At 38.6% G+C, this 288,358-nt stretch overlaps 1 protein-coding gene and 5 long non-coding RNA genes across 7 annotated transcripts; 2 read left to right on the forward strand and 4 right to left on the reverse strand.

Annotated features, from left to right (window-relative positions):
• Window positions 1-9,351: 9,351 nt before the first annotated feature.
• NR5A2 (nuclear receptor subfamily 5 group A member 2) lies at window positions 9,352-106,077 on the reverse strand. Its single transcript, XM_061346011.1, has 8 exons — window positions 105,765-106,077; window positions 95,721-95,858; window positions 93,218-93,336; window positions 91,751-91,892; window positions 88,372-89,018; window positions 51,949-52,068; window positions 39,022-39,169; window positions 9,352-12,662 (listed from the first exon to the last, which is right to left on the reverse strand). The coding sequence occupies exons 1-8, from the start codon at window positions 105,826-105,828 to the stop codon at window positions 12,415-12,417; spliced, it is 1,626 nt and encodes a 541-aa protein (XP_061201995.1). The 5' UTR covers window positions 105,829-106,077; the 3' UTR covers window positions 9,352-12,414.
• Window positions 106,078-112,739: 6,662 nt separating this feature from the next.
• On the forward strand, window positions 112,740-183,490 carry LOC133208264 (uncharacterized). The gene is made up of 2 exons (XR_009724304.1): window positions 112,740-112,786; window positions 182,668-183,490. It is a non-coding gene; the product is annotated as an uncharacterized LOC133208264 (long non-coding RNA).
• Window positions 183,491-188,885: 5,395 nt separating this feature from the next.
• On the reverse strand, window positions 188,886-215,630 carry LOC133208266 (uncharacterized). Its single transcript, XR_009724306.1, has 3 exons — window positions 215,522-215,630; window positions 212,379-212,558; window positions 188,886-189,362 (listed from the first exon to the last, which is right to left on the reverse strand). It is a non-coding gene; the product is annotated as an uncharacterized LOC133208266 (long non-coding RNA).
• On the forward strand, window positions 195,727-198,519 carry LOC133208265 (uncharacterized). The gene is made up of 3 exons (XR_009724305.1): window positions 195,727-196,025; window positions 196,205-196,317; window positions 197,618-198,519. It is a non-coding gene; the product is annotated as an uncharacterized LOC133208265 (long non-coding RNA).
• Window positions 215,631-215,641: 11 nt separating the features above from the next.
• Window positions 215,642-219,123, reverse strand: LOC133208267 (uncharacterized). 2 transcript variants are annotated; one of them, XR_009724308.1, is made up of 4 exons: window positions 218,828-219,123; window positions 217,808-218,000; window positions 215,970-216,215; window positions 215,642-215,717 (listed from the first exon to the last, which is right to left on the reverse strand). It is a non-coding gene; the product is annotated as an uncharacterized LOC133208267 (long non-coding RNA). The 2 variants fall into 2 exon arrangements; XR_009724307.1 differs by lacking the exon at window positions 218,828-219,123 and having other exon boundaries at window positions 217,808-218,236.
• Window positions 219,124-226,030: 6,907 nt separating this feature from the next.
• On the reverse strand, window positions 226,031-229,178 carry LOC133208244 (uncharacterized). Its single transcript, XR_009724302.1, has 3 exons — window positions 227,807-229,178; window positions 226,380-226,561; window positions 226,031-226,250 (listed from the first exon to the last, which is right to left on the reverse strand). It is a non-coding gene; the product is annotated as an uncharacterized LOC133208244 (long non-coding RNA).
• Window positions 229,179-288,358: the final 59,180 nt, after the last annotated feature.

Consider the following 288,358-nt stretch of genomic DNA (forward strand, 5'->3'; position numbering starts at 1 on the left):
TGATGGAGAGCTTAAGGAAAATTTCGGGAAGCTGGTTGTGAGAAATAATTTCTCTAGGAAAAAGAAATATGATGAGCAAAGTTACATTTAAAAAAATGGTTCTAATTCTTTTTCATCTGTCACTTTTTTGATATTTTTGAAATTTATATTCCAGTGGTGTGCTCCAGCTGCAGGACTAGGAAGCTAGCTGGTACTTTGGACATCACATCCTCCTCCCTTAAGCAGAAAGGGAATTTATACCACAGCCTTCTTTGCATGTAGTTTGGAAAACAGTGAGAGTCTTCTACTGACCTGTGTAATACTTGAGCATCTCACTGGGTGAAGGTCCTAGGAAAGGTTTTTGCTGCTGGATTTGTCTGTTACTGATACAGAAGTGCTTAATTTTTAATCAGCTTTTGCTGATTAAAATTAAGGCAGGAGGTTGCATAAGAATGAAAGTAACAGAGCCTGAAAAACTGAGGGGCAATGAAGCAACTGAACTCTTTCCTATGGGTAGTAGTGGAGAAGTATGAGAGCAGTGATGTGTCCTGCTTGCTGTTCCCTTATCAAGCATAAAACCTTTCAAGCACATGTTTTGGTAGTAACTAAGTACTCAGTCAGGTCAGGGCTTTGTCATGCTAGTAATAAACATACAGCTTCCTGTCCAATGAATGAAATTTGGTATAAACCAAAACACCACTATCATATAGATAACATCAGTGATATTATTAGAGAGCAGAATCTCACCATTGTAGGCATGCTGTATTTCAGCCACTCTGAACACAAAAACATTCACTGCTAAGGCAAGGTGATAGAAAAACTCACAGAAATGATTTGACATTGCATGTTGCTTCTTCACTCTTAATGTACTGTATCAGCGCTGGAGTGTGAGCGCACTGTTCTCAGCACTTGAAATTCATTACTTTGAGGGGAAAAAAAAGTCATAATTGAGCTGTAGGAGCTATGCCCTGTTGCTTTACCCTTTACTAAAAGATACACCACCAGTCAGGTTGATCCATTCCATATGGGTGTATTTGAAATGTCAAGTGTCCCTCTGAAATGGAGATTCCTGTCTGAAGAAGTAATAGACGTAAGGCATGTGGGGACCCTCCTCACTGCTTAATTCATCAGGAAATTCTTGGTAGTGTCAGAGAAGAAAGGAGACTCATTCTTACCTGTGGCTGAGGTCCAGGGGTATACGTCCAGATTAGTATGCTTTCTCAAAGGAAAGCTGGAAGCTGTGTTCCAGGACCCTGTCTCTTCTCCTGCAGCTGGATTTAGTTAGTACATTGTCAACACCTGTTTTTTAAATGTTGTTAAGCAACCCATCACCATTCATTCTGGTTTCACAGGCTTCATGTTTCTAAAACATTTGCTGTGTGGTAACTTCCTTGCCACCCATGGCTCTCGGCTGCAGCTGGGCACAGTCATTTCCTGCTCACTGTCCTGACCAGTGCTGGCAAGGGCAGCTGGTCTTTTGAGGGGAAGTTTCAGAGCAGAGGAGGTGAGATAGGGGGAAGAGGCTGATGGCCTCTGTGACTACTTATTTGGAGATGTAGCTGTAGTAATGAAATAGCTAGTCAGCAGCTGCACTGGGGTTTGCACATTGACCAGCTATTACCCAGTTTTCCAGTGCTTGCTATGCTCCATGCAAAGCTTGAAAATCAAAGCAGAGTGATCTTGCTGGCTGCTGAATTAGGCCTGAGCTAGGCTTGAGGGTCTGGGGTGCAGATAAGTGGGGAATGAATAGGACAAAGTTTAGAGGAAGAGTGAGAAGCACAAACTTCTAGTAACTTTATAGGGGATATTATCTCACTTCTGGAAAGAGATTGTATTACTGGTATGTTTCAATGGATTTGTCTGACTCCAAGGTGGCAGTGGATTTGGGGAGTGAATTCTTCAAAATCAGTGAAAGTCTCAGCACTGCCATCATAAAGGTACACTGCGGGTCCCTGCAAGTTTTGTAACATAAATTTAGTGATGTCTGTGCTGGTTGTACATGCCAATGTCCTAAGTATTATTGCATCTCTGACAGTGGCAGCATGTGGTCTTACTGAAAATGCTTTAAGTTGTTATGTGTATTACTAGAAACTGCCATGTATCCCTCTTTAAAAAGAGAGGCTGATTTTGGAAGTCAAAAGAGCTCATTTTTTTATCTATTAGCTTCACAAGGAGTTCCCTGTAGCTATAAGCACTGACCCAATGAGCCAAGTACCTCCATCAAACGTTTCACTTAATGATGTCTTTTATTACAGTTCGGCAACCCGATAGACTGAGTATATGCATGATGAGCTAAATGCCTTCGAAACCACAGCAGTAAAACTTTCTGCACCACAAGTGCTGTTGAAAATGTGAAAATGTCCTCCCATGACTTGAGTAGGCTGTTTTTTTTTTTTTTTTTTTTTTTTTTTAACCTATATAGATAGTGTAGCTTAGAAGCAATTACATGGTAGCAAAACACGTCACAAGAATCAGTGGCTACAAACCTACAGGTATTAATCAAAGATCAGTGTGCTCAAGAGAGATGTTTTGAAGTGTCCATATTGCCAAGCACATGTCTGTGCTCAGAACTTCAACAAATACAGAACGAGACCAATTCCTAAACTAGCTGTTAAGTTTTATGTTTGGAGGTGATTGTTCTCTTAAATGCAGTTATACTTGGGTTGCTTTTCTTCTTCCCCCCACCCCTTCTTTTTCCTTTTCTTTTTAATCATTCCATGCAATCCTTCTCCCTCCTAGCTTTTGCAGAAAAACACATTCTTGGATTGATTACCTTCTGAAGTTTACATTTTGCAGTCTGTTAGAGTGACCAGAAACCAGAAACACTATGTTATGTGAATGCGATGGGGAAAAAAGTCTTTTGTGCAATAGAGTGAACTGAAAGTACTCAGTCATTTTCAGCTTCTTTCTTTGCTCTAATTGGAATGAATTTCTTTGCATTTCTTGTTGCAGCTTTGTATGGCTTCTCCTAAAGGTTTGCCTTTTAACTTTTCTGTTCTATCTTATCTGTGCAACAGGTTTTCTAGCTACCTTTTAACAGCTCAGCCTATGAAACGAGGATTATTTCCATCAGCAATGTATTGTTGGCTGTTTCCAGTCACACATGTGCCGTGTATGCGCTGTTCATAAAGGAAGCTGGGCTAGGACACAGTGATCCTTTTGTAGTTTCTGAGGTATATGTTGCCTACAGGGATGAGGCATGGCAAAGGTCTGACACTCAAGAATTTTATTTCTGGAGAAGTTCAGATCCTTCAAATCAGTTTTGTTGCAAGATCAGTTTCTTGGAAAAGGCCCCACTTAGTTTTATGTTGATAAAAGATGTGTATTTGTCTTCATGTCAGAAATACGAATTGAGAGAGTTTGAAAAACCTTTGAGGACTGTTACAGCTGTAATTGGTGTGTTTTGTCTTGGGTGGAGAATCTGAAAAGTTTATTTCGAGAATATACACTCTTAAGGGCAGGAACTGTTACTCATCTGTGTTTGGAAAGCAGCACCAACACAATCCAGATAACAATAATACTACAGAAGGCTGAAAGAACAATTAAAAAGTGGAAATAATGACTTAAGGGAGGAGGGAGGAACACTTCACTTAGCACGCTGATGACTGCATATCATGTGTTTGGAGAAATCAGAGGGGAGAGACCGAGAGTTGTTAGAGAGGCTAATACTCTCAGAAGAAACATGTGGAAATCTCTGCTTGCATTTGAAATGATATCAAATAACTTGCAGAAAAATCCTTTGAAACGGAAAGAGGGAATTTGTCCTCTTTTGTGTTTCTTCTCAGGGGAGCTTGCCTTGTTCTTCGGTTCTTTCTCTTTCCTTCCTTAGTACCTTGGGACAGGGGGAGTCTGTCAATAAAGCACTGTCCCCAAAGCCAGGCTTTGTGAATGCAGGAGATCTGCACAAATGCTGCCTTCTGCCTCTTAAATCCAGCATCGCAGGGCTGCCCCTCTGTAGCAGCCTGAGTGCTTTTGAGGAAGTCTCCCACCAGTAACACCTCGTGTCCTGATGGCACTTATCAACTATTTCTCATGTTTGTTATCGGTTTTAAGTGTTATTGTGACAAATAATCATGTTTCTGGAACAGTGCAGGATGTAGGTCAGCCTTGGCTGTGTGTTATAGGTGGGAAGATCAAGGCAGCACATCCTGGGGATTTTCCAGGATTACAGAGGAGTTTGTGACTGAAAAGAATTAGGGATTCCTGGGTTGCCTGCTCTGGATCTCCAGGAAGCATCTTTAATATAAGCCGTATTACTGATCTGAGCCTCAAATGCCTCATGACAAACAGACCTATTGAAATAGAACAGATTTTTTTTTTTTTTTTAATGGGGCTAAAATTCGTTGCTCTTTTATATATCTTCTGGAACATGTGTGTATGTCTATACATCATTTTTTTTTCTCTCAAATAATTATTTAAACTCCAAACAAATTATCATTTTCTTCCTGGCTACACCAGTATGTATTGTATTACGGCTTTCATGAAAAGGCATTAAAACAAAGCAGAACAACTACAAAGTGATTGCCAGGAAGAAAACAGGGCTTTTCTAGTGTCCTTGGCCTCGGTTTTATCACCTTAAAGTGATCACTTCCTTTCTATTGTTTTTTTCTTGTTTTGTGTATATTATTTCTCTGTGAAGTTATTCACATGAAATCAGCCTCAGAACAGTGCCAAACTGTAAATTTAACAAATTAGTTGAGAGGTGAGTGTGGGTGAAGCTCATAGCATCAGTGCACGGATCCTTTAATAAATCATCTGTAGTCTAAATATTTGAAAATATCTGTTATTAAAGTTCTGCTGTTTTTTCACAACTCCCATGCTTAATAAATGGATGGTGATTCTGCATCATTAATTACTTCCAAGTATATTAATTGGGGAAAATAGTCCTAGAACAGCAGTCTCACTGAACCTACCTCTATCTGCTCACAGGCAGGCAACCCCTATACTATCACACAGTCAGGCTGTGCAGCAAGCACCCCTGTTGCCTCCTTGGAGTTGTTGCTCCATCCTGAACAAAACATTACTGAGACACTGCTGATGGCGTTCCACCAGACTTCCTTGGGATCCTGCACAACAGGTGAGGTACCAACCAGTCTTGCTGACAGCAAGGAAAGGTGTCTTGAATCTGTCACCTGAGAAAGTGCAGTGTGTTTTCTTTCTAGTTTTCTTTTCCCCTACAGGACTCCCAAGGGGTAAAGTTGGGTCCAAGTTTTATACATTAGAAAAACCCTATAAACAAACAAAAATATTAAAAAGAGAGATTTTGTTCCCTTTTCTCTTCTTGGCAAAGGCTGTTTTCTTGGTTGAGTACTGCAAAGTGTGTTGGAGCGAAATTGTCTTAAAAAACTTTAATCCTAGCCCTGATGCTGGTCCTCTATTTAGGTTCCACTGTTAGTATTTATGTGCTCTTCCTGAACTGAAATTCTTGGATGTTTCCTATTTTCCCTCTGAAAACAATGTTCGATAAAAATTGTTGATTATTTAGGTCTTTAGAGCTGGCCATCGTAAGCTAAAGCATAGTGGACTAGCTGGTGACCTTGTCTTACTTTTGGCTAGGGTTTCTTCAGCTTGGTCTGACCAGGTCCAGGAGTGCTTTCCTGTTTTGACAGTTGTGATCACTTTGCAGCTTCAAAACATGCAGGCAATACTGTGTCCTTGACTGTTCTCGCTCCCCAGCATGTTGGTAACTCTTCCAAAAATCTTGATGCCTTGGGTAAACTTGACCTGTGAGTTTTGTTTGTGATAGAAAGGAAAATTAAAGCAGAAATGTGTAACATGAATTGGGGTGGAGGGAATCCAAGTGGTATGAAAGGACTGGAAAGGCAGCAAGAGGCTCACATGAAGAATGAGGGCTGTCACTGGGGAGATTCAACTGGGTTTTCAGTAATGTGAGTGAGCAGAGGAGGAAGACTAAAAGGAAGAAACAAAATCGTGAGGTGTGGCCCAGCCCCACCTTCTCAGGGCCAGCACCTCAACTTCAGTGTCTGAGGTTCTGTATGCAAAGACATGCAGAGTGTTGCAATTGCAAACCCAGGTATTGTGGGACTCATGGAATGTCTTCTCAGGAAGAGTAGGGCATTGCTGTAGGATATTTCCTCTGAATTTGCTAAAGTGCAAAACAATTTGACACGGTTTGTGAGGCAGCGACAGTGTTTGATTTTGAATAAAACCATACTCCAATAATAAGCATCCTTTTTCACAGCATGAGTTGAACGTATTGATTAAACATATTCAATCAATTATTCCATGCCATGTATCTTATCTGAAATTTATACACGTGGTAAACTGAAACTATGTTTATTGAGTGAAAATTAAAACCAATATCACTTACTGTGGCAGGTCTCTAAAATACAGAAATAATAATTTATTCAGGCCTTGTTAATACTTTAAAGCAATGATAATAATCCAGCATATTTGATTGATTTTTTTCCTTTAGATTAAAAGTTAATCAAGATTAAATATTTATGAAACACAAATATCCTCCTGTCTCCTCTATGTCCATGTACTAACTTTTTATTTTATTTTGGAGCTATTCCTCCCCTGTTATCTCTTTGACTTTCTACTGTGGTTTATGGGCTGATGATAATAAAGATTTGCAATACTCCGTATTTCTTACTGTGGAATTCCAATGCAGACAGTCCTCTTAACATGCAGTTGTAATGTGCTGCTTTGCTATAGGAAGAACTTTTCTTCTTTAATACGTGTAGGTTGAGATCAAGTTGTAAAGAGCAGGGCACCTATAGTGATGTAGTGCAAGGTATAAACATCACAGCCTTGATTAGAAAGGCTTGCCTCGCTTCTCTGCTTGCGTGAGCGGAAGGATGTCACTGCTAACCAGGAATTGAGCCATGCGGATGACTGCAGTCCCTGGGGAGCAGTGCCTCATGAAATATTTTATATAGGAACAGAAGTACTGGGTGTTTGAATGTGCTTTAAGAATTCCCATCAGTGGCATGTGGTGTGTGTGCATGTGTCTGTAGGCTTGCCAGCAGCTACTAAATGGCCATCAGCATTTTCTGTTGTACAAACAGTGTCTTGTTTGGGGTCTTTCCCACAAATACACTTTATTCCCTCTGGCACAAAGTCCCTGTTTTACTATATAATTACAACTGACAGCCTGGATTGGTAGTATCCAGCAAACATTCAGCAGCATCAGTCACGGCATGATTGATGTGAATGCCGCACACGGAGGCTCTTGCTCTGTGAAGGTTTTGGTTTGTGGCAGCTTGACAAACAGTTGGTGTTACTGGAAGGGCCCTAACATCCTGCATCTCAAACTGAGAGTGACTTCACCTGTTTACAGGGAATTCATTGATTCTGAAACACAGAAAGTGCAAGATATGAATGGGCAAAACTGTGACTCCAGAACTAGGTTTTTCTGTTGTTTGTTTCAGCCTGTGTTTTATTACTAACTAAAGTTAAAACCTGTAGTCCTTACTGAGGCAGGGAACCAGTAAGGTCTGAGCAAGGCAGTACAGCTGAGACACCATGAATACAGACAGCATCAGTAGTCTGTATTCCACCATCTTGCTTTACCTTGTGCATGAATTATCCGTTTGGGTGTGCAGAGGATGTTCATAGCAGAAGCTGCCATAGGTTTGATAGTCAATCTAGGACTAAAGGAATGTACAGCATAGGGAATAGGGGTCAGAATCTTCCTGGGGCAATGGTGAAAACTCACCTAGTATTGCAAGTCCATAAACTGGAGAGGGTATTTTCTACAGAGGAGAAAAGAGGTTTGGAAAGCATGTTTGATTAAGGGAAGCTTTGTCTTATCCCAGTGACGTATGCTGGACCAGACTGTATCTCTCAAGTAGCTTCTAGCATTGCTCTCTTCAGCTTGGGCCCACTAGCATCAGGGTAGGCATGTCTGTGCTTCATCTGAGGGCCAGGCCCTCGTCTGCCTTTGTCATTTAGCAAAGGTTTTTTATACTGCTGGCAAACTGGCCCCGGAAAATGAACCTTTTCTGTATGGGCTTGCAGGCACAGAAATATTTGGGCTTATGCCAGCAGCACGGGTTTATATAGCTCTAGGATCTGATGCTCCTAAAAGTTTATCTGTAATTTTCATGTCTTCCTGTTGGTTTCATGCTCTCTATCTGTCATTCCAAATTCCAGCAGATGCACCTATAGAGAATTTCCCTGGAAAACAGCAGCAACTATATGGGTGATGGTAGAAATATTATTGGAACTTTTGTGATGTACCTAGACTATGGGCTTCAAATTTAGGGGTTAATAAAAAGTGTTTTTTAGTATTCCAGGAAATTGTCAAGATCACTAAGTATTGTACTGACTTGACCTGTGTTACATTGAACTCACTCTTTCCATGTTTCCAATAAAAACATACAGCAGATTGTTCCAGAACCAGTGTCACACTCAGTTAAAAATAAATCCCCTCATTATTTAAACATGTAGTGTATATGCTAAATATATCACCCCAAAATATATCTCATAAGGAAGCTTACCTAGAATACATCAACCCTGAAATCTCCCCTGGATCTTAGGCAAAACCATAGGTTTCAGTTATGATTCTTGAAAGTTAAGTAATCTTTCCTCACTTGTCAGCCTCTTAACCCTATTTGTTTTATTCTGTTTTTATTGCAACACTGAACCAGCTTTGCTTCATTCAAGTGCAGGATTTGTAAATAACTAATTATAGCCCTGTTTTTTCCCCTGGAAGCATTAACATTTGGCACTTCGGAGAACAGCGCCTTTTCAACTACCAGACAGTTGAGGGGAAGCAGTGGACTGTCTCTAAACAGTAGGGTACCACTGACAAGCTCTCTTGGACCACTTCAGCTCCATCTCTGGAAATGGCAATCAGATGAGCCAGAGGGCAACTTTAGGAAACTGTTTTTCTCTAGTAGCAGTAACATCTGCCTCCTTGGCAGCCTCCACTGGCACTTGTGTTGGAAGCTGTGGGTTTGCCCTTGGCCCTGCCATGTATTTACATTGCTGAGAGGTTATCCTGAGCTTTGCTGGATCCTGTTACCTGATTTTCTTTTGTTCTGTCATTTTCCCTCTCTGATGCTTTGGTTGCTTAACTCTTTATGGGTAACATGTAAAGCAAAAGTTAAGTGCGCAGTGGGGGATGAAAGGTACTAATTTGAAAGTATTAGCTGGTAAATTCATTTTTGATTGGAGATTAAGCTTTTCTAACCTGTTTAGCTGTAATTATTTGGCTTTATCCTAGGCAATTTCACCATCTCTATTTGAGCTTTTGAGGGTGCTGTTCTCTACATTTGTGTCTTCTGCTCTGTGTCAAATTCTCCTTGGTGCTCTTTATTTCTCCTGCTTTTTACTCTCCTCTTCCGAATCACAGATTTTTGACTGGTGCTTCATTTCAGTGGAATGATGTTGTTATAAAGACAATTATAAAGTAAACAGCACGGGCATATCAATATTTATTGAAATACTGAAAAAAAAATAATTCCATTGGCGATGGGAAACTCCTGGCAAGAACTGACATGACAATATGTATTTCACCAATACAGTAAGAGAACTTCAACTTCAACAAGTAATTCACTGCACATTCTAAGAGTTGCATGGATTTAAATCCAAGGCATCTGCAGAACATCTGTAACACAAATAGTCAGACTTTACGATTGTCTGTTTACAAACACGGAACAACTATAATAAACCAGCCAAAGCCAAACCCTTTGAATTTTAGTCTGCTTTTACTAATATGTCCTGTAATCAGTAAGGCAGTCAGAAGTAAATATCTGGTTACAAAGTAGTTAACAATTAACATGGGGGGGAAGTTTGGTGATTTATTTATTTTTCTTTAATATATTTTTTTTGTTCGTGTACTTTGGGCAATCTGCTGGGATTCTTGGAACCGCGGATGCGGGCAAATATGTATTCATTCATTTGAGATTGTTTCCATTAAACTGTACGGGAAATTGTTCCTTTCATCTGCATCCTTATTTTAATTCTTTTGTCCTGTACATAGGTAACGGTGCCATGAATGCAGTTAGCAACACTTTTTTAAAGCTTTATCCTAATATTGAGAGAGATTCACTGTAGCATCTCAACAGGAAAGAAAGAGAAAGTACGGAATGCAAACGTTTGAGATGTGCTCTGTTTTTCTTTCAAAAAGGAAAGGATGACCACTCTTATCTTGTACACATGGGGTTCACAGCTGCTGGCAATTGCCACCCGCACCTTGCTTTCTGTTAACTTAGGTTTTTTTGATGTAGAATGCTGTTATTTAAATAACTCTTGTATGTCTGCCACGTGGTATGACTAAGGGAATGGTGCTTGGTTTGCTTTTGGTCCGTAGGAGAGTATGTGTGTTCTGTGATACAAGACAGGCATCTAGAAGTTGCAGACACTAGGCTTTGTTGTGTTTGTACCCTATGCATGGACAGAATATTAGAGCTGATTAATACAGGTGATTAAAACAGTGTTCTTTGTACTAGTGAGTATGTAATAACAGATGTCTTTGGTATATAATGTGTGAATGTTTGGAAAAAAGAGAAATGGACCTTTTCAAGTTCACATGAAACAGAAAAAGCTAGAACTCACATAATTTTCAGTAGATTTAAATAAACTACATTTAAGATTATGAAGATTTACAGACATTTAATCAACTGAATGATTTTAATTTGTAAAGACCCTTGTGTGTCCCTGAACTATGTTCCACTAGCTTGAAGACATGCTACAGTAAACACAGATATTTGGCTTCTTCATTCTGGCTATATCTTATACAAAGATGAAACCAAAGAAAAATAAATTAGCATCATAATTGTCTACAGTGAAAACTATCATATACAATATAAATAAACTATTTAAAAGCCAGCAATTTCATGAAAAAAAATTAAAGGAGTAGGATTTTATACAGTTTCTACAAGTGATTGTGCAGCCAATATTCTCAAAAATTAAAGTCAAAATGAAATACCCCTATTGATTTTAGTGTCTCACGACATACAGTAATTAAGTACTGGTAAAATAATTACCAATTTAAAAGAAATAATAAGGAAATCACTGCTCTGCAATTTTATCACAGTTTTTTCCCCACAGGACCTAAAGAATGTAAACACTATGTTTCTGTTAATGTTAGAGATTAATACTTTATTTTAAATGTACGTTGATCCACACCTGCACAGTTACCTTTAAGGATAATGATATAAGGCAAGACTTTTAACTGTGGCACTACATGTTAATACTGATATCTTCATTTGGACAGAGAGAGAATTGTTTGTTCTTTTCCAATATTTGTTCTGCAGCAGACTTTGGCCTACATAGACATAGCAGTATCACTCTTCTTTCTTTGCATAAAAGATGTGTATTGCCTAACTTTAAAAGGGAAAAGTTTCATTAGATATTGTACGTTTGAGGTGAAATTTAGTGTCTTAATTTCCGTCAATTTTAAAGATAATTTCTTAATAAGCTCCGTGTATTATCAGGTTGTAGAATTCATTTGTGTATTCTTCCATCACTAAATGCATACTTTTTAAAATTCTATTGTTATTTTTTTAAATATCATTATTTGCTGTCTTAATATTTTATTTTTTATTTTTTTGTCAAAGAAAGTATTGCTTGTGATGGCTAAAATATCTCCATTTCCTTTTTTGAAATGGCCATAAATGCATAACAAAACCATGTTTCAGCCACTGCCCTAGTTAACTATATAGTTGAATTGGCTAAATTTTTTTTGAGTCTTTATCTTAGCTATTTAATAGCTATCTGATAGTGGTAGTAGAAGAGGGATACTGCCTGATAGAACAACATGAACACGTGACAAAACAAACTTCAGAACATAGTTAAGAATGTCAAGCTCACTGGATAACAGACTCTTCATATTAGCGATTTGCAGGCCTGAGAGACTGACAGTCAAAAACAGCCTCTTAGGATTTGGTGGCGATACTACATAGCACATAGCCTCTCTCTTACAGATTGTTGAATGGATGCCACATCATTTATCACAGAAGTAGTAAGTGTTGGGTCCTTGGAAGGATGACAGAAGATGCTGTAGATGCAACTTTGCATCTTTTTTTAACTGTTTTAGAAGTCCTGCTATACAGTGAAGGAATTTAGTGTGCTCAAATTCCCCACTATCTTAGCTTGATAATACACATCAGGTTTTTTTCTCTTAAGTTTCTTCATATTGGCAATCAGCAGAGTTAAATATACAAGAATCATTCTGTCCTTTTCCATGGTGACGTTGGTGAGAGTATCCACTTGGTAAGTTCACTTCATTCCAGTATAAAGTCCTATATAGATGCCTTTGGGGATGTGTGTGTATAGCATATGATTCACAGTTTGCAATACAAATACCCTGATACATCACTTATTTACTATTAGTATTTGATTATTATACCATTTTGCGAAGTCTTAAAACCACATTTTAATTAGTGTTGCTTGGAGCAGTTCAGAATAGATATATATGTATTTATCTTTTTCCTTGAAAGCAGAAGCTCTAATGGGTATAATTTATGCTCTCTTTGCATGCAGCATTTCAATGAGAAGGTTATTACATGGCACATCCCCGTTCAGGTGTTTGTAATAGAGGTATTCTTCAGCCTGCATACTGATGGCCCGGATTTCTGGTAGTCGCAGGAGAAGCTGCCCAAATTTTTCTGTTTGCTGTGGGTAATTACACATTGTGTAGTCCAGCAGAGCAGCATTCACTTGTTCCTGAACACCTTCCACAAGCTGGAAGTTCTCAAGATTTTTGACATCTGAATGATAAAAAACAAAAGAAAGGTAACAGTTCAGTTGCATTTTAATTCCTGTTTATGGAGGCAGTGTTTCACTAAACGGATGTGTTTTTTTTCCTCCTGACAAAAGCATACTTTGCAAGCTGCTGAATATTCAGTGAATCCTTTTGCCAACTTTCCTGGGAAAATGATCACAAAAGAGCTTTAGCAGAGTGTCTTGTTGAAATTCTGCATATACCTCAAATCAATTAGACACCAATGGAGTCTGAGCAAGGTCAGCTCTTTTCATAGCTTACAAAAAGAAAGGTTGAGGATTCCTAAAGTAGAAGACCATAATATATTGCTAGCAAATGAGTCCCAAGAGGAAGCCCTATCTTTAACCTAGTATGTTACACAATTCATATAATTCTGTATTAATTTTTCTGACCCAAGGTGAAATCTGTGTCCAGGGTATGATGTAGTTAATTCTAATAAAAAGTGACAGGGTTCTTGTTTCTGTTTGACATTTTCTAAATGATTCTGAAAGCCTTTGACTTGTCTAGCCTATGTTAATGAACCATCTGGTACACTCCAGTGACTGCCAAAATAATCTTCCCTACTAGAAACTCTCTAAAATATATATTTCACTGACTAATGATCTTTATAAAATGAAATCATTGTCCTTTGGGTGGAATACCAGATAGGAATGGTGCCCTTTAACCTGAATATGGTTTCTGAAATCCAACACAGACTGGGTTGTTTTTTTTTTTTTTTTGGTGTTGGATAACAGGGGCATTTACATCAGTAAGGCAGGTACAGTTTGTTCACTCTGCCTCTGTTTGATTATCTTCTGTTCCTATACAGCAAGTTCAAGCTCTGGAAATGTTGGTCACAGATAAATGCCAGTATATTAACTCCTCATTATTTGCTTTCCTGTGTAAAAATTACTCTGATGGCATCATCTTTTGACATGTCTGGAGACTGCAGAAGCTATTCTGAAGCTTGCTTTGCTTTATAAGAGTGCTGCTGTAATGCAGAAAGAGTAAAGCCATCAAAGTGCTCTTGCTGTGAGAACTTGATTTGATTGGTGTTTGATCATTTATACCACCAGTAGTGTACTGCCACTTGCAGTTTCTTGTAATGCTAAAGCATAGTGATACTGGGCATAGCTATGGTGATGATCCACTTTGACTAGAGACAAATCTGCACTTCTATGGATGTTCTTGGAGCACAGGAGATGGGAAATTTGGCAGAATTTGGTTCATTGTAAATGCCACCCTTTGACTGGAGGGGAAAAGAGTGTTTTCCTTTGCAAAACAGGAACACATGATGGTCCTCCCATCCATCATCAACCTGGGAGGGTGTGTAGCTTGGGTCTCACAGCACCTTTTCCTACAGGGTGCTTTAAACAGAGCAAATATTGGCTCCTGCACATAACTCTGTGCTGTAAAATGAGGGAAATGGTTGCAGGAGGCAAATACTTTTTTCAGGACAAGAGTGTAGGAAGGATCCCAATGGCAGCCCAGGGCAGCATGCACAACCTCCAGGGATTGTTACATGCTTTGAGCAGGAGCCACTCTGAAGCATGCTTGGCTGCTGGGTGCACTTCATGTTTACCCTTGCAGGATCTGGGGTGACTGTTTCCCCCTGTGCTCACTGCTGCCTTCTTCTTTCCTTTCCCCATTTCAGTGTGGAAATTAAACAAGTAGCTCTTGGTTTTGTTCTGCTTGTCTGGGAGCTGGGGACACAACCTCCATCTGAATTTTGCTAGCTGTCTTAAGGAGCTAATTATCAATACTTAAATTCTGATGTCTGTCCACAAGAATCGTGTGAACTTGGTATTACCCAGTGAGGAGAACTGGAAACTTCAAAGCTGCTATGCCTGGTCCCTTAGCTATTCAAACTCATTTATCCAAAGTCTCTTTGCTAGTGTCTCTGGAGATCTGTTGGATAATCATGTTTTCATGTATTACGCTGGACATTTTCTCACACAAAATATAGCTGTTTATTATTTTTCCATACCTGCATAAAACTCCCAAGGTATTTTGTAGCGAGAGTAACCTGGTTTATAAATTGGGCATTCTAAGCATATTTTTATAAAGTTAAGAAAGGCACATTATCAACTATCACAGTTATTTTAAATAGGTTGCTTTCAGATGCAAAATGCAATCATGAATGAATTGTCAGAACATAAGAAATTCCCACAGAAAACAGGGACTATGCTAGAGATTAAACAGTGTTAAACAACAAGATAAAATGTACAATGAATTCTGAATCAGTATTTTGAACTTTTCTCCTCTGTTAAAAATAACTTTAATCATCAGGAAATTTTAGAAACTGTTGTTTGATTCAACCCCCTTTAAATTCAAAGGGCATCTTTGTGTTGCTGTCTCTGTTTTGAATTGTGCTGTGAGATTAAATTGTGCTGACTTCTTGGAAAACCAGGTTCATTCTCATTTTTGCTCTTTGTCTAAATGTTACTGCATGGAATACCTGTTTACTGGCAACAGCACAAATATCAAGAAGAAGCAATATCTGAGAATTGCAGAGTTTCAGTATTTTTCTGCAAAAGTGGTGAATTCAGCATACATTTTAGATATGCTTTCCTTCTTCACTTGTATTGATATCATACTCCATATGGAGTCATAATACTATATCTATATTACTCCCATATACAAGATCCATGGCTTCTTGCAGTAGGTGTACCTATGTGCTCCTATATGCTTGTCAGCTGCATGGCTTGGCTGAATTGCATGGATGTTGCAGAATTACGGGGGAAGAAGGTCTGTGTTGATTGTGGGTTTTTTTCTCCTCACAGAGGACAGTTCTTTAAATACTCATATGTGGCAACATAAGCACTGAAGTCAGATGTTAAAACAAGTCCAATTAACAGCAAACAAAAGTAGTTCTGGGGCTTCTATTCCACATCTACAGCCTGAGGAAATACTTGTAGTGTATTTCCACTACACAAAATCTTGATATCTGTGGTGAAGTTCAGTGCTTGTAAATAAGGTATGATTAGATAACTAGTGAAAATACGTAGAATTTTCATGACTTTTTCTATATTGAATCAGATACTCAGTCCAAATTATCGCAGTTTAGGACATCACTACACTATTCATCTGTGTGTAGATCTCACCAGTACTGCAGTCATAATAGTGGGGATGTAGAGGCAGCCTGATGGCTGGTTATGTATTTTGGAGTGAGTCGTCTTGAAGTAACCAAGATTTTTGGATATGACTTTTGATATGTGCTCTCATGTCTTGTACATTAACAATAAATGCTACAGTAAAACAAATAAGACAAATTGAACAGAGAGATGGAACTCAAAGGATATGTGCTGTGAAGCTCCATTGCATGTCTCAATCTATGATGTTTTGTATATCGTTGAAAAGAGGTTTGCCAAACACATCATTGCAATATAATTTACAATTACAATTATTTCTGAGAGAGATTCAAAACCTCTAGCTCTTATATGGATGAATAACAACGAAAGAAAAAATGTGGATATTAAGTTATTTCCAGTAGCTCCAATTTCTGCAGGTAGAACAAGAAATGCTATACAGTTGTCACTTATGCTAGTTAGCATTTAGCTGATAGAGATACAAATGTTATTAAATAATAACTCTGGTTTGTAAATTGATGGTTTTCCTGTGGTTTGGGATTGGTTTTGTTCTCTGTATTTATTATATAACTGGCTAAAGGTACATGCTTTAGTTTTCCAAATATTTCCTTTTTGATAAAGATCCTTTGAATGCTAAGGAGTTAACTTGGTAAAACATCAAGCAATGCTTGTGTAAGTCTGCTGAAGGCAGTGGTGTACAATGAGCGTGAAAGCTGCTACCGATGTGTACAGCACAAGTCTTTCACGCTTTCACAGAATTCTCCATTCCTGTCAGCTGTTTAGAATGGAAATGTCTCTTATCAATCTTTACATCGGTTAGTAACAATTTAAAGTACACATGTTTAAGCTTAATGCAAGAAATCATTTTCCGAGGTTTAGATGCTTGTAAATTAAATGAGGAGGAATGGGTTCCCCCCCTCCCACCCACACACCCTTTAGAACCTAGCAGCTAGAAAAAGTGTTTTGTGTTCCTACAGTAAGTATCAGTCTCTTAGCTCTTCTACTTTATTCACTCAGGGACTAATTACCAACTTTTTACATGAAACAGCCTTACTCTGGGCTCACAGTGGGGCGCACATCTTTTTCTATCCTTATTGGAAAGTAAACCCTTAGGTCTTCTGGAATATATTATGTGTTTTACAAGAAGTAGCAATTGCTTTTCTGTCAAACAAAGAATTTTTGTTTTCTATAGCTTACTTTTGGAGATTAAGACAAAACCAGAATTACAGTGTGTCAGGATCTGCTCTGCAGTCGCAGAAAAGATCTGCCAGTATTCCCAGAAATCCCCCCATTTTGATTATTTTCTGCATCTGTTATAAAACTGTGCATTAAGATAAAACTGCAAACACCATTCAGCCTGAAGAGAACACTTTTGCATATTTTCCCCCAAAATGGGTCTGGTCTTTAGAGGGGGAAAATATTTAGGTTTCAGAGAGATTTTCTCCCTCTCATATTCCAAACATGAAATACTGAAAATCTGGTGGTGTACTAATCTGTAGAGAGCTTCCCTTGGTCTGGGGATTTTGAAAAGAAAAATGAAAGAGAATGAGAGATTTAAATTTGAAAACCAGTAACTCCTTAGAAGCAACGTAAATATTTCCCAAAGAAAGCTGGTTCAATTTTACTGCTTACATCCCTTATCAGATACTCTTTCTACATGAAGCAATGAGGAGGCACATAGACAGACAGCTGTGCTGCCTCCCTGCATTTTCCACCACTGCAAATCCTGTGTATTGCAAGGATGAAATAAGGTTGTGTTTAGGCTTCTCTGTGGGGAGAAATTTCTTCCTTTCACAAGGCTGGAAACAGTGTTGTGACAGATACTCCTTGAAATAGTACATGATACCAGCCCAGGGTTGAGCTTTCTCACCCTGCATGGCCTGATGAACCCCATCATTTAAGGACTTCATCAAAATCCAATGGGCCCAACGCTTAGAAGCTTTTTGAAATAACTGTTAAATTTGTAGATAAAATATGATGTCTTCCAAACCCTAGTGATGTTATCTTTGGCCAGGATGACCGTCAGGCTCACCTGCCCAGAGATTTGTCTCTTCTTTCCACATGGCCTAACAGGCAGCATTTCCTCTGCTTAGAAACATGCTGTTTTACCAGGGAAAGATACAACTTGCCTCCTCAGACCAAAGCTGGGATTCCTGTCAGGGGCTTTGGTGTGAGATCATTCCCATTTGACCTTCAAGGTGGAGTATGCTAATTCTGAGGAAGACTTTTCCCAGCATAGTTCAAAGAAGGGGGATACTCAGGACTAGGTGACATTACCAAACCTTCCTCTATTCAAGCTTTTTCCTGTTTCACCCCAGTGCCACCTCCACTTTCTGCCAGCCCTGCAAGCCCTGTGGGTTATAGGACTTAAAACACAGGTAGATTTTTGACATGTGATAAAAAAATTTTTGACGGCAAGAGTAGTAATGGTTGATAAAGTGCCAATCTCTGAAAATTACCCACAATGCTCCTTCATTGAAACTAATAGCAACAACAGTGGTTCCATATAGCACATCTGTCACGAAAGGCAGATATATGCCATTCCATAGCTAAGGTTTGACAGACAAAATGCTATAATGAAGGAAGATTTATGGTAAAGATAAGCTCCTTACCGCAAAATTCCCCTCAATTTTATTACTGCAGGGTTGTGCTGAATAATATTCACTTAGAAGTCATGGGAAACAATTCTCGATAGATGTGTTTTGTTAAGCAGTGGTAAGGCACTATATTTAGCACTTTCCAAACCCTGAAAAACCTTTGTGTTATAACAACAGAAATCACTTAAGACTTCCAAGTCCAAACTGAATGCATAGAAAACTTTTCCTGTCTTTAGAAGGATTATATTTTGGCAGTGATTAAGCTGTGTGTAACACTGCAATGATCAATCTCTGGCTGTTTTTTAGGGTCATCATGTAATTTTCATTTTCAGTTGAGCATAGCATCAGATAATGGACACATTGTTTTAAAGATCTTGATTAAATTATTCTACAGAAATGTATTTCATTCATACTGTCCTGGGTTCAGGTGTAGCTGGGCTTAAACCATGGCACATACCTAAGTATTAGGCAAAATTATATATATTTTTTAAACTAAGAATAAGATACTTATGAAAGAAGAAGCTGTAAATATTAGTTTGAATCTTATTTCGTTCCCTCAGTGTTCAATTCTGATGGACCTTTGGTTTGTTTCAGAACAACTCAGACTCAACTAAAACGTATTTTGTTGTTGTTTTATAGTAGCAGGCTTCCTTCTATTGCTATTTTAAATATTGAAATCTATTTTTCTATTCCAAAATGATTCTTACTGAGAAAATCAGGTCCTGATGTATATTAAGAATCACTGACTTCTGTGAAGAATCTTATAGCTGCTTCTGCTACTGTTAGCTCTGCAGTGGAAAGGGAGACATTGGGGAAATAAGCTGAATTCCTCTCCTTGTGCGAGTCTTTTCTTGCAGTGCCAGTATAGACAAACAGCAAAGACTAATTTATTTCTTGAATCTTTATGACTGGCGTAATTACTGAGTCATCACTTAGGAAAATAAACCAGCCTGACTTTCAACAGCTCAGCCTGAATTTAGTGACTCGAAAGTTAAACAAACAAACAAAATCTCCACCCTGGCAAACCAGAGTGAGTCAATATGTGATATGGTGGTAATTGAAACACAATAAAATAAGATGCAGCCAGGCCTCTTTGGAGGAAGAGCTGCTCACGAGCCCTGGCCCAAAGTCCACAGCCAGCTACGCCCTTAAATACAAAGTCCAGTGTTTCTCATTGAGACTCATGAGGGAATAGCATGGGCAGGTACAGACACAGAGCCAGGGGTGTGGGGAGCCGGTTCAGATAGCTGGCTGATGAAACCATGGCCCAGCGCAGAAGATGTTGGACAGAACCACAGGCACCACATCCCAAGCAGTGGTTCCATGGCTGGCACTTCATCCTAGCTGTGCCTAAACTCTAGTACCACCTAACTTTTATCAATTTCTAAAGCTTCATCCGTGCCTGGAGTTATGTCCCTGCTGATGTCCCATGGACTTGCTCCTGCTTTGAGTGAGCAATACAACATGCTGCTTGTCTCTTGCTCATCTGGGACTATTGTCTCATGGCTTATTCTGTAGGTACCTTAATCCATGTTTAAGCATTCAGTGATAGGATTAGGTTTCACATTAGAGCATAGCAGCTGCTTTCTTTGAAGATGTGACAGAGGAACTGGAATTTGAGCAGCACTTGCTCTGCTGTGTCAAGGAAATTCCCCAAACAACTAGAGTTTCTCACCATGCCAGTGTGTGGTCTTAACTATTGCTAGCTACAGGCTGCTCTCAGTGAAAGTGAGCTCCAGTGTCTGCATTGAAGCTCTGCTGGTGCACTCTAAAAAATAACCTAAGATGATTTAGGCCCAGATTTATAGCTTGCCTTTGTAGTCTGGTGGTAAGGGAGTGGTAAGGTGGGCTGACGTGGGTTTCTGGTTCCTGCTTCCATGTTTGTTTATATATTTGACCTAGAGACCACTTAAGGTAAGTGACAGATCGATCCTAGAAAAATGTCTCAATCGAAGTCTGTCTTTTTCAGGAGAAAATTGTGTAACCACTCTCCTTTGGAGCCATGGTGAGACAAGGGGGGGGGGGCACAAAATCACAAAATGGAATATAGAAATCTTTAGAAGTAGTTTTAAACTTGAAAACTTTGTTGGCGAGTTTGCTCCTGGAGTTTTCTCTGAATCAATGGTCATATTTGTATGCCAGCACACACTGATAAATGGGGGCACAAGTGATTTAGTGAAGGTTTTGCAGATAAGCTGGGAAAGAACTTGAGTCAAAACAAAATTTTTCCTAACTCCTAACCTAATCCCAGGTTCATATTATATGTCTGGGCTGGAAATGTTTGTCTTCCAAATATTCAGTTGAAATAAGCATAGATAAGAAAACTAATATGTTAATTACTATGCTATCAGCAGGCTTGAATATATGTATGTGCTTAGATGCAGGCAAATCTACAGCCGTAGCCCTAGTTCATATCACACTTACAGTTACCAGAAAAAAAGTATTACAATCAAATAAAGCAGAATTTAGGCTTCTGATAAGAGTTAAACAAAATTAATAGAATAAATGGTAAATTTATTGAATCTAATGTTTTCCCTAGTTAATTTCTGAAGCATCATTTTAATCTTCAATAGCACATGAACAGTACAGGACTGTTGGTGTTTTAAGGGAATTGGCTGTCACCGTCTACAATTTGTAGGGTGTGAATAGTTTAAGATATCATAAATATTTATGAAGTTCCTGGGAATGGTGATAGGGACATAATACAAAATCCTTGAAGTTATGAACTGAGGCAGAAGGGGTGTTATATGCAACTTGTAATAATAGTTTGGTATAATGTGGAGAGGAGCAAGAAACGATCTATTATTTAGCTGAAATGAAGATGAATGTTTAGGAAAAAAAAAGGGGAAATCTTGAAATATTTGCTTTTATCTGGAAAATATTTGCTCTGCTTTCACTTAGACATTTGCAGCTTTTCTGAGTGATTAGATTTGTTGCACTCAGGAGAAGCTTGCACATTTTGTTTTCCTTTCTATTCCTCTCCTACTACTCAAGTACTGTTTAAAATGGGAATAATGGACAGATTAATCTCAGAGGTATTTTTACTGTTGCCACTAGAACTACACCAAGGGTGGATATAGTCCTGAAAGAAGAAATATAAACATTTTCTGGAAAAATATTGAATATAAATTTCTACTGTGGTTAAAACACAGAAGTGCAGCTGCCACTGAAACCCTTTTGAGCATCAGGCTGTATCCTTTTATAAAGCCCATCTGTCTCTGCAGAGTATAAAAAATGCATGATCATAAAAGGCAGTGCTCCTTAGGGGAAAATCTCTCTGTACTAATCTTGTAGTCACTTTACAAAACAGTTTTTAATCCCAAATTTGCATTTGATTTTCAGTCAGGAACTTTTGTGGTTTTTGCAAAGTTTTCTTATTCCATTAGAATGAGATATGAGGTGCAGTTTGTTCAGGTGGCAAGTCCAGACTATGAATAAACCAATGTTATCATATGAAAGAGAATTAAACAGGCAGATCCAAGTGGGGATATATTAAGCCAAATTTAAGCTCCAGTAGTTGAATTTAGCCTGTACTAGATGTCTGGTTTGCCTCAGGATATATTCAGCTTTCCAGCTAATCGACTGAGGAAAACTGCCTCAGGTATGATAAAATTTACAAGAGAGCTCAGTCGAATAGCTCTTGTTATAAATACTAGCTTAAAGGCATTCTTCTGGTCTTTGGGATCAGGACTGTATTTGCATTTAATTATTGTATTTCAGACTTTTTTGAACTTGGTTAAAAATATTAGATCAGCCAGTTACAGCTTTATAGTGGTTTCCAGACAAGGGTAGAACTTCATACAACTTTTTTATTACTTGGTGAATTTTGTTTGGTTTTATCCTTTTGTTTAGATCCAAAGTCCTACAGGTACAAAACTTGTTACAATATATTCTCTTTAAAAGAAGGAAATAGTTAAGCAAAAGTGTTTTAGTGATCTGCTGATCTGAAAGGAACAATACTCCACAGTGACTTGATGTCAGTGTAATTGACAAGTAATTAAGAGTTTTAAGTCTTTTGTGCTATTTTGAGACAAGTGCGAAACAATCAACCAATCCTCTTTCATTTTGCTTTCAAAAACCTGTTTTTCCTCTTTTTTTTTTTTGAGACTTCTTAATACGTGATTTTATTAGTTTTATGTGTCAATATTTACACTAACAGGGCTTTTACTTTTCACTGCTGTACCAGTGGAAGCTGATTCTAATTTAGAAATATCATGAAAAAGATAATCACCTCTGCCTGTTTAAGGAATGGGAAATAAAAATCAGTAAAAAACCTGTTTCCTTATATAAATTTGTTGGAATAATATAAAGCAAAATGCATCCATTTAATTGTTCAGTGCTGAAAGCACTTCAGTAGGACTACAGTAGAAACAAATATGACTCCTATTAGCCAAACCTCTGAATTTTACTATTGTTATTTAGAAGTTAGACTCTACTTTGGGTAGTTACAATTATTGGCTATATAAAAGTAGCTCGGACAGCTCACGAGACCATTGATGGTACACTGAAGCCGTTGTCTCTCAGCTCTTTCAATTCTGTACCAAATTAACACTGACCAAAAATTTGCTGGGCTAGATGAGAAGTGCCAATGAGTTTGGTCCCATCATATACATGCATGTATTAGTCATCAGATCACTACCACACCTCACTGCAACAGCCCATGAATTAGCTTAAATGCAATGCACCATAAACTGGAGCTCCTCACTGAGTGGCAGCAGAACTGGTGGTCCTCAGACAGGGCTCCTGCCTTGTCCCCCTGTCCCTCTGGCTGCTGCTGGGCTTCTTGCAGGTGGTGATAAAAAAGAAACACTTTGTCCTCCTGTACTTTCAGTCACGTTTTCATGGACAGTAAACACAATGAAGTAATTTTCTACTGCAGTATTTCAAAACATATTGTTTCTGACATTGCCTATTGATGCGAGTGGAAGTTGAAAATTTCATTTTTTGTTATGACATGTCAGTGCTTAGTTGTGAAAGTGGTTTGGCAAACAAGAGTGACAGAAGCCCAGATGGGGACATCTGCAAATAGCACTTTACAAGTGTCAGTGCTGGCATGCAGGAAACGCTGGAGGGGCACCCAGATGTGTGTCAGACTTTGGACTCTTCTGAAACACATTTATGTGTATACCAGTGATCTTTGTCCTCGGTGCTTACACTTTAAAACACACAAATATGAACACTAAAGAAAAGCCCACCTGAAAGTCTCTTTGTCAACATGGTTACTCATCAGTTAAACAGATAGGGTAGAGAAACGTGGAATAAAGAAAATATTCTTACACCTGCATTTCAAAAATGAGGCTCTTGGAAGAGTTTTATTTCTTAGTGTCCTGGGTTCAGCTTGAGCTACGACACTCAGCTGCCTCTGGTTTCTTGACAAGAAACCCTCATCAGAAAGGGCTGGATGCTCTCAGATAAGGTAGTGCCTCAGCATGTTGGTAGCATTTCACTTACTAAGAAAGAGCAGAAATAAGTCAGGTAAACTCCAGATTTGTGCTCATTGCTCAGCTCAGACTTAAAAGTTTGGTCAGGTATGGATGTTTCCATAGACACCGTGGTAGTAGATTTAACATGAGATGCATGAATTAAGGGTCTTCAAGTTCCTATTAGCCTCTGCCTGGAGCTGTCTGTCCCTAATGTGATAACAAAAAACTCATGTTCCCTGCACAGGGACAGAGGTAGTTTGATCCCCTGATGCCACATGCCAGGTGATGGAAATGAGCACACCTCTGGTACTGCACAGTGTCTCCTGTAATGGTCCACAAAGGGGTTCAGGAACACAAGGGAGCTTCATGCAAACTGAGCTTTCCACTTTTCCTGCCCTGATCAGCCTTGTTGTATCAATGACATATATAATCTCAGGGTTCCAGCAATGCTCTGATGAGCTCCTTAATGCTTTCTTTATTGAATTTTGTGAATTTTACCTTTATTGATGAAAGTATGGAATGATTTTTAATTCTGGATCTGCTTCCTCCTAAATCAACACTCATTGGATTAAGGCTGCCTTTGGCTAGATCTCACTGTACTCTTCAAAGCAGGGGTGTTTCCCCACCTATACATATTCTTTTTTACGGACAGGACTGTGAAATACCATTTGGAATGGAATTTCTGTTCTATTTTTCATTTTATGGTAAAAGTTATATGTGTTGGTTGGTACTCTGAAAATTGTAAAAGTGATTTGAATTTCTTACCTTAAAGGTTAATTTTGCTGCAAGTTATGCCCAGGCCAAGAGACAGTACTTTCTTGTAGCCTTGCTGCCACAGCAGACAGTGGGATATGTATTGGCAGGATACAATTCATGTAAGTACACATGAGCATCCTTGTGCTTTATTTTCATGGAAATTCACAGGCTTTCAAATCTAAGACATTAAGCAATAAACAGTTCATTTATAGCTCTAAATGAGCTGTTGCTCTTGCCCTTCTTCGTTTACATTCACTAATTGTAAGTTAATGTGTTCCCAGAAGCAAATACGTATATTTAGACAAAAAAAAATACACTATTTTTTTCCAAATGCTGTTGAAAAACAGCTCAGTACTTCTAGTGCACTGTCCTAGGAGCGCCTCTGTGTCAGCAGTGCAACTGTAGTACCTCTTTAACTTCTATTTTATTAACACAGAGATTACAGGTCTCTTCACTTTAATCAGTTTACTTTGACTAGTAAATATAGACTAGCTTAACAGAGATTATCACTGTTCTTACCACTTCTGTCCAACCAAACCTAATGAGCTTATAGTTAAGCACTATATAAATAATAATTAATTAATAATAATATATATAAAACTATATAAAGGCCAGCAATACTTTATTTATTTTGATATTAATTTCCTGTGTCAGCTTCAAGTTTAAAAAATACAAATCAAGCCTGACACCTGCAAAAAAAATTGCATAGTGGAAAAACTTGACATAGAATCCAGTGGTGTCAAAAATCCTACATATTTGTTGTTTCCAATTCAGACATTCTTCATTTAGACCAAAATAACAGACATTTATAGTGCACCTTACTGCTGGTGACTATTTAACAGCTAGGTGCTCTCACAGCATGGTACTCTTTATGTGCACAGTAATGAAAGTTCGCTATTGATTTTTCTGTGGCTGCTTGTAACCATTATAGTTGATACATCAATAGAAAAGGAAAGCACAATGTTTCACAGGAGGCAGAAAATCAGAGAATACATGATGCTGTTACAGTAAATCATGGCATAATCTCAAGAATTGATAGATGGCTGCTGCTAACTTGAAACCCATGGCTTTCTCTGAAAAGACTAGCCTATAATCGCCCAATATGTTCTAACAGACTGACTGCCTGTAATAGTGGTAAAGGACACAACACAATGTTTCATCTTCAAAATAATGGTTTCCACGAGCCAGGTTGTTTTGTTGTGGTGGAATTCATTTTGTGTGTTACTCCAGAAGGAGGGAGAAAAAGTGGTTTGAACGCTGTTTAAACTCTTGCTGAAAGTTGTAGGAAAAAGAATATTTTATTTTTTCCAAAAAAGAGCACAGGAGGATTTGTTAAAAAAAAAAAAAAAAGAAAAAAAAAGAGGAAGAGAAGTTGTCATTAATTTTTAACTTGCAAAAATCTGCAGTTAGTTGAAAAGGAAATGCAAAAGAGCTGATTATTCTTGAGATCAAAATATTGGAGCTGTTTTGTCAAGAAAGGCAAAGGCAGAGAAAATACATTTACCATGGCTGTTTCCAGTTCCACAGCATCCTGAAAGGGAGCCAAAGGCACGTAAGTAATTGAAAGCTCTTTTAAGTGTCTGCTTCTCTCTGATGCATTTTTGAGGGGCACAATGATCTCTGAATTTTAGAGTATGTCTAGTGAATTTTTAGCAGGAATGTTCTAATTGCTTTGTTCCCTCTTTACTCCCTGACTCATCTCTAGTAGTTTTATCTGTGGCTTTAATTAATTGTAAGGGTCTTGTTTCCCTGTGTCAAAAGGAAAGGGAAGAAGAAATGCAGGTAGGAGCTGGCTAGCTGGAGAACAGTGTGCAGTCTAGATGACACCACTCCCACAGTAACCTCTTCACAATGTTCCTCTCTGAAAGAATATTTTCACTGTGCATATTGTTTTCCAGTACTTCTTCAGGCGATGTGAGTCTGATACCTGTCCTTTACAACCCTGCTGGTGACTCCATTCTCTAAAGAGAACAGTATGCATCATTTGTTCTGTTTTCCCCTGGTGAAAGACTGGATAGCATCGTCTATCTTGTCTTGAGCAGTTCACTGACTCTATTACAATTTTTGTTGTTGGGAGAGAGGAAAGATGCTGTTGTAGTATCATTCCCCATTCTGATGTTGAAATCTTTCTCTTTCTTGAGATGAGATTTTCCTTCTCCTGGCAAGCAGAGGTGTGGTGCAACATGTTTAGAATGAACATCAATCCCTCTCAGTGCTGGAGATGATTCTAAATGTAGGGGCTTCCTTATTAATCTTTGAATAATCTTGTACAAAAGAGCTCTTAAAACATCCTTAGGATGATGGCCATGTACAATATAAAACTTTTGCCAGCCCATACTATTTTGGTGTTTACTCTTTCAGTTTGTCCTATGATCGATGGACATGCACAGGATCAGAGCAACACAGAGCTTAAGGAGTTGCAGTTTTCACTTCCCTCCCCTTTCCTGCCAGCAGAAGTCATAGGGACACAATCCAAGCCATGAACTTGGGAAAGAGTGTTTCTGCACAGTCCCCTTCTGCCTCCCAATTCACGATCGCAGCTGCGTTCAAGGCTGGGCCATAAAGTTTGTTTCTGAATTTTCCTTCATTGTTTCTTTCCTGTTTGCTTCTATTTCCTCCCTCTCCACCTCTGGCTTGGCTTTGATCACAGTTCCATGGTTTCTCTTTCCTTCCTGGCCTTTTCCCCCTGTTTTCTTAACTCCTTTCCTATCTCAAGCCATCCAGTCTCTCTCTGTTGCTCTGACCCACAACACTGCTACCCCTTGTTTTCATTTACAACTCCTGGCTCCTGCTCTGCCCACATATCCTCTTCTCTGCCACTCATTTTCCCATCACTCTTGCAGATGCTTTCCCCCTGGTCTCCTGTTTAATTCTCCTGCTACTTCTTGTCATTGTTTCTTTACAGTGTTTCATCTCTCTATTTTAACTCCCTCAGAGACAGACATTGCTTTTGTTTCTCTTCCAGTGTCCAATCTTCCATAAGCAGCAAAGTGAGAAGAGAAAGAGGGGAATTTGGCCTACTCTACAGTGTGTCTCCAATTAATGGCCAGCATTCACCCATACAAAAACTTTCACGTAAGAGTCTCTGCAATGTGTTTTTTTTGAAGAAGAAATATATGAGGTGCAGTTTTTAGTCTATACATTCTGTTTAAAAAGTATTCAGTAAGTTGTCTGTTACAACTACAAAGTAGATTTAGCTATCATATTCCTTTAGCGTGTTCTTCATTCAGTGAAGCTTTTAAACACATGTTCAAGTTGAGACCATAGGGTGGCCTTACTGGCTCCAAGATTAAGGATATTAATTCATTTATGTATATCTTAGTATATAGCCATTTATTCCCATGTTATGCTTGGAAACTTGGCTAACAGTAGTAACCACCAATGTTAAACATTTCTGCCAATAGCAACTAAAAAATTCTGTGTAATCTCATGCTTCCTGTTACGTATATAATACATTCAAACTTGCACCTCAAATGTCTAAAATGTATATTAAAAATGAGACAGAAGTTGTAAAAATATTCCAAAAGTAGAGACACATATAAATGTGGGTTATTTTCAGGTAACTTTTCCCTGTTACAGGAGCTGTTAAAAAGCCACACTTGCTAGTACTGTATAAACATATCAGAGAGGGGAAAAGTGCGGAGCACACTGATTGGGTTATTCTGAAATCCCCACTGTCTCCACACAAAGGCAGCAGTACAGAATACAAATATTGTTTGATACCCATGTTTCTAATTACTTGCGAGATTTGTATCTAACAAATATATGACCTAATTTTCTCTCAAGCATCTAATCCTATTGTTATTTTGAAACCTTGTAAAATATGCATTTTAGAAAAAAACAACATGAAAAGAAGTACTTGCTGAAGGCAGGGAAGCTTTATTTTTTCCATGGCTACCAGCTGTCAGACAAGCAGAAAACATAACCAGTAATGATCAGATTGGATCAAATTCAGGCCTCGAATAATGCCATTGTACTCAACAGTTAAATTAGAGATGAATTTGCAATATTCATTGCATTTCATGAAATAAAATCAGGGCAAATCAACAGTGATTAGTAAGTTTCCTCTATAATTTAGTGTAGTTTATGCAAAAAACTCCAATCAGCCATGAAACAGACAGCTACCTCTGGAATTCCTGCAAGAACTTTATCATTCATAACTCCTACATCCAGGGCTGAGATGAATGATTAAAGATTTATTTATTAAAAATGATGGTTAAATTCTTAACTGTGGCTCATAACCCCAACATTTGTATGTTTTATATTATGTGGATTTTGGGTTTTTTTTGTAGCTGTTTTTTTTTTTCCACTGGAGTGATTGATTGGAGTTTTCATGAAGATAGACACCTGTGACACAAACACTGTCCTACTTTCTTTCATACTGCCTGCAGGATGTGTGGAACCTGGATGGGATCCTGGGCAAAAACTTGTCAGCTCACTGAAAAAATGTTTGCAGGAGAACACTGTTGTTTATCAAGGTTGTCACTCCATACATCATCATTTAGCATCTATAAGGAATTTAAGGACTGATTTTTAATCCTTTGGTTTTGCTGTGGGTTTTGACATAAGGAAAGGGAAGATGCGTGCTTTAATTTCTCTAGAAATAAATCAGAAAAAGCAAAGAAATTGAATAATAGAGTGAAAGAAGATCTACTTTGTCCTGCATGTGCTAAAATGCTAAAATTCACTTCTAGAAATAGTGCCTCAAAAAATGAATTTTAAAATCCTTTGCAAATTATTGGACCCTAATATGAAAATAGACCAAGGAACTACTCTGCAGTTGAGTAATTTGTAAAGGAAAGGATCATTTTTTTTTTTCAAAATCTATTCAAGATATTTTAAATCAGATTCTATTTAACAATGGTCTTTATGTTATCAGTAGATATTTTAAACAACAATGAAACAACAATTGTTTCAATGTGGATATAGTATCTTTAATACTCTGGATTTCACCACTGTTTACAAAGATAGATAACTATTGTTTCCGTTTATCAGATAGGGTTGTTGAGATATCATTTAAGAGACTTCAAAGCTCCTTAGTAACAGAGTCAGAAGCAGAATTATAGACAAGTGGGTTGATTTCTCTATTGGGTAATGCTGGTTCCATGAAAGAAGAGCATCCCTCATGAGATGATTCTGAAATGAGGTTTTGTCCATATTCATTTGCTTTGCTTTCCCAGAGGATTACAGTAGAAAAGTGGATTAGCTCTTCTAGTGGCAGAGTGGAGTAGCCTGGCTGCTGTGCTTGCGATCCAGAGAGGAGTTAAATGTTCCAGGAGCAGACTGGCTATTTAACTATTCTCCTGGCCCTCATCTTTAATAAGAGCTTTATCCCTAGTTTCCAAGGCGATGTGGGACATGCAGCAGCAAGGGACTATATAAATTGCTGACAACTTCCCACATTAGAAGTTATCAAATTCAAACTTGGCAAATGGAGAAATATCTATGAAAACTGTGAAATTAGGAGAGTCATGCTAAACCTTCCTATGAAATTTACTTTCACTGATTTGGGTACAAGAAACAACCGATATAATCATCATCATTACCTCCTTCAGTCTCTCAATGCAAACTATAGATATCCATCCAGCAGTTGTACATCAAGTTTATAACTTTTGACTGAGCTGCATCATATTGATTTAAAGAAGTGGTCATCTTGATTTCAGATTTCAAGAAGCAGAGCCTCAATCATATCCAGAGGTGAGGTCTTCCAAACTGGAACAGTGCCTGTCACCTTTGTATTGTCTGCTAGTCAATACCAGTCAACATCATCCCATATGTAGATTGTATGCTTTAAAGGAGCATTTAAAAATATCACCTTCCATTAGGGAATCTGGGAATGTTACTATTAATAAGTTTGTCACAGTGAAAGGATCATCCCAGCTAGGGGTCTCATTCAAACATCTCTGATTTCGTTCCCAGCCTATCTGCAAATTAGATGCTCATTTTAAAAAGTCTATTTGAAATATTGTTAGTACAGCAAAAACTAATCAAGAATCAAAGGGGGCAAATATTTTGTGGAAAAACATACTTAAATAAATCTTGGCTTTATCTATTAGTCAGCTGTCAGCTAATAATAAATTGTATTCAGTCCGTCCCTTGTTGTAAATATGTATTGATTAGTTTTAAACTCCGAACTTCAGAATGAGTTATATCTGGTCATTGCTAAACTGCTCTCTTCACTAAGAAATAAAATCCCTAACACCTATTATACTGCATTTAATTAAGACAAGCATCAGCTTTATGTACTATTATTTGCTTCTGCCAAGTCTCTATGGTATAAATATTGAGCATTCACATCTCCTGAATACTAATCAATCCTTCCTGAATTTCAAATAATTACATAAAGTTTAGGAAATGTTTCTTTGCCAATATTATACTCGTATTCTTGCTGTAGTGTTGAGATATGAGACTGGATTTGATAAGTGTGAAGTAAGTATTTTTCTAAACTCAAATGTAATGTGGGGAAGCCTGAAAGCCCTGGTTAAATAGAACCCCTTGACTGCTCAGTGGTGTTTACCCTGTACAACATCTTACAAGTACATTTGGGTAACAGAATGGATGAATATAAGAAAACTGATTTAATAAAACCACCTTATAATAACAGCCTATACATATATATATATGAATTATAAATAACATACATCTAAAAGAAGATGTAAAAGGAGTTGTATATTTAAAAACTGCAAAAAATAAAACCCTACAGAGTGACCACATTTGAAGAACACTGCATTGAGCCCTAAGTACTGTTTGGCAGTGTGAGTAAGCAGTCAACACATTTGTGATGGCAAGTCCATCACTGGATAAGTGCTCCGTGACTGGCTTGCATTGGCTTGCCAAGCAAGACTGCCATGTGATAATTTTTGCTTCAAATTCTCAGCACCTACTTAAGATCCTGTGAGAAAGTGCTTTGTGAAGACAAAGTAGTATTATCTGTGAGCTTCTTGGTGTCTTGCCAGATAACCACCAGGCCCGCTTTACAGGGAGGAGAGCAGCATCTCTGAAAATTACACATGGCTTGCACCTCCCTATGAGAACATGGGAAATGCTTTGCTGGCACTCTGGATCTTCTAGACCACTGTTCTACCTTTGACAGTGACCAAGAGCAGATGCTTTAGGGAACAGTTTAAGAAGAAAAAAAGCATGGAGTGGTACCTCCCAGGAGCAGTTGCTCAGGCTCCAGCAGCTGGAAGTTAACAACAGCCAGGAGCAGCATTTTTTATATTTCATAGCTTTCAATGGATTTTTCCTCTGTTAAGTTCTCCAGGTGACTTTTGTAACCACAAAATCTTTCAGCATCCTCTACATCTTGGGTGTGCCAGAGCTGGATAATATGCTGTGTTGAAGAATGAATTTTTGCATTTTGAGCCAGTCACCTACTAGCTAAATTACGTTTGTTCTGATACTGAAATATCAGAATGGTGTCAGGATGCAGAAGATTTTTGGCGAATTCTTGTTCTTAGTAAGTTTCCATGTTTCGTGGACTGTGCTTTGAAAAGCTAGTGTATTCTTGGCCTTATTAAACAGAGTGTGAAAGGCAGATCTGTATTTGTTGAAAGTATAACATCATTATTAGGAAAGCTGCGATAGAGATCAATATCCCAAAATTTGCTAGGTTATGCCTTTGCGTCTGTACTGCACTTAAGCATCTATAATACTGCATGCATTGTCTCTTTTCTAATTTTCCAGTCTTGTTCTGTTTTCTTTTTGGTCTGATAAAACTTCCTACCTCACTAATTTCTTCATTTCATTCTCCTTTTTGTTGTGTGCCATTCAGCATCATGACTACTACAAAAACTTAATCAATAGTCTTTGTTATATTACTTCCAGTTGATGCTTATATACTTATTTTCCTATCTGAATATACAATGCCTCAAATTGAACCCTCAGCAAAAGCTGAAGATGTGTACAGCCCCATGTTTCATCATCATTTACTGCTGCTTTTCTTATCTTTTCTATTTAGATTGCAAGCTCACTGAGGCAGAGAGTCTGGCTAGTCTGTAAATGTAATAGACCAATTATGTTATATGAAGTATATTAAAAAGTACAATAGCTAATTTAATTTATTTTCCCTTTTAGCTCCAGAATGTTGCATAACTGCATTGATTTCAGGGAGTTACTGAAAGCAGGTGAAACAGCACAGGCTGGTTTTGTGCTGCTGCTCCTTCAGCACGTGTTTGATAGAAGAAAACTCCTTCAAGTCCTGTGAGCGGTGAGCTCTGACATTTTAGGAAGTCTAAAAGCAAGGAAATATTAATTTGCTAATATTCCTCTTATTTAAGAGAAATTGGAATGGAGTGTTGCAGATCCAGGTGGATTTCTACTGAACACTTAAGTGTGGCTGTGGTTTCAAAACTGAGCTGCTTTTCTTTTCTTCTTGTGGCTTAAGCAAGAGCCCGGTTTTTGTCATCCAGAGAGATTAAATGTTTACCATTTCTACAGGACCTTGTCGTCTCATGTTAAGTGAGATGTGGGATCAATAGTGGCTCTCCAATTATTTGTACATTGATAAAGCCTTCATTTTTTAAATGAAGTACATTTATCTATGTCCTGACAATGATAAGGAAGTGGTACTAGTCAGCTGCTGCCTAGTCTAGCATTTAGCTTCACAGGCAGACGAGTGCCTGAACATGGGTCAAATGATGTCTAACTTTCTTCCTATTGGCATTTCACTTTACAAAGTGCTCTGATGGGAGGTTTGACAAATCATCCTTGCTGACTTCAGATAATAAAAACTAGCAGGACAAATGGGAAGTTTTGATAAAGGGGAAACAATGGCTGATTTCAGGTTAAGTGACCAGTCTGTAAAGCTAGGGGATGGTAAAATGAAGAGATCTGTTGAGTCAGAAGATGATAGAAAGCATCCTGTGTAAGGTACTCATTTGGTTCTTCAAGCATCATTTAAATGTAGTCATTTAGCACATTTAATTGCTGAAAAAATGATCTGAACTTTATTCTGTGATAGGAAGCAAACAAAAGAAGCAGTGAGACAAATTTTGGCTCCAATAGAAACAGTGTGGAATTCTCTTTGTCTTTAGTGAAGCCAAGATTTCAGCCCAGTGGAGCATGCCAATCCATTTCAGTCCCAGAATTAGAGAATTTAACAGCACATTTGGGGGGGAGTTTGATTTTGTTGATAGTTTTTGTTTTGTTTTTAATTTCTAATTCTGCTTTATGACAAAGAGTTTCCAAGCTAATGTCAAATTTGGTACTGAAAATTCAAAAAGGGTGATAAACTGACACATTTGCTTTTTCTATCTGTAGTGTTTCTCAATTCAAACCAGCAATCATTAAGACAAAGAAGCATTTTGTATTTATTTTTAAAACTACTTTGTGATAATGTGTACTGTGGACTATATAGTTATATGCTATAGAAAAAATAGGTGTATTATTACGCTGGGATTACGGTAAAGAAATTGCATTATTCTCAATTTGGCTAGCTTTGGGAAAGCCAAATAAGTTTATTTTCATTAAGTGGTAAATTTGATGAACAGTTACACAGCTGTGTGACCAGCATCTTTCTCAGATGTGCTCTTTCCGTATTTTCAACATGAGTTCATAAACCAGCATTAAAAATAGGCTTAACACTCCAATCTGTTAAAGTTTTTTTTATTTCACAGTTTTGCAACATATGCCTGGCCGGTATCTTTCTATCAACTGTGTTATTACAGTTGTTGAATTGTCATGGCTTTGTCTTGTTTCTTTTTGCTTGAAAGAAACCTGCCAAATGCAACTCAGTGGTTAAGAAAATCCAGGTTTACATATCTCTTGAGCTACTGATACTTTTATTCATATATCTTCAGATTGTGGGGGAAAAAATGGCTGATATACCTGAGCTAAATTGTGTTTTGGCATGCTGATTACCTTCATTCAGTCCAGGCTGCATAGAGCTTTGAGCAACCTGGTCTAATGGAAGGTGTCCGAGTCCATGGCAGGGGGCTTGGATGTGGATGATCTTTAAGGTCGCTTAAAACACACACCATTCTATAATGATTCTGTGATTCATTCTTTTTGTTAGAATTAAGGGGGGAACACTTCTACAAGTGAAAAAACAGGAATAATGCCCCAGAAGAAACATGTTTTGGGGTTTGCAAATATGATGTAAACCTGGGTCAAAGAAAGGTAAGCAAGGATAATTGCTGTCAGAACTGGTGTCCTGATTCACTTCAAAGCAAGATAATAGCTCAAGATAATTGAAATTGAGATTGGTAACAGAAATTGCTATTTCTAGGCCATCTAAACAGAAGACTTCTTTCAAATAAATCATGCTGGTAGATGGATTGCTCCTTTCCAATAAAATGCCTCAGCTTTGGCAGTCCAGGTCATCTTCAAATAAAACATTCTATCAGCATCTAGTGTACCATTTGCAGCAAAGACAGACATAGGTACAGAATTCAGACATGTCCATCAGAGATCAAATAGGGAAAAAGTTGCTAAAAACTGCCTTAGCGGTTATACTAGGCTACACAACCAAAAACTGTGAAGGGCAATTTCTATCATAGTATTTGTTTCTATTTGATTTACTGTGTTCTCAATATCAGACTGGTTCAGTTGTGTAATGTTGTTGTGTGCGGTAAGAGAGGAAAGCAACATATGTTTGTTTATATGTAGTGAGGAGGTAGACACTGAGGAAATTGCCACAGGGAACTGATTTATGCAAAGTTTGTGATTCTTTAAGAGAACCCTGATGAACTAATGCAGTAGATTATGTAACCAGATCAAAGTAACCTGATGGACTTTAAATTACACCAAACTTTCAATGTCTTGACAGAGTAACTGACTGACCAGTGATGGTACAGTAAAACTGTGAAGGAAGGGGTCTCTGCTAGTCCTTTAATGTCTTTATGAGTCAAGGTTCTTGTTAATCTAAAATACAGCTGAGTCCAAACCACGCACAAGATGATAAACTCCAGTGTGATCGTGATGACTGTGCTGGGTGTAAGGACTGATTTGTTCTCTGGCTTTTTAACCTGCTGGAGCACAACTGCTGAAGGACTGATTCAGCTGAAATAGTTATCTGCTGAGAGGAATAGGTGTGATGGACTTGCTCCTGTCCGAAGTTTGGCAGTGATTGGACTGAAGGATGGCATGAGGAGCCACTAGTTATAGACAGTCACTGAAGTATGAAGATCTGTGGACAGTAAAGAATGCTTATATACAGAGAGGTAAGAACTACCTAGCTGTAAAGGTATTTGTTTTTTATAACTGATGGAGGGAATTTAAAAGTTACATAAAGCTACATATAGTAATACTATATAGAACTAAACTAAAGTTGTCACAGGTAAGAAACTAGTTACCAAACTTTTCTGGCTTATTGAATAATTGCTGAGTCACCTGTACCATTATATACTTGGCAGTATTAATCAGACTAAACACATGAGATTGCCCACTGGAGAAAGGAGCTGAGCTCCTGTGCCTGGGTGTATCACTCACTGGTGTGGGTGGGTATATGCAGTTTGACTGCAGGAAGAGCTGTTCACTGCTAGCTCCAAAGACTACAATAAATATGCATCTTTCTAAGCTTCAACAGCGTGTTCTTTAATGCTGCCATCAATCAAAAGCGTTTTCATGTTTAAACCCTTTGGAACCTCTAATGAGTAGATAACAAACAATTACCTCTCTCATTTAAAATCTAGAAAGCAAAACTTATTATTTAATTCTGTTTTGAAAAATTATTGTAAGTGGTTTGGGTTTTGAACACTATTTTACTATTAGTTTACTGTGATAATCACTTCTTAAATGTCAGGAAAAAAGAAAGAGGCAAAGTTCTTTGCCCTGAAGGAGATTGCCATCTTGTGAAGAAACAGACAATATGGTACAGCCATGAATAACAAACAACTTTACAAGGCAGACTTGTATCTGTACAGTTATAAGCAACAAACAGCTTCTTCTCAAGAAATTAATTCTGCAGATTATTGACATTGTGTTGCCTGTGAAAGGCTTTGTATTAGACATTTATTTTTCAACCAAGTGCTATATTAAAGAACAATAGCTTTTTATTGGTTTGGTTAACACTGGCGTGAACATCCTTAGATATGTCAAAAGGCTGTTATGTATTGAAGTGGTTTTTATTCCATTAGACATTACGGGACCAGAATTCCAGCAAGAGCCAGATGAAGGTTTTGAAATATTTTGATTAAGTAATTTGTTTTTGGCATAAAGACCAGTTTTCTTTTTAGATGCTTAAGAAATGTAGATATGTGTCAAATACACCTAGATACCTAGGTACAATAACTGCAGCGAGTTATTGATGTAGAATTTGATGCTTAGCTAGTTTTGACAGCCCTACCAAATGCCTGACAGTGTTTTGTGCTTTACTGTCTTCAAAAACCTGACTCATTTTTAGGATGTCAGGCATCATACTAACTTCAGCCCAATGAGTCGTTTGTACTTATGTGTGCAAACTTAAGTAATTGTCTGGAAAGGGTATCTGTGTTTTTCATTTCAGTTTTGTCATCATTTTTATTAAATATTTTCCTCAGTCCTGTGGATTAAGTGGCGTCATCTTTACATTTTAGTTTTTGCAGAATAACATGTAGCTCTAAATAATGATCTAATTGGTTTCAAACGTGTTGAAGCTTTCTTAGTTACATCAACTTTTATATGCAAGTGATGTGACTACGAGGGTCCTACTAGCAGCAGAATTAGCCATTTTTATAGTAACATAAATGAGATTAAAATTGGATAACCTGGCTGGGTGCATGATTGCAAGGTATTCCTGCCCAACTGCATCAGAAGCTGAACACACTGCTTGACAGAATTGGAAGAGCTAAAGGTGCAAAACCAATTCCTAAATCCGTGCAAAGTACTAGAAGACCTGATGAAAGGTCATCAAACAGAAAGGTCACCTAAAATTGAGAATTTTCCAAATGCACTTCACATATTCAGCTAATTTAAAATGTCATGGAATGGGGATGAATTCTCTAAATATTTTGTCAGAAGAAAGCTGCAGGCTCTTTAGATATTTCTGTGCTGATGTTTAATGACTGAAAAACCTACTTATTAGGAATTAGGAAATTGGAATTCTTGCTATTCATCAGATTAATTCATAAAACATATTTTCTGCAACAGATGGCTTGCTTTTCCTTCTCTGAATCTAAGAGAAAGAAAGCAATGAAGCCCTGAATACAAAATGTTAATAGCAGAGAAATCCACCATCTCTTTCTAGGTTTCAGAATGTACATACTTTATAACAGTCAATTCTGTTGGCATTGTTGTGTCTTTAAAAATAATTCTTTTTTTCCCCTACAAGTTCTGTGTTCTACACCTCTGAAGTGTTGATCCTTTATGCTTCATGTATTTAAAGAGATCAAAACCAAAACCAAAGGTTCAAATTCTAGAACCACCACATGGAGAGGCATATTTAAGAAAGAAACTGATGTGTTACAGTGTAACCAAAACTGTTCCCTTGAGTCTAATTGCAATTGTATTATAGTAATTAATTTATAGAATTTTATTCCTTTACTGAAGATTTTTTTAGAAACTGAAAAATAAAAGAAAAACATTACTAAATGTCAGCACTGCTGATATTTTCTTTCATTCTTGTGCTTGGCTCAGCTGATCACTCTCTTTGTAGACAAAATGCCTTTTGAGTAAAATGGGAGTTTTGGCTATGGAGATCAGACTGGATCTGACCTCATTTATGTTTTTTTAAGTCTCTTCTTTGAATTACCTGCCAGTAAATAAAAATTCACTTGGCCAAAGTTTATTTATACCAGTTTTAAGTCAACAAAGTGCAAACGTGAAACAGAGGACAAGCAGAAAAATCTATTCCTGTGAAGTCAATAGGAATCCATCTCCCTAAGCCCCTTTTTGTTCCTGACACTGGTGATTTTTCTTGACTGATTCATTGGAGGGCACTGGTTTAACTAATTTGTCTTGCATAGGTATCTCCCATTCTGTCCTCTCCACTAGTACAAAACAATCTCCCCTTTAAAGGTTATTTCCTAGCTAGATCTGTCATGAAGCTATTATCATTAATTTTCACTTTTAGAGTTCCTTTCACTTTTAAAAACCTATGAGATACATTCCTGATTTATGGGTTATGATGTGACAGCCATCATATGCAAAGAAGATTGTTTATACTTACCAAAGATGCTGCTGAAAAAGAGGGGTATTTCAACCATAACCCCACTCCATCTGCTTTACATAACTATATTCAATATCATAGGGAAACATGGCAATCTGTATTTTCCCCTGTTCTCTGGAATTTCTAATAGAATTTCTTCTTGTTCTGAAATATTCAGAAATCACATACAGAAATACAGAAAGCTTGTAATACTCTATGAAACTCTCTAGGTTCTAGGAGTAATTTCCATAGAAACCCACTTTTAATCGTTATACATAGTTTTCCTGCAAATGATAATTAAAAAAGACTCCTCAGATTACTATGAACCTCATGAAATAGATTCCAAAATTGTGTTTTTCAGAAAAAAAATAAGAAAAGAAAAATATTTTTTAGAAAAAAATAACACTTTCAAGTATGAAGAGTAGACTGTACCTACCTAAACTAAACAGCACCAGGAATTTGAGACATACAAATTCTCGTAGATCAAACTGCAGGGAGCGAAGCTTTGCTACTAGTTCTTGTGCATGGCTCATAAGATTGTTGAGGGTGGCTCCAGCTTGGGATGCTATTATGGAATAATCCACCTGTAAAAGAGAATTGTATTTCTGTCTGGTTGTCATGCCCACAGCACCACTTTCGGATGTTTCAAGCTGTCACATGCAACCAGGAGACTCCTGGATAAAAGGATCATTCTCAATATAACGATGTTATTAAGTCAAGATGATTTTATACATAAACTGATTCTAGCACAGTGGTGTGTACTAAAAATATTATTAAACCACACATCTTAATGGTATGTCACATCACTGTCAATGCTGGTTTGTCTGTATTAGCTTTTTTTAGAAGCTTTGTATATGAGAACTGCTTATGACACAGTAGGTGTCCCCATATCTGTTTGGTTTATTCATTTGGTGTCTCTTGTTCTCATTGTAATTGTATGATCTTACGAAGAAATACTGATGAAGTGAGCTTTGTGCCTACACTGGGTATATTAGTCCAGAGGGACATAACTGTATTCATGAGAAAAGGTCCAGTGTCCATAACTTGGCCAGAAACATCTATTCAAGCCTAGAAATGTCGGTGTATTCCCACAGGAAAGAGGCATTGTGTAGGTAGTTTCTGTTCTCCTTAGCTACACAAAATCCTGGTATTCACTGGATCTGGTTCCAATGTAGTTGTTCTGGCATGTCCTTCCCTGCTAGCAGAGAAGGAGCAGGCAGGTGCCTGACACACAGGCCAGCTGCACTTGCCTTGGGCCGAGCAGAAACTGCAGCACATGGAACTGCTTTCTCTGGGGGTCTGCTTCCCAAGTCATGCGCTCATTTGTTCTCTGGGGGAGGCTGACCTGTCTATGAGCTTTGTGAAGTGATACTTGTACATAGATATCCAAAAGAAAGCTAGAATTAATGCACTGCATTGAAAACTTAATATGCACAAGCAAAGCATGCTTAAAGCCTGCTAAAGCTGACACACCCCCAGCTAGACTTGAATCTTGGGCATCCTACCCATTGCTTGTATGCTGAAAATTTTCTGGGTAATGCCATTTGCATTAAGGGATGTTTCTATGTAGATGGCTGTACCAGCCTCTGCCACTCTAAAGATGTGTGTGCTTTGTCATGGGAGGGTGGCCAGTGAAGTGCTTGGGTATGGCAGCCTACAGGGATGCTGTGATGTGAAGGTGAAGGGCAGGGGCTGCAGTGAGCTGGCTCAGAGACATGGCTGGTGAGACTGGGCAGCTCCAGCATAGTGACAGCAGCGTGGAGCAAGGGTGATCAGAGCAGCTACTTCAGCTGAAATACCTTCGGTTACCCCTCTTTTCACCAGAGTGCTAGCTATCCCCTGCAAGTGCCACCGTCCCAAGGAAGGGGCCAGACGTGTTGCCCGCTTCTGTGATGAACCACCTCAGCCAACTGGCTGAAACCTAATTTGGTTATTGACGCATTTTCAAAGTGACTTTTCTTGCCTGGCTTCTCTAATATTAGCAACACCTTTCTCTTTTAGGAGCCTCCATAACAACAGGGAAATTGCTAACCAGACTCTTTGCAAGCACACATAAGTGAAGTCTGGCTTTAAATGAAGACTAAGCACAATGGTAAGTACACACTCGGGGTTAATGACTTGTTTAAAAGTATCAGTGCTATAATCCCATCTTTAAGGTCTCCTATAATAAAATAGTTAATAAAGAATGATTGGAGGAAACAGACCAGTACTGTGAAATTTTGCTTTTCTATGCACTGATCCTCTAAAATCTATTTTTTTAAAGAACTGTTAAGGAACATGTATTTAGAAATACGCTTTTTGATTTTAAAACTATTGATTTTGTTGAAGTATAAACAGCAGTAAGGCAAGCAAAAAAACAACAAACCTGAAAGACTTTAAGCCTGACAAAATTTCAGCCAGGAAAGACAGAGAGATAACTGAAGGAACTAAATATAACTTCTCCTAGTGATGACCTTAATATAATCAATAGGTTACTGACTTTTAACAAGATATTTTATTTATATGTAATCTCAGTGCTCCTGGGACAACTGCATAAGAAAACTGAAGTTACACTTTTTGTATGGATGTTAAGAACAATACTACACGAGCTCTGCAAAGGAATTAAAATTGTGCTTATGTTGCAATTAAGTCAACGGATGATGCTTAAGTATCCTGTGAGGTAGGTTTTATTGCTCTCTCTTACACCTGGGGAAACTGAAGTAGTAACATTAAATCACTTACTCAGGGCCAAAGGAATCGTGACAAAAGTAGGATCTGGTCTTTGGAAATCCCTGCCAAACCATCTTTCATAAACTACTTTCTAGTTCATATGCTAATTCCCTCTCTTTCTGTCTATATACATATTTCTTTATATATGTGTGTGTATATAGATACTTTAACAATAAAAAATAAAAGTAACATACCCCAAATACTTTTTATTCAACAGTGTAATATAGTGACTGATTCAGTGAATTCATGTTAAGAAACTGGTCACATAAAAATAGCAGCTTTCACAACTTAATTTCCCTTTTGTAATTGCTAAGGGTGGGAAATCTCAAAATCCCTCACTGAGATTCCATTTTGTGGGGGAAATATGCTACTCACTTCATAATAAGAAGTTAAGATGTCTGGATGTCAGGAATATCAGTGGCTTTAGTGCAGTGATTATGCCATAATGGTAAAACCCAGTAGATTCCTGGATCTCCCACCATCCCTCTACTGGAGAGCTCTCAGGCAACCTGCTACTCTTTCAGGTGCATTTAATATTTGCAGCACCAGCAAATTTGTCTGGGAGGCAAGTCCTCATCTGCCACTCACCAAGAGCAGCCTGTATTAAAGTTTTATATTTATTGACATTTCATTACCATAATTGACTGCAGTTGGTTCTCTAGGAGAAGACACGGGGCTGCCTCCTAAGCAGGAGAATTGGTCCCTTGGGTAGGATTTGCAATTAAAACCGACTCAGAATGGATTTTTTTTTTATTGTGTAAATATGATGAGTTGAATTTTCAGCTTTAACTAGAGAATACTGGGTGTGCAGGAGGCTTTTTTCAAGAGTGAGCAAATTTGTAAGTCAGTGGAAAGATGACCCCCAAAGGTGTCAATCAGTTTATACTAAATCAACTGTGCATGAAAAAGCGTCAGTTAATGTATATTCTGAAAAATGGTCACATTAAAGACTATGTTCTCCTGCTTGCTTGGTTCTCTATGCAGAAATTGATACTAAAAGGTGTATTAATTTTTTTACCCTCTAATTCGTGACTAAAAATACTTCTCAAGGACAAAGATTAAAACAGTCTGAATCTTGAGCAAAATGCTTAATTGCACACTGAAGTCTTAGCATTTACTTTATATTGTAGCAGTAATTTGATTTGATTAAACCAAATCCACAACTGAAATAAATTAGTCTTGCTTTTCATAAAAAGTATTACATTTCACAGTTGTTTCTGATGTTGAAGATGGCATGTTGACTGGCATTTTGAAATCAGAAGCTTTGGTGAAGCTTCCACATAACCTAATTTGGAAGTAAAATGACAGGCATAAAGTTACGGATGCACAGACAAATGGAAGTGTGAATTCCTCATGTACCAGTACACAATGATATCTCACATGATGAACATAGTAATGATGAAGTAATGATAGACTCTTAATTGGATTAGCTTGGTACCAAAGCAATGCAGACAGAACAGCACTGAATAATTTACACTGCTGCCTATTCTCACCATTATTGTGCTTAAACTGGCATGTTTGAGGTTAGTACAGCTATTGCTATATAAGCTATAGTGCAGGCTGTGCTGTAGCATACTATTCGCTATCTGAAGTGCCTAAATCTAAAATTAGATTCTCAAAACCTCTGCTCTGCTGCCACCTAATTTGGTGCTTAAAGTCCTCACAGCTCCACCTTCTAACAGCCTTTAGATGCCAAACTAAATGCCTCTAGACATGGCTGGGACTACCCAAGTCATGAAAGAGGTAAATAACTGTGTCCCCAGCTCATGATACAGCAATTCTTAGATTTATAGGCTATGTGGCTTTCATCTACCTAAGGCAGCAAAAATGCCTAAGGCAGGATTTCTTCAGCAGGCCCGTGGCTGGGACCACTCAGGTATGGGAAATCTAGGGTCAAATAAATAAGGCTATGGCATGGCAATTTGATATCTTTCTGAAAGTGAGAAACACGAAGTTTCTTCACATAAATCATTTGCATCTTATAGCTACCTTTTGATCATGAGTATTGGGCAGAAATAGGGGGACCTTTAGCTAGGTTTGGAGAGGAAGGATTTGATTGGTGTTTAGGAGGGAACTTCCAGCTGGGAACCCCAAATAGAAAGCTACACAAAAGTCCACTGAACAGGCAGCATTCATGTCATGCCTATCTCCTCTGCAGTTCTCAAGGCTACCTCTTATAGTTGCCACCTAGTTTGCTGCTGGCCTTCCCTGCTCACTGTGTCGCAGAGGAACAGGCTGGGCGGATGAGGCTGCAGGCACTGTGAGGGCAGGGCAGTACAGAGGCACTAGCAGCAAGGAAAAGAAATAAAGAAGATAGTAGTATTAGTAAGAGGGTCATAACTTAAACAGTGACTGCAGAAAGACATTACAAAACTGCGTATTTTTTCTAAAGCCTTTTCTTGATACAGTTGAGAGTGACTTAAAAGCCTAAATCCTTTTAATGTCAGTGAAAGGAAGTTAGGGCAGTGCTGAATGTTTATGAAAATACTATGTTAAAACAATGTATCATAGTAAAGTACTTGGAGTTCAGAAGCATTTAGGTATTCAGACACCAAAGAATTTCTCAATTGATAAACAGAGAGGTAGGAGAATTGGAAGTGACTAATTCTGCAGGTTTTTTCTCCCATGAAGGTTATGTTTAACACAGTGAGATACTGTTCAAGGCAGAACAAAAGACAAACCTTTTTAACAATATGAAACTATACCCTGGGCTAAATAAATGCTGAAACTGAAGGCCAGAAATGCAGCGAGCACTTGTGTTTTTTTGCTTTGCAAATGATTTGTCATGGTAATGAATGATTCTTGAAGCCAAATCCCTGGTTTCACTGGGCTCAAATGGAAACTTTCTGGTGGAGTCAGGTGGCTGCCTCTGGTATTGGCTCCTTTTTCTGCCCACAAAACATACCCTAACTTTTAATGGTGGAATCAAGTTCCTTTCTTCTTCTAAATTAAATTGTGTTTGAATTCTAAGATATGGCAGTGGGTCATACGGCATGTAGAAATATATGGAACTGTCCCATCCCTTTTCAATACTTCAGCAAGCCTGAAACAATCTCCAGAATATAGGATTAGAGTGATTTTACTTGTTGATGTCTGTTAGGAGGTACTGGCTATCACTGAATGTCATTCCTTTCAGCTGGTACAGGAATTGTGCAAGTAAGCAATAAAGTCTCTGCTGTGGCTGTACACAGTACCTGTATAATGAACAAATGTTCTAGCAGACTAAGGTAGTTCAAGTTAGTGAAAGATTGATTTCATATTTAATTTAGTAAATTAGATCACTGTATTTTTAGGGCACAAACATGAAGAAGGCAGTGGGTGCCTAGGTGCAGCAAAGGGACCTTCCTGCTCCTTCCTGCTCTGCCCCATGCAACTGTGGCAAGCTGCACCCTCACTGCTCCCTCCTCAGTTACTAATTGCACTGAAAGCCTGTAGAGTGGTCCACAATGGCCTGCCTTGGGTTTTGAAGTCCTGACGCTGCCGAGAGCCTGTGACTTGCCTCTAGTATATGGTTATGTGGGTGAATGAGCCTTTCTCTCAGAAGGATACATTCAGCACACTATATATTTACTATCACAAGCATATTTACTTTTTCAGTGTTTCCTGAAATATATATTTCAGTGGCAACTATGGTGGTTATTAAACTTATTCTGAGCTTTTAATATAATTAATACTTCAGTTAAAAACATTTAAAGCAGTATTTGTGTTATCTCTCTAAGTAAAAGAAATGGAGAAACACCTTGAAGAGATGCCTAGGTACAAAAGTTGAGGGGGATTTAGACTGGACAAAACCATCAGGTATGCTTGTAGAAGGCTTGTATACATTAATTAAAATTGTGATGACTTATACAGCTTAAGATGCTTGTCATTTTAACAGGTACACAATAATAGAAGATAATGAATTAAGTTGCCAATGGACCTCTCCCCTAGGATGATGTTATTGTGCTTGCTAATTAGCTATAATATGCAAATAGTAACACTCCAAAGCACTACATTTACTTTGTCTAACTTAGTTTTAGAGAAATTAGTACACCAAGACTGGAAATATTCTATGCCCTGTAGTTGATCATATATAGATTCATTTGTAGTAGATATATTTATGTTATAAAACCGTAGTAATAAAGGTATAGTTAAGTTTTACGCAGATGGTTGTTTTAATCAGTACCCTCAAGTTTTCCACTCTAGTAATGGTGCCTATTGGGATCTTAAAATTATTATTATGAAGACATTAAAGTAATTTGCAGAATATAACTAACCTAGAGTACATGGTAACCTTAAATACATTTCTATAGCAAAGTGCAATGCACTTTTTTTAATGTAGAAATGAGATGATATGGAATCACTGCTGAGTTTGAATATCCATAAACTGCCTTGGAAGATAGACCATTACTGGAGACTTTTGTGAATGTTTAGGTAACATCACAAGGGCTGTGCTGACTTAAGACTATTACGGAGCTTTTGACCATATAGGTTCATGTTCCCTTGCTAGCCTCTTATACAAATTTCTACTTTACTATTGTAAATTCTTTCCTATTGGTGGAAGACCGGTTGTGTTCATCTTGAATCCCATCAGTATCACTACTCCAAGAGGTGGTTGGGTCAGACTGATGTAGTGCTTTCTGCTTTGAGTTTGGTCTCTGAACAACTTGTCTTTTATGTGAGCAAGCTTAAAATCAAATATGGGACTTGACATGAATTTATATGGAGAAATTAGTTCATTTGTGTGGAGAACTACCAGCCTTGAAGAAATGCTTCCAGACCCTAGGCAAATAGCTTTTGTTCTCTTTATGGGAGCAACGTGTACAGAACACGAAATGTGTTTTCTATGAACACAACACAGTTATCATGTGGGAAACAGAGCAGTTCTGGTGTGCAAGGATTCATGTTGGGTGCCCTCTCCATCTCCATGACTTTTTACTGGAATGGGAATTTTCGACTTGAAGCCATAGTGCTACAATGTTTTTGTGGCAACAAAGCAAAGTAAATGTAAATTGGGATATGTTTGTTCACAGGTATGTCCACAGCTAAAAATGTTTAACATTTGGACAAACCTGAATATGACACTTCAAGATTAATAACTGGATTTTGATGTGTTTTGCCTAGTTTAATTGCAAACATCTAGTTCAGCTCCCAAAAGCAGCTAGCATAACGTCTTCATAAGGCATGAGGCATTTTTAACAACTTAGCATGTCTTTGTTTTCTAGTCCTTCAGACAGAAACCACTGGAGTGAGGAACTGTGCAAACCTGGATAAAAGAGAACTGCTCAACAGCAAAATGATGATTGCTTGACCTCATTTGTATCCACCTTGAATCAAATCCTCTCTTTCCCTATGTAAGGACTTCTAGATCTGGCCCCCAAATGCCAGAATGTCATTCTATTAGCTATCCACTTTCTTTCCCTACCTATGAATACTGTATTTTTAATCATTCCTTAGGATGACCAAAACAGCTTCCTTATCTGTTGTTTTCCAGCTCCTTTCTCTTGTCATTCAGAGACACTCCTTTGACTAATACTCATAACTTTCTGCAGTGACGCTTCTGCAAGGATGATCATTCTTTGTGATACAGTCATCTGCAACCCACAGTTTGGAAGTTCTGCTGCCTCTTGAGAACCTTTTCAGTGGCAAGGTGATCTTTCCTTAAACTTGTAAGTCTGTTCCCTGGACAAACAGGTTCTCCAAAGGCAAATACACCTACATCAGGATACTAGAAGCCTTCTTTACAAATGGTTAAGCCTAACGTAGATTACATTGAAATTACATAAAAATTCCCAGGCAACACATCACCACCTTTCAATAAGGAACAGCTGAAAGATCTACAAAGTATCCCACCTATGGGAGAGGTTCAAGCCACAAAGTTCTGACCAAAATTGAAGTTAAATTTTGATATGCTTCAAAACACAATATTGTCAAGATCTTAGTTATCTCTCATGCTCTTCTTTGATGCTATGCTTTAGAATACAAATCCGGGTGGAAAGGTGTATGTGTGATGACTTTAACTAAATTGGTAGTTCTGACAATCTCAAACAAATCTGAGACTTAGGCACGTTTTTGAATAGCCTTTTTAATCTGAAAGGCTTTGACTAAACTTATCAGAGGGAAGATTGGCAACAATGAGAAAGGTGTCGGCATGAACAAAATGGGCAGCTTGTGTCTGGGCAGCCAAGGCTACAATTCATGTGTTGTGTGTTGACTGCTGCATGAGCAATGATATTCTGTACAGTGCTTTAGTATCTATGCTGTGTGTGCTGGATCTTGGAAGCTGGCTTGGAAGCTTGGAAGCTTGTATTGCTGCTGTAGAAGATACAAAAGGAAAGTGCTCAGGTTGGAGGAATTAAAGTTCTATAATTAGAAATGGGATGTTAAAATTACATGCCACATGGCAAGCCTACAAAACTTGGCATGTGGAGAGTATATTGGCAATGATTTACAATTAACCATCACATTGCAAATCACTTCTTAGCTGTTTTCTATTATGAAATTTGGAGTGTTGTAAAATGCATTTGTGCTACTTTATTTCCTTTTGAAATGGTAATTGCTACTGCTGAAGGGCAGTACTTCGTGCAGAAAACAAAGTGTGCAGTGTAGGGAAGAACTTGTTTCTGAGGAATTGCTGAGGAATTGTAATGATCTGAAAAACAGTGCTTTCTTGAAACACATACACACAGAAGGGCTTCAATTATGAAACTCCAACCAAATAAATAACAAAAAAAATAAAACAGTCCTTTTTTTTGTGCAAGGGCCAATGCTTACTACCTTGTTGCTGACTGCACTTTTTCTCCATCAAAGTGAGAACACTGGATTGACACTAGATAAATCGCATAAGCCAATGGCTCGAGGGAAATGCAGATGTATGGAAATGTGATAGGAATGCCCACAGATAACAGGTTTTGAGACAATGTGCTTGAAAATTATCAAGTGTAATTCTAACTACTGCCCATTTTAGATACCTAGTATGGAACTGACAGTGGTATGGCCCTGGGGAGCTGGATGAAGTTTGACTTGTCTCTGAGGCACAGAGGCTGTGCAGCCAAAGTGGAGAAAGCAGGTATGTTCTAATTAAGTGGTGGTAAGATTACCACATATAGCTTCCCCCTTGATTGTGGCTGCAAAAAGGACTGTGTTATGAGTAGTTTTTATGGAGGGATATACTAAGGGAAGCACAGAGTGAGGCTTCTGAGGTCTTAAATTTGCTAACTTGTGACAATCATCACGATCTCTCAGGTAATAAAGTAGGCTATCTAGCTCAGGTGCTCAGTTCAGAGTTAATATCTTTGAAAGCCAGATGATTGACTGTAATTTTGCTCATACTGCTTTACTGGTAAGAGTAAATAAAGCCATCTACAGCACTTTTCATCAGAGGTGTCACAGTGCTTTCCACACCTTAATCAATTAATTTTTATGACACTTGGCATGGTTATTTCCCTTCTCTGCTGGAGGAACTGAGAGGATCAGGGCAGCAACCAGAAAATATGCAGCGTTTAGTGCAACAGCAAAGGCTCTTTGTAGGGTCTGGATCTAGAAGTGTGGCTTTCCAGAATTATTTTACAGTTAATGCAGAGAGGACAATCATAATTTTCCTTTCATAAATACACCTGAACTGGTGTTGTGTCTTAGAATGACAACAGGCCAAGCTGGTGCTGCCAAGGTGATCCATCTTGATACTTAGAAAAAGAAGCAGTTGTATGGGATCAGCTTGGCTAAACAAGTAATTCACAACTGAGCTACAGTACAAAAATGCAGTATACATCAGCTGAAGCCAGGAATGACTGAGAACAGGTAACTATAGAGACACTGTCCAGGCCTGTAGGAATGGTGTTAAAAAAAAAAGTCTTCAGCTAGAGTTGAGACTTGCAAGAGTTGTTAAATTGTCATTTTGGGGGCGAACAAGAGAAACATGGGACTGCTGCTGGATTCAGCTGGTTTAGTGGCAGCAAACACAGACCAGTGTGAGGTATTTAGTGCCGCTTTTGCCTCAGTCTTCACTAGCAAGATATCTGAGGCTCTGTGCTTTGCAGCAGGGCTCAAGGAGGAGAACAGTGACCAGCACTGGATATAAGTTGAGAAAAAAACTCCAGCCTTTGTTAAGCGGGAAATGGGAAGGAGTCCATCCATAAGGAAAGGGACTAACTATAGTGTTCTTGTTTGCTCTTCTTATAATATGGCTCCTTGGCCTCCAAGCAGCCAAAGTGTACAGGTGTACAGATGGTGGGAGATTCTTGGGGGTGCTTGCATTGACTTCAAAATTACAGACTTTGGCACAGGAAAGTGAAACTGGATTGAAAGGAGGATATGACAAATCTGGGGCAAAAATAGTTGCAATCAGTCCAATTTAGCCAGGCTTTAATGTAGTCAGAGACTCTAATTCTGCCTGGAAAGACATAGCTTCCAAAACCAGCTGATGATTTGCAAGCAGTACATTTAATAAGCATCCTGCTACCTGTTGTCCAACAGTGATGGAATGCTCTGCTTTGCCTTGAGAACATGTACAGCTGCATTTTTTTTCAAGAAAAGATAAAAGTGGCTAATGAGGTAAGAATTATTATTGTGGAAAAATGGGGACAATGGCTAGAATTTAAGGGTATTTAGATGTCTCTAATGATTTCAGTGGGCCTTAGGTGCTCAGTACCTTTAAAAACTAGCTAATCACATAACAAATGAGATACTAATTTAGCAGTTCTCTCAGGAGCACAAAACTGTTAATGTACTTACAGCTTTATAAACAAAGGAATAAGCAAGCACCCTGTGTGGCAAATAAAATAATTGCCAGAATTGTCCATGTTTTGGAAATGATGAAACAAAAAGGGGATCAGTCTTTTTCTAAATAGCAGAAATATAAATGAAGAGTAATGCAATTAGTTTTTCCTCATATAATTAGGCAGCGAACTTTATCTTAGATAGGTTTGTGACTTTCCACAAAGGTGAGGGAGTAAGTTCTATAGGTAGAATTTCTATTTTCCCACTCCCTTTCTTAGACAAGTCAATCATTTGTCCCTTCTACTGTACACCTTTTAAACATAAATGCAAACAGTTATTTCTGCTTCTGATTCTTATAAACACTTGTTCTTAGTGTGAAGAAATAGCTTCAGTTTTAAAATTATAACTAAAGCTGTAAGTAGATTCCTCAACAGGGGGACACAAATTATGCATCTGTCCTGGATTCAGCAGTAGCAGTCCTTTTTCTCCTTCTTAGTAGCTGGTGCAGTGCTGTGTTTTTGACTTTCAGCCTGGGAACAGCGCTGATAACACCGATGTTTTTAGTTGTTGCTCATTAATGTTTAGTCTGACCAAGGACTTTCTGAGTCTCATGCTCTGCCAGGGACGAGGGGAAGCTGGGAGGAAGCAGAGCCAGGACACCTGACCCAAACTAGCCAAAGAGGTATTCCATACCACAGCACGTCATGCCCAGGATGTAGAACGGGGGGCAATTACCTGGAAGGGCTAGATTCCTGCTCGGTCGGGCTGGGTATCAGTCGGCACGTGGTGAGCGGTTGTATTCTCTTCCCTTGTTATTTCCCTTATCATCATTATTATTGGTGGTAGCAGCAGTGGTTTGTGTTATACTTTAATTACTGAACTGTTCTTAACCCGTGGGAGTTAGATTCTTTCGATTCTCCTCCCCATCCCTCCAGGAGCGGTGGGAAGGAAGGGGAGGGGGCAGTGAGTGAACTGCTACGTGGTACTGAATTACCAACTGGGCTTAAACCATAACAGTATCTTATTAAAAGGAGTTCCTTCCCATGTCTGTATAAATGGAGGCAGGTTCAGTTTGCAGCTACTGAAGTACCCAGGGGCCATTGTGTGTTTTCACTTTGAATTGGGAGCATAATGTATAGGCACACTTTACTTCTCTTTGATACTGTGGGATATTTTTCTGTTAGAATAAGAATCTTAGGAATAAGGTCCTTATTTTACTGACCTGTTCTTTGTGCTTTGTAAAGTATGAGGGAGACAAAACTCTCTGTTTCCTTTGGGGTTTCTCACAGTTTTCCTAGGATTTGCCACATTATTGCTCTCGCGTTCTGGGAGATCTATGCATCTGACACCTGAAGAAAATTAAGCCTTGGAAAGCTGTGCAGAAACTGCAGGCTGCATACCTAGGACCACTCCTGAGACAATACCTGCCTCTGTATCCTATGGACTGGATAGATTTCCGGGGATTAGATGTCTCAGCTGCCCAGTTTCTCATACATGTGCATATTTCTCTAAAAGCAGGATAATTCTGAGGTAGTAGTTGCAGGTTCTCTAAGTTTCAGACCTAGCTACTGTTTCTTTTGAGTAAACCACAATTCTGATTGGAAAATCAGATATAATTGCTTAGATCTAAAACATAAGGTTTGGGAGTGTTGTTGCTGTCACAAACCATTTTAGCCCCAAGGAAGTACAACTTCTTGAGAAACACTTCTCATCTGCTATTTTTCAGTCACTGAGGTATACAAGTATATTTGAGAAGCAAAGTGCTTATGATTATATCTGCTTTTATAAGTTTAACTGTAATCAGCAGACTAGGAACAGAGTGCACAAGCCATTTTATCTACATTATTTGTGGAGAACCTCTGAGAACACAGGAGTGCTTCTGACCTAGTTAAACTCCTTCTATTTTGAAAATGATTACTGAAAAGCCATCAATACTTCTCGGAGACCACATACTCACTTGTTGCCCGGTAACAAGAAGGATGGAGCCTTCTTTCCCATGTACCACTTGCCGGTAAATGTGATCTAGAATTAAGAGTTCACTCCAGCAGTTCTGAAGCAACTTCATTTGGTCATCAACCTGTAAAGCAAACATGGTGACATCACTCAGATAGTAAGTCTTACATCACACTGTGGAGTCAGTCCTTCCTCTAGTTAAAGTCATGAGAACAGAAATGCTATCAAAAACTATTCGTTCACAAAACTGCTATTCTCAGCTGAATAAATAGGGCATTACTTGAAGCCCTTATCTGTGATTTACTGCTGTTTACATTCTAGGAAAGCAGAACTACAGTTTTGTTATGCAAAGCAGTAGTGATAACAGTATATTTATGCTATGCTCATGAAAATGTGATATTATTTTACCCAAAACAAGAATAGAAATAATGCTAATGTGGAATTTCCCATAATCCCCATCCTTGTACATCAGCTTCTGGAAATAGTAAGGTATCTGTGGGTTTAAGAGCATTATTGCTGCAACAAGTCCATGTCAGAGATAGGTCTCTTTCAAAGGAAAAAGTGAAGTGAGATGGTGGTGGTACTATGGAAAAAGAAGAGAACTTCTTCATAAACAGAAGCTGAGCAGCTTCAGGTGTCACCAGTGGGGTAAAGCAGTAGTGAGCAGTAATACATATAATGCATTAGGCCATAGAAGAAACATACTGGGCAGTCAGCACAAGCAACCTACGTTAAGTTTTTGTGCACTGTTATTTGGGATGTACATACGATAGGTGTATTTTCCTCATAGGAGAAGGAAAACTCCTATCTTCAAACCCAGACAGATGGAGCTCGTCTAGCCTTGCATGGTCTTCCATCGAAGAGAAGGACACTCTTACAAAACCTACGACCTGTGGACTTTGCTGTCACCATCCTAGCTAGCTAGGCCGTGGCGGTTAAACCTCAGGTGTAAAGGGTGGGGCCAGTTCTGCACAAGCTGCGCCTCACCAAAAAAATCCACTGCGCAGGCTGGAAGGGCTTACTGTCACTTGTCTGTATGGACAGGAGAGGGTCGAAACAGTAGGTGACAAGGTGCATGGGTAGCTGCAGATCCAACCTTGCATGCGGGTGGACCAGTGCATGGGTAGCTCAAGATCACTCAGGAGATGACAGTCCTGGTCGGACACTTCTTGATTGCCTTAGCACCCTTTTTTCCAACCAGATTTGCGTATCCCACATGCCCTTGGTCATCGTGCTTGTAGTAAGCATGGCTAAAGCCCTTCCCAAGTCTTCGCTCACGAAGCCAAGTCATCAAACATATGAGAGGACAACAAAGTATATAACTAAACTGTGCCTATTACAATTGAGTTGTCTCCAGTTTTATTCCCTTTAAAGACTGAAAAATAATTAAGGTTTCCACTAATTTGTGATATTTTTTCTACCATTTCCATGGAAGGCAGAACTGTGAATTTTAGTCATGGTAAGCACCAATACCCTCTGGGCCTGTTCTTACTGAACTTACTGACTTCTTCCTAAAATCAAACAATGTCTTTGACTTCAGACATGTGTCCTGAAAGAGTCAAGAGATGTGTACATTAGCCTCACTACAATTAAGTGTCTGGTGCAGATGTGTTAATAACACTTATATAGTTAAAAGGCCTCTAAGAACCTACATAGATGGCAACTCCTGAACAGATTAAAAATGCTATAAATTAAAATTTATAAAATTAAGTAATAAATTAGCAAAGAGAGCATTTAAAGTGAAGAAATTAAATTTCTGGGACATGAAAATATTAAAATTGATTTTCAGGAGTTCTAATATCACTTGCTTTAGAACTAAATTTTGTAATGTAGAGGAAACCACATCATAATGCAAACTTGCATGAGCTGAATTAGATAATGCAACAGATGGTGTCAAATTTTAACAGCTATGACCTAATGGATTTTTGAACTTTATTCTTTCAAGCTCGTTTCCTGATTGTGTAGTAGAGAAGGAAGTAACATTTGTTACTAATGGATTTTTGTAGTGTCACCTCTGAAAGTTACCTAGTATTGTCTGCATCTTGCCAGTCACTTGCCGTATAGTTCAGACATCAACATCTTAAACACCAAAGTCTGTTTCTCTCCATTCAGTCTTCTCCCTGCTGTTCTTGTCCCAGTTTCTCTCCTTTAGGTATCTGTCTCAAACTGTTCCCTCTTGCTGGACTATGCAAGTAAGTGAGATCAGGAAAGAAAGGGAGAAAGCCAGTGGGGAGAAAAGGGCAGAAGAACCTGTGTGCAGCAGATCACACCCTCCTGCATTGCCTGCACTAGGACCCTCAGTTCTTTCTTTTGCCTACTCCATGACTGCAACAGGTATCTCTGCTGGAAGACTGTGCAACTCATTCCTTCCACTACTGCTTTACCTACAGGATATCATTTTCATATGGTTTGCTTTAGTTTTAATTTTATTTTAAAATCCCCACCCTTGCTCTTAAAAAAAAAATCTGCATTTTTTAATAACAGCTTTTAATGCAAAGACACAAAAAGGCTGAATTAGTATTGTGCAAACACTCTCAATTCTGGTACTCCAAATGCTTTGCATGCTTTGGCTTTCCCGTATAAAGAACAACGCTCTATCACAGCTGCCTACAATCACCTTTAATACATATATGCTCAGGTAACTCCTATAAGCTACATATCCATTGGCAATAGCGATGGAGGAAAGAAAGAGGTGTGGACTCTGTAGATGGATATATTACTAAGTCAAAGTAAAGCTAGTGCTGTCACAGACTCAGCCTTGCTCCATCCCTATGCTGTCTGTGGCCATGATAATTCATTTCTGTTCAGATCACAGAGCAAGGCTGATTCTGTATTAAAGATCTCTTTCTCTCCCCACAGCATGTATTTAACTACAAAACCATTTCAACCAAGTGACTCGTTAGCTCAAGAGAGGACAGTAAATTTCCACATTGATAGTGTGTCAACCAAACTCTGGACAGGTTTAAAATAAGGCATTATTTGAAGAAAAACTTACAGATTCTAATACTCCTGCTTTTTACATGAAGCTGTTCTGTGATAATTTTCTCCTCTGTACAACAAGGTGTTACAAAAATCAAATAAATCATGCTAGTATGATAATTTCATCCGAAATTAGCATTTCACACAAAGCTATCACAGCTTCCATCTGAATGAAACAAACTGTGAGACAGTTTAAACATTCAGCATCCATGTCATAACAACTAATACCTGAATAAGAGGTCAAGCATTTGATTATATTATAAATGACATATTTCCTGCTAACCCATCTGTCTTAGCCACAGGCTTTTGAAAACAAACTGTGCTTTACAGGTCTGGCTTTCTGAAGGTCCCGACAGCAGCTAGTCTGCTGCAATCAAAGCTTACCTCCCAAGCTTTATCATATCATTACTGTGCCAGTGCTGTGAGAACAGTGAGAGATGGCAAAATCATAAGAAAAATGTTTTGCACATAGTCTGTTCCTGCTGTTTGACAAGACTCATAAAACTAGCAACAGCAAACATCTGCTAGTGGTTCACAAAACCTGCTCCTCTGCATTCACTGTAACTTAACCTGTGAAAGCCTGTAAAACAGACAGCATAAAAAGCACAATACACATCCGAAACACAGTATTGCCTTCAAAAGACTATTAGTTCCAGCTGCTTTTGCCATTTTACAAAAGCTGGTGGGGCAGCAGAATTTTCCCCAGTTTTCACTAGGAAGAAACAGAGATGCCTTTAAGGAGGGTCATTGATTACTAAATTGTAAGCCAAAGTGATCAATTCCAGCTTACTTCTGAAACGCATGTAGATGAGAAAAAACACATACTTTATCTCTGCTAATATATATGAAATGAAAAATAGCAAACAATTTAGATCACAAGGAATGAAAATGGTAACACATCACTTCCTATGTTAGAATGAGCTGGTAAATCTTACAACGTGTGTAACTTCAGCCAGAACAGGTACACCTTTGTGTTTCTGTGGCATATGAATAAAAGTTGCAGAAGCATATTATCTGGCAAAACTAAAAAATCAGCCTTTCACTGAAACAAGTTTGTGACTTAAAGTGACCCTGTAGGCAGAGGCTTAAGTTTTGGTGGCTAAAGCGGAGAATGAGTTCTGAAGAGGAAGGTCCTCTGCAGAAAAAGCTCCTTGTGGACTTCAGTTTCCTAGCTCCAAAGTCAAAGCATTCCAGTTCACCATTAACAAGGTAAGCAGGAGAACAGGTAAGATTTTGTCACAAAGATAACTTAGCTCTAGCCTGGGTCTTAGCTATAATCAATATAATTTTCAACTGTGGTATATGTTCAATTAGAACAAGCTCATAAACTTGAGCTATTGGCTAAACTTAGAGGTTTTTCAATTTGTGGAGGTCTTTACCAGTATTATCAATGTTTTAACAACAACAAAAAAGTGCCCTTTGTCTCAACTATGGGGAATGCTTGTAACTAAAAGTTAGCCATCATACAGTCAACAACCAGTTGCTTCAAGAACATTACCCGAAGTTGCAGCTGCTCCCTGCCGTAACAGAAAGTTGACATAAGGATAGTGTAACCCAGTTCTTACCTAAGCAAACTGTCAAATGAGATACCCATTTGACAGCTACCTAGCCTCAAGGAAAAATATGACTGAATACTGTGCCTAGATGGTTAAATTTAGGTCCTCTCTGGGCACTGGCATTCAGATGAAGACACACCACTGGGGATAGTGTAACTGGAAACTGTTGCTGAAGAAATGTCTTTTAAAGAAAGATGTGGAGGGAGGGTGTGTGACTCAAAAGAAATAAGAGATCATTTCCAGCATGCAGGGTGGTAGGGAGGAGTAATAATATTATGAGTATGAAGCGTAAAACACCACACTTGTAAAACTGCTGCTGACAAGGGAAACAAAGAGAGTGCTTAGGAGGAGGCTTTGAAGGAAGGGGACAGGGAGGCAGTGCGGTGAGAGAAGACATAAGGGAAGTTGAATGTCAGGTAAAAATCTTGAATGTGAGGATGATGAGATTGGATGAGATGCAGACTTAGATGGTTTGTGTGACAGTAAGTGATGCTGCTGGCACAAAGAAGGAGCAAGCACTTTGTGTTTAGAGAAGCAGAGAATAGCAATTGTCACTAGCACAGGCAGGAGAAATCCCAGAGGTGAAAGTGCACATGTGCATTGTCTACTTTCTCAAACAGTATGGGTACAAAGATGGAGCAAGGGATAGCTTTCTGATAGCATTAATACATGGCAGTAGGTAAATCTATTTCCTGTACCATCATCCTATTTACCTATGCTTACAGTAAGGACAAAGGAAGCATGTCAGAATTTGGTGTTGTCCATAACCTTGTATCTCATGCTTGTTGGGACTACTTGTGGCATATTCCCCAAGTCATAAGCTGGAAGAAAATGGTCATTGACACAATCACGCAGCACCACCCCACTGTGCTGCCTACTACCAGTCTAGCCAGAATAGCTCATTATGCAGAAAGGGTCTTCCAGCATCAGGAGTGCTGATAGCTAAACAGATCAAGATGGTGAATGACACTATGCAGTCACTTTTCCCATGCAATATTCACAGACAGGTATTTTATGTACAGGCAGATGGCAGGATGTAATGCACTATATTCTGATAAGTTTTTAAGATTTTGCTCTTCCTGTGTTGATGTGAAAACATCTTCAGTAACCTTATGGTAGAAATGTGCACAGTGTCAGTATTATTTGATGTTATTTCAGTACTTTGACCACTGTGAAAGAAACCTTTAGTATGCTTTCTCTCTCTTTCTTCCCCACTCAGGAGGGAATCACTACTTGCACAGCCTATTTGCTGCAACACTTGTTGTCCCAGCCACAGGCCACCCCAGCTCTTCTTAGTAAAGCACCAGAGCAGAACTGCTGTATGGCTGGGTCAGGAGGAGTTCATGTGTCTTGGAACAGGAATGGATGAAGGTGGGTCACAGTGCAGTACGAGAGTCTATGCACCAAGGCTGGAAGGGTCACTGTGCTCCCTGTATTAGCTTACTCTTCAATTTCACTACAAAATAGTGCTCCCCATTTAAAACTTTAAATAAATCAGATTTGTGAAAAGAGAGGGACAAAGATGTGCCCCCTCCACTGAGTCCATTGACCTTTTTTTCCCAGGGGTTTAATAGAACCCTGGAGCCTGGTAGAACTGTGACACTTCTTTGTGTTCATTGTGAAAGATTCACGTGGTATTGCTTATCTGCACAGGGAACTTCATACTGTTAAATATCTGAACACAGGTTTGAACACAGAATTCCCTGGCTGCATGCCCAAATTCCTCCACTGTCAGCTGGAATTATATGAGTTTAAATCACTTTTCTGATTTCTCTGCTAACAAGGATTAGAAAACAGGCATGCATAAGAATACATTTAGATGCAATTCTTAGTTTGCATCATTTATCTTATCAGTACAATGCAAGCCACATACGATATTTCCAGGAGGGGAGGAAGCTCTCAATTTGAAGTGTAAAGTTATAATCCTGAGTACTGTGGTGACAGACTATATCTTGGGAGGACAAAACCATGGTCTGGGACTGAGGATGGAAATATCACATTTACCTGCTAAACCCTAGAGTCCCACTCAGCTGGGCCCTGAGCTTTTGGTATAGGACTCAGTGGAAGTTTGTCAGGCTCACTGAGGCCTCTGTCAACACTGAAATACACAGTCACGCATTATCAACTGTAGTTAAAGGAAGGACTTATCTCAGAAATGCTGATTACTCATCTGAAAAACTATTTGTGCTTATATTATAGACGAGAAAGGCTAGTGCGACACAAGAGTAGTATTGTTGTAGAGTGTATGCTTCCCACAGCACAGAATGTTAATCATTATAAACTTTTGTTTTCTCTGAAGAAGAACATTGAAATTGCTAAACAGTAAAATGAAGAATAATGTGTATGCTTTGCTGAAATGCACCTTAATCTTATCAAAACTCTGTCTTTCTTTTAGGAAAGCGTTTCACAGTATTTAGCATACTGTAACCAACAACCAGTTTTATTACAGTTTTTCTTCTGAAGAGGTATTTTCAGCCTGACACTTGATGAATTACCTGTGAAAAGTTTCAGGGTCACAGGGTTTTTGTGTTGCTCTACGTTAAATATTTTCCTTATAATTATTGCTGCAGATTCAGTTAAACAATGCACTCACCTTTAGCCCAGTCTACACCTCCCTTTCTGAGAAACTGGTGAATCCTTTTTCATCTCTTTTCATTTGAATCTACTCAGACTATAGCTTTGGGCTTTTCTGCTACTAAAAATGTAAAAGGGTATCTAATGATTAAAAAAACCCACAACAAAATGATAGCAGAAACTTATGTGGTAAAACTGTGTTGGATTTGGCTGACTTATTTTTACTTATGCTTCTAAAAGGGAATGCCAATATAGAAATAACACCAAGCATTCATCTCATAGTGCCACTTTTAAATTCTACGGCCATTTGAATAGCCATTTCCTAGTGAATATGAAGTGATTAAACATCTGTCTGAATTGTTCAGCCTGAAGCATACAGGTTCAAGGGATGGTTGAACTTTCTTTCAAATGTAGTTAGGAGATCACTCACAAGTCATTGCAGACATATAGCTTGAGTTGTTACTCCATTTTTTTTATGCTATAGTGAAGCAAATAGCCCCAAATCAAAGTTTTATAAAAAGTAGTGTGCTCCAGAGGCTAATTTTTACTCCTGAATGCATATGCAGTTTCTAAATCATTACATAAGTAGAGAAGGATTTGGACTCTCCAGATGGGTTGGTGCTAATAGTGGGAAACCTCCTGTGCAAGGTTGCTATCAAAAAGCTGCTCCTAACAGCCAGTGCAGTTTTAAAAGTAAAGGCACATAGCTTTCAGAATCAGTGAATGCCCTAATAAAATGTGATTGCTACCTATAACCTCACTAATAAAATGATACAAAGTTCAAGAAAAAATGATTTAATATTAACTATGATTGTTCCAGCTCTAGTAAACTAGAAACCTGTGTGTTATATAAAATTTCTAGGTAAAGGAAGGGAGTGATCTTTAAAAGCTCATGTTGGGTTCAATAACTGCCCTGTTGCCATATAGCTCTAGTGTAAAGTGAGTATAAAATCTTCCTAAGGTGGGTAGCATTTTCCTTTCTTTCATGATTTAAATATGAAAGGCAATATAGAAATACTTCAGTGTTTGCCTTTTCCTCCTCCTTTTCAGCATGTAAAGAAGTTGTTACAATGGTGCAATTATATTTGGTGTGTGCCTGTATATCTGTGTGTATCCCTCTTCTTTCAATGACTTCTGAATCCACTAGTCACTGTCAGCTTATTTCAGAAGGGAGTTCACCTGTCCAAGATACTAACTTCCTATATGCCTTGTGTGAATCAGTATCCAGATAAAGGAAAGTAACTGCTGAGTACCACGCTGGAAGAAAGACTAACACCCTCAACCTGCATTCAACAGCGGAGAATCTACAGAGAGGAAAAGAGGACTAAAATGCTTCATTAAGTTCCTCCTCATGCATCCATTAGAAATTGGAATATCAGGCCACTTTTCAGATTTTTTATAGGGCACAGATAACAAATTTATAGTATCAAGCAATTTCATACCTTTAAAAATCCTCACTGCTCCAAAATGTGAATATGTGTTGCCCATGCTCTGAATGGTGTGTGTTTCCTGCTTAGCAAACACACATGGGGAGAAATATGGCTTTGTAACAGCTTTTCCCCTTGCATGCCCCTGGGCGGCTGTGCGTAAGATCACTGCAGAAGAGGGGATCAAAGGAGCAGTGACCAACCTTTTCCCAGTTTCGGTGCTAGTCTTCCATTATGTCAAAATACTTTAAATAAAAGCAGTCTTGAGCATCAGGTCACACTCATCCTGTTTTCTTGCATGAATATAACACAAGGTGCATGAGTCTAGAGGCCTCAGATTGCTGAAGGGAGTATGGGCAAGCAGCAGACGGTGATCCTGCTACAGAATAAGACCTCTCTTTTATGGATCTTTGGACTCTAGAGAGTATTCCCCCTCCATTAAGGATAAGGTAAATGACAAATCTCAGTTCTTCAAAGATTAGATGAAAGGGTTGTTGCAAAACTCTGTGTGTGTATATATATGGATATTATATAGTGTGTCAAATCAAACATGTAACACTCCTATTTTTTCTCCTTTTCTTCCCATTTATATCTGTGCAAACTGCATGAAAATGACTTAGTATTTCTCAGTCAGCATTATTTCTGATGAATTATAAATGTGTTTTCCTTAGGTTCTTTTTTGGGTGGGTTATTTTAACTGAAAATAAGGAAAAGATTTCTTTTTAGTCCCAACTGAAAATTTTGCTTACAATGCATTGCTTCTTCACTGTCAAGGTGAATGCAAAGAGAAGATAAAATTTATTCTCCTCAGCACCTGTTTTGCAGGGTGAAGAAGAAGGTGCCTTCTTCAAGACTGAACCCATAGAATTGACCTTCAGAATCCTACTCCTGTGAGTATCTCTACTGATGTTAGTACAGTATAAGTTTATGCATAAAGGGTCTATAATTTAAAAATAAAAAATCAGATAATGCTATGTAGTTTGTGTAGCAATTTTAATACTAAAACTGGTTGGTTCCCTTTAATTACTCTGGAAATACACCTGTTTTTAGTGATGCCAACAAATGAACTACAAAAATGTGCTGGGTCATACTCTTAACTTGTGTGAACACGAGTCCTTTGACTTCCACATGAGCAAAATCAAAATTAGGCCCACTCCAATACCTTGTTAGCCTTCTTGGTCTGATTTGGTTTTTAGGATGCACAATGATGGCCTCCGGGGAATCAGAAGACAAGACTGAGTCTCATAAGTTTTATGGTACTGCTGTTGAATTTATCCTAAATATACCAAATAAATGGTTTCACTTTGTTGTACAGCAGCCATCAACCAAAGTCTTGGTTGTCTTCTCCAAGTAACACATATTTTAGTATTATATGAAATGATTTCTAATATGCAATGTTCCTTTCCTGTTTTGTGATTTATTGGATAAATTATGATTTCATTTTTCTTACAGCTATACCATTTTTGCAGCTGACACTTATTCTAAGAGTATAGGTAAACTTGGCTCCTCCATTAGATCTAATTTGTAAAATTACTTAAGAAACAGCAATGTCATATTTTGACACGGATCAATACAACACAGAGGGGTGGATTGTTCATATTAAAAACAAAGCCATGGTAAGAATTACATTTATTTTCCACAAAATAAATATTCTATTAAAACTCAGTCACCTAAGTATAATATGGAAAATATTTTTAACTTGTGACACAAGAGACGTGCTAATTTTGGAAAGGTTCTTTAATATGGTAACAGGCAGGCAGACTAATCTTTCAACACACGTAGGGTCCTGTTCTTCCAAGTACTGCATGCCCCAGAACACTGGTTTTTGCATGCATGAACACTAGAGTTACTTACATTGGCTCTTGTTTAAATTACTCTATATGGTTACTCTTCTTTTTAATAGGATTTGTGTTCATTTCCAGTACAGCTATTCAAGGGAGTGTGGAGTTTGGGAAAAGGGCAAGCCATAAGAGAAATATAACCTTACTCTTTCAACAGATTACACCTACAACGGTTGGTTTGTGCATACAGCGTTGGACTATATTTGCAGTTATACCAATGGGAAAATATAAGTAATCTGATGCCATGACTAAAAAGGAGTTACTCCTTTACAGTTGTGTCAATGACAGAAGACTAATTTTCCAGGTAAGTGTTAGTGATAGCCAGGGTTGGACACTGACAAACCACATGAAAATCTCATACACTGGATATTCCATATAATTTCTAGATATCATCAAATCAGCAGTTTTGTATCTTAAATGTTTTTTTTATCTTTTGATTGCACAGCATTGCAGTCTTTTTGGGGAATTAAAATATGTTGGTTTACATTTTACTTTTCATAATACTCTTAATAGTTTTGACAAACATCCAGCTATGTAAGGGCAGATATTTCGTCTGATCATACTTGAATCACTGAAATGTATGGATCTGAAGTCTCAAGACTGGGAGCTATAGCGTGCAAAACAGGACAGAAAATCACCTGTAATACAGTTTTGGCAACAGAGGCTGGCATTATTGTAAAATACTGCACTCACCATACAAATGTATTCCACTGGGTTTTCCTCTTTTTTTTGTAATAGAACAGCAAAGAAAAAAAAGCCACAGCAAAAGCGGTAAGAAATCATGAGAAACAGTATCTTCAGTCAAGTTGTGAAGGGAGAAGATAAACTGATGAAGAAAAAAATGGAGGAAAGTTGTCTTGCATCCCAGGGGCTGCAGCAGTAGCAGTGAGTCACTGGGACAGGGACTAAATGAGAAAGAAGACCCAATGGTATGGGAGAAAGTGAAAGAAAATTCAGCATTATGAATAGGGGTTGTCATGTATTAAACCAGTATCCATCCGACTTGATAGAAAAAATTGCTTAAAAACACCACCAAAGGAAGCCTAAGTCACACAAGAAGATTGTGGAGAGGTAGTGAGAACCAGTGATGCATGATCCAATGAGTTAGTGTATATCTTAAAAGCATTGCAGGAGGCTCTCAGCATGCAGCAACTACCATCTAGCTAAATTCTTTCAACTATGAACATAATCTTCAAAAAAATCAGCTCCTTTCCTAACAAAGTCAAGTGTAAAAGAGCAGAGACATGCTATTTAAAAAATCACAGGAAGTGTTGATTGAATGAGTTTTAAGGAATAGGCAAGTGTGTATTAAAATGTTTTTTCCATTTATCCTTTCATTTGGCTTTGTTTCATTTATTCCCACTTCCTGTTTCCTGTATTCTAATTTGGAAATCTCTGAAGTATCATTAAATTAAGGTTGTAAGAACTCTGCCCAGATCCCATATAAAACGGTAGTTAAGATTAATATTAATGTTTTAAAATATTCTCGAAGAAATTTTTCATTTGGGCTGCTTTTTATGTTGGTGACAGGAACTTTCGCAGTGCAAAACACAGAATGAGCAGGAGCCTTACACGTAAAAATTACTGTGGACTGTGACAGCTCAGCTCTCTGCTGTCACAGCTGAGCACAGGTATCAAAATTGCAGTCTTTAAATTGGGTTCCTACATATCTGTATACAATAGAAGAGTAGCGGTGAACTTAGGAAAAAGGGAGACATTCTGTATATCTAATTATTTTTTTCTTAGCTCATTTCTGCATACAGCTGAGGAGATGAGCAACAAAATCAGGTTGCTCTGATTCCTTAGTGTTCACCCACATGCAGAAACTTGGTCATTGGGCACAAGCTTTTAATAAAATGACAATATTTTCTTCAAGCAATGATTTTTAGTACACCTCACATTCAAGTGTCTGGCAATCTGCTATTAATCTGCATTTGAGTATTAGTTATTTTTGCTCGTAAATAAGTTTAATATGAGTTTTATTTTTTAACATTTACCGTTACTAAAATATAACTTTGATACCCAAATGTAAGAAGACTTATTTATGAATCCCAGATTTATCCCAGACTTCTCAAAGTGCACCACAATTCTGCCTCTGGTAAGTTTTTCTTAGGTGTATTGAAACTTTGATAATATGGTTACTGAATTCTATACCAGGGCAGTTTTCCTGGTACATAAAATAGCTTGAATGTTTTATACCTATAAATGAATGTAAGATTATAGAAATATTCAGCAGCATTTCACTAACAGGTAATGGATTGAATTCTCTCCTTGGCTCTCTTTTTTTTCTTTTTTTAACTTATCTGCCTGAGGGTCTGTTTCTTTTAGAATATAAGGCCTTTAGGAAAGGGATTACATATTACTTTGTTTTTAATGCAGTACCTGTTTATTCTACCATAAATCTAATAGTTAAAAAGGGTTGCTTGACTGCATAGACACTTCTCTGTAAATAAAATTATCTGGTTTTCAGTTTAAACTGCCAGCCCCTAAATAAAATCAGAATGTCCAGTTAAATAATACAACAAGATATTAGTAAAGCAGACTGTCTCCTTACAGAAATATAAGCATCAGCTTAACAACTCTGTAAGAATATTTTGCTTAATATTTTTCATACCGTGGTATGACTTACTATGTAACACATACCTAGGTATTATACAGTATCCTGAGCATGGACAATATGTAAGAAATTATTTCATTGTAAGTATCTTTGAGACTGATTTCACGATTCATATGCAGACAGGAATACGAAAAACTTCAACAGAAGACTTTAAGGAGCTGGCCCTTATTTTTATTGCTTTATATCTGAGAAGGCTCTGATAATGCACACATTTTTTAAGTGCAACCTAATATAAGCCAATTTCTAAATTCCGTTTCTGGCGACAGCTTCTTTTACATTTCCTTTTGCATGAACAGACACAGCACCAAAATCCAATCTACTGTGTCAAATATATGCATTGTGCAAATATATGTCTGTTTGATAAATGGAGTTGAATCTGGTTTTCTTTTTTGGGTACTTCTAACAACTGGGAAATGTGCATAGTTTATTTTTTATCTCACATGTTGCATGCAAATTTCTTCTTTCTACAGTGCAATGTGCACTGTGAAGTTCCGTGAGATGTCTGAACTAGATTCACCATAAGTACTTATCCAGAATGTGCAATTAAAATGTAATTCATTTCTAGATACCATCAATATTCTGTCACTGCATAAGGGGAATGGACTAGATGACCCATGAAGTCTATTCCTACCCTCATATCTATTATGATTACCTTATATTAGTAAAATCGCTTTTTAAGGTCACTTATAGGTGGTGGTTTCCTTTACACAAATATTTGGTACATTTGGCCATTCATGTGTATTTTTTCATGCTCTGTTTAGAATGGATTCAGTAAAGGTAGAACATCAAATGAAGCAAAATCCTGCTATTTTGTTGTAAATAATTCATAAAACAATGTTATGACCCTTATTCCCCATGAGGCGTCCACATAATGAGCCACCCAAATGAAGCAGTGAAAACATCCACTTCTCCTGCCATGGGTGTGCCCCTGACAGACTCCTCAGGGTCAGAAACCCATCAATCTCTTTTCACACATGAGCTAATCAATTCAAAGAGGGAAGTGCCAATGAGCTATTAGATCAATATGGTGAAGTATGGAGATTGATCTTATCCCAGAGTGACTACATTAACAGACTCGTCAGTGTGACCTCTGCCCTGCAGCACACATTATACAGGATTGCAAGTCTGATATCTGAATGAAGACCTCAGGTCATTGCTTTTAATAATCTGCTTTGCCGAAAAAATTAAAAGTAAATCTGTAACGGGATGACTGATGAAAATATGAAGTGCATTTTTCTTCTCTAGTCTAGGAATCTACAGATTTGGTGCAGAAATCACACCAGCTTTTCACAGCAACCAGTAACATCAACTGTCTCACACAGAAAGCTGTTCAGCTGTACCTGGGGACTGGTATTTGAGGTAACATGTATAATGCAGCCAATGGTATTTTGCTCTCCTGCCACAAAAATGAATAAAAATAGCTGCATGCCAAATGATAACAAGTACTAGCTTTGTCAAAATCGATTAAAGTCCTGGGTGAATTACTCCAATCAGTTCATGTGAACCGCCAGAGCTATACTGGTGTCCTGGTGATCTGAATTATTTAGCTGGTGTAAGTGGGATTGCAGCAGCTGCCACTGCTGTGAAAGTTGCTCACAATGCTGCCGTGTACTGAGCACACCACCCGCCAAGCAAAATGTTCCCAAGACTTGCATCAGCTCAGGGTCCAACCCTAAGAGTCTTAGTCTGTTTTCATTTAGGCCAAAGGCCAGCAACTTGGGGAAATTGATCTCATTAGAGGAGCCTGGCTTCACAATATTTAGGAGTAATATGTGCATACATCCATAAGCAGTTTCCTGTCCCTTAATCAACCTACACTAGTGAGTGTCACAGACTTTACAGGAAATCTGTCCATGAAGTGACCACAAGTAATACTATGCACAACTACTTCAGATGTCTCATTTTAAAGACTGTTTTTATGTATAGTCACAGAGATGCTGAAGAAACATAGTGTGTTGTCTAAGAGCATAACATTAATATTGTTAATATTTTTAAAACAATAATCTCATTGCCATGAAATATTTATGTATACAACACATTTTAATACTGTGTGTTTTTATTATACCAAACACTTTTATTGTTCATTATATGATTGAATCAATGAATTAGAAGAAGGTTACTAAAAAAGGATTAATGCTTTTTTAATGAAAGTAAATGATATAACTTCTGTTAGTCACTAAGGATAATGGCAGATCTAACACGTTTATACAGATAAGAGCTTTGTGAGTTTATCTGAAAGCCCATATAATGGCTCTCATTTAGCTGTAACCTAGAAAAACAGACTTAACAGTCCTATTCAGGGTTTTTAATTCATTGTTTATGTATATGAACTCTCTTCCGCTTTGTGATCAAATCACCTGTCTAATCATGAAAATATGAATCTCTTTGGCAGATACATCTATTTGCAGTTGTAAAACACATTTGAAAACAATGCTCTTTCAAAATCTAAATGGAGGAACTGAGCTAGCCATACAATACCACTGGGAAATGTTTCTGAGCTCTTAGGTGAATAGATAGGGGCACTGGTGAGAACTTTGTATGTTAATAGTGAGAATGTGAACATTTTAATGCTCACACAGTTTTAATCCTTAATTAACACACCAGCCTAAATTATAAATACTTCCCAGGTAGAGCCTCCTATGCTTAAAAATATCCCAATATAAAATCATTATATTAGTATAACACTGATTGAACTTTTAATAGTGCAGAAAATATTATATAGAAAATTAGAAGAGCAGCTTCAAATTTGGCTCTGAATCCTTCACAGGTATTGTGTTCTTTGCAATGTAACATCTAATTATTTTATTATTTTGCAATAGATATAAAAACAGATAAAGGTATTTTATATTAACACATGATACATGTATTGTGGAGGAGGGACTTTATAATGACACCCTTAGAAATGTATTTGCATTTTTCAATGGGAGGCATGATGTTAAGCTTCTTATAAAGAGAAGGATTCTAACATTTCTTATATCTTTAAGCAGAAGCTGAGTAAGTATGTATAATATAGACATGTGTATGGTACACTGGATGCTGTAGTGTTGCTCAAGGACCTGTGTGAATTTTGTGAGACCACAAAATTCATAGTGGTGAACCACAATTAAATAAATCACACCACCAAAATGGGCATAATTTTTTTCTACCTCTATGATGTGGTTTTTACATCATGTACTTTCCAAAAAAACTAAACCAGCTATTCTATAATAGAAGTGTTTTAGGTTTAAAAGGGTTTTAGAATTCTGATATTATATTTGTATCTTTCCACTTATAAAGCAAGGATCTTAATACACATCCTATAGTACAGGCCTCAGAAGGACTTTGATTCGGGAAAGCACTTTACGTATTCCTTGAGGCATTTCTCCTGATCTCCCTGATGGGAAGCAGACGCTTATATATTTTTATTAAAATGAAGGTGAGTCTTCTGAACAGGGGCAAGGGAAAGTAAACTTATAGCATATATAGAACTACAATACCTTTTCCATAAGTAACAACATCTTTTTTAAATTTGGTGCTTCATACTCAACAAGTGCTAGAAGTAAATGCTGCCTCCCAATGGAAATGTGAAGCTTCTTTCCTGATAAAATAAACCATAAAATTTCTAGTCCCATCATTGTATCAGATGTTTAGTTTTTAACTTACTTCTAGTAATAATTGAACAATTTTAATTCTGGATTTCACTATCAAATATCTTGTTTTATGAACTTCATATCATGGGCTCAAAATGCAGTTCCTGGAGTAAGTGGGATATTTTTTCCTTTAACAACAATCACTTGAAAACTGGTTAGGAGCATGAGAAAGCAAAAATAGATTAGTGACAGAGTTCAGATGAGGTCATGAAATTAATGATAAATACAATTTATCTTATAAATCTGCAATTTACCACATAGCTCCACAACTCATATCTGCACTATCACTGTCACACATGCTATCACTGCACTTGCTAGTTGCATCTGTCTGGTCACAGAATCTATGGCTGCATTAGGGGTATCTGCTAAGGGCATCTAGTTAGATGGTTTTTAGGTATCCGAGTACAAATAAGTGGTACACAGTACTGTAATCAATGAATCATGTCAGTAGGTTCTGTGTAACACAGGAATGGCTGTGGGGAAAGAAGCAAACTTCTTTCCAATTTCCACTGTAAGCAAGTGCTTACAGGCAGAGAGTGTTCATGAAAACTTTCAGAACAAAAAGGTAATCTGGGAAAGTTACAATAGATTGAAAATACATGTCTAGAATTGAAAAAACTTCCTCAGCCTTGACAGGATAAATAATAAATGCTTTCTAGGTAACTACTGCAGCTCTTTTGATAAGATATGTATTAATAAATTAAATAGGTCTGTAGATTGACAAGTGTTTTGTGGGCTTATACTGGAAGGCCGATAGCTAATTATGAAAGCCTGACTTGACTAATCAATTATTCAGATGAACATTAGGTGCCTATTATATGTATAAACATGGGAATTATATTTCCCCTAAGTAACTTTTTAAAATAAACCCAAAACATGCAAATTTGAAATAGAAAGAAATGGTACTATTATGCACTTATTGCACATGCATAACTCCCACTGAATTATTCAGGAAACACTGTACTGGGAGGCTCGGTCTTCTGACTCTGAGCAACACAGCAATAGCAGCACATGCCATGTGGTATTTGTTATGCATGTAATATTGATTTAGCTCACTCTTGCCGGTCATGTTTCAAATTCATTTCATGTTTAGGAGTAAGGGAAAGGAGAAGTATCCCTAGATTGATATTTGCAATATATTTTTACGCCTGTTGAACACAAGATTATCTGATAAATTAATAAGAACATGGCTTTTGAGTGTAGGAAAAAGAAGCCTTTGAAAAGGAGCACAAGTGGGGTAATGAAGAGGTAATTAACTATGGTTTGAAAAGGTTTATCTTTGCTTCATTCCCCAACTCCTGTATGTCAGGATTGGAAGAGTGCTAGTATTACAGAACAGATTCACTGGTATTTCGTTTAATTTGCGAGGTACAAAACATAGTAAGGTAATGCATAATTGTCCTTCCCATTTAGGAGAGACCAGACTCTTAAACAGAATATAGCAACAGTGAAACCAGAAATAGATGTGACCAGACACCTGCTGACAAACAATGACAAATCCCACTGACACTGCAGTGACCCCCAGTTAGTCAAGATTTAATTAAGGAGTATAATTAAGTCAGTGGAACAGAACACTAATGAGTGGTGTTTTTTTATATGGGTAATTGCACATAAGAATACAAAGTAAGCCAGGCCCCTAAATATATCATTAAAATGAACTGTATAGCATGACAATCAGATCTTTAAGTTCTTTTTTTTCTTTCTCTGCAATAATGCAGGTTGAAGCAACACAGCTTGTCAAGCATCTGTGCCCATGCTAACAGATGCTGTTGACCCAATCCTGCATGTGTCTAAGCGTGTGGTAGCATGACCTTGGAGGCACAATGCACACCAGCAAAGCTAGGCATGCATGGGTGTACTGGGCTCTGTCTTTCATTCTGTTTGCACTTGTTTGTACCATACAGGGGTCACTGCGGCTCGTTTTCTAACAAATGACATTCTGTTGCTATTCTCTTACAAGTAATACATCCTCTAGGTTTCATTTATCAAGTGTGTTGATTACAAGGAAGACATATTTTACAAATTGTTTCTATGATTATCTGCACATTGAGCACAATATAACTTTACTATCAGCCAAGACAGATTTCATACAGTATGGGGATTTTATGCCTAAGCCAGTTTTCTGGAATTTATTTTGGGAATCTTTAAGCAGTTGGATGAAATAGCTGAAATGTTTTTGTCAATATGTTATTTGCTTGTTTCAAACAGAAAAGTATTTTTAAGTAGATTTACTAGACTGACATGTTAAACTGGGGTCAAAAACATGATCATGAATAATGATGACAATGGTAGGAAAAAACCCACTTTCCTGCGGTCTGGAAGATTTAGAAGAATGCCTGTGTAGTTTTGGACCAGCCCTCTGCCAGAATTACTCTATCTGCTCCCAGCTGGTAGCCTGCAGTTCATGACAGCCTTTTATCTGTTATCAAAGCAACAAGTGGAAAAGCAGATCCTCCTGCCTGCTAACACTCTGTTCAGTTCTCTCTGTAGAATTTCTGCTTCTAAATCTTTCCTTTTAGCAAGTCCTCAGATTTCCTTCCTTCTGCTGCAGGAGACACTAAATATGTCTCTCAGGTCTTTAGCTCACTTGTCTAACAAACTCTGCAGGACACTAAAGGGAGAGTGAATAATTGCATTACAACAGGACATTTTCTACAGGAACTGACTGAAATGCAGGATAAGCCTGATCCTTCTCACACTAGAGTGCTGAGAGTTTAGCAATTGAATTCAGTGACAGTAATGCCAGGTTCTAATTACTCAAATAACAAAGTATTGATATAACTGTTCAATTAAAAAATCAGATTGACACATGAGTTAGGTTTAAATTGAATCCATTAAGCTACTAATCTATTTATATAACTACAAACTTTGCTGCAACAAAAAGCAAACCAAACAAAATACATTGAAGTTTATGATATACATATTGTGCTTACTTTGCTTTTTTAGTTGCATAAGAAAAAAAACAACAGGTAAAATTTGGAGTTACTTAAGTATAATTAATGTGAATTCTTTCAGGAAAAATCTATCCCCTGAAACTGAAGTTATTTGTTATTAAAACGAATATTTGTTATTAAAACGAATCTAAATGGATATGCTTTATATAGTAAAAATATACATTCCACTTTCTTTAAATCATGTTGTCATAGAGTAATAGATCTTAGAAAAGCAATGCTGTAACAGTTACTACAAGTATATTTTTAATATCAAGATAACAATTTAACAAGCTGTTAAGTAGGCTACATTAAGCCACAATATATGTTAAGGGGTTTAATTGTTTTTTAAACAGACCTTCCCATGATTTACGACAGTTATGCAATGGCAGAAGATGCTGTGGGAATGCCAGTGTGGCAGTGAATCCAGGACTTGCTCCCTCTCTGGAACAAGGCCTTTGCCACTGGGCTCCTCTGTGGATGCCTTGTTGCCTCCTCCAGCTGGGCACAGCAAATGGAGCAGGAGCCAGATCCTGCCAATGTTCTGCCCTGCCCGCAGTGCAATCCTGTTGCACTTGACAGAATCTAACCCTATACATTTGGGCCAGTTAGAGATTTTCTGATACATGCAAAAGCATGGTTTGGCTCTAAATCCTCTGGCACTTTGCTAAGATGTAGGCAGTAGTGTCTCATTTTTACCGGGTGCTTGAGGTAAACTGTTCTAAGTAGGGCCCCAATAAACGTAATCTTTCAATTTTTTTCCCACAAGCTGGGAAGCCTATCAGAACCAAAATACACTAACACAAGAGAGGTCCTAAAAATTATGCAAATTATTTCCCCTTTTTTATCCCTCTGTGGGCATGTGCCAGTATAAAATATGGGCTTAAACGGAGTGACTTCCTCCTGGGCTGCAGACCCATGTACGCGTGATGGATCCCTGACATCTTCTTCTCCCCAGTTTTCATCCCTGTGAAGCTGCCCCTGCCCAGCAGCGTATGAATGAACAGAAGTGCCTTTCATCCCCCACTTGCCTGGCGCTTCAAAAGGAACTACAAAAATAGCAGCAACAGAAATCTAGCCGCCTGCCAAAAGGCCCGCACACGTCCCATTCTCACAGGCATGCAAAAGGTTGGAGAGCTCAGCAAAATTTTTATGTACGGGAGCAGGCCCAAGGAAAACTCACACGCCATAACCAATTGTGGACAGAGGATCATCTATCAGCAGACAAATGCAGGAACTCCAGAATGTCTCTCCTCAAATGAAATAATATATCTTTGAAAGCCAATGCCCGTTTTAGGCCTGAGGCCCATATATCAAGCCTGAGAGGCTTGTGGATACGCTCCAGGGCCATTAACCTTCCACCTGTTTCCCCTTGTCCTTCAGGATGAGACCCTGCCCTTGATTTTACTCCCTTCCCCTGTTCATCTTCCGACAGAGTGTAAATGTAAAGCAGAGGGCCTGCGAAATAATTCAAAGGCAATGGACCAGGGACATGGTTACAAATCTCTGCCACTGGCACTGTGACTTATGCAGGCAGTTTGTCACACATGAGCCAGGTGACCTCTGTGACATAACAGAGAAAAATATCGCCCGAGATCAAAAGATGAGATTCAGAGCACTCTAACTAACTCTGGTGTACACAGCCATGCTACGCAGCGGCCAAGTGTTTCCTCCTTTTCAAATACTGCTTGCTCCGCTTGCTAACGGGTGGGCCATGCTCCTGATAATTTCAGTAATCTCTTTTTCTGTTGTCTCTTTGGAAATCTTTCCTGTAACTTGAATGTCAAAATCTGACTTCTCCTGAAGCCTAGTTTTTTTGAAAAAGGCATTTAAATTGACAAGGAGAGACAGCAAAATGTCATTCAGCAGATAAAAATATAGAAAAAGCAGTATCATTGAAAATGGAAGAATAGTCACTTTTGCAAATGTGTCTGTTTAAATCCACTAATTTTCAAAATACTAAGTAATACTAAAACTTTGTATGAGCACATGCTGCCTCTGGTATTGCAATGAGAAGTCTAAAACATTTAGTTGGATTCAACTGCTATGACGGTTAAAATGAGAGTGTTAAAAGTGATGCAATGCAGCCAGATAACGCACATCTGTACTGATTCATATTTTACAAAGAAATATACTACAGGACCAGAATAACAGTTGTTTGAAACAAAGTCTAATCAGATAGATTTTTTTTTTTTCTTTGAATCTTAAATGCATTTTTCAAGCTGTGTGCGACATAGGAAGTTTCCCAGCTGTTTTGTACATTCAGGACGTCTCTGCTGGGTGCAGACAAAAGAACAAGGCCTAATGCAGTGCTTCTCGTTCACTCCCCATAACCTAACGGTATGTCTGGTATGGACATTTAATTTTGTCTATTTCATAAATTAAAAAAAAACCCACAACTGTCACAGTATCCCTGGCACGATGATGAAATGAGAAATACAACTGTAGCTAGATCAGCCTAAATCCCACTCTAATCCTAAATCACTTTGGCACTTGCTAACACCTAGTTGATGAAAAAATCAGTTTAACCCATGAGTGTATATAAAAATACACAAATACAGACACACATACAGAAATTCAGCATATTCCTTACAAGCATGCTAAACATTATCCCATTACCTATTTCATTCTGTCTTATCATATGCTGGCTTTGAAAATTTTGTTGAGTTCAAGTTCTTATTCAAAATCATCTGAACAGGTAGTGTTTCACTATGGAAATATATCTAAATTCATGAAATCTAAAAGCATAAAAGAAGTTGAACTTAATGCTAAATTATGCAGTGGTTATAAAGAAATGAGCAACTGAAAACTAGTTTGTGTTTTCCACTGACTAAAACCTGACGTAGAGCAGGTTTTAGCCAGTGGGATTAAATGACTGTTGCAGATGACTGCAACAGTAAACACAGTAAATGCAAAATTACAATTGCAGAAAGATTACTGTGAAGTGTTACTACATGCATTTGTAAATATAAGACAGTTGTTTGATTTTACAGTGCTAAAATCTTTTGCTCTTGTTCAGGCCATTTAATTACAATCACATTTTCCTCCTTATAATATCTCTAAAGAAAGCCTACCAGAGTTAGAGCAGTCATCAACTACATGTGAGTTTTGCCACTGGTTTCAGTGAACTCCAATTCAAATCCCAGATGTTATAATTTGTGAAAATACCTAGAGTGTTGCTTTTTCATGCAAAATATAGGTGATATATCCAAGTGTTTTCACAGTCAGATCTTTAGCTCTCTTTGACACTCTTATCTGTAACACTAATTTGTATTTAGGTCTGATTTCATTTAGATTTTCTCTCTCTTTTTTTTTTTTTTAATATATTCAATGTATCCCTGAAAAAAAAAAAATTTAATTTAAAGAGTACCTAGCCCAATCCATTGGCTTTTATAGTAAGTATGATCTAGTGCATTTGCTTTTGTAATATTTATGAAATTTGGAAATCAAGGCTAGGCATCATACGTTACTCTAATAGAGGATTTTGCTAATTTGAGTGTTTGATCAGTTCTGAATACCTAATTGGCCTATTAGAATACCTAATGCATAAAGAAACTACTTAAAATGTTATTATATGTACAATAATACTATTCTAGGAATATAATAAATCATAATCTTTATAAATGCACACCCAAATACACATGAAATTATTTGCCCGTTTACTTCCAACGATGCAATTTTTGTATTAATATTTACTGAGCGTCAAATATTTTTTAAGATTAAAGGTTACAGTACCCTGATTCTAAACAACAGAATTTGACTCTTGTTGGTTTTCACATAGTGTCTTGTCTTGAGGAAAAAGCCTTAAATTAGTTGGTTGATATACTATACAGACACTACAAGCCCAGTTAATTGTCTTTTTTAGAGCTTATGCCTCCCTGATTCAGTCATTTAAAACAAAAGAAGACAAGGAGGATTTAACATTTAAAAATAAGAATAACAATTTGGGGCATAAATAATTCCTTACATTCTTTTCCAGCTACAGACAATTTCTGTTGGGAAAAGTGCCATGTAGTATTGACAGTGACAACAAATTGTATTGTCCAGTGAACATCTGTTTCCGACTCCCACACTGATATTGCAGGTTGGGTACTTCAGATTTAGTCTTCACAGGCTGCCCGACCACAGAGGAACTGGAAATTACTGGTACGTTCTACTTTTATTATTGGAACACAGGAAAACTTTATCATCATTCTGGGAAGGTCTGTGTCTTTTGAAATTTTGGAAAGAGGGTTATGTTAGCCATGTGCACATGCCTTAGTTCTTATGAAGGAGAAAAACAGCTCCTGTTCATTTTGTCTGTCAGTACATGCAGGTATGCAAGTCTAAATGGAATAGTATTGCTGTTATTTCTGTTTCAACATGGAAGGTTTGATGGCAAGTGGGGGGGGGGGGAAAGTTTTTTTTAATAAAACCAGCAGCACTGCTAAAAAGGACCAGATTCTCCCAGTCTTGCTGCTCAGTAATGTAGTATTGTGTCCCTATACAAAGTCTGAAAACAGTTTCTGTAGGGCAGAGCAGGCTGAGGTTTAGTATATGTTGCAGGATATAGCCCTAGAATCAATCTCAAAGAAAGAAATCATCTTTTCTAACTCATATTTATTGCACCAAGTTACTATGATAGAAAATCATTGAGAAAGGCTGTTAACTAGCTAAAATTATTACAGTTAAAAATCCCAAAGACAATACTAAGCAATCTTTTAAAAACTGAGGGGAGTTTGTTAGAATGATCAATGTCAGTTTTCTCACCATTTGTTATTCAGCCAAGAGGAAAAGGTAAAGTAATGCTTTGGCAGGGAAAGAGAAGAAATTAAGATACATACTTGGTAGGCACCATGTGCCAGTTTGATAAAGCTCCAACTCCTGAAGTGTAAAAACACCAGTCATTGCTGGGATAACGACTGAAAGCTATCCTCTCTTGCAGAGAAAGAGAGAAAAAAGCTTCACTGAAACTCCTATTAACGCTAATTAGAGTTGCCAGCATGCAGCAAAATCAAAGGCAAAACATGTGGAGCTCCCACTGAAGTCAAACAGAGAAGGGTATGCCTTAAAGGAGAGGCATGCAAATTAAAAATAAATGCTGTTCAATGTTACCAAATAAGCTAGTCATGTAAACACTGACATTGAGGTCTAATCCTTCCTACTGGGAACACTCCCCCTGAAAGTTCATTCAGAGTAAGGAGAGAACACTGTCCTTCACGACACTTGCAGACTGAGAACCTATCTTGTGACAGGTCCAAAGCAAAGTAATTGCCATGTGTTTGTTTCTGCTTAAAGTTGTTATCATTATTATTGCTGTTGTTAATATGTTTGTGGCTTACTCACTGTATTTGTAAACAAGAACCATTGTTTTCCCAGTTCTGCATCAGAAAGACAGTTTTTTGATGTTACCCCTTATAGCAATTTCAGATTTTTCAAACTAAAAACTCTGGGTAAAATCCTAGCAATATGGCCAATATTCAAAATACTTTTAGGAGATTCTAGGTCTCATTCTCAAATGCAGAAAATTGTCTGATGTTGCTTTTCATGTGTGTAATACGTGCTACCCCAAACAATACTCCAATAGTATTTGTGAGTGGCTTGCTTTCTATCTCACTCTCTTCTCTCCATGTGTAGATAGAAGGAAGACCAGTGGCTGTGGTTACAAAAGAAGCTGAAACTATTTTATACTGTGGTGACCTGGGTATGAGCTACACATTAGTCTTGACTTCCACTTGCACACCAGGTGATTTGTACCACCACCTAATTTAGTTTCATGCCTCCAGCAGAATGTCTACTACATTCCCACCATCTCCCCCAGTTCCGTCTAATCTCAGAATCCTTATGACCTACTACTGCACAGACAAATGGAAGTAGAACCACATACTTTGGGCAATTGCCACCTTTTATTGTCCCTACATGGTTTTGCTGTTTTCTGAAGGAAAAATAATAGTTTAGATTAACTATCTTTGTGGGTTTATTGTGATTTTTACTGAGTTCCAGGAGTAGCAAGATGTTGACCTGTCCAACTCACTCACTCCAAACCTGTTTCTCAAAGATTTCCACCTTTGCCTAAAAGGGTGCACAAGGAGTTTAAGGGGCTGTCACTGAAACACACTGACTGCTGTTGAACATTTTTGTGGGATAGGTCAGTGGAGTCACAAGTAACAGTAGTTACTACCTCCTATGTAGTGGGTGTGGTACTAACACAATTCCAAAGAAAGAGAAAGGAAAAGAAGAGAAAATAAATAACAGAAAAAAAGCATTTCGAAATAACACATAGCTGATTAAACTCAAACACTTGACACAGGCAGCTTTACAGAAGAGAACAGGAAACTGGCAGATGCTGTGAGTGAAACTGGAAATACAGTAATTCAAGATCTTGCACTTCTTATTTGGACAAAATTCTCGTTGGCTTTAGTAAAGTTCTCTTCTGGTAAGCAGTACAAGACTGGGCCTATAAACACAACCTGACTTACACTGAAATGTACTATATGCAAGACTGACTTGTTCAGCTATTTAGGAGAATAAGTAGTTGTAGGTACACATTTATTTCATTGTACAGGAAATTCTGGCCATAGCATAGAGATGAGGATGGGTCGCAGACTTCTCTAAGTCTTTTCTGCCTCTACCTTAAAGAAAGAGGAAGTAGATTAGAGGTGACTAGATAGCCCTGTCCCTACCTTCCCTGAAGTGCTGGATCACCCTCAGACTAATCATCTGGTGCACAAGGGCTGCAGCAAGCTGCTCGTGGAGTGGTGAGCGATTATGAGTCAGCACCACCAAATGTGTTTGCTCATTACTCAGGACAAATTGCAAGATTGCAGTAAGTATTCCCCAATAAATACCAAAAGGTATCCAGATGAAACAGACGGTGCTGACTGTAACACCAGAATAAAGACACAATTCTTCATCACATCCAGTGTCACACTTTAGCCAGGGTGATGTTTCCTGTATTCAGCAAACATGCCAGTAAAAGAATTTCCTTGGCATACAGACAACATGGAAATGTCCTTTTAAAAATCAGTTAATACCAACAGAACTCATGAGCTAGCTGCAACCATTTCCTATGCTATGGAAAGAACACTCAAATAAGGTTAACCAAGACATTTCACCCTCACAGCCTCCCCCCTCCCCATCTATTTCTGGATGTCTTCTTTTGTTCACCCTTTGCTAATTATAGTGGCCTTGCTTAGGTGATATTTATAGTCTTAAAAGAGTTGCCTGGCTTTTAGAACACTTTATTCATGTATATTTCCTGTGTTCATTGTTGCCTTAACTAATTTTTTTAATTAAATTTACTTGATCCAAGATTTTATTTAGCAACAAATATCAAAGTAACTTTTCTTTCAACAAATGCAAGAGCTGTATTTAGATGGAAAAAGGATTTTTCTATTTCTGAATTTCTGAAAACAGATTTATTTATTTTCCCTCTGCAAGTGATAGCTATGACAGATGATGCCAGAATTAGACAAAATGAAATTTCTTTTTTTTTTCACCACAATTTCTTAATATCTTATTTTGCTAATCTATCGTATCTTTTTTTTTTTTTTTTTTTGTCTTTAATAATTGCTTTTAATGACTGGGGTGTTTTCAAGACACAGTGTTAAGTACTTGTTTGTCCATTCTGCCCTGATGTTTACCTAACCACCTATAACTGAACTTCTACAGTTACTGAACTGGAAAAAAAGACATTAAGGATGTCCACCTGAAATTATAGCTCCACTTTCCTACTGGCAACATATTTTATCTCTCTCTTAGTTTTTCTTAAATCCTTCTTATCTGACCTTTTATTTCTTCTGGAGTTGGACTACAACTGTGCCTGTAGTGATGCCAATAGCAGCAACTTTCAGTCCCCATTTCAAAACAGCAAACAAAGACCATTTTGGGGGGAAATTTTGTGGATGTATTTAGACTCTACTGAAAGCTGTTGGATGTGGAGAAATGCTGAAGCAAAGCATGACACTGACTGGCGGTTCACCTGTTGTCAGGAATGTTTTCTTCTTCCCTGATAGCTGCCATCCACTCAGACATGCACAGGCTGAAGTAAGGGTGCTGCACCCCTGCAGAGGACAAACCCAGGCAACTCCAGCCCATTCGGTATGCTGGTGCCCCGATGCCTGTGTGTCTCTGTTTTACATGCAGCAGTGTTGCCTCATGGGACCAGTGAAGGGCAGAGCAGCCCATGGCAGCCTACTCCTAATGATGGCATAAGCCCAATGCACACCTCACCCTGCCCTACAGAGGGTTTGAGTGCCATGTGGGTGCAGAAACACGGGTCACAGAGTGGCTGCTAAGGGGACAGAATCCAGCATTGTGCAGCACCTCAGTCTGCTTCCCCTACCCATTTTACACAGGGGTAAAAAAGAGTCAGTTTCAGGTCAGAGAGATGGAACATGTGAGAGAGGCAGAGCTGTGGCTCTTGAGTTAGCTGCTGTTTTAGGGTTTGCTTGCAGTTATTTGCTGCAGACAGAGCCCAGCTCCTTTTCCTGACCCAGCAGGACCCTGAGGGCACCTGCAGGCCCTAATGGCCACACCTGGCCCTCACCCACGGCACCATTGAAGCTCCAGCCAAGGTCCCAGCTCTCTGTTCTGCATCAGAGACAAGGCTCCCTCACTGCCTGTGCATGCCTTTGCCTTGTCCTCTCAAATGTCCCTGGAGCTCATGAGGGTGGTGGGGTGGAACAGTGCTGCCAATGTCCGTGAGGCCTGCCCCATGGGGGTGCCAGGCCCATGCCCCTCTGTGGGGCTGAAGCCATGGGGGCTTCAGTGCCGGTCAGTTTCTGTGGCATGTGGAGATTCAAATCATGATGTTTCAAACCGGTTTTATAATGTGGTAAGACAACCTGATGTGATTTAGCCAAATTAACTCTGAATAAAACATGTTTATTCAGAGTAGAAATGGTTGCAAAATGTATAATTAAGAGGTTTCTTATTTATAAATAAGTAAAAATCAAAAAACATGTAAAGGCCATCATAAAGATATAGTGGTTACATAGCAGCTTGTTTTTAACTGCTCTTTCCAGACAGGTGTGGAAAAGTAGGAAGGATTAAATACCTGCTGTATATGTCACTTTACTAAAAGATCTGTACTGCACTCATTTAGTAGAGTACCAGATACTGTACTTTTCCACTGTCTTCGCATTTGCTGTAATGGAGTTCAAGCCAAATGTTTATCATTCGTTTGGATATTTCTTGAATTGCACTCAAATTTAAAGTAATTTTTTAAATAATTTTTCATCTTGTACTAAAATACACTTCCTTGAAGTTGCATTTTTTACATCTTGGCATAAAGGGAGTGGGGGAAATAAGCAACTGAGTTTTGTTTCCATCACATGAAAGTTTGCTTTGCTTCCTTTTATAAGTAGCCTTGTAACTTGAGACTATGAAGTAAAAGCATGCTAGATTTGATGCACGAAAAAACAAACAAACAAAAACCCAAACCAAATCAAAGAAAAGCCAAAACAGAACAAAAATGAAAACACAAAACAATACCCAGTTTTTTTTGCTAGCATAAGATGAAATGCTTCCCTGGCAATAGATGGCTGTGCTATCTTCGAAGTCTGAAAATCTGCCTGTTTGTGCATTCTGGCCGGTGTCTGGTAGCAGAGTACCAGATCAATGTTTAAATGGAGTCCTCCTTTTGAATTTACTGCCTCTTTTTGAAACTCCATTTTATAATAATTTTAAATTTTGAAATGGAAAAGACTTGAGTCATCTAGTATGTTCCTGTGCCTATATAGCTATATAGCACGTCCAATGTGTTCTGAGTGATCTTATGAATTACAGCAGAGCTTGAAATCTCTCAGCTTTATGCTTTTTCTCCAATAATGGGTCTGATGACTCAATGTTGTGGAAACCATATTATTGGTGCCACTACAGGTGGAACACAATTCCTCACTCTCCAAGATCTTTGTTTTGTTCAGATGTTGTGCGTCCGCATGGCTGCCCTATGGTTGGTTGTATTTGTTGCTTCATTGAGCTCTGAATATTCAGATTTCTTAATCTTTCTTCATAGATCACACTTTCCTGCTTTTCTTGTAATTTGTCAGCTTTTTTTTAGCCCTACTGCTGAGTGGATTATGTGAGCTATTGATTCCACAGTCCTTTATGTAGAAAGATCATCCCTTAATCTCAAGCAGTTTACCTCTACATATAAAAGCATGGAGGAACATCCATTTATATTATAGGACTTCAGCAGTGTCTGATAGGAAGTCTCTGACTTCAGTATGACTAGGATTTCATCCTTACTGTAGGTGATCCTAAAGGCTACAGGTTAACAGAGGAACATCCATAAATCTGAACAGCCTTGATAGATTTGTAGTGGCAAAATTTCACTGTAATAGTGAACCATACTGTACAACAGAAATATCATACAGATACTGTACACAACTGCTATATCTGCTGGAATGATACAGGTATCATAGAAAAGACTCTGGATCTGAAGGAAACACATTCTGTTCCTATAGTAAGATTTACTGCTTGGTTGTAAGAAATGTCAAATTTGCGGGGGGGGGGGGGGAAATGGCACTTTTGTGACAGAAACTTCCAAAAAAAATTCGGTTAATGTTCAATGCTCTCTCCATCACTTAGAAAAAAGAGCAAATCCTTACAGCAGAAAACAGCAGTTAAAAAATAGTCTGGAAATACAACAGGTAATGTTAACATGGATGAGCATTCACTGTTCAGTTTCTTGGCCAGTGCAGCAGTAATTATTGGTGTTCACTTTGATATCACTTTGGACTAGGCACACCATGCAAGATCTAGAGAGTACATCTTGCCCTACAGCAATGTGATACATTCTTGGTAATGCAACCAAGTAATCTTTCTACTGTTACTGATGACAATTGTCAAGGTTAAACTGGAAACTTCCACTTTGAAGGAAAAAAATCAAACTGCAATGATAAACTTCTGTTTTGTGTAACAAATATCTCCGAATCACAGATGAACATGCAAGTGTGGCTTTTCCCCCCACCAAAGCTGCAGTGTCTGCTTCAGGCCATGTGGCAGAAGTGGCTATAGCTACGTAATTCCTCATGTCAGTACTATAGCTGATTATATCTCTGCTTGTCACTAGCATTAGGGTGGGCTGGACAGCTTTTGGAATTGTTACTCAAATTTTGTCTAATAACAACTAATAAAACATTGCTATTGCACCATGGCTACTCATGGGAACCTAGGTAAGCTTGCTACAGTGAACTGGTGAATGTGGATCCATTGAAGTGTAGAAGTGGAAGTCTCCGCTACTAACTGTAGCATAATTCTTTGCCTGAGCATGATGCTCAACACTGGGTATGAGATGGAAAAATGACTAAATTCTTATTGACGGAAGTCAGTCTCCTGCTATCAGAGGAGATAGTGTCATCTGGCATAGTGAAACTAAAGGATCCAGCTCTGACATGAATAGAAATAGAAGAATGTCATCTTGCCTAGAAATACTGCCAGAGGCTTAGCACCGAACAAACTGTTTAGAAAAGCTGCAAAATTACATGCCCACATGCTAAAATACAGCATTTAGTCACATCCTTTGCTCACAGGAGAACCAGAAGATTGGGAAATTAACTTCTAATAGAGTGCTCCCTATGAGGTTCAGCTAGGTGACAGATACAATCTTCATTAAGCCCTGGTTTCTCTGCCGAGGCTTCTTTCTATAGTAATGATTCTTCTGCTTGAAAATTAAACTAATGATTCTACAGCAAAGAATTATTTGGCTGTGTAAGAGAAATACTTTTCCTTTTCCCAAAAATTTTTAAAATGCTTGAAAAATATTTTTTTCAGATCCAGATAAACTTAAACCAGACTAAAAACCAACAGGTACATGGGACAACATATTAAATAATCTGATTACCGATATTAAGGAAAGTCCTGGACTTTGGTTTCTTGCAGCTTTCCTGACTGAAAGAGCACTGCAGAAGTTTTATTTCATTAGCTATGTTAGTTACATTTCTTGTCCTGATAAACCCATACTACAAAGTCCAAAAGCACTTCAAGTTATCAAATTGTCTTTGATGACTTAAGTCTAAATAATATCAACATTTCGTCACCCTGAAGAACTTTTGAGGTGTTCCACCGCTGTTTCTTTTTTCCTCAAAGAACCGCCAAGTTTTCCTAGTCTGTGTTAAGTCAGTTTAATAATTGGATTTCTGTACTGTAATTTGTTATATGCATTTCTTGATACTTAATTACATACAGACTGTAATTTGAAATTAAAGCTGTATTGAGTAGTGTCTTACTGTATCTATCTAAATACATTTTACAGAAAAAAATTAAGATATTCCAGGAATTCTGTTAATCCTACTCACACTAAGCTTGCATTGCTTTGATAAATAATTTGAAACTCTGCTATTATAGTTGTGGTTATGGGGAATATGTACTACAAAACTAAGCCTCTATTAGCTTATTAGCTGCCAAAATATCTGTATTACCAAGTACAGTAGACATTCTATAGATAGGGTCCTTTTGAGATGCCTGGTAGACCCATTGTTTCTTTGAAGACTGCATTTGCAGCTAATGAAAGCATGGACAAATTTATGCTTATAATAAAAACTCTGCCTCAGAACTGGTACTGTCTGACATCAATGAATGGCCTAAATTTGCAAACACAGTGAATAGTTCTAGGATGAGCTTCTTTAACATGAAATACACAGGCTTTTCCTGCAATAATTCACTGAATGAGTTTGTGCTCACATAGTACTTTGACCTATGACATCCTCACTAAAATAGACAAGTAAGTCAAGGTAGTACTTTCTGTGAGTCACAAGTCCGTTGGTGCCTTTTCTGTAACTATCAGAATTTAGTTAATTTTCTGATCCTCAGCCAGAAAAGAGTATTCTGAGAACTGTTCTACAGTGCAGGTTCTGTTTTCTTCCTGCTCCGAGCAGACTGCTTTCTTTTTTGGGTTCAGGAACACTTAGCTTTGGAAGTAGTTATTGAATTTTCCCTGATCGGGCTCATAAGGAAACACCAGTCCAGTGAAACTGTCTGCATCCTTGCTTGAGGCCAGGTAACCTTTGAACTCTAGAAACTCCTGCAATATTTTCTTTTTAGCTTTGTACAAAGACCTTTCACCTGACTAAGACAGCTCACTACAAATCTAGCATCCCCAGGGCATTCCTGAGTTTTCTTAGCCGAGGATAAGATGGATATATCTTACTTTTATATTTACTAAGCTTTCAGCAACTCCAGAATAGCAAAGAAAGGCCTTCTTTACTATTACTATTAGTGTCATCATGAGTCTATTCAGAGGTTATCTCTGTATTCATACTTTATCTGTGTATAAAGAATTATACAGAAACATTTCTCATTATGAATAAGCAAGTAATACGTGAATTTATGACAATTACAAAGTATTCTGACTTCACAAGACAAATAGGTATGTTTGAGATTTTTAGCAGTTGTCAAATTCAAAGTTATTCAAATTCAGTGGGCTGCAGCTGACTGCTTTGGATCTTACTCTGATGTTATATTAATCCTGATTGGCTTGCTACATTCATATTTTCATTAATTTCTGATATCCAATGGGAAGATGAGAGGATCTGCTCCTTAGCAAGGATGAGCATTAGACTTAAATTACATGCTTAAATTCATACACAGGTCAAATTCTGTAAAATGCAGTTCATGCTGTTGGCAGTTATGCCCAGACAATATTTTCACCTTTTACATACTTACTCATATAGCACATTCCAAAAGAGGCACTGACAATATGTAGAGCAACAAGTGAAAAGACTGTGATAAGCATAAGCTGATAAAAGCTTCATAAAATAAAATTTCTAACCATGTTTGCTATTACTTGACACCTCTTTGAAAAAAAATTAGGTTTTCAGCTAAATGAAAAGGAGAAAATGTAAAAACTGTTAGGGTATTTTTATTCGCTGTAAGGTACATATGTCCTAAACCACTCATGGACTGGCTGTCATGCCCTCCTCCTTTTCAGTCCCTCCTGAACTCTGCTAATTAGAAATCTCTAGGTATAGCAGAAAGGAAAATGTTTGCTCTTTTATATGAATTAAAGAGATGTGTAAGACTGGATTTAAAATGAAGTAAAAAGATACAGCAAAGCATTGCAAAGATGATGTTTAGTAAATCACAGGCGAATTTGCAAGGCATCACTTTTCATGACAAAATCAATATGAATTTCATACAAAACACATTTGTAATTCTTTAGTGTTTAATTATTTGAGTAATTTAAAATTTTAGTCCCAGAGATCTGCTAATGCACCTGTCTTATCTGAAAGATGTGTCAAGAATCAGTTAAGTTTAGACAAGTAGGAATAATAGGAAAAATATCTTCTCAAGCAAATACAGGCTTCTCAGCCGTGTATCAGCAGGGAACAAATTTAGCCGTTCTGAAAATCTAGTTGCATCTTTATCATAATTACTTCTTCCCTTTCTTCTGCATTTAAAATCTGTCATATCCTTAGGTGTTTGGGGTTTTTTCCCTCTGCCACAGGTATTCACGTTCTGTGGAGCAATCTGAAGTAGCTGCTTTTGCTACCTTGATTGGAAGGAGCTGAAACCATGGATGAATAGAAGAGAGCTGTGTTCAGGAAAGGCTTGGAAACCCATTATTTAGTTATGATCCTCTCAGCTGCAAAGAGATGGTGTTACCTAGTGCTGTTAAAAGTGTAGAGTCTGAGCTAAACATGTTTTGAGCACCTCGCATTTTTCCATGTTTTGAGCACCTCACTTTTTTTGAATTTGAGAAGCTTAAAGTTCTTAACTCTGTAATCTGGTCCCTAAATATTAAATGTGGATGGATTTCCAAGTGTCTTATTACTGTTCTGGAATACAGTGCAGTTTAGCTGATCTTGTCCAATTAAGCAGAAATAATAATCTGGATACACCAGAATGTATAAAACTGTCTGAACTCTTAAGTTTCTAAGATGTAAAGGGTACAGATACTTTAATAAAAACAATGCCTTCCAAAAATACATGAAAGTGAGTTTGCTAGCCGAAGGCTATATGTAGTGAATTTCTAGAATATATGTATTACCAGAAGTCCCTATATACATAGTAGTGTGTGTATATATATCCAGAACCAGGAGAAATTGGTCAGCATTTTCCTTAAATAAATTTCTGCAGTTTTTTTGTGTCCATACTAGTAAACATATGTTGGTTGAAGAATATAATCCAGGCTGAGGTTGGAGGTGAAGACCATCTCTGAAACTATTCTCAGTATAGGAAGCTGAATGCTTATAAAATCTGCCATGGAACCATAAATAGTAAATGTTGCTTGAATATCTGTTAATATATTCACTTTAATCAGAGACAGCATCTGAAGGCAGATAATTTCAAAATTCTTACACTTAAGAGTATCTTGGTTTGCAAGTCTCAGTGATTTTTAACATGGTTACTCTTGACTAAAGTACTCACCAGTGTATGGGTAGAAAAATCTGTTCCCTGATATTTAGAACATAGCCTATTGGAAATTTTAATTTTTAAGTTATTTAAAATGAGTAGCGTGACTTATAGCTTGCTATAAAATTGTAAACAACTTAGATAGCAAAGATATGACATTCTTTGCCTCTGCCTCTCTCCAATCCATTTCCCCCACCCCCAAGTAAGCTTCTCCCTTCTTTGTATTTGTATAGACCGTTTGATGATTCCTATGGTCATTCTCATGAAAAACTGGAGAGAAATTTGAGTTGTGTGTGCAACACATACTCTTGTAATCAGGGGTTATTTCATGTGTCTGTATCATTATGGTTATGACGGAAATACTGTTGTGGCAAGCATCCTGACTGCAGCTTTTTAATGGGATCTCCCTTCTGTGCTCGCGATTCATGTAGCTTCAATTCTCAGTGAACTTCTACAGTAATTGTTGTATCTGGATACTGTATTATTTTCCCTTAGCTTGACAATAGTCAGCAAGAAATTATGGGTTGTCACAAAACTTTACAGATTTCAGCAACAAAGACTCATGGCAAGAACATCTGTGTAGGACACAGATTTGGTACCTAGCAATATAATAGGGAAATTCAGATGTGATATGAGCTCATCTTGAGGGGGTTTTGAGACAAAAGATATTTTATAAATTCCCAAGCTAATTTCAGCATCAAGAGAGTGGTTAAAAGTAGCTTATCTCTTACTGTCCAATCCCAAATTTCTAGCTTAAAATTTCAGACCTGACCACAACACACAACAAAATTGCCTCAAGAAAAAAATCTGATAAATGTAAATGGGAGGATTTCTGGCCACCAGAGCCTTGTGCATAGATGTTTGCTGAGTGCTTCAACAAGATTAAGAACCTAAAGGTCATTGTAGCCAGCCTAGACTAAAGGAATCCCCCATATATCAATGGTGATGAAAACCAAAAGGAGTCTTTAAGGTTTCTTCTTCCTCCTTGCTTTCTATTCTGTGTATACCCTGCTTAGTATTCAGCATTCACAGTTAACTAGACACACAAGAATGCACAAAATAGTATCTCATTGAGAAAGTAAATATTTCAAATATGGGTTTGTCTAATGAGTATATGGAGATGGACAGAAATGGCTTCCCCCCTATGGTAAAAGAAGTAATGAAATAATTACATAAATGAATGTAGAACGATGGAAGAGGCATGCTTACAACTCTGAATGCAAACCAGACAGTGAGCAGTACTGACAGGGGAGGCTTAAAATTTATGCAAGGCTCTATGGAGGTTAATAACAGTTGTGATAAATAGTAAAGCACAGAAGAGCTGAACTGAAACTTGAATCTCTCTGCTACAGCTAATTACAGGCTCAGGTGGAAGACAGCTACAGGTTGCTTTTCATAATAGTCTGCCTACTTCAAGTGAAGTAGATTTGGGGCAGATGGAAGAAAAACCATGCTGTTTTTGCTTGAAGTACAACATTTTAATAAATGGTAATCTTTTTCTTGATTGAATTACAATAGAATGTAAGATTGTTACCTACCTTAAGTTCTCTAAAAAAGATGCTACTCCTAGCCCACTCAACAATGGAGAAGAGGGTTTGGTCAGCCATTTTGCACATAAGCCCAAATGTGTTGAGCTTCTCGTGTTTGCTTCTGTTCGCTTGCTCTTGCTGAAGATATGCCATGATCTTAGCTTGGACTTGCGGCTCATCTGGCTCACATTTCAGGAGTTCCAATATCAGATGTGGAATACTTGCTGGTGAGCTTGTTTGATAACTATCCATGTATGAGTAGCCCATTATTGACTCTGGTGAACTAGTGTAAGGGTCAGGGTACTCGGACTTGATAGCACGGCTTGGAAAATGGCCATAGGTTTGGTAACCTTGCAAACTACCATGGGGTGGCATTGTCATACTAATTGGAGAGGTTACAAAGGGACTTCTGTCATAGTCTGTAGGAGGCAAGGCAGTATGGTTCAGAGGTAGGCCCTTGGAGGCAGAATGGATGTTCTGGATTGCAGAGGATATTGTCAGGTCAGTCGGCATTGCTTGAATCACCTGAGTCATGGCTTCCAGTTTAAGTCCATTTGCTCGGATAAGAGCTTTCTTCTGCTGCTTCAGTGCCCTGTCTCTCTTGTACATTGGTCCAAACTTGTTTCGACCACCACGCATTCGATCAGCTCGTACAGCTGTCAGGGGAGAGGAGGAAGTAATTCACAATTAAAACTTAGAATCAACATTCTTTAATGAAACATACATTAGGACAGAGCAGAAATGTAAAAAATGTGACTCTTCTTTCATTTTTTTATTTATTTTTTCCCCCATATTCAAAGTTCCACTTTTATTCCTAAAGAAAAAGGTTTATTTTTACTTAACAAAGCCACTCTTTTTCTGGTAATTTAAATATCACATGCATAAATTACTAACATAAAAGGACTTCTCTTTACATTGATTAGGACACAGGGACAAACACAATGTTTGGCTACAGGAATTTCACACCTGCTATGGGATCATGTGGAGATCTCAATGTATATTTGGTTTTATGTCAAGCTACTATGTCATTAAGAAACAAGGGCTGATGTCCAGAATTTGTCTGAGACGTATCCAGTGGACCACATTGTCTCATAATAATCATTCCATTACTGCCTTCCACCGCAGCAAAACATCTGAAACGTAAATTGTGATATGTTCAGTAGTCACAAAGGGGAACACATTTTTCTTTGCAAAAAGGAAATACTTCCTTTTGATGTTTCTGTTCAGGTTGGTATAAAACTTAGAGATTTCTAGTTAGGTGAACAGCTCTATAGAAATGTTTAGCTGCAGTTGGAATGTGCAGAGAAAGCTGTCAGCTTGCTGCCTTCCACACAGAAGATGGAAGTGAAACACAAACTGTTGACACTGTTCTGGCTTGTAATATCTCTGGAATTAGAAATAATTAAAACAAATCCACCTCAACAGCTGCCTTGGGAGTCATACTGGTGGTCTCTGTCACAGCAGTGTCTGTCACCATGGTGTATATGTAATGGACTAGCAAGGAGCTCTCGCCAAGCCCACCTTGCCCAATGGCAATTAGATTGAAAGAGGAACCTTTGACAGCCTGGTGACATGTTGAGACTGCTGAGATTGCTGGAGGTTAAGTTCTTGAGCTTTTTATCTTAGGGATTAGTAGAACATTAAAAATTTATTATGAATGCTAGATACGCATAATACTGTACATTATCATAAGGACTTTAACGTTTAATGATTTTTCTGGTCCATGGTAATTTATGAACTAGACTTTCAGGCTATATATATCACTATCAGGGAAATACACATATAAATGTCACAAGTATTTAAAATTATGGAAGCACATGTTCTTCCAATTTTCTAAACAAAGGAAAAGAACTTGTATGGATGTGTCAATAAGGAAGCTAAAGTACATTTTCTAGAGTATCTTTAAAACTACCAGCACTTTGCTTAAATTTATAGTAAAAATGCTGCTGCTAATATTCCTGTTGAATGTTGTTTTTGAGCAAAATGCAGGAAATTCATTAAAACACCATCCTAGTAAATGCACTTAACTTTAAAAAATATTGCTCCAGGTATTCTGCAGTTAAAATCTGTGAGCCAAATTGGATTAGTAAATGCTTTAGCATAACTCTTATAGAAATTAAGGTGAATTGTGCATAATAACAGAAGGGAAAATTTGGTCCTACATCATTGTCAGCAGTTGAGAGGAGTTAAGTAGGACTAGGTAAATGTATTTTATCCTTATTCTGAATGGCAACAATAAGAAAAGGATTTCAAATGTCTTGTTACACTATCTGAATGTGGAAGACCATAGAGTGATTCAGGATGTGTAGTGCAGTGTGTCAGTGCTAGCTCAGTTCTGCGGGCAAATAGAATAGTATTGAATCCATCAAACTGCAGAAGGCTGATTTTTCTGTTCCTCTTCAGTTTTATCAACATCTTTCCTTTGCCAGACTCAGGTGATTGGGTCTTATCCTTTATGGTTGCCTTAGTGTTTTATGGTTTTCCTCCTTGGCCTGATTTTTCCTGGTTAAACGTCTAGGGTGAATGCCATTTCAGTACAATTGTAAGGCTAAGGAATTTAGGAGCTTGTCCTTGGTCAAGCAGAAATGTTATTTGCTGAGACATCTGAGTTTTAATATTTTATATACCAAAGTTAGAATGAACTCTGTGTGATTCTCAAATTTGAGTTGATAATTTTGTTTCAGTTATCTCAAAGGGTATTGTACACTTTTCATTGTTCTCTGTACATGAGAAAGTGAAATGAAGTAAAAAAGCAGACTTCAAAATGCTTTATTCTCTTTCATTTGTAATGCATCTCAGGTGTAGCATCACAAGAATATAGGACACAACTTTAGAGATTATTTGGTTCCTTATTTTCAAAGGCAAATTGGTGTGAGGAAAAAACTCATTTTCTGTTTCCTTTTTTTTTTTTTTGCCTTATTGTCAGAAGAATACACACATATATGTACACATATATATATATACACATAAACCTAGATAAAACATAAATAAAATCAGATCGCTGTCCATAGCAGTGACTTTTTTCCCCTAATCTGGACACTTCTTGCATACTTTATGCATCTAAATTAAATCTTTTTAAAAGGATGCAAAACTATTGTATCTAGATCCATTCATTCACAAACTCTAAAACCATAAAATATAAAATTACATAAATTTATGGAAAAATAAGTTATGGTTTTGACTACTTGTTGGTGTTTTACTCTTTAGTTAGAGTTTTTAATAAAGGAACACCTTCACTGAGCAATTTCACCTTTGACTATCTTTTTAAACCCATGATAAATACATACCATTTATTACACAAAATAGCATGTAATAACATACGTAATCCTATAATTTTCAAAATTAATCTATAGTATAGTTGAAAATACAGCAAGACTGCAGCTCTTACCTTCCAATTTCATTCCGACACTCAGACATTTTTGAAATCGACAGTAAGGGCATCGTTTTCTCTGTGTTTTGTCAATCTGGCAATTCTGGTTTTCTATACACGTGTACCTTTTGTTATTCTGGACTGTTCGCTTAAAGAATCCCTGTGTGACAGACAGAAAAGTTAGCCTGTTTGACTTGAATAGTGTGTTTCATAATTTAATTTTATGGAAATCATTGTAACTTATTTTTCATGCACCACTCAAGCACTTACAAAGTTACATAGTTTATTTTAAATTACAGTGAGATATACCCAGGATAAAACCACCAGACAATATAGGAGATTATCTTGTGTCTGTGCTGTGTTCTATAGACTGATGACAAAGCTTTATTAGACTGGCTATAGTCTCCTGTGCCCCTAACAGTCGTAGCAGAAACAGGGACATTGACCTGTTCCTTTTTTATCCATTAATCATTACAAAATGATTAAAGTCTTTTCTGTAAAGGAGTTTTACATTAAATAAGTAGGGACACTGTTGCAAAGATCACAGAAATACAGAGTATGACTGGCTACTGTACACCCCAATTGGTGCACACTACATGTTTGTTGTTCATTTCTCATTGATTATTTTTTAAATGCAAATAAAATGTACAAAGTTAAGTTTTTCATGCAGCTAGATACTTTTAAATGCGTTATTTGGTGAAGGAGTTTCCTTTACAGTGCATTACTTCAATACCCATAAAGAACTTTGAAAAAATTTTACATTACATATTTGATCTGCCATAAATTGTAAGTACTTAAACGCTTTAGAATAGTAGAACCATGCAGATATTTATCTTCCAATATGATAAGTTGCATTTACAAATATTTAATTCTCAAAATTAATGAACAATCTAAACAAAATCATAGGTTACTTGACTTTGTGAGTCAAGTGAGCTCTGACAGTTACAGATTGTATGAAAAAAAGCGCATGGTCATTATAGCCACAGAACTGCACTTTGTAACATTGAAAGATGAAAAAATGTTAAGAAATCTGCATTAGATTTGGCAAGCTATAGGAAAAGGATACTTTTCGTACTTTACCCTCCAGGAACAGAAATACTCTGAATGTATATAAATCACCTAAAATCCATATTTGGGACAGGCAGGAATGAAAGTTGTCGTAGAACTACACTTCACAACAGCAAAATGCTGAAAAGCGATGACAAAACTACAATGCGTAACAACAATCCAAGATGTTTCTATCTGTGCAGACGAGGTTTCTTCAAGACCTTTCTAAGTCCTAAAGCCTTCCCATGGTTAATTTTTTGTATGAATGTAACAAAAAAAGTATCAAAGAACCCAAATTATTCACATCTGGCTTATTTAACCATCATTTTTTCTGCTTAGATTTGAAAGTTAGGGATTTTTCTTTTTTTTTTTTGGGGGGGGGAGGGGGCGCCGGTGGGGGCCTGTACTTGTGTTTATATGAAGTAATCAGTACAGAACCTTGCAGCTTTCACAGGTGAGAAGTCCATAATGGTACCCAGACACTTTATCTCCACAAACCGGACACAGTTCCTCAAGGTCTTCATCGTAAGAGTAATTCACCATTTTAAACTGAGACACTGGGGAAAGGAGAAATAGCACATTGAATTAGAATCTACATTAATAGCTCAAATTTTCTGCAACTGTTCTCACGTAGAGAGAAAGCACTTCAGATTGGAGGGAAAAAGGGGTTTTTATTTTTAAAAAGCATAGCTTGCATTGAGACATGCAACTTTTCATCAACGGCAAATCTGCATCATACTTAGCAAGTGGAACAAAACCCCTCAGCTCTTCAATTTGATGTTCTAAATATTTATATTTACTGAGTGCTCTTAACCTAGTCTTTACTTTATGGAATCGCCAAGTAAATGAATTCATTTAAATCCGAAAATGATCAGGGGGAAGCTTTAAAAAAGCAGAACGAAAAGATTGTCACTTGTGCATTTAAAATAACTCAATTTGTTTCCTTTAAACTTTTCTTTCAACATCAGCCTGCAAATATTTACTTAGCCTAAACTTGTATCTTACAGATCCAGCACTTTTGCGCGGCGTTAAATGCAAGTTACTTACTTGCAAAACCCGGTTAAAGCAGCGCCCTCCGGGCCCCCAAACTCGTTGTCTGCGGGTGACAACCTCCCCTCGGGGCAGTTCGCTCTCCCGCTGCCGGGCAGATGGTCAGGGCTCCGTGGCCGGAGTCCCCTGGATTCGCAGCCACCGCTCCCGCGGCGGCGGGGGAGACGCTTTTCGGCTCTCCGCGGGTCAGCAGAGACGTGGCTGGCCGGGGTCACCGGCCGCGGGGGATGCGGTCGGGGCTGCCCAGCCGGCGTCCCCCGGTACCAGGGGAGGGCGGAACCTGAGCGCCAGAGCGCCTGAAGTTTCTGCCGCTCGGGGAGGAGGCGGGGAGGAGCCGGCCTTCAGGGGGAGCGGGGAGGTAGAATAAGCTGAATGAAGGTACAGAGCGCGGTCACTTGAGCCGGGTTCCCCCACAAAGAGCCCAGTTAGGCGCTCTGGTTACTCCCAAAAAGAAACCACGCCGCTCACCGCGGGACCGGTTTTCTACCCCTTCCCTGCTGTTAAACCTCCTATCTGCTCGGCAAGCCTAGAGGCACGGGGGGCTCCTGGCCAAGGCCAGAGGCGCCGGGCATCTCAGCGGCACCGCTTAGGATGTCGTCTCTTTGCCGGTAACCTCGCGGCTGCCGCCGCTCGGGAGCACCGGGGCGGTCAGAGTCCACCCAAAGCCCCCGGACCGGCCGCCACTCCGTAAGGGTAAGGAAGCTGCCCCCGGCGCTCGGGACAGCTGCCGGAAAAAGCGGGGAACATTGATCCACCAGCACGCAGCCGGGAAGACGTTTCCAGAGCGACCTCGGTGAGGACAGGGATCGGGGATCGCCGCTTGCCAGCGGCGTAGGGTGGATTCGGGGCTACCGCAGGCGGAGGAGGAGGGCCCAGCCCTCCCCTCTGCTCGCATCCGTGACTCCAGGGCCCAGCCCTGGGACAAAGTTCCCCCCTCCTTGCAGGAAAAGCCAAGTGGAAAAGCAGGGGGTTTCCGAGCGCCGTGCCCTGGTACGGAGCCTCCTCCATGGCGAGCAAAGGGGTGGGCGGGCCGCCCCCAGCATCTCCGAAGCTACCCAGCAGACTCCCGGGAAGGACAATTTCGAAAGAGCAGTGGGGACGGGAGTTTCTGCACCGGGAGAGGCCCGGGGCGGGGCAGACACTGCCCGCGTACCGGGCGGCCGGCTCCGAGGCAGGGAGCTGACACCCCGCGGCGGCCCTGGGAGAGGGTGCAGCGCTCCGACCCGAAGCAGAGCACCGGGAACAGCCCCGTCCCGCCCCGCAGAGGCATTTCCAGCCCCATCCCCGCTCGGGCATCCCGCTCCCTTACCGGCGACCCCGCAGGGGCGCAAACCCAAAGCCGTCTACTGCCAAGTTTGTCTCCGCTGCCCCTGCCACATGTGCTGTTGCCTGCGGGCGTCGCACACGCGGGACAGGGCCCTCGGGACCCGTTTCGGGAGGTGTGCGGCACATGAAGGTGCTCGGCAGGACTTTCCCACTTAACTCCCCCTGCCATAAACTTCGAGTCAGTTTTGCCATGACCGGTGACTAGACCGCGTCCCCTGGACCTACATCAGGGCCGGTGTCTACGGGCAGTGACCGGCGGGGCGTCTCTAACCCGTCTGTTCCCGCCAGCCAGATGCTTGACGGCTCCCCGGCCGCGATTGCACCTCCTAGCCGGGACCTTGCAGCAGCTTCGGCGCTGGTGCCCCGGTCCCCGATGCCCGGCCGACCCACTCTGGAAGTTGGCGCACAAAAACAAGGTCTCGACTGGGCGCGGGGCAGGGCGGAGGTGGCGGCGGGGAAGCTCGCAGGCAGCAGCCGTAAACTTTTTTGGCAGGACGAAGGGGCGGTTTGCTGAAGGGATCCCGAGCGTGCGCGGAGGGGGAGCGCCGTGCCTTTCCCCCCTTACCTTGCATGTTTTCCGGCATCTGCCCCTGTTCCCCATTCGACCGTGCGAGTCCCAAGGCCTCCGTCTCCACTTTGGGCAGCATGACAAGGCGGCTGCGGGCCGGGCTGGGGGCTCCGTGTCCGTCCGCGACACCAGCACCTGGACACGGCAGCACAGATTTAACTGGAGCAAGGGGCGCTGTGCGGCGGCTGCCTCTTCCTCCTCCTCCTCTTCCCTCCCTCTGCTCCACGCCAGCCCTTGCCCTGCTACAACGGGAGCACGGAGCGGCCCCGGCCGCCGGGAAGAGCTGCCGGGAAGAGCCGCCGGGTGCCCGCGCCTGAGGGAGCCGCGGAGCGTTAGTCGGGCTGCAGGCGGCGCGGGCGGAGAAGACAGGAGGAGGAGGAAGACCGGGGGGTGCCGGGGAGGAAGGAGGAACCCCGGGAGCCCGCAGCAGCTCCGCCCGGGGCTCAGCGCGGCGGCAGCCCGGCGCCCCGATCCATGCGGAGCGGCACAGTGCACAGGAGCGCTCTGCCACCGCTGGTGCTGCTGGACAGGGTTCCCACCCCCGGCCCCCTCCTCCCTTTCTTCCTTCTCCTCCTCCTCCCCCTCTTCCCCCCACTACAAGTGCGGAGGTGCCGAGTCGGGACCTTTAGCCCCGCACCCACGGGGAGGCGCTCCAGGAGGCAGGGGGCTGCAGGGTGCGGGGGGCTGTGGTGAAGGGGGGAGCCCCACACCGCCCTTGCAGCCAATAAGACAGAGGAGGGATGAGCAACACCCTCCGCGCACACACACGCCCCACACATGCACAGGATCACGCAGACTTGCCCAGCGCATACACCCCTGCCCGGTTGCCACACCGGGGGGCGGGGTGGGGGCCTGGGGTCCAGCCACCCCTCCTCTCCCCGGCGGAGCCCGACGGGCCACCAGCCCGTGGTGTTCCTCCCTGCATGAGGGCAGATGAGCTCCAGCTTCCTTGGGGTCGGAGGAACAATTCTCCCCGTCCGAGCAGCGACGGCTGTGGGGACACCGGCCCCCTCCTTCCCTCCGAGCGGGCGGGGGTAGACAGCGGAAACCCTAGCACTTGGAGAACTCCAGCCCTTGCCGCCACGTTGCCGTCGCGCAGCCCTGGAGCCTGAGAAAAGCGGGCTGGAGCTCCCTGTACCTATTCTGGTGGTTTGGGTCTCCCTCCCCTAGACTTGCGAAATCTCTCTGTGTCAGTTGCATCGTTTGCACAAAAGCCAATGCCATGGCAGAGCCTCCGCTTGGGTAAGAGCCGTCCTTTCCCGGCTCACGGCGCAGCTAGCAGCACTTGTTTCCAAGTTGTCCCAAATAAGTCGTTTCTAGCAAGAGGGTGCCTCAGCGGTGAAAGCCGGGCGGCCCCGCGGCCCCGTGTGGCGTGGGCCGGGGGGGGGGGGGGAGCTGCTCTGCGAGCCAGGCCAGGGCCGGGGGTCTGTCCGGCCCCGCTGCCCTTCCTGCGCCGAGGGCGGCCGGGGGCTCCGCTGCGCTCCCGTTACGAAGAGCAGGTTCGGTGGTGTGGGATGAGTGGTATTTGCACCTTTGAAAGCATCCGAGCTCCACGCCCGGGCTGCCCGTACCCCTCTGACACTTCAGTCTCCGTTGTGTATATTAAGAGCTGAAAATATTTGGAGTTGAAAATTGCTTCCGACTGAAAGTGAGGCGCGGAACTGTCTCCGTCGCACGGTTTAGCATTTCCCATCTACAGGGAGAGAGTTTGTGAAAACGGACATTTGTCACCTATTAAACACCTCTGGCCACCGTGAGGTGACCAGCAGTGGGACAAGCCCTCCACGTGCAAAGAGCCGGCTCCACCGTGCTCTTTCATAGGACTTAAAACTTTTCACATCCAGTAAATGGAAGAAGGGACCTTTGCTTAGTTCAGTGCAGATCCCGAGCCAACTCACCACCAGTACCGCTGGAGCAGAAAGTGTATCTCCTTCTCTGTAGGGGCTTTGCTATTCTGGGTATGGACCCAACGTTGTAGAAAGGCTTGGACCTCTCGGGCTCCTTCCATTCCCACCTTTTCCCCATTCCCCTTCGAGCGGGAGGCCGAGCAGGTGAACTCTTCTTAATCTGTATCAACACGTTATTTCTCAAGTTATGATTTCACAGTTTAGCAGTTCGCCTGCGAATAAGTTTTAGAACAGCACCATGGCGAGCTGCAGAAGCAGCCAGCTCGATGGCCACGGCGGGTGGCTGAGAACCATCCCAAGGGAATGGCCTCGTTTCTAGGTAGAAGTATCTCTCAGCCCTTGGGAAGTTGGTTCCAGATACACCAGTTAAACGCAACCCCTTTCCCAGACGTAGCCGGGTAGCATCGCCCTGAGCCGAGTCCGGATGGCTCAGCACCGGCGGCGCTTGTAGCACAGCGGCGGCTCCGCTCCTCCGAGCTCCGCCAGGAGCCGGTCAGGGCCGCGAGGCCTGTGGGCCGGCAGCTTCTGCATACCGCTGGCCCGATGGGTGGCCAGAGGACGCGGAGGGCAACTCACAGAGGAGCTTCGCCTTCTCGCAGCCCTGTCCCGCAGGAGAAACGTCATTTGCTGCAGACCGTCGGAGTTTAATACACATCTGCAGGACACCGCCAAACCTGGGTACTGCAGCCCCCTGGGCTGCTTCGGGGCAGGAGCCGATCCCTTCCCTCCCGCTCGCCACCCTGTAGGTCACGCCGTTTGACGACGCCCCACCGGGGCGCTCCGTGCCCCCGCGCTCTTTACTGCTGCTCCGGGAAAGGCACTTGCGTTACAGGGGAAAGCCGGGGAAGGAAAGCCCGCGTTCGGACAGGGCAGGCGAAAACCGTCCAAGCACAGTCGGGGCCGGGTGGGCCCGGGCCGGGGTGGCTTTCCCGGCCAGCACTCCCCCTCGGGCACGGCCCTCGCGTTGCTCCTGGAGCTCTTCGCTCCTATTCGTGGGCTTAATGGCATTCCGCCGGGAAAGGGTTTGGAGAGAATTCAAACTGTGCATCGCAAAGCCACTCCGCGAGCTATCGCTATGGATGAATATACTTTGGAGTGGCTATTACACATCCACATTTCTCCGAAGTAACAGTTTAGGGCAGTACATATTATAAATGATACCTGGTCCCTTGTGGCTACATTTAATTTAACATGGAGTTCTAGCTCTCACGATTGCCTTGAGCAACCTTAATTACCCTTTCTTCTAATCTCTTCTCCGTTCCTTACTAAGTTCTCCAAACTTTTTTTCCAATGTGATTTCTCTACTGAGTTTGCCTGCCTTGTTCTGACTTTGCCTGAAGGTCTTGATTGACGTGTGTAATTATAATTATAAAACATGATGGCTCGCGGAGCCTCCGGCAGCCTTGATTAGTACAAGGAGCAAGACCTGGAATATTTTATACTTCCCTGTTTAGATGTATGTGCATTTACATTAAAAACCCCACTGCCTAATTTTAAATAATCTGAAGCTTCTTCCACCTCTTTGTTTTCAAGGTAGGGATCTGAATGATGGTATTTCAAGCAAGCTCCAATTTCTTACACTTTCAGTGAGACCAAAGAACCTGGGCAAAATTCAAAGACTTTTTCTCTAAGCAGAGACATTTCCGACTTGGAGGGTCTGCTCCATGAACAACAAATAGCACGCTCCCTTATAACTTTGTGTCGGGAAGTGGCTTGGGGAAAGTTTGATTTATCTTTCCTGTGAACTAGCGAAAGAGAAATTTTCTGGAGGAATGTTCAAGACAGACTTCACAGAAGCAAACTGGAGAAATAAATAAATGGAGGGCTGTAACTTTTCTGCTGGGAAGTCTAAATCCAGAGCCGCTCAAAAAGACGTGGAGGGAAGTATTTAAGGAGGAGAGAATGCCGCATCCTGCCCCCGCTTCCTCTCCCGCTGGGCATTCCCATTTGCCGCCAGAACTGCCCTGATCAATCGCTCACTGAAAACGGTGCCTGCAGCCGAGCGCGGAGCGAGAGTCCCCGCCACGCAGCCTGCCCCAGCGCAGCGGCATGGCCCCGAGCAGACCCCCGGGCACACGCGGGCACGGCGCGGGGCTGCTCCGGGCAATGCCGCGGGGCAGCTCAGCCGGGACGGGACCCCTTGGTAGAGTTTGCTGCTTCACCTCGAGCGCCTCACACTCAACTTTACGAAACTGCGTATACCAGGAAAAGTGTATCCAACACAAGCTCTGTTCTATTCTATTCTGCCCTCCGTCCCCTTTATTTTATCTTCTTTCCTCCTCTTCTCTCCTCCCTTTCGTCTCATATATTCCCCTTGTTATAAACAGCTCACCCCTACAGTACGAAGGGGGGCGTACGTCGAAACCTTCCAAATCCTGCAGCAAACGGACTCCTCTCATCAGTGTGCCGAGGACATACTGCTTTAACTCCTAAGGATTACTTTGAGTGGAGGCTGTTAGTGCCTTCAACTCAGGCTTTGGAAAGCAAACTGGCCCCTCTAGAGAACTAAAAAATACCCCCCAACGCTATCCAATCAATCCCAAGCACAAAAATACTATTTTTCCTTTTCTCTCTCTCTCTCTCTCTCTCTTTTTTTTTTTTTTTAATCCACTGGCAGCGAATCAGAATGTGTGCTTTAGGCTGAAATACTTTCTGTAGTAGAACACACGCCACAGAGGATCACTTTCCAAAGCTTATTGCCTTTTTTTCTGCTGCACATCATTCGCTTTGCCTTACGGAGATGTCGATCCTCTCTGGCCCAACACAGAGAACCATTTCCAAACAGGCAATTATTGCCCGAGAAGCTGTATTTCACTCCCGGCCAAGGTGCTGCCGCAAGCCGGTGTGCGCTGCTGCCTTACAAACACCTGGCAGCGGCGTGGTGCGAAACTACAGGAGGCTCCGGAGAGAGGACTGAGCCGGGCCAAGTGGGTGCTAAAGTGCCGCCGTGATTGCCTTTCGTTTGCTGCGGAGGGAATCACCGATGAGGGGTGGTAACGCTTCACCTCGTCCCGCCCGGTATCCCGGGTGCACCGCGGGGGCCTGGAGCGGCACACGGGAGCGCGGGGACGCCTGTCACTGCTCGCTTCGGGGCGGCAGCTTTCCGGCGGAGATGCTGCTGAACAACCTGGAAGGCGTGGAAGGGATGAGGCCGCGGGGAGGTGCGCCCTGGGGGAGGCGGTGAGCACTGCCCGGAGCCCGAGGGGAGGGGAGCTCCCGGGTCAATGGCATCAGCAGCTACCCTCAGCCTTTTCCACGCGGCAGCCTTTATACTTTATCCACTAGGACACTTACAGATCCAGTCTCGCAAGCAGGAACTCTATTAGATATGTATGTGTGTGTTTCCCCGTTAAATTACATGAGCTCCGAGGGGAAAACGCCTCCTAGCCATGCACTGCTTGGACCTGTTGCCGCTAACGGTGCGACGGGAAAACGCGCTCCTTCCAATCGCTCCTTCCTGCCGCGGGGGGAGGCGGCTCCCCCTCCTACTGGGAAGCGAGGCGGTGAACGCGAAAGCAGAGGCTCCGCGCCCGCCTTGCCCAGACGCAGAGCCGCTGCTCCGCTCTGTGCTCCGCGGTGCGCGCGGCCGGCAGCACTGCCAAGGGGAGTCGCCGCGGGGCTGGGCCGAAGGAGCGCTGCGGGCGGTGCCGGCTCTCCCCTCCTCAGCCGAGAACCCACAGCCCCTCTCCAACACTTGCAGTTTATTATTCTTCTGACGAGGCTCTTTTGTTTCTGCCTGTGCTGCCCGTTTGGAACACATAATTAAAAACCCTAGAGCTTGGTCTGGGAAGAGAACTCCAAATATATTTGTATCTAAAGCAAGACTCCTATCAGGGCTCAGGGCTAGTGTCTGTATCGTAAGAGATAATTGATCTCTATCCTGTACAGATAGGCTTAAAAATGAATTTTCTTTTTGCTGAGGCAACTGACGATCTGTTGGTGGAAAAAAACCCAACCCAGATGTTTTAGGTCTGCTTCCCCCCCTTCCCTCTAATAGTTATGTATTTATCTTGGACCATTTTATTTAAAAATAATTTGATAGCTGATCTTTATCACAAAAAAGTTTAAGCTCATATATACATATAGATCTCATATAAGATTTCTCAATATATAAGCATAAAATCATAAAACAAACCCTTAGAAGATAAACTAGGCATAGTTTATACTGAGAAATCTTGATAAGGGATGCATACATATGCATGTCTGTTCACTGTATTCATATATATTAATAGATAAGCTTGCATATCTAGGTAATGTGTATAATGTACTCGTGTAATGTGTGAGTAAACTCTAGACATTAATAACAATTTGGCTTGAGAAGTTGTAATGGTTTTCCCCACAACGTAGCCAAACACAGCACTTGCTGCAGATAATTCTTCCCTTTCACCCTATTTAAAGACAAGTTTGAGAGCTGACCTTTAAATTACCCACACAGACGGGTGGTTAGAGGCGTTTTGTCGGCATTGGAGGTTTCCCTCTGGGGACTACAGGCATCGTCATTGTTACTTTGCCTCATGCACTGGATATTTAAAATCAGGCTAACCAGAAAAAATAGGGGGTGAATGTGAATACTGCCCCTTTGTAGAGAGCTCATTGGCAGTATAATGATGGGGAAAGTATTTAATGGAAAGAAAATTTATAAAAGTAAAGAATAACAGCAAAAGTTCACTGTTATAAAAAAGTCAGCCCAAAGCGTTCACTCCTGTAGAAGGTTTGCCTGCATCATTGCTGGCCAAAATCCTAACCCAAGCTTTAAAATATAACATTTGCTTTAAAAGATAATATTTGCTGTCTTTGCTAATCACAAAAAAAATCATTCTATATGCATAATAATAATAATTATGATAATAATAACAACATGTAAAACCAAACCTTGGCAAACTGAAGAGCACTGATTATAATACTGTACGCTGCCTGAGGACATACATTAAAATTAAGACGGCAGTAAACATTATACAAGCTGAAAAATTTCACAGTAAGAAACTACAAGTAGATTATTTCCCCTCTTATATAACAATTTTTTCAAGTTAATGAAACAGTTATTTTTGTTAAATAAACATAGCTAATGCTTATAAAAATTGCATAGTGTCCCTGATGACACTAAGGGGCTGATTAGAGGAAAAATGAAACTAGTCAAGTAGCTTTGTTTCGCCATGGAATGTGATAGAAGAAAAAGATTATGGCACATGCATTAAAACCTTCATCAGTCCATACGATGTTCTTCATCTGGAAATAGGATGTACTAATAAGATTTTGTGATTTCCAGCTGCCTCTTTGTCTGAGAGTAAACCCAAAAGCAAGTATCAACAACAGGGAGTGCCCACTCACTGCCCCAGCTCCAGGCTGGTTATGTTTTGTCTCCAAGTAACAGATTCACTCCTATTTAAATCACAGATTCTTGTCTGCATTCATGGGACCTGAATGAGGTCCTCTTTGCTGGGAGAAAGTTGGGTCATTCTTGCTGTGACACACCACTGATTTATACCAAAACCTGACTTAACCCCAGATGGGTGAATGCACTGGGAGCACCTTTGCAAAGCAGGCAATCCCTGACAAGGCCACCTCTTCCAACAGCAAGTGGCCTGAGGTGGGATGAGGGCTGTGGAGGCTGTGGCAGCAGGTGCTCACAAGCACACCTTCTTGGCCTCCTGCTAGAGAGGAAAAAGCAAACGAGGTGCTGGGAGGGACTGCACAGAAGTGAAAAGCCAGGGATGGGATTTACTCTTAAGAACACTTGGCCCTGCTGCTCGTTGTACTTATACCCTGGGAGGACAGCTTTTCCTTCCAAAGAATTGCCCCCTAAGTGTAAATAAGAACAGAATCCAGCTTCCTATTTGGTTCCCCCACCTCCAAGCAGAGGCTCTAAGGGTAGTGCTGTTTACGTTTAACCCCTACAGGTATGGTGATCAGTTTGCAGTGCAGAGTTAGGTGCGCTTTTCAGGGATGCCACCATGGGCTGTGACTATGCAGTGTCACACAAAGGCAGAATTCTTCCACTGACCCAGAGCACACAGGATTTTAGAGAGTTTCACAGGATTTAGACCTCTTTTTTCTGTGCCATGCTTTGTGCGTCTGTCCGGTATATCCATGATACAGCACATGTATAAGTGTGTTTTGGAGGCACAGTTACAGAAGCAGCCTGCTAACCTATGTCTTCTGCTAGTCTGTTTCCCATATACACGGGTTTTGGGGAACCCAGACTTGCTAGTCTTTTGGAAACCATGAAAATGTCACTTACTTGGTTGATAGTGTCTTATTTTTCCTTCCTCTTGTGTTGTAGCCTTTCAACCTGAGAAACCATATCTAAGTGACTTTAGATATTTGAGAAGTATTACTATTTTACTAACTCACACTGAGAGCAGAGGACCAGAGGCCCCCTCCAGTACCTTTCCCTCCCTATTAGCCAGAAAAAGCGAAAGTCAGAGCAAGTCCCAAGGGAGCAAGGCCCAGCTGGGAAGCTGTCCTCACCCCCATTTTCCATATGTTTCTGGAGGCAGAGCTGTGTAAAGGAGTATCCCATGTCTGTAGATAAGAACCAGAAGATCTCTGGCTTTGACTTGTCTGTGGCTTTGATGGGATCAGCTCTCCTGATTCAGGTGTGGCTTGACCCTGGTCACAGCCATGTCCAACAGCCTGGAAGCTCCCTATGCCCTCTTGCTGTTGTGGATACCTTGTCAGCACTGCTGGAGTGACCTGTGACTCTCTCTAAGGAGAGCCCCTCTCAGAGTGGGGCTATCACCAGATACAGCTGGCCAGGAGGCAGGTGGCTCTGGGTGGTGTGATCCATGGGACATTAGTTCTCCAGCCATCCATTTGCATCCATCAAACCTTGCAATGGTGCTGGGCACCCTTCTTGTGCTGGAGGTATAGAGCAGGTGAAGAGTGTGAGAAGGGAATCCCTAGGGGCCAGCTGCCTGGGGCACGGCCAGGTCCAAGGTAGGAGCCCTTCCTGTGGGCACCCTTTTCCCCAGGAGAAGCAGCAGCTCCACCCAGGAGATTAAGGGCAGTTTTCAGCTATGTTTGAATCTACTTCCTGCAGCTGTTGCTGAACCTGTCATCCCTACAGTCCCAAAGCCTCCCTTGGTGGTGAGGTGCCCATATCACAGCCAGCATCAGGGTGAGTGCCTTGCTTGCCATGTGATGACACATTTAGGGACCAGAGGAGGAGAGTCCTGGTTCCCACATATGAGCCAAAGGTCCCATCTTTCATCCTTACCATAAGCTGCTGTGCTGAGGTACAACCTTGCAAAACTACAGGATGTGGAACTTGCAGATTTGCTGGGCTGGTCTGTGAACAGCCTTCCACTCCATGAAGGAGAGGTTTCCCTTAGCAAACCATCTCCAGCCCCAGCCTGGGCACAGGCTGATGAGACAGGGGATGCTATTGTCCTGCCAAAGGAAAGGTGCCTCACTCCTGATGTCTGGTGAGAGACAGAATAAGCCGAGATAGGAAGTGTGCCGGGCAGGGAGGTAGTGGAGGCAGGCACCTCCTGTGCTCAGCACAGCCACTGCAGTCCTGGCAACCTGGGGCAGCTGCTGGGCAATGCCTCTGGTGCCTGCAAGCCAGAGCAGCCCAAGCCTCCTGGCTTTCCAATGGGGAGAGGGTGCTGTTCCTGTATGCTACTGAAAGTATTCACTTTTTCACTGCTCTGAAGTCGCAACCAACTTTTATTATCCATCCCACCCCCAATGAATGACGATTTATCTGCATTTCCAGCTATAAAAAATAATCTGTGTTTGACATGTGTATCAGAGGAAAGACCCCAAAACATTCCCAAGGTTTTCTTCAGCAAGAATAGCCAGGCCAGAGACAATTTAAATCTAATTTTTGCAAGCGTTTATACACTCACACATGCACAATTTCACAGTTATGAGCAATTGTAATAGATAAAGATACCATTAGTTATCTGAGTATATATTTGATAATCATATTATCTCTGAAGAAAATTGTTATTCATTGAATCATCCTATGTTTTCCTACATTTTTATATTGTATCATACAGTTCTTTTTCACCTGAATACGTGTACAGATTAATCAGTTTTTTTGGCTTGCCCAATTGTAATGAGTTTGTTTGGAGAGCCCAAAGTTTAACATATTTATGCAGAGTCTTCAAAACAGAAAACTGTTACTTACCAACTGATGTAAGTCCATGTTTTATAGATTCCTGTATGATGGCTGTGTGGGAACCAGAAGACATTATTAGCTGTAACTATACAGTACCCTTGGGTGCAAGGTGAACAGCATTGAGTACAGAAGAGGTGCAGCCTGTAAGCTTTTCTGGCCTTGAGGCCCAGGCTATAATAACCTTCAGTGAAAGTCGGCACGATGAGCAACAACAACAAAAAATATCCGAGAATTCAGAAAGTAACAAGCATGTCTCTGAGTGGACTCTGTACTTTTTCCAGCATTAGTGACCTGCTGTAAACCGTGTATCCCATTTCATGATAGTCTGTAATCAGAAGAATTGGAACTTGTGATAGGTTTGGTACTGTCACGTGATTTTGTACAGCTTGATAAGAGGACCCTGTTATAAAGTGACAGCAAAAGAGATAAGAATTCTTGGCAGATAATGGCAGAGAAATGATTAACCTAGAGTGGTGAGGTGCTATGAAGCCTAGAGAGTGGAAGGTTGTAAAGTTGTGGGGTCATAAGATCATACTGAGTGGATGAAAAGCCATACCAATGCAAGTGTAATGACTATAAACTCAGACTTGTGACCTGTCTCCTTGATGTCATCACCTCTTTGCACAGTGGACAGCAAGCATGGTTGTTCTGGCTTCTGTAAACACTCTTTGGATGGCAAAACAAGCAAGCATTAATTCCTTAAAGGAAGGTCCTGAATATGCTTGGGATTTTACACTCTGAGTAACAGCACCAGCAAATCTCTGTTGGTGGTTTGTTAGACAAAAACATTTTATTGCCCTAGTCCTCAAGCTGTAGACTAGCTCCAGGTTGTAGCCATTCAGCTGAAAGCCTACACTACTTTCTCAGTAACAAGCTTTACAGTACGGTTAAACATTGATATCCCAGGACTGTGATACATAGTATTGTGCTCACCTCTAAGGCTGAAAGGCACAATACCAATTTACAGTGTGTCAAATGGGTGAAGGTGTTGCTGTAAATTATTATTACAAAGGTGGGAAGTTGTGTAGATGACTTGGTGATTTTTCAGCTCAGCTGTGAGTGGGCCAGGTTCTGCTTTCAGAGGAAATGCAGGGCCATAACAGGTCCCTGGGCGATGCTGTGCTGCATGTCACCATGAGTGCAGTGTGGCTTTTCCTTGCATGGCAGTGCTACTGGCAGCCTTTGCATCTGTAGGCCAGTAGATTAATTCTGCATACACTTTGTGAGAGCAGACTCAAGCCTGAATAATCAGATGATATTTGATATTTCAAGTCTCTTGAAAAATGGAGTGAAGTTATTCCACTGTGGGCTAGATCTGAAGCCTCTTGAAGTCAGTGGGAGTTTTTTTCTCCTCAAATTTGCAGAGGGCTGTAAAGCAGCATATGCTCTTTTATATATTTTGTCATGATGGTTATACTTTGATGATCAAGTGGCAGACAGGTTAGTTTATGCTCAAACTGAACTGCTTTTTGTGCTTTTCCTGGCTAGGATGAGAGCTAGAGAGCTGGTCTGAAAATGGGGCTGATGTGGCAAACTCTGCAGTGGTTTGGCTTTGCAGGTAGGATCCCTGAATTATCACCTGGTTTGTGCAGTACTGTCTCTCAGTAGAGCACATCGTGGCAAGGGTGGCAGGCTATAGAGGCAAGGCCTGGTTTTCCAAATTCTAATTAAACAACTGCACATGCATTTTGTATGCATTATTTACTATTCTGGAGTGTATAAATCAGACATTTGTTCACCCAACTAGTAAGTCACAGTCATGAATGCTCATTTTGTCTATGGTACATGCAGCAAGTGCAATCCTATAAATTTATAAAAACCTTCCAGAAATCAGGTTTCTCTCCTCTTTTTATACTTGTAAAGTGAGCAAACTGTACCAAGATATCTCACAGCCATGCTGCAAATATTATAGGCTTGCAATGCATATGAAATGCTTTAAGGGCAAAACACGCTATGTTGCTGTATCTTCCTGTTTATTACAGGAAAGAAATTAATTTACAAGTCTGATTAAATAGATACTATGAGTGTTTTTTCAGGGTCACTGATATTTTATATCTGGTTAGACTGAGTGAACCTGGAAGCCAGCTTTTACAACACATTTCATACAAACCTGAATTTGTTTCTCTGTCTATTTTAATTCATTTGCTCACCAAATAAATTTTCAATTCCATTCATAAATAATGAAAACAATAATTTTTTTCCATCAGAAAAAACATGCCTTTGGGGACTGGGGATAAAATAAACAAGAAATACTGCAAATGGTACTGCAGTTAGAAACTTTCCGCTGTGTCATCAGAGAATTGCTGGAGCACTGTTGGCCCATATACAAGTCTCTATAAAGGAATCTGCTGTTTGTGAGGGGAGAGAGATATTAAATCATAGGAAATATAAAGAAACTTCATGCTTTTGGCTTCAAACGCTGTCATTCCTTTCCTTTTTTTTTTTTGCATCAGTATCAAATGTCAGGGTCACTGAAGAATGTTCTTTTTTTCCTTTCTGATACTTTGTCTCCATGGGTAGAGGAATGTATGCCAGGTGCGTAACTAGACAGACTTTCTTTGCCTTTCTTTACACCTAGTTCACTGTAGGAAAAGAAACCATACGGAAACTCCAGGACAACCTATATCAGCCTGTGTTCAACCCAACAGCTTTATAGGTCTAGCAGTGATATGCTTGGGCCGCAGCTGAAAAAAGTACATAATGAGGCATGCAGGTTGTACCACTGAAGCTAAGCACTAGCATTTATGGCATAACACTTTGCTTCAAGTCATGGAATCATAGAATGGTTAGAGTTGGAAAAGATCTTAGGATCATTTAGTTCCAATCCCCCTGCCATGAACTGCGGCTTCTCACATGGTAGTTCATGGTGAAGCGGCCGCTGACCTGACTCAGAGCAGGTTTTCCTAATTGTGGTTGAAGCAACAGAAAGTAATTTTGTATCCCAGTGGTTTTCAGTGTTCCCCCACCACCTTTTTTTTTTTTCTTCTTTTCATCTCGAGAGGAGGAGACAAGGCTCTTAGAAGGTAGTTTTATTATTTCATGCATGCTTTTCTGTCTCAGGTCTTTTAGGAAGAGAATTGATTGATAAACATTTAGTGTCTTTTTTTTTGTTGCCAGTTCTTGTATGATGAAATTGTCCCTTGTTTGTCTCTCAGAAAAATGTCCCTCAAAGAAAGTGAACCTGATTTCAAAAGTTTGGCAACAATCCCTCATTTGACTCTTGCACATCAAATTATTTTGCAACCATTTAGCACAAAAATGGAGTCAGAAGGAGTATGAGCATTTCCACAAATGGCATTTCATCTGGGCATGTAAAAATGTTAAGAAACAAGCTCTGGAAATGGACTGATAATGAGCAGTGACCTTTTCAAAGAGTTTTATTCCACAACTTGTATATGTTGGCGTAAATTTAGTGAGGTCAGTCAGGATTTTGTAATTTTCCTGTAACATTTTGGATGTCGCTCTGCTGAATCTAGGATGTTCCTTGTTGTCTTCTTATGCCATTGCAGGCTGTTGTTGACTTTATTGTCAATAGATCTCAGAAAAGGTGAGTATTCAGCACAACACATTAAATGAAGGACATGATCCTCATTCTACTGAAATTCCAGGGCAAACGTGGCATTGATCCTGGCATGGTGCCTACCAGGCATGAGCCGTCTGGTCCTGAGAACAGTCCATTTGGTTTCAGCTGGCGATTTTCTTACATGGAAAGAGACTTGTAAACTCTGTTCTTTGGTCTGAAAATCACTCTTTTAAAACTTTTCTTCATTTCAGTCATTCCAATATTCCTCCTGATCTATCACAGGCATTTAAAATTCTTTTGGATGCTTCAGTGTATTTTTTCCACATTCATGAATTTTATATTATTTTACATGTGCAAAACTAAGGCATTAAAATTACAGTTTTATGCCTTTCCCCAGCAGTTCTGTAAAATAAATTAAGAGAATATGATATATCTGGTGATCTTCACCTTTTTTTTTTTTTTTCCAGTGAAGTAATTATAATACTGAAATGTAAAGTTCTAATTGAGCTATTCCCATCAGCTGATTCTCAATTCCTGTTCAGTCTTACAGTATGACTGCACTATTAAATATCCTGTTTTGTTTTCTTACATATGTATGTTTTACATGTTATCTTTATCACCTCAGTAATAGAATGTAATGGCATTAAATTACATTTCAGCATATGGTACTCCTCCCTTGTGATTTTCAGCATATTCAGGTCCAACTCTGGTGAGCAGAAGCATAGTAAATTCTTTGTGGGTGTTCAAAATGCAAACTTTCTTTTTTCTGATTACATTAATCAGAATATTAAAGTCTTTCATATGTTTCTGTTCTCTGTTTGGATGAATAGAATTTAATATAAACCATATTTGGAGAGGAATAGTGTATTGTAGGAAGTGTAAAATTGCTTCCTGTGACTTCTCCCTAATAATTACTTCCAAAAATTTGTTTCAATGAACATTTCTGCTAATAAATTATCATCTAGAAGGGGAGGTAAATGCAGACATTTGTAAGTATTTTCTTAGGCTAAATGTGCAATCGGGAAACCTTCAGGACTGGCCAGGAGGAAATCTCACTTCTGTGCAAAAGGAAGCACACTTGTGGATCACAGAGTCCTCTTTTGGCCGAAACTGGAGGAGTAGTATGAGCTTTGGTGGGACACAGATTTAGTGCTGGGTCCCTGTGCTGGAGAAATAAAACTACATCTTGGTGGGAGAATAGCTATCTAGGCAAGTTTATCTGCCTGTCTATTGATGTAAGTAGCTTGAATTTTGATTTCTTGTATACCTCCTTTTCTTCAATAATCTAACATTGGTGTACAAAGATAAATTATATTAATTAGTTACTCACCGAATCTTTTCAAAGCTTATCTAGGATATATTTGCTAGAAATAGGAGCAGAGTGTTTGACTTTGTGAGAAAAGAACAGATTTCTTTCAAACAGGCAGGGGGAAATTACTTCCACGTATGCAGCAGTAACAGGTGTTGTGAACTCATCCATCATCTCACACAGCACTGAGGAGCAGAAAACAGTTTCTTCTTAGAGCACTATTAATAAAATATCAGGAATACATTACTTTGTAAGGAGCAGAGAAGAAGGAGAAAAGAAAAGGTTTTAAAGTGGATCTTAAGTGGAACTAAGTAACTTTTGAATTTTGTAGCTAGATTCTCTGTTTTCAAGATATGTACATATGTGCAGGGATGATACTGTTACCATCCCCACCCATTCCCAATCCAAAAAGCCCTCAACACCTTAGCTTGAGGCAGGATAGGAATACCAAGTCTTACTTCAGGAAACTAAATTCTGAAAGACTCTGCATACTCTGTTGAATTTCTGGCTAATTTCTACCCCTGAGGGAAGCTGCATATGTGTTGTGCTGTACACAGACTGGCTTTGCTGGAGACCATGAAGTAAGCATGAGCTGAATGTTAGCAAAGGTGAAAGACTGGCAAATGAAAGCAGTTCAGAGTGGCATTTCATGTCTAAGCAGAGGGGGTCTCTTTAATGAAACTCATTGAACCAGGAATAGAAGGATGCCTAGAGACTGATGAACTACACAACAGCAAGTAATGTATGCTTGATGGACCTCCTTCCAGCTGGAGTGAGGAGTAATTAAGGCTTCATACTAAAGCAGTGGGTCTGACCTGATGCAGAGGAGTACTTCCACTTCCTTTTAACTTCCCAATGAGCAAGTACAGAATTTGTTCTGATTTCAAAGCTGAAGGAAGGACGTTTCATTAGGAAGGACACTGGACAGGAGAGAAAAGTGGGGTAAAGGCCATTCAGAAATAAGGATTTCTGATAGTTTTATTAATAACAGTGAGAAATGTAGCACCTGGCAGGAGAGATAAGTGGATTTTCCTAAGCTTTGTTTTAAGCAAGTAAATATTGCTCTGGTTTATGGTACTAATAATTAAACAGAACATTAGTCTTTCTCTCGGCAATTTAAAATTTAAGGTGGTTGTTTTCTGGAGGCATATGCTGAAATCCAAACAACTGTAACTACTTTAGGCATAAGCTTCACAATAAAACTCCATATATATGCTGTCCAATGGATATATTTTATAAAAATATATATCACTGAAGAAACACAGTTTTATCATTGTCTTCCAAGTCATCTTGGTTTTATTTACCACTCTTGGTAAATATTGCAGTTATTAAAAAATGGAACAAGTAGACAAGATGTGAGAAATACTTCATTCCTTCAAGAGCATGCTCTCTCTAGTGCAGTTACATGAATAATAGATTAGTACTACATATTAATTATTTTTTTTATCTTTTTATACAATGTGTCCACAGTTTGTTAGACAGTATAATGATTGTATATGTTTAGACCACAGTAAAAATGCAGGTGACCCTGTTATTAGAGTGCCTATACTCTGGGGAGAACAGTAGCACCTGAGATTCTGACTAGTCCTGAATTTCAGGGGACAGCTTTAAATCAGACTGTTAATGCATCTGCAGTTGCATGCAAATCTTTACCTCCTGTTCAACCATTTCTGTATAATGCCTACACCCAGTTATTTGTCTCAGACTAGGACTTCTGGATACTTCTACTGCACCAAGAAACATGAACAGATGTTCAGGTATGTTTAACAACTGTGAACTCACATTCACATCCTAAAACTGTTACTCTCGTTTTCCTCCCACTAGACTGAAATATTTTTCAGTGATCCACATGACACTATGCAATTATGATGAAGAACTGATCATGACCTCTGGAAAATACTGTTACAAATATATACAAACAGTAATAAGTATTCAATACAGAAATAGTAGAGTGATAAAAAAAAAAAATAAAAGTTTTTTTTCAGGGCTGGGAGGTGACTAATAGGCTTTAATGGTCCTGATCAGCTTCACCTGGGTCCCTACTCTCCACCCATGGGGCCATGGGCTCATTTAAGTTGCAGCTGGAAGCACTGTCTGTTTTCTGAGTTGTGCTGCATGGAGGCTTGTTCTTGAGTTATTCTTTGGATTTCCTGACCTTGCTGATTTTATTACCTTCACTCCATGACCACTGGAGCACCAGTAAGACTTGTCTCTACTCTGCTTGATCAGTTCCTGTGTGGCAGAACTGTACTCTGTTGGTGAGTTCCCTACCAAGTTTATGTTGTTGCTGTCTTTAGCCCTCAGTGTGTCTCCTCTCAGGGGGCAGTTGGCCCTCAGCGTTCTCTTACAGCTTTTTGTAAGTATTCTCCTTATCCCTTCCTAAGAATGGGCAATAACTGCTTCTATAATGCACACAGGGACTTACTGGGGACTTTTGTGTGGTTTTGAGTTAGAATGTGTAGTCTTTGCAAATAGCAGTCTGATTGTCTTATGGTTTTCCCTATGTAGCTTGCGATTTTTCAATTCTTTAATAAAGGGGAAGCAATTTTGCTCATATAGTTCACAGTGAAGGTCAGATAAGAGCATGCTCTCTCCCTTTAGTGGTGTCTGGACAGGGCACCACTGACCTTCAGATCTTACCTGTGGAGAGCTTGCATCAGCTCCGAAGCAGGTAGTGGCTGTGTGGACACACAGCCCTTCTTGGTTGATTGCTTGTACCTTGTGAGGGGACAGAGTGTTCATTCAGGTGAAAAGTTAGGACCCCAGCATGTGTTATATGTGGTTCAAGCCTGTTTCTGAAAAAGTAACCCTTGTACTTTGTGTTACCATTGACTCACTGCCATGTTTGACACTCATGCATCAGTTGATGGGAGGTAATGACTGAACAATAACTATTGATTTTTCATTTCATATTAACAGCATGGCAGGCTCTCAATCTGATAATGAGAGTAGAATGCCAGTGTAGACATTCCTATTTGATTGTAAAAGAAGCGTCTTCTTGCCTTTCTGGATCTTTACCTTGTGTCTCCGGAAGCTGTATAGAATGCTCTCATTAAGGCAGCAGAGTTTTGAAATTTATAAAATGTACTCTTTTGTGATGATTTTGAGTTTTGGAGCAAGCACCCGTTAATTTTAGAATAAATAAATATACTGGATCAATTATTTACCCAGAGGATACTGACAATTTGCAAACAGTGAATAACAGAAGAGGGATGGCATGCGGCGGAAGTTCTTTCTGAAGCACGATCAGCATTCAGACAAATTTAGAGAGACACTGACTTCAGCTGGTGGAGGTTCCAACCAGTTCTATCCTTTTCTTTATAAAAATAAAGAAGTAGAATCCTTTTGTAACTTATCCTGATGAGAACTGTTTTGGTCAAGTCACTGACGTTGTAGTTGCATAAAATGTTGGGAAGGGACAAGAGCTGAGACCTTATTGTTTGAATTTTCAAAAGTTGGTAAAATGTTCTGTAATTTTGCATCAGACTCTAGGATTTTGGCAGGAAGACAGGCGTTTTTATATCTTGTAGTACAGCGGGTTTAAGGACTAGCAGGATGCAAATGAAGTTGTAGCTTAAAATGTTGTCACAACATGAATAAAATACACTTTGTTACTCCAAGCACATTCATTTTTATCTCTTGCTGCCTCTTCCTGTTGCTGTCTGATCTTACCCCCCCCCCCTTTGAGTTTAGACCTAATTTTTCTGTCTTTGCTTGGTCCTTCACTGTCTTTCTTCTGTTGTGGACAGCTTTCCTCTGGTTGCTGCTTCCCACATATATCTGAAATCTTACCTTGGCAGCTGCACTGCAAACCTCCTGGAATGCAGTTGTTGAGGATGTTCCCAGGTTACGCTTTGTGCTGCTTGCAGCATTAGCACTGTTCCTGTTAGTAGAAATTATTCCTTTGTATAAAAGAAGGGTACAGTAAATAATCTATATGTGCAATACTAAAATAGCAGGCAATGCTAGTCATCTAAGGTGCTACTCTTGCACTGTAGCTCTTTGGAAGAACAAGGACTGCTTTTAAGCTTTGAGCTTTTATTTATTTATTCACCTCCTTTGACAGTTTTTGCCTCAATTACAACATGGCATTTGGTTCCCCATGGTTTTGTTCTGCGGGAAAGTTGCAATATACAATGTTTCAGTTTCCAAGAACGCTGGATACTGGAGGCTGTTGAGACCTGTTCCTGATCTGGTATATGCTGAAAGCAGCTGTGCAGAAAGACCTGTCTCACAGGGGCTTTCTTTAAGCAGGACAGTTTGTGAAACTACAGCCTCAGTGGTTCTGCCACATAAAAAGGTCCTGTTAAAAACCTCCAAACTACAAAAAAAACCCATAGTAAAGCAAACCAAAAAACCTACAAACCAGAGAACCCGCGTCCAAATGCCACAGCAAATGCTAAAAAGCTTTAGTTCTGGGGCTTTATAGTAGATTCTTAAGGTATTTGAAGCTAATCCTATTGCAAAAGGTAATTTACTGAGAAAGGCCTTAGCTCAGACAGCCATGTCAACAAGTCTAACTCATACATGGGAGGTGGTAACTTCAAAATTGAATACACATCTATCATATCTGGAGGTGGCCTATTGGGCTGAGTTCTATATAATCTTTATGAGAAAGTATCATATCTTATCTGTGAAGCAGCTTCTGTGCCTTGGTTGCTATAAAAACAACTACAATCCCATTTCAATATATTACAGATTGACCAACCTGCCCCAAATTTAAGCATTCCAGAATTTCCGTGGTTATGTTTTTGATTCTGCCAAACAATTTTTGGGATCAGCTGACTAGAAAATACATGTTAAAAATGTTAAAATTAAACTTCCAAGAAACCTGTGCTTTCCACACAGGACCTCTGTGTGCATGGGAGCTCTGAGTTTCACAGATTTTACCTGTAAGCCTGTAGCTTTTTGCTTAGAGAAGATAAAAAGAACCATCTTTAAAGCAGACAGAGCAAAGTGGCTAGATAGTGAAAGAGGTGATCCTCACTTTATCTTGTTGTGATTTCACTACCCACAATGTTGAAAGCTGTCTGCAGTGTATGGTAGTTTGTACTTCTCCTTAAGCCTCAATTGCTTTTATACCATTGTTTTGAGAAGTCGTTTAGAGAATTTTGAAGCTCTGTGATATGATTCAGTCCTAGAGTCACTTCAGAGCACAAAGGCTCTATTGTCTTACCCTGTTACAGAACTGTTGTTAAGGAGAGTTTGCTACTTGTAGTTTTCTCAGTAGTTTATCATGTTTCAAGCATGCCACACGAGAGGAGAATCCTTAATAAAGTACATAACTTGGAGATGAAGCCCAGTTGGTACTAGGTGTGTGAACATGCCTTTAGATAGGGCATTACTAATCCAGTCCAAATTTCTTCACACCATGTGTCATATTTCCAGGACCATCCACGTGCTTCATAAGGGGGCACACAGATTCGCTAGTAAGGAACTATATTTCATTAGATATATCAATGTTTTTATTATGGCCTAATGATTTTTGCAGCAATTTGCACTAGTTTTACAGAGGTGCAATGTTAAATTAGGGCTACATTATTGGCAGATGTGTTTCTATTGATGTTTTAGTAGAAACCAGGTAAATTATTGTTATCCTGGTTAACTCAGTTTAAGTACATCTGAATGCAGAGATGGACTGATTTATCAAGGTTTACCAAGTACTTCAATAACGTAAATAACTTTAGTTGTATCCATTCTAAAACTGTTTAAACAGGACAGTCGTAATAATGGGGAAATTCACTAAAGTATAACATCTTCAGAATCAGAACAATATTTTAGAAAGGCCAATAGAATTGGCTTGGCTGACTTACGATTTCTGCTGGATTTGTATTTTGTTATTTCCTTATTTTAAATGGGATGAAGTGTTAGCAGCTGAAATCCAGCAGCTACAGTCTTAGGGTGAAATGGAGGTGGCTGGGAGAAGACTAACCCTTTTCTTCTTCCTTTAGAAATCTCAACATCAGCAGGGCACAACTCCACCTTATGCTTTCTGAATGATTGGGCAGAGATCCTTCCAGTATGTAAGGAAGCAGCCTTACTCCCATGTCACATGTGGTTTTCAAACAATTACATCATGTTCCATGGACTCTTACTTTCTTATTCATAATTTTCTGTGGACAGGTTGTGTTGTTTTTTTATTATTATTTATGTTATTTTATTTCTCCTTTTTATGTATCAAATGAACTAAATCTTTATTGATGTTCAGGAAAAACAATAGTGTGAGACAAAGCTGTTTTAATTTATATAAGCAGTTTCTATACAAAAAGGGATTTAGCTCTGTTAATAGGGGAGAACTATTCTGTAGTAGTTTCTTGTACATCTGTGATAAAGTGAAGCACATCTCATCCTAGTAAAGGAAATGCAATATATGAAGTTATTAGAGATGACCTGAAATACAGAATAAAAAAAATGTCCAGTTGCATGCATAAAACCCCCATTATCATGCTGGTATTTGTGCTGAAGCAAACTATTTCATAATTTGAACTCTTATGTGGGGCTGCTCTACAGGATGAGTGTAATGAGAAAGCATAGTAGTCTGTTGATCTGTCTTTATTATGTAGTATAGACAACATGCACTGGAATTAGTTTCAAAAATGTTAAAAGTGCATTTTTAGTTGTGTGACATGATTTGTTCTGAAAAAACCCCAGATGAGACCTGCATAACAGCGTATAACATGTATGAGGTGGTTAGAATGCTTTTGGTGAGCTTTAAGCAATGTTTAAAATCACAATTCCACAGGGTGTTTTTATCTCATGAAATATTAGTAACGTTACACCTGAGATCTATTGTATTTCAGTGTCATATTATTGTTAAATGTTCCTTCTGTCTGCAGCACTGTGCAATATCTGTTAATCACTCTTAAGGCTGTGTGATTCAAAAGAGTTTTGTTAAAGTCAGTATTAAGCTAAGGTGATTCACATTTGCTGAAGAACTAGTCCAAGGTTCATAAAGCCCATTGAAATAAGAGATAACAGGTGCCACAGAAATGCAAAATATTATATCAGTGACATAACTGGAAGGAAACTGTTGTAAGTTTTTTCTGATGAAAAGACACAAAAGTGTGAAAGAAATTCTTAGCCACATTATAACTTTAATCTATAATGGCTTCTGTTTTTCTAGTATTGATTATGTATTTTGTTATGCATAGTAAAATGCCTTGCTGAATTCAACTGTATTTCTCCACCCCAGATTGACAGTAGTTGAACTGTTCCTTCTGGTGTGAGAGCTGCTAGATCTTCAGTATGAATAAACTGAGGCAAAAGGATCTTTATAAGGGTTTCAGTTTAAAAGGGAGAAACTGTTTGTAATGCTATTTGTATTTTAAAAATGCTTAGTCAAAAAAGCCAGCTTTATTGTGTTTGGTTTTGCTGCAGGGAAAAGTTTATGGAGGAAGATGCACTTTGCATTGCAAGCTTGATGGGTGCTTCTACATGCTATCATGATACAAATAATTGTGAACAGGGATGTGCCTCAATGACACATGGTTGGCTCTGTCAGTTTTGAGGATTGGCTGTTCTTTCTGGTTTTGCTCCAGTTGAGCATCTGGGAATTTACTTCAGTTTGGGAAGCTTGGCCAGGGAGCACGGGAGCCTAATCAGGAATGATGTCTATTTGAACTGGCAGGCAATGAATGACTGGTGCTGAGCATAAGTAATCCATGTTGTGAAGCTTGAAGGTGCCATGAATTTTGAAAAAGTACCTAATGTCAGTAATCCTGAAATACTAACTTTTTAAGGCATAGAGGTCTGTCCTTTTGAATATTTTTGAATAAAGCATAAGGTAATCCCTCCTGTAAGCATTATGCATGTGCATCCCACAGTGAAAAATGTGTGTCCTTGGGCCTGGTGGGATAAATTCTTCCCTTAGTTACATAAAAGAAAATGTAGAGTGAAGTCATAGCTGTTGCTGATTTCTCCAGTGCTTAGGGATGCAAATGAGGGCTGAATTCATACTACTGTCTATATCTGGTATTTTGAATAGAAATGCTCACTGTGCTGAAACATACATTTGCAAGAATGTGTGTAGTATACATTTCCAATTTTAATTTTTGAGTCATGTGTAAGAGACTCCAGGGAACAGTGTGTTCTGTCAGCAAAAGTTATCTTTTTGATGAATCAGGCACATTGTTTGTACCCCTGCATTTGATAGACGTGTTGTAATAAGGTCCTGAACTGCTTACTGTGTCTTTATGTACCTTCCCTCTCAGCAGTTGTAACTATTGTGCTGCCTGACCTATATTAATGGTACTACAAACAACAAGTTTAACCATTAACTTGTGAGCTCTGTTTAAATAGATTTTGTCAAGAGATGAGAACTGAAGATTTAAGGAGGTAAAAATTAAAAAGACTTCTACCCAATGTGATTATTTTTTTTTCAGTGCTTACTGGGCTGATGGGGAGGGTGGGGAGGAGTTTGAAGACCCAAGAATAAAGCTTAACTTAATATTATTATGTCTGAGCAACTGGTGCCATTTGAGGTATGCGAAAGCAATCTTGGATGGCTTGTTCTTTAAGTAACTCATGCATTTTATCTCTCTGGTTATTCCAAAATGGTGTGCTTGGTGTGTTATCTATGTCCACTCATACCCTGTAGCAAGAAGAGTCTGAGAGGGTTACGCTGAAGGGCGGGGGTAAATATTATCTGGTACTGCTGCCTGGGGAAGGGGAGACTTGCTCTCAGTCACCTGTGAGGAGACAGCGCAAGCCAGAAAGAGTTCAAGTGAAAGGAGCCAGTGTTGGCCTAGTGCTTTAGGCACAGAAAAAGCACCCTGATTTAGCTTGACTTAGTTGGGCTACATCTCAGGAGCTGTGCAGAGAAATTGATTTTTAGACTATTTAATAAAAGCTGAAATTAAAATTTCTGGTATATATGACTGTACCATCTCAGAAATAAACAACTGTGATTGTTGATCCATGGTAACTGCTCCATGTGTGCGCAAAGCCTATAGCAAATATGTGATGGTTTGATATCTTGTGTGTTTTGATACTTGAAGGAAACTGATTGTGTGTCCCAAGTTTGAGATCAGCAATTTTTGACTGAGATCCTTAAAGGGAAACCATGCAAAAGTCAAATGGGGGTGCTGGTGGGAACTGGGATCAGGGAAAGTAGTATGTTCTCGGCATTCTTCCAAAACCTCTGTCTTCCCTGATAAAGCTGCCTCATATTGTGCATGCACGCATTTAACTCTGCTACTGTTTCCATTTGCTGTTTATCACTCTCTGCTGGCATTTCACCATTCTGGCTGCACAGGACATATGTAAGGTGTCTTGTGCAATCAAATGGTGTGTGTCCTGCTGGATCCTGGTGACTGAGAGTGCTACAAGCGTGTGCTGTAGCAAAAGTAGCAGCTGATATTCATAGGTGCAAATATATCTTAATTTTCTGCAGCTGGGCTATTCTAAGGCATTATTGCAGCTGTGAATTAAGCATTAGGTAGCCCTGTGTACACAGTCACAGCTGAGAATGAGTGAAAATCCCTTATGTTTGAGTCTGTTGCAAGGGCTCTTGCAGAAATACAGTTTGTGTATTTTACTCTAAGTGCAGCAATACATGCAGTTTAAAACATGCTTTAGGAATGTGTGGTGTTTGTATGTTGGTCCTTATTTTGATATTGTTAAACTGAGGTGAGTATAACTTCATCTGTCTTGTCTCAAATAAAGTCAGTTTGTTTTTTGGTTTTTGAAACAAACTGAGACAAATCCTTGTCATCAACAGTCTTAGAAGTTAACTGAATAGTACTCTTTGGGTTTTGATTTGAAGATTGCAAACAGCTTCATAAACATTTAATTAAACCGCAAAAAGCTTTGTAATGGGAAGGGAAGCAATGAGCAAGACTATTAAGAATTTATTGATGTATAAAACAAATCAGTGAGGGAAGCCCATGATTCTGGGTGCCAGACTTCTCTAACCAGTGACTTCCTTGTCTGCCTTGGATTCCCAAGGAAAGAGAGACACAAAGTCATCCTTACAAGGAAGTGATCTCAGAATCAACAGGAAAAAACAGAAACTTTGGGGAAGGCTCACTGGCAGCAAATAAAAATGCAACAGTGCCAACAGTTTTCCCTGCCTCTAGGTTTCTGTAGTTACACTTTTCTTTCCCCTGATGACTGTAATTCCCAAGGTTTTTATTAAGCAAGTTAAATTGGTAAAAAGCCTGTGTTTAGGTGAGTCCAAAGTGTTATTTCTGCTTACGTTAGTTTGTGTGTTTGGTTTTGTTTTTTTTTTTAATTCCTGAAATTCTACAGAAAGAAGTTTAACTGAAGAAAATCTGTTTTAAACTTTGTCCATACATGTAGTGGCATTAATTTCTTTAGTCTGAATTAGCAGGTACTGTTTTGCTTCACCCAGAGCAAAGGTAGGAGCAGGGCAGGCCCCCATGGCTACTTCTCTTTTGTTGTCTGTCTATCCATCCATTCAACTCAAGCAGCTATGTTCAGAATGAGGTCACAGCATGGTGGTTTTGTTCTGAACATTAACTTTTGTTCTAGCAGCTGTGCTGGCTGGCACCCATGCAAGGAAATTTAGCATTTCTCACTGTATTGGTACAACAGTATGATTTTTATTTTGCTCTGAGCCTAATGGGTATGTTCCGGCTTGTAATCATGAGAGGGCCTGGCAGATGAGCTTTTGAGATGCTTGTTCAAACTCTGGTGAGCAGCGCCCCACAGTTTTGTATGTTCAAACTAGCTTTCATGTAATTAGATTTTTCTCCTTCTGGTGACTATAGGTGGGAAGGCTTGTTTGCTTACTAATTTAAAGTACCTTGTTTAGGTGTTCACATGTTAGCCTGATGGCAGGGAAAAGAAAGATTTGAAGTTTAATAAACTGACCCTATTTTTTCCAGTTTTTAGGTACGTGAGAAATGAAAGAAATCTAGTCACAGATGTGACCTGTGCAAATACGGGCAATACAAATGAAATTAAGTCAGTGGGTTTAACTTCGTGTCTTGTTATAGCTTGCAAAACAGTTGTCTGCCAAGAGGAGTATTCTGTGACCCAGTGACAATAAACTGACACAACAGATCACAATTGAGTTAGTCACTATTGGTTGCTTAGTCTCTCTATTCTGCAGCAGCTGTCATGATAGGACAGCATCTTGTAGTATCTTCATGCTTTCTGTGCTAAAAGGCTAGTGTGAGCTGTCTTGAGAGAATTTTGTCTCATATCAGAGTTATAAACCTTATCTCAGTAAATAGAATAAAGCTGGCTAATCATCACCAACTTTATGTTCTTTTCTTTCAGGGGATAGGCTTGAAAAGGTAATAATTTCTATCAACAATCAAAAAGCATCTTGGAGAAAATAGTCTTCATTACATATTTATAAAGATAAGTAGCCTTTTTTTAGGATACTTATCACCTGTATTTTCATGTAAAGAGTACAAGTATGGCGTGTGTAGCTAGCTTGATGGATAGCTCTGTACCTGAGCATTCATATTTCAAGAAGATGCTGTTACGCAAACGTCCCATGGAACTTAGTGGAAGTCTTTTGTTGAAGACATCTCAGAAAAGACAAATTTATTAGAACCATCAGGGACAAATGGAAATAACTTGTGTTCATTATGTGGCTCTTCTGAAATGGAGGGCTGCCAGCTGGAGGCAGCCATATGTATGTACAAAACTGCAGCCCGGAGAGCAATCTGAATTCCTTAAAAGCAGCTAGATGGTGCTTGTGGTTATTACAAGATAAAGCTCAGGAGTGGGGAAATATGTTGTTAAATGGCAACAAAAAGATCATGCTTGCAAACAACTATATATTAAACAAGTAGTAGGTCAAAGTGAGCACTATAGCCAGATCTCATGAAAAAATGTTGGATCCCCATGTGCAGGTCAAGAACAGATATAAAAAAGCTGCACAGGACCAAAGTGACTCTATTTGCATCCAGAAGTGTGAGGCATAATGGCAGTTACTCACTGAAAATCAGGATTTTCTCCAGCCCAGTATATTTGGGCATTTAATGGCATATGAATTGACACACTGAAGCAGGTCTTTGAGCCCAAGATAGTCTTTCTCAGCTTTTCTTAATTGCTTTATCTCTGGAATTCTGAGTGCTCACTTTTCCCCTTTTATCACTTGCTCCTGCAGAGTCTTTTTACACAAGTTTCATCTATGCTATTCACTCCAGTGATCTTATTTGTCATCCATTCCAAAGGATGAACTAGTTTCTAAATGAAATAGTTCTGCTTCATTTGTTTCCTTGTGCTTATATCTTCTACCTTATGATCTCTACAGTATTACATACAGGTTATCAAAAGCTGCTCTGTTAAATTCTGCATTAACCGTCAGGTTTACAGTGTGTGTATTTAATGGCATGATTTCTCAAACATCACATATTATAAGGACAATAGCAGAGAAAAAATATGGGTTTTAGAGCTGAAAAACTTAACTAATCAGGGTTTGGAGCTCTGCATAAAATGTTTGGATAGACCAGCCTTTGGAGTTTACAGATGATAAAATACAGCCTGTCTCCCCCTTTCTTTATATGGGAAAACACCTTGGACTCAGTTGGGGTTTTGCCTGTGTAAGGTTATAGGGTTGTAGTTTTGTTGCAGCACTATAAAACTTCAGCTGTGCCAAATTATGTATTTTGGAATGTTTTGAATGTTTTTATAACTGTTGATACTTGATGAATGTTTTAGTTTTTTTCCCTGACAGAACAATTACCTTTATCAGCATCACATTAAAGGGGTGCTGAGAGTAGATGATGAATCTTAAATAATTAAATGTTGCAGATCTCTGAGAAATATAATTAAAGTGCTTTTGGTAGCAGATTAGTGAAGAGATTCACAAGAGAACCAGTCATTTATTTGCAAGCTACATGAGGGAATAGAGATGTGTGCCTGTCCCTGCTGTTCTATTCATTTGTTTTGGCTGTGTTGAACTGGCATCCAGGCATCCAAACCAATCCAACGTCCCTGTTCTGCTAGCTGTTAGTACCTAGACATGAAGGCAAAAGCAAGTGCTATAATGGTTTAGTTTTGGATGGGGCTAGTTATGAATTGATAAGTACTTTACCAAGCCTGAACGAGGTGGGAAGCTAGTTAAATTCTTTTGATTACAGTGTGGTGTCGTCGTCTGGATGACCGTTATGGATGTGAGACTCCAGTAGAACTTTTGCTTCAGAAAATGACTTTTCATTAAAAAAAAAAAAAGGGCACACTGCTTTCTACCTAAGCTCTTTCTTTTCTTTTAAATAAGGCTATCACGGATGCTGTAAATTTTGTCACAAGTATTATTTTTGTCACAGCTGTTCTACATGGTATATTTGGTCCAAACCTCCTAGTCTTGGCCTAGCTTGTTTTCTGGCCATTCCTGTATTCCTGTAAGATACAACTCCCAGCCCTAATAGTGAACATGCAGGGCTTAATATTTTGAGGGTGAAGACAAGAAATCAAATGCTATTAGTGTGGTGGATACATTATGGACACTAAGTACACTGGTTGATCCTGCATTAGTGTAGATCATGGATGTGTCAATCTTATAGAGTAGCAAATTATGCTGGCAGGCTCTGGTCAGGCTTTCCTGGTCCAGGGCTAGTAATGACTTTGTTCCTTGTTTTGCCAGTTTTGGTACTTGTCTTCCAGCCATGCTTATGGAAGGTCAGTGTAGTATCCTTTAGTGTGTAATCTGGAAAGGAGGCATTAATCCTCATATAATTCTGTTTGAGTGCTCTTCTACTGCCCTACTGTAGTCATAATGAGTTTCCCATTTGGGGAACTGCAGTTGGATCCAGGTTTTGAGGACTAAGGATGTGGGTTTTACTCAAATCCAAAAAACGTCTTGGTTTCTGTGACGTTGCATGGGATCAGCATCCTGAAACCATTGTGCTATCCAGAGCCATCAGAAAAAAGTCTTCCGGGAGACGCATGAGGAAATGAAAAATAGAGCTTTGGCCGGAAAATAATCCAGAGTTTCCCAGTGGTCCAGATATTAGGGATGTGATAGAAGTGCCCATAAAGCTCAGTTGTTTTTTGGCAAACATTAGTTTTACTACTTCAACCCAAAAGGCTGCTCTTCAGGACCAGTCATGTGCCAGTCTGAAGTTATTCTTTTATGACCCTCACTTAAAGTGACATCTCTTATTATGAAAGACTAAATAGTATTTTTTAATAAAGTTTTTAATATTTTATTCTTTAGGGAGTACCCTGGAAGTGTTGTGTGTAATGAAATTTGCCAAATGGCTCTGTCCAACAGCTGTGGTAAATGTACAAGCAATTTTGCCACTTTGAAAACAGGAAAAAAAGCTTGTGTGTTGCATCATTCTGGCTGGGAAGTGCTCAAAGTTATTGTGACAGGATAGTATTTTGAGCAATTGTTGGTGATTTGTTTTTTAGCACACAAAGAAAGTAATAAATCTGTCACCCTGAAAAATCAGGTTGTGACCTAGAGGAAGGAGCAAATTGTGGCTTTAGGTAAAAAAGAGTGACCTGTCTATGAGGGTCATTTATCATTATAACAAAATTGCTGGTTCTCTCCTAGCTGACCAGGAAGAAAAGCTGTGGTAAGCAGAATTGAGGGATGCAAGCATCCGAATATTTTTAACTGATCAATATATTCAGGATTTACAAGCATCCAAAAATCTGTCAGCATGCAGAGTAAGTGCACTGTGCATCTGTTCTGAGAAAGAATACAAGGGAGAATGGGTTTAATTTGGCAATTAAAAATTAAATACATTTTAGATTTGGCATAAATAGTTTAATTCAAAACTGTACCTTAGTACAGATGCCCTTAAGAGCAGCCTGTATGGTGGTAAGAAAATGGGTATCAAATGAAACTCCCAAGAAGGCTGAAAACGGTAAATATGCAACAACACAAATCTCTGCAAGGTGGTAAAATTGCTTTCTAGTACTGCTTGTGGCTCATGCATAGGGTCTCAGAACTAGCTTGGGATATGTGGTTTCATTGTCTGAATGGAACAGTCCCAAAGTGGTTTGGATTAAAAGCAAAACAAACCCACAAACTTTTTCTTACTCAATCATAATTTTTCAACATTTTCCTGTATGTAAATATCTCTACATATGTCTTACAAAAAAACCCAAGCAAACACAACGGGTTTAGCAGAACACGTTTAGCGCCACAGCTGAGGTTGGCAGAGTTTGCATCCATTGCAAAGGATGTATTTGATGAATTCAAGTCTGACTTGCATGGAGTATCATCTGAAAGTGTTTCTCAAGTATCAAATCTCTCTTGGCATCAAAAATACTTCTGGTTAATGCTGGGAAATATTTTCCTGCTAAGTCTCTCCTAGTTGTGAAGTTTCACTGTAGTCTCTTTAAATTTTTAGAGTTCACAATGGCATAATGAAAGGAGAATGGGGGGGAGAACCCCACATGATTTCTTGTTACAGCAATTTTCATGCCAATTGCTGATTTCTGCTGATTGCCTTATAGCAGGAGCATCTTATCCGACCAGAACATCCAATATTAAAAAACAATTCTAACATGTTTAGGAAAGTTTTTATGATTCAGGCTATCACCTATAGTTAGGCATTACCAGTATTATACTATGTAAAGAATGCTTAACAAAGGTATTTTAATACAACTTATGAGGGCATTTTAATATAGCAAGTCTGGTGAAGTACTGTACACTTTCAATGCATCATAAAGACTTAAAAATAAGGTAGAAGGGGAAATAGTAGTTTATAATATGAATTTAATGCACACTGAAAGTATTCTGTTCATGATGGCTTTATTTGGGAAGTCACTTTAGCATAACTTTATGCATAAATATAAATTCCATTGATTTATTCAGGCATGATTGTATGGTAGTGTCAAAATCTGGTGTAACTGCACCCAAAGCGCCTTGTCAGATCTTACCACTGCAGAGGTCTAGACTGGACTGAAAGCACTTAATTGAAGTTTCATGACTTATTTTCTAAGAAGATTATGCTTTTTTCAGCAATTCTTCCACTTCAAAAATTCAACACAGTTACTCTGGAAAAAATTATCCTAAGCTTCTCATAAGATAACAACGCTTTCATCTTGCTCCTTCTTAAAATGTTGAAAGCGATCTTTACCCTGATAGTATGACTTTTTCCCCCTTCTCCCTACTTCTAATTAATAAAGAAATGAAAAAGATCTGTCACCAATATATCTCAAACATTCTGTGCAGTATTAGCTTATAAGATGTAGTACCAAAATCTGTGAATGTATGTGTAAATTTTGCCAAAATTTTGTGATTTTTGCCCTTGTCCTCAGGAATGTTGCTGTTGCCTTTTTTTTTTTTTAATTCTTTGACACATACTCATAAAACAAACTAGATAACTCTCCATGTCAGATTTACATTCAATGAAAAGCTCAATTAACTCTTTTCCACCTGAGACTTGAACCCAGGAAGAAAAAGCCTAGTCATAGGTTATTAACTGATGTCAGGTGCCCAGAAAAGCTTTCATTTATTCTTTTCATTTAACATATTATGTTTCTGCTTTTTTGCTTTCATTAAAGCTATTATCAAAGATAAGATTCTAAAGGTGTCTTTGAACATTTCTGTTGCAAATTCTACATTTTGAATTTAGAAAAACTTGGTGAAATAAATAATGGAAAATCCTGGCTGAAATTTAATAGGAAATATGTGATAGACCTTTTCTGTATCAGGTCCTTGCATTTGTAGCTGATTCAGAATTTGGATAAATGTCAGTAAAGTGATAAATGTGTATGTTAGACCTCTGTAAATATATTAACATAAAAATGTGGAATTGTTCCGGTGTCTGTCTTTTTGTATCTTCAGGCTTAATATTGCTCTAAAAAGTGTTTCGTGTGTTCTTGAACTAGGTCATTATGTTTTCCCTTGAGGTTTGAGACTGGCCTATGAGGAGTGAAGGCTCTGGTCCACCACTCAGCAAAATCAAGCAGAGGCTCTCCTCCCCTCTTGCAACTTTTCACTCTAACCAAAACCACCATGAGTGACACAGTAGCTTAGACTGCAGTGAAAAATGCTACTTGTGAATATGGAAGTAAGAAGCCAAAAGTAAAAAAAAAATAAAATTGCTTTAGAACAAAAATCAAGCTATTTTGTGGAAACTGAAGCATGGAGTCCTGTAATAGTGTTTCTTTTACTCCTTTTGCCAGCAAAGATTTGACACTTTTTCCTTACCCTTCCCAATGTTTAACAGTGCCTGTTTTCCTCCCTCCTTTGATACTGGCCTTCATATTTTCATCACTCTTTCAAATTTGATTGAAACTAACTTGTATTTAAACAAAAAATTAAATATAAATCATTGTAGGAAGAACAACAGAAAGATGGAACGCCTCTGCCAAGCAAACAGATCTGAAACTATGGCATATAGTTATCCCTTTGCTGAAATAATGGTTTCTTTCCCCAATACCTTAATATTTCATTTTTAAGCACATCTTAAATATATATGGCAAAATTTCTAATTACAACAGTAAAGTAATGCACAAGTAGAAAAGAAACCTGTGAAAAAATCTTCCATGTTTGTAAGCTATTTCACCATAAATACAGCTGTCTTTTGTTATTTTTGGAATGGATTTGAGGGAGGTTTGTCTGGAAATGCCACATGAGACCCTCTAAGCAATACTAATATTGTTCTGTCCATGAGGTACAGTTTGTATTCATTTCAGTGAAGATCTATTGTACTTTTGTCTGTTCAAGTATTCCCTTAAGAATGAAGTTAACATTTTAGAAAGTGGTAAGATATTGAATTTGCCAAGAGGTTGTAGGCAAGCAATGCAAGAGATACATCTTTATGCAGTGAAACTTAGAACATTTCTAATTTTTATAAGATTATAAAATTTGATCTTGAAATGCCTTTTCAGTTAACAAAGTTTACACATTTTAGCTTGCACATCCTTGAGAATTATAGTGGAGGTTGAGGAAGTATAAAATACAGGATTTATGAAAGGAGAGAGCATGCACAACTTTGATGTATAATCCAGGAGCAAAACTATTTAGACATTAAATTATTATTGTATGGATTATCCTTCCTTTGCTATATCTCTAGGTTAATACGATTAAATATCTATAAAACTGCTGATCAGACACTACTTATCCAGATAAAATATCAAGATTTCCAGTTCTCAATGTCCTGTTAGTACAGAAACCACTTAAAGATGTCTGCAACACTACTGTTATTGTTTTGCTCATACTTTTATTAGTCAAATTATAAATTGCAGTGTATTTTCCTGGCATCTTTTTTTGTGCCCAGTAGGAGCCATAGATATTACTGACTGGTATGTTTTTACCATATTGTTTTTTTAAGAACTTCCTGATTCACATGTGAAGTATTATTAGGACAGAGGTGGCAGGTTTGGTCTGGCCAACTTATTTTCTTGCTGTTTTTAGGAACAAATGTGCTTATATTGTGCACTGCAGATTGGCACTTAAATGAAGTTGGGGTAAGCAGCTAATCAATCATATCTGGATAATAGGCATCAGTGTTATTGCTCTGCAAGGCTTACCCTCTTTGATTTATACTAGGGGATTATTTTTTATGGGTTTTTTAGAATATTTGTCACTGAATAATGTTTTTATGACCAAGCCACAAAGACAAAGCCAATATTTCTTTTAAAGCTGTCAATCAGCAGTTTGATTAAATTTGTACATATTTTGAGAGCATTCAGACTGGATGCCATCAAGTGCAATGAACAGAAGACGCTTGTAAAAAAGTAGTGGTACTGGGCCTGAATTGCTATTGACCATCACCTTGTAGAGTCATTTACAACGGGGGGGGATGTAAAAATACAACTAAGTCAAATGGCAGCATTTAACAGGCAGCCTGTACTCACTTTTTGCTGATGTAAAAGTCTGCTTAAACTTCAGCACAAGGGAGACTTCAGCCACTGTCCATTAGGCATCAAGAAATATTCAGCTAAGGCACTTCAATTAATTTTTAGCCTGCTTCATTGGTTCTGAAGTGTTTAAAATCTTTACTGTAACTCAGTTGCAATGAAATTAAAGGATTAAAAATGTTGTGAAAATGAAATAAAAAGAAATGGATACATATGTGTGGTATGTCTCATTATATTGAGACATGGATAACTTTGTATGGTGATATTCTTCCTTGTAAGCAATTACAGTGTGCATTATGTTTCAGTATAACAGCTGATATTACTGTGCTGACGAACATCTGATTATCTCTTGCTGAGGTGCATGCTAGGAAAATAATTGACTGGTCATAAATTGAGTTGGGAGGTTTTGTGTGGATAAAAAGAAAAAAGTCACTATGAGAATGAAGTAGTGGAGCAGGGTTTTTTTTGGGGGGGGGAAGCTCTGTTATTAGTCTTGGAGGCTTTCTGGAGCTTAAAAAGCTCTGAGAAATCTTGTCTGGATTCAGTGCCGAGGCTGCTTTGAGTGGAAGGCTGGACAGGGATGCTTTGAGATCCATTCCATCTGGAGCAATTCTGTAATTTTTTTTTTCTTGATAGGATTAGTTGCTGAGATTTTTGGGACTGTACAGGGGATCTGGATGCTCCAGAGACTTTTCAGTTGCATGCAGAAGGTATTGGAGCCTAACTGTGCTGTCTTTCAGAGGAAAATGGGTACAGAATGTTGTGATCTTGGGAATATGTCCTATCATTTAGTCTCATTTATCTGAAGGGTTTCAGTGATTCTAGTAAACTCATTAAAATATACCCAGAGCAAGTACTCTGCCATTTGGTGGCAGCGTAGAACAGTCACCAGTGAATCAGTTGTGGTGAAAGTGATTGCATTCAGAATCTGTAGAAATTACATGTAGAAATGTTTGGGTAAGTGATCAGGGCAAAATTCACGAGAACATGAGGAAGATCTAGTTCCCTTTAACTGCATTTTGGACTGATGAGACTTGAGACTATATTGATAAGATAAAGCTAAAACATTACAACTGAAACAATGGAGACTTAGCCTGTAGCTTACAGTCAAAATTAAATGTCCTTTTAAATCTATCCTTGAGGAAAAACTATAACGTCAAGTGAACTACATGTTCCTCAATGCTATGCAGAGGAGACATCACAGTGAAAAAACCCAACACTTATCTAGCTGTTTGTTAACTAGTATTTTGTCTTGACTCTGGCAGTAGGCAAAGTATTCTGATGCCCTTCTGTCTTTTGCCTTGGTCACTCTGGTCCTCATGTATTAGTGCTTGATTCATCTTCAAAGCATCCTTCCTAACCAAAGCCTTTTTATTAAAAGCTAACATAAGTCTGATACTTTGTTAAGAAATACTGATAAAGTTCGGCAAAATAGAATTCAACCTTAAAATGCATGGTTTTGCATGGTTCTGATTACAAAATGTTTGTGGCAGAGTATGGCTGGTGTATGTTCTGTGATGCAGAGAACAGCATCCTGATTCCCTAAAGAAGAGTCTATCAGTAATGCTTCATGCTTCCTTTTCCAAGCCTTTGTGTTTTAACACATGAATTAATACTTCCTCCTGCTGTCTCAGGCTGTATATCTCCATGCTTAGGACTCTGAAGTCCAAGAGCCATATTAGGATAGCGCTTTCTAAATAAGGTAGTCTTGGAAAAATGCTCGTTCTAATTTTCTATTTCCCCTCACTTTGTTATGCTACATGGCAAGGGAGGAAAGTACATAGAGGAACCTTATTTTGTGGCTATGTAAATAAATGCAATAATTAGTCTGAAATAACTGCAGAGAAACAAAGTAGCAGAGCAATGCTGGCAATCCTACCTCTATTAGCTGTGTGTCAGTAGCTCTTCACTTAAATGTGACATGGATATAACAGTCAACATAAGGCTGTGGAGATTTCCTGTATGTGTTATTGATCTGATGACACATGTTGATTCAAGGTTACAGCAACATTTTAACCAGGATAGTATGGGAATTAGAGGGGAGAACTAATAACTAGAATTGCTATTAAACTTTATCTTTCCAAAATGCCCCAAGGCAGCCTGTAAGGAGAGGATTACCTCCATCCCTGGAAAGGTGATGGAACAACTTATTCCTGACACCATCTCTAGACATATCAAGGATGAGGAGGTCATTAAGAGCAGCCAACAGGGTTTTACCAAGGGGAAGTCATGTTCGACGAACCTTATAGCCTTCTATGAGGAAGTAACTAGGTGGATGGATGGTGGTATAGTGGTAGATGTGGGTTTTCTTGATTTCAGTAAGGCATTCAGTAAGGGAGATACTGTCTCCCACAGCACCCTCATAGATAAACTAAGGAAGTGTGGGCTTGATGATCAGGTAGTGAGGTGGATCAGGAACTGGTTGAAAGGAAGAAGGCAGAGAGTTGTGGTCAATAGTGCAGAATCTAGCTGGAGGTCTGTGACCAGTGGAGTGCCTCAGGGGTCGGTGCTGGGATGAGTGCTGTTTAATATTTTCATCAATGACCAGGATGAGGGAACTGAGTGCACCCTCAGCAAGTTTGCTGATGATACTAAACTGGGAGGAGTGTCTGACACACCAGAAGGCTGTGCTGCCATTCAGTGAGACCTGGATAGGCTGGAAAGTTGGGCGGGGAGAAACTTGATGAAATTCAACAAGGGCAAGTGTAGAGTCTTGAAGTGGGGAAGAAAAACCCCATGCACCAGTCCAGGTTGGGGGTTGACCTGCTGGAAAGTAGTGAAGGAGAAAGGGACCTGGGGGTCCTGGTGGATAGGAGGATGACCATGAGCCAGCAATGTGCCTCTGTGGCCAAGAAGGCCAATGGCATCCTAGGGTGCATTAGAAAGGGTGTGGTTAGTAGGTCAAGAGAGGTTCTCCTCCCCCTCCACTCTGCCCTGGTGAGACCTCATCTGGAATATTGTGTCCAGTTCTGGGCCCCTCAGTTCAAGAAGGACAGGGAATTGCTTGAAAGAGTCCAGAGCAGAGCCACAAAGATTATTAAGGGAGTGGAACATCTCCCTTATGAGGAGAGGCTGAGGGAGCTGGGTCTCTTTAGCTTGGAGAAGAGGAGACTGAGGGGTGACCTCATCAATGTTTACAAATATGCAAAGGTTGAGTGTCAGGATGATGGAGCTAGGTTTTTTTCAGTGATGTCCAGTGATAGGACAAAGGGCAATGGGAATAAACTGGAGCATAGGCTCCATGTGAACATCAGGAATAACTTCTTTACTGTGAGAGTGACAGAGCACTGGAAGAGGTTGCCCCGGGGGGTTGTGGAGTCTCCTGTGTTGGAGATATTCAAGGCCCGCCTGGACAAGTTCCTGTGTGATGTACTCTAGGTTACCCTGTTCTTGCAGGGGGGTTGAACTAGATGATCTTTTGAGGTCCCTTCCAACCCTTGGGATTCTGTGATTCTCCCTGCCTCAAAAAAATCCCCAAACCCCAGAAGACCTCCAAAACAAAAAAAAAACCAAAATGCAAAACCAAACCTTCAGGTATGAAGATTGCTACAGAAATGCAAGTACTAGAATATGAGCTTGTATAAATGTGATATATGTCACTACAGAGGGAACATCCACTGTAACTGAAATAAAATACAGAAAAGGTCGATCTCTAATCTGTTGCCTCATAGCATTGACTAGTAATTGCTGTCTTGCAATGCATCTAGGACCCTGTTATGGGATCAGATTTTCAGGAGAGTAGCATACGGTGATCATAGATCCCAGTAATTTTTGAAATCATGAGCAAAGTTCAGCAATGCTTAAAGAAAGACAAAACTCCTCAATACTGAGTATCCTGGAACACTTTATCTCAGTAGAACCTTTGTCCTGCCTGTTTTCCTGTGCCCTGCCACAGATTTTGAGCACTCTTGTTCCAGAAAAAGTGTATCAACAGAAAGTTATATCCCAGAGCAACTGTTTTGGTACATTTTCAAGAAACTAATCTCAGGTGTTTAACTTGGGGATCAGTTTTTCAAGAACAGGCATGTTTCCAGCTTTTCTTTGTAGCACAAAGCACTTCCTTTTTAAGCAGAAGTCTTAGCTTTCAGTGTTCAAATCACTGTTTGAACTTCAGCAGCTCTCTAACTGTCAATGTTGATAATTCATGAGTTCTAGTTTTCTCCAGTGGAAATCTATAGCTCATGAATTATTTGTGTGTCACACCTCATAGCATCTCTGGTTTGAGAGGATACAAGCAGTGTCTTGTTGATCATCTATGGTTTTCCAGAGTTGTGTTAATTTTGGACGATGTTGCAGTGTATATGCAGATGACCCTGATGGGCGATGTAAATGAGCAACAAATTATCTTGGTACCTAAGCACTCACTGAGCTCAAGCAGGGCTCACCACTTTAAAAAACAATATAAATAAGGATTTCTTCCATCCTGAAAGATACTTTTTTACCTAGCTATTACTGTGAACTCTTTGAGTCATGTGTTTCTTGGTCAGATTGCCTTTATGGGTTGGTTAGTACACTAGTGAGCCACATAATGTCAAAGGACCTGGCAAATTCTTCCTTACTACTTCGTACTTAGTCTGCTAGTAAGTGTGGGTTGTATTGTTTAAAAAATCTCCCTATTGATGTGTACATGCAAATAGCACCCCTATAACATTTTTATAGATTTTTTTTGTTTGTTTCAATAGAAAGGCTTATGAGCAGTCATGTGAAGTGCTTGGATAATAGTAGCCATTTTTCAGACGTTGTTGTTTGACAGAGGTATAAGATGATGTATATCTGAATACAGCAATGGATCCTGTGATTGTGGTCTTAAACCATCCTAGAACTTTATGGGGGGGGGGGTGGGGAGAAGCTTCCATTGCAAATAGTTTGCTGTACTGCTGTTCTACTTTGCAGAAAACACTTTTCATAGATCAGAACTAGATGCTAACTCATCTTAATGAACTGTTTATCTAAATTATCTACCTTGAATAACTTAAAACTGAGCACCATTACACATACCTAAGGAACAAATATTCCTCAGGGGAAAGGACGCTAAACCTGACTACTACCGAACTTCCAATGTTATTGTTGCTGGTAGAATGACGCTGGCATTAGTGTGATGACACCATTTTGGGTTTATCTCATACCTTTAAAGAAGAAGTGGGGTGCAACTGCTGCTGAATGTTCTGTTATTCAACACCCACAGGAGCATGTAAATCTCATCACTTGAGTGACAATGAGTTGAGTATCTTTAGGTGTCATAGTTGCGCAAAAGACTTGATTCATAAAACTACTTACTGGGTTTCAGTATGCGCTGTAAATTTACAACCAAAATAAACACGCAAAGCAAATGGAAACCCCTCGGTTTGTACCAATAACAAATGAAGAATGAAATCTCAACAGGCATGTAAAAGTGGTCTAGAAATTGCTTCTTTCAATGAGCAAGGAAGCCATCCCTCTGACTGTTGTAAAGTAATGATATGGACAATAAAGTCCTCACAGACTAATAAAATGTAATGTGAAAGGGGGTTTAATTTAAAGCACTTACTGTATTATTTTTAAAAGAAAATAGATGCAACTTCTAGTTCCTGTGAAGACCAAGTTGCTCTTAAATACTTGCTTAGTACTTTGGGCGTGTCTATAACAGAAAAAATGGACTATTAATAAAACAAAACCCAACCCACAAAGCAACAGCCTTAGGAAGCTTAAATTTTCATGTCAAATAATGTCAATATTCCATTTAATCTTTAAGGTAGAGTCAAGACTCATTAATGAATAGCTAAAGATTTTTTACTTGTAAACCTACACCTTTATTTTAGGAATTGCTATTTATTGTAAATGAGCAGAAAAATATGTGTTATGGCTGAATTAAGTTAGGAAAAATAACTTTCTTTAATTGACGTTTATTCTAAGGGTTTATTCTAAGGGAAGTATGATAGGAACAGTTATTGTGCTGATGCCCCAAGTTACTGTGGTTTCTACGTAATGTCACATATTAGTGTAACAGAGTGAGACGTGTTTCAATGACTTGGCTAAGACGATACAGTGACCCTGTGGCAGAGACAAAATAAAACTTGAGTACTGGTTCTTGATCCAGTGACCAATTCCTGGAAACATTACTGCCTATGTCTCAATTAGCAAGCATAAAGACATTATGAAACATGGAAGACACAGAGTCTTTTGGCACCATACTTAAAGGCAAAAAAAAAGTAGCATTGCTAGGCAGTGTCTTTCCTGTTTCCATTTTTAGCCCTATCTTGAAATGCATTTTGGCACAAGTCTGGTTTTATGACTAATAGCAGTTAGCCCAATTTGAATATTTGTGGAAGAATTTTTCAGACGACACTTTCCTGTATCCAGAGCAATTTACTGCAGAAAGGGAATGCTCACAGACGAAAGTCATGTAATGCCTCAGCAGACAATCTATGATGCATACTTTTGGACCAAAATGAATAGAATAGCACTGAATTGACTAACTATGGTATGGGGTTGCTAAGCTCAGTCATTGATCTGAGAGCTTTTCCAGCCTGTAAGATCATGTTAGAGGCAAAGCAGCTTCCAGTGTTACTGTGAACTAACAAAGAGAACTGTGGGTAACAAACTACCAAGTTACAGGAGAAGTGTGAAATTTAAATCCTCTGTGTAAATATATTTTTGTACACATGTGTGTATCTACGCACAGGATACTTGAAACAGCTTGTTGTTTTTTTTTTTTTTTTATTTTTTTTTAGCAATATGAGGACCTACATTAGAGGACTTGGAGAAGGGAGAGAGAAAAAGACACTTTAGTGCTATTGTTAGGAAAAAGAATAACTTGTAAAACATGCTAGACACTGCTTGTAATGTAGCAGCGTCTGTCCTGTTTAGCTTTTTCATGCATTCTATGGCTGTGTGAATAACAACTTGAACAGATCTGAGGGTGTACACATGTATATGGTTAGATACCAGCTGCATACCAGACACTTAAGACAAAAAAGAAAACTCCTGACTCAGACAATGCTTTAAAAGCTACTGAGATAACAAACTGAAATTCCTAAAATGCAGGATGTCCTGCTGCAGGAGGGGCTGTTAAGGAGGAGGTGGAAGGAAGCTGGACAATTCCAAAGAGACCCCTTCACACAATCTTATTTTCAAGACCAAATAAAAAATCCAAATGAAGTTATACAAGAGAATTTTTTGCAGCTAATGTGCCACCTGTTATTTTAAAGTGGATATGGCCAGTATTGGCAGTTTTAACAAAGGGGCCAAATTTGTTCTTAGACCTTTGGCAAGTCTTCATAAACTGGATGTATGTGATTTATTTCTCCAAGCTAATAGAAAAAACAGAAGTTCTTATCCTGATATATCTTGGTAAAGCTTAATATAGTTGATAAATATGCAATAACTTTTTGGCTGTACAAAACAGTCTCTAAAAAAGCTTAAGGCCTGCTCATAGTCCTTCTTTAACTCACTCAGCAAATCTTTGAGAAGTGTTTTAGGTAAAAACTTTCAGGAATTTCTTTTTGCTTCTTATTAAGCTGCTTATTGGTTTCATTTTCCTAGCTGTTTTATAGCCAGGGAACTCTGCAAAGAGTAGTTTATTAACAAAATTTTGTGGTCAATACATACACTAAATCAAATTCCTAACAATATTTGCTCTTTCTCTGTTTATATATGTTAAATAGATTTAAATACATGTAAGAAGTTTAGTATTGATGTGTGCAAACATATGTATATATACAAACATATTTTTACATACTTACAAATGTAGATGTGTGTAAAATGTACAAATGCTATAGCCACATTTTTTGGTAAGTGATATTTCGGGTGAAAACATGTTTGGAAACAACCAAAAGATTCATCCAGTGAAATTGAATAGGTTCATTTAAATAGGTGGATTTTTTGCAAGAAATAGCCCAAGAGAACACATACTTGACAACAAAAGACAGTGCCAGAAAACTGCAGTTTGATGCAGAACACAAAGAAACAATTTGTCTTAATGAATTAAATGCATAAAAAAGCCATGGCAGAATATTTGTGGGGTTTTTTTTTGCATTCTAATTAATACTTGTACATGTTAAATGTTCTCCCCCGTTATGTTTCTAATTATGTTGGGGAAATATACAATGAAGATTTTTTTTCTTTCTCAGATGAAGCGTAATACTATGGAAAAATATTAAGCTAAAGAAGAAATAATCCTGGAACATTCTCACTGGCATCCATGCAATGTAGTTCTCAAATATCAAATGGATGTACATGACAATTAGCTCAGGCTTTGCCTTAAAGAAGAGCTGAACAAGATGCCAAAGTTCCTATCCTATGATGCAAAGAATTCTATTTTATTAGCAGAGTTTCAGTTTTCAGTCAAAACCAACCAAAACCTTTGTACTTTATTCTGTTTGTGATGTGACTCAGTGCTCCTTCATGGAGCAACTGATGCAACTCTTCACAGACATTCCTTACAAAAGAACAGTTAGTTAAAAAAACAACTGGAAATCCAAATACTTTGAGTGTAGTTGAGATTGATTTATACTAGCAAGAAAATATTTCAAATTATCCTATAGCTGATTATTTTTTTCTCTTTATTCTACACACATGGAAAAGTAATATAATCTGTGGAGCATCAATCATCCAATAGGCCCTGTTTCTTCTGTGAACACTTCTTTTTAGGTTTTCCATGCAACTGCACTTTGCACAGATAATAGTGTTTAATGCATTTGTCCATTAAGCCAAATGTAGGAATAATTTTGCAGTTGTATTCTTTCAACACGTGGAATATACTACCATGTTTTGGAAAATGTAACGGACATCTGTGTCATACAGACAGGCGTATTTCACTAGCAGGTAAATGTTTCAGGGGATGAGGAGTTTTGCTCTAACCAGGTTAAAAGTCAAATCATTCCCCATTAGGGAAGCAAAAGGAAGCATGGACATGCTTGAACTGTGTATATCAGTTTAAAACTGAGGTTTAATTAGACCTGATACAGGTGTGAACAGAGCTGAGGGCATAATCTGGATTCTGCTAGGGTTCTCTTTTGCTGGTACTATAAAAGAATTTGCTAATGATCACAAAATTTCCAGATTATTCTAATTTCAGAAACATGCAAAGTTGTTAGACTACGAAAACAGTTACACGTACTTGTTTCCCTTATTTGCTTTGTTATTACTGGAGATGAGAATTCAACCTTATTGAAACACTGACAACTTCTCTATACGTGTTTACATACCATCTACATGAGCATGTAAAGTTTCATTTTAATGTAGTCCGTTTAACAGCAGCTAAAAGACTTCACATGTGTTCAAGTGGATTCTTTCCCCTATTTGACTTCACTAAACCCCATGGCTTTTCATCACTTAAGTACCACCTCTTCTAGTTAGAAATGTGTTCTACTCGGACTGTCCTGGCACAGGTTTAGAGTGATATAGGCCTAATGGGTAACTCTAACTTGAGGACCTCCCTTTTGTGTTGCTAGTTCAGTCATTTTGTAATATGTTTCTAAATATGAAAGATTATCAACTTTGTTTTAATGACTGATACAGCAAAATATCTAAGCATGTGCGGAACTGTGAAAGTCATAAGAAGCCCTAAGTACAAGCAGCCTATACTTTAAATTCAAAACAACCAAAACCAACCAAAACATAACGCCATTGTAATGGCTTGGCCCTATTGTTTTGACATGACTTCAATTACAGTGTTTTGCTTGCATTATAGTCTTTATTTGGGTAAAATATTAATTTTGGTTGGCATCTCATATAGCCAAGTTTTCTATGGTCCTTCATAGAAGATGCTTCCACTGATGAGAAGCAATACAGCCATAGGTATTGGTAACATAGGGACTGCCTGACAGCAGCATATGGTGAAATAAATAGCTTGTCTGAATACACTCTATGTTCTGTGTGAGCTCTGAAAGAGGAAAACATTTTCCTTACAAGCCAACCTAGATGTTTTTCCTGTAGGACCAGTATGCTGCTGCAGAACTGATGATCTTCTGTTCCCGATCAACTTCCTTAATTCTGTAATCAGGCCAACGTAAGGGGATTGTGCACATGGATAGACTGATGTATCATTGCTTGATCTGGTGTATGTTGTACCTCTCACATTTTTCAAATGCCAGACAGACCAGCATGCTTCTCTCTGATGTTGCTGGTATTGCTGTTTTGTGGGCTTCTTGTGAGTTTTTTTTTGTTGTGGTTTTGTAATTTTTTTTGTTTGGTTTGGTTTTTTGTTTGTTTTGTTTGTTTGGGATTTTTTTTTTTTTGGTGTTTAATGAGTAGCTGATATAAGAGCAGTTGGTCTTTACTGGACCAGTCTTCAGTCTGGACAGTATCTCTCTTTCAGGCCAAAACATGCTGCCTCCAAAAGAGTGCAGGAAACTACCTAGTCCAGTTATAGGTTTCTGCTCCTTAAGGTAAAGGTTTTTCCTGAGGGCCACTGGGGATTTACACATGCTGCTGCCCAAGAGGATGACTCCTGCCATCTGTCACACCAGAATTATCTGGGGTTTGATGGTGTGCTAGGAAAGAAAAATATATACTAGTATTACATAATTAGCATACAACAAGAGAAGTTCCTTAGGAAATGTTTTGCTGCCAAAGGGCAGCTGAGCATTACAAAGGATCATTACTGAGCTCTCCCAAAGACTTTCTCATCTGAATATGAACCCTGAGAGCATCAGGATTATAATGATTTCCTCTAGTCATGCAAAGCTTTTCAATTTTTTTTTCTTTTTTGGGTGGAGGAGCACATGGTAAAGCACTGCTCAGCCTTGCAGTGCAGGTATTTCATGCCTGTAGACCTTTCAGCTGGTTTCTGCAAGTGCTCTTTGGTAACTCTGCCTGACAAAAATACTTGTAGGTGAACAAGTCCCAGATATTTTCAATGCTGAACTGTTGCCAGCTCTTGTCTGTGTTTCTTCAGACAAGTTAATAATCTGTTACTCATCACTATAGTTTTGATATAACTTTCCTCTTCATTAGGTCATCTTTACATCTGAGTGGCTGTATTTGGCAGAGTAGCTGTGCAGCGTGCTGGCAGGACAAAGGCATTTTATAAACTGACCAACAATGAAAAAGCAATAATAAAAATGAATGAAAGAATGTGCTTGGGGAACAGCTGTTTTCATGGAAATAGGAGCTCAAATGTTATAATAGTATAGAAAATTGTCACAGCTTTTCTACCTCTTTCTACTGGAAGCTAGAGGTCTGGGGATCAGCTTGCACGCATGTAGGCTGTACATCTGTGGAGAGGCTTACTGAAGGTTTGGCTTACTTGGGAGGCAAATGGCATGTCAGAGTATGGTAGGAGATGCTAAGTCCTGTTGCCTCTGCAAGCATCAGAAGATTTCTGCTATTTTATCTTTACTGGAGAAACCCTTCATGAAATAAAGCAACTCAGGTTACAGGTTTTAGGGGAATCTAATCAACTAATGAGAGTTGCATGTCTGTTCTGCCAAGTAGTTCTGGGGCACTCAGGATTTTCTTTCCTGAAATAAAGCAATAATACCAATTTTTAATATTTAGTGTTTTCTGACGCATATGCAATGGAGAGATAATTTTAAAAGCAAAATCAGTGTGAGTTTTGGTGCAAGTTCAATGAGTACTTGTTTTCATTCTGACTTGTAATTGCTGTTACTTGGTTATTTTGTTTTATAACTTCTATATGTGCTTGTGTGTGTGTGTGTGTGTGTGTTCAAAAGTGATGCTTATGCTGCCACCTGCATACAGTAATCAGTTTGTGCAACCTCAGGGATGAACCTGTTGGTGGCATAAACAGTAATACTTAAGCCAGGATATATGCTGAAGTATAATTTCATATGCCTTGGTATAAGCGGAACCAGCACATAGGTATTAAGGAACATACCAGGCATCGGCTGCTAGAACAAACCTAAGTGGGAAATCAACTCTGCCTGGGACAGATCATGGGTTGGAAAATCAGGCCAAGGATGAGGTGGGAAATGGAGGCAGCATTCCCAATTTGTAATGCAGCAGAAGAACAGCACAGGCTTCCTGATGCCAGTCTAGTGCCACTTAGGGTCCTCTGCTGCCTACTCACTGCTGGGTTATGTGCTGGCCTAGACCCCTTGTGCCCTATACTCACCTGGCAGCACGAAGGGGATGTTTTCCTTGAGGGCAGGGAAGTCTGTTTTGCTGGAGAACAAAAAGATTCCCGCTGCTCAGGAAGCACGTTAAAGCATCAGGGTGTGTGCTGGAGAAGAAGAGAGCCCATGTTTCATGAAAGACCACTGCTGCTCCCATAGAAATGATGACTCGATGAAGAAAAGCACAATCCAGGGAACACCATAATGTTACTAGAAGCTATTCAGTGCAGCACAGTACATGGCCATAAATTTCATATGAAGGTTATAACAGTTTTCTCCTCAACAATTACACACTGTATGACTCTGAAAATCACAGTGAGCTCATCTGAGATGTCTTTATAGTAAAATATTAGAAAAAAGGAGAATTGGAATGAGAAAAATGAGAACTCTGTATTTTGCTTTCTCTTGGAGTGTCAGGGAACCATATGCAAGGGTGTATCATGAACTCAAATGGAGTAAAATAATGGGGAGAAGTGAGAATGATATTCCTCATGGCCACAGTCACACACACACAAAGGCAGAGACCAGCGCTTCTTCCTATAGTCTGTGCCAAAAGGACTAGAATACAGCAGCAAAGACAGGAGAAAGGGACTCTCTAGACTACTAGGATCTTCCTTCCTAAACTGTGTGTTCAGAGGCATTTAAATAACATGCATGCCCCTGCAATAGAGCCTCACTTTTCTATCCTGCTTCCTGAATCTTTTCCTTCAGGTCACCTCCATCATTCAGCAGTTATGGGTACCATCTGCTCCAGGACTAGAACTGTCTCGAATCTTCAAGTAAAACCAGTAGCTCCAGCATCAGCTGGCAGGACTCAGGTTTCTGTTCTTTCCTAATCTCACCTAATGTTGATTTCTTCTTCAGAATGAATTTCTTTCAGGTTTTTTTTTTGTTTTTTTTTTTTTTTTTTGTTAATCTTTTCTCTAATTTTTCATCAATTCAGTGCATCAGAGGAAACCCTGAACTAGTTTGGGAAACTAGTGAAATCAGTCTAGAATTTTTTATTTGACTATGTAGATATTTTCTATCTATATCACATTTAATCATGTGAGCAAAATATTGTGCCAAGAGTTGGAGTTGTTATACTGAATAATATTTCTGTACAAGCTGACGACTGAGTGGTGCTCTGAGGATAGGTAATGTACTACAACACTTGAAAATAGTGACATTAAAAGTTGCTGCACTTTTACTGTAAATATTATTAAGGAAACAGAAGAAATTGTGATCTACTGTTAGTGGAAATTAATTAACTGGCAGTATCTTCACTAGCAGTTTGCCTGTTTTACACCAAAGCTTAATTTAGTTCTGTAAGAGCAGACTTGAGACAAAGGTACTGTAGTAGGAAGCCTTACACAATGACTTCTACTGAAGTTCTATCCCTTAAACTTTTACCGGGGTGAATTGGCCAGGACTCATATTGTGTAGTTAAACTTCCTTCTTCAGTATTACACTTTCCCCCCCCTCCTTTTCCCTTTGAAACACGTGTTTTGTTTCTCTCCCTCTCGTACTAGCAGATGGTCTCCAGTTATATGCAGGAGCTTCTATTCCCTGGGTTGCTATGCAACAAAATGCATCCTATCTGCATCCTTTCTGTGCTGTATCCCGTTTCCGTTCAACAACTCAAAATAACCAGCTTAGTGCTTCAACATGCTGCTTCCTCTTTTCTACAGAGTTGAATATCTATCAAGTATCTTCCTGGGCTTCCTATCTCTTCCTGTTACAGCCTTGAAAAAAATGTGTTTGCCCTGAATTGATTTTCCTCATCACTTCCTATTTACATCAGTCCACTTAGTGCTAAGGCAGGCAAAACATACATAAATGAGTCATGCAGCTGCTAGCCCATAAAAAAAAATTAGTGTCAGCCAATTGTGTGATGTTTGAAAGCAAGATTCTTCATTGTTGTCAGGTGTGGGGTTCCTGTTTGTACTTTTTATCGTGTCTTTGTTTCCCTACTGATACCAGAAAGTTGAAAACAAACTTATTCTTTTTTCTTTTTTTTTTTTTCTACTGAGCTTATGAAAAGGAAAATATTTATCTCTAGCACAGCAAGGGATGAGTTAGAAACAGTAGCATGATTTGCTTTGAATGGCAATGAGGCAAACCTTTTGGTGGGGTTCATTTTGTTTTATTAGATATTTACCACTACGCTTGAAACTGCAAGTGTTCATAAGGTACTTAAGACATGTTCACTGCTGTTAATGCCAAGTTTTGCATATTCTAAACTGTCTGCATTACTGTTTAATACTCATCAGGTTAAATGCAATTACTTTGCACCCTTTTTATTTTTTATATGAGATAAATTCCTGTTTTCATTTTAGTTGGCTTTCACCATAGCAGGAAATGTCATCTCTGGAGAACCTTTTGTTGCCTACCCTACTGGTAAAGGATCTTTAGCAGGTTAAAGGACACAGATTTATTTTCCATAACTCTAGGAGTCTAAAGTTGGGCATGTGGTCTGTCCTCAGCAGCTACACTCCTCTTCTAGTCAATGGAGAGCAAAAGAGAGGCACCTTCAGTAAATGAGTTACAGCAATTTAGTCATTCACTGTGGTAGGTGGGATGATTCACTTGAACACAGGATTTGTGTCTCTAGGAACTGAACTTGGCTGATAGTTTGGATGGAATGCCTGATTCTTAGATTATTGAAGTGAATCAGAAGTTACCAGTCTGTTTTCATGTAATTCCAATCTATTTCTCTATTTCTCAAAAATAATTTTTAGTTGTTGGTATTCCATGCCACCATTTCCAGATACACACAATCCAGTCAGTGTTTGGAAAAGCAGTTAATAAAACCACAGATACGTGTGATCACTCAGCCAGTTTGGCTTTTCATAAATATTATTCAGAGATCATGTATATAGCAAAATATATCTCTTCTTTTTGTAACCTAGGTTCAGCCTATGTAAAATAAAAATCAGTCTTACATTTCTGGAGCAGTAACGTGCCTAAAACCCTTTTTTTTTTTTTTTTTTTTTTTTTTCCTTTTTTCCAGTAGGAAATACTCAGGTAATGACTAGGTTAAGATTAGCTGAGTTGCCGTAACTGAATATTTCCAGCTTGCAGTTGAAATAAAGCTTTTGATGAGAGATTAGTCAAGGCAGCGTTTGATGCTTATCCAGAGCACAGTTTTAAACTATGTAGAACAATTTTCTACATTGCCCAAAAGCATAATTTTGCCCACCATTACCTTTCTGAAGGAACCTGACAAGTTTTTATTAGATATCATAGATTAGGTGGACTTTAGAAGTCTGTGCTTCTTGCACGGTTACTGCCTTTTGCCATCAGTAAATCAGCATTCTGGTTCTGGATCTCTGGCATGACTGTCCTTTCTCTGGTTGCAGCAGCACCACACCTGGAGGTGCAGGGCAAGGCTCTGCTTATGGGGCTGCTGGGCTCTTGCTGTCATTCCTGTAAGTGTCAATCTTAGCCCTCCCCCAGTGCTCTGGCAATGTTTCTTGGCTTTTACCTTCACTCTCCTAGCCAAGAGTGGGCTTTGGCAGTGTCAAGAAAGCAGAGCGCAAGAAAGCAGCTTTATGAAGTTCTGGAGTGCTGGCTCTGCACTGCCTTTCTCATTAAGTGTGGCCATCTCCTTGGCTGGGACCAGGAACATTAAGCAGAGCAACCAAATTAAATGCACTTTGGCTGAAGAAATGCAACAGTTTGCAGTATAGCAGTTATGGGACTGGGGTTCATCTACTTTCTCCCTTGCAGTGCAGACTGTGACAAAACCTGGGTCCTGCCAGAGAGCATCTTAAAGAGCAGCTTTGACTCAGGAAGCTCAATGACATTTCTTTTTTCTGGGTGCTGTAGCCTGTGGGCAGGTTTGGCTCTGCCAGAGCCCAGTCTTAAGACTTCTCCTTTTCTTCCACCTCACCAATATGCTGCTCTCTCCATTTTGCACCAAGGTCTCAGTAAGTAGAGACTCCTTCTTTGTCCTTAGGATCAGTGCTTCAGGTAATCCTGAACACCAGGTTATAGTTCTGCTCATTCTGAGAGAGATTTCAACAGTTTAGTTTACTAAACTGGTTTCTGCTTGCTACAGAAATAATAGTAGCTAATAAACAATATCCTTATAACAATAATTATCTTTATAATACAAAATATCAAATATATAAATATATCTTTATAAAAGTGCCTCTGAAATTAACATTAGCAATACAGTAAAATAAATGCACAGAGGAATTCCCCCCCCCCCCCCCCTTGATCTTTAGAAAACCTTTACATTAACACAGAGTGGTTGCTGTAGTTTAGCAAAGTGTGTGAGTCGCTGGATGTCAACTTAAGGGCTGTGCGTGTTGAAAGGCAGCCTTGGCTGTTCATCATACTTTCTTCTGGCTTTAGTGTATTGGAAACTGTGCATTCAAAATATGAGCAGTGAAGAAGAGGATGATTATAAAGAGGCTGGCAGGATTCATCCTTTTAAGTAATGTGAATCATTTTCTAATATAATGAGAAAGGAGAGGAGTTAAATTTAGGAGGGGTGAGTTCTAGCCAGCAGGAGTTTTCACAGCAAATGATAAGATTGGTTTGCCCTGAGATGATGGAAGGATCCCTTTAGGCAGATTATGTCTCTTGACAAGACAGGATGCAAATTGGAAGCTGGATTATAGCCCACACAATTTAAGAAGGGGGGGGGAAGTGCTAACCTAGACTTAATTCCTTCATTACAATTAGCTCTTCCCCCTCTCCCCTCCACCAAACGTCTTTCATATCCCAGAATCTGTGCACAGTGTAGTATGCAAGCTTATGTCCCAGAATCAATAGCTGTCAAAGAGTGCAGTAGCAGATGTGTTATGATTGGTACTGCTTATTTTATCTATGCTTATTGTAACATGTACCATTGTTTAAAATCCAGATTAAGATTCCCACACTCAAACCATACTTTTAATGACACAAGGTAATAGAAATTGCAGCATAATTGATACTTTTTGTAGATCTTGCTGTGTTGCCTGCTATGTATCCTTTTAATAAAGCAGATGTGTGTCACCATTATCACAGAATGATAGGAAATTGTCGTTGTGGCCAAGTTATTTCACAATAAATTTTTTATTGTGAAGAGATATTTCCTCTTAAGTAAGCTCAATGTTTATTGCTTCCAAACATAGAAGCAGTGTATTTAGCATAATGTATATGGAAAATATTTTCTCACATGTTATTGATAATTAGAATGGACAAAGTATGTCTATACTGAATTATGTTTCAGTAACACTTAAAGAGAGCTCTGTTGATATCTTAGAGTTATGCAACCTAGAAAGAGAGGGAAAAGCTACCACAGGCTAGCACACCTTCAGTTCTCTTAAAGCACTGAGAGTCTAGATTTCATGGAGTCAGTTTGGTTTTGATCTTCCTTAGAAATTGCCTGGTGCAATTGTCTTCCAAACAAACTTGAAAAATTAACAGGTACTTTTCCCAAGTGATGTAGGGTGTTTTCATTTTTATTTTTTTTATTCTTATGACTCTTGAAAAATAAATTGTCTTTCATGGAATGGGCAAAGTCTTTTCCAGCTCTGCCTAATAGCAACCTGGAATTTATAAATTCATGAATTCTTATAACTTTCTTTTTACAATTAATTTTGAAAATGTCACTAAGTTTATCAGAATATGGAGTGGATATTTGCAGCTAAGGAATTATGTTCTCTTGACATGTTTGGAGACTAAGATGATAGAAAGCAGCTCATCTGTGATGAAGGCCTGCAGGTCTAGTGTATGATGATGGAGTTGAGATGAATTCATATTTTTACATCACAAAAAAGCTAAACAAAATGGTTAGGAAAAATTGTTTCTGTGGCAAATTTTTGTACTGGCTTTGTTTCAACATCCAAAAATGATCAGGTATACCTGGAAACAATTTGCTTTGCAGTGGTGGTTGGATTTTTGGTTTGTGGTGTACATTTTTGTTGGGTCTTGGGAGGTCAGAGTGGAAAGCTGAACTACAAAGCTGCAACTCACCTAAAGAGATAAATTATGCCCATGCATTGCTTTGATAAACAATTTGCATTAATCACGTTCTGGTAGACTCACTAGTTTATGTCCATGGAGGAATGTTTTTTCCCAAGCATTGATTGCTGAGTTGCTTCCAACATATTTTCTGATAATTTTCAGTACACACACAGAAAGGTTTTAAAGAGGAATATTGTACAACCAGGTTTTAATAACAATGTCAATTATATTGAAATGCTTCAACACCAACTTTATCTGTATTATTGACACAGTAATAGAAAAGCGGAAACCACAGTAATTAGCAAAGCAATTGATTCCAGTATTATGCAGATCTGCAAAGAAGCTGTTCCATTTGCATACCACAGATCCTTTACTTGAGAAATAAGCTCTTTTTGTTTCTTTGTGTGGTCTAGCCATTAGTACCCATTTAATAAAGTCTGTCTGGGAATTCATATTAACTTTACAATAGGACTATAGAATAATCAGTAATATATCAATATACAACACTTTTTTATGTAAAGAAGTTATGAAAAATACTGAGAGATAGGCCAAGTTCTAATTTTCTCTACTGACATCTGTATCTAAGACTCATTACAAGAATGAGCCCCATTAAGAATGTAATTAGAAATTGCATTACCATGCCTGCACACAGACAGAGGAGCATTATGCTGTAGGTTTAGCACTTTCAAATGTAAGCAAGGTGTTACGGTGACTGCCCTTATGGACTACAGCTCCTAACCCACTGCCTGTAATAGTGGAGCTGTCTCCATCCCATGCAGGTTACTTGCACTTTGGGACTGGGAATTAAACTGGCAGTATGAAAGCTCTGTGGGCATGTAGAGTCAAGCTAACCAGCACAGTGTAAGTCCAGGCAAGGCTACCATGGCTTTCTGAAAGCTGTAGAGGGACTTCAGACTCTGTAGGCGTAACATGTACACAGAATGTCCTTTAGTATAGTGTCTTTTCAGCATCATAGTATCATAGAATAGTTAGGGTTGGAAAGGACCTTAAGATCATCAAGTTCCAACCCCCCTGCCATGGGCAGGGACACCTCGCTCTAAACCATATCACCCAAGCCCTCGTGCAGCCTGGCCTTGAACACTGCCAGGGATGGAGCATTCACAACCTCCCTGGGCAACCTATTCTAGTGCCTCACTACCCTAACAGGAAAGAATTTCCTCCTTATATCCAATCTAAACTTCCCCTGTTTAAGTTTTAACCCATTACCCCTTGTCCTATCACTACAGTCCCTAATGAAGAGTCCATCCCCAGCATCCCTATAGGTCCCCTTCAGATACTGGAAGGCTGCTATGAGGTCTCCATGCAGCCTTCTCTTCTCCAGGCTGAACAGCCCCAACTTTCTCAGCCTATCTTCATATGGGAGGTGCTCCAGTCCCCTGATCATTCTCGTGGCCCTCCTCTGGACTTGTTCTAACAGTTCCATGTCCTTTTTATGTTGAGGACACCAGAACTGCACACAGTACTCCAAGGGAGGTCTCACAAGAGCAGAATAAAGGGACAGGATCACCTCCTTTGACCTGCTGGTCACTCTCCTTTTGATGCAGCCCAGGATACGGTTGGCTTTTTGGGCTGCAAGCACACACTGCTGGCTCATGTTCATTTTCTCATTGACTAGCACCTCCAAGTCCTTCTCCACAGGGCTGCTCTGAATTTCTTTTATGCCCAGCCTGTAGCTGTGTCTGGGATTGCTCTGACCCAGGTGTAGGACCTTGCACGTGGCATGGTTAAACTTCATGAGGTTGGCATCAGCCCACTTCACAAGTGTATCAAGGTCCCTCTGGATGGCATTCCTTCCCTCCAGTGTATCAACCGAACCACACAGCTTGGTGTTATCGGCAAAGTCGCTGAAGGCGCACTCAATCCCACTGTCTGTGTCAGCGACGAAGATGTTAAACAAGACCGGTCCCAACACAGATCCCTGAGGGACACCACTCATTACTGGTCTCCAGCTGGACATTGAGCTGTTGACCACAACTCTTTGTCTGCGGCCATCCAGCCAGTTCTTTATCCACCGAGTGGTCCATTCATCAAATTGATTTCTTGCCAATTTAGAGACAAGGATGCCGTGTGGGACAGTGTCGAATGCTTTACACAAATCCAGGTAGATGACATCAACTGCTCTACCCCTGTCCATCAGTTCTGTAGCCCCATCATAGAAGGCCACCAAATTGGTCAGGCAGGATTTCCCCTTAGTGAAGCCATGCTGGCTGTCCCCAAGCACCTTGTTGTTTTTCATGTGCCTTAGCATGCCTTCCAGGAAAATCTGCTCCAATATTTTGCCAGGCACAGAGTGACACTGACTGGTCTGTAATTCCCCAGGCCATCCATTTTCCCCTTCTTGAAAATGGGGGTTATATTTCCCTTTTTCCAGTCATCTGCAACTTCACCTGACTGCATGATTTTTCAAATATTATGGCCAGTGGCTTGGCAACTTCATTTGCCAGCTCCTTCAGGACCCGCGGATGGATTTCATCAGGACCCATGGACTTGTTCACGTTCAGATATTTAAGATGGTCTCTAACCAATTCCTCTTCTACAGTGGGCCCAAGGTCTTCATTCTCACAGTCCCTGCGTCTGCCTTCCAACACTTGGGTGGTGTGGTCAGAGCCTTTGCCAGTGAAGACCGAGGCAAAGAAGTCATTCAGAACCTCAGCCTTCTCCAAATCCTGTGTAGCTAGTTCTCCTGAGAGCTTCCTGAGGGGGCCTATGCTCTCCCTAGTCTGCTTTTTATTTGCTATGTACCTGTAGAATCCCTTCCTGTCATCCTTAATATCCCTAGCCAAGTTTAATTCTAACTGGGCCTTAGCTTTCCTAACCTGGTCCCTAGCTTCACGGACAACATCCCTGTACTCTTCCCAGGCTGCCTGTCGTTGCTTCCACTTTCTATAAAACAAATTTTTCATTTGAATTTTCCTCAGGAGCTCCTTATCCATCCAAGGAGGTCTCCTGGACCTCCTGCTGCACTTCCTTCTGGTTGGGATGAGCTTGTAGTAGGTGATCCTTGAATAACAACCAAGAGTCTTGGGCCCCCCTCCCCTCTAGGGCTATATCCCATAGAACCTTACTAGAGCAGGTTCCTGAAAATAAGTTATTATGATAAACTATCCTAATGGTTTGATTTTTCTTTAAAGTAATTTGTCCCACTGATGGAGAAGGTTTGTGGGTTTTTTTTGTTTAAGCAGATTCAGTAATTCAAGTAAACAATTGGAGAAGCAGTATAGTTATATAAGTATGTTACCTCTGAGCCCAAAGTGGTCCTTCTCAGTATGATATGTTTAAAAATATTTCTACTCCAAAGTCTGTAGAAGGTGCTCACATGGGACAAATAACTTAATACTGACATAGCCTTAAATATATTGAAAAGACATAAATCAGAATAATGAGATTCATAAATCTGTTAATATTAATGGGGAAACCTTTTGGGAATGTAATGTAAAATCAAAGAAAAAGATGAACTTGATGTAAGCTATGATTTTAGTTAAATGAATAAAAATTGGATATTTTGTTCCTTCTCAAGCCAGAAAAAGACATTACATCGTTTTGAAATTGTGCTTATGTCTTTAATACTGTTATGAACAGAAAGAACATTAAAAATGTTGGAGGGAGAAATCTAAAGGTATCTCTAGAAGCCTGTTAATAAATTAAAACTCTGGAACAATTTGGTTTTTGTATTATGGAATAACAAAAGCACCATGAAGCCTTTATTTCAGAAATTCTCCCTAGAAGCGATAGACTAATTCTACACTGAATTTCAAGGCTATAAAACTTTATTAGCAAGAAGAATATGTATGCTGTTATTCATTCGTTCACACTGCAATGGTTAAGGTTCTGTCAGCATTTTTGTTTAAAACCCCTATAATTTAACAGAAATTCCAACATGTAAAAATGCATTCAGGCTGCATTTGACAAAAGGGCTTTCTTAACAATGTTCTCAAAATTAATTTGCTTAGAAGCTTTATAGCTTGAAAAGAAATGAACTACCATGTCCTCACAGGTGCATAGCATCTCATATTCACTGTAAAGCATTACCACTGTCAGCAACTGCAAGCCTGGTGTTTATCTCTCTCGTTTGTAGCTGACTCCCTCTGCCCATCCACTGTTGTAGTGAGGAAGTACATAATGTCTGTCCTGCTTCCAGTTACTGTGCTTTGAGTTTCCTGCAGGATTTACCTTTGTTGGGCGTTTGATTTTTGCTTTGAAAAATCTTCCATGGAGCTTTGGGACTATGGCATAGGAGCAGATTCTATATAAAATATCCCGTGTTGGTTGGAAGCACTGCAGCTTCCAATGAAGACTTCTAGAGCAGCTGCACTATGTTGGACAGGGATCTAGTTCTGCCCCAGGCCAGGGAGCTGAGGGTGAAGCACTGAGCTTAAAGCCCATAGGGGTGCTGGTCTAGCCTAGTCTGACATACCTGTTGTAGTGGTCCTGGAGCTGAACCGCATCCTAAACCCTATGCTAAACTCGGCAAATACGCTGATGTAGAGAGACGTCAGTGTATATGCAGATGCTTCCCTGTCTCTTCCTCAAGCAGCTTCTCCCATGATTAATCACATCCTCTTCAGAAAGCTGAATTCTGTATCTTAACAGATCGATTACGTACTTTTTGATGTGGCAAGAAATGTTTTCTTGCTAGTGATTTAAAAAGATGCCTGTTGCATGTGTCTAAGAATCTCTTGAGAGTGTTCAGGAAGGCTTTATTAGTGAAGAAGACTAGCTGTTGCAACTATCACATATTCATGCTTTAAGCATATTTGTTCAGTGTAGGGATATCATATTTCTAAGATATCAGACAACCAAAATTCTGCACTCAACACTGAGAAAATATGATTGTCAGGGTAAGAAACCAGATAATACAGAAGCTTTTTTTTTTTTTTAAACTACGTCAGAAAATCTTCAGTGTCTCAAATCTGATCAAGATTTGTAGAAAATCATGGGATCTTCTGAGTAATTTTAAAGTTGAGAGTATTTGAAATAATTCTGTTTCATAACAGTGAAACTCAGACTGTAAAATGTTATTTACTCCATTTCTTTCAAGTTCCCTCAAAGATGGTTCTCATTTATGTGTAGCTGACTACTGCAAACCAACAGTGTTTTCAAATCTCAGATCAATATCTTGGATGTTTTCAGAGAAATTAATTAGTCTCACCGAGGAGTTACTTTCTGAGGTTGGAAAAAAACCTTTGCTCCAGTTAATATTGACTGCATAGTCCACTGGATAGACACAATGTTTACCCTTCTAAGAGGTCAATTTAAGTGCTTCAGGCAATACAGTAAATACAAGAACACACTTTTCTGCCTTTTCATTTTTAAGCATTGATCACACAGAGATTTTTTTGTTGAGTAAAATTGTTTCGGGCTATTGTTCTACTGTCTTGCTAAGACTTACCCTTGATTCTAACGGTTCTCAAATTAGTAATTTTCTGTTTAGGGACAGTCGCTTCCCTATTAGCTCTATATATATATGTGTATATATATATAATAATCTATTGATTTTGATGGAAGCAAATGGACTTCATAAAGTAGAAGCTCTGTGAACAAATACGAGATTTCACAAGTACTGTATTCATACAAAATTTACAGCTTGCAGTATGAAAGAGTTTTAGACTACAAAAAGCAAACCCCATAACATAAATTACATACGCTTTCCACAGTGCAACTTATGTATTTATTGTGCTCTGCAATATATGAGCGGTGTAATGTTTGTTACGGAGTCAGAAGCTGCATTTCACATTTATACATGAGGTATTTCTGCAGGAGTAAGCCACATAGAATCATCTGCTGTGCAACTTACATATGAATTTTTGAAACCATAGAAAAATGACAAGCTGTTCATGCTTACATGATGCAGAATTTTGGCAGAAATTGATAATTCATTACTAGATCTTGGGGTAGCATTGCAGTAACCCTGCTCCAGAGTTGTAGGCCTTCTCCCATCCCCAATTCCTAAGAAAAAGATTTGCAACTGGAAAATTTGTTATTTCATAAAGAAAAGTGTGTATGGTTGGTTTGTTTGTTTTTTTGTGGGGTTTTTTTGTTTCTTTTTCTCTTTTCCCTCACCAAAAAAAACAACAACAATCCACCAGAAAACCCCAAACCCCACCACCAAAAAACCCACCCAAACCCTCAGCAAATTTAAGTGACCTGAGTATTAAAGGATGTGTGTTGGGCTGTCTTGCACTGGCTTTTAACAATCAGTCTTAGTCTTCAATTGTAATGTTAGCATGTCATCAGGGTATTAAAACCAGTGGCTAAATTCTCCACTTATCTAAAATGTCTGAGCTCAGTTGGCATTTACTTCCCAAGAGATAACATGGACTGTAGGTCCACTAAACAGTATCTCTGTTTCAGTGAGTATTTTGATGTTTTGTATGTTTCAAGAGACTTTCCGTTAGCTTACTGTCTTGAATAAATTTTGAGTAGATGGGAGATGTGGATTGAGGTCCCTTGAGCAGAGGATTTTAAACCCACACTGTTTTCTGTGGGGAAGTACCTTCACCTCTGGGCTCCTACTGGCTGGGCAGTAACTGCCTCCTTTTCAGTCTTATTGTTTTAACTCTCAATTAGTTTAGCTCAACTATTTGTTGGAAAAACTGTGGAAAAAAACCAGAATAGTTTTGTTGGTTTTTTTTTTCTGAAAACCACATTTGATGAATGCATTTTTTTGCTGAAAAAATTTCCTCAGCTCTGCATGAATAATTATGGGTTTTAATAAGTTCTCTCTAGAGGGCTTATCAGATAATCTTATTGCATGTAGAATAGAGTTAGAAATCCAGAAAGTGTTCTGTAGTCAGCTTCCTGCCTGTCTATTAAAAGTGGGAAGCTCTGTTGGGTTTTCCTTCCTATGACAGCTTGCCCATAACACTTTAATCAGTTTTCCATAGCTGAAAAGTGTTGTTGGCTTTGTTTATTTCTGAGAACTGTGAGTCTGTGTTTTCTTCTTGGTATATCCAACATGAATTGTGGTTTATAAACATCCTGTTAGTATTGATGAAATAACTGGGGACTTAATAAGACTTTGATCTTTTCAGGCAACTTGCATACACTAAGGCACAATGCTGGTAGAGTCTTCAAAGTGCTAACATAAAAATAAAAGAAAAACCCCCACAAAAATAAACTTCCAGGAGTGTAGGATGTACACTGAATTGATTTATTTTACAATAATATATTCCCAAATTTCTTGTAAAAGCTTTGAGAAGAATGGGTTATGCTGACATCCATAAGTTTTCTTTTTTTGATTGTTCCCCCCCCCCCCCCCCTTTTTTTTTCCTACAGACACTATGGCTGCTGTCTCTCATGGAGATGGCTAAAGACATACAGCTGTTATCTAGCAAAACCCCATTTCTTCTTGTGTCTAAGGACAGCAAACATAGCTTCATGTGAAAACTGTGTATTAGAATGGCATGATTTATGATGTGGATCTTCTGGAAATAGACATTTATGAAGCAGTAAACAGTTTTGGAAATCTTTTAAAATTATATTTTGCAAGAGGACTTTTTCTTCTGCAAACTGGACAGTTCTTTAAAGATGACCCTGTGGAGTATAATAGATGGGACAAATGGTGAGAGGCAAGTTTCAGATTGCTTTTAAATAATATCAAAAGCTTCATGGTGGCCCCTTTGATGTGAGCCCAAGGGGACTGACCACCTGTATTGCTTAGTGCAGTGATGATTTGTTAATCAGTAAAACAAGAAATACAATATGGTCTCAAGTAAACCTTTAATCTTAGATGAAAACTGGATTTTTTTTCATGCTCTTTGCATTATTCTTTACACAAAATAAATAATGTAAAGGTTAACTGCTTAATTCTTGGGCTTTGAATCCAGACTTCCAAGTAGATATTATTTTCATATTTTATCGCTTTCTATGTACTTCCTAGATTAAACTGCATAAACCAGTTTAGATTTTTAGAAAGAACAATCAATATATGTGACTGGTTCTTTCTTACGACTTTGCAGGTGTGACGCTCATTCAGGGTTTTTTCATATCACAAGTCATTACTGATTATTGAATACACTTCTTAAGTAGCCACTACTATAACACAATCTCTTATGCCCTGATTTTTATTCCTTAAGAATAAATAAACTTAACAAAGCCATTACTTTGCAGTCATTTAAAAAGACAAACTGTTGCTATAGACTAATAAATGCTGATGTTCACACTCCCTTGTTTGCATGGATTTCAATACTGATCAATTAGGCAGTGACAGATAATTTCCAATTTTTATATTGGTTGTAAATCAACCATGCTGCAGTTACCTGAAGTGGCAGTCAATAGCCCCCTTTTTATTTTTTTCCTGAACTTTAAGAATTATATCCATTTCTTTAACTAGGAAGTTAATGTTAGGAGCATATATTGAAGCTTGAATCTGAGAAATGAAGTCCTGCACTGGTAATCATCCTTATATTTAAGACACCTGCCAGTTATGTTTTTCCTTTCGGAAAGGGCTTGCAAAAGGAATAATGAGATATTTTTCCAGGTGAGCCTACAGCTATGTGAGAATACTGCCTTCTGCACTGAGGAATTCTTTTTTTTTTTTCCTACAGGGAGCTCCAATGATCACTAATGTCAGGTTTTCTTCAACAGTGATTTCTAACTTACATGTTCTAGAAAGAATATGACAATTATCTGAAGGAAAAACTTGTTTCTCTATAGGTAAAACTGTAATTAGACAAAAAGTTGCTAGGGAGTTCTTAAACTACAGGTGCTAAGTAAGGAGTGGAGTGACAGAAATATCAGTTTGTTTCAGACAAGGACACAGAGTTGGGTTCAAGCCTGTTAACTCTGGTATAAAGATTTTCAAGTCTGTTAAGTTATACTGGCTTGAGTGTTATAGGAAAGAATTAGTGCCCTCCATACTCATTTTTTCAGACTGCTAAGGCACTGTGGAGATTTTTTTTAAATGGTTTATGGGCTCTCCTCATTCTTCAGGACCTGGCCTCAAATCCATCTTTTAAGATGTAGTCTATTAAGTGACAGGACCAAGAACTCTACACTGCCACATGCTGAACTTCTGCTGTCCTTAAATTCCTCCAATATTAGTCATCACTATAGGGGCTGGCAGGAGCTGAGAAGCTCAGGCTGCTGATGGCCTGTGCTATTTAGCCCCACATCTCCATGTTCATGTCCAGAACCCACACTTAAGAGCACACATCCTGTTTGTATTCAAGCCGGGCCCTGCATCATAGGCTTAGCATTCAGAAACACAGGCTTAGGCAAACGTGGGAACCCCGTGCTGATAAAACCTGTGTTTTGGTTAAATGAGTGGCTAGTTATAGCGTGGCAACCTGCTTAAGAGGTGGAGTAGAATGAAATGACATTGATATATGACATCATTATGTACCTTCAGGACATTGCAACAACATCAACTTACTTTAAGTACAACATCGTTCTTTTACCTCTTATTGTGCCATGCCTTTTACCTCTTATTTTATGACATGAGATTGTGTCTTGGTGATAACAGTCCTTTCCTCTGCTGCAGAAACCAAGTCAGCCTCCAGAACAGTGTCCTGTCTGGTCACTGAGTGACAAAAAGGTGTGAGGGGAGTTCATGTTGTTGCTAGCAGCATCCCAATACATAAGCTCAAAAGAAGTATAATGAAATGGTGTGGATAAACTTCTCTTACTACTTTGCTCTGGAGATTTTATTTGTAGGGTTCATATTTTTTTTCCTCAGAACACACTTTTGTGATACAGTTGCACGTTAAGGATCTTCCTAGTGTCACTCAGATAAATGCTACTGCAAGCTCCCAAATTCCATTTAGGAATGATTTAGTTCTGTTTAGTATTTTGATATATGTCCTCTTTTCAAATGAAGCGTTGCTGTTTTGATTGCTTACTTAATATCTACCATTGGGATTAATCTGGTTAGTTACTCTAAATAATGGAAATAAGTCAAAGGGGAAATGTTTTTCACACTGAGCAGGCACCATGCTCTTCTGGTATGAGCAATCTTTTCCTTTGTTTTTAAACAATCTTTGATTTCTTAGGCTTTCCTTTCATGACATTTAGGAGAAAAGGAAGCTGGTGTTCAATACGGGATGCCTGGGATTTCTGTTTTATACTATAGTTTTAAAATATTTGAACTCTTTCAGGACAGAACAAATTAGAGCTGAAACTACAGGGTGGGTAAGGAGTTCTAAGGTTTCTTTATTTATTTTTTTTTCCAAGGTCTATATTTACCCTTCTCCTTTTTATATCGTGAAGTGCCCTTTCAGCTCACTCCGAACAGTCTTTTTATTGGTAGCAGGCTTCTAACGTGTGCAGCAGCTGCCTGTCTTCTTCATTACAATCTTTTTTATATCTTTATATCTTGATTTCAGCTTAAAAAAAAAACCCAAACTCTTGAAACAACAATTTTCCCCTTCATTAGTAAGAAGCAGGTGAATTAAAGGTCTGTGTGTTGTAATTTTGTTCAGTGGGACACATGCATTGGTGGCACTAGAAGCTGTTTCCTTCCCTGTGTCCCAGCTAGGCTCCATTGAGAAACAAGTTAATATACTTGTGATAAGGTGATTTATAATCATCTTGCTGTTGTGTTGGGCATATTTGCTGTGTGCTAGAAACCTGAGAGAGATTCAGTTCTTCAATAGAAGGGCAAGTGAAAGCAAACTCATTTCCTATTATTTTATCTATGGCAGCAGTTTAGTTGTTCTTGTTTACAGTAACCAATAAAACCAGTTAAAAGATCATTAACTCCTATGAAGTTATAATAATGCAATAAAAATACCTAACCAATACAGAACACCTTGCATCGTGGAGTCCTTTAATTAGTCTTTTCCTTGGGTGCGTTCAGACCAGTCGCTATAAATCTATCAGCTATCTAGCACCGTGTTTCCCCTTTTGCTTTGACTTCTTGGGCCACCATGGAGGGAGAGCAGAAATCTTGCAATACTCACTATGGTGTGCCAAGCAGCTGTCCAAAGCTAGGGAAATGCTTTGAACAAGGCAGAGAGAAGTCCTGATTTTAAACTTCCATATTAAAGTGGTAATGAACTGTATTTTTGTATATAGCTTTGAAAATCCCCACTGTGGAATCATGCACTATCAAGGGTCATTTTAATAACATTGATTGTAAAAGACACGGCTCCTAGTGTAAAAACAGAACTCATTAGAATTCAGGATAAAGCTGATTATAGACGAAAGTGTAAAATTGAATATTAAGAAGATTAAAAAGAGCTGGGTATCAGTGTTATATTCCAAAGGGAAATCCATCATGTGCATACTGTCCCAATCAGTGGTACCCAAAGGCAATGTGTACCTCTGTGAGTGTACCCTACTGGAGAGGGATCTCAGAGTTTGGCTAAGGGTAACTATAAATATTAAAACCTTTATTATCAATGTTTGATAGAAACATAAAAAATTTATGGTTATGTACAAATTTTCTTTACCAGAGGAGACTCATGAGATTTTATGATGCCATTCTTAAGTCACTGTTACTTATTTTCGTCTTTCAGACAAAATCTAATTATTTCTGCCCAAAAGTATTTAATTTTTTTTTCCTTTCGCAGAGGTCACATATTCTGAAAGAAGTAAAGTAGAATGAATAGTCAGAGCCTTCTATATAGTTAAATAGTCGATTCTGTATCAAGGTCATTCAGATAGGTTGCTGCGTTATGTTTTGTTTCTTTTTTTTCTTAATTTCCAACCCCCTAGCCTCTCTGCCTCGTTTTGCTATTCAGTGCATGTTTGTCACAGATTCTCTCTTACTTAGAAACAAATGCATTCAGATATCTTTGATACTTACAAAAGCGGTCTCAAATTGCAGCAGTCATTAACATAACAGTAACACACAAGAGTTATCTAGCATAGTGAAAAAACCTGTGAAGATTTCAACGCGCTCTGTAACTGTGTGACACAGAAATGAAAGGTGAATATCTACATAAATGTGAATTTCCACATCCCATAACATGCAAATGGAATTACTTTCCACATTGTTGAGAAGATTGATTAAATGGATGTCAAATCTTAACAGTGAGAACTACTTTGTTTTGTAGTGGGAAGCTATATGAGATGTGGCAACATTTATGTATTTAAAACTATTATCGTAATTGAAATGTAGAATCCTGCACTATTTATGATAGTGGAACAATGGGTACAAGCCTCCTGCAAAATACAAGGTGCCAAGAAACTAACTTAGAAGAGGATATAGTCATTAAGCGCATTTGTATCATTACAGAAGTTTGTTTTATACTTCTGTTGTGAAGTACACAAAATCAAATAGGTCATGTCAGCTTCACACTTTCTACTGTTTTCTGCCTTCTCAGTTGTTGAATTTTTAGTGGAAATTGAGACAGTACTCACCAGGACCCTTTCTCCTAGGCAGCATCAACTTTAGTAAGGCCTCACCTCTGCTGTGTCTCTATGTGGTACTCTGCAACAAATAATCAATAATAATGTCTTCCGTTTCTCTTGTGCCCTGTGCAAGTCTATTAATGTTGTTGCAGAAGCACTTGAGAGAGACTGAAGAGGAAGAAAAAAATAAACCAGACATTTAAAGTATGTTCCTAGGCTTCTTGCCCTCCCATGTCATGTGCTCCCATGGCCCCACTGACGCTAGTGGGCCTGCAGAACATATGTATTCTTTTGGCTTTCAAGCAATTAGACAGTGTGGCCAACACCATATATACAACTATGTGGATTTTCCTACATTTTCAGCAAAACGCACTGCGCCTGCCCCCCCAGTTTAGAAGTAACACTATGTTTATGGTGGCATTGCCATTGCACTACTTTTTAAAGTAAAATAAGTGAAGTTATAATGTTCAGTCTAGTTATTACTATAAGTTTGTTTAATTTAGATTAACAAAATACATCATAATATTAAGATAACCAAAACTGTATGAATAGCTGGAGTTTCATTTGTAAAAATCAATCTTTTTGAATAAAGGCTATAATACACTTTGCTGTGTGGACAAAGTACTGTGCATTGTAAAGTAAATATCCATGGACTCTCTCAGCTGTAAATGGATGTTTTTGAATAACACCAGTAATTTGAAGGTAATTAAAGTAGTTTATGCAAGGTGCAATAAAGAACCATGGTTGTGTCTACAGAACATTACTTTATGCTGCTGTGAAGATGATGTCTTTTTAGCCTCCTGGCTGTTTTAGAAATAAAAAAATTCTGAGGCCACTTGTCTGAAAGAAACAAGGACAAGATAATAGCTAGAGACGCAATTAATCCTTGTGCTTTGGAATAGTACAAATTGTTACAACAGTCACAGAGAAAGCTGTACAGAGGTTATAGGAAGGCAACTTAATGCAATGCTTAGAAAGAATTAAAAGAAACAAAGTGTTAGAAAGACCTAAATTACAAGAGCAAAGAAATGAAAATAGAACTTAATAAGAAACAAATGTTGCATGCTGTGTATTAACAGTGGAATGCTTGCAGAAAATGTGGAAAAGTCTTTGTTTACTCAACCCTGACTCATGGGCAAAGGTTTACATAAACTGGGCTTCTTTCCTGATCACAAGTATGTGGGAAGTCCTATGGGGATGGGTAGTCAATAGGGCTTCTCAGTCACTTGAAATCAGGCACATATTTAGGTACAGTCATTCGGGGTGAAAACATGGTCCTGTAATTGTCATAAAAAAGCTTCTATTTTGTCACTGGGGCCGGTATCCCACTAATGAACCAGGCTCCAGCTCTGTTGCCAGCACTAGCTTCAATAGGAGCAATACAGAGTGCAGGCAGTCAGGATCAGTCACTGTATCTCAACTCTCTTTTCCTGTAGCCCAGCACATGCTGCCATGTGTCTTACTTACCAAACTGCTTCTAGTGCTCACTTTCACTTATTGGCAGGAATGAGCTTTTGTCTTATGTGCAAAGAAGGAAACAGTAGCAATAAAAATCTTTCTTAATGAACATACAGAGCAGATTCTGCTTTCAGTCATGCCCTTGCAACTCCACTGAACTCAAGGCTATCTTGTCCTTTTTTGCCAGGACTCTCTCAAGCCCGTCTTACCTCTAGAAATCCAGACAGCCTTTGGGAGGCTAAGCTCCAGGACCAAGGAAGTGAGGGTTTATGTAGTGAGACATCAGAGTGGGAAGGGAAAATGCACCTAGAAAGGAATGCAGCCTGTGATGTAAACCCTTATTTTAGTCTATGGTAACTAAATGAAAGCAAGTCAGAATAAATAAATACCTAATTCAGAACCAGGACGAAGCTTACCTAGCCTGAATGGGAACTAAATTGCAGTTGACTTCTCGCATCACAAAATCAACCTTTATCAAATGGAAGGGATGCAAGTTACATAATTTTTTCTGCTTTACAAAAAGTTTCAGTAAATCAAGGAAGTGTCTAATGTTGGTAAATGTGCACGGTTAAGTACTTGATGGATTGAATTCATTGCCCTCTTTGTGTGCTGACATCCTACTCACTGCATAGGGAGGTTCTACAGATGTACAGAAATGCTGCACAGGATGGGATGTTTCTTTATGGCATTTCCGTGTCCCTTAAATCTCTTCAGATTTCTGTGTGTGTGTTTTATATTGAGTCATTAAGTACAAAAACAAACTTATTCACAAACCAGCCTTGATCTAGGTTTCCTGTGATTTATCTCTGCTGTCTATAGCATGCACTGAAATCCTACCTGATTGTTATTAGCTCCCTAAATATTTATATCGCTCCAGATAATCAATGCTTATCACAGTCAATACAGGCGTTACAAGTTCCTCAAAGAAAGGCACTATCAGCATAATAGCATTTTAATTATTGCAGCATATGTTTCCAAATGAGGCTTTTGTTTACAGTATCAATTAAGCAGAGTAACCATATATATCTAACAAATAGATGATGTTAAAAATATTATACGTGTAAATTACAGCTTTTTGACTAAATGTATGAAGCAATAATGCAATGTCTTGTAGGTATTAATGTTCACTTAATTTAAATCATGTTGCTATGGCTGTTTTCTGTTTTCATTCCCTTGTGCTTGCACTCTCTACAGGATGTTTTTCATCCAAGTGCTGTGTAAAACAAATTTGCTTTTGGAGGTTTGGTGATACAAAATATCTGACTGGCACCACTACATTTGTTATTCTACACATAACTGAAAACATAATGTAATATTTGGAGAAGTAGTAGAGATAGCAACATCTACTGGTTAGAAAGATGCAGATGACAGGCTTTTTGTTATCAAGTGTGCTGTAAGTTCATGGGAAAGTTCAGTGGAGAACATGATGAGCCCTCTTGTCGCTTAGCTTCCCAATCTTGTGTATGTTCTTACACCCTGCACCATTTTGGAGTTTTCAAAAAGTGGAATGCTTCTTTCCTAAAAAAAAAAAAAAAAAAAAAATGGAAAAAAGGTCAGAAAAGTGCTATATTATCTACTTTGTAAGAAAGACTTAACATTCATTGATCTCTGAACAGAACATAGTGTAGGAAAATCACAAGAATATTTCTGTAGGCAAGCACAGTCATGTTTTGTCTCTCTTTTTTAAGGTACTTGTTCATGGAGGGTATCAGGTAGCTCTTTCTGAATCAGAATATTGCATCTTTCTCCTGAATAGACACAAAGCAGAACACAGATATAATACTAATCAGAGCGAGGATTTTTCTTGCTTTAACTACATAAATTTCAACTATTTCCTTACAAGAGAAGTTGTAGTCAATTGGTGCATTTTAGAAAGGTGGGTTTTTTGGTGTGTTTTTTTTTTTTTTTAACACCTGAGAGAAACCATTTCTCAATCTAAAAATATCTTTGGGAAAACCTAAAACACAGGCACAGCTCGCTTTTCAGAGATTAATTCCTTCTGTATTTTTCGTACTCTTTTTATCAGGCACTTGATAGCCTGGGGGTTTGAAACACAAACACAGAGAAGACAAGCTTTTATTGTATAAGAAGCATTTCCCAGTTACAAAGAAAATTGACTAAAAAAATAGCTTAAAACCATGAGACAGTTAAACTAGTGAAGAGGTTCTTACTATAAGATTCTTGAAGAGCTCTGGATATTGCCCCCTTTATGCATTTTTGAATCTTTGTATTGACAGGAATACAAGAACTGACATATTTACTTACTTCAGTAGTCTGACCTTCGGTAGTGACCTCATCTTGAGCTGTAATACAAGTCTTGTGCACTATACATGTCTTATTTACTCACTATGGCTAATGTCTCGGAGCACTGGATTGTGGTGCTAGACATTTTTAGTTTAACCTACTAAATCTATCAAAAAAAAAAGAAGTGCTCAAAGCATATGCGTATTTGTTAAATGTTTATTTCTTTGTCTTTGGATTCACTTTTCACTGTATTAAAATTGAAAATACTTTCAAATGGTTGAACATGTTGCTTTTATTACTTATCTATGAATCTACAATCTTCTGGCTCTGATGTGCACAGATGTACACAGAAGCAGATATCTCTGTGTCTGCTGAAATTCTTGGTATGTCCAGCTCACAATGTTTACAGTAATCCAAGTTTTTCTTGACAATCTTTGCTTCTGGGGTCACTGGATTAGCTCAAAACTTCAGTTTTTGTTCCAAACACAGGCTTCCTGGAACCCCAAACCGCCTAGTAGGTCTGAATCTTGCAGTCCAGATTAAAAAAGCATGTAGCATTGATAAGTTATTTGTGTTTAGAGGAGAGAATAATTTGAATAAACTCTTGAAAGTTTTTAATCCAGCTGGATGCTAGGTGAGTTGTTTTCTGCTGTATTTTGCAGGCATATGGGCTAGGCATTTTATAAGTAGTGCTGTGTAATCATTGTGTCTCCAAAGGCTGTTTCTATTCTTTATTGTTGCTTACTAGAATCATATAATTATTTAGGTGTGTGTGTGTGGGGGGGTGGGGTGTTTTTTTTTTTGTTTGGTTTTTTTTTGTTTTGATTTTTTTGGTGTCTCAAGCTCACTTAGATGGTGTCATGTGACTGTTGACCATTATCACATGAATATTTAAAGATGCAAACTGAAATGTAGGCTAAGGTTGAACTGACTTAATTCAGGATCAAATGTCAAATTTTGTTCCTAGAAAATGTTTTCACCGATGTAGACATTTTTTTGGTGCAGTGGGTAAAATCTGTATAATTTTGTCATTCATTTGATTGCTTTTTGTACAATTGCTGAGGAACTCTGACGGGTGTGATAATCATGCTATGTGAAACATATCAAGTCCCATCCATGTACAAAACCAGTTCAGGTTAATGCCCAGTGAAATGCCTTCATATTAACTGTCTGGATGCCCAAGTTTGAGTAAAACACAAGCTGTTGACCTGGAAATGTAAATACAAAAGTAAATTGGGGAAAAAAGGACCATGCTGGTAATGCAAATTCCTTTTTAAAGTTAAGGAAATAGTCACAGGAAATAGTTGTGGTTAAGCATACTTTTCTCTTTAGATTTCAATTTGATACACACCTTAATTGTCTCCTTTACACCATTAAAATATAGAGAAAGGGTTTTAAAGCAGATGGCTAGATTAATGGTAACAACCCTTATTCTAATGTGCAGAGGTGTACTTGTGAGCTGTATCCTCAGTGAGCAGGTCAGTTGCATTGATCTCTGAAGACATGAACAGGAGATCCAATCCTGCTGAACTAGCATGCACTGGAAAGGCAGTAGATTAAAAGCTGGTCCACTGTTTTACTTCAGCATAGATTCAAGTAAAGTTTCAGGTCACTTCTGGGGCATCATCACAGGTAAATGAACACTGTTTTTATTAGCCTCTCTGGTAGATAAGAAGGTTTCTGTTTTAATGAATGCAAGATCAAATATTTGACAAAAAGTGAAAAGCAAAGACTGGAGGTATATATCCTAAAGTGAACAAGGGAGGAGAATAATGAGTTTGAAAAGAGTAAATCACATTGTTTAGTGGGAAAGAATGCCACAAAGGTCTCTGTGAATCTTCTGCTCCAGGAGTTTCAGCCAATTCCTTTTATTACTATTTCAAGTAACCAGGTACATATGGCATGTTTGTAAGTAAAGCAGTCAATGAAGTTAGTTACACCTCTGCATTTATGACCTTACCCCTGAGTATTATTAACTTTTACATTCCCCATAAAATATAATTTATCACTTAAATAATTTGCTTTGTGTCAGGGTTCAGTGTGCTCCAGTGCTTTCCTGCTCATTAAATGAGATATTTTTACTTAATGAGCCCAGAATGTCCTTTGCATTTAACATTAGAATTGATTTCAAACACTTCATTTTCTATCATATTTGTGTGTAATTTCTGAATGTGGACTTCATCCCACAATCTTACACTGAAGAAAAAAAGAGCTACAAAGAATAATGATCCATGAATTCTAGAGGGGGACCCAGTTAATATGGGTGAATAGCTTTTTTAAAAAAAAAACCCAAACTGTTTTCTACCTGTACTTTGTGTTCTTTCATCTAGTTTGAAAGTTTGACTTCCTATTTCAGCCTGACGCTGCAGCTACTATAAACATAATACTCCATTAGGAAAGTGCCTTTTGAAGGGACAGCAAGATATCGATTTCCATGAAATTAACAGAATAAAAATATAATCATGTTCCTAAATGTATGCATGTGATATGCTGATTTGTGTAACAGACAGGTAACCTTTCAAAGGTATGCAATTCACATATAGAATATATACCTAGAGAATAAATTAATATTGTGGAACTCTAGCAATGTGCATCTTATGGGGATCTGGTTCACGTCTTTGCAATTGTGAATAATCACTTTGCAGTTAATTAATAAAATCTGAGCATAGAAACCCTCTGTTGTGCAGTAAATAATTTGTTCATAATGGTGACTGGAATGAAAAAGCAGCCCAAACCCCTGAGCAGTTCAGCAGCTCTGGAATAAACAGTGTACCACTGCACTTTACATGAAATTTGGTCAACAGATGCGTCTCAAGGAGTTAGTAGTATAGTATGGATTCATGACTGGGTATAAATTTGATTCTGTTCTAACAAATACAACAATATGTGCATCATCTGTACACCATGAAGGGTACTAGTCTGATCAGTCAGGTGCTCATGATCCATTGCAATGCATGTGGCAAGGAACACTCAATAAAGGAAAGTAAAGCTGAAATTTAATCTCATAAGAAATGCCAGTATTGTAATATAGGTATTTACTGATTCTGAGTGAAAAAGTGAAAATATAGTAACTTAGGAAAGAAGCAAAAAGAAATCATTCATATATTTAACTGAAAAGTTTAATGTTCAAGCTGTTTTAGCCATCCTTAAACCTCATGCATTTTTTCCATGGTTGCAATGTCTTGCCTGATTAACAGCTTGGGCCTCTTTGTTCCTCTGGACCAGGTTTCTCCCGGTCTCCTTTTGCACAGTCATCTGAGTGCTAGGAGTCTGCTGAATGTGGTGGAGGTGTGTAGTATGGAATGTGCCATGGTTACCATAGCATAGAGTAAGCAAAAGAGCTCAAGAATGAAAGATATATAGGTATAGGTGCCCTAACTCCTACCTGCAGGTAGGCAAGTCTGTGCCTAAGGATTGCAGTTCAGTAGCCTTCCTCAACACATTGTCATGTTTCCAAGGGACATCTCCAAATTCATAGTAGATTGGCAGTACTATGTTACTTGAAATTTTTTTTAAAATAAGGAAATAATACAGCATGAAACTGTATCGTGCCTTACAGATCAAGGAGAAAAGGAACATTTCTCTGGTTGCGATAATAGGAGTAACATAGTAGTGTAATTATCCATATAAGTGACCTAAATGTGAAGCCTTTATCTCTGTTATGTACGGAGAGAAAAACAAAAATACAATGTATATAGAATCAACTGTCAATTGCAATTTAGTGAAGGGTGAGCACACCCAGGTTACTTATTAACACTCTCTCATAATTAAACAGGCTATTAAGTAACACAGCTCTGGTATGGATTGGGGAAACCATGTCATCAGGTGTGTAAAGTGTAAGGGAACCTGTACTCTTCTTTTTGTGCTACCATCAGGGAGTGCATCATATCTCCCAGGAAATTAGTTCATTTTGCTTTTCTTACTGTTCTTCATGTTTGTCCCTTTAAGCTACAGACAGTTAAGGCTGGTACATTCAAGCAGTCTGAATTAAGAATGCACAATATTTGATTTTTTTCACATTTTTCACTGTAAAATGAAGAGGTGAGTGTGTTTTGGTTGCGTTTTTTTTCTTTCATAAATTAATATTACAGTTTGCTCCAGAGAAATACTGAAATATCACTTGAGATACTTATTCAAGTCTGTAACATTGTAACATGTTTATATAGACTGATGAGACCTAAAAGGATAAGAGGTTTGTGTTGTGGTTTTTTTTCTGATTGTGTACTAAAGTGCCCTTCATTTCATTACATTATTAAGAAGTGATACAAGATTTTAAATTGTTTGAGTTCCTTATCAGTAATTATAATTGGCTGTTGTCTTTCAAACTCTAATGCAAATGAATTTATTTTTTAAATGAAAAATAATTGCTTTTAGTAAAATATCTAACAAAAATCCACTAAAAAAATTAGTTACCTCTTGCACTCTGGGTGAAAGGTAATTTGGTTGCTCTGGGAGGGTAGTAGTTTGACTGGTGGAGAATAGAAGTTCTGGGGATGACTTCATGCATGCAGAAGGGAAAATGTGGTGACTGCACCTACTTGAGAAATGACTATGGTGGGTCATCAAGACTTTTGGAGGGTTTTCTGTCTGAGTGTGTTGTTGAGTGAGAATCAAGACTGGACCTGTAGCTGCTGTACAGCAGGAGCTTTTCTCCCCTTTAGGCTGTGCTAGTCTTACAAATTAATGCACACTTTAAGAAAATGCAGGGATATTGTTAATGGTCACCCCATCTATTTCTATAACTGATAGTTTCCATTTTATTACTACATATACAGTTGATCCTGATACAGGCATTAAGATATAATTTTGCCTACCAGAGAACTACCAAGGCTGAATTTTGGTTGCTGCTGCTGTTTTAGTTGATGGTGTGAGCCTACGACTGGGAAAAGTACAGTTGTGGAAAGTCTCTGGCACACAAGGCAAAAGGTGCAGCAAACCAGTTACACGAGGTGTTGCAGAGCTGTTGTCACTAATAACTGCCCTGCAGTCTAATTGGAGGATCTTCATAAGGGGTGTCTTGCCCAAGTGAGTAGCACAGCAACTGAAGCCAATACGTTGATTTTTCTTTGTTATTCATAGTTCCTTGTCTGAGACTAGAAATGGTTAAAGAAGCAATAAATGGCAGGTGAATATGTGAGTTGTTTAAGTGGTAGTACATTGCTCCACTGGGCTTGTATCAAAGGCTTCAGTTTATGCAACTATAGGCAACAAATTTCACTGAGATTGATATTTGGTTTGTAAATCAACCGTTTGTAGTTGAGAAATAATCTATGCGGTTTCAGGAGAGGGTGAGATAAAGGTGCTTATCAGATTCCTTTTGGGGATGGCAGTAAGTAGTTTATAGCCAGTTTCAGCTAACATAAGCTTTCCATAAATAAGATACATAATTTTTTATACATGTAGACTAAGGCCAAAGGCTCCCTTCACTCTTTAAGAGCACTGACATTAAATTTTTTATTAGTACCCATGATGAATAATGCACTTGGCTTCAGTTTTGACTGTGCTATTGAGAGAATCTACTGTGTATTTTCTGGAGATGCCCATAAATAGCCAACTTTAATGGTGAAGAAAAGTTTATTTTCTTTTAAATTAGTTACTTCTTTGCTGAATTTAAGATGTTTACCTCCTGCTGTGTGTGGGTTTTCTTGCAGCACTGGCATCCCTTTGCTGCCGTTGAATGTTTTGTGTTGTCATGGCTGGCTTTCAGGCTATCATTTCTTGATGTCCCAGAGCTACATGGTATACTTTTACAAAGGGGTCCCGAGTCTAATATTGCCACTGCTATCTGCTTTTCCCGTGCTATGTATACTTGCAGATGCTCAAATTCTTGCTGAGAATTGTGAATTGCTGTTCTTAAATCTTCTAAACATCAGGGATTGTTTTCATTCATGCTATCTGCTGCTGCACATGGATTCATCTGGAGGTATTTGTGCACTCGTCTGCTTTTACAGCTCAGATTGTTCACACTTTTCTATTTCAGTCTTGTAGCGCTTTGACTTTTCTGTTATGTTTGGGATGCTCCCATATTGGTTTCAATTTGGCTGGAATAGCTTCCCTTGCTTGCAGTATTCCAGGCTTCATTTTAGGTCTTCCATACACTGAGTGCTTTATATCAAATCCCAAACATCTGGCTTTTTACCAGGAAGCTAACCCTTCCTTCCAGAGTGTGAGATCAGTTGTAGTTCAGACTGAGATCAATTAAAGACACCTCTCTGTTTTTTCTCTCTTTGTACTGTTTGCTTGAAACTGAACTTCTTAGATCTTTTTGCATTAGGAGCATATTGCATGTAAACTGATTAAATCTCTTCCTAACCACTGCAAGTCTTACATGAACTTTCAAGTAGATATTTGCTGAAAGTTGTGAGTGATACAGGGCAGAATTTTTTAGCATCCTGTGTTCTTGGGAAGTTAAACTGCAGGGAGAAATGCTAAGCAGCCTAGAACCCTGACCTGAATTTTCTGAACTGTGATGTGAAAATTGTAATTTAATAAAAGAAAATAAGACTCAGTAAAAGTAGCTGGTTCTGATGTTCATGAATCTTAAAACTTTGCCAGTCTGCAACAATTTCCTTCTTTTACATGTTTAGTGTACAATGCCTCCATGAGGAAATGGGCTTGACTTTCATTAGATGTTGTACTATATTAACGGCACTGGTTCACTCATATTTTATTCATTAAATAATATTTGACAATGTGTTTTTCTATTTTAAGCCCTTACTGTAAAAGAGAGCATTATCACCTCAAAGCATTTGGTTCCTAGAGTGAATGCCAATACTATTCAGTCACGCCATATTCTCCTAATTATGCTGAGGGTTTCTTTCCTAACAGCATTTATTTTAGGGTGTCAACAATACTTCAGTTAAATGTAGTGTAAAGTGCACTTATTTAGCAAACTTGTCCTTCAGAAAAAGGTTTTTTTGTCTTTAAAACACCCACTAGATTGTTTCTTTCTGTCAATGCATGATACAGTAGAAATCTTTAATCAATAACACTTTTTATTCCTATGCAATTGATGCATAACATCCTTCTTCACACAGAGGTTTAATGTGTTGTAAATTAATTATCTGGAATGAGTACAGGGTCAATGGACCTTGGTATGACTGGGATGTAATGTTAAAGTGCTCCATTTCCTACCAGCCCTCCTCGGCTCTCTTGCTGACTTTTATATGTGTCAGTTATGCCATCTTCTGCAGTTTGTTCCCTTAAGTGCTGTTAATGCCCCTCTAGGGCTTGATCAATAGGAAAAATTTCTTTACCATAAATTTGTCCAACAATTTTATTCTGAAGATGGAATATCTTTATTAACTGTAGTTGTATAATGCTTCTTAGTAAACTATACTTACCCTTACCAAAGCTTAAAATAATAGCCTTATTTTAAATCACAATGAAATTATAAAGATTCTATGTAAGTAGATACAGACCTAACTTTTTGCTATCAGGTGCCTAAAAATGAATCAACTATGCTTGAAGATTCTGGCAGGAGAAGTTTTGCTTTACTGTATCTACAAGGCAAACTACATAGATGAATAAAAGTGTTATTAGCTGTGAAAAAATGCTGAGGGAGAGATCCTTGACCATGAACTGTGCAATTAAAACAGGCATTCACTGGGCTTAGGGTAGCAATTTCCTTTAAAAAATCAGAGAAGCCACCTCTATTCCTTTTTTTTGAAGCCAGCTTGGCAATTAGTTGCTAGGGTAACAAGAGACAAGATAGTGAATAAGTCCTGTCTAGGCAGTGCAGTGTTATGGGGGTCTAAGATAACAAAGAAATGTTGGCAGGAACATTAAATTCTAGGTTATTTTTGTTTACCTTTTTACTGCAAAAAGGATGGTCAAAATATGTACACATTCATAACTATAAATAGGTGCTGATACCACAACATTTTAATTGTTTTCTCTCAGTAACAGATGACACTACTTAAGCAGCAAACACTTGAAATATCTCTGAAAAAAAGAAAAAGGAAAGATGCTACTTAAAGCTCACGGCATCTTGGTGGGATCAATTTGATGTACTGTGCTGTGTCAATGTCACTTCCATAAACTTTTGCTGAAGTCCTTTTCCTACTGTATGTTGAATCATGTTGTCAGGACTGTGAGTCGGGGGTACAGTGGATTCGAGTCTACTTTACTTCCCTTGATGAAAAGGTCACTGCCACTTGTAAATCTGTTTTACTCCCTGCACAGTTGTTAGTGTCAAAGTCTGTCAGCTATGTGGGATGTTAAAATTATACAACTGTGGTAGGAATGGGGATCACAAATTCCCAAGTGGTACATCCCAAGAAAAAGTCTCTGATCTTTGTGTAAAAGTTTTGTAGAAAGTTTTTCCTTCAGGATTTTCAGCTCACTTCGGCTTGATTGCAGAAGTAAACAAAAATTCTATTTCATGTCTCCCATCTGGTGGGCTTTCCCCAGTGATAGCTCATCACATGGCCACTTATTATGTCTGTAGCCCACAGTTGCAAGTGAAACAATCCCCTCTGCTTTATTTTTTTAAGGCTGTAAGGGCTCTAATTAGAGCACAATTAAAACTTAGCCTGTGTTGTGTTATGTGATTATGTTTTGACAAATCATCACAATAGATCAGCTTCACAAGGCCTCACAATTACTCATAAATTATTTGGAAAATACAAGTAATAAACAAGAAATTGAACCACTGACCAATGGTGGGGGAAGAGAACAAATTGCCAAACCAACCATTCAAGCACTGAAAGTAATTCAGATGATAAAAACCTCAAAAAATAAAAGCTCTTTTATTCCCTTACTCATAGCATCATCTGAACTGTTTTGTGCATATGCAAAGACAGTTTTTCATTCAGCAGTTTTCCCATATAAGTCATCATACTTCACTAGTTAACTGCAGCAAAAGCAATGAGAGCGAAACCAGCTGGAGTGTGGATGTGCGTCCTGCTGAGTTTGATTGATTACTACATAGAGTTTTGAAGTTTTATGCTCTGACTGTACAGGAAATGGACACAAAGTTTTTTGTGTGTGAAGTATGGCCGAAGATTTTTAGGTGGTCAGTTGCCTGCTTAATCCAAAGGCCTCCGTGGAGACAGAGTCAAGATTTTCATGCTGTGAGGTATTTCCATATGACCTTGCAACTAAATTGATTTTTGATCTGAGTGGAGTAGTTTGCTGCTGAGGAGACAGAACAGGACCTGAAAGGGGCAAACACTGAATCTTTTTGGCTTGACTTTCAGTCAAGGTAACTCACTGGGGTCCTGAAGGTGATGCAAGTAAACATCTGCCAAGTGAATCTTTGTGTCAAGGCAGCCATTGTGGGCAAACTAGGGTAGGCAGCCGTGGATGCACGTATATCAGTGTGCCAAGTAACCATCAGTATGAGAGGAGTGGGAGGAGGACAAGATCCTTGTTTCATTTTACCTTATTTCTGACTGGAAAAATGCTCTTCATGTGCACCTGGATATGACCTAGAAGGTATCTCAGTTGTATCATTTCAATGATATGAATGCAGAATCTTTAATATGAAATTTTTCTTACTGTCTGTAAATTATTTGAATTACAGATGAGCAAACAAAAAGAACAAAATCCAAATGAACTGTTAATAATTCTGAGGAAAAGTTCACTGACTTGTCTATTAATCGCTACCTTGTTTTTATAGAAATCTTTCCAAATGTTATTCAATTCGCCTTTAAGATCAGAAACACTTCTGCTTAATTCTCATTCCCTGTCTTCTGAGACAATTACAATATAAAAATTCATCTCTTCCTATCAGATCCATTTGTATGGCTTGAAATAGCTAAAATCTAAATTGTAGGTATTTGCACTTACATAATTAGAAAGCTGCATAGATGCCTGTCATATCGGTGCTTGTTTGCTGAAGACTCACAGTGTTAGGCAGAGGGCATGTCTGAGGAATGTGAACGAACATCCGCCTTATCAGGACTTTTACCACTGAGAAATAGAAAATAACATTTCCCCCTACTCTCTGCTCTCCATTATTCCTCCAGTTCTCTACATTTTGCTCAATCTTTATGCGTTTTCCAATTTCCAACTTTTTCTAAGCACAGATAAATGAAGAACAACTGAGGACTGTGGGAATGATTCACCTAAGCAGGAAGAGTGGTTCTGCGTGTTCAAGTCTGTATATGCCCACGTGACGGGTACCTGGTATATTTTTCCACTCTGAAATATAATTAAGGAATGTGTATATGCTAATGTGTCTACATACACATTGGGGACATTTTAATCATTTATAAAACCAGATTTTCATAAAATGAATGTTATGTTACCTATTTTAGATAATCTATGAAATCATCTTAAATTTAATTTCGGCTAATCGTCTACGTATGTTTCTAGGCAAAAAGAAAATAGAGTTTAGGGCAAAAACTCTGCCAGTATTTAGAGAGCATAGGAACAGTTACTTATTGGTCAAACCTCCTGACTGAATACTTGATATGACTCATGACAAAATGTGTAGGGTATTTTGTGGGACTTGCCTGGGTGTACAAATAACCATTAAAAATTACTTTACCTTTCCCTTAATAAATCAGTTTGAAATACTGAATTTTAAACTTACTATGCAGCAGTGTGGTCCTTGTGATAAATGAGAGAATATTTGAGTACTCCTTGTCTTTGAGTCTCACTTAGCCATTATGATCTTCATAAAGATAATCAAACTGCCTTGTCAGACACCTGCACAGTAGTATCACCCAGGTATTGCTGATGGTTGTTGCTTACATTTAGCCCTTTGTCTCACCTTTCCTCAAATTTTCAGTCATATCCTTATGTTTCCTTTCATGACAGCCATAATTACACTCCTTTGGACTTTCTAAATGCCTTTTTTTCTACATGTCAGCCTACAGAGCTCTGGCTATTTTCTCAGAGCCAGAGGTTATTATTGTTCATCCCCTCTGCTGTATTTTTAATAAAGCCTTCAGCTTTTCTTTTTTAAATGCACTAAAACTTATTTCATGTTTATAATGGTTTTCCAGCTCTCCTGTCTGCCTGCAGTCTGTGCTGTCCAAGTTGCAGCATCTTCTCTTTCTGTTACTCCATGAAGGCACTGGCTCTTTTCAATTTCTGTCCTTAATCCTTGTCTGCAGGCTTTCCTTTTTATCTTGGTCAATATTTTGGAATACTCTGTTGGATGCACTAGCAAACATGAGAATTTTATTCTGCAGATACAGTGACATGTTGGCAGGCCACGGAGTAGCACTATTGTGTACTGCTGTAGTCCCAGCTGTGTGCAGATGAAGGAGGGACTCTCAAGTTATGTCCCTGTTATCCTGAGGAGAGATGTAACTTTTTGCTTGCTTGCTATGGTCTAGTCCCCAGAATGCATGTTGTTTTGGCAGGGTGAAATCATTCCTAATTTCTCCTCAGCTAATGTATATGTTTGTGTTGAGAATCAAGTCCTTTGATACACATGAGGTGAACCAGATCAGGTATGAAGTTCCTTGGTGTGTCCAACTCTACCTTGTAAACCTACTTACCAGCCTTAGCACATGAATTCGTATAGATTCCCTTGTGTGAATTCTTACAGTGGCAGCTCCAAAACCCCTTTATGTGCATACCCAAGACTAAAGGACTTGATAGAGACATGAAAATTTGCAGTAAAGGTTTGAAATATACTGTATTAAGCATCAGTGTGTTGATGTTGTTAGGCTAGATGCTGTATTTTTGAAAGGGATGTGTGAAATCTGCACATTACCAGTGGTTATGGAGAACTGAGTGGGTAATGGTTTCTGAAAAAGCTTAATTGCAAAAATGTGGCTTGGAGGCTGAAACCAAGGCCTTTGCTCAGCTGAGATGGGAAGTTAGGCTGGGAAAGGAGTGAATAAATACTCATGCCAAACCCTCAGCTGCTCTAATTCATAATGTAAAGTCCTTCATAAGTGATCATTTCCAAACAGTGGATCTCAGTGGCAATAGTAATTCAGGTTGGGAGCGAGAAGAGTGATGTTGATCAAACTATGCTAAAAAAGAGAAAGTTCATAAATGTTCTCAATTTGTGACAAAATTTTTACTCTGAAAAATGAAGTTTATACTCTTACCTATATTTGCAGGAGCATAATGTCTTTATAAAAATAACTTCCCAAACCCTATACACTTAAACCAGACTCACTGAATCACTTTTCTGCAGATATTTTGAAGGAGAAACAATTAAGAGCAGATAATGTATGTATACATGTTAAGTATTTGAAACATTCTCAGCCACCGTCATATGACACTGATCCTGTCCCTCAGGTCAGGCTGTTCACTGTTAATTTCAATATGAGGAATCTCCAGGCTAGTGAACCTGCTGGGAAAAAGCTGGTTTCCCTTAATTCCAGAATATACTGTGCTTCTATACGTGTTCAGTCAAAACTATATGCAACAAACTCAGCACATGAATGTCTTTAGTATTAAGAAACAGAGCAGAATATATTTTTGATCTGCTTCTTTTGGAATCATACTTCTAATCACTTCAAGCAATCTTCCTAGTGTTTCGACTGCAAGCTTCATGTATGGCCCCACGTGTGCAGTGGCATTCTGCATTATTTATACCTAGCATTTTGATGTATCATTTTAAATGAAAAGAATCAGTGTCACATGTGGGTTCCTTTATATAGCTGAAGCAAAGAAAAAAAACCCAAAACCCTACATAATTTCCGTACATTCATCCTACATGTACAGTTATGATCTAGGTTGTCACTATTGTTGCTTAATGTATGAATAACAGCATGCATTTGCAACCTGCAATCAGGTTTTACTGCAGGAATAAGGCAAGGTCAAAGAAATATCTGTGTTTAGACAGGATGCTAGTAGTCTCCCCATCAGCAGACTATTATTAAGTATTAGTAGCAAATTAGCATTAAAAGCTCTCCACAACAAGATGTGCTAAAATCATACTGGGTGGTCAGTGACCTGTGCAAAGAAAAGAAAATGTAATGCACTGCTTTGTAGTGCTCCCAGCCCCAGCTGCTATGGTGTCAATTATGTCACTACAGCTTTTCAGAGGTGGAACCAGCATGACTAAAGAAAATAGCAAAACAAGAAAAAGAGAAGGGAAAAAAACCAACCCCACCCAGAACAAACCCACCTCAAAACCCATCTCTGGATGCAAGAAGTATGAGTGTTGCGAGAAGAGAATATTTTGCTCCAGCATTAAGTTTGAAGGGCTGTTCTCTTTAGCACAAGGGGAGCCAGCTTCCCTGCTGTGTTCTCTGAAGTGGCTCATTGCAGAGCAGTAATATTATATCTTAATAAGCATAACACTGTGAACCGAAGCATATTTTTAAGTCAGACACATGGGAGGGAAACATATCAGAGCCGAGCTGTGTTATTTTTAATGGAGCATGTGTTTGTCTTGTAAGTGTGTCAGAAGAAAAGGAACAGGTCTCAGGTTTCTTCTCACCATGTCTAATGTAGGATGGGCACTCCAACTGCCTCTCTAAGTGACATTAGTGGTCTTTGATATTACAAATTACATAGGATGGTCTGGACTACACTTGTACCTCACATTCTTTTCTGCTATTTGGGTACATCAGTGCTCATTTGAAGCTATTCTTAAGATGAAGCTCTTCAAAATCCACAAAGATTAAGGTAGTTTTCCTTAGGAAAACAAGATTACAATAAGAATCTCTGCCCTCTTCCCAGATTTGGACGAATATATGGTACAGGTGATGGGGGTAGTGCTTTGCAGGAAAACCTATTTCTTTTTACATTCAACTGGGAAATAGATCTTGCAGTGTGGAATTGATATCTGCCATGTGTACCATACTGCAGCCCAGGCCACTCACCTCTCATTCATAAGATCAAAACCAATATTAGAGTAAAAATGCTTGCAATGAAATTCCAAAGGATATTTTAAATTTCAATTAGTAACAATAATGGGTTTTTTAATAAGTTGTGGGTCAAGATGTATCGTAAAACTATTTTGCACAGTGCAAAGAAAATATATTCTTGTTCTGCCTTTGTGATATGACTGGATCTAGTCTTACATCCAGCAGCCAGCTGAGGCTGCTTGTCTATTATAGTCTCTTCCACCATTCCTAACAAATGAACAAATAACTAGATGCCCTGTGAAACATTTTAAATAGAACTGTCTCCTGGAAAAGCTGTTACTGACAGAGACAGGTTTGATCCAGATCAGGGGAACCTGCTTTAGGATAGAGTGGATCAATACAGGTCGCTGGCTTTTTTATTTCTGATTTTTTTTTTAATTTTTTTTTTTAAACTGAGCAGATGTAAGGATTATGGTGAATAAAGTAAAGCAAGAAACAAGCCATCTGTGAACTGAAGTGCATCCTTCTTATTAAACCTTATTGTGCTCTTAAAGCAGTAGCAGAAGCTGTTGCTATGAACTCTATCATGCAAGAGGCTTTCTAAAAAGCATTTAAGAGTATATATTAGTTAGAAACCACTTTCTCAACAAATTCTGAAAGAGCTGAAAGTAGCTTTTGAAAAGGAACCAATACATTTCATAGAAGAGTAAATTAGCTGCTATTTTTTACTTTTGAAGTGTTTGATCAAAATCCAGTGCTGGGCACAAGTGTCTTATATTAATTCTATTTAGAGTGCTTTTCTGTGGGTTACAACCTGGATCCTATAGTAGTAACTGCCCCCCTTTCCTGTTGTATTCTTTGGCGTATGCCTGAGAATTGCGTGTCTCCAACACCAGCTGGAGGCACTGAGGCCACATTCTTATGTTTGGAAACAATGCATGAGTTTGTGTGAGCAGGACAGATCAAAACTAAGATTATTTTTATTTGTTCTGTTTAAATAGCGTCATCTACTCAGATTTTGCTAAATAATGAAAATGCCAATTAGAAATAATAGCCACTAAGACTGATCATCCCAGTGATGGAGAACTATAAAACAGAGTTCGACAGGTCTTAGGAAGCAATGCTAGCATTATAAGAACAGTATTCTTCTTAGCCTTTGGCTACAAAGTCCAGGAATTCAGCCTACTATATAATCAATCCTCTACAATCCACAAGCATTAAATTCATCATTAAAATGTTATTCTCCCTTTCCCAAACCTTCCATGTAACAAGCATCTCACTAAGATGAAAGGCATTTGTTACGGAGAACAGCCTTAAGGAAAGCAAAAGGAGCAAATCTGGAAAACATATTCCTATTTTTCTGGAAATGGGTAGTATTCATAAAACATTTAGCGAGTTCAAGGTCAACTTGTTCTCCTGTATACTATTCATAACAGGCATTTGACAACTCACTGACAGTCAATCTAGCAGCTGAACTGAATATGTTGGGTCATCCAGTTTAAATAAAAGATAAATTTTCATTGTGGAGTGACCATCACAAAAACAAGAACAGCAAAAGGCTTTTCTGTTTCTGAAATTTCAATTAAAAATCAATAAATACATTAACAAAAGAGAGGAAATAGATCTAATTTGGGGAAAATGGGTCTATTTGAGCAGGTGTGTACATAAATGGTGAGAGATCGTGGTCCTTCATGGTGGGTTTTGTCTGCTCGTTTAAGTGAAACTTTGCAATCCTGAGCATTCCAGAGATTGCCACCCTCCCCTACCCCCAGCATACTATGTCTGATAAAATGACGATGGCCAATAAGACATTCAAAGTTTGCAGTTACAATTAATCTGGATTTACCTTGTCTTTTCACTCCCTATGCAAGACCACCCTGAAGCTTTTCCCTATATTGACTTTCTCAGTATGCTCTGCCATTCAGTAATAGATGCTAGACAAGAGCTAGTTGCTCTTGTCTACTGAAAAATGAGATCACATTTATTGGATTGGAATAATGAAATTTTCATCTGACTTCAAAGCTGGTGAAAATAGCTCAGGGAGGCAGACACGTATGTTTTGGAAATCCAAAATACCAAATTTTGTATCCATGCAAGTTCTGAAGTTAGGTCCATTTGTAATTCAAGTACTTTTTCTCATTGTAGTTACTGTCACCATGAATCTTGAAGTTGTTGTCTGTCCATGTATGTCCTAAGTGATATGGATATGCATGTCATATACCCACCTTTTATAAAATACGTCCTCCTAACTACATAAAAGCAATCTTATATGTTGTATGCTGAAGACAGATGGTCCTGAAGAACCAGCTCATACCTTCCCTCCACCACTTCCAAATTGCACAGCTATTTCTAACATAGTGAAAGTACATCACATCACCAATAGCCTTCTCTGTTTCAGCAAGATATAAATTGAATAAGAACAAGCAATTGTTTTGTGGGTGTGTTCACAGATTAAAGATCAACTATAAATTGAGAGGAGTATCAAGTTAACAATATACTTTGTTCCTTTTTGGAAACCACTACCTGATTTTGTTTTTAAAGCTGCCACAAGTTTTCAACAGGATTCTTACTCTAAGAGCTCCGTATCTTTCATCAGGTAGCACCCACTGAATGACTACTGTAGATGTCAGTGTCAAATTCTTCTGCAGATATCCAGCTGGACTCTGTACAAGGATTTAGCTGGAAGGATTTGCTGGAGGAATGATATTATGGACAGTTCCACCTCTCCCACTCTGTAGCTTTGAAATATCGCCTATAAATATTTTTGAATATACTCATTATTTAAGATCTCTTCTCCAACTTTGTAATGTATTATAGAAAGGGCTTTCTGCATATAGCTATAATGCATGTCAGCAGTCCAGGAAGACAGCTGACAAGTACAGTGAATCTTGTTCTATATTTGGAAACATCTGCTGTTTTATTTCCATGATGCACAGTGACGTGCTATTCTAAGAGGAAGAACAAGTCTGGCACAGGAGGCATTAGTTTGTGGTTATATAGTATGATACTGAAGTTGGGATTCCTCTAATCTAATTTCTCTTAATCAGCCTCTGGTGGTACTTCTCCATTGAATAAAGGATACCAAAATTGTTGCTTAATGGTCCTCTGACTGTCAGACTCTTTGCTTGAGAAAATGACTCCCACCACTAGAGAGGCAGCATTTCAGGTATGAGCAATCAGCTTCCTTCATATCATTATGTCATTCCTGAAAGGGAAGCATATAGCAAATGTAATTGTGACATGGAGGTGAAATTGAAATTGACGGGAGTGGCTTTGGTTTTAGGTGTCTCTAGATTCAAGGTGAGGAGGTAAAGATCTAGGAGAAGATTTGCTTTACCGTTCATTCTATAAAGCAGTCACACAAAAACCTCAGCAGTATCATCAAACTTCTAAAAACCCAGATGCGTATTCAGGAGAATACCCATTGGTGAGTCAGGAAAATATTGCAAAATTTTGTTCATGATAGTGCTTTTAATTACCTGTAAAATAATTGGAGAAGAAAATAGATGTGTGAATAATCTTAGCAATGTTTTATGGGTAGGGTAAGGCAAATTACTGTCTTTGGTTCTAGGGGTAGTTTGGAGTCTGATCTTCAACTGCCCAAATTTTAAGGGTGTTTTCATAGGTATTTCCATGGTGGTCAACTGTCTATCACTTTTGGATAAATATGGACATTGAGCTAGCTACCCCTGTGGTCTTACCCATCACCATTATGCCTATGGACTTTTGTTCCAATGAAAAATCAGGAGTTAAACCTTGCATAGGTTCAGAATCAGAACATGGTTTTTGTTTTTTTTCAATAATGATTATCAATGGCAAATTTAAATTAGAGCTGGAAGAGAGCATGGGGCTTAGGAGACCTGAAACAGCACATTTACAAAGTGTTGTTAATATGGTATTGTTTGAGGTTTGGATGTCTTCTGAGTGTGTCTGTCTTCAATCACACTGCTAAGTGTACTGACAGAAATTTTGGAGAATGCTGAATAATTGTTATTTTGAGGAGCATTTGCAAAAAATTGTATTTAAAATTCCCTTGAACATTCCTTACATAGAAACTTCACAAAATATATATTATTTCTAGAGCAACATAATTCTGTTGGCCAGTGATTCTTAGCTTTAAGAAGCTGCCCCCCGTGCTCACCCCAATTTAGACATCAATGGAATTTTTGTTCAGCAGAGCTTCGGAGGAGTACATTTTGATCTGTTGAATTCAATTTGATTTGTCAAAATTCTGAATCTCTGCTCTCAAAACTACAAAAAGTAAGCTATCCATCAGCTGACCTAAAAGTAATACAGTAGTCTAATATAGCACCAACATTTTGTTCTAAATGTTATGTCAAGGCTGTCTATCATTAATTCAGCTCTTATATAAAATATTCTTCTAAATAAAATATTGTACTTCATGGACAAATGAGCCTCACAGTTATATTTTCACAATTATATTTTCAAAAAATAGCAATCTCACTTTTTACACCAGCAAAGAGTGAAAGAAACCTGAGGGTGAAAAATAAAACAATACAAAGTTTTGTGAAATATGTGGGCTTAGAATGAAAACTCATGAGCACTTGGAACAGTTGGGCTTTTGGCATAGAATACATCTTAATAATTTTAATGCTTTTTTTCTAATGTATTAAACCAACTTTCAACAGATAAAAAGTGCCAGAAGAATCTTAATGCCAAAATACTCTAAAGTGTGTAAGAAATGTAAAATAAGTGCAGTGTGTAAGGATGAAATGGGCTGTTCCAAAGGAATGCACTCCAAACCCAAGAGCTAGGGATGAAAAAAATAAAAAGAATTATGACTTAAATCTCATTTAGGATATACAAAAGAATCAATACCTTGAAAAAAAAAACCAAAATCTGTGAATTTGCCCTGAGGTGAAATGCTATGGTGATATGAAAAACTTTTATTATGAGTTTGTAAAATCCTTGCATATCATAAAAGAATATTTTATGATCTTTTTTCTTTATAGGTTGTTTCATGCTTGCTTATGTTATTATTCAGAAACATTTTACATCTTCACCTTCTAAATAGGCTGAAGCAGCATTGTTCAGCTACCCATAAAGAAAAGGAGTGACTGATTATACCAGTGATCTTTAAGAGGTATTTTTGGTTTTGGAGTGATAAAAGTTATGTCCCAACACTTGCAGTGTTGCCAACCCACACATGAATAAATTATGATTTAAGCACCTAGAAATGATGAGATTGGCTTCAAAGCCATGAGTTTGAAGTGAGTACCGTTGGCATGTCTGGCCTTCCAGGCCCTGTGGTTTTAGAAGTGAATTCCTAATTTTTCCCCACAATCATGAATAGAGGTTTTTTATTTATTTTTTTTAAATGAGCACTAGATGATTTTACACAGCCATGTGACTCTAGAAGTTGATGCTTAAGTAAGACAGAAGGAATTCAGATGCTACAATAACTAGTGGCCAGTGTATTGTTTGCTAATGCAGATTTTAAATGCCACCCTGAAGGAGAAGGTTAAAAAGACCCAAAGTCTTTCTGCCAAGGCTGCTTTTGTTTCTTACAGAGATCAGCTGTGTCAGAATGAAATCTTCCCTCAGGCCCTCTTTCTCTTGTTTTTCACAGCCAGATCCCTGTAACCACCAGCTCTGGCAGTTAAATTTCTTTTTCACATCTGTACAAGGAGCAGTGAAGCTGAAACCTCCTGGAGAAGCTACCAAAGCTGTGCTGTCTGCTTGCAGAGTCATTCTGGTGGGGTTCTGCTGCTGGTCCTTCCACAGCTGGGGAAATGGAAATTGATCCTGGTTCCTGGACACCACTGCTGATAATGTCTTTTTATCAAGACTCGCTTGTTTCTCTAGATTAAATTGGCTCTATTGAGAGATTACAGTCTCCAAAGGCCCCATCAAACCTTCCCAATGAACAAGATTGGTCTGGATTCAATGGCAGCTGTCTTGCTCCCTCTCATTCAGATTACCCTGTGGCTCCCATGTGACTTGCAGCCAGTAGAATCATAGCATCTGAGGTAGGCTTCAAGCTACGTGTAGTTGCATATTTGAAAGTGATGTATGTGCCTATGATCACAAAATATAGAGTATTTCTTCAGGGAGCTGCACACTGTAATACTTGAGTGTACTCTAATCAGGCAATACAGTCTTATGGTTAGAATAGGTCTGTGACATCTATTGGACTATCAACTTTGATTTGATATTAGTAAAGCCCTGTAAAAAACCTGTAATGATATGATGTTAGTGGGAACTATGAAAGCTATATCAACTATATTAACCCAGTTGCCTCACGAGCCACAGAGCAAATAATCCCAGCACAGGATTGTTCCTCTGAAAGGAAATAATCAGTGTATCAATGAAAACACGTGGACCAAATGTACCATTGTGTCCCATTCCCCCCTCCCCCTTCTTATTCCAGATAAGAACAGTATATTTTCTGATTTATGGTGTTGCTAGTTTTCTTCTCATGATCCATCATTTTACTCTTACCCTCTCCTACCCTTTCGAGGTGGCAGACAATATAACTTTGTAAGATGTATTGGTGTGGGTATGACGCTAAGATGGGATTTTTGTTTCTTCGTTCTTTTGGTAAGGGAAGCTGAACGGACTCATGTAGATGGATGGGTGAAGTGAAGTAGAATATTACTGAATAATCTTCAACCTTGAATAAGGAAAATGAGATACAGGATGCCTAATGTTTCATTGACATCCATGAAAATAGACATGAAGATATCTAAACCTCTCTCAGGAAGAAAATTACGGGGACCACATGCTAACCCATGGATCCCGTGAGAAGAATGGCTTTGGCAGCCAGTGGAGCAACAGGGATCCCATGCACCTCTCCTTGTGTGACCCTAGGGAAGAGTCTGTGTCTAGTGCATGAAGGAGAAGCAAAGCATATTTGGTGACTTCTCAATGCAATGCCTTCCTCCTGTTTCTTTGCAGAAGCTTACTTGACTTAAAAGAAAACTCAAGTTTTGTGTAAAATGGGTAAAATATAACTGCATGTTCCTTAATTTCTGTAGTAATTCCATGATTATGTTTCTAAAAGAAAGGATGCATTTTTATTTTCATAATTAACAGGAAATACATGTTATACATTAAATGTGACACAAGAGAGATGAATTATGCAGTAAACTCTGTGTGCTGATCAGCACAAAGCCCAAGGCGCATTCAGCAGAGTTTCTATGAAGATCTGTAATGAGTTTCAAGTACATAATTTCCTGATGGAGGGTAAGAAAACATCCATCAATGCTAATTTTCCCACAGTTTTTAGCTTTTTATGAATACTTTACAGTTGCAAAAAAAGATGAATTTCTAAAGTGCAACTTGAGGAAACTCTTTTAGTAATTAGAGTGTATTCCTAGCCAAAACTAATGAGATCTGAACCTTAAACATGGGGATGGTTCAAAGTCAGCAGCCCCAGCCTCTAATTTCTTCCAAAAGGTTAAAGTAATTCCACAAATCTGGACACAGATATCTTGCTGAACTCTAAACCAGAGTTGTCATTGTGCCTTCAGAAAGGCAGAATTGAAGTGTTAGACTCATTTGTGATTTGGTAGTATTTTTACACAGCATTAGAGATTAAATGGTCTAAAAAAGCAAACTCAAATGATTTTGGAGCTTCTGAATACCAAGCTTGAGCTCTCTATGAAGCTATGCTGACTTTTCAGTGGAGCATATGATCATATATAATGGTTTATTCTTCTCTAAAGCTTCTGTCAAGCTGTTGCAGTTGTCCATTTTATATTGAGATCTATTTGATCCATTTCAGGCTGCAAAGAATATGACTTTTGCTAGTGTGTGTTGCTTATTTAATGAGGAAACACTATATTGCATGTTTATATAATTTCTATGTGTATTTTTATATAACATATATTTACACTTTTATACAATTTACATTTATTGACATATATTAATACATACTAAATGTGTAGTGTAAATAGAAACATAAATATATGAAATATAAATATTAGTCCTGCTATAACAAAGTAATTGACTCCTTAAAATTCTAGTGATTTTGGAGAATTTAGAGGCTGTCAAGCCAAGAGTTGTGAAGAGCCTTCAAAGAGAAATGTTAAATCAGTGTGTGTGGAGGGTAAAACTACCACACTGGAAGAATCAGGGTATTATTTAACTATATCTGTCTCCTGCTTATGTCCCTCAGTTATGTTAAATGAAAGCTCTCCTAGAGGAAATCACTACTCTTATTTAGTCACAATTTAAGATACTTTTTTACAGGTAGAATTTAACATTAATGTTCAGGTTTCTTAACACAGAGTTGTTTCCAGCACCTCTCACTTGAATCAGAAGGCTTTTTTATATCCACAGATCATATTTGAGTTGATGAATTACAGAATTAAAAGCCATGACCTACTGAATGGTCTGCAAGTTTGAGATTCAACAGTAACAAAAAAAGTAACTCCATATATGTTGAACATATGTGAATAAATTGAAAATTATAGAACCTAAGGATACTTGAATTCTGCAAGACAATCCTCACTCTTCAATTATGGTTCAGTTCCAAAGCAGAGCTAGTTTCAATCATGTCAGTTTTTGTCTGTATTTGCAGACATTCAGGAGCAGAGTTTTGTTTGCAGAAGTGTTTTAAGACTGTGCCTTGTATAAGTACAGGCATGAGGAGCAATACTGCAGAGACACCATATATCATTCTCTTTTAAACTTTTCAGCTATTCAGACACAGACTTAGTTCCATGGAACTGGGTAACCAAGTTAGGAAAAGTAAATCAACTCCGTATTACTTTGGATTTCTACAAAGAGATTATATCCTGATATTTTATTTTTCTTTCCACCCCATCTACCCAGTGTTCAATATGGATATGCAGACAAATAGGATAGGATCTTTCGTGCTTTGCTATTGGGAAGAAAGATGAATTTATTCTTGATTAAGGTAGGCAAAAATCAGTTGTTGAGCTCTGGTAATAAGACAAATATTATTTTGTGATACAATAAGAAATAGGAAATAACACCAAATATTATTCACTTATCTTTGAAAGCAAAATTTCTGTAGCCTGATACTACAGTCATTTCCCTGTTCAGTATTTGGTATGTCAAGTGTTCATACTGGATCTTAAAATGTGCTTAAAAGCTCAAGAGTATTTCAATATTTGCAGCATAAAACTGTTTTCTCTTTGATCGTTCAAGCTTTCCATCACTCTAGGTGGTCCTAACTAATAAGGCACTGTGATCTTCTTCACTACTTGATTCCAGTAGCCGTGCAACAGACCACATGCAATTAGTGCTTGCCATTATTGTTTTAGTCAAATACCAGCACTTATCTACAAATTTACGATCCTGTTAGTGAAACAGTTCCTTTTAATTACATATTTATAAATCATGTCATATATGGGGACCAAAATTTCTCTTTTAAGGATTTAAACGTTCTGTGTCTTTTTAGGATCTTTTTCCCTTCAAGGCAAAAACCTGTGTGAATATTTAAATATATTTAATACTGAGCTGGAGTGCTGCTCTGATGTTCCATAAAAACATGTACTATGAAAACCAGAAATCTTCTGTCTTCTCCCTGTTTCTGTATGAAGTTGTATAAGCATCTAGTTTATCAGTTTGACATGCCTTTGCAATGCCCATACAGTAAGCCTTAAATTGCATATGCCTGCTTCAGCAGCCCTTGTCTGCCTAGTTATGGATGTTGGGCACTAACAGCCCTACTCACTTTATTGTATTTTACTGAGAAAGCTGAAAAATGCATATGCAGAAAAGGAATTGGTATCCTCTGAATTAAATACCTAGTTTTGGTTATTTTTCCCAGGCAGCTATTTGTAATATCTTTGAACAAAGATGATTGCACGGAGGACACAGGTTAATGTGTTCTGTCCTAGTTAAGGGGAAGCTGCGGCCATAGCATAACAGTCACACTGAGCAGATATCCAGGTGTAGAACACAGAGAGAAGTATATTTTATTTTGATATTAGGGTCTAATGATAAATGAAGAAGGGTTAATGAAAAAATTTGTGTGATGACAGTTCGTTCTGAAAGGGGCTTCAAACAACCTCAGCCAGGAAGACCCTTCACAGATGTCCTGTATTTGAAAAAAATCTGCTGATTTTCAGATTACTGAGAATGAAGTTGCAAGAGAAAACTGAGGAATAACTTATAGGTACAAACCTGATCGCTATAGAAACCTTAGGCCTTCTCTTATTTTGATTATAGTTTGATTTGATTTGCTGGTCTCACAGTCTTGAAAGTGATGGGGTCCTGGTAAGGTATGTAAGTTCAAGAAGGCCCTTTTGATGCATAAACAATTCATGCCTCTGAGTTTTTTGATAGTAACCCCCTGTCCCCAAATCTTATCTAGGCAGCAATTTGTGTCATGGTCACCCCAGTACATACATAATTTGTGACTTAGAGGTACAGGATGGTCATTGGTTCCTACTGTAGTGGCTATTTTAACCTTACTCCCAGACCAGTTACTCAACTGGGACACTTGATTAGGCTGGATTATCCGACAGTAAGACTTTCTGGTGCTCTGAATCGCCCATGCACAGTCCCAGTAATCTGAAGCACTGAGCATGAATTTTCAGCCCTACTCAGCTGAAGAAAAAAAAAGAATTAAAATTTAACCTTTATCGTTTCATTGCCATACAGTACCTTAATTCCACATACTCCTTAGACTGAGGGTTAAAAACCCCTGGCAGTTAAATGCTAGTGGAGCATATAGATCTGAGACTTTACTTTCATCCATTTTAACATATACAGGTGTAGATTCTAAATAATTCTGAAAGAAATTGTTTAATTAAACTCAAAAGGGGGGAGATGTCTGCCCCAAGAGAGGAATGACACAATGGATTTGCTCTGAACTGCCTGGGATCATTTAAAACCAATGAATTAAAAATCAGATAGTCAGCGAGGGCTATAATTTACACTACAGAGGTGGTAAAACCTTTTGTGTTCATATTTACAGAGAAAGCATTAAACTACAGTGATTTTTGATTTTATTTTTTTTTTCTTCCCACCTGGGAGAAATGTGAAACTCAATTTTAACCCCGATTGGCAAGGTGCTAATTTGTCTGACAAGTTGTTGGAATCTCAGCATGTTTGAGGTATCCTTGATGTATCAACACCTTCATGCTGAATGAAGGATGCCTTTAATGTGTAAATGTTTAGTAAGTATCCTATATCTCATTAGCCAAGAACAATACAAACCACACACAGGCAAGAAGGGTCAGAAGCAAGCTCCAGTCAGAGAAAAATCTTTTATGGTCTAATTAAATGATCAAACATTTGCAATACATCCATCTGCAAATAGTTTATCAAAAATTGCACTTGAAAGTTGCAGCCTAACTTATGTCCTAAAGGCCTCATGAATCTAGTATCAAATGGGCACCCTGAACTCTAGTGTCATGTTGAAGTGCTGATACCTTATTAGTGCATGCAATATCACCAAATATTAAGAATAGTGGAAGAAAAACAGTTGTTAAAACCCCCCACAATTCCAAATTCTAGTCTAAGTTATATGGTAACTTAAAAGTTATATTTATATGTAACTTAAAAAATTTAGCTGTCTGACTCATATGTTAAAATGAAAACATTTTCTAGGGCAAATTAAACCATTTTCTAGGGAAATACCATCCCCATTTGAATGATAGGTAGAAGAATCTGGAATTTGATTTCATGCTGTAAGTATACCAACAGGTAAAAGGAAGTCAAGCCAGTGAAAACCAGGTTCCTTGCTCTAGCCATTCCCATTGCCCTTCCTATCTCTGCTGCCCTTCAACAGTCAAATAGCAGTGGCAAGCTGCTCAGGAACCCCCTAGACCTCACTTGGGCACTTCTGTCTGCTGTCACTATTCCTTCCTGGTGAAGCCTCAACAGGGCTGGTGGGCTTGTTACTAACTCCCTTACCCACTCCACTCTGGCTCTGGTTTAGGTGGTGCCTCTTGCTCTGTCTAGACCGAAGCATAAAGTGGGCATAGGCTCATGGGGAGGACCATGGAACTTCTGCTCCATTTGGAACCCTTTTAGGGGACCACCTGTCTCATCCAGCCCTTGCTGTGGTCCTCACCAGCATGCTCTTCTCTGCAAGGCCACGTGGGCCACTGGTGTGCTGCTAAACCTCTGGCTGGCTACATAGCAGTGCTGCATAGAAGAGGTCTGAGGACCTCTTTTTATTACTATTTATTTACATTACGCAAAATCATCTTAATATAATTTGTCAGTTCAGTTGCAATTGCGCCCTCATCCTGTATATGGGTTTATTCCTTCTTTCTGCCTTTCTTTTCCAGAGGGTGATCCCTTTGGACTGCTGAAACCTGATGGCTTGCAATCAATAGTCTGTAAAACAGTAAGATCAGCAGTGGAAAGATCCAGATTTTCTGCCTATAAATGAAGATTGCTGGGCCACTGAGGTGAGTCTGACTTAAACTTATTGCTTGATAGAGGAGCAGAGTGGGAGGAAAGAGATTAAAAATACCTGGAGACAATGTGGAGCTGTTAGTACAGTATTGATCCACTTCATATAGATGAGGGAAATATGGATGTGTAAACTTACAATAGATATTACTGACAGATGTCATTTTCTGCTTAAATGCTAAATCACTGATAGACCCTGTGACTAGAATTCTAAGTCCCATATATGCTGTATTGCAGCCTTGCGATTTGATCAGGAATAATTGCCTGGTCATAACATCAGTTTTTCCAACGAAGGTGAAACAGAAGTCTAGTTTTTGGTTTTATGCTTTTAATTTTTTTTTTTTTCTTTGTGTGTGTTCTGGGGGATGTGTGTCTTTTTTGAATACCAGTAAGATTATGTTTAGTTGTTCTGGGCAAATAGGAATATACAAGACTTGAACAGAAGTGCTATAGAGTGACATGCTTTGATATGAATGCAAGTTTAGAAATGGTTCCTAAGAGGACAATTTGCCTAATATGTGAGTAAGGCTGGGATAACAGTACCACATTGATGGAGTAGCAGCAAGAGCATGGGGTCAGTGGGTGAGTGGCAGACCTGTGTTTGTATGCTTATATGGGGCTGCCTCATGGCACTGCCTCAGCCTGTTGGTTCAAAGGCAGGGTGTCATAGCCAAAACTTGTATTAAGCACTTAGCTCTTACAAAAAGAAAAGAAAACAAGTTCTTCTTGATTAGAAGATTGAAGATTCTTTTGTGGCTTGAGGCTGTCGTCTCATGAACAGTTCCAACAAGTTATTGCTGAAGTGATTACAGGAGTGTTGTGGTAAGTATTCGAAGTTCACAAGTTAAACCCTAAGTGAACTGACCACAGCAGCTGGGTGACCTGTTTCTGTGCCTGAATTAGCCAGTCAGGCACAGACTAGTTAGCTGTGTAAATACTCACGATCATGTAGGCTTTACATAAGTTCACCATCTCAAATTCATGTTCCTACTACTAAGACAGTTTATTAAGTACTGTTAAATATTTCCCTCTTATTACTGTCTGGAACTCAAATCAGAAAAGCTACAAGAATTATTTAGGTCTAACAATGTTCAATTTCTTTCTGAAAATTAAATTAGCTGGAATCAATTTGAAGAAAATGAGGTTTTCCTCATTGAGATGGGACTGAAAAAGATAATTGGAAGAAGCACAATAAGGAAATAAAGAAAAGAAAGGCCAGGCAGATAGAGCAGGTATGTGACCATACTTTTCATGGACATTTTGACTTTCTTCCTATGTTCATTTACTTTGTCATACAGCTTCATGACATACAGTTTCATGTCACAGAAGCAATAATCTTAACAGGAAACAAATTTCTGTCTGTGACCTAATACAACAGAGACAAGTATTTATATATTTAACTTCAATTTGGGTGCTTGTGCTGAAATCAGTGGGAGTTAGAGGAACTTAAATATACTTACAGATCTTGTGACAGCTCTATTCAAGCACTGGTTTTCAAATCCACAGATAGAGTTCTGGTTTTGTTAGGGTAATGATCATAGAGCATTTGTCTATTTCTAATTGATACAAATAAATATTAATTTCCAATCTGAATCCAACCCTCAAATACCTAGACATTTATTGTTGCAGATGCTGAAAATGCTGATGAGAGCTGGATGAGCTTTCTAGCTGCTCTGAGGAAACCTCTCAGAGCTGTTTCCTCTGCCAGGTTCCTGGCAACCTCTTTGGGTACTTTGGGATGTCTGCATGGCACTGGGCCCACTGTACTGCTGAAACTCTGAGCATCACAGCAGTAGCCATAGGTTTGTCTCTGGGTATATTTACTTGGCTCCTTGCTCTTTCCAGCTGGCAGACACTGGAATACGAAACTGTTCTTCCTCTCTAGATTCCTTCCTTTCATGTCATATAAGGGCATGCACATATTTAACATAGAAAATCACAGTCTGTCAGCCTTGATACTACTATTCTCTTTTCCTAGATTAAAAAAAAACTTATTCATGGTTAACTAAAGCTTCAGCTGATTTAGAGCACTGCAATTCATTGACTCAGCAGCAGTGTCAAGAATATGGCCGCTTCCAATTTTTTCTCCACAAAAGTTCGCAGGGTGCTGAGGGTCATTTTCAAGGCTTGTGTCTACCTAAGGCATTTGAAGGTCAAACCCAAGTGGTCCGTGGTCATACTCTGAAATCAAGTTCTTCCAAAACTGGCATCTCCTGATAAGGCAACAATATGCTGGATGCAGGGTTAAGAGATTTCTGATTGCTTCTCTAGGGTTTGCCCATGGGAGTAAGCATGGTGACCTTTGCACTCCTGGATAGTGGGTCCCAGCCACAACCTTTTTACCAAAGAGATCACTATCAACCAAAAAAGAACCTCAAACTTCCTCTCAACATAAAATAAGGCATCCCAGCAACTCAGGCAGAGGCAAATAAATGTTGAACAGATCTTTATGAACTGAATTCAGTTCAAACTGAAACTTCATGTGCATTGGCAGTACTCAAAGTATGGGCTTTTGTTTCTTTTTCTTTTTTTCTTTTTTTTCTTTTTTTCTTTTTTTTCCTAAGGGAAAAGCTGAACAGAGCTTAGGAGGTAAACCAGAACTTGACAGGTGGGTACGGGTGCAAGGTTTGTACTAGGTGTTAGCTCTTCCTTAGGCACCCAAACGAAATAAGAAACAGCTAAAGGCTTCTACCACCCAGAGCTCTTCATGATGTTTATGAACAGGCTTTGAAATCTCTAAAATGTTGCCAATGGGTTTTGAAACCCAAATAGGATCAGGGCATCACAGCCTGAGAGTTGTGTAAAGCTCCTGTTTTGTGCTGGTGCCCCCCAGCACAGAGGATCTGCTCTGGTTTCTCAGGGACAGCGTTTGGTTGTTAAATTCATTTCCCACAGGGGCTTTCTCCTGTTTTCCTGTCTACTTCAAAAATGACAGGCAGAACCAAAATCCCATTCGATTAAAAGAAAGTGAAAAAGGGAGATGGAACTCTTTGCAAACAAACCAAAACAGTTTGAAATTTTTACTTCAAAAGCACCACAGTATTTTACCAGCAGTATTTTAGCAAGGGCTGAATTCATTAGCACTGCCTTATTCATGCTGCTACCATTAAGAGTTCTACTGTTCAAAAACACTTTAAAGAGGCAACTGGTTTACTGCTTTGAAATATCTCTGCCCAGGAGTGAATTTTTGCATTCATTTTCAAAACAATCAGTCTTCCATGTGGAAGCTGTGTAAGTTTATGTAAGACCATCAGTCGTCAAAGACAAATAAAAAATAACAGGCTTCCTTATTCTACCCACTTTCCTTTTCACCATCTCCCTCTACATTTCCTTTTCTTGTTTGTTATTCAGTATCAGGTACTACAGTCATGTGCTGGGGTAGCACGTGCATGCGTGCACTTGTGCACACTCAAGTGTGTCAAGGCTCAAAAAATGAAGACTAGAACCATCATTTCTTGTTTCTTCTTATCTTCCTTCCTTTTCCTTTTCCCTTTCCTTTATATGTTCTCTGCTAGCGTTTTGTAATGCTGTTAATCGCCGTGCTACTGTGAATCCATGCTTAACTGTGATCCTAAACTGTTATCATTTCCAGTATGTCTTGACACTGAGCAGTGGTGAGGTGTTTTTGTGGTGCCAGAGCCAAAGGTAGAAGCCTGTGACCTCTGTTAAGTTACTCTTAAGTCATTCTGACCCATTTAGGTCCAACATTAGGTGGTTGTTAGAGTTTATTCTGTCTGTGGCAACTGAGATTTAATTGGGAACATGAAAAATGTGCTGGATGTGGGAGATAGAGTAAAAAGCATGCTTTTGTTCTGAAACTGGGAATCCCGGCAACGCAGACTGCTGCAGAAACACAACTTAAGATGAGCTTAGCCACCTCAGTGCCTCTGACAGGCACTGAAGTCAGCTACTTAGTTTAGTAGTGTGAATGGACAGGAAGTCAGAAACACGAATGCAATGTCAGCAGCGAAGTTAACATCACTTCCTTGATAAAACATTGTGTGCACTGACGAGCTGACAAACACATCCATCTCATTAGGGCAATCCTGCCCTACGTGTTTCTGTAGCTGCCAGATATGCTATTGTACAGCTGCGGTCCTTATGCTGAAGCAAGATGCAAAATTACTGAAGAAGTACTTTCTCAGGATTAAAATAAAGCATAGAGATACAATGAATGTAGAATTCCTAAATGTGGATGGAAATGTCAGCACGGCCGATGCAGCGAATTTTGCAGGCTCCTGCTTCTGGATGTGGTGATAAGAAGATGACCTTCTGGTAAGTAGCCATACTCATGGGTTTCAAAGGCTCAAGTCAAAAGATTTTGTGATTTTTCTCAGGGTGATCGCGTGATAGCTGGTAATGTTTTCAAGTGAAGATAATAAGTAGCAAGTTCTGAGGGAAGGGTTTTCATTTGCTGGTAGACCAAGGGAACCAAGGAGCAGGGTCTGTTACTGTTCATAGCCTCTGAAACTCGCGCAATGGGACTTCATAGCAGGGGGGAGAAGGCGGAGGTTTGGTGAAGCGACTACAACTCCTGGCTCCGGCTCCGGCCCCGACACCAGCACGGGGGGGCCCGGCGGGTGCTGCCATGACAGCGCCGCGCCGCCACCTAGCGTCCGCCGGGGGGAGCGGCGGGCCGGGTCGGGTCGGGTCGAACTGCTGGGCTCTGGGACCTGTACCTGGGCTGTGCGTTTGCTCCTGCACAGATGAGGGAGGACAGTTGTGAATACAGCATCTGTGATGCGTACAGGTGATGCCGGGTGGCTTTTAAGAGTGACTTTTTAACTGGAAAAGCCCATTGCTCTATGTCACCTCTTTTCTATTCCATCAGCTGGTTTTCCCTTTAATATCTGTATTTGATGTAAAACTCCGTTTTTTTTCCGTCAAGTTCTCTGTCTGGGATATCATGATTAACTGCACAATTTGATGAACAGAATTGGGCCCCAAGGTAAAAAGCAAGCAAACAAAAACCACCCAAAACTGTTGCTCGTTTTCATTTTAACTGCATTTCCTGCAGTCACATTGTTTATGTTATTAAGGCCTTGATACTCTGACATACAGAAAGGCAAAATTAAAAGCATTATCTTTTAATACCTTATCATGCGCTTGTCTTGTATCAGCCTGCTAAAGATACTGGCAGAGGGAGAGAGTATGCATTTCTAAGGACAAGCTCTATAACTTCAAGACTATAGTCTCCTGAAATATATAGAGCTGATCTATAGAAAAACAAGTAAAATAACAAGTAAACTACACTGTGTCTCAGTTGTTAAACTGCTGCTGTCAGTCAATGTAATTCCCACTAGCTAACAATAAAATTGTTTTGACATGCAATCTTGCACACACTTCAATAATAGTTACCTAACAGGGATTTTCACCCATGAAAACATCTTTTTTTTCCCACTCACTTAGTATCACGAAAATTTTGATGTGATACAAGTCCTGTTGTAAAGGGCACCCTGTCAATGACAGCAGTCGCCAGAGCCACCCTGTAAATTGCACTGTAAAGAACAGTCATGTACAATACATCTGTTATATTTCATAATAAACCCTATCTTATCGCCAGGGACAGATGCTTCAGTTTTACAAAAAATACTGTCAGACCAGATCTGCAGTGCTTGTAATTGGAAATTCAGGGTCTCCCAATTGTCTTTGCCTGCTTGAGCTGCAGTCAGGCTTCAGCTTAAGCCGAGGTGGAGGCTTACTTTGGGGTAATTACAGAGCTAAAGGGTGGCCAGCTTGCGCTTATTCCCACAAACATTAACAGCATCCAGCACAAGCAGGGTCTGATGCAGTGATTACAAGACAACTCCTCTGTTCCAAGCTCCTGAATGCAGCAGAGACTGCAGCAGCCCCTGCAGCCACTCCAGCTGTGCTTGCAAAGCAGCTGGACTAAGCACAGGAGTCTGCTGATCCAGGCTTTCCACCAAGCTCCTGCTTTGAAAACTCATGCAGGGATGTGGTTTTGCTTCCAAGTGGAAGAGATCTGTAAATGATTTGAAGGTTCAGAGTTCATGGGTGATTTGGAAAAACACCCGTCAGGCTGCAATGCCCGTGGGGGACCTGTCTGGTTAGCTGGTGTGTCTCTGGGTATTTCTGGCATTTCACCTCCTGACTGAAGTCAGGAAAACTCAAAGAAAAAATATGGAAAAAATGCATCCAGACACTTCCAAACTTGGAAACCAGTTTCCTACTGTTTGTCAAAGCAGGAGTAGGTTCTTGTGTTACCCATACCTACCCGCCCCTCTTTGGACTAGAAAATAGGCACAGCAGTTTCCTTAAAAATATCAGATAAGCAGCATAAATAGCTGCCCAAGAATCAGAGATATGACTAATTCCTATTCATTAGACACATGCAATATAAATAACTACTTTTTTCACTACTCATTAAGTACAGCGAAATTCCTTCAGCCCTATCACAGGCGTCCAGGTCTGCTTCCACACTGTCTCCTTTGAATAAATCCATGTCGTCATTCTGAAGGCTTGTACTTCCAATAAAAGGAAATGGGAAAGGCTGTGCGCCACGGGCATCCTCCTCTACCTCTGCAGCTCTGGTTCCTGGGGATTTAAGAAGATGGGCTCCAGGGGGTAAGATACAGCCACTAATTTTGCTACTGGCATAACATCTTGTGTCTGAGGTACAATTCCCAGATGGCTTTCTTAAGGCATCTTATTGCAAATACTTCTGGGGAGTTTTGTAATTCATCTCAGCAGCATATGTAAACACTACTTAACGGATGCCTTTAATGCTGTCTTCTTGCTTCCAGGATTTTCACTGGGTCACTGCATCAGTGTTGGAGCTTTCCCTGGGGCTGCGCACATGTTGCCACACAGCCGAGGGCAGGGGAAACTGTGCCATTTCAGCTCAACTTGATTACAGGTTTTTGACTGAAACATGCTTTTTTTAAACTTATTTTTGTTTTAAAGAAAACCCTGAGTCACAAAAACTTACCTTGTAAATGTATTGATTTTGAGAAAAATATATATGGGGGAGGAGGGGAAGGAATTCTTCAGTGATTGGACAATTGCATGTGGGAGCCTTGTAGTCAGCAAAGCACAGTGAGTTGTGGCATAGTAGTCAGTGAGCCTGAGAGGGAATCAAGCAGGGCAAGTACTAGTATCCTTGGTCTCAGTATATCCTACTAGTGCCAATTCGCATTGTAGAGTTAATTTAAAATTCAGTAAGTCAAGGAGAAAGTGCTCATAAGACAGCAGGTACGCATCTGGTGTGACAGGGACCTGTCACACTTAGGCCCTTGATTCAAAGTGATCAGGGAAAGACTTGTGCACAGCAGGCAAACTCAAATGCCCCAACTCTTTTTTTTGTGTGATGCAGATTTCCTTGTTTGTATCAACTCCAATGTAATGGAGATGAATAGAATAAAAAATTGGGCCATCTATTTATACTCTCATTTTCCCTCCCACATCTCTTCTGCTTGTAAATGCTCCATGATTGTCCTCCACTAATTTCGTTTAACTTCAAAACTAGGGGTGGTGGGAACTGAGGATGCCCCAAAAGTAATTGTATTAACAGAAAGTGGTGATGTGAGGTCAAGGGGAAGTGCAGGACCAGAGTGCTCAAAATACCATCAGCTACGTCAGGAAAACAGATGTGCTATTACTCCTTTCTGCATATGGAAAATAGTCTCAAAATCATGGTCTACTCTGAACAGCTTAAGAAAAATTTTTATTCCGTTCTTCTGCTTTCTGCTTTTGAGAAGGGATTCTAGTTTTTCCACACATTCCCTCCTTCTTCCTCTCTCCCCCCTCCTCCTCCCCACTCCTCCCCCCCCCCCCCCCTTGTTTTTTTGGTCACTGTGAAAAACCTTCAGAAATTCATCTACAGAAATTCTTTCTGGTTTTAAAAAACCCAAACAACAAAACACAAAAAAACCAAACAAAACAAAGGAGCACCAGGGGTATGGACGTCACCGGGGCTCCTGCTTGCAGTAGTCCATCTGCTGGAGTCTGTGGATGGCTGTGGGCACCACTGGGGAAGCTAAGACCAGCCTTTAGCAATAAATGTAAGTTACACTGTTGTAGGCTTGTGCCAGAGCTTAGTGCTATGCTAATGAACACTGTAGATGTATGCACACCTAAACTTGGTTTACTAGGAAATCAAAAGGTAATGCACATTTGTAGCAGATAATAAAAAATGCAACTGACTTATCTGTTGACAGGGAAGCACTACACAAGACTAGAGCTTCGTAAGGATCCTGCAGGTCAATCTGTCCTGCCTCCAGAAACCCAGCTCCAGGCGCTCTTTTGATTCTGAAGGTATGCCCTGCCTAACTCACTGTGAGCTTAGTGAGACAGTGCACGTTGCCCAGCAGCCATGGTTCTGCATTGACTTGAAACAATGGGACTGACTGCTGTTGTGCTGGGCTTTGTTCCACAGAGGTAGGCTCACTATTTAAACCATATGTTGAATTATAGCCTTGTAAGTAGGAGGAAAACTAAAGCATATTTCACTGGGTTCTACAAAAGCACTGAATGGGTGTCATTTTTATCAAGGTTTTATGTGCACTATCCAAACACCAAACTGTTGTGCTGTAGAATGAAATTTAAGGTGAGCTGTTGTATTACATGTCTAGAGGTGACTGCATCAGTAGTAGTCCACAGTTTGTAGTCCTTGCCTCAGGATTCGAGGCTGATGCTTAGAGATGAGTTTTTGGGTGGTGAAGAAGGATTGCTAAGATTAGAGCTGGACATTTGATTTTCAGAGGTATGATGGTCTATTTCCTAGGGGGTGTTGAAGCTGCTCAGGATGAGCCCTTGACATTCAGGTAGTTGAAACACAAAGTGCTCCTATGTTTTTCTGATGCACCCAAAGGTAATGTGAGTTTTGCAAGCCAGTCTTGCTGTTGGGGTTAGGGCTGACATTCTCCAAAACTGACTGTTTGAAACTGTACCTGTCTTCTGTTTTAATTAGGTGGGGTTCATGGCTAGAAACCTGAGCTAAGCAGAATGCTAAGTGTGGTGGGTTAGTGCTGGGCTGGAGTGCAAAGGATGTCTGCTTGGCCTGCAGCTACGATGCTGTACCTGGCCTTGATTGCACTACTGAAGCATTTTGGGACATAGCTTTCTTGTGGAAGATTGGAATAAGTGGTATTTTGCCTACCACAGAGTAATGGGCTAGTAGCATAAACAGATTGTATATGTGAAAAGGTATTAATGTGCTCAGCAAGCTCCATTAGCTAATTAATAGTTTTTTTTTGGACCCGAGTTTATCTAGCACCACTAACTAAATTCCACAGTAATGCTTGCAGTGAATCCATTCTGTGGTCCTTTAACTTTTCAAGTCTGTGGAAAGGAACTTTTTTCTAATATATGTTGCAAGCTTGGCAGTACTTTCACCAGGAAAGGAACCGAATGGTCAGGATTTCTGCCAATTTGGGTTGAAATAGATGTGGAAGAGATGGTGAGATTTTTGCTGTCTTCAGAAATTCAGTTTAGCCTAAGTCTGTACTTGAACCTGATTTTAATTTGCATCTTAGCTTCACATATTGCATTTTTTACTTTTCTTAACTAAAAAAAAAATACAGGTAAAGCAACATAGAAAAGCCTAGTTTAGTTTGCAGCAAAAAAATGCTCTGCTAAAGAAGTGAGAGTTAGTGGCAGGCTAGCTCATGATGTTCATTCTTGCTTAGATACAGTGAAGGCAGATTAAGGATAAATTACTGTGAGCAAATGTCTTGTTTTCTCTATGACTCCACCTCTTTCTGGCATCCTGCCCTGTCCCCACCCCTTGCACTTGTCTGCATGTCTTAATGGCAGTATTCATGCAGCTGGTAATTTATGTGTCTGAGAGAGAAGATTTACACAGAGCCTTCCCTTCAGTTATTCAGAATATTTTAGATACAGTATTTATGTGATTTGTTAGGTCCCAAAGTCCAGCTTAAAAATCACAGATTTTTTAAGGGCTAAGCTCGAGTCAGAAAAATTTTAAGAGGTATGATTTAAACTAAAAGTGAATTCTTAGGTTGTCTCTTTACACCTGGTTACAAAAGTTTTTCTTCAAAAATAAATACAATGCCTATTGTAACATTAGCACACAATCATTTGGCTTTGACCGAGGCAGTTTGATGTTCTGCTCTGAAGACAGACAAAGCTGATCCAGTTACTGAAACCTACTTGATTCAGTTGGTGTCTCATGTCATAAACATGAATTGTTAATTTTGTATTACTCATAACAGGCGCACTGTGAATGTTTGCAGAGTTTATAAGATATCAGTTACAAATGTGATTATACCAACCATTCCTCAGGACTGACACCAGTTTCAAATTAGAAGCTGACAGGCCTCACCTGCTCCTGAGTTCACTGATAGGTCACCTTCTTGTCATTTTGGCATCCCCCCATCAAAATGACATCTGTGTTCACGAAGGAACAGTGAGGGACTTGAAGTTGTTAGAATTGTTGAAGAATAAAGTGTCATCTACTCCAGTAATGTACTGCTCAACTTTGGCCTTTCAGATGGCTTGATGCTTGTAACACCTGACAATGTTTCCAGATATAAGAATAGCTGGATTGGAGGGTTAGCAGTTGTTCCCTCTTCTACCCATGGATGCTAAGTATTCAGCTCAGCCCTAGCCAACAGGGTGTAGACAATCCTAGAGACTTGAGCAAAGAGTTTGTAAAATGCCTTTACTTTTCTACATACAGGAACAGGACATTAAGATAAATAAACATTCTTTTCAGAGGCCCTTGTTACACATCCATACTTTTAAGCAAATAATGTGTGAAAGACAAAAGATTAACATTGTTCAACAAACAACTGAATACAAAAGTTTTAAACTTTTTCAAGTTGTTGGACATTTCCATTAATTTCTTTACATGTCATTTATGCAGATGAAAACCATGATTTTACTTAGAAATATCCTGACTCTTGAAAACCTGTTTCTTCTTAATAGAAGATTCTTCATAGTCACTCAGTTTAACAGAGTTTAGCTAGGTCAGTCCAATTCCTCCTACATCTTAAAAGCTAATCCCAAAGTCTGTATTTGATTTCTGTTATTAAACCTGTAAATGCCAGATCCAAGCAATGTCAGACTTTGCACATTAGATTTGGGCTCCCTAGATTTCAAAGGAGTTAGATAAAGAGTTATCTAATATAGGTGTACCATCTATGGAACAGTTGTGCAGCTTTCTTTTTAAGGCTTGGATTTTACATGATATTAAGTAAATGTGTGTAAAGAATCTCATTCAAGTTGCCTGGCCCATTACCATACAGAGGAAGATCTCTGAGTGATGGGATATTACAAGATCATGTGCACTAGGTTGGTGGGAAAAGAGAACAGACATGTCTGTGAGAGGGTAGCCAAGGATAAACAAGATGTTGAATTACACTTTGCCAAATGAAGGGCTCAGAGCAGCCAAGGAAAATCTTTTGTTTTATCCTCACTAAATTAGACTTTTACTTTTGTCTTCGGCACTGTGGCTAGCGGAGCTGTAAGGACATTCAGTTATCATAGTTGCCATCATTCTCTGAAATGTGTCCTTGACTTTATTTTCTGCTCCAGGAAATACTATAGCATTGTTATTTCATCTATACTAAATAAACCTACCGCCAGATTCCTCATGGTGTAAACAAGCATGACTTCAGGAAAGCAATGCTGATTCATGCTATCCAAGTGTCTGATTCTTAATATAAAAGGGAACATGTTACAAGAGAGTAAAACAAAAGCAAAATGTTTTAAGAACTCATGTCATCAACATAGAATTCCCCCCACAGAGTTCAGAAAGAGAAATAAAAAATAGCTAAGGTAGATTTGCAGAAGCCACCACATTTTTTATTTTCTTTTTAATGATTTGGATATTGATCATTTTTAATCTTCTCTCAGGACAACCAAGAGATCTATTATAGCTTGAGCCAGCCATGAAAAGCAGGTCCGTTCTTTAACCTGCCCCAATTCACTTGGACATATTTTATATCTCCAGGGATTCAGCCACGAAGTCCATTAGAGCATCAGATGCAGTGAGGTCAAATCAATTGTCCATACTGCAGAGAAGGTAACCATCATTTACTGTAATTCTCCCCCGTCATGGTAGAGGAGAGGAAAGGTTAAAAGCTATATTACCATGAGGCTGTCTCATCTATCTTTCAGTATATTGGTAATACCTAAACATTGCTTAAAGAACTGAATGTATAATCTTAAATCTGTGTTAAATTGGATTTAATGGTTAGATTGCTGGATCAACACATTTGCTAATGATCTTTTTTTTTCAAAGAAGAGCATTAAAATAACCCCATTTTTAAAATATAAAGCAAAAATTTTTATATTGTCACGTCCAAAGCTATACTGAATGTTTATCTCAGGATAACCAGAATGACTGATATTTATCCTTCCCTGTACATAGATATATTTACCTATGAAGTAATTTGCTGTCATCTCTTTAAGCTGGAGATGCTGCGACAGTCCAAAAACAAAAGAGGAAGTAAATTCAGGATGTATATTTTGCACTGTAAATCAAGCCCTTATGTGTTTGCACTCTAGGATGGGCAATAATAATTGACTGAAGCAATCACTGCTGTGGGAAAACAAACGTCCTGGCAGTGTTGCATCTGAAGGTCAAGCCTGATGACATAGTAAGCACCTGAACTCTCACTGACTCCTGGGGAGGCGGAGGGTGCTGAGCACCTCCTGAAGCTGGCCTGGCAGGGACAGATTTATGCAGCTGCTGGAGCTGGGGGTGAGGATGCTTTTTCTCTCCCACCTCCTTCCATTGGGGCTGCAAAGTCATTTATTTCCATCACAGTGCTGTGGCATCTCTCTGACTCCTGCGCTCCATGTGTTAACTGCATGAAACCAGAGAGAAAATGCAGTTCTGTGCCAGGGACTGACTGTGTATTCCTCCTTGTCTGAACATTTGCACTGTGGCCCTGATTAATGTCTCATGAGATGATGTGCATGCAGGGGAACCATGCCCACCCCTGCCATGGGTGTGAGAGCTATGGCACTCTGGCCTGGTTCTTGTAGGACCCACTGTTGAAATGGGAAGCAATAATGAAGCTCAGATTTATTCAACTGTTTGTTTTTTCTAGGTTAATCTTTTTTTTTTCTTTTTTTTTTTTTTTCATAGGGTTTCTTTAATCCTGAGCTGTTTTCATTAAGAAAGTGATTGAATGAAGGGGATACCGAGATTTTCCATATTCCAGAAATCTAACATCTGTAAAAATCAGTAAATTTGTCTCTCTCTCTCTCTCTCTCTCTCTCTGTGTGTGTGTGTGTGTGTGTGTGTGTTTCAGAAGCTCAGCTGTCAAGCAAACACACCCATGTATTTAAAATAGAACCAAAGTAGAAAGAAACAGAAGATAGTTAGGTACTGTTCTTCTAGTAAAAGTGTATAAAATATATTTTTGTGACTGCCATATATTCATGATACTCTTCTTGGGAGACAGTGGGGTGAATTTAGCAGAAGTGTAAGAGTTGGTGTAGATTACAGATTAGTAAGTATTTTTATTATGAAACCTATTTTTAAGGTTTTAGTTAGGATTTAATGCTTAGCACAGTAAATTCTAACTTCAGATAATGTGGGTATTCAGTAACCATAAAAAGAAACTGGTAAAAGTTTTGTGTGTGCTGAAGGAGAGATAAATGTGCTTTAGATTAGGTGTTACATACCAGTCACTTAAATGCTTTTCCTCTTCTTTATTCTTTTTAGGATTTACCTTAACAGAGACTGCGTGGCTCCTTTTCCTCAGTTTGTGTTACCTACATCTCTGAATTCATTCCTATGGATGTGTATTTGCAGGTCCTTTGCTAGTCTTCACAACAGTGCAGTTTACCGTTGTCTCACTGAATAGAGAGAAGTACTATGAATATATACTGGATGACAACTCCTTACAAAATTAAGCACTAAAACAGCTAAAGCTTTTTCATTTTAATATAAAAATTCTGAAGTAAATAATGAGAATGTAAATCTAAGGAATAAATTCATCCAAGTCTGGAAAGAAATGAAAGCTTAAAAAGATGCTTTCCTTCATAATAGCACAAAATTAGGACTGTATGTCGCTTGCATGGTCTATTGCTTCCTTGTTCTGGAGTACCTCTCAGATAGCTCACAGCTTAGTAGTACCCTCTCTGCTAGCACATGTTCTGCAATGCTAATTGAGAGAATGGTCCGCTGGGTTATTTAACTGAAACCGGAGTCTCAAAGATCAGACAAGCTTTGCTGTTCCTCAGCTTCAATGGATATCACAGCCCTGACTGAAAGAGCACTGAACTTAATAGAAAGGCTTTGGATCTGGAAAACTGCTTACTGAAATCAATGAGGGAAAGAGCTTTAACTCCAACAGTTAACACTTCATTCTGGCCCTTTTCTCAATAGATACAAACATTGGCTCTGTGATGCCTAGTCATTTTTTTAAGATCAATAAGGCAAACCTAAATTGTGCAGCAAATGTGCATTTACTATCTGCTGTGTTAGCATTACAAGTCAGATCAAACTTCTGAAATATAAGTGTTTGATTTTACAATAATTCTACCCTCTGCAGAAAACAAATGCATTTTTAAGGAAATCTGTTTAACCAGGAAAATCACTAAGGAATTCCTCAAGAGTTGTAGATAGCTCTTAGTTGACAGACTTCCTTAAAGATCTTCTTTTTCTATGTCTACAGTAATTAAAATAAAAGTTGTCCTTTGAGTATTTGACATTGGCAAGATGTACTTAGTTTAATTTTCTCCAAATGCTAAAGAGATTGCTACAGTTATGTGGAAATAGTTAGGTTTCATGAAAATGAGAGAGATTCAGATTATCTGTATTTGGCATAAGGTAATATATTCAGATAGACTTTTCTGATTCTCCTGGTCGTTCTAAGGGAGTGTAGTAATTGCCTGCTTGTCACATCAGTAGTTGGTGGCATTTCAGAGAATATCAGTGTACGGCTTTGGGGGAAAATTCTCTGCTAAGTAACCAAAAAAAGGCAGTCCTGATTACAAAAAGTGGTGACATTAAACAGAACTGTTCTGAAAACATGCATCAAACAAGCAGAAGAGAAGTGCAGTTATGAGCAAGTCTTAACCTGTGTGCAGCTTGGGTTGTGTCATAACATGACTGTTTCACATTAAAGATGAAACACGAAAGCACTAGCAGGAAGTTACCATCATAATCTTTACTTTTGAAAAGTACTTGCTCTGTTAAAATGTAAGATGTCTTTCATTAATAAGTATTTAAATCTATATAAAAATGTTTCCTACAGAGCTATAGGCCACCAGAGAAGACATCTATTGCCCCTTCTTCTTCCTGTCTTTTCTTTAAACAGCAATAAATAGGGTCAAAATTAATTACTGCAGATTGCCTGGAGTCTCTTGATATTTACTGAAAATTTCAAACTAATGTGGAAAGTTCTGGAGATTCTTTCTACGCAAGTATGCACCTTCCAGAATGCATATTTAGTGATTAATTTCTGCCTTGTGCTCAAGTCCCCATCCCCTTCTTGCCCCAGTCTACAATATGGCATCTTTCAGTACTGGGAAGTCTTATTTGTGTGAGATTACCATGACTTGGTGCTCTCTGATGTCCACACTGAGTGAATTGCACAAGAAAGTTGGGGTCTTTATGCTTTCATGAGGCTATTTAAGTCTTTTGAGTCTGAAATAATAGATGAAAAATATGAAAAATTCAAAATGGATAAAAAGTTTAAATTTTTTGCTAAATTCTTTATGTTTAAATCATGAAACAGGCACTGGTATTTGTGACCAGATGGAAACAAACTAGCTTAAAAGGAACTCATAAAAACCAAACCTAAGTGATTAAGTAAATCATTTGATATTTACTTTAGGATTAGATTTTGTGCTGAAATTTCTTATAAAAGTTCTTTAGAGGCTGAGGTTGCACAGCAATTGGTGAGGGAAGGTTCTTGCTTTATGCAGATCCATCTGCCTAGCTTTATAAGTTTATTATTAACTGCCTATAATTCTATGATTAAAATATCAATGTGTACTTGTCCAAACCAGTACAAACGTGAGAAAATGTATCAAAATGAAATATTATCCAGAAGGATCTTCTTTTTTATTACATGTTTAGTTTAAACCAATTTGTCAGATCAATTCAAGCACAGAAGTTAGCAAGATTTTGAAAACCTAAATAGTAGAAGAAATATTTCCATCAATCAGAAAAAAAAACCAAAACAACTACTTAGTCCTCAGTTTCCTCACTTCCACCTCAGAGTTCAGTGCTTTATGTAATCTGCTGCTGAAGGGAAAGCTGAAGGAGAAATCTGCTTTAAACAAAAGTGAATTTAAGTAATCTATTTTCATTACTGAAGCTGAGGAAAATGCAAGCTATGTGACAAGAAAAAAGTTATATTATTAGAACAGGAAACATATATGTAAAAAAAAAATGCAAAACATAGGAAAACCCAAGGAAATGAGATGATTTTAAATATATATTTTTCAACCATGCAAGATATGCCTTTCAGCACAGCATAGGATATAACATTAATCTTATTTGTCTGGGAGTTAAATTCTGTATATATTTCCTCGCAGTCAGGACTGCTACATTACCTCATTTTTACCCACAGAAGCCAAACTGCTAGCTTTTTGGAGACTGCTAGCAATAAATTTTTTTCTATGACAATTAGTTCATTACTAATCTTGACCATCTTTCCAATGAACTCATGAAAAACTCTAATACTGAAAAGCACCTCATAAATCATTCACAATAATCTACAGGAATATTGAACATTTGTAAATATGAACTCCCTTTGCAGGGTTTGTCTCTCTTAACTTTTCTTCCTGAATCTTTCTTTGCTACAATTATCTTGAAATCTCTATGAAAGAAACCAAAGGAATGGGAACTCAGGTTAGTTGTAATATTAGTCATCTTTCTAATGGATATTCTATAGCTTGTCCTTTTTTCCACTTCCTCTTACCTGGTCCTTTCATAACTCAGACAGTCAGACAGACTCTTATATACCCTTTGGTTGGAGCCAATGGGTCTTACAAATGTAATTTATACAGTAGTTGATGATTTAAATGGCAAATCCCCAAAATCTTGTGCTTTTAAAAAATGTAAATCAGTCTGGATCTCATTAACAAAGGTTCTTGACTACAGGAGAAACTCTCCTGTTTGGAAAACCATTCATTCATTCATCCATGAGTTTAAGTACTTCTTTTAAGAAAATACTTTGGAGTCATGATTTTATTTTTTCTTTTTTTTTTTTTTTTTTTTTGTCTAGTGGCCTGAGCTGAATTCTTGCCAGTGGTGACATGTAGGATGCAGTCAGTGGGGAGACTTTGCTACATTGATGACTACATTGTGAACACAAGCAGCCCAGCAGTGTGCAATACAGGAATTCCAAGAAATAGTGGCTTTATCTCAACCCCGAGACTGAGAAACTTCTATCTTCTTAAAAAAAAAAAAGGTTAAAAAGGGCAGTTGCGTATTAAAGCCAAACCTCTGCACATAAATATGTCTTAGCTATACTATGTTACTTTGCTATATCTAATAAAAAATATATATTTATATATTCATATATAATGTATTATGTTTTATATATACAACTATATACAATGTCATATATAATATATAGTATTATATATTATATTTGTTATATGTACACATGTGATATATACATATGTTATATATTGTCTATTTGATATATAAATTATTTTTATTAGAAATGTATTAATACATGGGTAAATACATATATTTAATAGAAATAAAAGAAATTCTAATATAATATATTAGAATATAGTGTAATATAATTCTAGTCTAGAATTATAATATGTTATAGCATGCTAGGATCAAACAGAATCCAATAGAAATCTATTATATGTTACATAAATATACTACATAGTATAGACTAATTGAATATGCTGAATTCTAAGGGAATATACTAGAATCTGATAGAATATACTAGAATCCAATAGAAATTTAGTATATGTTATATAAATATACTATATTGTATAAACTAATAGAATCTAAAAAAGGAAATATACTAGAATCTGATAAGAGTATACTAGAATATACTAGAATACACTAGAATCCAATAGAATCTAATATAATCTAAGGAAATACACTAGAATATGACAGAATATACTAGAATCCAATAGAAATCTATAATATTTTATACAAGTACAATATGTAATATAATCTAATTGAATATACTAGAATCTAAGGAAATACACTAGAATATACTAGAATCTGAGAGAATATACAAGAAATCAATAGAATCTAAGGAAATATACTAAAATCCAGTAGAAATCTATAATATTTTATACAAATACAATATGTACTACAATCTAATTAAATATACTAGAATCTAAGGAAATATACTAGAATCTGATAGAACAAACTAGAATATACTAGAATTCAATAGAAATCTATTATATGTTATATAAATATACTATATTGTATAAGCTAATCAAATATACTAGAATCTAAGGAAATGTACTAGAATCCAATAAAAATCTATCATGTTTTATATAAGATTATATATAATTGAATTTACTAAAATCTAATAGAATTTTATTACAATCTACATGAATATAGTATATTCTAGAATATATCAGAATATACCAGAACAGACTAGAATCTAACAGAATCTAAGACTTCTATTATATTATATATACATATAGAATCTGGTAGGCTATACTAGAATATAATAGAATTCTATTACATTCTATATAAACATAATACAGAATATAATAGAATGTACTGCAACCTTAATAGAATATACTACAATCTGGTAGAATTTAACAATATAGCAGAATCTAATAAAATTCCATTACATTTGCTATATACTATAGAATCTACTAGAATCTGATAGAGTCTAATAGAATATACTAGAATCCAATAGAATTCTATTATATCATATATAAATATAATATAGACTCTATTGAATCTAACAAGATCTAATAGAATTATATTACTATCTAGATTAATATAGGATGTAGTAGAATACACTAGAATCTGATGGAATCAAACAGATTTCTAGTATATTATAGATAAATATATCATATATTACATATATATAATCAATCTGATATAATATACTAGAATCTACCAGAATCTGATAGAATACTGTAGAATCTAATAGAATCCTATTACATTATATATTAATATAATATAGAATATAATAGAATATACTAGAACCTGGTAGAATCTAGTAAAGTTCCATTACATTCACTACATAATATAGAATCTACTAGAATATACTAGATTCTGATAGAATATACTAGCATCTGATAGAATCTACTAGAATCTTATATAATTCTATTACATTCTATATAAATATAATATAGAATTTACTAAAATATACTAGAATATAATGGAATCTAACAGAATTCTATTATCTTCTATACATAGTATCTTATTATAGTATAATACAATAACATGTAATATGATTTAATGCAATACAATATAGAATATATATTAATATACCATAGAATATATAAGTTTATAATATATAGTATAGTAGATATAAGATATATGGTATTTAATTATAATATAAACAATAAGAATGATTAATATATATGTATTTGTACATTTTTTATAAATATATATTTTTAATATATATTCCTAATGAAAGATACAAAACAATGAAAATTGTACTGACAGAAGACTTTTCCCATCTCCATCTCTTATTTGCTCCTATTTTCATCTTAAGCACCTGCATTAGTGGAAGGTAATACATAAATCAGGTATCTTGCAAGCCAGAATCCTATGCAGCTTGATCACTTTTGAGGTAAAGTTTAGCTAGACTGCCTAAAAATCCTTATTGGCCTCAATGGATTTGTGTTGAATTTATTTAATACAAAGTGTAATATAAAAAGTCCTCGCTGTAGTTAATTGGACTTCAGGTTATTGCAGGCCCCAAGGCATTGTGTTTGAGTTGTCACTGCTACTTGCAAAGATCAGCAGTATTAATTCTCATGTTGCAGAAAGTGATTGCATGTGTTTATCTGGTTAGTGCTAATTCATTGTTTCTAGGTTCTAATTTAATTTCTAATGTTATTACCTGTTAAAGATAGTGCTAAACATGAGGAACTTTGCTGAAATAAATCAGATTTGTTACTGAGATAGTACATGTTTAAATTACAGAACTAAACCTGAAGGTTCCTCCAGAATTATGCTATCATAGCTGGGGGCAATATCTGTTTCTGTTATGCAATAGACCTAAAACAAACAGTGCTCATTCTGTTTGTTTCCTTTAGGATTGAGTGGACCTAAGCTTATTAATTATTCCTGTTTTTTAAGGAGAAAACATCAGCTTTACTTCACTTGATAATCCTGTTTTCTCAGAAAACACTTACACGTGTTCAAATACACAGTGAGCAGGGGCAGGAATTCTTTAGTGGTTAGAGAAGTGGCAGAAGGTTAAATCATCTGACTTGGCTGAAACGTTGACTGTTTACCCTTAGTGTACAGTAACATCTTAAAAAGAAACTTTGAGCAAAGTGGGGTGTATTCATTACTGGACAAACATGTCTGACAAGTTAAAGAATATGTGACTGCTTTCAGCTGAGACCAAAGTGCTTCATTTATAATGGAGATTACGGTAAGAAACAAATGAAGTTGTCTAAGGGAAAATGATGTCTCCTGAGCCTTTATTCTGGTTTGGCCACAAGTTAATAACACAACCAGCACTTAACAACAAAATGCAAGACTGTATTATCTTTTAGAAAATGCCAGTCATGTGCAATCCAAGCAGGTCAATTACTAGCAAATCTCCAAAGATCTCCTGAAACCTCAGAAGAGTTAGAGATGCCAAGAAAATGTCTAGATGCACAGAGACACAGGAACAGAAATAGGGCACAAACCAATTTGCAGAAATGGAACTTAACCCTTAGAGGGAAGAACCCTGCCTGCTACATATTCATTTCCATTTCATTAAATATTTATGGAGACATAGGCATGTAATGCAATTCTAAATTATGGAAAAAGCACAAACAACATCTGCACTGTTTTAGTTATGCTTAATCTATTTTTTTCAACCTTTCTGTTTCTTGCAGGTGTAATGGATGTGTTGGTTTGTTGTTTTTTTCTGCTGTTAACGTGTTAGACATTTGAAAACTAACATGTTCTCTTGAATAATTCTAAATCAGCACACACACACAAAATAGTGTAGAGGCCAGTGAAAGCCTATTCTTCAGCTCAATATGCATGTCTATGACCTATTAATATTAATGAAACCTGCACATAAGCATGTGGGGATAATTGACCCCATTAAATTCCATTTACTCATGAACTACTATGTAAAGTTTGCCCCTTAGTTATTGTAGTTTTTATCAAGGATGAAAGCTGGAACAGCATATACACCAACAGAAGTTTGTTTCAAAAGTAGCTTTGTGAACAAAACAAAAAGGTGTGGGAGGGAAGGGGTTGGAAGAAAACAAAGTACTGCAAAGAAACGTTCCGTCCAAACTTTCAGCAGCTAATGAAAATAAAGTCATCTATCTTCCTCATGTTCAGGTGGAACTTTCTGTGGTTTAGTTTATGCATGTGAAAAATGTATGAATCACTTTTATATCTTTTATCAAGTAAGTGATATAGTCTCCCTGGCCAGAAATGGCTCATCTCTTTCAGCTGATTTTTCTTTAAAAGAATGAGCCTGTGATATACAACTGTTATAGCAAACTTACGAGCAACCATAATCTAACCCACCCACCCACAAAGAAGGGAATAATAGTGTTAGAACTAACGTTGGTATTGCTGTAGTTAGTGCTGTGTAATAGATACCACTCAAGTAATTTTCCTGACATTAATTTTACATACTTTCTTGGTAACAATCTCAAAAATAAATAAAAACCTCTGGAACAAATCTGACAAACATTGAAATACAATCTTTTCCAAAAGGAGCACTCAGACTCTATGAGCTGTTGCACTCCTTGTTCTTTGTACATAATACAGAAAATCAGTATTTTTACAGTCTTATCGTGACTTCCAGGGCAAATGAAGAAAGGCCCAGAATCACACTTGCTGTTGACAGACCTGTCCTGGGTCTGCACAAGAATGATGTCTCCATCAGCTTTAGCCTGACACAATGGTAGTTACACCAGATCAGAATGAATAATCTCCAGACATGAGTTATTGGCACAATTAAAGCAAGATTACAGCTGACTGACATACCGAACAAAAGAGCTTTGGCAAAGCTTACAGTGGAAAAGCATATAGAGGAAATTCACTCTTGGCGTCAAATGCACCAGAGTAAAAGCAGGATGAACTGCTTATTAACAGGCTTAGGCACTGCAAACCAAATACCAAAGGATGAACAATGGCAATAACATCCTGCTATGTCTCTCTACAGCATGCATGCAATTCATCATTAAATTATATTCCATAGGCAGCTCCAGCAGCACATTTTCACAGTCTAATTGATACATGAGACATTTGGTTTGCATCTTCCAAAAAGAGTCAGAAGTACAGAGAGTTCTGTTCCATCCAACAAGAACACCAAAGGCCCTGTAATATTAGTTATAACTGCAACAGATTTTTATGACTCTAACACAGCTAGTTCACTCAGTAAGGTCAACAGTATGCAGTTGTGCCTCGGGGGGGGGGGGGCACATTTTACTGGGCTGTTGGGGTTTCCTCATAAGGCACAACATGTGGGTCCCTCTACAGAGCTCTAGTAGGTTTGGGAGGCATATGACAGTGTGCTGCAAAAGTGTGCTCTCTGAGGGATGCATTTTTCCCCATGTTAACTAATGTGATTCTTTTTACAACTTCTACCAGTTTGTTTGATACAACAGCCAGGTTTACTAGAATCCCTGAGGACTGTCCTAGCTGCTCCTTTGGTTACTTAACCTTGCAATTTTAAGGTAAATTACTGCAAAGCTTGATAACTTTTACTTTTCTGTGAGGAGTTGAATGTGAGTATGGGGATGTTAGCACATAATTCTTTCCCTATACCTAGAAAGTTAGCAGCTTAGCTTCCCTGGATATATTTGAACACTAAAAATACTGGTATCCAGGTATCTTAGTCTATGTCTTACCTCAGCTCTTACTCCTCAGGCAAGCTGTTGGACCATCACTCCAGAGCTAAATGGTACAGCTGCTCACAGGAGTAAATGGACAGCTGTGGCACACAACACCCTCCTCCCCTTGGGTTAGACCATCACAGGTGAGGTGCTGTGCACATACGCGAGGGGAGGCACAGTTACCAGTTGAAGAAGCTGCTGACAAAAAATACGAGCTTGAGTTTCCAATTTTTCAAGTCCTGGGAGAGAGAGTAATATGAATATAGTCCTTGGGTGAGACGCAACCTGCTAGGAGAGGTCTTCTGAGCCGAGTGCCTTCACATTACACTTGACCTGCTAGTTGAGTAACACAGTATGGCATTGTCTGATTTCTGCAGTGCTTACAGAAAAAATGATTTCATAATAAAAGCATTCATATTCACTTATACAACTTCAGATTTTGCAAGACTGTTATGTTTCTAATCATGAAAAACATGGCTTTATTTAGACTATAGAGTAGCCATAAATAAAGAGCTCACAGGAGCTGGCTGGCAAATAAACTTTTTATGCGTTAGCTATGTACGGTGAGGTAGTTTGTGGTGACAGCACATTGTTCAGAAGAGCAGGCCATATGCTGCTTTCTATTATACCAATGTCAACCCAGAGAATTTCCATTGTCTATATTTCAACCAGTTCAACTAAGATAAAGATCTCTACACAGGATTTCATAGCCTTTTTGCCACTGTATAGTATTATTAAAAAGGAAAGTACTGTAGGGGTCAAATTACTTTCAATATTGTTTCTGCTAATAAATGCACTACAAATGGTTGAGTCTCATTCATTAATCATAACAAAATCATAAAAAAAAGGGCTGAAATAGATTTCAGTAAGGTAGCAACACTGTCTCCTACACTGTTACGAAGTTCAGGCACGTGGCACAAGCCAGAGGGGTTCACTTAGCTGGCAGACCAGAGCAGGTAAACTGAATTGAAAGTGCACAGAGGCAGAGCACAGAAGTAGGGCAACATCCACACACAAATGATGAGCAGCTTAAATTACACTAATGGTAAAAGGGATTTGAATAGCTAAAACCTGGTACATTGAATTGAGAAAAAACCAAAACACTCTAAGTGTGTATTTCTGGCCTGTAACAGGACTGGTAGAGAGGAGAAATTATGTATATCTTGGAGAATTTCCCTTCTTCCCCCCATTTTTTAATAATGCAGACAAAAGGTATTTTCAGTCTAAATCATTCATTTTTTTGTGTGTGTGTGAAGTCAAGAACAATTGTAAATCTGGTTCCAGGTTCAGCTGTGAGAAGTATATATGTACATACATGTATGAACAGCTTTTCACACAAGCATACGTATACTTACTTCACCTGCCCCTGTATTTGTGCCTCCAAATACATGTGCTTCATTATGCATCCCCACAGAAAATGATAAACTTACACAAAAACATATTCCCCCACCCCTCCAAATCAAACCAATTACAGGCTGTTTCTAACAGATAAATATAAAATAGATAGATATTGCATTTCTAATTCTCAATTAGTCAAATATTGCACATGGAAAGGCAAAGGACAGATTTTATTCAATTTTTTAGCAATGTAAAAAAACCCAGAAAAAAACCCCAACCACTGCTACTCTATTTGTGAGTACTGTAGAAGAAGCTGCCACATTTTTACAATGGAACAGCATGGAAAAATAAAACTTTGAATTTCAAGAGTCTGTTTCTATGTGAGCATTTTAATTTCACAACCAGATTAGATTAGCTCCACCATCCTCACTGGAGTGAAAGTCATGAAGGTGCATTTTCATTTTTATGGATGAAACTGTTTAAGAAGAAACACTGTGACTTCCCTGATGCAAAAGAATATTGTCTGAAGAAGAAATGGGACCCAGGTCTGTGGCCATTTAGTTGGGTGCATTAACCTCTAGGCTTTCCAGCTGTGGGATGCATACCAAAAAATGAATTTCCCACCTTAAACAGATGTATGGTTAATTTATTTCCTCTGGGCTAAATTCTGCCTGTGCTTTCCAGTGCGCAATTTAAACTGCAAATCAGTAGCACTTCTCTGGGTATGGCTGTCTGGACTGGCAGAGTGATGAAGGACATTGAAAGAGAAAAAATACAGGTTTACCTGCTCACTTGGTGAAATAAAGGTGTACCAAATCCCTTTCTCCTATTTCCAGGCTCCCATGAGTGCTCTTCTGACTATTAGCACTATTTGCAAAAGACGTTTATTCCTTCTTCATTTCTTTGTTTGAGCTGTGGCAAAGCTGGTGGAAACTGTCCTATTATCCTTGGAGAAAATAAAGGATCTCCTGGGAAATGCAGAACTTGTTTTTTACACATTGACTAAAAAGTTGTGCTAAAATGCAGATAAACCCTCTCTGTAAACAGTCAGTGACACTGAGCTACATGTAGTCTGGGGCAAAGAACACATTTCATACTATTTCCCTTCTCTTTTTGGCACAGCGTGGAATTTAACGGTACATATGCTAGAGCCAAACAATAGTTTTGACAGCTGTGGGGGAAGGGTGGTAGGCATTGAGGCTGAACTCCTCACCCGTGCCCATGGGGGAGAGGGTGCCTTGCAACTAGACAGATGGCTCCTGCAGAAGGTTAGCAGAAATGTTCATGCATACCCTACTTATTTTTGCAGTGTTCATTGATTCAAACTGCCTCTGAGCCTCTCTTCCCCCTTTCAAATAGGATTTTTATCATGTTTTTAAATCTTTGCCAATTTCAAAGGCTGATATAATTTCACACAAGAAAGTGTGGGAGCAGCAGTCTTGGTTCCCCTGGATAAACACTGGACTACATGATACTTGTGTTTGATTATGTCAGCTGTGAGCTCTCTAAGTATGAAGTCCCGCCAGGCAAGACATAAATCTTTTGTCAATGAAAGGGGTACATTATCTGATTCTCAGCTGTTTCTTTTCTAAACAGCTACCTGAGGCTTAAGATAAATATTCAACATAGCTTTTTAAAAGAAAAAAAAAGAAGAACCGGAACACTTTCTCTCATGCATTGAGCATTAATGGCAAAACATAGAGAGCAGGGATCAGTCTTCATGGCATGTCCCAGGTCAGTGCAGAAATGCAGTAGTGCACTGAAAGGATTCTAAAGAGGCAAAGAATTTAATAATACTTTGGCTGTAATATACTTCATACCTTCTGAATCAGTTCCTTGCAGTGAAGCTGCCAGATTAACTCCTGAAGCAACTGGGTGCAACTCTACTGAGTTAACAAAGCTGTGCCCTGCTTCCCAGGAATGCAGTCAGTTCAAGCATGGGGTTGTGAAGAGGGTTACACTGAACTGGAATCCTTATTCTCGGCCAATGTCTTGCTGTCCCTAAGTACCTTCATGCTGAAAGTGTGAAGAAATTAAACAAATTAGTAACCAAATACTAATACCTTAAAGGCTCATGGATTTAGTAGCTCTCCATGAATCCAATTAATCTCTGCTCCATTTTCCACTCATGCAGCTGCTGAATCTGATTTTTGGTATTTGTGATAGCATTTCAGGGTGATCTCAGCCTCATGTGGGTAAGCTGATATGGTTACCTGGTACTGTTAGCCTCACACTATCCCTGCTCCCCAAAACATCCCCAGCACTCACCTCCAGCTTTCTTGTGAATTTTGGTTGTTTCTCACATAACTCCTCCTTAACCACCTGTGAATTCCTCACAGTACTCTCTGTAAAGCTGCCAGCTTCTCACTCTGTGATCTTTTGGGTCCAGCAGTTTCTTGTGCCATGTCCAGTAGTTTCTCACATCTTGCTCTGTGCACCCCAGGCCAGGGCACAGGCAGTGGTCCCATTGCCTGCAGCAGCCTTGGCATTCAGCATCACTACCTCAGCCCACTGCTGTGGGAGAGAAACAGTCTGCTAGGAATAAACAATAGAAACTATGGCATATAAAAAGTAAAAATCATGAGGTTTATGGATTAAACATGATACCTTTTTCTCATGCTTCTTAGTTCCTGATCACTTATGGAAAGAGTTATTAAGTGAGAGAAGAGAATGTACCATCCTGTCTCATACAAATGTAAAGCCTTCAGTAAATAAGGGCTTGGCAGGGACAAAGATATCTGTGACCAGCCCAAGGAACTGGAGGCCACTGTGGGAAGCTGCTTTAGTGGATGAAGGGCTCAGGTCTGACAAAACAGAACTTGGAACCAAGAAAATTACAGTTTAGGAGAAATGTCTTTGAATGAGGAGGAATGGAAAATTAATAAAACCACAATGATTGTAGGAGCCGAAGATAAGATTATACATATAAGTTTTAGAGAGGTCCTCAGAGGAAAATAAAGACATCTCAGTGTAAAAAAATCGCCTACAATAGCAAAGCAGATAGGCTTGCAAGTGTATAGGTCTTTTTGCAAGCAATTTTGGAAAACCAAGCTATGCATATATATTTTGTGGCATTTTTGTTGTAGATGGTTTTATCCCATTTTTATGATTTTAGGATTAATAAACATTATCCAAGTCAAGCATAAAATAAGCAGCACCTCATTCAGCACATTCATTGGAATTTTCAGTGTATTTATCTTTTTCTGCTGGGAGCATGGTTTAGCAATGATTAGAAAACAATATGGCAGGAAACTCTTGATGTTTAACGTTTGAGTTATGTATCACAGATTGTCTCAAATTCTCTGACTTTTTAGATTTAAATCTCTTCAAAGTTTTCCTGAAGTTTTTGGCACAGTTTCTACAAAATGCGTACAAGAAAGAAGATTCATGGAAGACTCCAGCCGTCTGTTATTGTTTAAACACTGATGTTTAAGGTTTAAATTTACAGGGAACAAATCATTCTACATCAAAACTAAGGTGTTGCATGTTTATTTACAGACCAAGCTCCGGTAGTAATGTGTATTTGTCATGGAAACTGATTTGAATTTAATTCTAAACCCTGTTTTGCACCAGGAAAATGTGAGTTTCATTTTACTTGTCTCTGTTTTCAATTATAATTTGACAAAAGAAATAACCGCATTACCTATTTGATTTGCCAGAACTTTATCCCAGCACCACCTGTTGAGCCCTCGGCACTCGAATCCTGACATATAGCAGAGAACAAAATTATGCAGTTGGCATACTAACCAGCAAGGATGCCAACAAAAGCATAATATAGCCTTTGTACTCAAAGTACAACCAAATATATATTAAGCTACCAACTGCAAAGGTTTAAGCAAGCCACATTTAATTATACATGAACATATCTTTCCAACAACTAACTCGGTAGAAAAATGGAATGGAAGTTAAAAAGGACCCTTTTTGTACATCTTGCTTTGGTAAATATTGCAAGCTTAAAATAAATAAAGTTTCGTAACACCATAGTAGATTTACATTAGAAATGGCAAGAGGATAGCCAGCTAGCTTATACAAATAGAGGAGTTCAACACTATCAGCTTCCCAGTTTAAACAGATGCCCCATGTTCATTTCTGGCAGGGGAACTGACCTGGCAGAACACTGGTCTCCCAGGAAGGTGGAAGAAGAGGCTCCCACCAGTAGTTCAGGCCAAAACTTATCTTCTGTAACTAGCTGAGACCAAAGTACTGGCAGACAACTATGTCTCTGGGATGTGTTTCTTGAAGCACTGCTTTGCCATAGAAGTAATCACAACAGCTTTCCTGGCTCTTCTGACCTGAGATCTGCACAGCAGAGGAGACAGAAGATGAAGAGAGATAGGACACATCAGTGGGGATGAGGCAAAACCTCTGCTCCCCAGCTCTATAGAGGTCAGTGAAGTCTGCATGGGCTGTGAACTCACATGGGATTTACACACTGAGAAGGGCTACCAGTGGTTCTAGCAATGATGCTAGGTTTTCCAGAGTTTGTCCAAAGATATGAGTTAAATCACTGCACCATTTTAAGGGACTGTTTTTAAATACTGAAAAGCTGATTATTGCAGTGACTGTTGGCCAGAAAAACAACATTAGATGTAAAACAAGGATCGTGTTCCAAGGTGAGGAGAATGAGTCCTTATTCCTGCTCCCCCAGAAATCACCAGAGTTGCCCTCAGGCAGATCCAAGGATGAGGACATGGTAAAGCAGAAAGAGCTAACTGACCCACAAGGAAATCCTCCTGATGTATTTCTGCAGGGCTGAGCATACAGGTTCTGACACGGGCTAAGGCTTTTGTCAGTAGTTTCATATGAAGCATAAATGAAAGACCATTAAAACTTTGGATAAAGAAACAAAATACTGTAGATGAAGTGAAATATCTAAAAAATCATTCAAAGATGATGAAGTACAGCTTTAAAATAGCTTGAGGGGAAAAATAACCCCAGCCAGTTTTGTAAACAAGGAAACAAACCAGATGTAAATCATAGAGCAACCAAACATTTTACTTACTGTGCTAACTTTTGCACTCTAAGCTACTTAACTCATTATTACCACTGTAAGCTTGTACAAGACTAAACGGAGCAGGTACCTCTTGGCACTGGTTAGCTGCTACCAGATATCAGGCATATGATACCTGAACAGGACATATGCAATCCAGAAAATGGGAAAGGCCTCTGATAAAAAGTGGGACATTCCAAATTTTATCCAGAAAAAAATGGGGAATAATTTTGCATGTGAATTGCTTTCTTACCAACGCATTGCAGCAATCAGCATTCAGTAGAGGTTGCGGAATCTTTGTCTTTGGATGTTTCAACTTGATTGGATGCAACGATGAGCAACCTGATGTAATGATAACTGCTTGGAGAAAGGGCTTGGACTAGAAGACATCCAGAAGTTTCTTCCAGCCTAAACTACCTATGATTCTAAAACTGACCTAAAGAAATCAGAAATATTTTCCTTACAGCTGTTCTTACATTAAATCTTACAGAAATACCTTTTTTTTTTTGGTCTTATTTGTTTAAAAGTTGGAATTAGGTATTTACTATTTATAATAGTTTATAAATTACCTTCTTTTAAGTAAATATGTAAATGTAATTCTATTATTTCTTCACTTTTGTTTAAGGGATAAAATAGAAGTAAAACCCATAAATGGTCTGGTAAATATATGGGTGCCTGTGGTTTAATCCCAGTGAGTGCACTAATTCTCTTTAAAATCTAAAATGGTGGCTTGAAACTTACCTCAACATCCTTATTTTTTTCTGTGCTGAAAATGTAAAGTAATGACTGTTAATGAGAAAAACTTCCCCTCAAATTTGTAATAGAAACTGTAAAACATTTGCTAAGAGATACACCACATCTAGGAAAGCCAAATCTAACTGCTCTCTCCTTTTCAATTGGAAATAGCCTTTGTGGTAACCACATTTCATTCAGGAAAATAAGACTAGAGAAAGTACACATATGGCAGATAGTTTGGCATCATCAAATTCTACATTTCTCAGGTGCCTAACAGCTAAGAAAATGTTCCATCATTTTCTTTCAGATAGCTGATCCCATGTAATATTGACTCTAGGTGAAGACTTCAGATGAAATATCTGGATAGGGTTTGAATAGGGCATTAAATAAGTCTCCTATAATGGAGTCCATCATCTTCTAATTTTTCCCTTGCTCAAAACAACTACAAATCCTTAAATTACAGTACGGAGCTTTGAGTTTCAAAACCATAAACTAGTGAGAAAATTCACCCCAGGAATGCACTGCATTGTTTACTGCATTCCACAATATGTCCAAACATACTCCATAGTTTTACAAAGACGCTGAAAATACCAGCACACTTCCTTGCCCAACAGACATGCAAGGAAGCTGCAGGTGGATTGGTAAGTATTTCAGCTTGAAATGGAACTTTTGACATGTAAAACAGCCATGAAAATTATGAAGATTTACAGGTAGATTACAGTGAGCTACTGTAAGAGGCAGCACCTCTTCAGGGAATCTTTCAAGTCTTCGCTGAGTAACCCAGATGCCTCAGACACTGCTCAGCTCCATTGCCATTCAACAGGTAATTGCTATTAGTCCCCTGTATTATCATATAAAGTGGAATTCACTATCAAATTTTATTCTATTGAAATCTGGACCATTTGGGAAGAATTAATGATTCTGGAATTAAACCTCAGTGGTTCTTACATTGGTTTTGTGTTCTGTGTCAGCAGCACTGCTCCAAGCAAGCTGCCCCAATTTGCATCACATTTATCTGATTATTTCAGTATTCTGATAGCACACATGTATCCTTTAGCAGAAACCAGTGACCCTGGGGATCTTTTCACTTTAAGCTTGAGTTTACCTGTCACAGAAGGTGACTGAGGTCAGTGGGCTTAAAATGACTCATCTATAACCCACATTCCCTGAAGGGATAAATTAAATCCAAGGAGAGTGCCTCATAAATTCCCAGGGAGATCTTAGTATCATAAAACCAGACTTGACACCACTCCAAAGTTTAGCCTCTGCCATGAAAGAGAGGAAGCAAAATCAGCTTCAGTGCAGATCCCGCACAAGAAACACCTCTCAAAGTACTACTGAGCAGTCTGTGCCCCCTTATGTTGTGGCAACTTGTCATTGATGCCTCTGTCAGCTTTCATGGACAATGAGGTACTGCAGCTGATTAAAATGGGAGAGAAAAAGAATGCATGCTTTCATAGTTCCCCATCTAGTTCTCTGTATCTCCTTCTTTAAGTCATTATTTGTGAAGATACTTCTGTAGAACTGGGCTCAGGGTGGTTGATGCAGGGCACATACAAGTGTTTCTATAGAAAAACCCTACCATATTGAATAGAATTCCATCAAAACAGCTCTATGAGCTTAATGGATTTGTAGAATTAATCTTGGTATAAGTTTTTGAACCACCTATTAAAGATCTACATCAAGAACAATATTCACTATTGTGTTCTATGGAGTTTTTTGCTGGAACTTGTCTTATTCTGCTTCCTGCCCATCATAATCACATCATTCCTGCTGCAACCTGAGCTGTTCGCCATTATGGAAACTGGTTGAGATTTACCCAGTACTACTTCCCAACACAAAGTGATTTCCTGTCTCAAATGACCAAACTGTTGCATTGAGAACGAGCTTATTTTCACCATCACTCTCCGAGCTAGCAAGATGATTCATCAGTTTGTTTATGCACTGAAGGCTGCCAGTGAGGAGCATGCTTTGGTAAGGGGCACTAAAATGGGTGATGATTTCATTTGGCAGCGCCTAATACTGACTGTTTGCATTGGCACCCATTTAGGCAGCTATGTAGACTAGGCAACTCAAGAAACAGACATGAAATTATTACTATAAATTGTCTTCAAAGAATTGTCTTGATTCATGATTGTTTTAAAATATATAAACACATTTTACCACAATGATTTTACCCATTTCCAGGGACACTCAATACACAAGAGACTTTTCCCCTTTATATGGCTGTAAAAACAAAACCACTAAAAGGCTCTTGCCAAACTTGTTCAAAGTCTACATGGATTTAGTCAGACAAATGTAGCGGAAAATTATATCCAATGATTTGGGTACTGGCCCATGCACCTCCTTACATCTCAACGTGCCTCTTCCAGATTTTAATGCAGATTTCTAAATTAAGTTCATTTTTGTTTGGATTATAATATTAAAAATATAGACCATATGGAATACAACATAATTTTGGCTCTGGAAAATGTACCTCTTCATGATGCTTTTTCTTTTTCCTAATTGGAAATAGTAGCTAGTGATTTCTGCTCTGCTTTTGTTGAATGCTGCCTGTTTAGGGTTATCTATTGCCTGCAGGAACAATTGCCCCTCACGTGCTATCGAAACAGATCACCTTGTGATGGAGCTAGAGATGACACAATGCTCTGCTGAAGGTATCTGATACAGTGACAAAGGCTTGTTCTGTGTTGCTACCAACTTCATTCAGTTTCCAGGTGCTGGGTAGCTGAGTGGTATCAACAGGGTATTCTACGGTACTTTTTAACGGACTATGACATATGTTATTGACAATAATTTCTCTTTTCCCATTTAAGATTAATAATTTCCCATTTCCCTTTAAGTTTCAGCAATATACAGGAGAAGGAAAAATAACCTATTTAAAAATCCTAAAACATTATTTAGAATAAATACATTATTTTGCATGCTTATGAACTAGTACAATTTCAGATTTTTTTTTGTGTCAATGGCAAAAATCACAACAGAAATATTTTACCAGAGGGAAAGTTTGCAGACAACAAGCTAAGATATTTGCTTGGTTGTCTTTGGCACTCCTGGTATTTAAATCTGGGGTTCCAGGACTGTCGATACGTACAGGACTCTTAACAGGAGTTATAAGCAGAGATCAATAGTTATTCCTATAGCAGGTCATCAGGCACATAACTGAAGTGGAAGGCTGTGTGTTTGACCTCTCTTCTACCTCGACATATAAATCTGAGGGTAGGGCAGCCACGTCGCTGGTCTCAGGCTGGGATCCTTCTGGAAATTCCTCCATTAAGTAAAAACCCTTGAGGAAAGAGTCAATCCATTTAACACAGCTTGGTCCTACCATGTGCATAAGAAGCACAAACACAGCTTTGACAGCTGCTAATACATGACTGCATTCACAGAGAATTTGAGCTTCACTCTGCTTCCTGGGTTACACTTGTGGGTAAAATCTGGAAGGGAAGGTTTAGTAGGTGTCATTAGTATGGTCTAAAATTCAAAAGAATTACCCTCTGATGGGAGAATTTCCCCTCCTGAAAGCCCCACCTTCCTTTTAATGATCTTTTTGAGGGCCAGGAGACTCTGCTACTCAGTAGCAAAAAGGGAAAGCGGTTATAGGGTTCTTCACCCATAGCGTGAGGCTTCAAATCTCTCCGACCTCGGCTGTAACTGCAGCGGTTTGACCGTTCCTGGGTTTCTAACACTTCTGTACAGGCACAGTAGTAATGTGCCTCTACCAGGTGGCAATCATTTCAGTTTGGGAACCAATCACTGTAAGCGCAGCTGCGAATCTACTCCGTAGCGAGGACACCCGCAGTACCTATCTCACTTTTTGCATGTACAGCGATTACCTGAAGTAACCCAGGAGCTGACCTCGGCTGCACCCAGCTACAGGCGACACAACCCGCCCGGTGCCGGCTACGGAGCGGCTGCGTGCCCAGGCGGCTCCTGCGGCTGCTCGCGTGGCTGGCAGCAGTCGGCAGCAGCACCGCAAACCCCGGGTCCTACCGCCCGCCCGCCCGTCCGCCTCTGCGCCCTGTGCCCAGCAGAGGGCGCTGCCGGTCCTGCTTCGCCACGGGCCGGCACCCGGCGGGCACTTTGGGTGCGCCCGCGCGGGGTCCTAACGCGCCCCGTGCCGTGGCCGTGAGGCTCCGTTTTCACCTATGTAAACCCAAGAAAGGTTGGAATGCACGCGTTATGTTTTCATGTGCAGAATATACATCAGGAGAAATGCGCGCAACCCAGAACCTAGTCCCTAACGAGGTAAAAAATACTGAAGTTACCATTTAGAAGGGCCTTTAGATACTGTTCAGATAAGATGCTATTTAGAAATACCTTCCTTGGGTGGATTATCATTACTGGCTTTTATGAGAAATTTATCACCACTCTTGGATTTTGTCCATGCTGGTGACTGAAGATAGGCTGTCCAAAAAGGGCGTTACATGTCAATAGTTTAATCCGTGTCGTGGCCCCCCCTCCCCCCCCCCCCCTTCTTTTTTTCCTTCAGCTGAGAACTTCTTGCTAAACTCCAGGGACGCTCTGGGCAGAAGATATAAACAACGTCCCCTCCTCCCTTTTCCTTTTATTTTTCCCAGAGGTTTTGTGTTTTCTGGATTATCAGGAGTTGTGAAAACCACCTTCACCCACAGCCTCATTCAGTCTCCTGCTTTAACAGCCCTGCGTGCCCTGGGAGCTCTCTGCCATGGCCAACAGCTTCTCCACTGAACTCCTCTGACAAGGGGCCTGCACATCCCCAGAGGCCTGGGATACCAGTACAGATTATACATCCCCTTTCCACATTCTGGGTCATGTCCAAAGCTTGGAACCTAGCAAAGGGATTTCTAAAACCTCTTCCTTAAATACCTCAAATGGCAGAGATGAAAATAAATCTGGTTTATGACCTGGAGCTTCTTCCTCTATAGATGTGTGTTTTACTGTGCTTCTCCAGTGCTGCTTTGAACTTTGTTTCATAAATACCCACATATAAAACCCCACAGAAACCTCTGGGTACATTTATACTATTCCTCTGTTCTTTGATTCCTTAATAAGAAATAAACTGAATCAACCATCTAGGTTTGCCTTTCTTTGCTTAAAAAATAATGAAATATGACAGTTTATGGCTTTTCTCCTCTGGATGGCAGTAACTCCTGCTTAAACATTCATGACCCGTGACTGCAATATCCCGCAGCAAGGGATTTCCTTTTCTTCGTCAGTGTTCTATCCAAAAGAAACATTTAATTTCATTCAATGTTTTTTCAAATCTAAATTTGAAAGCCAAGTGAGCTTTCAAATAAGGAATCTGTTTAATGTAAAAGTCTAATTGCACGAGTTCTATGTATAAAAACAGAACAGACATCAGAAGAAAGGAACTGATGCTGGGTATTTGTACCTATTCATATATGATTACACATTTCATGAAAATTAATGAATGTTGCTGAGAAAATCAAGTTTCTTGACATTAAACAATGAAGCAATACAAAAGATACAGAAATGTCTTGACCTGAGAGCATACCAGAACATCTGCCCATTCAAAATATTCTCATCATAACACAACACCACATCTGGATTCCTTCACTGTTCATTTCAACATGAAAATTTAAACCAGAAAACACATCTAGTAAAGGTCATTTACAAACACCCACTGTGCAGCCATGTAAGTTAGTTTAAACAAGAAGTATGAGAGGGAATTAAGCCCTCCTCCCTTTTTTAGTAACAAAGCTACATTTACACATAAGACTCTGGGCTTCTCACCAGCCAGGACTAGCTCTTGCCTTGTTTTATTGCTGGTGAAAATGGTGCAGTCCAGAGCAACAGTTTCTGAAGATGACTGCCTATATTTATATAACTGAATCTGCACTTTGGGGATGACTTAAGTCCCTTGACAGCATCTCACTGACTCTGGCCAGCTGAGGTCTGTCCTTCAGACCCAGAGCAGCCAGCCTGCTCTCTGGGGTGCTGCAAGGGCATTGCTCACCAGCTCAGCACAGCAAATGGTGTCTGTGTTTCCTAGTATATATTACTCTATCAGGGAAAAAGTAACTGATTCTACATATACATTCAGTTCTTGGTCTATGGGCTGAGATGGTCAATAGAAATCCAAGAGTGGTTTTTGAGAAAAGGGTGTTTTTCTACTAAGAGCTTAATGCTACCAACACACATGCAAACTCTGTATGTTTTCAAATGGAGAAAAATACCTTGGCTCCTAGAACTGATAAAAACATTTCTGCTCACATCTGTTTCAGTGGAAAAAATAAATTTGGCAAAATTGGTAAGCTAACATTAATTTCTCAAGAACCAAGACACTATTTACATTTTCCATTCAAATTGTTAGTTCTGCTCTATATCTACCACTATTGTCCTGGTCATCAACAGCATGATAGAATTCTGCCCATTGGTCTATCCTTCCTGTATCTGAATAAGGGAAGTAAAACAGTTTGTGGTAAATAAGATTATGCCATAAAAGGTCTTACCTAAGCATCAGAAGTCCTCTGTGGTGATAGGAACATCAGCTTAGCACTGGAAATTATGTGCTTTGGGAAACTGGGTGTCTCCTGACGAGTTTCTTTGAGAGACAGGAGAACAAACTTTGTTCTGTACTCCTAGAAAAAGAGCAGCACCTACTTGCTGACATGAATCCAGCTCCACAGTGCAGAGGGAAACAACCACTGGCATTCTATCTTGACTTCCATGCTTAATTGTCCAGGTAATTTTCTTGAGGAGCATTAGCAGAGGTGCTCAAGCAGCTTTCACGTCTGAAGATATCAGTGGGACACGAACTGTAAATTACTCCAGGCCATTGCCCACCTGACCTCAGTTTTTTGGAATGTCAGGCAGGAAACCTGAAAAATAAATGTGGGTGTAGGTAAGGTGATATTACAGCTTGCCACAAAGCCGAGTGTTCAGCCTGTCAAAAAGTGAATAGAAGAAGATAAATCACTTGTTGCACTGGTTTTACTGCAGGTTCATACCTTTGAGATTCCCTAATTCATTGCAAAATTTTCTCTGAAGACTTCATTAAGTTCTGACCCTGGCACCCATTTGTCAGCAAAAAGATAAAGCACTTTGAGAAGCTGTCGTAGAAGGTTCCTCCTGAGCACATCTGTGAAGGCGTGATGCTACTCATCCTGACTGATGAGCTCAGGGAAAATACCTAAAAAAATAGAGGGGGAAAAAAGATCCCCAAAAGTAAAGAGACAATTTGTGGCTGGTGGCAGTAGAAGTTCTGTTCTATCCTATTAAACAGGGTGTTCTCTCCCAGCTTCAGTGCGTGAGTTCACCCTCTTCATCAAGAAAGCAGGTACAAAAAGGGCAGACATAGTAAAAATTACTAAATGGATTAAATGGTCAGCTGCAGATTTTTTTTTACTGTATAGTTTTCTAAGTATAAGCTTTGTCCAGGATGCAGGAGGGAGGCTTCTGCCATGTAACACTGGGATACCAAATACCTTGGCTCTCTCAGACCACCCTATGAGCAGCATCCTAATGGTCTCTTTCTGAAAAAGATGTAATTGCTAAACCTCCCATTTCCCTTAGCTCCAGACAATGTCTGTACCTGCTTCCTAGGTGGTGATATGTACACATGGCAGAGCAGACATACAGACAGAACACATGCAGCAGTGCATATGCTTAAAAACACTATTTTTCATCTTGATATACTAAAATGGAGGCTGATAGAAAACAATGATGCTTTCCTGTATGTTTCAGGGTGCCACTGTGACAGCCAAGGTCAGGACAAGAGAAGGCATGCAGAACATTTCAGGCTGAGGTCCAAATCAGAGAGATTTCAAGTTTATTGTGAGGACAGAAGAGCATTGCGCACTTGAATTTCTAGCCGTTGGCAGTATAAGTGTACACAGTCAGAAGGTTAGGTTATGTTAGAGCTCAGTTTGAAATGAGATTTCAAACAAGTTAAAAATTCCTGTTCATTATGAGCTCCTAAATTAAGGGAAACTGCCTAAAAGATCAGTTTCTTTCTGAATCCTGCATAATTCTTTAAATTATGATCAGACGATATGGTCATTTTGCGTACTAATTTAGGAACACATGTATGGGATTTGTGCTAGAATTCCTGATGTCTGGAGTTACAGAACTGCCAGTCATTTGTCAAGAAAACCACTCATTCTGGACTTAATTTTAAAGGAAACGAAAGTCATTTAAAAATCTGCTGGGGACAGCAGCACTATCTCCCAGACTTGGGATGCTTTGCAATCCTGCGAGCTCCAATGTAACTGCAAGACGACCTGCACTCTGGAATGCCTCCTTCTATTTTTCTGACTAACAAGGGCAGCCTTTCAGGGCTTTACAACACGGCATAAGACTTCTTATTTTCTCATGCAAATGCGGTGGTAGAAGTGGACCTCACAGCACAGCCCTCTCGAAGTGATGTCAGGATTACTCTTTTGGTGCTGGGATGACAATAGAATCCCTTCTAGAACATGTTTTCTCCTAGGTGCTGCATGAAGTTCTCTGCAATGTTATGCGAATGGACAGTACTAATGAAATTCACCATAGTTTCTTTCCACTTTGTTTCACCTGAGCAATGTCTTGTTGGCTTGTCTTTCTGCATAGCATCAACTGCTGCTTTTACCTGCAGGAAACCAAAGGAAAAAGTTTCTCTGCATCAGATATGCACTTCTTTTTAAAAGAGCTGCTGTATAAAAAAATCCCCATGCTTTTTGGGTTGCTGGAGTTGCCTGAGGCAGACTTGTCCTTGTTGATAATACATTAAGCACAATACATCAGCATGCCACAGAAAGCGATTTCCCAGGGTTGGCTATGCCCTCTGTACAGCAGTAAGAAAGAATGACTAAGGTATAAAAGGGCATACTGTGGTGAAGCATTTTTGTGAGCGAGGACTGCAAGGGCAGACACATAATAAAACCAATGCCTTCTGCAAGGCATTAAGAAGTTAGCAGGAAAAGAACTATAAAGAAGAAAGCAATCAAAGGCAAGTGTAGAGAACAGGCACACATCCAAAACATCACCTGTACAACAGGGCTGGCTGTTGGGAAAACCCCGATTGATCCAGAAGAAAGAATCCTTTCTTTAAAGCGGTGGCACCACTGGCTGCAGGGATGGGGTTACTTTAACATCTATGGGCTCCCTCCTGCTGAATCTGAAGAATTTATTGCAGAACAATCCGAGCAGTATCTTGGATCTTGGACACAATTAAACCACAGCAGTCCAATGGTCAGGGACTATAAGTGAAAAGAATGGACAGAGTCAATTTGAAGGAAGCCTATGTCCTGTGATAGATGTCCAAGTTATATTTAAACTGGTTTCTTTGTAGATCACCAGCATACAATACCGATCCTCACTGGGGGCCTCTCCAGTTGTACTTTGTGTACCTGTACTTTCTACTGGTTTGTTTTCCTCTGCATTGCTCTCTGCTGCACTCTATGGACCTTGCTAAGGTTGCAAAGGATCGTCCCTGGTACAAGTGAGTTGTAGTGACACTTTTTGGCGAAATTCTATTTGAAAGCACAAATATTCAACTGTTCTTTCTTGCTTCAGCCAACTTTTCACAACCGAGGTGGATGTATTTGATAAAACAAAAACTCCTATGAAAATGAAAATCAGATCTTTTCATACTCTCCTTTGCTTCAAGGGACACAGAAAAACTGGAGAATCATTGAGATGGCACTGGGCTCTTGTCTGACCTATTTTGCATGTTCTATTAGCAGAAGACTGGCTGTTCAATAACCAAAGACCTGAGGATACAAACACTTTCATGGGCAAATATACTCAAATCCTTTGCATTTGCAAAGTTAGTACTAGCAGTTACCAAAATCTGCAATCTTGCAAATTATTTTGCAAGACTGACCAGAATGCCTTTATATATAACTTTTTTCATGCAGTGAAGCTGCACACATTCAGGGGTAAACAGCACATCTTCTCCTTCTTTTCACATCTTTAATGTCTTTACAAAATGACTTATCCCAGTATCATTCTAATGAAATTTTAAAGGCATGTGATTGCTCAGATCTTAAATACAGCACGTCCCCTCAGTGATCCCTCCTCCTCAGATGAGTGTACATAACAGGGTATTTTGAATTGCACTCAGATGGCCAAGATCTTGTGGAGCCATTTCAAAAGCCAAAAATTGCCAGTGCATACAGTTCTTGTCTAAGGGGAATGCCACCACTTCCTTTGGTAACCACTCAACTTAAGGTTGTGCAGTTTCCTGTGGCAAGACAAGGTCATCCATCAAACCCCTTCTGAAAGGTATCTGAGATCTAACCTGCATTTTACAAAGCAGCTGCAAAAAGGACCAGTGGTGCTAAATCACAGATCAGCAAAACCATTAGTGTATCTAACACATGCTTCTCTTGTATTTCCTCTAAGACTAAAGGTTTTCTTTTGGTCATCTTTTTTGGCAGCATAGAGCAAAGAATGTCATTTTTGCATGAGTTAAAGAAATACTCCTTCTTAGGAGTTTACTGCATAAGGAATGGAAGAAAATGACATGGTTCGCTTAGTAAGAATTAACATAGGAGTTTTTTATAAAAAATCATAGAATAGTTAGAATTGGAAAGGACCTTAAGATCATCAAATTCCAACCCCCCTGCCATGGGCAGGGACACCTCACCTTAAACCATGGCACCCAAGGCCTCGTCCAACCTGGCCTTGAACACTGACAGGGATGGAGCATTCACAACCTCCCTAGGCAACTCATTCCAGTGCCTCACCACCCTAACAGGAAAGAATTTCCTCCTTATATCCAATCTAAACTTTCCCTGTTTAAGTTTTAACCCATTACCCCTTGTCCTATCACTACAGTCCCTAATGAAGAGTCCCTCCCCAGCATCCCTATAGGCCCCCTTCAGATACTGGAAGGCTGCTATAAGGTCTCCACACAGCCTTCTCTTCTCCAGGCTGAACAGTCCCAACTTTCTTGTGCTTGATTTCATAGCCTTAAATAGCACTAATCAAAAGTATCTCATTGCTAAATAATAAAGTAATAATAATCATCCCTGAGTGTGGTCCCCTAACTGAAGTCTTTGATCAGCCATACCCATTGGGAAGGGACAACTGCAGTCGAACATTACGGCCAAGACTTCTCCCTACTTCACTTCTGATGGCCAGTTTTCCTTTATTGTTGCCCTCAATCTGAATGCCATGGCTCATTGCAGATTAACACCTGATAGACCTTTGAAGTAGTACATTTGCACATGGAAAATGAAGCCGCTCAGAGCACTCTGACTTCCTCATATTGACAGAACAGATGCAGAGGAAAAAACCCACTCTCTGACCCAGCATTTCCTTTGTTGAAACTCTGTCACTGTGGGAGAGGCATGAAGAGCAGGAGGCAGCAGTGTTGATTTCAAGCTTTAAAACTTAGCTCCTTAGAGGCTGCTTCCAGCAGGTCAGTGCAATGAAGAATGAATGGGGCTCTTTTCACATTCACAAACACAGATGAATTGTGAGCATTCCTGAAAGCATGCAGGGCTCTGATAAGAGTTTTCGAAGGCATGTATTACATCACCTAGCTGCTACACCGGCCTTCTAATCAGCTGGCTTTACTAGCAACAGAACAGACAATAAGCTCACATCTATTGAGGAAGCACTTCACTGTCAGTGGAAATGTTGTTACAGTAATTCATGCTCTAGAGCAGGTGTTAAAAAGGACATCCAGGCCTCAGCTCTAAATGCACCCATATGCTGGGAGAACTGAGGATCTTCTACAAGTCTTGTTCACTGCAAACTTCAGCTCCATGCAAGTTCCATACATCTTAGAGTCTCTCCAATCTCATGAGAAAGAACAAGAGAGAGAGAATAAGTTAGCTAGAGAGTCAGCAGTAATAACTGTTAATAATTAAACACCAACCTGTGAGAAAAGCCCTTTCTAGACATGTTTCTAATACAACATGGAATTAAGTTTTAACAAGGTCTGCTTAGCTCTATAAGGACCTTACACAAAATCTGTAGTGGGAATGGAAAGGAAGGATCTCCTGATCTAGAAAAAGCCTGTGAATATAGTTCCTTTCATTACAATGAGCTTGCAATATCTTGGATTAAATTGGGACAGACTTTGAGAGACTGCAAAGACCTGAGAATACTGAGACACATCAAGCATTCAGTTTTTCATCACTGGCAATATTAAAATCCCTGGGTAAGATTATTCTTTGTCTTGTACTCATAAATAAGGACCAGTTCCACTTAGGAAATGCAATAGCTCAATTTAAAGGGAATTATTTCTGACCATCAAAAGCAGCAGGAGATTGTCTTGCACTGAAAATCAAAGCCAGCCTGCCAATAGAACAGTAACATGCACCGCAATCCATATCTGCGCACCTCCTCTGAGAGAAATCTTTTTTTTTTTTCCTGAAGCAATTCTGGGATAATTCTATCTTTGTCCATTATAAATTCACATATATTTTCACAGGGAAAACAAGGGTCTGATTGGTGCCATTAGAAATAATGCTTTAAGAGATTTCCAAAGATATGTCTTGCTTCACTTCAACAGTGAGTTAACTAAACACTCCACAGAAACTTTATTTTTCCTCATAAGAAACAATAGCTCCCTGTAAATGTAAAGTAAGTCATTACACAATCAAATATGCTGGCATAAAAGTAATCATGCTCTCACTCCTATAAAAAGTAAATATATGGTGCTAATAAAGACATGCCAACATGCGAGAATAAAACTTTTGTTTTAAAGCATATATAACCAAAGAACATTTTATAAGCTTTTAAAATTCATTAAGACTCGGTCCTTGGCTGTTTAGAAGTCTTTCTCAGTGACTGGAGAACCAGAAGACGGGTGAATGCTGCATTTTCATGTATAGAGGCCACAAAATGATGAAAAAAGCCCAGTTTAGCTGAAACTGGGTCTTATTCTTAATAAGTTGCCATAGAAAGAGAGTAGAAATAAGTTTGTCCTGGTCTGTCCTTCCCCTGCAACCCTACCCACTGTAGCTAGCACAAGGGAAGACTTGTTTTTCCACCTACACCTTGTACTCCTTTTAGCTGTCTGGGCTCAATCCAGGAGGATAGGGGATTTTGAAATACTGCACCCTGACTTCTTATGGACTTAGGAACATAACGGCTAATGTGTGTGCATCTATCTGCCAAACAAATGAGTACTCTTTCACCTAAAACATGTTAAAGCATTTCATTGCACTAGAAAGCTGTCATACAAAATTCATATGACAGCTGTTACAGTGGAAATGTCACAGGAATTAACATATAGGAACATCTCAGTAGCACATCTAAAATGATACTCCCTCTCTCAATGCACTCAGCCACAAACATTTCAAAAAAGGAAAGAGGACATGGGCTAGAAATGAGCAAGAATGTTCAGAGCCATATACAAAACTTGCTCAGAGGGCACTGGAGTCCAGATTGTCAGTACAATCCTCTTTGCATCCTAACCCTACAAACAGACCAGTCATGCACTGAGGACATCTCCTCCTCACTTACATGCTCATGCATAAAACTTTTCTATACTTTACAGTAAGCATACTTTACAAGCTTATAACTTAAGGCCTGTGGATCTCTCCTTTTTGGTATCAGTGAACTTGCATGTGATATAACCCAGTTGTTCCAAGTTACTGAAAGATTCAGCCTTCAACACTACTTATGGCTGGGCTTATTCTAGGAGATAACTGACTACCTTAAGGAAGAAGTTCGGCCCTTTTTCTGGAGACTTTCAAACTGGCAAAGCTGCCTGGCGTAATGCAAGTGTGAGATGAGAGGGACCAGCATAATCACTTACAAATGAGGATACAAGACAGGAAGGTGTTCCTACACCTTAAATTTAACTGAACAACATGCAAGTTTAAACTGTCTCTCTTACAGTTAGACTCTGTTATATGATACTTTCTTCCAAAGTGCCTGTTAATCCAAGTCTAAATGTACAATGTCAAGATTTAGTTCTGGAACCGACTTTTACTTCCCATGTAATAAAAATAACTTGCATTGGCCAAAGTACCAGAAAAAGTGTGTATACTAGGTAATACCTCAGTAGCTTTACCAAATCTTCTGCAGGATCATTATTAATAGGAAAAGGTGGATGGTATTCATTGCCTTTGGTAGAGAGTTCATTGACTTACAAGTTAAACAACAGTTATTTCAAGAAAACCAAAGAAACCCCCCCATGGATGATTCCTCCAATTTTTGACCATCTGCATCACTCTGGAACATTTATTTATTTATTTTTTTTTTTTGACAGAAACATTTAATTCTCATTCACAGTTTGCTGTGAACAAAAACTTCAACACTTCTATGAAATTATAAAAGAAAGTGCTGAGCACATAAGGTTCTTGATACATCTGTTAGGGAGGAGAAAAAAATTATCACAGAACCCTAGAAATCTGGGGAGGGGAATAGGAAAACTGAAGGAAAGGGCTGTATTCCAGGGATAAGTGTGTGACTGTGAGGCACAAGCACTTATTCCAACACTGCTCATGGTGCCTTATAACAACATATAAGTAAAGCTTGGGCTATACTTTCCCAATACAAAACTTCCAAAAAGTCCGCTGAATGTTTTCCTCCTTAATTTTTTTTCCAGGCAAAAAGAATGATCTAAGCTAATATATCTCACTACCACTAACAGAGACTGCAACACATTGCTTAGCCTGCACTGCATTAATAGTATCTGGTATCCAAATGATATGAGGCAAATCATATTTCTCATCAGAGGATAGAACCCCATGGCTCAATTGTGAGATTCACATTAACAGATTTATAGAGCATACAGCCATTATAATACCCTCTCACCTAGATTCCAGGGTTTCCTCCATGGGTTCAGTGGTCGTATTTCTGTCTCTGGTGTGAACTGACCACTGATTTGAGCTATGAAAATTCCTTGTTGCCCTATTTAGCAAAGACTGATTCAGATATTTTAGAAAACAGTAATGTATTGTTGCTTGGTAAGGTAATGCTTTGATTTATTCATATAAGTTTTGAAGGATGGCTATGTATAATGTTCTCCTATTTTGACACACAAAACTGTTAAAAGCGTGACCATTTGGCTCTGAAGCATTTCTTTTCTGCCTGGGTATTCTTTGCAGTGCTAACGTCTGGTAATGTACTGTTATATGTTAATCCATCTCATGAGCTGTTCTGAAATAATCTAACCCACTTGGTTTTGACCTTTTTCACTTTGCAAGCCTCTGACTGTTTTCCAGGAAGATTATGAATCCTCTCTGCACTCTGAATTTAAGCTAATAGTTAATGGCCTTGCTTTCCTTTGTTACTTTTCAGGGATTGTTTGGAAATGGTCCATTTGTAGTGGTAGCAGGCCAGAGGTTGAAAATCATGTGTAATTTCATGGCCAAAGTCACAACTAGAGTAACTTGGCATAACTCCACTGATTTCAAAGGAAAAATCCTTTGATAATATCAGTTGGAATAATGGCTAGTTTATTGTACATTAGCTGAGATACTTCCCATGGCTTTGGCCCTCATCTATAGCTTTCACTGTGAATAAGATTGAGCTCCATTTCAATGTAGTTATATCTCCTTTGGGAAATATTCCTTACTTACTACCCAGGCTAGAACATACCAAAAGGCCCAAGAGGAATCTTAAAAAAAATTTACATGGGAAAACTCATCAGAAAGTTCTTAAAATTGCATTTTATGCTTGGTCTCAGGTGTATCCTAGAAGTCTAATTATTAAGACGGCTCTTCAGATAGTACCTTTTATCTCAGTGGTGTAGCGTAACATATGCACAGCTCTAATATAAATTACACACTTCATAACATAAATTTTGCTTGGCTTCTCCAATTAAGTAGTTCTGCAAGTCCTGAGCAAAGTATCAATGTTTCTGAATAGATTATGGTGACTTACACCAGATGATCATATACCCAATTATTTTAAGATGCTTGAGGTTCTTTATGAGTGCAAAAGAAATAATATTGCTGTTTCTTTTGAAAAAGGAAAGCTCGACTAAAAAGGTAGATATTAAGAAAAGTAACAATTAGGCCTGAAATGTTAATAACTGGATATCTTTTCTGAAGATAGTTACAAGTATTTACATTTAAAAGACGAGAAAATCTCTGAAAAAATAGAGAAAAATGGAAAATTGTCTTTTATGCTGTTACTGCCTAGCTCACTTCGTAGCTCCATCACATGACAATGAATAACTAAAGAAAACTATTATTATGCAAACCACTCCAGCACAAAAGGGTATTACATATCTTATACAAAAGGGGATTTCTTTAAAAAGCACAGCACATTCAGTGTTTAGGGTTTGCAGTTGAAATTCATGGCCTTGCTTGCCAATATTATCATGCAGCTGGGTATTATGCTATTGCCGTACACTGAGAGGGAGAAAAAAAAAATCACAATAAAGATTTTCAAATGGGTTCATATTAAACTGTTGTATTCTCTTATGTTGCAGTATCACTTTCAGTGATTTTTGGCATCTGTGCTTTAGCAGAGGTCACAATAAATGCTAGCCACAGAATTTGATTGCAAACAGAAAACGTCAAAACTGCAATCAAAACTGATTTTTAAATCTTTTGATTTAAAAAGTGGTCACAAAAAAAACAGTATTAGAAATTATTTCAGTGTTGAAAACTGAGACATATGATAAGAATGACAAAAATGTTTTATTAAATAGCCATGAGACTGAAGTCCACCTTTCTGTACAGAAGGTTTTTGACAGAATCTTCTATGAGTGCTGTAAAACGACAGTTCATTATTTAAATTTTAATACAGTTCTTTTTAATCTTTCCAGAAATTCTCTTCTATTCAAATAAAAGAAAAATCAGCTGACCCAAACCTTACTAACAATAAAAGATTAAATGTAGTCTCAGAAATCTTCATGATGTAACTATCCAAACACAAATTTGGATGACTCAATTGTATTAGTCTTTACAGGGTTAAGTGCTTCCTGCGTCTTCTGTATGCAATCCAAGTCATAAAACTATTGTGAACCATCTCACTAAGTATCAGTGATTTTTCGAGATGATTTTAAAGGAATGTTTTGTAGAAAACAATAACAACTCACGTAGTACAAGTCAGTTTCATAGGAACAGCTTAAACTGGGGCTGAGGGGGAAAGGCTTTGAGGTGATTTCATGGCATGGATTAGAACAGGAGCCAGTCTCAGACACAGAATACACTATGGGATATCAAAACACTGAAGTCATACTAGCTCTGGGTGTAAAACAGAGTTAGCAATAGAAAAGAGAGATTTGGAAAGCTGTATAGCAACAAATGTACAATTTGAACATACCTTCATGATGTTCTATGTGAACAGTGGACCTGCATTTGTGGTGCCCTGACAATAATTGTACCTGTAACAGACTTGAAAACTTAAATGTCTCTTTGAATTCACATATATATTTATTTACATTATGCTGCACTTCTTAAAAAAGCAATAACAACAGAAAGTCAATCTTTGACATTGTACTATTGGCCCTAGATCAAGTGGTGCTACTGACCAATTTGTGGCACTTCAGCAGCTCAGAGAGCACAGGCATATCATTACCCATCTTCCCTTCATGTGTTACCGAGTCATCTCCAAAACACTTACCAAACGATTTCAGGGTTAATATCATCATTGTCCTCATGCTCAACATTCCCAGTTCACCTTAACTGTTGTCATATCCACATTTCCTGAAAGAGAGAAGGAACAGATCAGCTGGGGTTGTGCTACCCCTGCCCTGTGCACGCTTCTGAGCTTGTGACACTGGCAGTGTAGAACATCCTATCGGACTAGCTGTAGAGTGCCCATGTACAATCTTGTATAAATACTAGTTTCCTCATGCTTCCATTTAAGTATAATATTTTTTTTCACTTAGCAGCTTTCTTTTTCCTTTTAAATTCTTAACTTTTCTGTAATAAGCAGAAAACCAATACAAAATGAAGAAAATGCACTAAACAAGACACACTAATTGCTAGCTGTGATTAATTAGTAATTATAAGCCCCCCCACACACACATAGCTTCAATTGCTAGTGCACAGATTCAATAAAAGCAGACAAATTTCAAAATACCTTAATCACTATTATTTTAATCAACAGATGAGCTTGTCTGTTGTCATTGCTTCCAAAGCAAAAGCAATAAAAACTGAAGGGACACAATAGGATCCTGTTATTTAGACAGGTAAGGAACCAGAAGCCTAACCAAAACCCTATAGCCAGTATACAGAATATTCAGTCTTCATTGCCTATATTTTGCTTTCAGGCTCTCAACTGAGTTGTTCTTTATTTACTTGGCTGTAGCAAAGGAGAGGATTTATTGCTACGTTTTCAAGCATTCTTCAGTTCTAACAACAGGAAGCCAGTCAAGCCCTATGGCAGATTCTTGACCATTTGTGAAACTACAGTGTGATGGCTTTCTAAGGAATTAAATCACAGAGGCTTAATGGCATTAGGGTCCTGGGTATCCCTGGAAGGAGCTAAGAAGTGGGTTTCTCACACTACACTAGAAGACTTGCACTTCTGCCTAACGCAACTTCACTGTGAGGCCATACACTCTCAGTTCTCCCCTTTAAAACAGACCTGCTTGACTTACTTTTTGCCTCAAAATACCATTAAAAGAAAATCTTCAGGTCTTCTAGGCCATGCTATTAAAAAATCTTGCACATCCTCTGTTAATTGCAGTAAGTTCTGCTGAAATGTGGGGGTCAATTCTCACAAAACCGTATCTGCAATAACTATACCATGATCTAAAATTGACAATAAGCTTAAAATCAGGGAACGGAAGTGAACTGCATAGTTTTCCTTTAGTTAAACCACTAGCATGGCTTTAGAACAAGATTTTAAAGTAGCACTATCTAAAAAATAATAATGTTATTCATCACCCCTTCTTATAAGGCCTTTAGAGGTTTTCCCTTTTCCTGTTTGTAAATTATTAGTCTTTCCATTAAAAATTTCTCAGACAGGAAAACAGTAACAATTGATTTACATGAACAAAAGCTTTTCTTAGTTTTCAACCCAGCTTCCTCTGAGATCTCGTTGACCTTCAAAGTTCAACTTCTTCCAAGAAAGTTTTCTTTGGGATTAATAGCCTTCACCATAAAATCATTGAGTGCTATAGCCATTACCAGTACTATAACTAAGGTTGTATCAACATTTCCACATAAACTTATTTTCGAAGATTTATAGCTCAGCTATAAAAATATAGTTTTATGCTGAAACTTGGTAAAAAAAGCTCAGTCTGGGAGTGATTTTACTCTTTATTTTGAGAAATCTGTGGGTGTTTTTAGACTAAAATTCTGAACAAGACCTTGACTTGCTATCTACATCCCATTGGTGCCTTGGAGAAATCCCAGTTTGACTTTCTAAGAGCACAGATCCACTTCTGATAAATTATGGAAAGGCAATGTAAAAGGGTGTTTTAAAAATGGTTCCTCCCTATGTTAAAGATTTTCAAATTGAATCTGCTCACTGCTTCTCTGAAAGACATTTTAATCGTTTGAAAATTATAGTATTTTTTAGACGATTTTAGCCAGACAGACTAACATGAGACCAACACAGTGCTCTGCAGTTACAGAGGGGTCTGAATGTTTCTGCCAACATCTCTATGCAAAGTAATCAATGAATCTGCTGGCTCTTCAGCCACTGGAAATACTAATGAATTTGGAGAACGGCAACTCGCCATAAAGGAGGCCTAAGAAAACCTAAGGTGAGGAACTTGGAGAAAATGTGTCCTCCTCCCTCTTTAACACCCATGACAGTTCCCTGGTGGCTGGGGCTGAGTGCCAGGAGGGACAGATGAGGGAGAGGAGGCAGCAGGCACCTTTTCTCTCCAGCATCCCAAAATAAAATCTTCACCAGAATTAGAGATGCTTTGCAATATATTTTTTTTGAGACAAAAGCCAGCAGAAATACTTATGTTCTCTGTTTTGCACAAGCACCTTCCAAAGAGGTTTAGAAGCACCATCTGGAAAAAAAATGACAGAGAGATACCATGGAATTTCCAGTGTCCTTTGTAAATAATTCCTGTAAAAGGATGACTTGGTCCTGAATCATTGCCACTGGAGGTGGGAATACAAACATGACACAATATGCAAACATGTTCAAGGCTACAGGCTACACATGAAATTGCTTCAAAGAAAAATCTACTCAGCTAAGATGATAACCCCGTGGAATACAATGTTTCCCATGACTACTCATTCATTCCACAACAGAAATTTGAACAAAGCAGAGACAATACCCCCAAAATTGGTCACTAAAACTAAAAACGTCCTGCCAGTCTTTCCTCACAAGTATAGGACAAATCCTAATATCTGTGTCCAGCAGCAGGAACATTTCACTTAGCCAGTACAATTAATACCTTACCAATCACTTGCCATACAAAGGAAAAAGCCAATACACCCTCTAGACTACCCCTTTGTTTCAGACATGTGACTACTACAGCTGTGCCTGCAATCCAGACAGATCACCCTTGAATTCGTTCTGTTCTGTTTTCAAGCAGAAATAGATAGGTTCCAAACTACAGCAAGGCAACATCCTCTGAAAATGAGGAACAGAACTGACAGTACTGCATCTGAGTAGGAAATACCAACCTTCGTATATTTAGGGAGTGCTCTATTTGAATCTGATCCAGTAATCTTTTTTTGGGAGCAACTCATTATAACTAGACATATTCAGTCCAAACTCTGAAACTTCCTTTGAAGGCATAATGGCAAGGCAACCTCACAGACAGGATTAGAAAGAAGATAATAAGGTGTTTTTGCAGATGTCTAAAGAAGCTCTTTCCAAATGTGAAGGATGGCATGGGATAAAGCTTGAAACTGAACAACTGAAAAGTAGATGGAGGAGGCTGGTATCATGGGCTAAAGAGTGAAAGAAGTGATTTCTTGATCCCAAGTGAAGGATGATAGGTTGGATGAGGTGAAGCTATGAATGGCTTTGAAAGTGAAGACAAGCTGCTTATATCTGATAGAAAAGGAGTGTTATATTTGGCAGTCAAAGTGATGGGCTAGAAAAACGATCTTTGCAGTGCTGTATAGAATCATGACAGCAAAACTGAATTTTCTCAAAAGCAGAGGAATGGATAATCAACCATGCTTAGTGCTAATTTACATATATATCAATTCTTGCATAATAAACATCACTGAGCAAGTTCTATAACTCACTTCCAAAAAGACAAATATTTTAATGTGTTTTTTTTTAAGCTTACACTGAAGTATGTTGCATAAGAAAGTGGGCATTTTGTTGGGTATTTCTAATAATGCTGTTTCCTGTCAGTATTTTTACTGCAAAATTCTTGTAAAATTTCTAGTTTAATAAAAAATTACTTACAAAAAATCCTTTTTACATGCCTTTTGTTGTTTGTTTTTGGCTAAAGCTTTTCATTTAAATACAGTACCTGAAGGCATTCAATGCTTCTGTCCGTAGCAATTACCTAATATCTTAGCTGGTGGTCTTGGTTTATTCCTTTCTGGACTTGGGTAGCAGAGAAAGGTTGTTCCAACTTGGAGACGACTCTGGAAAGTCAGTACAGGATAACACAGACATCAAGTCACTAAACATACCACCTCTTAGACATACAGATTTAACAGCACTTCTCCACTTTGTTTGGAACAGTATTACATTATAGTGGTTTTGGTTGTAATACATAAGAAATTAATTTTATTCCCCGTTGTAACATATCCTTCATTTCCCCCATGCAGAGACTGACTGCTGCACGCACATTCTTCCAGGGCAAGGCTTTTCCTATTAATAGACAACTTGGCTTCACACACTGAGATGAACGAACAAGGTTTCGAGTGCCTGCCTAATTTAAGCAGACCATATGTCATAAGCTGTAGTATCCTGTTAGTACAGAATAAAATAAAGCAAAATTGAGAGGAAAAATAGCTTTCCTACCGTTAGCTGACCTCCCAGACTCAGATTTGCAAGATGTTTATTTAAGTGTGCTCAGAACTATTTACTTATTCTGTGCATTACATGAAGTGATGCACATTTCTAATGTATTCTTAATGGGGATGCTCTCTCGGGAATAGAAGTTCAGCGCATTATCACAACACAAATAATTACTTACTGATACTCATTTTGTTTTCTTCCCTTCCTTCCCTGGAACTGCTTTCAAAGTGTGGCTAATTCAACATTTTTCTGCTTTGGCCTTCCAAATTGTAAAAACTGGAATACTGTTGTTTACTATTTATTTAGTATCCTGTGGTTGAAAAATATTTCAAACTTTCCTTTGCTAATATAAAATATACTAGTGGGTGAATATAATATTTTTAAGCAAATTATATTGATCACTATTATTACTTAGCCAGCCCATCTCTGCTCTCTGCTGCCCAGCAGCAGAAACATGGTCTTTCAGACTCTTTGAGTGGTCATATAATAATCAGCATTCCTCACAAATATTTGACTCATTAGCACTAGCAATCACATTTTCCTGCCAAGTAGTGCAGTGCTGGGTGCAAATAGAGTCAGAGATGTAGAAAATGTAAAAATCAGCATCTACTTGATCCAACTTACCCCGTGTGTTTCTACTTTATTTTTTCCTTCTTTGCTTTGTCTTTCTCTTTTTCTAAATATCTCTTGAAATGTACCACTGCCAGTTCATTCAGGTTAGTGAATGGGTCATGGTCAACTGACAGGCATACATGCTTACACTTTGGCAGGTTTTTAGGGTGTGCCATTCTAGTCTTCAAGTTTAAGTCCAGCTTCCATTGTCTTCACAATCCAAATTGGCAGTCAGAGGTTTATGTTGGTATGAAATATAGAAAAGGAAGGAATTTCATAGCTAATGTAACTTGCAATTCCATTGTTTTCTTCTTACACTACTTGTGACCAAAAGCAGCAGAATAAAAGATAGAGTGTCTCAAATGAAAGAGAAACATGTTTGGAGAAGAAAATCTTTTGAGATACAAAGTTATTGGGAATGACGAGGTGTTATGTGCATATGTTTTAACCAATGATCATCTGGCTATTGTCCTGGGTTCAGCAGTAGCAGTCATTTTTCTCCTTCTTGGTAGCTGGTGCAGTGCTGTGTTTTGACTTTCAGCCTGGGAACACAGCTGATAACAATGATGTTTTGGTTTGGCCAAGGAGTTTAACCCACTGCTCTGCCAGGGGGAAAGGGAAACCAGGAAGAAGCAGAGACAGGACACCTGACCCAAACGGACCAAAGAGGTATTCCATACGACAGCACGTCATGCCCAGGATGCAATAGAGAGGGACCCGGAAGGGCTAGGAGACTGCGGGGTAGGAGGAGGTATCGGTTGTTGCTTGATCAGGCTGGGGGGGCGAGTTATCGGTCGGCTGGTGCTGAGGTGCTGTATTCTCTTCCTTTGTTATTTCCTTTATCATTATTATCATTGGTGGTAGCAGTAGTGATTTGTGTTATACCTTAGTTACTAAACTGTTCTTATCTGAACCCATGGGAGCTGCATTCTTTTTGGTTCTCCTCTCTGTCCCTCCAGGAGTACGGGGAGGGCAAGAAGGAGGGAAGTGAGTGAACGAGCTGTTTGGCTGGGTTTAAACCACGACACTTATGAATCTGTGACACTGAACATTGCCTGCAGTTCAGGTACTCAAAAAGCAGAAATTAATAAAATAAAAATGTATAAAAGCCACAAATTGGAGAAAACATATCTTTACAATCCATTACTCACATTTGCAAATATTATAGACACTCCTCACTTTTCTATTTAATTTAGTTAGTAGCGCAGACTCAAAGGTGATGCTAAAGTTAAAAGAGAACAGCTACGGCAATAGGAAATAAGGCTGTTTTTGATGAACAGCAAAAGTAACGCAGTACAAAGCTCTGTGCTGCAGTACACTGTTCTAGAGAAAAGAATCCATGGCCCAGTCCCATAAACACTTTGGTATTTTATGCCTGTAGGAGATGTCCATAGGGACAAAAACCATACCTCTTTGGTACCCAAGAGGAAGAAGAATATTTGAAACAACACCTTTGATTGCAAGTTAGACAGGTCCTTCAATCTTGCCACGCTCCATAGTAATGCATTACCTGCAGTGATCAACAAATTCCTGGCCATTTGCTGTTTGGCAACCCACCAAAAAGGCTGACTTGCATGATATTCCAAGCAGAATTAAGGACCAGAAGTCGACACTTTGCAGGCTTATTAATCTGTGGCATGTAACCTACAGGTTCATCTGCATCTGTGCCATGAATCCCGTGTATTTAGAGCACACTGTCCTTAGTTTATGCAAGAAGGAGGCTAAGTATTTTGGTATTTCAGTTTTAAAATGTTAAGAAAAAGACCTTTTGGTTTATATTCTCTCTTAAACTAGTATAGATGTAATTTAAAGAACCATGTTGGCATGTGCCATTGACAAGATTTAAGTTTCTTTAGGAGTCAAGCAAACAAGTGCCTGGATGACACTGCTGAATTTGCTTCAGCTTGTTCAGTGTGAAAGAAATACTGAAAAGTCAGGCTTTGACTAACTGTGTGTTCTCTTTGAAGAAAAAATTGTGATGGTTGGCAGAGGAATTAAGGAGCTAGGACAAAACAAGGAAGGAAGAAGTTCTTTAATTTCCACCAGCCATCTCCTTAATTTTTGCTGCCAAGGCTACAACTCTCATTTACAAAATAAACACGTATCTGTTTATATATTATTAAAATTTAATTTAAATTACAGACAATTACCTGTCTTTTGGGTTGAAATCTTTTGAGTATTCAGAAGAGGGAAAGGAGGGAAATGTGTATATGAGGCAAAAGTCATTTTGATATCAACAAATAATAGCCCCAGTAAGAGAGAAAAAACTTTCTGGTTACATTTAACATATATTTAACATGGTGCACATTTCTTTTCTTTTTAATGTTATTGCTTATTACAAAGCCATGGTCAGAGATCTCAAAATACTTACAACTTAGGTTCTTCAATCTCCAAATTATTTAAACTTCTTTTAAAAAGAATGCTTGAAAATCAAAAGTGAAGGAGGCCTCCCTGTGCTCCTTCTTAGACAGTTTATTTTGGATGTAGCAAGGGTCAAAATAAAAGAACTGTCCTGAGGAATTTGATAATTGTCCCAATTATTTAATGTAACATATCTTAAGACTCACGATGATAGTATAAAGTTTGCAGTTATGAGCTAAGCTGTGAGGATGTTTTCTGCAGCAACCTGTACTGTCTCAGCTGTTATGAACAAATTTTGAATGTGTCAGTCCTATTTTCTAATGCACAGCTTAAAGGCATGCATACTTATTTAACTAATAAAAAAGAACTTAGACAGGGACACCCCATTACAAAAATCAGCAGCCACCTAATTATAACTTGTTTTAAAAATGTTTATCTATGCAACCTTCCCAGCTGAAATGAGGGAAAAAATGTTTGTAAACATTAAAAAATTGCATTACTTTTTTTGTTGTCATATTATAGGTGTCTCAGCAGAAAGAAAATGAAATGTTTAGACTTTTGCATAAGCAGCCTCTATGAGATTCCAAGAATCATTTCTAAACTGAGAATGTAAAGAATCCACTTCTACAAAATATACCCTTTATACAGTAATACTGCTAGAACAGAAACTTTATGATAGGGACACAGTGTGGGAACAATGAGGAATCTGTAGCAAACGTAGCTAGAGAGCAATGCTAAGGAGGCTGTTTGACTCAGTTTCCATTGATGTAATACCTTACATTTACTAGAAGAAAAATGCCTTCTATACATTGTTAAAATTCTACCTTCTGTTTTTTCACTCCATACATATGATAGTGATTCTGAAACAAGTCTTTTCTCTGGCCCTAAGGAACACAGGGGGGAGTAATGGGCCAATCCCTAGAAATATAAAGTTAAAAAATTATGTAAATAAATAGTGAATGCAGAAAATGAAGCAACTTTGCAAAGAAAACAAAAATCAAGCTGCCAGAATTTGCCTTTAAAAATTTTGGAGTTTTGTTAAGCTACACCCAACAGAGTGACATATTGAACCAGATTTTGGAGCAAGCTGTAGATGCCATATACACAGTAAAACATACGTATGACTATAAATGCGATTTAAAAACTTACCTATAACAGTGTCACTATAAACATTCAGGAGTTCCATTCACATAACCAAAGTGCAAGCAGAAAAAATCGTGTCAGTCATTGGAGTCTTCATTTCAGCCACCAAATACCCTCAGCTCAAGAAAGCCAAAGGAAATAGAAAAGGCAGCAATCGCCAAGAAACTTCTTAGCCCTTTTCAGCTTGTGAGGTTTGGAATCCCGTAGGATGTTCTGGGGAAAACACTGCAAGGTAGAGAAGAAAGTGTTGCATTTTTGACAATTTTTTATTTTTAAGGTCCCTTAAGTTTGAAATAATTTAGTTTTAGACAACAGCGTTTCCCAACTTATCCATAACCATCAGGGAAATGTCCTACTTCTGTTCGTGTGCCTCAGCTGGCATTGCTGAATGGGAAAATTTTGCCCTTATGTAGTCTGAAGGCTCAGTACCTGATAGGGAAAGATTCTGGAGTTACAATTCAGGTTTTAATGGCTCTGTCAGAGTTCATATTTGAATAAATATTTAAAATGTAAGACCATACTTGGAAGAAATAACCGTCTTTATCAGGAATCAGAAGTTTTAATGCATGTTTTATTTCTCTTTCGATCTCAAACCCAGGTAGCATTTTACTATGAATCTGTTTAGTGCCTGGAAATGTCTGAATGCCCTCCTCTCCTGTTACTGAAAACAAATTTGGTGAAGGCTGAATTAAAACCTTCCTTTCTAGTTACATGAAATTTCGTGAGAAACCTTCCCCTACTGCACACAGACCTACTGGAATAGTAAAAAGATAGAAAATGCTCACAATATGTAAGTCACTGAGAGTAATTCTTGCTTGTTTGTTTATTTAAATGTTATTCCAAGGAAAACTGAAGACATGAACTTCACAGGACTTTACAATGCTGGTTTTCAATGTGCTTGTCATTTAATGAATACACAGGTCCAGTCAGGGACAGAGCAGAACAACACCTCTTGATACCAGATGACAACAAAGCTGTGGGTTGGCTTGGCTTGCAAATTCCTGTCTGGGGAGCTGACTGTGATTAAGAGAAACGGAATTACAAGGAGCATACAGAGTCACAGGAGTGTAACTAGCAGGGCTTGTGCTTACACACTCTGCTCTTACATCAGAAGCAGTACAACAGCAGCATTTTAAGGATGTTTCCTGAAATTAATATCCATCTAGACACATTTAAACACCTCCATAAATAGGGGCTTACAATATTTCGAATAATAACTATTAAAGTTTGTTTCTTTTGTGGAAGTGATAGATGACATTGTGACAGGTTACCTCTGAATTCTTCTTTATAGTTGACAATAACTATATAATAAACTATAGGTATTAAAAACACACTGCTGTATTTTCTGTAGGGGGCACTCTGATCAAAGATTTTATTTTGTTTTCTAGTAGGAAAAACATTGGGAAAACTGATTTTGCCAGACCAACATGTAGAGCATTAATGACCAATACCCAGAATGTTTTCAATGCTGGTTAACTAGAATTATTGTCAATTTTTTTCTAGTGAAGTATTCAGAATGAGTCATGTAGAAACGAATATTTATGTTCCCTCTGACCTCAAACATCCACGGCCTTGTACAAGGTCACGTAAGGAGACTATGGAAAGCTTCCACATAACTTACTTGACGATTTCTCTCCTTAGTTCAGCAAGCTGTGCATGTGATATGCACCACATGGTTTTTGGTGCATTCAGAAGCACATTGAGTTATAAAATTCATTTTATAGCTATTTAATTGTGAATGACAATAACTGAAAATATATAAGGAAAGTTGTGGCAAGGAGATAAATTGCAAGGGACAGCATTTTGCTGCTGCTGCTGGGGCTATTTTTAAATCTGGCAACAATTCTGTCACTGTTACACACACTGTTTTCCCCCAAAAGATATTCTGAACACAGCATAAAATTCCCTATCTAAAGACTAAGAATTTCAGAAAAATAGAGAGCAAAAACAGCTGTCTGGGTTCTTGAAATCTTTCTTGATCTCCTAAAACGATTTTTCCAGAGCTACTGTCTTCTGTGTTTTCCAGACATATCTAAAGCCTTAAAAATATTTCTTTTTGTCGTGGTTTAACCCTGGCCAGCAGCTAAGCACCACACAGCTGCTCATACCATCTACTATTATGAAAATTAACTCTATCCCAGCCCAAACCAGCACACTTACATGGATACAAATGCACATGACACAAAATAAAAATCATGGCTCATATCAAAATGACTATGAGTTAATCATATGTGCAAGCAACATAATGAAGCAAATGATAGGAAAAACTGAAAAGAAAGATTAAGGAGTTCTTTAAAGCCTGAATAGGAGAAACTCAGATCACACTTAATATTATGTTTCATACAGGGAGTTACTTTACCAGTTGAAAATGTGGACTAGCAGGCAGAATCTAGAATGATGACATTTCAGTACCCAAGAACCACAGACATCTCTGGAATTGTATGCAGTTCTTAGCAGCAAAATTAAGAAGTTCAGGACTCAGAACTGCCTAGCAGTTCCTTTCAAAAGACAGAGTGAAACAAAACTGTTCTGCTTCAGAATGAATCTTCAAATACTTAAATTATTCTAGAGTGAGAATAATAGAAATACCACTGGAGAGAACATTTTAGGATCAATAGAACAATATAATGAAAATTACACTAGACAGAAAAAATTAGATGGAGGTCGAAAAGGACAGAAAACTTCTCGTGTGTTAGCTTGGAGGACAAACATGAAGATCTTTATTTATTAGGTTCAATTATGGATTTTCAGTTGCTCTGTTAACCTGGGGCTGAAGGCAATAATCAAGTTTGTTCCTTTTAACTTTTAAATCAACTTTAAAGGCCAGTAGTACTGAGTTAAATAGGAGCTATCACTAATACATCTGTACCCATTTATACCAGCACAGAACTTAGCCCACTGCTCGAACAAACAATTAGCACATTACTTTTTCTATTATTCAGGAAAAACAAAAGATGAAAATGCTATTGGAACAACCTCAAGATAAACAAATAAATGAAACTAGTAAAATATGCATTTTTAAGATAAAAAAGATAGCAATTTGAGTGGGATACTCATTAGCACATGAGTTTGGGTGGTCTTCTCTTGGCAGCTCCAAGGGATAACTAGACTCATTGGCTACTTGGGACTTAGGGCAATTTTATTACTGCTTTCCTGAGAGTGACAGCCACAGATCTGGGGGTAACTGGGTTGCTGCTCTTGTTTTCCCCCTCTACTGACACAAGCACTACAACTATGGCAGCTCCGAGCTCTGCAGGGCCAGTCATGGGCATGAAGCCTTATCTTCTCCTTCCTAAGAAGTAACTCGTGATTTTTTTATTCCCTTAACAACAACTCCTTGCCTCCTCTGAGAAAAGATGCAGTGGAGGCATTTAACACATTGAATTTGAGATTTGGGCCACCAGCTAGCCCTGCCAAAGTTCGTTATATGGGATAGAAACCTCTCTTCTTAATAGAAGTCCCATTACAGATGTGATAAGGATTGGGGGGGGTAAGAGGAAATAAAGTAGGAACCAAATCCTCTTCACTACAGGAGGCTGAAATTAGGCCTCCACCTAGCTACAAAAGGGGGAGTTTCAGTGAAAACACTTTTATGGCTGCAGACAATAACAACCTATAAGCATTCAAAACCATGTAAAATACCTCATATCTATTAAAAATACTCTGTTTTCTTAAACATTTATAGGGCCTACGGCTATCTGCTACCAGATTCTACCAGGACCCTCATTTATATTTTTGTTACACCCTATATCCTTATTGATGTTTAACCATAAATCTCTATCAGCATGATAATTGCAAAATATCATGTAATTAATTTACATAAGTAAGATGGTTCTTCCAGCTCATAAAACCCATCAGTTATAATGGCCATATTAATTACAAGAGTAAAAACAACCTGAGCATTTTCTTGGCATTAACTTTTCTAAGAATGTTGTCAAATGACCATAATCCTTGCTTCATTTTGATTTCCTACTGCCTTCAGCATCAACTAATCTTATGCCTTCACAAATGCAGAATGCTAGTGATCCTATAGGATACTCACCTGTACCACAGATCTCTTGGTAATGCTACGTAGGTATTACTGAGTCTCCCTTTTTTATATTCTTTTAGAGAAATCCTACAGATTTCTAGACATGAGATTTTTACAAAAGCCTACTGAATTCAGGAAAATATACTAATCTTCTAAAATTGGGTCATTTCACGGAAATACGCCTCTTACAGAGTTATCAGATCCATCTTCCAGGAAAATAGTCAGATCTCAATAACAGCACTTAGTCATTCTTTCACAGCATGACTCCCACCCTTAATCATCAACAGCAGAGCTAGACCTTGCCTGTTTGATCCTGCTATAAAAGTTATTAAACCCTGTTACTTCGGCTAAGCAATATCTTAATGGGGAAATATTGCAAAATGAAAAAATAAACTAAATGTTTTCTAAGCTAAAGATTTTGATGTACTGGAAGAAAGCTTCTAAATCAAAAAGGAATGGCCCAAAATTCAAACCAGAAGGCATAGTCACTGCTTATCCATTCCTGCCTATCTTCAGCATGGAAGAAATAATAAACAGCATAAAAGGCTGAAGACCCACCTGAAACAATAAGGGTAACATCAACAGTCAGATGTTAAGGAATGTGACTTTGCCAATTAATGTTCTTATCTTCCATAGTCTAATTGGGAGCTTGCATGAATAGTTAATGGTTGAAAATGGGTAGCAGGGAAAGGCAAGTCAAGATCTGTCACAATGGGATTGCTTGCTGTCAGACAGTGCCAGGCAAGGCGGCAGCAGCTTGGCTGCCGTGGCTCCCCACGCAAGCTGGCTGCATCTGCGAGGATGGGGGAGCGTGCTGGTGCCCTAAGGCAAAATTTTACCCGGCTGATGAAAACCTGTATGGGTGGCTCGTGCTTTCCTTAAGACATTTTCACATTGTTAGTTTTCATGAGGCAGTGCCCAATACCCATGCCCTGCCCTTCTCTGCCTCCTCACTGAAATGAGTCTATCATTTCAGGCTCTCAACCCTGCAGACTCTCCAGTGCTTCATATCCCCATCTCTAATCTTGAACAGATCCTGGACTTCAGCACAGTTCTCACACAAAAAAATGGCCTACCAAAGGGCTAGTGCAAAATGCTAATGGTACTGTTTTTGGAACAAGAAAGAAAGGAAGAAATTTTAAAGAGAAAAAAATACAGAAAAAAGCAAAGAAAACTGAATGTGTTTGAACGCTAACATTGGACAGAAGCAGCATCTAATCAAAGTGTGTCTAGAGCAGGAAAAAAGGTAAAACTGGCTGAAGTATGTTGAAAGCAGTTTGGGAAGGCACCGTAAATCAACCAAATATTTTGCAACTTGAACACTGTCACAAAAACGTAATTGTGAAGCAGCCAACAATGAAATAAATCCACTGTATCAAACTGAAATAAGGACCAAACAATTATACTGTGTGGTCAATCCCTAAATAATGTAGAGTAGGTACCACAGGAAACAAACTGATTTAATCTGCAAACTATGTGGTTGTCAATTAGGAGATATATTAATATGTTATAAACAAATATGTTGTTAGATGCAAATTTATTATCTATTAAAGGATACTGGATGAAAACACTCTACAGTCTTGCGATTTGAGTTATTAAAGGCATGTTTAATCTCTAATTTATATGGGGTTTGGTGTTTTTGGGTCCACAGTAAATAAAGAAGAAAAAGAATTACATGAGTCTTGTGAAAGTATTTCAATCAATTTTTTATTGTTCTACCCTAAAACATGTATTGTAAGTCCTGTCCTTTATCCAGAATTAGACACGGACAATGATTACCTTACCATTTATGGCATACTCTTGTTTTTAAGAAGTACATGAAGCTTGCCTAAATGGACTTTAGGAGTGATTAATAGAAGTTCTTTTTATCAAATGGAACCGTGATTTGTTATGTGTACTGCTAAGGGATGCAGCTGCTGACACTAGTTAAATAACTGGAAGTTGGCTGCACACATAAATGCATGGAGACTACGTTCTGTCATGAATTTGTTCAGTATTTAAAGATCCCAGCGAAATATTTTGAGTATTGATCAGCCAGAAGCTGCATGCATTTAATCAGAGTAATCTTAGTCTTTAAGACTGATAAAAATAAGATAAAATTAAAACTAGCTGGGGAGACTTTATGTGACTATGACCCTCCTTGCTTTATTTTTAATTTTAAAGGTTTAAAATATTTCTGGCTTTCACCTAGTGATTTTATGAGGAAGGCACAGATATTCTTTGAAAAATAGACCAGTATATGTTTTCTTCTTCCTTTTCTCTCTTCAGGTGAGTGCCTTAAACCATAAACCCTAGAGTCATGTTCCTTGTTGTTTGCTCCAATCTGTTTTAGTTTCCTTCCTGCAAGTTGCTCTCAGTCCTTAACGAAATAAAAAAAGCCATAAGCATCAACTCTGAGGACAGGACTTCATAGCTTGGAAAGATGAAAGGTCCTTCTTTAGAGCTTTAACTGAAGCCATAACTGTAAACTTATCTTCCAGAGTGTCAAAGGGAAAATGTTTGCTTTTTCTTGCGCAAGTTTTCCTACATATGAAGACATATTTTCCTTTCGTTAGGTGTTTCAAAACCAGAAAGACAAGGAAAAAAGTCCAACTGCTATTTTCTGTACTAGCATTTGCATTCCATTTACAATATTTGCACTGGGCATGTTTAGACATGTCCCCTTTTTTTATTTTTTTTTTAAGCTTCCCCAGTTCATCTGGAGCAACAGCATTCAGACGTTGCATCAGTTCAACACTAGGTGAAAAAACTAACTAAAATCTGAACAGGCTTTTTTATCACTTGATTAGATACTTCTAATTGGGGTAGCTGATCAATTGATAACAAATGTATTTAACTCTTTTCCACCTAGTTTCCTGTGTGTATAGCTAAAGAATTTTCTAGGGGCAGGAGGTGAAGATAACTAATTTTTGACTGCATGATTGCAGCTTTAATAATACAGTAACACTCCGCATTTAATCATTAGTTTTTAAGAATAGCTGTTGTCAGTTTAAAGCTTAGTACTTCATAATTTTCATATGATTTATAAAAATATTTTAAATTACTTCAAAGAATTTAATGCATTAATATCTGCATCCATATGTGTTTCAGGAATTGAATATTATAACAGAATAGTAAATTGGAATTTATATATTATTCAAGACAAGTCTTTGTCCCTATCCCATATGACCAGATAGCAAGAAAACTGTGGCTAGGTGCTGTTTCCTTTCATGGGGTTACAGCATAAACAAGGACCTGGTCACAGTGACTAAAGGGGTTCTAAAAGCTACAACAAATGCTGCAATCAAGCATCAGATTAACTGGTAGATCAACTACACACTGACTCCGTAGGCGAGCAGGAATCAACCTCTGGTAGCAAAACAGAAGTAAGCTGCCTCTGGCAACTGAATCAGGATGACTCCAATACCAGTTGTTACTGGAGCAAAACCAAGTGCTGCCAAGAGGTGCCAAAGAATGCAGAGACCCAGGAGCCTGGCCTCCTGTTCATACCAACACACTAAGACAGAAGATGGCATATACAAAGCAGAGACAGAAAAAAGAAATATTGCTACTCCTATTTCACAGGCAGAACATGGAGCCTTTGGGAGAAGTTGTCCTCTTCCGCTCACAGTGAGTGCAGCAAAAGTAGCTGCTTTTAGTAGCCAAACTAAATGCAGAATTGCACTGTGCCACAGACATCTCCTAAATGAGACATGGACAGAAAAGGAATACAGTCAGATGGTCTCCAAAGCCACTGCCTTAACCACAGATCCCTTTCCATTGCCCAATTCTCCCTCCTCCCACTGCACCTCTCCCTCCATGGCTGTGCTGTCAGAGGCGATTCACACAAGAGCAAGGGAAAACAGACTTGGTTAAAGGACTATCCTGTGCAATTCCTTCTGCAATTCCTTCTCACTTTTGGGTCACTGGAGTGATATGCTCAAAATTTTGCTTTTATCAAATTTATCACCTTCAATCATCCTCTATTAAACCCAGCAGCATCACTCTAAACTACTGAATGGTATTTCCTACCAGTTCCTTGCATTACACTGTGTGAAATAATTCAGATTGCTACATGCAACCTGCAATTAGAGATAATTGGGTAACATTCCCAAAAGCAAATTAAAAGAGTATTGCACTTGGTGATTTATTTTGGTTATGAAGAGGGACTGGTTCTGCCATCTTACTTTACTGAGATTATATACATCTATGCACACACAGGGGTTACTCATGGATTTAACAGTAGCAGATCAGAGTGCTAAGCACTGTAATTCAACAATATAGCAACACTGTCACTTCTTGAACTTTGGATAAAAAAATATAGAAGAGCATATTTACACTTCATTATGAAATAACGAACATAAACAATTCATTTCCCATCCCACAGCTAGAGTGGTGCCCGACAGAAAGTGCACTTTGATTTTTGTTAAGCGCAAAATCCACATTTTGCTTTTTTTGTGCATTTTAGGCATACCAAACCACAGCATGAAGTCCACTGGGAACTGTGTTGCTCTAAGAGAATCATGCAAAAAGAAAGTATTTGTGCCTTGAGGGAAGGGGGAAACCAGGAATGGGGGTGGATTTCCTCCTCATTATTCCAGGTCTGATCACTTTATGTAAAATAGACTAGAGCTATATTCTTGTCTCTTCCTTGCCCTCTCTTGTTAGTGTGTATTTCCTTGTGACAGGGATGGAAATGCAAGCATTCCTAATTTTTCTGCTGTTTAGATAGACCCAGAAGCAGCTAGCTGATCTGGACAGGGAAACTGAAGCAGCGTTCCTTGCACCCTCACTCCCTCTCCTTGTAAGTACAGTAAGCACAGAAAGTCCCTTGTATTCAGCCTTGGCTTTATGCTAATTAAATCTCAAAATAGACAAATGCAATATTTCAATTCCACCACTAAAAAGAAAAACATGATTGCCATGAACTGACAACCAGCAACTAAATCCTTTGGTTCCTAGGGAAAAATTCACTTACATGCATTGTACTTGACCAGCATTTCTTTTTCTCTACACTTCCATGTGTTGGTCATAAAACCTCTACCAGTGAGGATACAAGTGCTATAGATGACTGCATGTATAGATAGGAATAGGCAGGAGACTGAATACTATATTTATTGACTTGTCTGTTTATCCTTTAAGTTAAGGTTTTATGCATTAACCTAGCCACTTGCTAGATTTATTTTAAAAGGAAAAATAAAACACACGCTTAGTAATGCTAAAGTTTAAATGATTCCAGGTATGGTGTTCAGTGACCATTCACCTAGACTCTTGTTAAAACTTTTGTTAAGAGATTTAATTTACTGTTTCTGTGAGGCTTTGGTCACTTGCCTGAGTTTATCTGCCTGAGGAGTGTAGCTCTGAAGGCATCCCCAGTGCTGTCTGACACAGACGAGACCTGCACAACCAGCAGCACGGAACTGATACAGTACCTGTTCAGCCTGCTGCATCTCTTTTGACATGATAATGTCAGGAACAGATCTGGCTCTGCAAAGAAAGGCAGACATGGGACTAGAGAGGGGACTGGAGCAAACAAAGATGGCAGCAAAGGGGATGGGTCCAGATCATGCCAATGGAGGACACTGTAGTGCCTAGGAAGACAGGAACTTAGCACTGAGTTTGTGGGAGAGAGGGAAAAGGATGTGTTAGGGGAGGACTATTCCAAACATCAGTCAAAGAAGGACAGGACAGACCCATTTCCTCTCCCTGAACCTCCTCTGTAAATTGCTCAGATGTGTAACAATGACGGGTGAGCAAGAGTCACGAAGTGGTAGGGGGCTGGAAGGCAAGATACAGGCTATATAGCAAGAAACTGGAGGAGCCTGCCTTTAACTAGGAGAATGGAGGCAGTAGTAAACTGGTCTTGATCTGGGCAGTTGGGCTATTTGCAGTCGAAAGGCGAGCACTTTGAGATGAACACGTGGGAAAGAAACAGGAATTAAGGTAAAGAAATGGAATCAATGTATTTGAAGGGATTGGGAACTCCAGCACATGTTGATAGATCCGTTAATGGATCATTCATTTATCTTTTTAATGCATGCTTGGATTAGATATTTAGAGGTTAATTAACACTCAACTATATTGTATTGTGTACAACAAAACTCATACCATCTATGGAGGGAGCATCCTGGGAGGTGATTGTACTTCAGCCTTCCATTGTTTGTTTGGAGACACCTTCTACTTGGCGGGGTCAACCATCAATTGTATAACTGTTGTCATGTGAAAGAGCTGTACCTGGATGTTGGAGAAAGAGACAGTGGAACATGCAAAACATCCCAGGAAAGAGCAAGTATTTTAGAGATGGCAAAATTATGGAGTCCACAAAAGCATGAATAACAGCTACTTTTTTATATCTATATCTCTCTCTATATATATATGTATGTATAAATGACTTTTAGACTAAGGCACTTCTATCAAGCTCCCCAGAGCTGTATTAATTTTCTGGTTCTGTCACCAGCTTCCAATGTACTTTTGCAAGCCACTTAATCTTTGAGAATGTATAAAATATATATTATTACTTTCTAGAAATAAAATTACGATTGCAAGAGTCCTCTCCTCTCAAATCCAAAGCCCATGACCTTCCTGAAAGTAAATCTGTTTTTGAGATTTCAGTACTCTGAAGAGTGCTAAGCACAGCCTAAAATCCACCCTGGGCCCCCTTCAGATGCATAGGGTCATCCCTTCAAAACAACTCCTGGCAATGCAAGAACAGTGCTTATAAAACACTGGCATGCTTCTTTCACTGTAGTGGACAGAACTTCCTCACAGTTACCCTCTGGAACAGAAAGGGTTCAAGCAAATTGTATTTCCTGAGGTGTGGTTAAGCCTGTAACACAAACAGAACTCATTTTCTTCTCTGCTTTTCATTTATCCCTTAGAAAAGTACCACCTGGCTATATTTAGCACTCAGAATCAGCCAAGAGAAGGGGCACTGGGCAGGGTTCATGGTTTCTTCAAGCAGTTTGCTGATCACACCATTTTAGTAAGTTATTCCCTGTGCACAGCCATTAATACACTGTGTAGTGAATTCTTTGGGTTTGCTTCTTTTTTAGAGATCAGTAATACTCCTGTTCTTTGTTCACCAACAGAAAAACTCACCTAGCAAGATACCCAGGCTGGGCAAGGGCAGAGCCTGTCTGGCAGGTCTGTTCCCACCTCAGAGTCCTCCAGGGAGCTGCCCGCCTCCCAGGCCAGAGATCCTGCATAGGTAGTTCTCCAGTCAGAGGAAATCAAAAGTTTGGCACAAACTTTGTACCTTTATAGCTTCTCTCCAGCACAACTGGTCAACCATATAGGAAACAGTCTTTCACCAAACAGTGATGCATCAGGACTATTTCCCATGGTCTGGGGAGCTGAGGAGACTGCAGGAGAAGGAAGCTCAGTGCCACCAGGCAATCCTTCTAGGATTAGGTGGTTTACAGGCCACCCACAGTAGCAGTTACAAGCCAAATTTACTCAAACATTTAATGCTTGATTTTAAATAATGCAAAAATCCAAACCAAAACAAAACAAAAGGCCTGGGATTATGTCCCATACATTGAGGTTCCTCAGTCTTGTGAGTCTCAAGCAAGGGGATTCCTCACTGCTATTTTTCCAATAGGATAGGCTATCATTCCTACAGTTTAAGATTCACCTGTAAAACCAAAACAAAGCCTGTTGAGAGATTAGAGAACTTCAATAACAGAGAAAAGAGCAGTGGTTTTCTTTTGTAGGTCAAGATAAAAATCATGATTTTTACTTTAAGGAAATGAGTTTAATTGCTAAATACCAAAGAACAGTATGAATCTTTTTCTGAGCAAAGGCAAGCTAAATATCTTTCTGAAGTGGCAGACATGCTGATTATTACAGGTAGTCTCAATAATCAGTACAGGGCCTTCTTAAATTTTCTCCTCTGAAGCAAAGAGAACTTTACTGTCTGTAGCTGTGATGGAATTTGTTGAAATGGAGCTCAGTAACTACTAAACAAACAGGCCAGAAAGTGAATGAATTTAGGGGAATGAGTTGAAATAGTGAGATACATCATGAGATGTGATTAATGACACCAAGGGAAATATAAAATAACATGTTTCCCTGGAAATGGGCTGTAAGTGCACAATGTCTGCACAATATTGTGCATCTGCAGTTCTCTGTCCTGCCACCTAATATCCAAATTGTCTGCCAGTATAAACACAGCTGCTAAATGTCTTCTACAACTGCAAAAATAATGAATCTCCACTTTCTTCCCAGCAATTGAAGTCTATTTTTACAGAGACAAATGCAGTGTTTACCCTTGTTCAAAAGAAGACAATGTCAATGCCCAACATATATGTTTTGTTAACACACATTCAGATTCAAATACCATAGATCAAAGAAACAGGATGGCTGTTTTATAGTATACTTAGACGAGTGGAGATGTAAAGTTTTTGGCTTGAATAATTTCTCCTCTGGTTTTCACATGACATTCGACTACCCATCACTATAGAATCACTGTTGTAGATGGTTTTGACCATCATTACAGCTTTACTGAGTCTAGCAGGATTGTGAAGGAAGGATAAGAGATCTCCTTTGTGTAAACTCTGCTTTCCACATTGTGGATTGGCCTGCAGACTCTGCTGCTGGGTAAGTACTGTGATCAGTTTCTCCCCAGCCTGGAGACATAGGTCTGCAGCAGCTGGGGGTTTGGGAGACTCCAAGTAACAATTTTCATGTTATAATACTAGCTTGGACAATAAGAAGCAATTTAGGATAATTTACTACACATTGCATTTACTGAAACTCCTTTTCAGAAAATATAACTAAGGAAAACCCAAGTAAAATAGAAAATGATAGTCAGGATTTTCAAACACTGAACTCTACTTGGTCTTTGCCTGGGTGAAGAGAGCATAAACGGGAAGGGGAGGTCAGGGGGGAAGAAAAGAATCAAATGAGAAAACCCTGAAAGAAAAAAAGAGAGAAATTGCCTCCATAACCTTAAGAAGGCTACCAATCTATTTATATGCTTCCTGGAATGCTTAGTACATTTAGTCTTACTGGCCACAAGAAACCACTTTTGTTGTGCAAAAGGTTTCACACATGAACTGAAGCCAGTGGGAAGTGAACTGGCACTGTGGGAAGAAAAAACATCATTGAGCAATTTTGTGAACTACAGGCAGAAATCAGCCTGTAGACCTGCCTGGCAAAAACTTCCTGAATTTAAGAAAACATTGCCACTTCCTCCAGCCTCCTTCAAATCATAGCCTTGAAATTCACCTCTTTTGTCACATGAAGAGAAAACTGGCACCCAGTCATGATTAGACAAGTTTGGAAAGTACAATTACTGCTCTTGATTAGCTAAAAACTATTCACACACTACCATTTTTTGTCAGCCTGTTTTTTCCAACCTATACTCCATTTTTGTCTTACCCTTGTGATAGAACTCACTGGCTGGCAGTCGGGACAAGGAATATGCTTTTCTCTAGACTTGTCCATGAACTAGCTTCAGCCCACTTTTCCACTGGCTGCAACAGAAATACTAGAGACTTCTAATGAATATTGAGGGCCATCTTTTCCTGCCAGAAAGCAGGACAGATCATAAATACTAATAAAATCATAGAAAAATTAAAATTTTACATAAAACCCAACCATTAAAGACAGATACCAATATTCAGTTGGTGAGACCACCATGATAAAGAGTAAGATACAACTTTAGTTCTTTGTTGGAATTTGCAATTATCTTTCTCTATTTCTAATATTTTTCCAGGTATTTAATTTCAGATGTTCCTAATCCATTACTGTACCAGGCAGAACACAGCTTTTGGATATCGCTTTGCCAGTGATCATTCATGGATCTGTAGTTGTGCTTAATACAGTTCAAAGTTGTGATGTGGATCAGACTGGCATGTTGTGGAGAGGGAAGAGTCCAAGACCCTTACAAATAGCAAGTCCCCCTTTACAGCAGGTAAATCTATCTGCACCCTTGCATCTGAATCTTAAAACATTCAGAGCATTTCAACTAGAAGAAAACAAACTGAAGTGGAACCCAGACTTTCTTGCTGCTAAGCTGAAATGCACAGTGGGATCTAGAAGCCCAGCTCTCCAAGTTAGCTAGGTATGAGTTTGAATTCCAAGTCTTTGTACTTTTTTTCAGTAGCTCATATTTCTAAATAAAGGCTAGAGCTGTAACAAACAGTTGCTCCTGCCGAGAGGCCGTATTTGCATGCTGTTCTCATCCTCTGGGCTGGCCCTCAGGAGCACACAGTGGTGCTCTTCCAAAGCAGCATGGCTTTGGATGCCACTTCACTGGGGTAGAATAAGGTCATCGTGCTAGGTACAGCTATCAATTGTGCTAGAGTAAAGGCAAGCCAATGCCTTTAAAGCCTGTGGATTTGTTCTATCCCACAGTTATTCTAGCATAAATCACACAGAAATTTGACTACAGTAGCAATATGGGAAGAAGTGGGCACAAAATGCAGACATATTATAAGCCCAAGAGCAGGCAGAAAAAAGAGCAGGGCATAAACACTGCAGAGGTAAGATTATTGTCTTACAGATTCTGTCTGGAAAAACAACAATTCGGAAGTGGTCAAGAACCAATAAAGCAGCAGAATTGAGCTCTCCTTGTTTCTACATGAGAAACATAATACCGCATTATGAAAGACATGAGGAGGATCATCAGCATTTATTCGCTAAACATTTCCCTTATTCATTCTGCTTTTTAAAAAACCCAAATCTCCCACATTTATAAATCTGCTAAAACACAAAGCTTTTCACAAAAATAGACAAATATGACTGCAAGCTGTCAAGGTAACAAAGGAGGCTTGGATAGGGGCTCAGGTCACTGGGAAGGCACCACTTACTAGGAAAAGCCCTTGGAGAATGCTGAGAAAAAGCTTGCCAAAATGCACTGGAAAAAAATTAAGTGGCCTGATCATTACAGATCAGCATGTGCAATGCCCAGCTACTTCAGCATGAGTTGCTTATGGGTACTGTCCTCTAATGGTTGGACTTAAGGGATTTTAAAGAGCTATATACAGAAAACTAAACCTCACACAGATCTATTTCCCCTATAAGGCTATCGGGGGGGGGGGGGGGGGGAGATGCAGTTTTCAACTCAACTGTCTTCTTCCTGCTCTAACAACATCTTTCATGTTGCCAACAAAACAAATCCAAATGATCACCACAAACACACACCTCTCAGGAAGTCTGCCCTCATTGCTGGCTTCAAACATTTGCTGGCTTTTTACAGTGCTGAAATTATTCCTGCATCAAATCCTGGAATTACAGTGAGACACCACCCTGTCTGTGGTTACAGGCTGCAGAGACAAAGCCTTGGAGAGGGTGCTGGGTGCTTCCCACAGGAAAGCAGAGGTGGGAGGGAGCTTAGGCTGTCCTCTGCTTCCATCCTTCTTGCCGTGGATCAGCCCTCCTGGTGGGGAGAGTATCAAACCCCTCCAAACCCCAGGGCTGCCAGCCTGTGCAGCCAGTATGTGCCGGGGATGTGCATGCAGCTCCTTCCCTCTTCAGTCATCCTCACTGAAACCTGTCATCTTTTTCACATAGCCTCATGGCATTTTAAAGAGCAAGACTGTGGTTAGGATACCTTTCATAATAATAAATAGGAATAGCAGTACTTTTGTGAATTTAGGTCAATGCATCACCCTTAGAGCACATTATAAATTCATCAGAATCACAGCCTGAAGAAAATTTTATTCTCTGGAATCAGCTTCTTTTAGCCATGCCACAGATCCTTAGTAGAATTTAAACTCCAGATTAAGTATTGATTGAGTTTAAATAAATTATAATAGGTTATTGCAGAAAGGTGGGATGTGACTGGTATAGATGATTTCCCTTTTTACCTCCCTTCCCAACTCAAATATTAACAAATTTATTCACTGCATTACAACTGTAATGAACAACCAATTCAACAATGTTTAATACTGGAGTATTAATTTAAACAGCACCGTTACTGACTTGACACAAGAATGAATAGAAATTATAAACTAGGTACAGAATAAACATAGCAACCTAAAGGATTATATGCATAGTAATAAATTCCTAAAGAATTAGCTACAGTGAAAAAGTCAACATAAAACTGGAGCTTATACTAATATTTGATTATGTTTCAGATGCTTTGTTCCCTTTTTTAAGGTTCAAAAATATCTCTGTAATGATGGCTACCAACAAGCTGTAACACAAAGATACACTCTTCTGTCATGTTCAGTAACATCAGGAGCTTGTGTATCCAGCACGTTATTTCTGGACGACTAACAGATGAGCATATCATTTTAAACTATGTTTAATAGGGAATAAAAACTTGCTTGAGCAGGTATTCAAAATGTAACTATGGTACAGTTACCAAAGCCAACTGAGAAACAAAACAGGTCTAAACTTTATGGAAAAGAAAACTATCTGCTGTACTCTTAAAAGAGGACAAGAGGACACATAAGGACATATAGTTTTGTGTTTGACCTATTTTGGTTGATTTAATTTTCAGATTTTGTAAGCCAAGCTCCAGTGAGTTCCTGAGGAAAAAATTCTAACTGGCATTTTACTGTGAGTCAAACCTCACACAAAAAGTGCTTTGTGCATCAAGATAACATTAGGAGCTGTCTAACTGCACGTACCAAAGGACCAGTTTGAACAAAAAAAAAAAAACAACCCAGAGCTGTAATGGACTTCTAATTGTAATAATACTTAGCACTTCTGTACTATGTCTCAATTTGAGATCTCCAAGTGTTTCGCAGTGCATGATAATTAAGACTATTATTTGGAAACTTCAGTGGAAAACCTTTATCAGAAATAACTGATGAAGAAACTGAGGTACAGAGAAGCTGAATAACCTTCATAAGGTCTTATAGCAAACAGGATGCTGCTGCACTGCCAGGAATGCCAGGCAGTTTTTTAGAACTCCGCTTTAGCAAGGTCATTAACTCCCATTTCCAAACAGCCTATCTGCCAGCTAAGTTGTATGTTTGACTAACATTCCCCCAAGCTTCACAACAACAAACACATCTTTTCATTTAGAGACAGCTTATTTCCTATTGCTGTTCTTACCAAGCTGATGAGAGAAGCACTCATTCTTTTAATGAAAGTGCAGACAGTTTGGGATACAACAGCAATTCACATAAAGTCCATTTAGAGATGGAAAGAGTGGCTGGAACTGCATATATAACCATGTTGCATATAGACATCCAGTGTGACAAACAAGTCCAGTTGACGCGGTTAGCAATTGTCCATTTTAAGAGACAGACTTAGAACTTTATGAGCAATATTATTTTCAGGTTGGAGTCGTAGCAAGAGCATGATAGTCTTTTCCCTCCTAAGTCTTTCATTGTGAACAGAAGTTGGAAGCTTTGAATTTAACTGCCTTTTCAGTTACTACTGAACAGCTGTGTTATTTACTGCTTTCTTTCCATTCTCTGCTAAGAAAGATGTGATTGCCTTCTTTCAAAAAAATATAATAAATGAATGATTTTTCCAAATATCTCTTTTTCTAGTTAGACCTCACACTGCAGTTAGAATAATCCAGCCCTTCTTGAGGCATTAATAAAATCAAGAGGCAATGGAGTCAGATGCTGCAGTGCTGTATGTTTTAATCTGCCTATACCTAGCTTAACTACCACTGAAACCTTTGTATTTAACCCCAGGGAAGCCAAGATTCTGTCTGGCCAAGCAGGGTTTCTAGTAATACTAATGTATGTAATGCATTACTGCAGGGATGCATCCAAAGGCCTTCAGGGATTAACACAGAAATGCCATGAAGTTGAGCATTTTGCCTAAGCCTCTCTGTGAACAGGGTTGTATAACCACTCTCCATATGTGGCAGCCCTGCGTGAAATCGAGAGTGATGACAGAAGAGTGAGGGATGGAGTTCAAAGATCAGGCAGTAACAGGACGGAATTACAATTATACCTGTTACACTGTAGGAAGAGTAGCCATTTCAGTGGGGTTTCTTTAACATTAATCCAGAATCACTGCTTTAGCATGGTTACCCAGGAATACATGAGGGATCTTCTCATGGTCTGGATGTAACCTGTTATTCTGGGGTAATGAAAGACACTCAAATTTGCTAATCTGTACTAAAAAAGCCCCAGACAAAGCACATTCAACTTAAGCTACAGTAGACGCTTTGGTCAGAGAATGACATTCATGAATCATCTGCATGCATTTTCCATACATGTATCAGTATGTATGCAAAAGCACTCAGGGCGAGTAAAAGATGTTGATAATAGCAGCTGCAGTGCTAAGCTATTTGGGTCATAATTGAGTGGGGTAAAAATTATTAAAACTTTCATAGTTGTAGAGCATTTGTATTTTAGTGATTTCTAAAATGGGTGTCCTATTACTAAAAAACCTGTACTTTTTGAAACCAAAATTAAACAGCATATCATCTGACTTTCTCTCTTCTACTGTTTTTTAGGGGTATAATAACTTTACAAACCTTTGCACAGAAAACTGATACAATGTGTGAAGCCCATCTGTGCAGTGGTCACTGTATCACACATATCAGATACATTAGCAGATACCCTTTTCTATGCATTTATGAATCTGAACTGGTAGCTTTATATTTATGTTCTATTGTTTTCTTGAAGACCAATTAAATTTTAGATCTATAAAATAACAGACTATGCAAAGACCTATGTGATGATGGCAAGCTACATTTGAAAATTCTTTAGCCTGAAAGCCTGGCAAGAATATGAAGGGAAGTGTTAAAGCAACCTGACAGAAATCCCCTGCAGTGCTTAAGAAAAAAACCCAGCTCTCCCTCCTCTCAGCTAAATCCTGGAACAAGGTCAATGCACTAAAAGGCTCTGGAAGTAATTTTTTATAAATAAATATCCTGAGGAATTAGTATTGCAAGTGCCACAGCCACATCTCTAAAATAGGTAGTTATGAGTATGCAAGCATTTCCTTTACATGTTAGGGATAGCACACATCAGTCAATGCGAGATTAAATGCAGCTCTGATGATGTGCTATAGAAAAAACCAATATTTTTGGAAGGAAACTTTGATCATAAGCTTGAATCAGCAAGTTGTTTAAGGGCATGCCTAATGTTAAGCCTGTAAACAGTACCACATCTTTCAGTATGCTGGAGTCACAGACCCCTGAAAGGGCAATTGTGGTCTTGAGTGAAGTCAATAGCGCAGCAATAAATACAGAAGTCTCTCAGATACAAGCTAATGCTGAGATATCAAGGCTTTGGTGACTGCTCTGCTGACCAGATTCATATTCCCTGACATTTGCCTCTGCTGACTCCTGCCTATCATGGAAAGTGCCCTTTTTACCCATCTGATCAGCTCAGATACAGCATTATTGCACAGCAGTAATTAGTTTTCCTTTAAAAGGGATCAAAAGTTCTAATCTCATATGACTGCAATCAATGGCAACCATTTCCCTTATCAACAGGGCATGAATTACACAAATATTTACTGTAAACCTAATGAAAGCAACTGAAGAATGGCACTTTCAGGTGAAAAAAAAATCCATTCTTTTGGAAAGAATGTACTAATTCAGGGAATTTACGTGTTTTGTGACATCAGTGGGAGGCTCTGACCAAGCTTGGATGAGATTCGTGAATACTATTTCAACTCTTCCTCCTTCAACTTTAATTTTATCCAGGTGAATTTTTTCATTTACTGAAAAGAGAGGAGTATGGAAGCAAGGGAATCATCAAGTCACAAATCCACTTACCTTCACTGCATCTGTGATGTTGTCCCCTAAGCAGTAGTAATCTCCTACGTTCAGGAAACCTGCACAGGTTTCTCACAGGAAAAACACAACATCTAAGCCAGTGTGAACACAGCAGTAAAGAACTGGAAGAAATAAAAGAAAACAAACCCCAAACTAAACAAAAGCCCAAACCCAAACCTTTTAACTTCTTCCTTATCAGAATATCAAGTAACAGGCATTTAAATAAAGAAGATATTTATGCCTTCCTCTTTTGGAGGTGATTTCCTAAGGTTTCAAATGCAGCTAAAAGGCTTACAATTCTATATTAGCACAGCCCGATTTTCAGTTTTACTTATCACTGTCTGCCATGCAGTTGGCTTGCTTTTTCTCTTGAAAAGTTTCAGGTTCTTTACAAAGAAATTATGTTTTCAAAATACAGTTGAGAATCCTGATGTTATAACCATTTTCAGAGCCACCATATGCCTTATTAATTGTGTACATGATTCTCCTGACGGGCTCCATTGTACATGCTGAGATTACCAGTTACCAAAACATCATTATAAATTATGAGGTAAGGAGAACGAAGCCAGCTTTATATTTCTGACTTGGTGAAGGTGTTGATAGCTTGTACTGAGTGGAAATTCTTGTAAAAAATAAGGTTGGAAAATGTTCTTTTTCCTGATCTGTTAAAATGATAAACACAAAATAAACAGCTGCAAGTGAAATGGTTCCCTGCTGTCCAACAACTACTCTTCTAAACATCTAAGAAAGTAGCCATAAATACAGCCAAGTTTAGGTCCGATATCCAAAGTAAATAGGGAACACACAGAGCAGTGATCACTTCAGAGTTTTACCAGTGTATTCTTTTAAATTGCAGGCAGGAAGAGATTTGACTGCATGTTTTAACTGGACATTACCAAATCACTGAAAAGTACTATATATAGGACAAACTCAGCAAAACACTTAGCCAAAAAGGAAATTTATGTGCACTAGGAGACATAACAATGGAGCATATCTCACAAATAGGAGAATAACCCCACCAATCTTTTGTTGTTTTTACATAGCAGTTTGAGCATGTTGGGAGCCAAGTTATGAACTAACACTGATTTCAAATACTGAGAATAGTGGTAGCAGAAAAATGAAAAGTAGATGCATCTGGCCAATTTAAAATGTATGAACTAGGGCTGCAAGTCATTTATTTATATACAACCCCTTCTTCTTATCTTGAATATGATCATGACTGTCTCCAATAAGTAGACAAGAAACTGCTCAGCACCATGCTTCTGTTAACTCCTTAAAAGAGCAAACACAGTTCACATTAAAAAAGTTGTGGGATTCTTTTCTTTATAGAATAATGTAAACAAACATTTTCTTATTTAATCAGTTTAATGAAGTGCTATTTACTACCAGTTTGTGAAGCACTTCAGATAATAAAACCTAAATCCTTGATCCTAGTAGGAATTTTAAGTACAAGCTTTTTGAAAAACTAATATTGCCCATTAGGTGTTTTAACTATGGCTTTAGGAATTTCATAAAAGTCTCATAATTATTAATGTCTTGATCTCTATGCCTTAGAAGTGATTTTTTGACCTCCATTACCAATTGAGATTCTTTCAATGGAATATGCAATCAATACATGAAAACCATCCCATGCATTAACACTGAATATACCAGAAGGTTAAAAAGTGAAGTTTTTCCGTGAAGCCTTTTTTGATTTTAGTTTTCAGAATTTTTCTTACTCTGGAGGTGAGTAGATCCAGTTCTAGACATACTACTCTAAATTCCACTCAGGCATTTTTTAACCCATAAAACATGACATGGTATATACTTTCCCAATTTCAGTATGCTGCCCTCAATACTCTATCAGAAATCCGCATCACATGACAAAGGCCACAGTCTGCAGAAGAGAATGTGCAGATGGGACATGAGAATCCGACAAACTGGTTAGGGATTAAGTTCTGTTTTAGGACATTTTTCAAACAATTTTTTTTGTTTAATAAAGAAAATGTTGAGCATGTTCACAGATGTTACCTTACCCTTTTCTAAGCAGTTTCATTTTGAAGTCCCTTTTCTTCTTTTGTAAGTGAAATACCTTTACCAATATCAACCTCAAAACAGGAAGGGTAAAAAAAAAGGAAAAAAGGAAGCTTTATTTCTTGCTTACATTATTTTACCAATCGCTAATTGTAGTTCTTCCTGCATTTTGTTTGTTAGGCATAACTGGGTCAACACTTTCATTCTTTCAGGTTGAAAATTCTGTCTGAAGAAAAGCAAAGTTACTTGTCATGAAGCAAAGCAAATGGCTGTGAATAATTTATGAGAAAGTAAAAATATTCTGCTTTTGAGATTTTAACAGGAGAACAACTTCCAGTTATAAATTATTATAATTAGTATGAAATATGTTCTCCATCCTGTTTGCTCTGATTATTGCCAGAGTATTTTTTGCTCGAATGGCTAGCAGTCCCAAGCACTGCAGACAAGGACCCTTGTAGGCCCATGGCCAGTGCCCTTCAGACTACACTAGTCACTCATCACTACTAATCACTACTATCTGTGACTACACCCCTGCTCCACAATTGTTTCAAGATGTTAATTTGGATTCTTGCAGGTTTCTCAATTTATAAAAAGTAACACAGAGGTGTGTGTTAAATGTCTGGTGGGATGCGAGGTGAGGACTGTAATACAGCTGAAAGCTCCAGAAGTGAAAACAGTACTCACAGAATATTAGCAAGACACAACACAGAGATCCACACATCCACCATTCAGGTACAAAGCAACACTGATAATAAATAGGTAAGTAGTTAAATTCTTGATATTTGTTTACCTCTGGCTCCTAAAGCCATGGTATTCAGAGATATTTGTTGTCATAGCATGAATAGGGTCTTTCACTGTATAGAGACAGTAAAGTTGAGAAATATGATATACTTAAGCCAATAGTAAGATTACAGCAACTTGATTTGATGAGGCTTCAGCTTCACTAACATTCTTATTAAAACATCTGCAAAGAATGTGTCAATTCTTTGTGGTTCCAGGAGAAGATGAATTACTTAATATAAAACTCTGTCACTTCTTTCTTTAAAATCTTTTATATACTTTCTACAATCCAACATTTCCAGCGTGCTAATGCTGACATAAACCACCACAATTCCCAGCATATTTTTCTCATTAACAGACTTCTGATTTTGAGGGTGTAAGTTTAGAAGCACAAGTGAAATGACTAAAATGTAAGAAGGAATATATACATAAACCAGCTTACATAAATAAGTTCATATAATTTTTTGCAGTTGCCATTGGAGTCAATAAGCTCATAAGCTTTCCTGTGACAATCTTTTACAATCCTGACTGACTTCACATACTAAGATCAGAAAGGCAAGAGAGGGAAAGGCCAGGGACTCTACACCTTCTTAGCAATGTAACAAATTTTAATTATTTGCACATATGAGATTCAATTCAATATTTTCACATAAGGTATTTTCACATACACTAAGACTTTTGCTACCAGTGTGTTCCCACAGGAAATATTCAATTATCAAATCTTACATGAGGAGTTTGAAGGGTGCAATATCTACTGCTCATCCTTCTTGCCCTGTTGTTGATAAATGACTTGGTGATAGCCTGAGTCTTGGGGGAACTTGAACATCTCCTGCTCTTCAATCTTAGCCCTAGCTCAGAACAGTTCTTGATATGAAACTTCTGCCCAACATGTCCCTCACTCTCCTCATAAATAAGTTCCTGACTGACATGCTTATGCTCGTCCCCCTCATTTGTCACTCAGTGAGGATGCTAAAGTTCTTTGATCAAAAGTGGGTGGTGAAGCTGACATTCATTTTGAAGTGTAGGACCTAAGTAATAGTGCAGGGGTACCAAGCTTGCTGGAAAGAGTCCTGCTTTAGATCTGCATTTCTGGGGGAATCAATTTCAAATTTAAACCCTCAAACTTTAGACTTAAGGAAAGGCAAAATATCTGTGAAAGGATTCTGAGCATCCCAACTGGTCAGCCCCAGAAACATAGAGTGCCATGTCTACATATTACCTTTTTGTATTTTTATACTCTATTTATATTTTATGGGTGAATCTTATAGGAATATAAACTTTAGATAATAGAAACCTTCCTCCAAAGTGAAAAAATTAGTCCTTTTCTCATGGAATACTACAGTTACTATGGCAGCTCCAAGCAAGTTTCAGATTAATGTTATAGTGATTTCCCTTGAAGGGGTGCTGGATATCGTCTCACATTTATGCACTGTTAAATTGTTTTCATTCATCCACAACTCACCATTTTTGTAACCATCATGCAAAATATTACTGTATTGGTTTTGCTAGACATACTGTACACCATGAAGTACCATAGAGGGAGTTCAAAATTACTTTTCATTCAATTCATTCATGTTGCATGGCAAAGAGAGGAATCACATTTGTTCTGGTTGCCTGTGCCTTCAGGAATTCCTACTGATTTGACCTCGTCTAACCTTTTATTCAAGGTCACCAATGAGTTTTCTTTCAGTTTGGCAGCTGTTAACAATCTCAGTGGAATTGCATTTCTCTATGGCAGAATTATGCTCCAAACTTCACCTTTTCTCTTTGCTACCTACAAGCTTGAAAGAAAACAACCACACTGTTCATATTTCATTCTTACCCAGGCACTTACTGTATGTTTACTAAAAGATGTCAGTCCAAATAGGTAACTCAAATCTGTACATTCTTCTTGTGTCTAAGAGAAAGATTTACTTTTGACTTTTCACTTCAGAATAATGTATTAAACTTCAAGAATTAAAGTTTATTAATGACATTTGTGCTAAGAATTACAAGTAAACTGTGCCAGTCCACTACTAAGTGATACCCAGTATATATCTGGGCTGCAGAACTTTCAGGACTGCACTTAGCTGACTAGCCTCTCTTTTCTCTAAGCTAAAAGCAGCCCTGGGTGGGTGCCGATCACCCTTCTTATGATTTTAATACCCAATTCCATTAACTTCTGCACTGGGCCTGCTAAACCCACAGGGAGGTTGGAAAATCTTTAGCTGTATGCAGGTGCTTCAAATATTAGGATGCTAATCACTCACATCTAGCTACTACTATCAATATAAGAAGGCAGGCAAAGACAGCAGAAGACAGACAGGCTTGGATTGAGAGAGAGAGACATATTCATCCTGTGAGCTTTTATTATTTTTCTGAACAAGAATAATTTAAGCTTTTCTCCATCTTACTTGTCCTAAAGTTTTGGAGCCCAAAGCACCAGGCAGCTTTTATCAAAAAGCAGTATGGAGAACAAAAGACATTGAAGGAAGGAGTTTTTTTCAACCCCTTTTTATTACATTATCAAATAAAAGATCAATTTTATTCTGGAGATCTTCCTACAACCAGAACACAGCAAACATTTAAGAGCTAGTCTTATCATATAATCTTTGAATATTCAGTGATCTTTTGTTGGAGAAGTTATTGTTTCACCTGGACATTGATAGCTATTGATCCCTCCTCCCTTACAAAGTGATTGCCGTTGGAAGACAGCTGACTTTTTTAACAGATTTTACTTCATGTGATCCGTTATTGCACCAACTTCCCTGTGTTTTCCTTCTTAGACATAGAGATAGTCTGTGATAATAACCATATTTTTACATTTTTGGTCTTTATTTATGGATTTTTCAATGTTTTTCTTTAAGAAATTATATCCAAGACTTTTTGTATTTGGAAATATTTTCATATGGGAAGGTGGCCGTTATAGTGAATGGCTGAACTGGATTGCAGAGACCACTGAGAGCTGCCAAGTTAAGACCAGGGCTGTCTGAGAGTCAAAGGGAAAGCAGGACATCCTATAAATTGAGAACTTTTTTATACTGTCTAATAGAGTCATTAAGTGTTTGATTTTTGTAGGTTTTGGGGTGGAGAGAAATGTCAAAGGGAAAATTCGTGGGTTTATAAAGACCTTTTAATGCCAGAGATATTTAAGAGTATAAGACTTATACACACATTAATGCTCATGGAAAGGAGATGTGCCTGTTAAGTGAAAATTAATGCAGAAAGCTCATGCTTCGATGCAAGATTTATTGGTACTGTAGTCAAAGATTTCCCACAACCTCTTCTCTTTGTCAGAGAAGTGTGTCTCTTCCTCCAAACCTGGTCTTCTGGGGCTAAGTTGCTACTTGGTTTTAAACAGTTCAGTTTAGGACATTGCTATGCTGAAAGGATTTTTACCTTTTTTCTTTTTTTCTGAATTAAAATAGTGCACTGACTCATACTGTTGGGATTTTTTTTTTTTAATGGGCCTAAAATGAGACTGTGTCTGACTCTTTATAGCCTTGAAGCTAATATTCACTGGTGAGAAAAGTGGGAAAGTGGGTGGACAACTGAGAGTTTGTGGACAACTTCAGTTAAACCTCCTTTGTAAAAGTACAAAGGACTGAACATGATATAAAGCAGCCAAGAACTGAAATATTTACCATCATAAATTACTTGCTTTAGTAATAGCCATCTACTGGGCAATTACTGAGAAAGCAATGATATAAATTTATGCTTGTGGATCTTAGATTGATAGAATTGCTGAAAATTTACTTCATCCTAAATAACTTTTATTATGACAACTACTAATATCTGTAGTATAAGTAGTTTTCTCCTATGGGCAGAAGGAATAGAAAACCTCTCAGCATATCACAGATTGAAATGAACAAAAGTTGTGGGAAGTTCAGTTTTCTTTGAATGAGTTTTTTCAAACTGGATGTGGAAAACCACATGAGAAAGGGTATGCGCATACATTTGTAGAAAACTGCCTTTGCCTTCTGTAATGCCATTTAGAGATTAAAGACATTTCTGTTTTCCATGGGACAACTTTGAGAAAACCATTCGGACCCTGTTTCTCAAGTGAAAACAAAAATAAAAGAACTCAATAAGAAAGTGCTTTAGAACTTCCCCCTGAGAAACCATTAGAAGGGAGCACTAAGAATAAAACTAACAAGAGCTACATGAATTAGAAGCAATATTAATCAGCAGGAAAAAAGTCCTTCTTAAAGGCTGCGAAATGTAGGAGCAGAGAACTGGCAAAAGTGAAGTCTAACCAGTATTGCAAAGGTAGTTAAGAAGACTGCTGAAGGATTTTCAGCTGCATACAAACAGAACAAATAAAGTAAAGGAGATATCATTAAGCATTTGGTAGAAATGGATGAAATATGGACTAGACTCGTGTAAATGCACAGAAGGACAAAAACACATGAAAACATAGGAAATAGGATAAAAATCTGCATTGATTTTGTACGGAACTCTTATGCCAGATCAAGCCATCAAACTACCTGACAGAACTGATTTGCTTGACAAAGAAATTATAAAAGATTAGATGCTTCTGATTAAGGCATTTGAGGGTGGTGCCACATGAGAAATCATGTTCAGCTGAGGAGTACAAATGGTCATGGGACTGGTAGAGAGAGACACCACTGTGTTATGCAGAAAACAGAACTGCTGGACTGGAGACTCCCTTGGCGCTGTTTTCCCCAAGGACCTGTGTGGGAACAGATGCTGTTTCATGTTTGCAGGAATAGTTGTCATAGAAAAGTATGTGAATGAAATTTAATAATGGCATCTAAGAGGGATGAACTGTAAATCCTGGAGTTACTCCAAATACCATGGAGGAAATTATAGGTGATAATGAAAAGAAAAGTTACAGGAACAGTCTGAAATTCAACAGTGGAAAATTCAAAGGGAGTAGTGATGCTGTTAACCAAGAATGTTTCTACCTGGAGTGATGAAGTAGAAAAGGACAGGGTATGGGAAGATCACAGGATAGTTATACACCCCTTGTAAATCATTTGTTAAAAAGGCAAATGCAATCCCACAGTGACCTAGGTGTAGTATTTTCAGTAACAAGCAAATACAATACACTGTTGACAAACTGTATAGCATGTACAATTATAGTCGCTCATGCTCAGAAAAGCTATGTTGCACGACAGATGAGGGTTACTGAAACTATATTTGTTTTGCTAAGTAAAAGAGGACCATCGCTGTTTTTAAAGAGAACTTCCACAGTAAGCAGATCTGGAAAAGCACACATCCAGTTTCTATATTTCTACAGAGCTGACTTTATTACATGCTTTTATAAGACACCTGCTCAGGTCTTGGGGAGTAACTGACTGCAACTTTATATTTTCTGGGTGCTGCTGCATGCTTGTTGCTGAACTACCAATCTGCATTCCTCAAAAATGCAGAGAAACAGGAGGCTTCAGCCAGCAAGCATGTCTCTGCCAAAGCCAAGTACTCTAGTATGAACCATGAGATTTTTACTTGGGTGAGACCCTTAGATACAGCTTTGCTTTCTCAGCATGCTTCATGGTGAAAAGCAGACTCTGCTGTTAAGTGACCGCCTTCCATTTGAATGAACTGTAACATACTGGATATAAGAGCTTTGGTTTGCACGCACTTTTATTTACCTCTGGCATCAAATTTAAATTACAAGACAGAAAATGATCTTCCTTCCTGTTGACAAAGTAGCCAGAGTAAGACTTCTGCAACACAGCAGTGAAAAGAAAGTGGAAAGGGAGAATGTGTTCCCCACCTGTGACACCAAGCAATGTGGCTAAATCATTCCATCCTGTAAGTGCCCCCTCATCAGTACACAGCTACAGTTCTCACAACAACCAAATCTTTAATTTGGCTACCTGGCCAGCTCAGAAAACTGTAAAGTCTTGCAATAATCAACGAAGTGGAATATTTTTCTATGTGAAACAACACCTGCTGACTTCATACCTGCTCACGGGTACTTATTGCACACCAGTCAGTGAGCAGCTCTGTTGACCACAAGGGACAAGGCAGCAGCAGATGTGTTTTGCACGGTGGAGTCAGGCTGGTACCCTCCTTGTCTGAAGTTTCTTAGGACCACTGCGATACAGATAATCCTTAGACTTTAGAGCTGCTCAACAGGCAAGAATCTATTTCAGCTTCAAAAGAGAGAGATCTTTCATAAAGAAGGCACAAAAATAAGTAGTGTTTATTTTTGGCCTGTTATCCCATTTATGCTCACATGCTTGTCTATTGCACCCACAGCTCATGACTATGTTTCTTCAGCATTAATTTATAACCAGTGAATCTATGTGCAGGCAATCCTGTGAGACAGAGCCAGCAGGAGACAAAATGAGGCAAAGAGGATTGCATCTGACAGAGCTGTTTAAGTAAATTGTTAATTTTCTTAGAATACCAAGGGACCTGTCTGCGGCACCAAATCTCCATAGCTTGTAATCTTATGAGCCATCTGTCTCCCTGTATACTAGAAAAGGCTATGGAGTTGGGAGGATAATGAAATATTAGGATGCAAATATTGAGGGGGTAGAAGATTATTGCAATATCTAATCCTACATCTTGCAAGATGATGGGTTCCCTAGCATGCCACTGTGGTAAGGGAATACAGTGTTCAAAATCTTCAAGTCTGGGGTCTGAAATGCATACAGGTTTAGCAAGTTGGATCAATTTTACTGTTGGATGTGTGAATGTGTGTACCTGCATTTCTGTAGCTTTATTTTTCTCTTAATTAGGTATTCTACCCATTAAAAATGTTTTATTGGCTTTTTATGTTGTGTTCAATAACCCAAAGCATAGTAAAAACCATCCTCTCAATCCAGTGACCTCTCAAACACACTGCAAAACTGTGGCTTTACTGGGTTTTGCGGCGGACAAGGACTGGGTTAAAAGTATTTATTTTGTTATTTTATTTTATTTTATTTTATAGGAGGGCTCTGTCTTGGATGAAAGAGGTCATAGGTTCTTAGCAGGTTGGGGCATACATTACATTACTTTTTCAAATGAATAAACTTCATATGTAATGGGATGTCATCTTTTTAGTCTAAATTCAATATTCAAAATGAGGTCTGTCTGTGGTCATGAAATAAATTTCATTATGTATTTCACTCCTGAAAAGTGATGATATAACTTAAAGACTAATGTCTTTTCAACTCACAAACTCTTCAGTGTAATGTTTCATGTCCTCTGTGGCTTGATATTCTCAAGGGAGACAATATATTCTTGTGGTATAAGATCAGAGAAGTGCTTTAGGAGACTGTTTAATTTCTAGCGTTAGAACTGAGCGGTTTGAGATGTTTCCTAGAGTGCAAAACACATCATATCTTTAGAACTCCTTCAGTCACTCTTCTTTGAGTTTCCTCATTGTTGCAGTATTTATATGCCTACGTGAAGCAGTTTGAAATCTTTGCCTGAACTGTATGTAAAATTTTTATGGGAATCTGTTAGGTATTAATTATAATTTACTAAGAAACTGTCACACATGCTTCAAGCCATTACAGTTATATTTGTTCTATGAAAAGTAACTATCGCATTTTAATAAATATTAAAACAGATGACTTTTCCCAACTCTGAAGATTTATCAACTAAAAAAGACCCCACAAAACCACTGTGTTAATTTTCCTTTAACCATTAAGCTTAACAAAGCACTGAGCCTTTTCAAAGGAAGTCCAAAGAAGAAAGTATACTTCTTACCTTAGCCCAAATCAGCATCTTAGAGTCACCCTATGCTGCTTTTTGCAATTAATTGCCAATGCATTTTTTTTTTCAGATATACAACAGATTGATACAACTTTTGAGACAACTGTCAACAAGTTTCTGGGTGAAAGAAATGCCACAAATGATCAGCTTCACCAAATTGCATAAAAAGCCTTACAAAGCATCTAAGAAATGTCAATTTTCCCCTTCCAATAAACCCAGTGAAAACACAGCTCACAGATGTTTAAGGTCACTAAATGGATTGCTGTCATTATAATCTTTGTATGGATATATACATTTATGCGCTGTCACTTACAGCATTTTCCACACTTTTCAAGAGTTCCTTCTCCTCCATGGAGGTTTTTGATTTCTGTAATTCCAAATTCTTAAAAAAAAAAAAAATCCCACTAAAAGCAGATGTCTTATACAGGATATATTATCTCTCATACAGGATTATTATATGCATCCTGTAACATTAGGCTTCTCAGCTGAATAGCAGTGATGAATATTGACAAAGATTAATGTTTTGGTGCGATCCCAGAATATATATGAACAAGTTTAACCCAGATTTACTATAAACTTTATAAAGACATGATGGAGTAACGAAGAAATTTACAATGTAATTAATGGACCAATAGCTAAAATAATTTTCTAGCTTTGATAATTTAGAAATAACTTCTCTAAGGGACATTAGAAATATACTTCAGACATTTGTTGCAGAATAAATCATGTTCTAGTTACGGAAATGATTCCAATGAACTAGAAAGCACATGTCAGCACACAGTTACCAGCCTTGTCAGAGTCCCCAAAACTGAGGTACATTACATAAAAGCACTCTCATTTATTTGCTCTTTATGGAAATAAATAGTTTTTATCTGAGAGATATTCATTCTTAGAGCCATTAGACAGTTAAAATCCTACTAGCTTTTTGAAAACAATGAGTATATAATTCAGAAGAATACAGATTCTTTTCTTTCTACAAACTGCTGGAACATTTTATAACTTCTTTTTTTCCAAATGAAAACAACAATGAATTCAATCCAAATATCCAGGATGCAAAAACAGGGCCCTATTTAAAAAAATTAAAATACCTAAACCTAAAAGGTTTGGATTGAGAAGACACTTTTCAGTCATCAGCAGTCCAATCTTACTACCCGATAAAGACACCTCTCAGATGTTTTTGGTGTACTTTTCATTTGGTGTCCTGAACAACAATGGATGCAACCCTCTGCCCAAAACCTACTCACAACAGCAGTCCTGCTATTAGGTGGTTTTATACACCATAATAATGTTCTTATTTCTAATAAGAGGACAAGAATTTCAGTTTAACTTATTATGTAGTCAATACCTAAGAGTGTTCTTTGCCATAGGCAGTTCATGCTGTTCTTTTGGAATTCTATCCTTAAAAATGCTACATCCCCAAATTGCCATCCTCACTAGTTGACAATCTGCCATCATTCTCTTGGAAGTATCACATCTCTGACACGTTATAGGATAATATGAGAGCAAATGCCTGGTTCTAACAATGCAAAAGTACATTAAAATAAATTTTACCTTAGATCAATGTGAATACAAATCTCTTCTAGTGTGTCTTGCTATATTTTCTGTGCTGTTTTCAGATATTACAAACTAAATTGTATCAGGCTGTATTAATACTTCCAGAGATCAGCAGTGACTAAATTCTTCATACATTGGTACAAAAGATAATTAGTTATTTGAGCATTTATTCCTAAATGGATACCCACAAATCACTGCAGGATAGCATATGCTATAACATGCTGCTCAAACTGCTACCATTAGAAAGAACATAAACCAAATGCCCAGATAACATCTGATTTCAAGTACCTTGGCATTGATAGCTTTCCAACTGAAAGATTGCTGTTTTTAAAACAAAAAGTAAGCAAAATAAAATAGGAAGGTACAGTCTTACTGTGTTTCCAAGCAAAGTTTCTCACAGCTTTTGCTCTCGTGGTACAGCACTGCAGGAGTTAATAACATGGTGCCCTCCTACTTCCTGTCTTGATATAGAACAGCATGACCTGTTCTACCAGGTAAGACCCCCTGCAAAAAGGCTCACCCATAGTTTGCTGCTGTTTTTCACTTTCACGTTTTTTCTAGCCCATCAAAATTCTAAGAAAATCACTGCAGGTGAAAAATAATCTGAGACACTCTACTGTAGAAACAAGCTGATATGAACTGCTAAAAAACTCCTACATTTACTAAAAACTTATTAAAATAGACCTTCCAACCTACATCCATGCTGTCCACACCAGCTTCAAGACAGGACTGAGTAACCGTGGATAATTATATGTATCCTGTAACAGCAGCTGCTTTAAAGTTCCCCTCATGCTCTGGCTGAGGCTTCCTAGAGTCTTTCAAGTCAAAGTCTGCAGAAGGACATGAAATTTTTGACCAGTGAGGCTAGGCATGGCAGAACAACTCGTTGCCCTCCCTGCAAAGGGTGTATGTGATGAGAGGGAGGTGCAGGTCTCAGCAGGGAGCTCCCCCTCCCAACACCCCCTACAATTTGCTCACTAAGATGAGGCAGTTGTATCCTCTATTCCCTTCTCAGCACTGGGCTGTCACAGTGTACTCATCACTATAAAGTCTCTACCATATTCCTGTAAATAATTACAAAACTAAAAAGCCAGAGAAAGCCTTCAACCTGCATAATGCCAAAGCACTGTTTTTATTAACATAACAAAATCACTCACAGCGAAAATGTTTTAGAAATTTTATATGCAATGCTTTATAAAAACAAGAATTTTGGCATGACATTGGCAAATAACACTAATGCTATGAAGTTGCTCTAATCAGGTAACAGAGGGGTTTTTCTGTTTAATTTTCATCACATTAGACATATCGTTTATGTATTGCTTCTTGGCATATCTTTACAAGAGAAAGAAGGTACCGCCTTTTCCAGAGGAGGCATATTTTAATTAATCTATTCCTGCCCACGGGTAGTCACTGCTTATCCTGGGTCATTTTGCTCATGATATTTTATGACAGTCACAGGATTTCTTTCTTAAAAAAAAAAAAAAAAAAAAAAAAAGGCTGTAAGAATCAGAAACCTTTAAACATCTCTAGAATTCAAATGCATCTGACTGAAACCATAGAAAATGAGAGCGTGGCTGGGAGTACTGTAAAACATGTTCTTTGTAATTCAGACAAAAGACATGTTTACGAGAAAGGAAAAGAAAAAGAAAAAAAGGAAAGCTATACAGCTTCAATTCAAACTGAGCCATGATTTAAGAGCTCTGCTGCCTCATCAAGAAGTACTCTAGCTCCCAAGCCAACACTGTGACTTTAGTTTGTCCTTTGGGATTCAAATAAACTACAACAAGATATATGTCACATACCCCTGATTCAAGCTGCTTCTTTCCATTGATAGAATAACTCTATTCTGTGCATTTGAAGGGGTTTTTAACTTTCAGCACCAATTTATTTCTAAGTTTCAAAATTCATGTTAATAAAGAGTTTTTAAGAAGTAATCACTGTGGCAATTCAAATATCATCTACGTTAATCCTAACCACACTCAGATAACATTAATGGGCTGATTAGCAAGTAATAAAGCAAGGATGGGCCTATTCTTAATTTATCCTGCTGTGTTCAGATATTACCCACACATATGGCAGAGAAGATTACCAGCAGTTCTGAGACCCCCATGATTCTTCAGGCATAACAAAGCAGATTAATGACAATGTAATAAGGTCAGCTCAGGTATAACACAACCTTTTCTCCTGGATTGATTCAGGGCTAAGTTTAGCCCAACTTAAAACAAAATTTCATTTTACTTGATGATTTTGGCAATTGTCTTAATGCAGAATAGTAGCAAATTTTGTGTCTGAAGGAGATGAAGGTTCCACAACCCAGGAGATGAAATCTCTCATTTACTCTTTCAGTAGATCAGGTTCTAGACAACAAAAGCTAGTACTTGCCTTTACTCTACTGTCGAGAAGAGAGCAACATGCTCTCCACATGTAAATGTTGAAAATAGCACTTCTGAAGCACAACTCAAAAATAAGGCAGATAGCACAGACTATTTCAGGTGAATTTCGTGCCATTTGGGAAGCATTACACCAGTCACATGTGCAGCTGAAAATAATTAATCTAGCTGCTTAAACAGACAAACTGCTCGTTGTCATTGTGAGAAAGAAATTAAGACAGAACAGTAGGTGAAAAGAGCTAATATTGTATCTGATAAGATACTGTCCCAAATGAGTTCCCTGTTAGAGAAGATAGTTATTACCTATAAAATTAAAGGCTATAAATGTAATATAAATAGTGCTTGAGAAAAGCTGGTTTACCTCTAAGATTTCATATCCAATCTCTAGTTTTCTGACAGATTAATGATCTTATAATAAAACCATAAAACCATCTAATTAAATGTAAAGTGAAAAGTCATGTACTCCCATGTAATGGAAACATCAGCAGTGATAAATGCTGTGCAGCACTAGTGAATACATTGCTATACCTGTGTTTATTGGATGGCAAAGAGAAACAGGTGTGGTCTAGGGGGTAAGAAAAGGATTTAAGACAAAGGAATCAGGTTTCTAAGGTCAGGAATAATTCCTGACATTTAATTTCTTTGTTTATGGTTATACTGATTTATAAACCTACATAACAAAAATAAGACTCCATTCATGGTACCATCAGAGACTGAACTCACCACACTTTTGAGACAGAAAAAGGTCTGAAAATCATCCTACTTAGTTTAAATAGAATCCTTTGTTACCTGGCTTGCAAACTGACTTCTGTGTCCTGTTTTCTGAAGGATCAGGCAAAAGACAACAGAAAATGAACTCTGAAGTTAAAGGTAAAGCGGCAGATCTTTCACTTTCTTATGTTTGCACCAACTTAGGTGTCAGCCTTTACTCCCTCTTGAGATAGACACACACATATTTTTCTGACTGTAGGAAAAAGACAGCTAGCTTGGGTCACTGCACTTGTGTTTCCATTGAGTGATCTATGTTAAAACCTGCAAATAGACAAGGATGCCCATGATAGCACTATGGCCTCTGGTAGTTATTAATCACAGGTGAAGTGCTATTGCCTTCTGCATGCTCTAGCCATGAAGTATGTAATCAGGCATGACATGACAGGCAAACAGATGCTACGACAGCTGTGTATATAATGGTTCCCATATTAGAGCATAGGTGTACGTTTTATTAGTGCTTACTCTCACTACAAAGGCAACTACCAGCGTAGGAGCTAAAGCACCCAAATGCTAAAGTGCAGCAGAAGCACTTTATGGACTTGCAAGCTTTTTTTACCAAAGGCATGAAAGTGAGGCAGGGCACTGCTCCTCAGATGATATCCATGTGAGCTCCTCCCTAGCATACTTCAGCACAGCCTTGGTTGAAGGTGTCACTCCTATGTCCATGGTCAATATAACTTCAGCTCACATGAGCAGGACAGGACACTTCTCTGATGCATCTTACCTGTACTGCTGCACTTTAGCGTTTGGGTGCTTTAGTTCCTACACTGATAGTTGCTTTCCTAGTGAGAGTAAACACTAATAAAATGGACACCTATGCTCTAAACAAACCATTACAGTCACAGATATTGGAAACTATTCATTTCACTGTGTTGTGTGAAAGAGTCAGAAGGCTGCCTGGAGATTCAAAAAGGGTACTGTAGTAGAGTTACTTCAGCCCCTGCTCCTCCACCTGGACCATCTAAAATAGCTTACTGTCACTGTGCAACTTGTTACAGCCTCAAGAAAATGTTCAAAAAACATTAATGTTTCTAACCAAGCCCTTGAAAATAAGACATGCTATTGTTAACACCAAGAACTTTTTAGGAAAAAAATATTGGTTATGTTATTTAGCACGTTAATAATAATGTACATCACAATTTTATGTTTTCCAATTCATGCAGGTTTCAATAAAACTTAGGTTCATGAGTTACTGGTTTCAAAAAGGTGGAATATTGATACATTGCAATGTAAATAATGGATCATCTGTAGATTCCTGTATTCTCCGTCTTAAATCTTCCAGGTTACTTGAACTTTTACCATGAATGACAGCTTACCCAAAGATGCTACCTTTAAAGAAAAGTGCCTTTTCTACCAAGAGAGGACCGAGAGTGAATGCCTGTATTACAGGACAGATTACAGGATTTCCTAAAGTAGTGTCTGTGGAATAAACAGAAATGCTCACAGCATATGAAATGTGTGTTGAAAAGCTTCTGGTGAGCTTTGCTTTGCTGAAGATAGATGGGAGATGCTTAGAGCTCTGAGCAGCATTCAGTTAACCAAACGGACACCTAGAGTCAGTAATCAAAATTAAATTTTTATGGAACCTGTTTCTTTAAACCCATGAGCATGCCACTTCTGAGATCTTAAGGGCTTATCACCAACTTTAATATGCCATTATTTCTGTTTCTTTGGCATAACAGAATAAATAACATTGATTTTAAATTGGGTGGGGGAGGAGTGAAAGGGGGCAAAAGGAAGGTGCACAGGGAGGAAAAAGGTCAGTAGATCATCTCCAGAAAATTTGGACCTATAATTAAATATAACAGTCTTATCACAAAGTAAAATAAAAATGAAAAATTAAGTATCTAGCAATTCAGCTAAGGCTCTACCAATTTATGGTACTTCCCAGGCTGCTTGATGAATCCTTTCTTGACTTTTTTCCTCCCCTTGCTCAAAAGACACTGATTCTCAAAGTCAGAATTCTAGACAAAACGCCCTAATGCTCTCTGCCAAAGCTGACTACTACATCATACAAAAAAGTACTACGTATATTGAGAGTTTTCTGAGGAAAGGAATACAGAGCAAAAAAAAAAAAAATAGCACCACATTACAGCGTCTAGTAATCTGTCCCAATTCCACAGCAAATCCCTTCACCTACATTACAAGAAGTTTTACTGTTAAGGTTATTTCTGTGAACATGGAGGAGTGTAGCACATTTTATTGTTTCCGTTATTGGATTAAAGATTTTCCAATGTAGTCCAAGGCACTTGAGGGCTTTTTTGTGAAAGGAAGCTATAAAAATGTTTTTGAAACATTTCTCCTCTATTTGTATTATAATAGAAACATTTGTACTATCATAGAAAAACTACAGGGTAAGAGCTAGAAATTTTTAAGCTTTATTATGTTGAATAACATTTATATTAATAACAATTAGGTAGAATAAAACCATGATGTGAATGTGATTAAAAAGAATAAACCTGTAGTATGGATTAATAAGACAACATAATTCTTGACAGCTATCTAAATATCTTGAGAACCTTTTCAAAGTCATGATCCAAATGATGCAAAAATCTATATTTGCTTATGTGTTTTATATCAAAAGAAAGATAAATATGCAAAATCACCAATATGTATATTCTAATGAAAACAAGTTACTCAGTGTGAAAGTGGAAAGATGTTGATGGTACTTTTGAGAGATTTTCAATGATTCTTTGGTGTCTAAAAATGCAGATGGCTTTGTATGGGAATTTTTAATGTTTTCTAAAAGACCAACAGGATTTATGTACTTACAAAAAATCATTTATGAAAAAAGTCCTTGCTTGATTTAATATGCAATTACTTAATATTACATACTTTCTACTTTAACTGAACTCTTCGGCTCTAGTCCAGTACTACATTGGTTTAGATAGGGCTCAGTATTATCTTACAAACTGTTTATAGGTTTAGGGCTATGATGTCTAGCACTAACGTAGACACTGAATAGTAAAACTCAGCTAAAATACATGTAGCTGCTCAAAGGACAGACAATACACATTTTTCACAGTGCTCACTGTCAGAAGTTGAGCAGTGAGCAGGTTGCTCAGATTAAGAGAGAACAATCTCCATCTTCAGAAATTTCCAAAATCTGGCTGAACAAGGCCCAGCCCACCTTTGAAACTGTTCCAGCTTGAGCATAAGGCAGGACAAGGTGACTTGAACAGGCTTGTTCCAAACTTGGTTTTCTAAGATTGTTTACTTGAGAAGCCTCCAGAGGATAGATAAGATCCTTTTGCCCAGTCCTCATCTGGGTACTGACTAAGCCCTGCCCAAAGGTTATTAGAAAGTTAAGTAAGAGTCATCAGAGGACTCAGTATGGACACAAACTACCAGGCTCCAACACAAGCTGTCATTTTTAAGGGAACAAATTTATCCATTAAGTTGACATAAATAACTAAAGTGTTAACTGTGGCATTTGTCCTTTTACAGTATGTCAGAAATTACCTTCGTGTGTGTCTCAGCATGACCACATGAAACATAACTGGTTTTACTTCTGTGTTCAAAAATTTGTTTGATTATTGATTACAAAACAGGAACTTGCACTTGTGCCATAACACCTCGATGACAAAAATCAACATTTTAGTCACATAGGAGACAAGCCATAGAAAAAGCAAGAAAGAAATTAAGTCTTTGGAGACACTAGTTTTGAATATGTAATAAAACTAATTTCTGCCTCTACCTAATTTCTAGTAACTTGCTGGAGTCTTACATTAATTTAGAAAACTCCTCTTACAAAAAAAACGACTGTAAGTTTCAGTGTAAGAATATGTTTAAACACATACTTATCGTTAAACATAAGCTTAAATTCCAAGAAGTTCCAAGTTTGTGTATATATATACAGATAGTATTAGGCATTTTTTCAATGCCTTTTCTGAAGGAGCATATTTGTTTCACTCTTCTGCACAAACATAGTCCCTTCCCCTCCTAAAGCTAACGATCTTACTGAAAAAATGCTGCAAATCATTAACATGCCATGCTACTACTATTATTTTCATCTGATTCAGTGTCTGATGTACTGGTGGCTGCTATCATTGTCCCTCAAAATAGTGCAGTAAAAGGCTTCTTCACACAGTAAAAGAATGGAGAATTGACATGAGAAAGCAATTATGTGGGAAACACTGAATCAAGCATTCCCAGGTGGTATATTTATATTAAGAATAAACTGTAAGGGAGCCAAGTTGGAAGTCTGTGAAACTTCCACCATTGTTAAAGGGACACTGTCCCTTAGTCTGGGGCCCCCAAACTGCAAGGGGATTTTACAAAATTTAAGATGAAATACAACGTATCTATTAAAACTCAAAACACTAATTTTATTTCTTTTAATATAAATATCCATCTCAAATACTAAGAAGTCTAACAGTACTATTATGCAGGGATAAAACTAGATGGAGAGAAAAGTCAGGCTGAGGGTTTTCCAGTGTTACAGTCTGGGTTTTGTGAAACACAGAAAACAAACAGGAGAGAGATCCCAAAAGAAGTGCCTGAAATTTGTTTCCATTGTAATAAACTGCATTGTCAGGTCAGCATTTTCTAGTTTTAATAAAAAGAAAAATCTTGGTTGACAGCAACCCTTTGAAGAAAACAGTCCATTACATTAAATGTCAATGAAAAAGAATGAGTAACTCTTCAGATATAGCAACCCCAGCAGCAAGAGCATCCAAAGCAGAAAACAGATTGGGTAAGATCTGCAGATACTCCCAGAAATATTTACATTACAAGTATTACGTTTTCTATAAACAAAAGCCCTATTTTAACAAGAAGAGACATTTTACTTCAGTCCTATTTAGCTTTTTGTACAGTGAGGTGTAAAAAATGAAAAATAATAAATCTAGCAATTTTGCACTCACCACCAGAAGTCATGTGTAATAGCATATGCTTTTTCTTTCAACAAAATTTCTGAGGACCAGATGGATTAAAATTGTGGCATTTTGGTCTCTATTTCAATTACCCGAACTTCAAATTGTCTCTGACTCGGCAGTTTGCTCCACTTTCATCCCTTGCAGAAATCAGAAACCTCCAAACTTTTCATTTGAATACGTTTGTATTTATCCTTAACTGATGTTTTAAAAATTAGGACAAAAGTTTATATTTTCTTGTGCATATTTTCTCCAATTTCAGCCAGAATGACAAAGAAACAATGTGAACAGAAAAAGTGGAGAATAAAGGCTTCTCTAGAAATCTTTTAATCTCCTAATTATCTAGGTAAAGTTTCAAACCAGTTATTTCAGCTGGATTTATTAACCCATATTGAGGAAAACATAGTGTAAATCTGAATGGAGTGAATTAGAGATCAAGAATAAATATGGTGTGATGAACATATAATCCAAACTGTAACAATGTTAAGATTCTAGGGAGCTGTGGTGTATTTGTAAAGATTGTAAATATTTTGTCATTTTCATCCTTTAAATAGAAGTTGGTTAACAACAGAGAATGAAATCTGAATAGAAACAAAACCAAAATGACATTACCATAATCTTGGGACTTAATGAGACTTTTGAAAATAGTTACTGTGTACATACAAAATAGTCCCTTTTTTGTGAAAAGCATGTCTGAGCATGACTCGACATTGCACCTCCACCAGCTTTGTAGTCATTATATCCACCTTAAACGCACACTAGCCAGCCTACCTGCTGCCTTATATTATCTAGCTTATTCATATACCTGATGGCCAAATGAAGTGTTTTGCAAAACCACTCATCTCTTTCACTTGACAAAAACTTATGTTGTTAGAAAGATTTGAAATGGTTATTAGAGAAAAAGAGGATGGTTCTGGTGAATAGCCAGAGCCTGGGACAAGTTGAGTTTTGGACACCAAGGATATTACTCATGTAAAAGCCTGGGCCCGGCTTCCCTCAGGAACGGGCAAAGTTCCCAGTTCTTTCAGACATCTGTTTGATATTAGCAAGCTCACTAGGGAAGGATTCAAGGAGTGCAGAGCTGGCTCAGAACTTCTCAGCTATAGAGGCAAAGTCCAATTTTATGGCAAAGGGAGTTTAGGGGGCCAGAGGGGAAGAGGACTTGGAGGGGTCAGCTGGATTCAAGAAGAAATGAGGGACAGAGAAGTTCCAGGGCAGGAAGAATCATCAGGGTTAGCCAGACATCAGGATGGAGAGAGGAGGGTGAAATTTCAGGAAGATTTAGAGGCAAGCAGAAAGGCATTAGACCATCCAGGGGTATGGACAAGAATGGGCTACAAGTGACTCATGGAGCACAAGTGGAGGCAGACATTGGTTTCCCTCTTTCCTTTTTTCCTACCTGCTCTTCTTAATCCTCCCCTTTTTGCTTGGAATAAGGAACTGCTTCTCCTGCCAGGGTCTGAGATACCTGATTTCCTCAGCCACATCCTCTGCTTCCTGTAAGCAGAAGTGGTCTCTTCCTCCCTAACGTGTTCACTCCGTATCCTCCCCCAGGTTCCTGAAGAAATGAGAGAAGAGACCAGTGCCAGAGGCCAGACTTGGTCTGCTGCCTACAGTGGAGAGAGAAAACTATGGATGGGCTGAACACGCAAAAAGGCAAGTGTTGGAACAGCTTTGCAGCTAGCTGCAGAGTCTCCAGAGTGAGATCCCAGCTCTTCTCCACAGGGCAGATGGCGGGGACACAGGATGAAAAGGCCAGTGTACTTTGTCTCAGCCACAGAGGATGCAGGCAAACATGATCCCTCCCAGAAGTCATCTAAAAGCAGCACTGGAGAAGCAGCAGTGCTGCGCTGGAAGATAATCTGATTAAGAAAATGAATTCAATGAGAAAAGGAACTTTAGGGTTGCGAGAATGAAAGAAGAAAAACGCATCAAGATGATTATAGAAATTCCTGGAATAGCTCAGTGGGTGCAATGGACTAAAAAATGGCAGCTTTGCCCATGAATAGGAAGATACCTTTCTAAGCTATACAGTGTGAATAGATAATTTCAGGAACCATAGGATAATATGAATAGTATTTTCTTCAAATGAGTCCAGAATTTAAGCAATGCCTAGTGAAAGCAATTGTTCTGGGGAATACTTAGTCAAATGAACTGCAGGAGGGTGGCAACGTACCCAAAATTACTTTATTTATAGAAAAATTTTCTGGATATTTGTTAGTTCAGCATCCATACTTTTGATTGATAAATACCCCAGTAGTGAGCCGACTTTGACACTCTTGTAGACCACAGTATATCAGAATTCATAACTGGCTGATTTATCCAAGCTGGCAATAACAACAACAAAATTTGTGGTCCAGGGACTGCATCCAAATTATTAATACAAAATTATTAACACAAAACTATTGCCCACAGCCAGGCCTGTTTGGATTTCATCAGCATTCTGAATCACCACCCTAGCCTAGAAGACAAATAAACCATTAACACCTGAACAAGTGAAGAACTGAAATGAACACAGCACTGCTTTCTTTCTCCTCCTGCTGGGCAAGCTCACAAGTTACCCTAAATCATGCAACCAACACATGGTGTGTCTGGCAGATTAGTGGTGGCACACACAAAGCTGCACATATCTGCCCCTTCAGTGCATCAGTTGGTATGTGGTGGCCAGACAGGCGCTACCCACAGCCCCGGAGAGCCCAGCTCGAGCCATGCCATGGGCAGCAGGACGTGGCTGCTCACAGCAGCTGGCACCAGATATAATCACAGTGGCTCAACATATCCCACAGCTCCCACTGAATGAAAAACTCCATCGAACTCAGTAGATGTTTATAAAAGTTGAGTGCAGCCATTGAGATGTGTCTGAATAATAATATTGTGGGATCTGCTGAGCAGGAAAATAGTGGTAGCACACAGCAAATAAATAAATGCAAAGTATCTGCATCTCATTGAAAGAAAATGCAGCAGCAGAGTCTGTTATCTGCATAATGTTCCCAAAACAAGCTATAGGGCTGCACTCAGATTTCAGACAGCAGATCTGGGTCTTCTCTAACTGAAACAAATGGGTGTTTGCCAACCACTTCAAAGGAACTGTTTTAAAATGAGACCGTTAAACAGCTAAGGGAGCTGATGTAATCATATTTTAACCCAATTATCCTTTCCAATATGTATTTGTCAGCATTTAATCCCATCTGCCATTGTGCTGCCCAAGAGCCTAAATTTTACAGGTCCCTCAAGAGTTCTCTGGTCTTGGCTAACCTAACAAATTCTGTGCCATATGCAAATTCTAATTTGCAAATGTTCTCCCTCATTTCCAGACTCTATTAAACAACTGGTGTTATTATGGGCACTCCTCAGTTAATTCCTTGCC

Source organism: Neopsephotus bourkii, unplaced genomic scaffold (assembly GCF_033783945.1).
Source record: "Neopsephotus bourkii isolate Nb327-2 ecotype Australia unplaced genomic scaffold, CSIRO-AGI_Nbou_v1 NB_250, whole genome shotgun sequence".
Lineage (NCBI taxonomy): Eukaryota > Metazoa > Chordata > Aves > Psittaciformes > Psittacidae > Neopsephotus > Neopsephotus bourkii.

What these genes read in the sequence shown, in the direction of transcription:
- NR5A2 (XM_061346011.1), bottom strand. Translation starts at nt 105,828, where the DNA reads ATGTCTTCTGGTTCCCACACAGCCATCATACAGGAATCTATAAAACAT. An exon ending in GATGCCGGAAAACATGCAAG is followed by an intron (nt 93,337 to 95,720) that starts GTAAGGGGGGAA and finishes TCCTTTCCCCAG; the next exon opens with TGTCTCAGTTTAAAATGGTG. An exon ending in TCTTTTTTAGAGAACTTAAG is followed by an intron (nt 52,069 to 88,371) that starts GTAGGTAACAAT and finishes TTTGCTTTACAG; the next exon opens with GTTGATGACCAAATGAAGTT.